The 215,128-nt window shown below is 39.5% G+C and overlaps 8 protein-coding genes and 1 non-coding gene across 11 annotated transcripts; 4 read left to right on the top strand and 5 right to left on the bottom strand.

Annotated features, from left to right (window-relative positions):
- Positions 1 to 399: 399 nt before the first annotated feature.
- Positions 400 to 14,485, top strand: dytn (dystrotelin). Its single transcript, XM_062998102.1, has 16 exons — positions 400 to 418; positions 530 to 604; positions 731 to 932; positions 1,014 to 1,099; positions 3,887 to 3,987; positions 6,519 to 6,590; positions 6,702 to 6,865; positions 8,283 to 8,394; positions 8,610 to 8,743; positions 8,815 to 8,962; positions 9,036 to 9,109; positions 10,415 to 10,559; positions 10,635 to 10,705; positions 11,049 to 11,199; positions 11,311 to 11,899; positions 13,920 to 14,485. Exons 1-16 carry the CDS (start codon positions 400 to 402, stop codon positions 14,036 to 14,038), a joined length of 2,262 nt encoding a protein of 753 aa, XP_062854172.1. The 3' UTR covers positions 14,039 to 14,485.
- A 4,349-nt stretch (positions 14,486 to 18,834) lies between these two features.
- Positions 18,835 to 69,717, bottom strand: adam23a (ADAM metallopeptidase domain 23a). The gene is made up of 26 exons (XM_062997674.1): positions 69,454 to 69,717; positions 63,144 to 63,373; positions 59,841 to 59,917; positions 57,626 to 57,689; positions 57,399 to 57,481; positions 53,313 to 53,376; positions 53,138 to 53,210; positions 52,954 to 53,039; positions 52,781 to 52,846; positions 51,533 to 51,601; positions 51,268 to 51,434; positions 45,930 to 46,014; positions 45,752 to 45,839; positions 45,587 to 45,638; positions 45,202 to 45,301; positions 43,952 to 44,023; positions 40,695 to 40,781; positions 39,202 to 39,282; positions 39,033 to 39,083; positions 38,853 to 38,916; positions 38,650 to 38,755; positions 36,099 to 36,218; positions 34,337 to 34,505; positions 32,875 to 32,986; positions 25,326 to 25,416; positions 18,835 to 20,083 (listed from the first exon to the last, which is right to left on the bottom strand). Exons 1-26 carry the CDS (start codon positions 69,530 to 69,532, stop codon positions 20,038 to 20,040), a joined length of 2,382 nt encoding a protein of 793 aa, XP_062853744.1. The 5' UTR covers positions 69,533 to 69,717; the 3' UTR covers positions 18,835 to 20,037.
- A 3,160-nt stretch (positions 69,718 to 72,877) lies between these two features.
- zdbf2 (zinc finger, DBF-type containing 2) lies at positions 72,878 to 83,578 on the bottom strand. The gene is made up of 7 exons (XM_062996839.1): positions 83,499 to 83,578; positions 80,951 to 81,039; positions 80,796 to 80,840; positions 80,664 to 80,697; positions 79,643 to 79,742; positions 78,502 to 78,632; positions 72,878 to 75,621 (listed from the first exon to the last, which is right to left on the bottom strand). Exons 3-7 carry the CDS (start codon positions 80,830 to 80,832, stop codon positions 73,257 to 73,259), a joined length of 2,667 nt encoding a protein of 888 aa, XP_062852909.1. The 5' UTR covers positions 80,833 to 80,840; positions 80,951 to 81,039; positions 83,499 to 83,578; the 3' UTR covers positions 72,878 to 73,256.
- Positions 83,579 to 84,381: 803 nt separating this feature from the next.
- On the bottom strand, positions 84,382 to 89,647 carry eef1b2 (eukaryotic translation elongation factor 1 beta 2). Its single transcript, XM_062996840.1, has 6 exons — positions 89,498 to 89,647; positions 87,418 to 87,540; positions 87,088 to 87,232; positions 86,844 to 86,907; positions 84,695 to 84,820; positions 84,382 to 84,582 (listed from the first exon to the last, which is right to left on the bottom strand). The coding sequence occupies exons 1-6, from the start codon at positions 89,575 to 89,577 to the stop codon at positions 84,428 to 84,430; spliced, it is 693 nt and encodes a 230-aa protein (XP_062852910.1). The 5' UTR covers positions 89,578 to 89,647; the 3' UTR covers positions 84,382 to 84,427.
- A 4,839-nt stretch (positions 89,648 to 94,486) lies between these two features.
- ndufs1 (NADH:ubiquinone oxidoreductase core subunit S1) lies at positions 94,487 to 109,921 on the top strand. The gene is made up of 19 exons (XM_062997672.1): positions 94,487 to 94,572; positions 97,126 to 97,208; positions 97,620 to 97,711; positions 97,801 to 97,908; positions 98,932 to 99,008; positions 99,091 to 99,172; positions 99,258 to 99,388; positions 101,210 to 101,395; positions 101,491 to 101,625; positions 101,840 to 101,954; positions 102,738 to 102,883; positions 103,416 to 103,544; positions 103,633 to 103,762; positions 106,878 to 107,038; positions 107,199 to 107,353; positions 108,143 to 108,318; positions 108,610 to 108,744; positions 108,827 to 108,899; positions 109,325 to 109,921. The coding sequence occupies exons 2-19, from the start codon at positions 97,130 to 97,132 to the stop codon at positions 109,414 to 109,416; spliced, it is 2,202 nt and encodes a 733-aa protein (XP_062853742.1). The 5' UTR covers positions 94,487 to 94,572; positions 97,126 to 97,129; the 3' UTR covers positions 109,417 to 109,921.
- Positions 109,922 to 111,357: 1,436 nt separating this feature from the next.
- Positions 111,358 to 129,094, top strand: ino80db (INO80 complex subunit Db). The gene is made up of 10 exons (XM_062997673.1): positions 111,358 to 111,599; positions 115,636 to 115,882; positions 117,647 to 118,350; positions 118,450 to 118,552; positions 121,034 to 121,252; positions 121,384 to 121,493; positions 122,559 to 122,692; positions 126,054 to 126,268; positions 126,348 to 126,505; positions 127,916 to 129,094. Exons 2-10 carry the CDS (start codon positions 115,665 to 115,667, stop codon positions 128,614 to 128,616), a joined length of 2,562 nt encoding a protein of 853 aa, XP_062853743.1. The 5' UTR covers positions 111,358 to 111,599; positions 115,636 to 115,664; the 3' UTR covers positions 128,617 to 129,094.
- A 9,953-nt stretch (positions 129,095 to 139,047) lies between these two features.
- Positions 139,048 to 139,122, top strand: trnat-agu (transfer RNA threonine (anticodon AGU)). The gene has a single exon. It is a non-coding gene; the product is annotated as a tRNA-Thr (tRNA).
- A 20,994-nt stretch (positions 139,123 to 160,116) lies between these two features.
- Positions 160,117 to 178,646, bottom strand: kcnj3b (potassium inwardly rectifying channel subfamily J member 3b). The gene is made up of 3 exons (XM_062996838.1): positions 177,923 to 178,646; positions 170,491 to 170,707; positions 160,117 to 160,863 (listed from the first exon to the last, which is right to left on the bottom strand). Exons 1-3 carry the CDS (start codon positions 178,589 to 178,591, stop codon positions 160,160 to 160,162), a joined length of 1,590 nt encoding a protein of 529 aa, XP_062852908.1. The 5' UTR covers positions 178,592 to 178,646; the 3' UTR covers positions 160,117 to 160,159.
- Positions 178,647 to 197,311: 18,665 nt separating this feature from the next.
- LOC134316468 (DNA ligase 1-like) lies at positions 197,312 to 200,130 on the bottom strand. Of its 3 annotated transcripts, none has more exons than XM_062996837.1 (5): positions 199,659 to 199,740; positions 198,726 to 198,802; positions 198,409 to 198,621; positions 197,514 to 198,287; positions 197,312 to 197,413 (listed from the first exon to the last, which is right to left on the bottom strand). In XM_062996837.1, exons 2-4 carry the CDS (start codon positions 198,783 to 198,785, stop codon positions 197,553 to 197,555), a joined length of 1,008 nt encoding a protein of 335 aa, XP_062852907.1. In that variant the 5' UTR covers positions 198,786 to 198,802; positions 199,659 to 199,740; the 3' UTR covers positions 197,312 to 197,413; positions 197,514 to 197,552. The 3 variants fall into 3 exon arrangements, with proteins under 3 accessions (XP_062852907.1, XP_062852905.1, XP_062852906.1); XM_062996835.1 differs by having other exon boundaries at positions 197,552 to 198,287; positions 199,659 to 199,737; XM_062996836.1 differs by lacking the exon at positions 199,659 to 199,740 and adding an exon at positions 200,050 to 200,130 and having other exon boundaries at positions 197,312 to 198,287.
- Between the last annotated feature and the right edge of the window lie 14,998 nt (positions 200,131 to 215,128).

The raw sequence follows: 215,128 nt of genomic DNA, 5'->3' as shown, positions 1-215,128 counted from the left end.
ACCACCAAACTAATGATTAGTTTACTGTATGTATATTTTTAATCCAGCAAGTTTTTTTTTTTAGAAAACCAACTATATATAAACTAAAAAGCCAATCTATGAAAAAAACTGAAATGTGTTAAAGCTATTGTAAAGTAAAGAAGTATGTTCTTATCAGTCAGTGAATAAATGCATGCACATTTGATGTGACTTTTTAGGAAACAATGTTAAGAGAAGTTAATGACCCTGCCTATAAGAATAGCCCCATAACATGGCATATTAAACAAGTAAATGTTTTTAAACTGATTTTAAAAGATTTGAATGCATTTGAATGTTATGTTTTAATTTGCACTGATTGCCCACATCACCAGTATAAACCCACTAATGAAACAGTGCTTTTATAGTTAAGAGCTGACTGGCATGGATCTGGACAGAACAGGTAAATTTGTTATTAATCAGCATGTGTGAAAAAAAAAGGCATTTAATAAAATAACATTAGCTTCTGTGATATGGCTAAGAATTGATGTTTGGCTCTGTCTGTGATCTACAGAGGACCTAAATAAGGTCCGTCCTTCAGTATACTGTGCTTCGTTAAAGCTTCGCTCCCTGCAGAAACTATGCCAAAGTAAGTATTCAAGTGTCTGTAAACCTGTGGAAAAGAATAATTACATATAACATATGTGTAAAAATATAACTGTATTAAGGAAAATGTTCTCACATTTCTTCTTAATTACTTTACATGGTGTTTCAGTGCATATGGTTTTGATCCAGGATTTGCGCCATATTTTCTGTGCTGAAGGGGGCTCAGAGAATTCAACACAAAAACTTTCCCAGGATACCCTGAGGCAGAGTTTAGAACAGCTCTTCCTGGGTGTCTTACAGAAACTACCTAGTCAGGTGGTACAAGATGCCACAGAACAGACCACCAGACTCCTCTTCAAACTGTATGACAGGTGAGAAGTGCTGTCTATATATTGTTTGCTTGAATATGCTGTTTCTATTTAAGTTTGGATGGGTTGTGCTCTTTTTTATAGACAGAAGGCTGGTTTTGTATATCTCAGATCGGTTGAGGCTGCACTGATAGTCCTTTCAGGAGACACCTTGGTGGCCAAAGATAGAGGTCAGAATTCTGTGTATTGGATATCACAATATTTAATACATACACTTCAGAATATCATTGTTAATTTCTGTTTTGAAACTAGTAGCATATTTGCACAAACCCTTTAAAAGAACATTATTAGTGCATTACTGGCATGACTTCCACAAATGCTAGTGTGCCCAAAAAAAGCTTATCAGCTAACCAAAGCATAATTAAGGCTTTAATTTAATTGCACTGATGTTTTACTGTGTTTTGTAACTGTGGACAGTTAGATCCAAATATTATTTTAGACTAAATATCTACATAGATTAATTGTTTTCATTCCACAAATTAAGTTTTTCTTAGTGTTTTCATTGGTCCATATGTACATCTAAGTGGTCAATATCCAAAACCATACAGTGTATCACAAAAGTGAGTACACCCCTCACATTTCTGCAGATATTTAAGTATATCTTTTCATGGGACAACACTGACAAAATGACACTTTGACACAATGAAAAGTAGTCTGTGTGCAGCTTATATAACAGTGTAAATTTATTCTTCCCTCAAAATAACTCAATATACAGCCATTAATGTCTAAACCACCGGCAACAAAAGTGAGTACACCCCTAAGAGACTACACCCCTAAATGTCCAAATTGAGCACTGCTTGTCATTTTCCCTCCAAAATGTCATGTGATTTGTTAGTGTTACTAGGTCTCAGGTGTGCATAGGGAGCAGGTGTGTTCAATTTAGTAGTACAGCTCTCACACTCTCTCATACTGGTCACTGAAAGTTCCAACATGGCACCTCATGGCAAAGAACTCTCTGAGGATCTTAAAAGACGAATTGTTGCGCTACATGAAGATGGCCAAGGCTACAAGAAGATGGCCAACACCCTGAAACTGAGCTGCAGCACAGTGGCCAAGATCATCCAGCGTTTTAAAAGAGCAGGGTCCACTCAGAACAGACCTCGCGTTGGTCGTCCAAAGAAGCTGAGTGCACGTGCTCAGCGTCACATCCAACTGCTGTCTTTGAAAGATAGGCGCAGGAGTGCTGTCAGCATTGCTGCAGAGATTGAAAAGGTGGGGGGTCAGCCTGTCAGTGCTCAGACCATACGCCGCACACTACATCAAATTGGTCTGCATGGCTGTCACCCCAGAAGGAAGCCTCTTCTGAAGTTTCTACACAAGAAAGCCCGCAAACAGTTTGCTGAAGACATGTCAACAAAGGACATGGATTACTGGAACCATGTCCTATGGTCTGATGAGACCAAGATTAATTTGTTTGGTTCAGATGGTCTCAAGCATGTGTGGCGGCAATCAGGTGAGGAGTACAAAGATAAGTGTGTCATGCCTACAGTCAAGCATGGTGGTGGGAATGCCATGGTCTGGGGCTGCATGAGTGCAGCAGGTGTTGGGGAGTTACATTTCATTGAGGGACACATGAACTCCAATATGTACTGTGAAATACTGAAGCAGAGCATGATCCCCTCCCTCCGGAAACTGGGTCGCAGGGCAGTGTTCCAGCATGATAATGACCCCAAACACACCTCTAAGACGACCACTGCTTTATTGAAGAGGCTGAGGGTAAAGGTGATGGACTGGCCAAGCATGTCTCCAGACCTAAACCCAATAGAACATCTTTGGGGCATCCTCAAGCGGAAGGTGGAGGAGCGCAAAGTCTCGAATATCCGCCAGCTCCGTGATGTCGTCATGGAGGAGTGGAAAAGCATTCCAGTGGCAACCTGTGAAGCTCTGGTAAACTCCATGCCCAGGAGAGTTAAGGCAGTTCTGGGAAATAATGGTGGCCACACAAAATATTGACACTTCAGGAACTTTCACTAAGGGGTGTACTCACTTTTGTTGCCGGTGGTTTAGACATTAATGGCTGTATATTGAGTTATTTTGAGGGAAGAATAAATTTACACTGTTATATAAGCTGCACACAGACTACTTTTCATTGTGTCAAAGTGTCATTTTGTCAGTGTTGTCCCATGAAAAGATATACTTAAATATCTGCAGAAATGTGAGGGGTGTACTCACTTTTGTGATACACTGTACATGCATGGTTAGGTTTTTTTTTCTGAATCTGAGTCTGAATTCTTAATAGATCTTTGGTTCCCAAAATTTTCACAGTCAGGAAAACCCCTATAACAGTCAGGAAAACCCTATAACAGATTGCATTATGCATGGCGTCCCAGCATGTCACTCATGATTTACAAAATGTTAATAATGAAAAATAATATTATTCATATAATTAACTTTATGGTTATAATCTTTCATTCATTTATTCACTTAATCATTTTGATGATATTTATTAATCCATTTATTCGTCCAACCAAAGTAATGCTTTATCTTATTTAGTGTCACTATTTATACATAAAGTGTATTAATGTGTAATAAAGTGTATTAAACAAGCTAGATATCTACTTACATTAACATACAGTGCCTTTTCTGGCTTGTGCAACTGCAACCTCAGTGAAGATGTGACCAATAATGAGTGAATATATTAGTAATAATGATTATAACAATAATAATAAGAAGAATAAAACAGTAGCAAAGATTAAGTTGCACAGAATGTAGCCTGTGTGACACTCAGTTCCAGAGTCCTGGGATTTAAAACATACTTTCAGCCACTGTGTAGAGTCTGGTATGTTCTCCCACTTGTTTTCTTTTTTGTTTAACAAAAAAAAAAAAATCATTGACATTCCAAGACTGTATAATGTACATGTGTATGTGAACTTTTACATGTACACAAAAAGTTTACAACAGAAATCTACACCTCTGCAATTCCTGTAGTCACTGGTTGTTTCTAATCTCTCCTCTAGCTCTTTTTCAGTTAGCTGTTTGTTGCAGTAGGAATCTGGGAATCAAGGACGCCTCAGTCAGCCTCAGCAGCCTTTGGGCCCTTCTGGATGACCTTAGCCAGGTGAGATTCACTGATTTGATTTTTGGTCTTTCGTAGAATGATGAAAGTGCCTTGCATTAGTATCCTCTTGCATAAGTATTTAAAGTTGTGACTACACAAGTATTCATTCTTACTACAGATTTTTGTGAAAATCCTAAATTAGTTCTGGTGCAAACAGTTGCCACTGGAAGCTACATAATTTGTTAGATAGAGTGCATTGAATTAAATGTGGTACATTTGTGTGCACAGTGTTCTAAATATTAATACATCTGGTCTTTGAAGGCCCAAAGGATTATTAAAAGATGTACCTAATTAAACAACATTAAAAAAAATCAAGGAGCTTAAAATCAAGCTCTAACTGGGATGTAAGTACAAAGAAGAATCTGCAATTTCATAATTCTCTTTAACCTTTATTTAAATAAATACAAATAAATTACTTTTTAGTATTTTGTCTGACCAATTTGATTGTATTTTATAAATTTAAACCAATTTTCATGCTACTTATTCAAAAAAGTTGGGACTGGGGCAAAATAAGGGTAAAAAGTCAACAAGTCCAAGGAGTGTTAACGGTCATGAACTTTAGTCACCTGACTCAAACCTGACTTTATGGGAGTACTTACAGGAAAAGAAAAGCAAACATTCAGTAATTACACAAGTTTCCCTTTGAAATATTGTGAAATCATGCTGCCATAATTTGGATCATGGGATCCATGCCAGCTTAAATGCTGTCATTAAAGAAAAAAAGGGACATACTAAATACTAAGAAATTCTGAAATGTATGTACATTTTATGAAAATTGTTATGTTAATTATATGATTTGTTATAAAAAAAAAACTATTATATTGTGTTCAAGAAAAAAAAGAAAACATTTTACTAGCTTTCTCGAACTTTTGTCCCCTAATGTAAGTACAGTGGTACCTTGAAACTCAACGTCAGTTGGTTTGGGAAAGGTGTTGAGTTTCAAGGTATTTTTTCCCATAAGGATGTATAGGAAACCTGTTAATGCATTCCATGGTCCCTTGAAACTGCATATATTTTAGGCTTATGTAAAATAATTGTGTTGTTTATGACACTTATACACTGAAAATAACACAAATATAATATTAAAAACACTGAAATAAAAAGCTGATTCTTAAAGCTGATTCTTACAGTTTCTCAGCAAAGTATTTTGTAGTAAATAACAATTATGGTAACTATATAACTATTTATCAAGGATGTAATATGTTGCACTCAATTTTAATGAGATATTGTGCCATTTACGTTATTTGAATAAATGTAACTACATAGTTTGTGTGTAATATAAGAAGAATTTGTAGGAATTATATTATACACTAATCAGCCATAACATTAAAACCACCTCCTTGTTTCTACACTCACTGTCCATTTAATCAGCTTCACTTACCATATAGAAGCACTTTGTAGTTCTACAATTACTGACTGTAGTCCATCTGTTTCTCTGCATGCTTTGTTAGCCCTTTTTCATGCTGTTCTTCAATGGTCAGGTTATTTGGGTGGTGGGTCATTCTCAGCACTGCAGTGACACTGACATGGTGGTGGTGTGTTAGTGTGTGTTGTGCTGGTATGAGTGGATCAGACACAGCAGCGCTGATGGGGTTTTCAAACACCTCACTGTCACTGCTGGACTGAGAATATTCCACCAACCAAAAACATCCAGCCAACAGCGCCCAATGGGCAGCATCCTGTGACCACTGATGAAGGTCTAGAAGATGACCAACTCAAACTGCAGCAATAGATGAGCGATCGTCTCTGACTTTACATCTACAAGGTGGACCAACTAGGTAGGAGTGTCTAATAGAGTGGACAGTGAGTGGACACGGTATTTAAAAACTCCTTCAGCGCTGCTGTGTCTGATCCACTCATACCAGCACAACACACACTAACACACCACCACCATGTCATTGTCACTGCAGTGCTGAGAATGATCCATCACCTAAATAATATCTGCTCTGTGGTGGTCCTGTGGGGGTCCTGACCATTACAGAACAGCATGAAAGGGGGGGGCTAACAAAGCATGTAGAGAGATAGATGGACTACATTCAGTATTTGTAGAACTACAAAGTGCTCAGTGAGAGTAGAAACAAGGAGGTGGTTTTAATGTTATGGCTGATCGGTGTATATTCTCTATACATTATATATTCTCTATACGTTATGCAACATGTGTTTTTGTTTAGTGCTGTGATAATCCATGCATAATAACAAAATGTTTGGAATTAGCACATTTTTTAGTCTGGTTATTCCTGTATTTCCCATACATCTATTCTTGCTTGATTCCATAACAGTGATGTAAAAGAACCATCTTAATTTGAATTTCTTTGGGTTTGGAACCATTTAGAGATCCACAAATACCCTCTTTTTTTTTACAGTAAAACCCCTTTTATAAGCCTATTGTTATTTGTGGCACAAAACATGTTTCTTTGTGCACTATCCTTAAAGGATATTCTTTTAAAAAAATCTATGGCATGTTTCCAAAGAGCGATTTTTGGTTCTGACTGACAAATTTAAGAATCTAAAATTTGTGTTTTGGTGTTTAGATCCCAGCCGTGGTTCAAGAAAACCATGTGTTTGGTTCAGTGGAAAGCGCAATCAATTCCTGCTTTAAAGACGTATGTTATTCTCCTTCTCCATACATACATACAAACATACATACATACACATCACACATACACATTTGTATATAAACACACAAAGTTTCATTGTTTTTGTTTTTCTCCCAGGTAAATAAGGAAAGTGTTGGGGAGGAACACTTTTTGAGCTGGCTTATGTCTGAGCCTCGTCTGCTGCTTTGGATCTCCACACTTTACAGGATCTCAGTAAGCGAGACAGTACAGCACAGAGTCCATTGTCATATCTGCAAGGCCTTTCCTATCGCTGGCCTTAGGTATGTGTGTGTGGTGTATGGATTGTGCTTGCCTTGCTATAATTAATTTTATTATATCTATACTAATTTTGTTCCACTTCATTATCAAATAATGTCCTAATCTATGTGTGTAGTCTTGAAAACAAGAAGACAAATGCACTTATTTGTCATATATACATATACAGACATACAGTACAATGAAATTCTTTCTTCGCATATCTCAGCTTGTTTGGAAGCTGTGGTCAGAGCGCAGGGTCAGCCATCGTTTGGCGCCCCTGGAGCAGAGAAGGTTAAGGGCCTTGCTCAAGGGCCCAACAGTGGCTGCATGGCAGAGCTGGGATTCAAACTCTCAATCTTTCAGTTGATAGCCCAAAGCTCTACCCATAAGGCTTCCACTATCCCAAGCATTGGTGAAACATATCATGGAGGCATATTATTTTCTATAACTAATTTTATACAATAGCAATTGCTGTGGCTAAAACTCCACATCAATTTTTGGCCTTAGTATAAGTAGGCTAAATAAGCTATAAATATTTGTAGTATAAATACAGTAGACCCTTGAGTTGCGAATGGTTTACTATACAAACATTTTGGGTTATGAACGATCTTTTTCAACTTAACGTACAAACAAATTTCGGATTACGAACCAAAATTCGCAAAACACGTGATGTCACAAACAAGTTAACTCCAACCGTCTCTCTCTATATATATATACAGTGAGCGAACATTCAGACAGCGGACGGTGTTTTTTCAGTGAATTTTGTAAAATTCAATATTAAAATGTCCCCAAAGAAGGTGCAGAGGAAGTGCAGTGGTGAGAAAAAAAATCACCATTTGTTGTGTTGTACAATTACTCCTGCCAGTAGCTGTCACTGTGTATGAGACAGAGGGGACAGTGAGTGAGAGAGAAGAAGGAATTCGGCTCAGTAAAGTATTCTTTCTTTAGTGAAATTACACCTACAAAATACAACACTATTGAAATAAAGAAGGAAATAATAGAGAAATATGAGAGTTATTGTTGTTTCTGGTAGATACATTTTATATAAAAAGAAGGAAATGTATTATGGTGTATGGTACAGCACACGTACTGTACTGAAATGTGGTGTGTGTTTTATGTACAGTACTACTGTGTATTGTTGTTTATTATAGTTTATAACAGGAATGTCTATTCTATAATTTAAGATTTAAGGGAAAATATACTTGTTTTTATAACAAAAAAGACCATTTAAGACTAGGTTAAGGTTAGGTAAGGGGGTGGTTTGGGGGGTCTGGCATGGATTAATTCTATTAACATTATTTCTTATGGGAAAAATAAGTTTAACTAACAAACATTAAATTCGTAAGTCAAGGGTCTACTGTAAACTGGTTTTGGTTTGCAAGTGAGGAACAGTGAAACTATTGATTTGGTGGTAACTCCACATTTCTCACCTCTGTACAGGTATCGCTGTCTGAAGTGTCTAAATGTGCATGTGTGCCAAAACTGTTTCCTGACCAAGAGATTCACAAGAAAGCACAAGCTGGTGCATCCAGTTCTAGAGTACTGCACTCAGGTAATGTTGCTAGTGCTCTTACTGATTGGATTACATTTAACAAACTAAATACAATGGTTAAATACAAGACAGTTTTTTGTTACCATGACATCATGTGCAATTTTCATATGTAAGTGAGAATGACTGGGTGTGTGATGCCCTGCAGCGGATTGGCATACTCTATATAATAAAGAGTCTACTGAGAATAAATAACAATGTTTTTTAACTATCATTAGCCATCGTGGAAAGAGTCAATAGCATCACTTGCATCCAGCGCCCGCCATGCCCTTCGACCTCGTCACTACACCAGGGGAGAGTCACAAAGCAGGAGAGTCATTAGACCTGGCTCTAACAATGATCCAAAGAACAGGTACAAATAAACTTTGTGTTTATTCAATAAAGTGCGTATTCATTTATAAAAAGGGTGTCCTTTTTTCTCAGTACATATTTTCCAGAGCAGCAGGAATGTGTGGATGTTGATCAAAGCGGACAATCTGACGTCAGCTTGTTGGAGAATTGTCCTTCTTCTTCTCTGCAGCTTAAAGAATCCAAAGGACTGCAAACAGATGAATCTGACACACAGCCTCAGGTGTATTTACATTCTTGTTGTATTGTTGTACTTTTTTCTCATATGGTAATAATATTGTTTTTGTGTGTTACAGGGAAAGGCATCACTTCTCCAAAAAGATGTAAATATATCACTACAGGCAATGAGGGAAATGCAGAGAGATAAATGGTAGGACAGCTATTTTTCACCTACAGTTGCATTCGTAAATATTCAGCCCCAAGACAGGACTTTTATATTACACGGTTGTACCACCTGAGCACACTCTAAATACATTTCAGGCCTGCAAAACATTCCAAAACAAGTTGGGACAGTAAAGCATTTACCACTCTGTAATGTTGCCATTCCTTTTCACCACACTTAAAATACTTTTTGGCACAGACGATACCAAGCGATTTAATGTTTCAGCTTTTATTTTGTCTCATTCTTCCTGCAAACACGTCTTAAGATGTACAACAGTACGGGGTTGTTGTTGTCGCATTTTTCGTTTCAAAATTCTCCACACTTTCTCTATTGGAGACAGGTCAGGACTGCAGGCAGGCTAGTCCAGTACCCATACCCTCTTCTTCCACAGCCATGCCTTTGTAATGTGTGCAGCATGTGGTTTTGCATTGTCTTGTTGAAAAATGCACGAACGTCCCTGGAAAAGATGATGTCTTGAAGGCAGCATATGTTGCTCTAAGATCTCAATGTACTTTTCTGCATTAATGCTGCCATCACAGAAGTATAAATGACCTTTGACAAAGGTACTGACACAGCCCCATACCATGACGGACCCTGGCTTTTGGACTTGTTGCTGATAACAGTCTGGATGATCCTTTTTGTCTTTGGAGCACACAGCATCCATTTTTTCCAAAAAAGACCTGGAATGCTGATTCATCTGACCACAATACACATTTCCACTGTGTGATGGTCCATCCTAGATGCCCCCAAGCACAAAGAAGTCGATGTTGCGTTTGGACAAGGTTAACCTAAGGCTTCTTTGTTGAACAGTAAAGTTTTAAGTGGCATTTGTGCATGTAACTCAGTATTGTAGTGCTTGACAAGGGTTTGCCAAAGTAATCCCTCACCCATGTGGTTATATCAGCTATTGTTGAGTGGCAGTTCTTGATGCGGTGCCGTCTGAGGGATCGAAGATCCTGGGCATTCAGCTTAAGTCTCATGCATTTGTTGACAAACTGGAGTACTTAAGTAAAGTTATAAAGTACAACTTTGTTATTTTTTACATATGCTCCTAATACATTCCATTCGGGGTATGATTTTATCATGTGGACAGTTAATGATATAAGGAATATATTAGTAAGTTGAGTAAGCATATGTGTATTGTACATGGTGGTAAGTCCACACTTCCCACTCCATACAGGTATGGCTGTCTGAAATTTCTAATTGTGCATGTGTGCCAAAACAAGACTGAGAACAAGAGATTCACAAAGAAGCACAAGTGTGTATTCTTTTCTTATCGTGTCCTTTTTCCAGTACTTCTTTTCCAGAGCAGCAGGAATGTGTGGATGTTGATCAAAGTGGACAATCTGACGTCAGCTTGTCACAAAATCCTTCTTCTCCTCTGCTGCTTAAAGAATCCAAAGCACTGCAAACAGATGAATCTGTCACACAGCCCCAGGTATGAATTTAAATTTTTTGTATATGTATATCCTTTTTTCTGATGTGGTAATGTAATTATTATTGTGTGTTACAGATAAAGGCATCACTTCCCCAAAAAGATTTAAATACACTTCAGGCAATGAGGGAAATGCAGAGAGATAAATGGTAGGAAATCTATTTTTCACCTACAGTTGCAAAATGGTATTTATAACTCTAATATTTTCTGCAGAGCTAGATTTTGTTTTAAATGAATCAACTCTTACATAATCTTGCTGATCTCAAAAAGCACCAATTGAGTCCATGTGCTCAAGGACAGGGAGGGACTGACACTGTTACACTGTACATCAAGTATATGACTTATTATGAGCAGGCACCATATTTTATTAACCAATCTATATGAGATTCTCGTCCATAAAAATGATGGTGTGTATATTTGTACTGGTCAACACAGAGGCAGTAAATATAAGCAAGTAAATGAAGTATATCTATGCGTGTGTGAGATGATCAGGCTCCTGGAGAAAGAATTTCAGGTGTGGAAAGTAGCTGCACAGTCAGAGCATGACTTGCTGGAGGACAGGTGCACAGAGCTAGAGGATACAATGAAATCACTGATACAGCACAACCAGCAGCTGGAAGAACAACTGGAACAAGTCAGACATGTAAGAGAAAAGTGAGAAAATTTGTTTTTGGGATAATAACTGCAACTGTGTCTTCCAGTTATAACAGTTTCATCTCCCTCCCTCCTTCTTTTTCTGTGTTGTTCTACTCAGGCTTTAAATAGTAGGACAAGAAATGAGTATAACCCTGATATCTACACACCTCTTGCATGCACACAACAATGCAACAAAAGTGAAAGACTTTATACAGCACAGGAGAATCCCAACTCACAGCCCATCTCTATAAGTGACAAAAGAGAACCAGAGAGCGAAGAAGAAGAGGAGATAGAAGATAGAGTGGAGAGAAATGAGAAGATGGTGGAGAAAGAACTAAGCAAAGATGAAGTTCTTCCTCAGGTACAGGAGGAAATGCATATCGATTTAGCTGTGGCAGAGAGTTGGGAAACAATGACACAAAAAGAAGTTGAAGTTGTTCAGGAGTCTAAAACTATGGGTCTAGAGAATGAGGAGGAAGACAAGGAGGAAGAAGTGGATGATAAGATGGAAGAGCAGGTGGAGGAGCTAGGTGAGAAGTTGGACCCACAAAATGAAAGACAAGAGCTCATGTTGGAAGATCCAGCATCAGTATGGTGTGTCGAAGAGAAGGAGTCTGAGACAGATGTCTCAGATGAGGATATAGAGAAGGAACTATGTGACGTGGTGCAGAGACTTCAGGATGCACTTCTTCTTCCCACAACAGCAGGCAAGTATTCAGTCTATTGGTCTGTATGGAAACCTAGTGAGCTCTCTACATAGACAGCATTTTACGTCATCCTACGCATGCTCCTGAGAAGAAGGCTGTCCAAATTCTTAGATGCCTTAAAATGCTTCCAAGTAAGGCACCTTACATTTAATCGGTATTTTGACTGAATAATGAGGGCGCTTCCGATTCTTCCTTAGCAGTGAAGGCAATCCCGGCATTCAGTGCGGCACAACTTTTCTCACACAAATGTACAAATATGGCGGACGAATGCGGAGCAACGAACTGAGTTATTTTCAAGTGTAAATATATTGTATTTCATTTTTAATTGGTATAAATGTGTACAAGTGTCATTCATTTGCAAATTTGAGCTTGTCAGTGACAATTTAACCGTTTTTGGTACATGGAGGGAGGTGTTAGTTGATATGCTAGCACGTTGTGCCACCTTATCCCATTGGTTTGAAAGGCATGAGGCTAACTGTGTTAGCTTAGTAAGCAAAAAGTGATGTAATCGCTGTCTAAGTAGTGCGTCTGAATAACCTCACTTATAAGTCAATGTCTTATTAGAATCCTCTCTATATAGGCACCTGCCTATGTAGGCAGTAGACAGCAAGTCAGCTCACTAGGTTTTTGAACAGACCCTAAGTGTGCATAGTTTAGTTTGTAATGGCTGTTTTTAGCATGTAAATTTCCTACATGCCTTAACATGATGATGTTTAGTGTTTTATGCGGTTTTATGCATATGTTTAAACCTTTCAGGTGTCCAACTGTGGATGACATTCCACGTTGTCTAATGTACACTTTCTTTAAAAGGTGTCCATTTAAATACAGTTAATAGAAGATAATACAGCTTAAATCTCTATGGGGATGATATTACATATTACATTTAAGGTTTTATTTTCAGAGATTGTGGGTCTGTTTGAAAACCTAGTGAGCTGCCTTGCTGTCTACTGCCTACATAGGCAGCTGCCTAAGTAGAGAGGATTCTAATAAGTCATCAACTTATAAGTCAGGTTATTCAGACGCGCTACTTAGACAGCGATTACATTAGTTTTTGTTTACTAAGCAAACACAGTTAGCCTCATGTCATTCAAACCAATGGGATGAAGTGGCACAACGCGCTAGCATGACAGCTAACGTCTCCCTCCGTGAACCGAAAATGGTTAAATTGTCACTGACAAGCCTAAATTTGCAAATAAATACACTTGGACATATTTCTACAAATTAAAAAACAATGATAATTTATTAACATTCGTTGCTCCGCATTCGTCCGCCTTATTTGTATTTTTTTGTGAGAAAAGTTGTGCCACACTGAATGCTGGGATTGCCTTCATCACTAAGAAAGCATCAGATAATCCCTCGTTATTTACTCAAAATACAGATCAAATTTAAGGTACCTTACTAGGCAGCATTTTAAAGCATCTAAGAATTCAAACAGCCTTCTTTTCAGGAGCACGCGTAGGATGACGTAAAATTATGTCTATGTAGAGAGCGCACTAGGTTTTCGAACACACCCATTATTATTATTGTTGTTGTAAATAATAATATCAATGTGCTTGGGTGGCACAGTGGTAAATAATGCTAGCCCACTACTGCTGGAATCCAGGTGCTATCAACTGGTCAGGTGTCTACATACAGACATGATTGGCTATGTCTGGAAAGCGGGGTGGTCAAGGCCTTGCAATGGATTAATGTCCTGTTTGAGGTGTGTTGCTGCATTGTGCCTAGTGTTTCCAGAGGAAACTGGATCCACCACCAGAATAAAGCATTGGTAAAACATTTAAATTAAATTAAAAAATATACGTATATACTCTTACAGTGTGTCTGATTTAAAGCACTTCTGCAAGATGTGGATCAAAATTCCTGTTGTGTAATTACGTCAAAATATGCAATATCACTTCATCTTAACTAAGAGCTTTAACACCCTTTAAGTTTGTATAACTATGGATATTTATTGTAAGTGATGTTGTCCATACATACAATAGCACATGCATAACAACTTTTATTATGCTTTGTTGTTCAGGTTCTGATTCTCATCAGAAAAAGGCACTGTTAAAGGCAGCAGAGGAAGTTGGAGATTCAGTATTTAATATTGTTACTTCCATCAAATCATTTAACTTACCCTTAGAGGATCTTGAATAGAACCACATTTTTGCTGAATAGATAGACTCACATTTGGCTGTTGGCATCAAATATTTAGTACTGGTACAATTTTACTTGGAAAGTTTGCATCCAATTTATTCAATGATTAGGCCTTCACAGAATTAAAGTAAACCTTTACGTGAGGGCGGCACGGTGGCTCAGTGGGTAGCATTACTGCCTCACAGCAAGAAGGTCCTGGGTTCCAGGTGGGGCGGTCTGCATGGGTTTCCTCGGGGAGCTCCTGTTTCCTTCCACAGTCCAAAGACATGCAAGTGAGGTGAATTAGAGATACAAAATTGTCCATGACTGTGTTCAACATTAAACTTGTGAACTGATGAATCATGTGTAATGAATATAACCAAAGTGTGTAAAACATGACGTTAAAATCCTAATAAATAAATAAACCTTTACATGCACTTGTAATGAACATGTCTTGGAAGATAAGACAGCATATTTTTTCAAAATCCACAATAAGGTTATAAAACAACTTTTAACCTTACTTGTACATGTACTTTTCATGGCATAAAATGGGGTTGCAAGTCCCTAAGAAGGCTCAAGTCTTTTGACATCAGCAGGCCCCTTTTGTGCACCTTCTATCAGTCTGTGGTGGCCAGTGCTCTTTTCGTTGGAGTGGTTTGTTGGGGTGAGGGCACTCAAATACGGAAGCGTATTGCTGCCACACAGATAAAATAAAAAGCCGTCAGTAGGCTATGTCGTTTTGACGAGAAAATATGTCGTTATAACGAGAAAGGATGTCGTTTTAACGAGAAAGGATGTCGTTTTAACGAGAAAAGATGTCGTTATAACGAGAAAAGGATGTCGTTAAAACGAGAAAAGGATGTCGTTAAAACGAGAAAAGTTCATTACCTCAGATGCTGCATAGCTGATGGAAGCGTATCTGCTGATGGAGAGACAGTTTGCACACATGCATGATGCTGTAGTTTGTGTAACCCTGCAGCTTGTTGTACCGATCAAGATTCTCCTTTAGGAGCAACAATGTCTAAACTTAGTTTATTATTCAACATTTGTCTGACATTCGGCATTCCGATCTAAATAAGTGCTTTAAAAAACACATAAGACTTATTTTATAATTTCTTACACGAATAAAAATAGTCAACATACTACAAAAACAATTTTATGTTAATTTTAAGATTACGTCTATTTATCTAAAGAAAGGTTATAATGAAACCGTTTATCAAGCTCCCACTTCATCTAATGAGTTAGGGACCGTCATCAAACTAACTGAGAAACGTAGGAGACATTTACTCTGCACTTATCCAGACTAATAAATCCATTTAAATCTTGTATATAATTTGTATATTTGAAATATAAATTTATTACAGATTTATTGATCTTTATTTAAATGTAATGTAAAAGAAATACTATGTTATTTAAAAAAAATAAGGTGTGTGTAGTAGGTGAGAAACATTGATGTGTTTGTGTAAAAATTGTTTGACATTAATTCATCAAATCATACAAGATTTAAATGGATTTATTAGTCTGGATAAGTGCAGAGTAAATGTCTCCTACGTTTCTCAGTTAGTTTGATGACGGTCCCTAACTCATTAGATGAAGTGGGAGCTTGATAAACGGTTTCATTATAACCTTTCTTTAGATAAATAGACGTAATCTTAAAATTAACATAAAATTGTTTTTGTAGTATGTTGACTATTTTTATTCGTGTAAGAAATTATAAAATAAGTCTTATGTGTTTTTTAAAGCACTTATTTAGATCGGAATGCCGAATGTCAGACAAATGTTGAATAATAAACTAAGTTTAGACATTGTTGCTCCTAAAGAAGAATCTTGATCGGTACAACAAGCTGCAGGGTTACACAAACTACAGCATCATGCATGTGTGCAAACTGTCTCTCCATCAGCAGATACGCTTCCATCAGCTATGCAGCATCTGAGGTAATGAACTTTTCTCGTTTTAACGACATCCTTTTCTCGTTTTAACGACATCCTTTCTCGTTATAACGACATACTGACGGTATTTTTTATTTTATCTGTGTGGCAGTAGTACGCTTCCGTACTCAAACAACAGACACAAACAGGATTAATAAACTAATCAAGAATCAAGAAGACCATAGCTCCATAATTGGGTCCGAACAGGATTTAGTTCAGCAGGTAGCAGAGTTAAGAACGCTCACAAAGCTTAACTCAATAATCACAAATCATTTACACCCACTTCATGCCCTGGAGGTGTTTTCGACAGAGCACCTTCAGTCATAGACTGATTCCACAAGATGCTGTCTTTCCTAACAGCGGCAATCAGACTCTTCGATAATTCATAATAATTTATAATAAATACCTACCTTCATTGTATGCTATGCATACACCAACGTCTAATGTTTAAATGTATACAGATATTCCTGTGAATCTTTTTAGCTTGTTTTTTGTACTGTGTTGTATATATGTAACAATATGTGTTTGTCTGATGTGAGCTGTTGTAACAAAGAAATTTCCAGCAAATTATCGATAAAGTGTCTATCTATCTAATTTTAAAGGGAAATGCAAATTGATTGCATTAGTTTCTGTTTTAAGCAGAACAGGAACTGAAAACTAAAACCTGAACAGAAACATACACTTCTGTGCTACACACAAAAGCTATTGCAGTATAAAATTTAAAAAAGAGTTAAGTGCTGTGTTTAGGTGGCTTTTAAGCCCTTTCTTTTTTGTGCTTTTTCAGTTAAAAACCTGTAAATGATAGATTGCAGTTCTATTTGCATTTTAATCACTAAAAGCACACAAAAAAGAAGTAAACAATGTAAGTGCTGCATGGTTAAAAGGGGCCAAATCATCTGAGAGCTTAATGTTTATCTGATGTGCTTAACATTAGGACCATAATGGCAGTTTTCATAAAAGCATTAATGGACATCTAAACAAAGCATGGGCTAGCTGTATATAGGAAAAAGGTTTAGGAAACTAGATGACCATGGCAAAGCTTTAATTATGTGGTCAGTAAATTATTTTGTGTTGATTTTAAGATGTGCTTTGGATCATCGTCCTGATGAAATATCCCACAGCCCAGTTGAAGCTTTCTGTCTGAGGCTGTCAGGTTTGAGTTCAGGTTTAAGGTCTTTGGAAAAAAACAGCACCACAAAATCACTATGCATAAAGTGGGGATGAGATCGTTTTCTGTATGGCTTTCTTTGTGTCTACACTAAAACCCATATCTGGTAGTTGTTGCCAAAAACCTCTAATTTGATCACATAAAAGGGAATACCACTGCAAGTTTCAGTAACGTCTGGCAAACTGTAGGTGCTTAATTTAGAAGTTCGTTGACAGGCTTTCATCTGGTAACCTTTCCAAACAGCTTCTGGTTATGTAGGTTGCATTTAATTGTAGTTAGGAAAACATTCTGTTCCTGAGACCTTACTACAGACTGCAGCTTTTCCTTTCAACTGTTCTATTTTTTTTTTTTAACATCTTGCTTTAAACTTTATTATTGCACTGATAGTAAAGGTTTAATTTAGCAGAAAAAGTACAATCTCCAATCCAAAATGTATTTACTATAAACCATTAACAGCCCCAAATTAGAAAAAGTTGGAACAGTATGGAAAATGCAAATGATAAAAAACACATAAAAAAGTTTCTTACATTTACTTTGACTTCATTGCAGACAGGATGAACCTATGTTATTTCATGTTTTATCTGCTCAACTTCATTTCATTTATTATTAAACATCCATTCCTGCATTTCAGGCCTGCAACACATTCCACAAAAAGTTGGGACAGTAAAGCAGTTACCACTTTGTAACGTTGCCATTCCTTTTCACCACACTTAAAAGACATTTTGGCACCGAGGAGACCAAGTGATTTAGTGTTTTAGCTTTTATTTTGTCCCATTCTTCCTGCAAACACGTCTTAAGATGTACAACAGTACGGGGTCGTCGTTGTCACATTTTTTTCATTTCAAAATTCTCCACACATTCTCTATTGGGGACGGGTCAGGACTGCAGGCAGGCCAGTCCAGCACCCATACCCTTTTCTTCCACAGCCATGCCTTTGTAATGTGTGCAGCATGTGGTTTTGCATTGTCTTGTTGAAAAATGCACGAACGTCCCTGGAAAATATGACGTCTTGAAGGCAGCATATGTTGCTCTAAGATCTCAATGTACTTTTCTGCATTAATGCTGCCATCACAGAAGTGTAAATGACCTTTGACAAGGGCACTGACACAGCCCCATACCATGACAGACCCTGGCTTTTGGACTTGTTGCTGATAACAGACTGGATGGTCCTTTTCGTCACTGGTCTGGAGCACACGGCGTCACATCATTATTTAGTTTTTTTACCTCATTACTAGCCCTAAATTGCCCCGTCAGAACTTTTTGTGAAATGTGTTGCATGCCTGAAATGCAGGAATGGAGGTATATTAACAATCTGCAATCAAATAAAAGTCAAAGTAAATGTAAGGAACACTGCATTTTATTTTATTAGCATTTTCCATACTGTGCCAATTTTTTCTGATTTGAGGTTGTATAATTTGTCACTGCTATGTTTGAAGAAATACAAAGCTGACAAGAAATAAAGCTTAATTACTAATTTAATAGTGAGAAACTTTAATGGTAAATGTCAGTTAGCATTGACAAAACCAAATGTATTATGTATGGTGCCATCTTTATAAGCATAAACAAACAATGCAAGACAGATAGAGTGATAAAAGTCCAAATCCACAGTTGCCAAATATTTACTTTAAATATTTGATAAGTATGGTGGACAATTCTACTTTTTACTGCATGGAAGATTTTTTAACTCCAGAAATGGAATAAAAAGAACACTTACCAATAGTTTGTGTTAAGTTCTTTATTGTTGTCAATGCCTCCATTGAAAATGATTAAAGATATGAGAATGGACATCAGGTGGCCAAAGTCAGTGAAAAAACCCCCAAGATGAAACCCTTTCCCATTCAACTACTACTTCTCTGTTGCCTTAAATATCACTATGGCAGAAAAGAATTTTAAAAGCTGAAAGTCTCCTTGCAACATTCATTTTTTTAGTTAGAAGTAATTGGTTTAAAAGACCAACATAGTTATGGCCAAGCATATAAAAGACTGCCTAGTAATAGCAAGAATCAATTTTATTGTTAGTATAATTTCACTATGGTACCAATCCATAGGGTTTGTGCAACATTTCCCCTTTGCATAGTATGTAAAAGTTTACAGTTTCTTTGACATGCAGTTTCTTTAAGATGCACGGCGGGATTCAGGTAGATCCCCGTCCAGTGCAGTTACATCATGCAGCTATCCGATTAGCCGAAAGGACACTCCGCGCAGGGTGGTCCAGTATAATAAGTAATAATAAGGGGAGCATTACTGCCATTACCAGGGATATATAATTAATTCATTGTGTGTGCATGTGGAATTCAGAGTGAACTTATTAAGCAGAAAAGCAGCTGGCCGAATTGTCGGATGCATTTTTTTTTTCATTATTATGGCAAAAAAATGCCTGCAATACAACATGCTAAAACCTGTAAGAAAAAGCAGTTTTAATCCATGTCCATGTAAAACAATGTGGTCTCAAAATTGTATGAGTCTTTTTTATGGTAAAGTGTAGTCAGGCAACTTCGCTCCCTTTGAGGTCTCAAAACCACTATAGGCGAGTCCTAATCATGATCGATGCAGCACATTTAATGCAGACACATTCTTTTACATTGCTCTCTTTGTTTTTGTTTTGAGTTGGTGACCCTCCACTGCCATGCAAATTTCAGAGACAAGGCTGGTCATGCCCAGATCAAAACATAAAGCCAGGACTGGGAAAGCATCTTCATCTGGGTAATTATAAATGTCATGACAAGGAGAAGGGAGCAGGAAGGGACAGGCTTTGGGTAGGATATTTTTTTGGTGAAAAACATTCTTCTGTTCTTTGTGTCGTCCTTGATTTTTTTTTTCCTGTGTTCAAGTAAAGCTGGCTGTTAGCAGCAAATACAGTCCAGCAGGTAGCTTACATTTAGAAGCCGGAGGGAAACCAGGTAAGGCTGAAGTCTCCAGATCTCTAGATGGCACTGGCATTGGGGTCGTACCGTCTTTTCTTGACGTTTCTTGATAGGGGGGCCGAACGCAAAGGAAAGAGAAAGTACAGAAGTTAGTGAAGGCAATGCCAGATGCATAAACATTTATCACAACAACTTGTTTGAACACGTAACCACTGAACCCAAGCAACCCAACAATCATTATATAAAGCAATCCTATCAAGTGTGTCTTGATACTGATTTACGCTCTTAGCAAATGTTCTGGCACGCTTGGGTAAAGATACCCATGTTCTGACCAAGACATTACACTGACAATATAAAACTAATTACTGTTTTTAAACTTACTGACTTCAATCTGTTTGAATACCCAAGTGTCTTCTTTTATTTAAGCCATGGCCGTGTCCAGTGTGTTAATCTAGAGAACAAGCACCATCAAACAAATTATGGGGACCATGAGCTTGCTGGACATCCAATTCCAAAACCATGAGTATTATTATTATGAAGTTGTTCCTTTTTGTGCCTCATCTCAGAAGGCTTTCCACAAGACATTGTGCCATTTCAATAGAAGAGGTTGCAGGAGAAGACCTGGATGCAAATGACATTCCAAATGATCTTAGATGTGTTCAATTGGGTTTAAGTCAGAGCATTGTGATGGTGTTTCTCCTTAGCCGACACAGGTGTACAGACACGCTGTAACAGTAAAGACCTCACCAAAGTTATAATAAATAATAATTTGTTGCTACAAAGTTATAATAAAACCATACAATAAATAGAATGGCTTTGTCATGTATACATACACCGATCAGCCATAACATTATAACCACCTCCTTGGTTCTACACTCACTGTCAATTTTATCGGCTTCACTTACCATATAGAAGCACTTTGGTAGTTCTACAATTACTGACTGTAGTCCATCTGTTTCTTTGCATGCTTTGATAGCCCCCTTTCATGCTGTTCTTCAATGGTCAAGACTCTCCCAGGACCACCACAGAGCAGGTATTATTTGGGTGGTGGGTCATTCTCAGCACTGCAGTGACAATGACATGGTGGTGGTGTGTTATTGTGTGTTGTGCTGGTATGAGTGGATAAGACACAGCAATGATGGTTGCTGATGGAGTTTTTAAACACCTCACTGTCCCTGCTGGACTGAGAATAGTCCACCAACCAAAAATATCCAGCCAACAGCTCCCCATAGGCAGCGTCCTGTGACCACTGATGAAGGTCTCGAAGATGACCAACTCAAACAGCAGCAATAGATGAGCGATCGTCTCTGACTTTACATCTACAAGGTGGACCAACTAGGTAAGAGTATCTAATAGAGTGGACAGTAAGTGGGCACAGTATTTAAAAACTCCAGCAGCACTGCTGTGTCTGATCCACTCATACCAGCACAACACACACTAACACACCACCACCATGTCATTGTCACTGCAGTGCTGAGAATGATCCAACAGCTAAATAATACCTGCTCTGTGGTGGTCCTGACCATTGAAGAACAGGGTAAAAGCAGGCTTAAAAAGTATGTAGAGAAATAGATGGACTACAGTCAGTAATTGTAGTACTACAAAGTGCTTCTATATGGTAAGTGGAGCTGATAAAATGGACAGTGAGTGTAGAAACAAGGAGGTGGTTTTAATGTTATGGCAGATCAGTGTATACAGGTGTACAGTACAGAGAAATTCTTTCTTCGCATATCCCAGCTTGTTTTGGAAGTTGGGGTCAGAACGCAGGGTCAGCCATTGTATGGCGCCCCTGGAGCAGAAAGGGTTAAGGGCCTTGCTCAAGGGACCAACAGTGGCTGCATAGCAGAGCTGGGATTCGGACTCTCAACCTTTCAGTTGATAGCCCAAAGCTCTACCCACTAGGCTACCACTATCCTAGATTTCATACAGCTGTTACAAATAGGTATGGATGAACCATTTTATTAATACAATAGAATTGCATTCATTGACACTGTAAAAGAACACCAAGCAGACAGTTTAAAGCTTGTGCATCCAACAGGTTAAATATATTGATATTAGGTGTAGCTGGCATTGTTGGGTTGCATTGGGTAAAAGTGGCCCTCCTGTGCAAGAGGAGTGTACATACAAATGTCCTTCCAAAAGACTGTGAGTGCACTAGACAGAATATGGAAAAACAACAGTACCTCCTGGGAAACACAGAAACACACAAAAAGGGAAGAAACAGTCTATACCGATAAACATCAAGGGTCAAAAGAGGATGTTTACACCCACAACATGAACAACCACAAAGTACAATACCACCAGCAACAACACGAACCACAACGACAGAGGGAGGTTTGGCACAATCTCCCAATAGCATGGCGTGATGTGGGGCATCCCAGCAGTTCAACATGCACCTGTTCACAAAAAAGGTTAGGCAGGAGACGCCACTATCGCTGAGTGTGAGGGGGGGGACAGAGGAGAAGGGGTAGGGTAAGCATGCAGGTACGGTGCAGCGCGTGTATCTGTACCAGGTCTCAGTGAAGCAGGCAGTAAAGGCAGCAGTGTCGGGCGAGTCCGGGTGGGGGGGTGAGGGGTCTTGCTCTGTTCTAGGTTTTCAGGGGGGGCCCAGGGCCTTCAGCGAGGTTAGAGAGAAGCGTAGCGGCCAGCCAAGGTACAAAGGCTGCCTACGACACAACCTCCACCTCTCTTCGCTCATACTCTCACCCTTTCAGACAACGGAGGGGGAAGGGATTGAGAGAGAGGTCACGACGAGGAGAGCGTGTCAGAAAGTCGTCATCCCATCCCACCCCACCCCCCAATTCAAAAGATCAAAACCTGACCCCACAAAAAACCAACCTGCCCTCCCCCAAAAACCCAGGAAAACCGTCCACTCCCACATAATGAAGTGAATTTGGCCTTTGTGCAATGCTTTGATACACAGCATCCTAATGTAACTATGCCTTGTTGGTGCCAGTCCGCATGCACAAGCCCTCAAAGGCCTCATTCAAGATGCTATGTGCAGACTAGCATGCTGAAGTGAGCTAACTTCTTCTAAATCAATAAATAATATGACTAATAATCTTACACGCCACTTTTCCACTGCATAATTTGGTACAGCATGGTACAGTACTAATCCAAATATCCATGATAGTAGGAGTTCTTTGGAGGTTGTAGGACAGTAACCAGCAGAAGTTACTATTATTAAATAATGCATGTTTAATAAAAAGCAAGACTTGCAGAACAACATTATGTCCAGGTTAAACTTATAGTTTGTAATCTGGATTTAAAAATATGTGCATAGTTTGTCTTTTATGACCAGAATTCCAGATTTTAGATTATAGTGATTAAAGATAAACATAATTACCTAATTGAGATGTGATGATCCTAGCAATTAACAATAGACCTGCCTATGCTAAAAACTACTTAAGATGGGCTATACTGCTTTAGGAAATAAGCAAAATATACAGGAGCTAAACTGTTAATCCTCACATACATGAATTGTTGTTGCAGAATTAAAAAATAATTAAATCAATAAGACCAAAGGATGTGAGCTCCATCATTAAGAACTAACTATAGCTTGATAGCTATTGATAGCTATATATTATTTATATTTTATGCATTTTTCAATTTGTCATTGTCAATTTGTCTTCTGCTGCTGGGGATCCCCGTTTTTTTGCAGTCGAGGTGGGTATATGGCTGCTCATGCCTCCTCCGACCCGTACGCAGCCCTTAATGGAACCCTTTTCCACCCATGCACCCTACATAGGCACCGCTATCCGCTAATCAACGTCCTTACACAGCGGATATATACATATTCCGGTTATCCCTCCCTGCAGGCACTGCCAATTATGGCCGCTAGATGGCGCCCATTTATTTAAAAAATGTTTTTTTAAATGCATTTTCTCCCCATTTTCCTCCCGATTTAGCGCATTCAATTTTGTCTTCCGCTGCTAAGAGATACCAGATTGCATCCGAGGAGAGCACGTCGCTGTACACGCCTCTTCCGACACGTGCACAGCCTTCCTCTTCTCGCCCCTGCATTCCGCACAGGTGTCTCTTCCGCCAATCAGGGTCCTTACACAGCGTATGAGGACCCACCCACCCACACATAGTCCACCCCCCACCCTGCAGATACGGTGGCCAATTAGTATCTGCTGCAGGCACTGCCAATTATGCCCGCTAGATGGCACCCAGCCGATCTGTAGCAACACAGAGTTTCGAACCGAGGAGTTCAGAAACTCTGTGCTGGTGTGCAAGTGGAATATCCCGCTGCGCCACCTGGGCGCCCCCCACAGTTTTTTATTTTGAATATCTGCTATACTCAATCCACTTCTCAAGTTTGTTTAAATATCTGCTATTACCCAGCTATCTTATTTTTTATATTTTAATATTTGTTTCTATACATAGCTTCTATTTAATATTATGTTAGTATCATTTTGTTGTTGTACCATGTATTGTACCATGTTGTACCACACTGTAGTTTGAAAAGGGGGCATAATTTGCACTTTTTTTGCAAGTTCCATTTTTAACATAAACAACAATGTATTTAACCCATTTTACAAGAGCAATTTTTAAAACCCAGGCACTTGCTTAAGCAATAAAAATCATTTGAAGATCCAGTGTAACTGTGAAAGCTATATAATTAAACACTTATAAAATCACATGGTTAAATAAAATATTTCACAATTAAATATTCAATATTTCACACATCTAGTTTGCAACAGACAAAAGAAATCTGAAATTTGTTTACTGTTACCTAACATATTTCAGTTTTCTATAGAAATGTATAATCTGCCATTTCAATAGCATCATTTGATAAATGAATTTATAATTATTTTATCATTTAGCACGCATGCATCTCAAGCGGTGGGCCAGACTTCTGGAGGTTCTGCTACAGTCCACAAAAGCTTAGACAATGCCAAATGTTCTTTTTATAGAAAGGGAATAATGCTTAAATTATTTAAAATCATTTTAATTTCATGTGAAATTTACTTTTATGACACTCAGGTATTTAAGTGAGTATATGATTGTTCATATTAATACTCACACAAGCTTTTACAATAATAATAAAAGGATTAGTAAATTATTTCACTCAATTATTTATTTAGGTCACTTTTAGCAGGCTATCGGAATCACTGAGAAAATGCATATAAATTATTTTTACAATGTTTTGATGAAATTGGAAGGATTAAGGATATGAAAATAACCCATTGATTATTTATGGTTTATAAAACTCATAATCTGTAGCAGAAGCTCAGGCCCTGAAGTATTTGTTTGTGCTGCTCTGTGTGTGCATGTGTGTATTCAGATGTTTTAGCCTGTACCAGGCTGGCAGGCAGTAAAAAGCATGCGGTGTGACTCTTACTTAAATCCCCATCCCGTCCCACCCAGCACTATGGCTGCCATCAGGATGGCCCCCGCGATGGAACCTATGATAAGGTTGGTGGCGCTAGGACCTGCAGAGGGGTATGATGGAAGAGAGACATGATGTAAGCTGTGTAGGGTGGCACACACATGAAATGAAAAAGGATGTTATAGTTTTCTTGCGCTGCTGAGTTGCATGACTGCTGCTGCGCTCAGTGCTAGTCTGTCTGTTTCTGAAATGAGAACTGAGCGGCACAAACTTCAGAGTGTGTACAGTTGAGGTCAAAAGTTTACGAACACTTAAAAGGAATATGTATGTCTTGGCATTTCTGCATTTTTTTTCATACGAAATGGATGTTAATGATTAACCGTTTAAGAGATCACTGTACATTGTTTGAACTAAGAGCTCACCAAATTGAGACTTGCTGCTCACCCACCCTCAGTGTGCTTGAGCTACTTTGGGATACTAACGTGAAGAGCACTACAGTCATCAACCAGCAAGCAGAGGTCACAACTGCAGCAGCAATGAAGAATCCCTTCGGCCCGTCCTCCCTCAGACATAGCCAATAATGTCTGTGTAGTTGCCTGGCTGGTTGATAGCAGAGCTGAAATTCTAACTCAAGAGATCTCAGTAGTGAGGGTAAGCGTGTTTAGAGCTGTGCCACCCGAACGCCCGGTATGTGTATATATTATATTATAAATGCATTTTCTCCCTTATAGCGCGTCCAGTTGCCTGATTGCGTCATGCTTCCTCTCCACCCCCGCTCTGACTGAGGAGAACTAAGCTAACCCATGCCCCCTCCGACACATGGGCAGCAGCCGTATGCATTTTGTCACCTACACTTTGACGAGTGCAATGCGTATCAGCACTGTGTGCAGAGAGACACACCCTGACAGCACTCTTTTCCCATCTCTGCACAGGTGCCATCAATCAGCCAGCAGAGGTCGTAATTGCATTAGTTATGAGAGAGACCCTATCCGGCTATATCCCACCCCTATCTGAACAACAGGCCAATCCATGTTTATGTGGCTGCTCAGCCCAGACGGCAGGCAGAGCCGAGATTCGATACGATGTATTCGAGATCCCAGCTCTGGTGTTCAGTGTGTGTTTTACTGCTGTGCCACCTGAGCGGCATGTGTATATATTTATATCATTTTTTTTTTATTTAACATATAACAACTTGACAAAAGAAGTATAAGTTCTAATCAATTACCAAATACATTTACAAAATGCAGTTGCTTTAATACAAAGTCAGCCATGAAATACACACCCCTTACAAATGCGTGTGTAAACCTTTGACTTTAACTGTACAAGGCAATGGGAGTTTAATAAAAAACATCACTGGTACACTTTATATAGTAGCATGTTAACCCTTATGGTTGGGGTGTCAAAAATTATATACAACTTAACATCTAGGGGCACAGTTCCTTACTGACTTACACATACCGACATACCACACTCACATACATACAGTGTATCACAAAAGTGAGTACACCCCTCACATTTCTGCAGATATTTAAGTATATCTTTTCATGGGACAACACTGACAAAATGACACTTTGACACAATGAAAAGTAGTCTGTGTGCAGCTTATATAACAGTGTAAATTTATTCTTCCCTCAAAATAACTCAATATACAGCCATTAATGTCTAAACCACCGGCAACAGAAGTGAGTACACCCCTTAGTGAAAGTTCCTGAAGTGTCAATATTTTGTGTGGCCACCACTATTTCCCAGAACTGCCTTAACTCCCCTGGGCATGGAGTTTATCAGAGCTTCACAGGTTGCCACTGGAATGCTTTTCCACTCCTCCATGACGACATCACGGAGCTGGCGGATATTCGAGACTTTGCGCTCCTCCACCTTCCGCTTGAGGATGCCCCAAAGATGTTCTATTGGGTTTAGGTCTGGAGACATGCTTGGCCAGTCCATCACCTTTACCCTCAGCCTCTTCAATAAAGCAGTGGTCGTCTTAGAGGTGTGTTTGGGGTCATTATCATGCTGGAACACTGCCCTGCGACCCAGTTTCCGGAGGGAGGGGATCGTGCTCTGCTTCAGTATTTCACAGTACATATTGGAGTTCATGTGTCCCTCAATGAAATGTAACTCCCCAACACCTGCTGCACTCATGCAGCCCCAGACCATGGCATTCCCACCACCATGCTTGACTGTAGGCATGACACACTTATCTTTGTACTCCTCACCTGATTGCCGCCACACATGCTTGAGACCATCTGAACCAAACAAATTAATCTTGGTCTCATCAGACCATAGGACATGGTTCCAGTAATCCATGTCCTTTGTTGACATGTCTTCAGCAAACTGTTTGCGGGCTTTCTTGTGTAGAGACTTCAGAAGAGGCTTCCTTCTGGGGTGACAGCCATGCAGACCAATTTGATGTAGTGTGCGGCGTATGGTCTGAGCACTGACAGGCTGACCCCCCACCTTTTCAATCTCTGCAGCAATGCTGACAGCACTCCTGCGCCTATCTTTCAAAGACAGCAGTTGGATGTGACGCTGAGCACGTGCACTCAGCTTCTTTGGACGACCAACTCGAGGTCTGTTCTGAGTGGACCCTGCTCTTTTAAAACGCTGGATAATCTTGGCCACTGTGCTGCAGCCCAGTTTCAGGGTGTTGGCAATCTTCTTGTAGCCTTGGCCATCTTCATGTAGCGCAACAATTCGTCTTTTAGGATCCTCAGAGAGTTCTTTGCCATGAGGTGCCATGTTGGAACTTTCAGTGACCAGTATGAGAGAGTGTGAGAGCTGTACTACTAAATTGAACACACCTGCTCCCTATGCACACCTGAGACCTAGTAACACTAACAAATCACATGACATTTTGGAGGGAAAATGACAAGCAGTGCTCAATTTGGACATTTAGGGGTGTAGTCTCTTGGGGGTGTACTCACTTTTGTTGCCGGTGGTTTAGACATTAATGGCTGTATATTGAGTTATTTTGAGGGAAGAATAAATTTACACTGTTATATAAGCTGCACACAGACTACTTTTCATTGTGTCAAAGTGTCATTTTGTCAGTGTTGTCCCATGAAAAGATATACTTAAATATCTGCAGAAATGTGAGGGGTGTACTCACTTTTGTGATACACTGTACACACATTTAAACACGCTCACACACAATCTAAGTCATTATTATTCAAACACATTTATAAGGAGCTTGGCACTGTTTCAACCTGCAGGAAAATAAAGCAGACTACACAGAGCCCTAGAAGAAAGTGGTCATTTAAGGGCCTGCATTTCCAACGTACTGGATGGGGGATTAAAAAGGCTGTACTCGGCCAGGGCTCATGAATATGTTAACCCCCCTTGTTATGATGCAGTATAGCTCAGGACAGGGCTGTTTTGTGGCTTGTGACTAGTGAGTGTTCACACACATACACACAGACATACACACACAATGTCTGAACAAGCAACTCAGTTCATCTAAAAAGTTCATTTGTCACACTTCTGCACTCTCTGGACCTGGTTACAGTGCAGTAGTAAAGAAATACTCCAGTCTTTGTCAACCAAACTTCTATTACAGTATATTTGATGTACAAACCTCAATCCTCTCTTTAAACATAAATGTATGCAAAAGGCTTTTTAAAACAAAAATATTTTATGACCTGTAGTAAACAAGTGGTCTCCTGCCTTTTTTGCACAATGGACCGGTTTCATACAATTTATCCTCATACAATTTAATGGACCAGCGGGAGCGGGAGGATTTAAAATGAAAGTATACAACGAGCATAATAAAAAACACAAAGTGCATAACGATACTACTCACCAATGATGGAAAATCAGTGGGAACTCTGAGCTTTTTTTTTTGCTGCACCAGGACACTCCCACCTGGTGGGTGGTGGTGGGTGGGATGGTTATAGGAGACAATAACACCCAAAGTGTCTTCCTTATGTCCAGCCTACTTTGTAACTTTGTTTTGGTTGCCATCACTGCAGAAAATCTCACTTCACAAAGATTGGATGTTGGGAATGGAAGCAGTGTTTTCATTGCTTTTGTTGCAATATCTGATAATTTATTCTTTCTGTGCGGCCTGGTAATAAATGACCCAGTGGTTGAAGACCACTGTATTAAACTGTAAAAGACTAGTGAGGAACAGAAACAGTCTATAATGCTCTGATCTGCTAACATATAAACTTCACAACACATCTGGTAAAGTTCTGTAATTTCTGGTACCAGGACTTTGCACGGTGAATTATCCTACAGTGCATCCTGGTGCCATCTCCTCCACTTGAAAATTATGCACAAGTGCCTGGCCATCATCATTATCTTGTAGAAAACAGGATTCGTCTTAACGATTCACCTCCGATGTCCAGTTCCTGTGCCTGCATACCCACTGTAGGTGCTTTCAATGGTAAAAATGTGTGGGTACTTTGACAAATTCACCCTCCAGCTTTCAAAATGTGTATTACAAGAATCCACCATCAGCCCAACATTTAATATATCCACAATTGTTATGAAATAGGCACAGTCCATTTTTTTAATTTGCTTTTCTGGATGCTTCTTTTGTACCAAGTTATGATTGCATTATTTGCTTAAAATTTAAAACTTTTACAATGGTATCTTTTCTTAATTTGCCTCATCCCACCTTTATTTAAATAAAATATACTGTATTTATAGGAAAAAACAAAAAACAAAAAGGTAATAAGATTAACATTATAATGGGATAAGATTAACAATATCTTGTGTTTCTACTGTTTTGTTAAATTGCATTTTACGTACTGTCCCAACTGTCTGGAATTGAGGGTTTGTATAGGCAATTACCACAAACAAACCATATACAGTATATATACATCTCCACAGAGACTGGACATCCACCTCACTGGAATAGGTCACAGGCCTTCTCATTACTGACCTCCTCATAATTGTCATTTTTAGCTAAAATCACACACACTGTATGGAAAATGATGAAAGGCTTATACAGTGTATCACAAAAGTGAGTACACCCCTCAAATTTTTGCAAATATTTCATTATATATTTTCATGGGACAACACTATAGACATGAAACTTGGATATAACTTAGAGTAGTCAGTGTACAACTTGTATAGCAGTGTAGATTTACTGTCTTCTGAAAATAACTCAACACACAGCCATTAATGTCTAAATAGCTGGCAACATAAGTGAGTACACCCCACAGTGAACATGTCCAAATTGTGCCCAAATGTGTCGTAGTCCCTCCCTGGTGTCATGTGTCAAGGTCCCAGGTGTAAATGGGGAGCAGGGCTGTTAAATTTGGTGTTTTGGGTACAATTCTCTCATACTGGCCACTGGATATTCAACATGGCACCTCATGGCAAAGAACTCTCTGAGGATGTGAGAAATAGAATTGTTGCTCTCCACAAAGATGGCCTGGGCTATAAGAAGATTGCTAACACCCTGAAACTGAGCTACAGCATGGTGGCCAAGGTCATACAGCAATTTTCCAGGACAGGTTCCACTCGGAACAGGCTTCGCCAGGGTCGACCAAAGAAGTTGAGTCCACGTGTTCGGCGTCATATCCAGAGGTTGGCTTTAAAAAATAGACACATGAGTGCTGCCAGCATTGCTGCAGAGGTTGAAGACGTGGGAGGTCAGCCTGTCAGTGCTCAGACCATACGCCGCACACTGCATCAACTCAGTCTGAATGGTCGTCATCCCAGAAGGAAGCTGACGCACAAGAAAGCCAGCAAACAGTTTGCTGAAAACAAGCAGTCCAAGAACATGGATTACTGGAATGCCCTGTGGTCTGACGAGACCAAGATAAACTTGTTTGGCTCAGATGGTGTCCAGCATGTGTGGCGGCGCCCTGGTGAGAAGTACCAAGACAACTGTATCTTGCCTACAGTCAAGCATGGTGGTGGTAGCATCATGGTCTTGGGCTGCATGAGTGTTGCTGGCACTGGGGAGCTGCAGTTCATTGAGGGAAACATGAATTTCAACATGTACTGTGACATTCTGAAACAGAGCATGATCCCCTCCCTTCGAAAACTGGGCCTCATGGCAGTTTTCCAACAAGATAACGACCCCAAACACAACCTCCAAGATGACAACTGCCTTGCTGAGGAAGCTGAAGGTAAAGGTGATGGACTAAACCCAATTGAGCACCTGTGGCGCATCCTCAAGTGGAAGGTGGAGGAGTTCAAGGTGTCTAACATCCACCAGCTCCGTGATGTCATCATGGAGGAGTGGAAGAGGATTCCAGTAGCAACCTGTGCAGCTCTGGTGAATTCCATGCCCAGGAGGGTTAAGGCAGTGCTGGATAATAATGGTGGTCACACAAAATATTGACACTTTGGGCACAATTTGGACATGTTCACTGTGGGGTGTACTCACTTATGTTGCCAGCCATTTAGACATTAATGGCTGTGTGTTGAGTTATTTTCAGAAGACAGTAAATCTACACTGCTATACAAGTTGTACACTGACTACTCTAAGTTATATCCAAGTTTCATGTCTATAGTGTTGTCCCATGAAAAGATATAATGAAATATTTGCAGAAATGTGAGGGGTGTACTCACTTTTGTGATACACTGTATAGCTGCAATTGAGGGGTGCAATATCTACTATTACTAATGCCTGTGGTTTTAGAATAAGATGTTCAACAAGTTTATGGTTGATGTAAACAATGCAATGGTCATACTTTAAATGTAAAAAAACATACCGCTGCTACAAGACCCTTTCAACAACATGGTTAAAAAAGCTTGAGTTTACATACTTATTCTAAGCTTGTTACTAGCCTTAAAGGGTAACAAACAACATTTACCATTATCATTGTTAGTGTGTTTTTAAATCACAGGGTTTTTATGTGGTAATTGCCCATCATTTAAAAAAAAGCTGTGGATAAAGATCTGGTTAAAAAGGACTGGAATATTCTTTTACAGAAGTTCATGACATAATTAGGCAAGTCTGTTTAATTATAAAACCAACTCTTTCACCCTAAATCCATTCTATATGTTATGGTTTATCTGTGTGTAAATGCCCCACATGGACCAAAAAGGAGAGCACTGCAACACTGCATCACAGAGTAATAATGATCATATCCATAGTGATTACAATCAAGAAAAGGGAGAACATTATAATTACTGATCGATCCAGCAGGTTACACAACACTGATCAATCACATGGCACAGGCACGACAACGACGACGAACAAAAACCACTGGGAGGAAAACACACAGACACGCAAACAAGGGATCACAAGATCTCCCGCTCCTTGGGAGACTGGCATTGAAAGGGATAAGAAGTGCTTACTCTATGCCCCACCCAGTGCCTCCAAAAATCACCCCCAGGGCCAGAATGGTCCCTGCCACTGCCCCTATCAGCCTGTTAGTGGCCACGCTCACTGCGCAGAGGAAATAGGGGGGATTCAGAAGAGAAAACGCAAGTTAAAGCCCCATGCTAAGAGTTCGTATGTATCAGAATCATTGTACAAGTCCTGTCACTTGTCACGCTGAAACCCAATTTAACTTGTGGTTAGTATATGGGTGATGGTTTATATTTGTTAATGCTGTCTGGTCAAAAAAAGGAAATAAGGCTAGGAAAGGTGACAAACCCTTGGGACCCTCGTCTTCAACTACAGGTGGTTCTTTTGGTGGGTCGTGCATGCTGCAGTCTGTCCCAGCCCAGGTGGTATCGCAGGTGCATGTGGCTTCATTGTTGCACACCTGGGAATTAAGGATAGATAAAGGAAAATAGATTCTATAGAACAATACTGATAGGGTTAAGGGAGATAAGAATGAAAATGCTCCACCAGCTCTCTATTTTATAGCTACATATGATATACAAGGGATCTTCAAAAAAATTCCGCACTTTTATATTTTGGTTGGAGTAGTAAGTGGTCGTGTCTGAGAGACTGAGGAAGAGCTTATAGTCCGGACTTAGCCCCATCTGATTTCCACCTTTTCGGACCACTCAAAGAAGCTTTAAGGGGAAGAAGATTTTCATGTGATGATGATGTGACAGCAGTGGTTCAACCAAAAAATTTTTTTGCTGGCCGCTCAGGTGGCGCAGCAGTAAAAACACTGCACACCAGAGCTGGAATTTCGAATACATCATATAGAATCTCAGCTCTGCCATCCGGATTGGCCCGTTGTTCATATAGGGGTGGGGTATTTAGCTGGATAGGGACTCCTCGTAACTGATGCAACTACGACCTCTGCCGACTGATTGATGGTGCCTGCACAGAGGCGGGGAAAGAGTGCGGATCAGGGTGTGTCTCTCTGTACACAAGGCTGATTCGCATATATGCATTCACCTAGTGTGGGTGACAAAATGCATACGGCTGATGCCCACGTGTCAGAAGGGGCGTGGGTTAACTTTTTGAAGAACCCTCATAATAACAGAGCAGCTTGGGGTTGATTACAACTGTGTGTAATAACAATACTTGATTGTTTTATTTTTATGTAATGTTGTAGCCAAGTTTCTACAGTAACACAATGGCTGCCATGGAGGTTGGTGGTGTTTGTTTACTGAATCTTGTCTTTCTGCCTTCTCAAAAAATGGCTGGCAGATGGGGCATGGCAGTGCAGATAACAGATGTGTCAGTTTCTTTTAACTGACAGCCACTTGTGCTCAACTGAGCATTAAATTGTTCAAGGTGATAATGTTTCTATTTATCACAGTTTTTTCCCTCACAGACTTGCCAGCTCCTCTGTTGGCAACCTGCTTTCTTTGGAAGTACTATCTCTTGAACTATCTGGTGTTGCAGCACTTTTTTGACCATCATATCAGGAACAGCCCTTGACGAGTGAGCAACCCCATGTTATTATGCTGTTAGTCTGAGAATGACTCACAACTAATATACTCACACAATTCATCTTTATGCTAGGTGTAGCTCACAGAATGGACAATATACAGTATGTACATTTAAGACAGGTGTTCCTACTAAAGTGTACAGTCATTGTACTTAATATATTGATACCTAAGCTTGGTATAACTAAGGTTGGGGATTTGGATTACAAGGTAAAACAAGACTTAAACATCTGGTTAGAAGTTGGTTATATTTAGCAACTCACGCCATGGGAAGAACAGACACGTTCATTTGGCCCTGAAGGGCAGGCTGTCAGGTTGAAGAAGGAAATGGGCAAACACTTCCGCTCAAGGCACATCATAGAGGGGCCACACGGTGTCCCGTCCTCCACATAACCAAGGTCAGTGTCATCATCCAAGAGCACACGACCACCACTGATGATAAGAATAGAACCATGTTGAATTAGATTAAAAAAAAGAATGTAGAATATAAGAAAACAAGACATTACAACAAGACTGACCTTTATTCATGATTGTACAGCTGACGTGAATACATACATGTCATGGCATTTCTTGACTTAATTGTTCTTTTTCTTTAAGAAAGTGATTCTAACACATTTAACAAATAAACCCAACATTTAATAAACTTTTATTGTGAAGTTGCTGCAGAATTTTTAGGTAAAAAATCTACATAGAGTAGCTAACATTTTAACTTGTTGATAATCAGTGTTCAACAGAACCAGTTCGACCACACCCAGTAACAAGCACATTAAATAGTCTACAGTCTCTGGCCAGGTCAGAAAAAAACCCAAACTGCTATCTAAACCTGGGAGAAAATGTGAAAGCAAAACACCATTAATTAGAAGTTAAATACACACCAGTGACACACTGTCTACAGTCAAGCAAAAAGAGGCCACTGCTTCTGCTTTTTCTTTGTCTATGGAATTACTAAAGCACTTGAAGAACACTACAGGAATAAAAGGTTTGGCTTGAAATCAAAAGCACTGGCAGAATAAATATATTAATTTCCCTATTATCAGTAAATTCAGTAGTCAGGAAAAACTACCCACTACTGTCTACATTATCTACACCACATGTGTCAAACTCAAGGCCCAGAGAGCTTAAAAGACGTATGATTGTCTTAAAATACACTGTAAAATCGTACATAAACTGCATCTCCCACAATGCATGTAGATTTTGTGACCTGCAAAGTGACCGCATCTCACAACTAGATGTCAGTGTTTCCACATCAGCGTTTAACTGAGGTGGTTTTCCAACAAGTGATGTTGAGAAATATTTACAAATAATCCCAAAATGTACAAGAAGCGAAAATTGAAGCAGAAGGAGGAAATTTAATGAAAGATGGGAAAGTGAATACAAGTTTGTGCTTCAAGAAGAAAAAACGGTACGTCTCTTGTATTATGAGGCCGTGTCTGTGGTAAAGGAGTACAATATAAATGTAGATATACATTATATATATACAGTATAAATTTGGCATTTTGACACCAAACAGAATTTAGCCTTCAAGAAAAACTACAAACTGTCCAAGACTTAAAATGCAGACTGGATACGTTACTGAGGGCCACTATAATGCAGATGTGGTCCTTGGTGAAAATGAGTTTTGATCTACACATTGTCTATTTTTTTTCTCATCCAGGTTCAGAAAAAATAAAATAGATTTTTAAATACACCTCGCTTAAATTATCCATGGTGCATTTTAAGTGCAATTTAAGTCCTTAATCCAGTGTTTTTCTGTAGTCCACCCTTTTGTAGCTTAGAATATTTTTTAAGTTCCAAGCATTACGTATCTTAAATTTTTACTGCAAAACTCTTACAAACTTGAACCACTTATGCTAGCAATGCTCAAACTTGCCTAATTCATTTGCCTGCTGCACCCCCCTTCCCCACTTTGGGAACCACTGCCTTAATCAGCTCCATAAACTATATAAAAGCTTGACTGTAATTAAATCTAAATTACAGGTAAATTGGTCATGGACCACCTTTCTATAGACAAGCACTGGTTCTGACCTGCAGTCTACCAGTCGTCCCTGATGGTTGAAAGTGGTGGGGGTGATGTCGCCTTTCAATGTCCCAATTCTGGGGTTTCTACCGATGTTGGTGCACAGCAGATATCCGCAAAAAACATCACTGTGGACAGAGATTATTGGAAAGAGGTATTTATACGTATATACAAATGTTACAGGATTGTTACACAAGTTTTTGCCTTCAGTATATTTATAAATGATAGGGGTGCAGGAAAAATAATAGTAACACTTTTTTTTTTTATCAGTGACAGGTATACAAGCAGGGCCGGCGCTAGGGGGGGGCTGAGGGGGGCATTGCCCCCCCAAATTGTGTCTTTGCCCCCTCAAGCACAATGCAAGCAACAGCTATTTTTAAAATTATCTCTGAACCAATCACAAAAATGCATTTTGTTTTACAGTGTGAAGATATTTCCTTGCTTATTCCTGATTGGCTCTTTGAGTCATATAAAAATCGGCAGACTGCCCCAAACAGTTCAGTTCGGCAGTATATGTTCTGTTAGTGTGAGCGAGAGGCAGGTATACTGGTAAACACTTTTTTTTTACAGAATTAGTATTCTTTTGTTTTCTTTATATTTTAATTTCCCAATAATATAAATATTCTCACTCATTCCTATTTCCACGTTTGAATATTCTCAGTCTGTGTGTAGGTACATTTGTCAGCTTTGACTTAAATTTGTATTAAAGCCTTTCAAGAAATAGAGTTGTTCTATTAGTAATGGCAATTTAATTAAGGGGGCGTATTAAAATGAAATACAATTAGATAATCTTTTTTTTCTCCATTTACATAATCAACATGTATTTTTTAATCATTGGGTTTTAAGTTTAAGTTCGAAAACATGCATTTTTATTTCTTTACCTCATACATCACTTTAAGCCAGTATCAATAGCTTGGCTGTCATCATTCATGCACAAATCAAGCCTTGAATATATTTCTGGCTTCAAAAACATGACTATCAACATGCCCCCTCATTAGGTTTTACTGCCCCCCCAAGCAAAGCAGTCCAGAACCGGGGCTGTATACAAGGATACAACAGGTTTGTCGCTAAACGGCCCAAAAGTACAATCACGAAAACAATTACCATTTTTAGAATATAATAATTAATAATTATAATTATTGTTTTAATTATAATTACTCACTCACCCACTTTCATAACCGCTTATCTAATCAGGGTCGCGGGGGTGCTGGAGCCTATCCCAGCTTTTCAATGGGCGCAAGGCACACAGTAACACCCTGGATGGGGTGCCAGTCCATCGCAGGGCAGACACACATACACACACACTCATACACACACCCATTCACCGATAGGGCAATTCAGTGTCTCCAATGAGCCTGACTGCATGTTTTTGGACTGTGGGAGGAAACCAGAGGTCCCGGAGAAAACCCACACAAACTCTGCACAGAAAGGACCCGGACCGCCCCACCTGGGGATCAAACCCAGGACCTTCTTGCTGTGAGGTGACAGTGCTACCCATCTAAGCAACCTAATTATAATTATTAATCTTAAAAAGGAATCCATTTTTAACCCTGTTGCACAAGGCATTTTCAGGCACTGATACATTATATATACCAAACAGCAAGAACACATTTAGTTACTCATCCACTATGCTCATAATTAAATTTTATTTTTAAAGACTTTTATCTTGCACTGGCATTATCGATAACATTCTACATAGGCTTTTTTACATAAATGGATTTATTGCAATGTAATGTAGTTGATGCATTTTCATCTAAATAGGATACATATAAACATACAAAATTTAATAAGAGTTTGATGTTATACAAAATAATGCTCATTTGTATATTCTCTGCCCTGTGATGGACTGGTGACCTGTCCGGGGTGTGTCCTAGCTTTCGCCCAGTAAATCGTGCCCACCGTGACCCTGAATAGAATGAAGCTAATTCAATTAGGCTCCCAGATTGTTCAAGTGTAAATGCATTTACTTGGTCCTCCAGAAGGTCCTGGGTTCGAACTCCAGGTGGGGCGGTCCGGGTCCTTTCTGTGTGGAGTTTGCATGTTCTCCCTGTGTCTGCGTGGGTTTCCTCCGGGAGCTCCGGTTTCCTCCCACAGTCCAAAGACATGCAAGTGAGGTGAATTGAAGATACTAAATTGTCCAAGACTGTGTTTGATATAAAACTTGTGAACTGAAGAAACTTGTGTAATGAGTAACTACCGTTCCTGTCATGAATGTAACCAAAGTGTATAACATGACGTTGAAATCCTAATAAACAAACAAACAAACTTGGTCCTCCTGCCTCTACAGATGGCAGAGGTTGCCAGAGTGAATTGATAAAGTGGAAGTATCCTGACTAAGATGCAAAAAATTAGAATGAAAATAAATACAAAATATCTATAACTATGCCCCAACATACACAGACTTTACAGACATCGCAATAAAGAACAAAGCAATTAATTTGTATTGGTTTTAAACTTCAAACAAGAAGCCCAGTGTGTTTAACTATTTCATTACAGATAATTTAACAAAGTGCCTAAAATCCAATCAGCAGTTTATTATGGTTAAATAATGCCACTTACTGTTTGTTGCAAGGAATCCACTTCTCTCCATCTTTTCCACAGTTTCCTTTTTCCGTCCCCTCAGTGTTTAGCTTCTCGTAGCAGTGCTTCTCTGATCCCCCTGCCTCTGAGAGACACACAAAGAGAACATAATGTTCCAGTGGCATGGTCAGTAATTTCATTTGCCTCAGACTAATCATTTAGTCCAAGGTAGTGTAGCTTACTTGAACCCCAGATGTACTTGCACTGGTTGTCTCTGGTCATGCATTCACCACTGTAACAACGACCCTGGAGGAGCAAAAGGAGGTAATATCTGCTGTTAATCTAAGAGCATTCCAACACCTGCAATATTTATATTCATGTATTTAACTTAAGGACATCCATATACACTCTGTACACCACACCTGGTTGATCTGACAAGGGTATCCATCTTGCTTATGAAGATTTGGGGGACACTATAGGACAGAAATATCTATTAATATGTAGTATTTATCTCAAAGACAAATAATATTACTGAATAGATAATAATAGAACATAGCTGATTAAGGGGGCCTGAGAAAAAGAAACAGTAACCTGTCCTGAATCTCCGGAGCAAGTCTCTGTAATGTCGCAGTCGTTTACAGCATAGCGGCAGCTGTAACCCCTGGGAATAAACTGAGGAACAGAAAGCAGAACAAAAAAATCAGAGAATATAGACAGAATTCCAGGAGAGCCAATACTTCATAAACATTTGAGAGTGCAGACTTATTAAAGAAGGGAAATTAAATTTGACAGGCATCATAAAGCAAAGCAGCACAATTGTGGTTAAAATGTTTGCAAAATTTGGCTTTTGTAAGAGCTAAAATAGACAAACCCAGCCACATTCACAGGCTTTCTACAAGCTGCTTGAATCCATATCAACATGAAAACAACTCCAGCTACAACTCCTTTAATTATTTTCTTTCTGCTGCTTCTGTATTAAGGGGAAGCCACAGTGGATTGTTCTGGCTTGCATATCTAATTTGGCACTGAGCGTGCACTGAGAAGTGCACCTCCTAATGGTTAATCTGTTCTACATTATGTTTTTTATTTTCTTAGAAATTGAACTGATTTGTGATAAAATTTTTAGAAAACCCATAATAGACTTTAAAAACCCCAAAATGTTTATGTTTTGTGTGTGTGTGTGTGTGCGCGCGTGTGTGTGAAAATAGTTTTCATTATGGATGCATTTAGTGTACAGTTATCTTCTGTAAGTACTGTTCTTTTTAAGACAATATAATCAATTTTTTTAATTAAACTATTAAGATAATGAACATGACTTAACATGACTTAAAAAGGCCAGTGATAGCTCAGTGGTTAAGGTACTTGACTAGTAAACAGACGGTTGCTGGTTCAAGCCCCGCCACCACCAAGTTGCCACTGTTGGGTCCCTGAGCAAGGTCCTTAACCCTCAATTGCTCATCGTGTTCCACTCATTGTGTAAGTCGCTTTGGATAAAAGCGTCTGCTAAATGCTGAAAATGTAAATGTGTGCCTTTTTCATTAGGCAGGGTATATCTACACCTTTAGAAGAAGAGGAAGAAGATATACTTTATTTGTCATATATACATATACAGATGTACAGTACAATGAAATTCTTTCTTCACATATCCCAGCTTGTTTGGAAGCTGGGGTCAGAGCGCAGGGTCAGCAATCATATGGCGCCCCTGGAGCAGACAGGGTTAAGGGCCTTGCTCAAGGACCCAACAGTGTCTGCATAGCAGAGCCTGGATTTGAACTGCCAAATCTTCCAGATGATAGCCCAAAGCTCTACCCACTATGCTACCACTGTCCCCTTCATATTACTTTACTTTACTTTCTGTTAGCCCAGAGGTTTCTAAACATTTTTTAGTTTGTAAACATGAATGATTATTCAGTGTGGCTAAATACAAAAAAAGAACGTTAGCTAGAATGTGTTTGTCTTGTGACTAAAATAGTTCAGGTAATTCCAAAGTGCTCAAAATATTTTTTGTGATTGTAAATAAGGCTCTTCTTTTTTGCCTCCAGTAGCTTTGCAAGGACGACCAATAGGAGGTGATACATTATTACCAGACAGGTGCTGTTGCAACACGGCCCATCACTGCAGTGAGCACCATTAGACAGAGAGCACTTCTTACAGCAGTCTTTATAGCACTCCTGCAAAACACACACACACACACACACACACATACACAATTTGTACTGCTTTTTGCAGTTACATTCACTTGTACAGGACATATTGGTGCCAATATTTGCTGCAACATTTATTTTTTTGTGACAGACTGATAGGAACACATTTATAAGTTAAAAAAGAGTCAATGTACGTAAGTTATTAGTGTGTTTTCAAAAAATATCACAAAGACATGTCTCAGCTATTTAAGGTACTTAACTATTGATTGGATGATCTCTGTTTTAAGCCCCGCCACTGTGGAGCCCATGAGAAATGCCCTTGGCCTTTAATTGTTTGAAAATGCATTGTATTAGGTCACAATAGTAAGCTGCTTTGATAAAAGCATCATGTCTAAAATGTAGGGCTGTCGAAGTTAACGCGATAATAACGCATTAACGCAATCTCAATTTAACGCGATTAAAAAAAATAGTGCCGTTAATGCAAATTCTAGTTCATGTTGAGACTTGACTGGTAGAACCAACGTTTTAATGTCGGACTTGCCACCGTTGTTCATTTGCGGTTTGTTAAAATAATATAACTGAGCGTCGTAGGGATGCACTTGCATAATAAAGAAATAAATACACGGTATATTCACAAGTTGTCGGGAGCAAAACACTTTATTAACTTAATCTGTTACGGCACTGAATACCGGAGTCAAGCACGCTAGTCCATGAACTATGGAAGCCCCAAAAGGGTCAAAACACACTCACTTCGTGTAGAAACGTCCACTTTTCACATTTCACTTAAAAAACCTTGTTTTCTATAACATTTACACAGATTTTATTTAATGCGATTAATCGCGATTAACTATATGAAATTCTGAGATTAATCGCGATTAAAAAATTTAATCGTTTGACAGCCCTACTAAAATGTAAATTTCTATATAAATAGGGCCAGTTTATGCCACTGATATTATAATTGGAACGACTAGAAAGCTCTGGAGAAATCTCAGCACACAAGTTATAGATTTTTATGCTGCTATGAGCTTAGAGGATGCTGTGCAAAAAAGACGCCCCTGCGTAGCACCTTTACTGGTGCAACGCAAAATTAGATAAAATAATGTCACTACTTCATTCAAAATCCATGCCAGAAACATTTGGTTAAACTCTACAAATTTGAATTTGATTTCTAGAAAATCCATTATAAACTATAAACAAAAAAAAATAATGTTGTGTGTGTGTGTGAGAGAGAGAGAATTGTTTACATTATGGATGCTTTTACTGTACTGTTAGTTTATTAAAGACAAGACTTTGTAACATTCAATGGTTAGTAATCTTATCTACTAACATCTCTGTAGCATATATATATATATATATATATATATATATATATATATATATATATATATATATATATATATATATATACTGACTGTAGTCCATCTGTTTCTCTACATACTTTTTTAGCCTGCTTTCACCCTGTTCTTCAATGGTCAGGACCCCCACAGGACCACCACAGAGTAGGTATTATTTAGATGGTGGATCATTTTCAGCACTGCAGTCTGCATCTTTTTTTCTCCATAAACTTAGACAGTGACTTGTTATCTTTTGAATTTTGTCAGCTGCTTCCAGTGAGGTTGTGGAGGCAGCATTTGCAGAATTATATAGTATATATGAATACACATATTTTATATAACTTCATTTACTTATACAAGCTTCTTTAAAACTCATTTCACGCTGTATACTGTGTAATAAAGTGCCTGAAAACATTAGCAATTACCAACTTAAGTATTTTTCTTATTCATTTAAAAGTTATTTAGGAATTCCCTAATGTAATTATATTAGAAGAGTATAATAAACACATGGATAAAGTCCATGTTTTCCACAATTATCTGAATTAAGCATCATTCAATATTTATGTGAATTTCTTAAGTTTGGACTACTGTTCCTAATGCCTAGTTCACACTACACGATTTTTGGCCAGATTTCGCTCGGCGACTGGTCGGCGATTGATTTTCCGGGTCGGGAGCAACTCAGCGTTCGCTCGGCGATCAAAACTCGGCTCTCAGTCGCTAAGTGTGAACTATCCAACAACTCGACCCGACCGGCTCGCCGACCGCTCGGCGACTGGATCGAGTTTTCTAGCAAGCCAGATATCTGATCTCAGATGTACGACTGGAAATGAGTGACATGTCGAACAGCCAATGAGAACGCAGGATACAGCGTGAGGGGAAATGCAGGAGAGGATATAGTTTATATCAGGATACACCGGCACACACACGTTTTACAGTATTTCTGATTTGATCCTCTACAAAACATAACACCCACGCTGCATTACAAAATTATTAATTAACCTCCAACTTACTACAGAACCATCTATACTGTTTGTGTTGCCAAATCCACTCAGATTCATTTATTTTCCTCTTTGATTTTACGCTGCACATCAGCTCACAAACTTTGATCACTCGCTACTTGTTGACGTGCATTTTTGGACGTGGTATCATTAAACCATTGGTCACTTCTCGCGTTTGTTCTCGTGACTAAACGTAGAGAAGCTCACCTGCGATTCCAGTTGGTGATGAATCGTGTAGTGTGAAACCCCCGATCGCCGATCAGTCGTGTAGTGTGAAATATACACTGACTGAAAGACTCCCGAGTGCAAAAGATTCAGTCGTGTAGTGTGAACTGTACAGCGACCTGACGACTGGGAAAGTCGTGTAGTGTGAACTTGGCATAAGGCGAAGGATGTCCCTGCTATATCCTATTATATATTCTTGATATTAAAATGTTGTTACATGTTTTTTTTTATTTGCACCCTGATAAATGATTGATAAATGTGGTTTATTTTATGTTCGTTATCCCCCCTTTGATTTTAATGACCATAGTGGTTTTTATATTTAAATTACTGGCAGCTAGAACTGTTCACTAGTGTTTAATTATCTAGTATTTACCCTTAGTGTAACCTGGTCAAAGTGGGGAAATTTTCCCTGTAGTGGCTCTGCCACATTTTACAGGAAACACAGAAAGTTAAAATATCAACATAAAATTTTGGTCAATTGTAACAGGGCGAGCGGCCTCAACCGCCTCCATATTAAGCATGGAGGAATGCTAAAACAAGAATCTTTCAAGATCCAAGTGTAATCAGACCATGCATTACCAGTCAACCTAATTACCACAACAAAGTAATAACAGAAATTAATTATAGTTTATTGACTCACCATCCTGTTTCCACAGTCACACTCCTCTCCTACCTCCACATAGCCATTACCGCACTCTGTAGCCTCAAACAGCTGCCAACAGACACATAAAGCTTTCTTATTATGAGAAGTCTTTTATCAATGTCCATTTTATGTGGCCATTTTATCAGCTGTGCTGCCCATGTCCCAGTAGTGGCCTAAAGCTAGTCCAGTGAGTAGCACACAGACATACATTTTATAGAAATAATAGACCTGTAGCAAATAAGTGAAGGTTATGCCTTCAGGTGTTGTGGGCTGCAAATGGCCTACAAGCCAGAGAGTTGACGCCTGGGCAATGTGTTTAATTTAAAATGTTGTTTCTATGGACAGGGCTGTGAAAAAGTATAAGCCCTCACCCGATTTCTTCTATTTTCGCTAATTTGTCACATTTAACTGTTTCAGATCTTCTAAACAATTTTAATATAAGATAAAGACAACATGGGTAAACACAAAATTCAGCTTTAAAATTATCATTTTATTTTAGGACATTGCCTTCTTGAGCTTAAGGTCTGATGGGTGGACATTCTCCTTCAGGATTTTGTGGTAGAGAGCATAATATTGTGACATCCAGATCCTGAGAAAACAAAGTAGCCCACACTATCACCGCCATGTTTAACTGATGTTGTTAGTTTAGTGGTGTTAGCTTTATGCCTGATGTAACAGGACCCATGTCTGTTCCAACTTTGACTCATCGATCCACAGAATATAATCCCAAAAGACTTGGGGGGTCATTAAGATTTTTTAAAAATGAAGCAAGTGAGGCCGGTAGGTCTATAGATGTTTGTCTAGGTTCTTTTATGATGAGTCATTAATGCATTCTTGGCTGGCCACTCCTGGAAAGGTTCACCATGGTTTCAAGTTGCCTCCATTTGTGAATAATAGCTCTCACTGTGGTTCTCTGGAATCCCAGAGCCTTAGTAAGTCTTTGGCTTTGTAAACCTTTGCAGACTGTAAATTTCAGTGACTTTGTTTCGCATCGGTATATGAATTTCAGAATGTGGCATCATGTGCTGCTTTTTGAAACCTTTTAGCCTGTTTCGCCTGTTAACAGGTAAAACTATGCCCACTTGCCTAGTGAACTGGTTGATTTAGAAGCTAAAGAGGGAGTTACTTTTTCACATAGGGACAGATAGGATTTAACAGCATTTTCTCTTCAATAAATGTCACTGGTCACAGGTTGAAACAGGTTCTGCTTTATTAGTGTTTATGTGTATTAAGTAAGATATGATCACCTTATTGGGCCTGTTGAACAGACAGGAAGCTCCTCCTCTGAGAAGAAAGTTCTTATAATCTGTGATGCTGCATTTGGAGAACCTGCGTGGATGCTGCACTCTACACGTGTGAATACAAATTTAAAAAATTAGAATTAGAAACCCTCATTTTATCCGGGCCAGTGAGTGGCACTGAGAGTGCACCACCCAAATGCCCATTCTATTCATTTATAAGATTTGAAAAATATATTTATATTCATGTGTTTATGATATTGGCCAGCATCAACAAGTTTCTTATTAGAACAATAATGTTTACAATATTTTTGATGGCCATTATGGATTAAACATAATAGAATAGTAATGGCAGTAGCACAACTTGAAAAACAATGCTTGTGAGTGTAGGTACCCAGTATCTTCCATTATGCACCCCACCCAGGAGTCCATGCAGCCACACTCCTCTGTATGGACACAAACCAGAGACACACATCAGCTCAAATTAACTAATCTGCCATTCAGTGCCCTGGGGGTTCTTCATAAAGTAGAATGTAGTATGACACAGATTCAGACATACTTCTCCTGCTAACAGGGTCCCACTGGATGCCCAGATTCTGTGCCAAGCTCTGAGAGAGAGAGGCAGCCATTGTCCATGTCCCACCAAACTGAGCACAAAAAATGTAGCATTAACATTAACCTTAACTACTAGATTTGCATTACTAGATCCAAATTGCACTGAATGCATGATACCTTACCTCATTGACCCCCACTCCTCGTCCTATGGAACATACACCACCAATGTAAGCCATGCAGCTGCGGCCGTAATGAAACGTGACATTTCTGCAGTGACAACATCATTCTTTACTAAAGTTCTTTCATATGAAAGCTAAAAACATATTTTTATTAATGCATTGATAATCTAAAGGGACACGTACGCTATATGGTCATAAGTATGTGGATATTACTTCAGTTAATGGATTCAAGTGTTTTAGCCACACCGATTGTTAACAGGTATAAAAAATACACATTTATAAACAATACAATGCTTTTAACTTTTTGGATACACTATGTTTCAGTATCACTGTGTCTTCAAGCAAAAAGAAAAGTCTATAAATAATAAAGTTCACAGTTTGTTGTGGAGGTACTCCAGTGGTTTGCATAGAGCCCTGATCTCAACCCCACTGATCATATTTGAGATAATTGTGCCAACATCAGGGCCTGACCTCACAAATGCTTTTTTGTCTAAACGTTTAAAAAATATTTATTTGCATTCCTTAGTTTTTTGGGGGGTAGCACTGTCGCCTCACAGCAAGAAGGTCCTGCGTTCGATTCCCAGGTGGGGCGGTCCGGGTCCTTTATGTGCGGCGTTTGCATGTTGTCCGGGTGCTCCGGTTTCCTCTCACAGTCCAAAAACATGCAGAATTGTCGGTAAAAGCGGTAAAAACACACGCTGCAACCGGAGCTGGATCTCGAGTACGTCGTATCAAATCCAGCTCTGCCTTACCGACCGAGGCTGGGCGGCTGTATGAACAACGATTGGCCTGTTGTTCAGACGGGCGGGACTAAGGTTGGAAGTGGGTCTCTCTCTGTCAGAGTGGTGCGGTTACGACCTCTGCTGGCTGATTAGAGGCGCCTACACGGAGATGAGGAAGGAGTGCTCTTAGGGTGTGTCTCTCCGCACGCAACGCTAGGTGGCATCACACTCGTCAATGTGTGGGTGGCAAGATGCATACGGCTTGCTGCTCACGTGTCGGAGGGGATGTGGGTTAGCTTCGATCTCCTCGGTCAGGGCAGGGATCGGCAGAGGCAGAGAGGAAGCACGATGCAAATTGGGCAATTGGACGCGCTAAAGGGGGAGAAAAAGGGGAGAAAAAAAAAGTCCTATAGGTACCTAGCCACTAGGATGCATAAATCAGTGCATTGCAGTGCCGGTCCCAAGCCCGGATAAATAGGGAGGGTTGTGTCAGGAAGGGCATCCGGAGTAAAAACTGTGCCAAATTAATAATGCGGATCACGATCCGGCTGCTTTCTTAAAATAACAGTGTCATCTACCAATATTTTTGCGTTTAACATGTCATCCAGGGAGTAGATACAGCCCAAATAAGTTTATTTAAATACAGCTTATTTTACCGTAGTATTTAGACTCAAAGTAACTCAACCAAATGGTTGAGCAGACCATTTTAACAAGCTACTGGCACATCCCATTTTTACTCTTCTAGTGAAACTGATAAAGTTTAACAAAATGTTTTGTTTTCTTAGCACAAACTTGCCCAGTCTATCAGTATAGTCCACTTATGCTTGTTAGGGTTAAGGTTAGAAAGACTATGCCAATGCATAATTCTAAGCTAGTTCAAAAATAGGTTTGATATGTGTCCACTATCCTGCTGGAAGATTCACAAATGTTTAAGTTATCATTTCTTATCATGATCTCATCTAGTTTCTGTAATATAACAGTTTTACTAGCAGCAAGACAGCAACCTTTAAGATACAACAACCACCGTACTTGACAGTTACAGTGTTGCTGGGATTGAATGTGTCACCATTTCTCTTTCACCAGAATGATAATGCCTCACTATTTCTCATGACCATTTCTCTATTACCCCTTTTCCACCGACGCGGCACGTAGCCCGTTCCGGTTCCCAAACTTGATTTTGAACTGGTTCCGCGTGTTTCCACCGGAAAAAAGAGGTTCCAGACAGTGAACTAGCGGGCCAATCTGGCACCACAGAATACTTGGTTTTTCAGCCCGAACCGTGATGTCCGTCAGTAGGCGTGTCATGTTGTACAGCATAGCGTTAGCAAAAATGCCGTCCGCTGGTGTCTCATATGGAGCTTAATGCTGCATTTTTATCTTTTAAACTTCACCTGATTACATTTTGAGCCAGTTTGCTGCTGATATTTTCAAAGCGCCTTTAAAAAAGTGAATTGTGTGATATTACGTGATAAAAGTGACCCGGACAGAACGGAAAACGTTTAACGTGAAAAATAAAGCGTAAAGCTTTTTCAACTCCCCGAGCTGCATAAACACCACACGTGTACATCCAGCTAAACACAGATACATGTGGTATTTTAGAGTGGATTTGATGTTTATTTCACACAGATGGATGTTTGTGTTGTGGAACTTTAATGATGTTTCACCGCTCAAGTTGAGCGCTGAGCAAATCGGCTATTTGTGCGGAGAGTCGCGGTGAAAGCGAAGTGCAAAACTCCTCTCACGTCAATAAACTAAAGAAAACAACAACTGAGACAAACATGTCTCGTCTTCTTATCACCGATAGTTACATTGATGCTTTTTACATAAAAACAAACATCTGTAACAGCAACACAAATGCTCGCACATTACTCTACACAAATACCGCCATGTTATTACTTCTCTTAACTCTTAGTAAGTAATGCCCACCGCTGATGACGCAGGCTTGGTTCTCAAAAACTGGTGGAAACGCGCGTCGGTTCTCTACAGAACACCAAGGTTCAGAGAAACCTGAACAGAACCGGTTCAAGAACCATGTTTTTTTTTGCTGGAAAAGGGGTATATGTGATGCGTCATCAATGCGTACTTGGCTGACCACTCCTGGAAAGGTTCACCATGGTTCCAAGTTGTCTTCATTTATAAATAATGGTCCTCACAGTGGTTCGCTGGAATCCCAGAGCCTTAGTAACTCTTTGGCTTTGTAACCCATTGCAGACTGGTGAATTTCACTGGTATTTGAATTTCTTTATAACGTGGCATCATGTGCTGCTTTTTGAAACCTTTTAGCCTGTTTCGCCAGTTAACAGGTCTGGCAGTAATCATACCTGAACGTGGCTAGTAAAACTATGCCCACTTGCCTAGTGAATTTGGCTAACTGGTTGATTTACAAGCTAAAGAGGGAGTTAGTTTTTCACATAAGGCCAGATGGATTTAACAGCATGACCATGAAACTCTCCTCCAGAAGTGTTTTTCTATCATGTCATTAGGAAAAAACTTCAGTCAGTCATTAAGGTACTGTTTTGAAGCAGGAGTTGCTTGTTGCACAGCAGCCTCTAAGCCCATGGAAATTTTCAGTAGCTTCTTATTCACGGCAGATTTTGCTGTTGCTTCTTACACTGCATCTGACCATCTGTTCAAATTTCCTCTGAGCATTTTTAACTTGAAGTTGACTGATGGTTGACAAGAAGGCCTTACTCAATATTAACACTGCAATTTATTTTAAATGTCTAGAAAAAGAGGTCTGTGCAGGCCACTGGAATTTCTACACACCAGATTCATCTTTACAAACCTTAATTTGTGCACTGGGGCACAGTCATGCTGGAACAGGAAATGGTCTTCCCCAAATTGCTGACACCGCAGCTTGTATACAGCTTTAGGATCTGCACATCCGATAACCTGCCTCATATGTTTTTTGCCCCATTCATTTCTATTTATTTTTTGAATTTCCGAGATATCAACGCCATTCCAACTATAAATCGTCCGTCTCGTTAATACATGGTAATAACCATCCTGGTTATTGTCATGATGGTAATATACGTACCTGTTCACCCGCCATGCCAGTTTTTATACCCATTTTTTATACCCATTTTTGGAGTTTTCGAGATATCGACGGTGTTCCAATTCTAAATCATCTGGCCTGTTAATGACACCATGGTTTGTATACAACTTACGGCTTTTGGATACACGCAGCCGTTCACCTGCCATGCCTGTTTTGTTGCCCAGTTCACTTCCATTCGTTTTTTGAATTTTCGACATATCGACGCTGTTTCAACTTGCACAAACATGAAAGCATATACTTTAGCTATATTGGAATTTGTAGTCAGCGTGGCTAGAACATGTGAACCTAATAAATAGCAATATAGTGTATATTTCTTACCAAGCAAATTTTGTAAATTCTAAAGTTTTTTTTTAAAACCCATAATTTTTTTTCCCTCTTCTTTGCCCCAATTTTTATCCCCCAGTCTAGTCGTGTCCAATTACCCTGAATGCGTCCTCTATACTGATTCGACCCTTCATCGCTGACTGAGGATGCCTCTCAACTGACATACGCCCCCTCCGGTACGCACAGTCAGTACAGACTGCATTTTTCACTTGCACGAGTCGAGTTCATACACTTGATGGGCACTGTGTATGAAGGGCCACACCCCCATCAGCATTATTCCTCAGCCCTGTGCAGGCGCCATCAGTCAGCCAGCAGGGGCCGCAGTCGCACCAGTTATGAGGACCTATGATCCGACTTTCTTACCCTCTAACCCTGAACAACAGCCAATCGTTGTTCATACAGTCGCCCAGCCTAGTCAGAAAGGCAGAGCTGAGATTCAATACGATGTATTCGAAACCCCAACTCTGGTGAGCTAGCGTACTTTACCGCTGTGCCACCTGAGTGGCCTACTTTAAAGCCCATAATTAACCAAAATAAATAAACTTAATTTAGTAAAACTTTGGGGTTTTTTCCTCTCTTTTTCTCAGATTTTCCCCTTAATTTTCTCCCCAATGTAGTCGTATCCAATTACCCTGATTGTGTTACACTTCACCTCTACTGATACTACCTTCCACTGCTGAGTGAGGAGCTTTGCAACTGACACACACCCACTCCGTCACGTGTGCTACTAGTATTGACTGCCTCTTTTCACCTGCACGATGAGAGTTAATATGCCTTGTGCACGGAGAGCCACACCCTGATCAGCATTATTCCCCAACTCTGCGCAGGTGCCATCAATCAGCCAGCAGAGGTCGTAATTGCAATAGCAATAGCTATGAGGAATTCTGGTCCGGCTCATCCCAACAGCCAATCGTTGGTCATGTGGCCGCCCAGCCTAGCTGGATGGCATAGCTGGATGGCATAGCTGACATTTGATATGATATATTCGAAATCCCAGCTCTGGTGTGCTAGCGTATTTGACCGCTGCGCCACCTGAGCGGCCCCTTAGTAAAAGTTTTTTTGACAAAAAAACTATGTGTTCCAATCATTCACAAAAAAGAACTGCTGCGGAAATAATGATGTCATGATTGCCAAAACATATGTCCACTAGTGTGCTAAACGTTTATTATTTTACTTGTACTAAATGCATTAACTAGTAATAAAATAATTGATAATAAGTCTATCCCCATCACAGTCTCACGTGAAGAGGTGCACAGCATCTGCGTTGACCCTGATGTTCTGCTGTCTGTAACTGGAGAAATCTCTCAGCATGTCCAGAGGCTTTACGTTTAGAGGAATTCTGTCCCTATCTGTCCAGATTTCAACAGCGACCAGCACCACACGTGTGTTCAATTGCTCCTTGAAAATCTGTTGGAAAGCACATAATATGATGCTTAAACTAAAATAGCTAATATGACATTGCTGATAGCAAAATAGAAAGCAATATGGCAGTAATGTTAACTTACAGAGTCTACCAGGTTCACAACTGATTTGGCGAAGTTTCTGGTATGTTTTTTGCTTTTATGTCTTTTAAACTGAAAATAAAACACAAATAAAAGACACATTACTTTCTGTATTGTGCCCCTGTGACAATACATGTATTACAAAATCACACTTGAGATCTACTAACAGACTAATTCAGTTATACTCAGCTATATTAACAGACTTGACATTAGTTTAACTTGTTGCTGTCTCAGCAGCACTTTGCTAAAGCATACAAACAAAAACATTGATTGGTAGTTGAGAACGAGGAGTCTAACTACACTATATTGCCAAAAGTATTCGCTCGTCTGCCTTCACACGCATATGAACTTGAGTGACATCCCATTCTTAATCCATAGGGTTTAATATGATGTTGGCCCACCCTTTGCAGCTACAACAGCTTCAACTCTTCTGGGAAGGCTTTCCACAATGTTTAGGATTGTCCGACGCTTTGTATTGTACTTGGTGATGTAAGGCTTGGATGCAGCTGCTTGGCCATGGAAACCCATTCCATGAAGCTCTCTACGCACTGTTCTTGAGGTAATCTGGAGGCCACATGAAGTTTGGATGTCTGTAGCGATTGACTCTGCAGAAAGTTGGCGACCTCTGCGCACTATGCGCCTCAGCATCCACTGACCCCACTCTGTCATTTTACGTGGCCTACCACTTCGTGAGTTGATGTCATTCCCAATCGCTTCCACTTTGTTATAATACCACTGACAGTTGACTGTGGACTATTTAGTAGCGACTGGACTTGTTGCACAGGTGGCATCTTATCACGGTACCACGCTGGAATTCACTGAGCTCCTGAGAGCGACCCATTCTTTCACTAATGTTTGTAGAAGCAGTCTGCATGCCTAGGTGCTTGGTTTTATACACCTGTGGCCATGGAAGTGATTGGAACACCTGAATTCAATTATTTGGATGGGTGAGTGAATACTTTTGGCAATATAGTGTATCATCGGTTGATTCACTCACGATATATAGTATATAAAGTGCATTCCATAGTACAAAAAGATCAACATATAAAATTTAAATCCTTACTCTGTATCAGTCTCTTAAGTCTGATAGAACAGCCAATCAAATAGTGGGCATGTTTATGACGTTAGTGGCTTTTTTAGCCACAGTATTGTTCTACTTCGGGCAAAATAGATGTCTGCACCTTTAACTGAGTGGTATTTGTGATCATTTGTATAAGTGAAGCTTTATCTGATATGTGTTCAGTAACCTACCGTGTTGTGGTCACTGACTATCATGATCTCCAGATACTTCATTTCATCAAATACCTTCTGTGGTACCTAAGAGAACAACTTAAGTATAAGCATGCAGAACACACATCTTATATCCACAAATTATTAGCAGGATGGGGTTTGTAATAAAGAAGGAATAAAACATGATGTCTCACTGCTCGTTTCCTGCGTCGTCTGAGCCAAGGCATGTCAGTAAAGTTCTGCTCTTCCTCCTCTTCCTCTTCCCCTTGGTCCTCAGAAACTGAAAATAAGAGAAAGAGATTTACAGATGGAGAGGTGTAACCATGGAAACCAAGAAAGGAATCATGTAATACACTAGGAAGTTTGTGAAAAAATCACCCGGATCAACAGGGTCATGGCCCATACGAAGTGACGACGTCCGACGCAAGGTATGAGGTCGCGACTTCATGCCCTATAGGTCAAAGTTTACACTATGCAGACTGAAAACTGCATTTAGCCAATGTTAGTCATGTAGATCACATTATTAAGAGAGAAATGCATGCAGTTATTTTACCTCAACATGAGTCTGGTTGAGGGGCTCAATGAGGTAGACGAAGTCACCATCGTCAAACATTCCACTGTAAGAAAAGAAAATGGAATAAAATGGACATAAATAATGGCTTTATCTTGTTTAATAGTAAAGAAGATCATTTAACGTCTGCATGTTTACCACTGAGTTAGATCTTGCTTTATAATTTATTAATTATAATTATATTAATATATTATAATATTTAATATAACTATATTAATATATTATAATTATATATTTTATAATATATAATCATTTTTTTTGCAATTTCCCCCCAATTTTGTACCTAATCTAGTCATATCCAATTACCCTGAATGCATTACGCTTCCCCTCTACCGATACTACCCTCCACCGCTGACTGAGGAGCGCCGCAACTGACACAAGCCCCCTCCGACACCTGTACAGTAGCCGACTGCATCTTTTTACCTGCACGAGGCGAGTTCAGATGCAGATCAGCTTTATGTACATAGAGCCACACCCTGGTCATTGCATTATTCCCTGACTTTGCGCAGTTGCCATCAATCAGCCAGCAGAGGTCATCGTTTCATCAGTTATGAGGAGCCCTGGTGAACAACAGCCAATTGTTGTTGATGTAGCTGGATGGCAGAGCTGAGATTCGAAACAATGTGTTAGAAATCCCACTCTGGTGTGCTAGCGTGTTTTACCACTGCACCACCTGAGCGGCATAATATATAATTTTTTTATTGTAGTCACACCTGGACTGCAATCAAGCCAATCTAGGAGCTGGACTCTTTGACTGCATTAGCCAGTCTGTTGTTAGACGGGCAAAATGTACTGACAAAGACATCATCTTGAAGGCAGCATAGGTTTCTTTGCTTTTTTAAAAAAAAGGCCTTACTGTAGCCCTCACAGATGTGCAAGTTACCCTTGCCAGGGGCAATGATATACCCCAATACCAAGACTGCAACAGTCTTAAGTATGCTTCTTTGGCCTGTAAACCTTACTTCCATTATGTCCATTATTTCTTTAAACAATCTAAAAGGTCAGCTCATCAGACCACCACACATATTTCCACTGTGCATCAGTCCATTTTAGGTGAGCGAAAGCTGAAAGAAGTCATGCATAATACATAATCCCACGCATAACACAGTCTTAACTTGCAATTGCGGATGTAGCAACAAGCAGTATTTATTGACAACAGTTCATCAAAGTATTCCCATGAGGTAATATACAACATGAAAGCATGGAATGTTTAATGCAGTAATGTCTGAGAGATCAAGGGTCACAAGCATTAAGTAATGTTTTTTCAGTCTTGCCTTTACACACAGAGACTTTTGTGCATTCCTGAATCCATTATTAATACTATTTTTAATTCGTTAATTTTTATTCTTACCAGATTTTATACATTTTGACTATTGTGCACTGTTCATTTTGCAATAATTTTTTTACAAGACTGTCAGTTGCTGCTACTAAAAAGCATCCTCATAATACCTATAAGATTATGTTACCACCACCATATTGTACAGGGAGTATTAGTTCAAGAGTTCAAGTTCAAGAGAGGCTCCTCCAGGACCAGGGTGCAACACAGCACAAAAGTGCAAGACAATACAATATACACAGTGCAGATAAACAACAGTACAATAAATACAAAAGACATTTCTAACCTAAAAGTAATTAAAGGAGACAAGACTAGAGACAGGTGTAGTGCTGGCCAGAACATGGTACTGAGTAAATGATAGGTGAGGTAAAAAAATATTTTGACATACAATTAGCAGCGTAGGATTTTTTCATAGCAGCAGAAATATAAAAAGAGTAAGTTGCGAAAAAAGTTGCAATATTGTGCAAAGATGCAAGTAATACAGTCACTAAGTAGTCATATGAGCCCAGGGATCAAGACTGTGTTGGGTGGGTGTGTGTGGTCGTGTGTGTATGTGTGCGCATGTGTGCGTGTGAGTGAGTGTATGTGTATTGTAGTGTGTGTGTGTATGATGTAATTATGTGTCATAGTGTAAGTATGTGTGCAATTAAGTATGTGAGTGTATGTGTGTTAATTTGTTGGGTGTGTGTATGTGTGTGAGCATGTGTATATATGCGCATGTGTGTATGATTAAGCATGAGTGTGTGTCAGAATCTAGGTGTGTTAGTGTATGTATATGTGCAGGTGTTTGTGAGTGTGCGTATGTTAGTGTATGTGCATGTTATGTTACCTGACTAAAGTGTATTAGAAGAATCACACCATGCTTAGCCAAGAGACTTAAACCACTTTGGTGCAAGTAAAAAACCTGTAAATTCTTTTAGTACCCACCCCATTTCCAGAAAAGTTGGAACATTTTTGTAAAATGCAATAATACACAAATTTGTTGTTTGTTACTGATCTTAAATCTCTACAAATAAAAGATTTTCTCCATTTTTTTTACTGACCAGCTTAGCTGTATTTTGTAAACCTGAAGTCTAAAATTTGATCCCTGCAACACACTCACTGTCTTTACTGAAATTTTTGCCCATTCTTGCTTGATACAAGGTTATAACTGCTCAACAGTCTGTGATTGCTGCTGCCTGATTTTTCTCTTTATAGTATGCCATACATGAATCTTCTGTTGTAGCCTCTGACATAAGCAACTCAATCACAGCAGCAACTGGCATTACAGTCACCAGTCATTTAAGTGCCGTACTAGTTTGTTGACTATGCTTCCTTACCTAGTCAGTGTGGCAGTAGTTCCATATTTCTAATTAGGGATGTAACGATACACTCTACCCACGATGCGATGCGATTCACGATACTGGGTTTACGATACGATTTTTTCCTGATTTTTTAAACAAAATGAAATATAAGACAAATTATGCCTTTACACATGCCTTTCCTTTTATTATTTCTCTTAAAAAAATTAAATAGAATACTGTATTTGAGCTTATCTTTTATTTATCTAAATAATGAATGCCCCTTTATTTCTGAGGTAGGTACAAACTATGCAAAACAATGCTGCACATTTCCCTTTTTGTGTAAAAAAAAAAAAAAAACTGAAATGAAATTTTAAAACAAATCCCACATTAAATAAATAAATGAATCATACAAATAAAGAAAGTATTCTCACATAAATACATTTGGCTGGAAAATTCCGAAGCTGGCAACCCTGTAGTGCCGTCAACCAGGCAAAGTGAAAAGCGCCAGTGCCCTCTGCTCTTTAAAGTGAATATCGATTCATTATACATGTAAACCGATTTTAATCATTACACATGTAAATCGATTTTTAACTGCCTTGTGGTGCATCGTTACATCCATATTTCTAAAACTTCAAAATGGACTGAACTGAGGTCTGAGGTTGAGTCGGTGCCTTTCAAATGATCTTAGATTCTTAACCTTTCGATTTGATTCCCTGATTTTTATTTAATATATTACATACTGTATTACAAATCAAACCGTCAGTTTAGGGGTTGAGTAGTTCTGGCTGATTACACATTAGCCAATTTAAGAACCTTTATATCACCTTTTACGATTTCTATTACAGTTAAGTAGTGCCATGTCCACCCTCTCTGTCTGCCTCACTCTGTGATCCACAGCCCCACGCTAACATGATGACCTTCAATGCCTTTCATGCACTCCACCTGCCATCTGGCTTCACAGTGGGTCTCCAAACACACGTATGCATGAGTTCACGCTTACACACACTTCTACATACACACACACACACACACACACACAAACACTTACATCTATTTAGACACCATAATTATTTTATTATTTATGAGGATTTTAACTCCATGTTTTACACACTTTGGTTACAATCATGACAGGACGGGTAGTTACTCATTACCCATGATGCATCAATTCAAGTGTTTAATGTCAAACACAGTCATGGACAATTTTGTATTTCCAATCCACCTCACTTGCATGTCTTTAGACTGAGGGAGGAAACCGGATCTCCTGGAGGAAACCGACGCAGACGTAGAGAGAAAATGCAAACTCAACACAGAAAGGACCTGGACCGCTCCACCTGGGAATCAAACCCAGGTCCTTTTTGCTGTTAGGCAACAGTGCTACCCACTGAGCCACTCAAACACATACACACACATAAGCACACACAAGCATAAATGAGTGACAGTGGATCTTACTGAAGTCCGTTGCAAGTTGACAGAGCCACCCGAGAGGCTTCCTTTCCTCTGATTAGACCGTGGTAGTAGCAGTGCTCCCCTCCCTAAAAATACATATACACACTACTTGGTACACAGTTACCCTGTTTAGAACAAAGGTTTAAGTGTAAATAAGGCTGAATTGTGATTCTAGTAGTTCAAACTGTGTTTTGTCCAAGTGTTTATTACTTAATATGAGTGCATTTTACCTTTGAGAAAACAGGTTTGTCTTTTTCATAGTGGATCTCCATATAATTTGAAGACAGCAGATCACTAGAAAATAAAGCAATAATTAAAGCTGCAGCAAGTAACCTTTCCTTATTCAATATTTATCACTGAATACATTCAGAATGAAAATCCTTTAAAACATTGAGAATCACCCATGAGTAAAGTAAACCTACAACCTACAAGTACCACCCATACATAATCTTACATGAACACACAAACTACACACACATACACTGATCAGCCATAACATTAAAACCACCCCCTTGTTTCTACACTCACTGTCCTTTTTATCAGCTCCACTTACCATATAGAAGCACTTTGTAGTTCTACAATTACTGACTGTAGTCTATCTGTTTCTCTGCATGCTTTGTTAGCCCCCTTTCATGCTGTTCTTCAATGGTCAGGACCACCACAGAGTAGGTATTATTTAGGTGGTGGATCATTCTCAGCACTGAAGTGACACTGACATGGTGGTGGTGTGTTAGTGTGTGTTGTGCTGGTATAAGTGGGTCAGACACAGCAGCGCTGCTGGAGTTTTTAAATACCGTGTCCACTCACTGTCCACTCTATTAGACACTCCTACCTAGTTGGTCCACCTTGTAGATGTAAAGTCTGAGACGATCGCTCAGCTATTGCTGCTGTTTGAGTTGGTCATCTTCTAGACCTTCATCAGTGGTCACAGGACGCTGCCCACAGGGCGCTGTTGGCTGGATATATTTTTGGTTGGTGGACTATTCTCAGTCCAGCAGTGACAGTAAGGTGTTTAAAAACTCCATCAGCGCTGCTGTGTCTGATCCACTCATACCAGCACAACACACACTAACACACCACCACCATGACAGTGTCACTGCAGTGCTGAGAATGATCCACCACCTAACTAATATCTGCTCTGCAGTGGTCCTGTGAGGGTCCTGAACATTGAATAACAGCATGAAAAGGGGGCTAGCAAAGTATGTAGAGAAACAGATTGACTACAGTCAGTAATTGTAAAACTACAGAGTGCTTCTATATGATAAGTGGAGCTGATAAAATGGACAGTGGGTGTAGAAACAAGGAGGTGGTTTTAATGTTACAGCTGATCGGTGTATATAGAGTATATATAAAGTGAAATGGCTAAGTCTGTTTATCACTGTATTTTTGTATTTTCTCTGTTTTTCTCTTTCTTTCTCTGTCAGTGTCATTTCAGTCCTCATCTGCATCAACCACTTTATCCTCATCAGGGTTGTGGCCTGACTGGTTTTACTGGGAAATACTGGGTGCAAGGCATGAATACCCTGGAAAAGGCTCCAATTCACTGCAGGGCATTTTTTTATATGTATGGCTTGTAAATGTATGTACAGTTTAGTACAATGTTTTAAAAAAGATGTGAGATTTTTTGTCAAACATTCATTGAAAGCTTCACAAATTTGAATTTCATGGCTATAACTATTATGTGCAATTATGTTTGGGTGGGTCCCTTAGTTTAAGTAAGTAAAATTCAGAGCATACATTGACATCAATGTGTTAATAAAATTTTTGGCAGCATGTTGGAAGGTGCCCATTTTTGTGTTTCTTCAAATGTTAGTGCAAATGTTAATGCACACTGCAAGCAGGCTGTTTTGCCCTACATCAGCGTCTGACCACAGTGATTATTTTGTGGCCTAATGGAAAAGAATTCCCGCAGTCATGTTTTAAAATCAATATTGGTCAGACTTCACTAACAAGTGGAAGCTGTTAAAGCAGCAAACTTATTTTTATCCTCTACCTCCCAGAAACTAGAAACATGCACTGCTGCAAAGTTAGGCAGATAACGAACCATCCATGCACAATCCATTTCTATCTATTTCAGTTTACATTACATAAAAATCTCAGACACTGCAATGAGTCATCTCTGTTATGTGAACACAGACGCACACCCACTCACCACCTACAAACTGAAGACACATATCTGAGACTGCTTTCCGTAGCACCTTTTAAATTCACAGGCTGTGGTTTGTTAAGTGTTTTGTGGGAGAAAACAGTCTGCAGTTTAAGCTTTAATCACAGCTATTTTAAGAAAGCCATATGTTTAGCCATATGTCAAAAATCTCTGTAATTATGCACAATATGAACATCTTGTGCCTCTTACAGTCTTCACTAATACTGCTAACTCCTGGAAAATGTACCCCCTCGTTTCAACACAACATGCAAAATAAGCACACACATCACTTCACCTACTTGTTTAATGTAAGATCCAGAGTAAAAGTGGATCCAAAGGCGTCCAGCTGGAAGCTCGCCTGCGCCAAGTGGATGGCCTGCCACACAGATAAACAAATATTACTTTAGCATAGCATATATTATGTGACTGCAACTATTAAAAAAGTTCATGTACAAAGGAACAGTAGGTATTCACCAAGGTCGGTTAAAAACCTAGTCATTTATTCCAAGAGGACATTTGTCTGGATAGGTAGGATATGACATTAGAACCACAAAGATGGTCTACCATAAATTAGAAGCTGATAAAATATGTTCTAATTTATAAAAGACCTTCGGTGGTTCCTGCTTTACGTTTAACAAATCAGACAAATTTCACCTCAACATATGGTTACAGAAAAGTCACCAAATAAAGTCAATCATTATTTCTAACGAGGAATTACTGACAACTAACAATATTTACATTTATATTATTGACCCAGTATATTTCCAGAAAGCTCTATACTAACTGTTGCAGTTTTGCATGTGCAATTTAGCCCCATTCTTGCTTAATACAAAACTTCAGCTGCTCAACAGTCTGTGGTCAGCTTTGTCTGACTCTCCTCTTTATAATGGATCACACATTTTTAATAAGAGACAGATCTGGACTGCAGGCAGGCCAGTCAAGCACATATATTCTGTGTCTATGTAACCAAGCTGTTGTAGCACATGCAGGATAATGCCTGACATTGTCTTGTTGAAATAACCATGGACTTTCTTAGAAAAGGTGTCAACTTGATGTCTCTCTAAAATCTCAATATCTGCCTCCACGTTAACGGTACCTTAACTCTTTGATGCACAAGCTAAGCAAACCCCTTCTAATGCACAACATGGGTCAAAAATGACCCATATGCATCCATTCAAGAATATTTTCATATGCACATTTGTCAGTTATTCATGTATTTGCTGTCTTAGCTAATAAAAGCTATATATACTAGAATATGTAAACAGCTAGCAAGCAAATAGTATTGGACATATTCAAGATTCAAGAGCCTAATCTTTGGTTGTCTTTCAAAAGATCAGTAAATATGACTACAAACCCTTACAAATGTCAGTAGTTTCTGTCAAATTCCATAGTAAATACATAAGGGTCATTTTTGACCCATGTTGTACGTTAGAAGGGTAGTGATACAAAAATGATTTTTATTAAAAAAGCAAAAAATATAAAACTGAAATAAGGATTTGTGATGATCAAAAACAAGTTAATTGAAAAATTCATGGAAGCTTGAATGACGAAATTAATTTATTGCAAAGATATAGAAAATAAAAACTCAGTTGGGTCACTTTTGACCCAGGTTGTGCATCAAAGGGTTAACACAATTTGCAAGCCACCCATGCCTTTGGCACTAATGCGCCCCTATACTATGACATATGTTGGCTTTTGTACCTTTTTGGCTTTAGATGGCCGTTTTTATCTTTGAGAACTAGACATCAGTTAACTGAGAAAAAAGCTGCAACATGAACTGACCACAGCAAATTTTTCTTTGTCTTTTAGCCCATCAGAGATGAGACTGGGCACAGAGAACTTAGCAGAATTTCTCTATAGTATTGATGTATTGCTTTCTTTTTGCATTTGTAAATCTTTAGATTGAATTTCTTGATGCTCATGAGTAAAACACTGAATAACAACGGTTTTCTGAAGTACTCCTAGGATTATTTATCACAGGACAATGATATTTTCTCATCTGAGGGTTTAACGGTCAAGCACATTTAACAGTGGTTTCCAGCCATGCCCTACACAAACTGAGATTTGTATATATTCTTTTAATTTTTATGTGAGGTAGACATAGGAATGCCTAAATTATTTGTAATTCTTGCAATGAAAAATGTTCTTGACAATTCTTTTACAAAGTTGGGCAGAAAATGGTAAGACATGACCCATCTTTGCTTGCAAAGACTGAGCCTTTAATGGATCCTCCTTTTATACCCAATGATGATTCGCTCAGCTGTTAACAATTTACCTGCTTATTGTGGAATGTTTTAAAACGGTGCAACTTAAATATTCTATGAATTTTTCATTCTTATTTTACCTCTTTTCCAACTATTCTGAGTGTTAGAGGCATCAAATTCAAATTGTATTAAAAAATATAACTAAGTTTGTCAATATGTTTGTATACTATGTACAATTTTACAATGCTGCTACATCGTCTTTAGTTAAAAACACCATATCTCTGACATAACACTGGCAAGAGTGTCTTTTATATCCAGTTTACTGCCAGCTGTAATAATCCATCGAAATATAATTTTGTGTAGGTTATTAAACAGTCAGTAGGCCACCTATTTGGCGTACTTTTGGTAAGTTTTTTGCAATTTTTTTAATGCATTTTCTCCCCATTTTCCTTCCGATTTGGCACACTCAATTTTTTGTCTTCCGCTGCTGAGAGATACCAGATTACATCCAAGGAGAGCACATCACTGTACACGACTCTTCCGACACGTGTACAGCCCTCCTCTTCTCCCCCCTGCATTCTGCACAGGTGTCTCTTCTGCCAATCAGGGTCCTTACACAGCGTATGAAGACCCACCCACACACACATAGTCCGGCCCCACCCTGCCGATACGGTGGCCAATTAGTATCTGCTGCAGGCACTGCCAATTATTCCCGCCAGATGGTGCCCAGCCGACCGGTGGCAACACCGAGTTTAAAACCGAGGAGTACCCACTGCGCCACCTGGGCGCCAGCAATTTTCTTATAGTATTTTTAATAATTATGAAAATATTAAATGTAATTGGTTTGTCCCTTTGTGTAAAGTGTTTATTTTAGTTCAGAAGTACCTTAGCAATTAGAAAAAGTGTTTTTAGTATTAGTGGATTAGCGGTACTTAGCATACTATCACCCAAAAATCAACAAAACCCTAAATTATGCAGTGGTGCTGTTTTGCTGTCGAAATGCTTCACTGGCAGCTGTAAGGCAGGAGGTGTGCATTGCAAGCAAACTAAGCAAACCCTCCACCTCTCTGTAGGGGAAAAACAAACTGCTACTTTTGCACAAAAAATGATGCCGGTGTCCATGCACCGTGCTCGATAATGTGCACAATGCACCATTCTCAGCAGCTGTCGAGAGGGAAAGGCTGGGGGCGGACTTGCAGTTTTTGCCTCACAAGTATTAAGTGCTGGGTCAGCATTCTATTCTGCACACTTACACACTCACTCATACATACTGTACTCAAACACAAATAGAAGCACTCGTATACTGTGCATTCACACACACAATTATTTGCATCAGCATTTAATTTATTCATGCTGCCACTTAATTCCAAACAGCCTGATAAATGCAGCAGAACTCACCTGACCCTCAGCAGCCTGGTTGTGAGCCCGGGTATCCAGGTCATGGTACGCGCTCTCCTCCTCCTCATTCACAAAGTACACGAGGCGTGCAGGGTAGGTGATGGTCGCCTCCTGTTCCTGATTGCTTGTGTCGTTCGCAGTGCTTTTAGTGTCCGGTGGTGCTGCAGCATCTTGTCGTGTTCTCTGCAAACCAAGCTCATATAGAGCCTCATCCTCCACGGCATGGGAAACTGCAAGTCAGACATGCTGTTACTTCAGAGCGGAATCCCCTCAATTATACATGAACAAGGTCCACAGAAGCAGCACTGCTGCACTGAGCACAAGGACAGTGTGCTATTTACTTTCTGAGAGCCATACCATAAATCCTGGTGCTATAGAATACCAACTTACAGATTATGCTAGCTCAGGAAGTGTTAGTGTGCATCCTTTCCTATAAAAAAATCAAAGCACATGACCCTGGTCTATATTACAATCCCAAATCAGAAAAAGTTGGAACAGTATGGGAAATGCAAATAAAAAAAAATGCAGTGTTCCTTATATTTACTTTGACTTTTATTTGATTGCAGACAGTATAGACCTGAGATATTTCATGTTTTGTTCCGTCAACTTCATTACATTTGGTAATAAACATCCATTCTTGCATTTCAGGGACGGACTAGCAATAAGGTAAAAAAAAAAACTAAAAAATAATGTGGTTTCAAAGAGGTGATGTAAAAATGCAATTGTAATACTGATTTAGAACAAAAGCAGTATCAATGAATAGCTGATTTTCAGTTCCTCAGGATCTTCAGTTTGTCACAAATGTGTGAGAAAATGATGTAAATGTTTAAAAACAATGTACCTCAAAGAAAGATGGGAAGGGATTTGTATATTTCTCCCTCCACAGTGCATTATATCATTAAACGATTCCTGGAATTGGGAGGAATTTTAGTGCATAATTGGCAAGGGTGCAAGCTTAAGCTGAACACCCATGATCTCCAGTCCCTCAGACAGCACTGCATCAAGTACCGCCACTCATCAATAGCTAATTTAACCACGTGGGCAAGGGATTACTTTGTTAAATCTAAGTCAAGCTCTACAATACAGAGTTACATGCACAAATGCAACTTAAAACTTTACTGTGCAAAAAAAAGCCTTATGTTAACCATGTCCAGAAGCAGCATCAAGTTCTCTGGGCTTTGAGGCATCTGGTATGGACCATCACACAGTGAAAACATGTACTTTGGCCAGACAAAGTGGTATTTCAGATCTTTTTATGAAAGAAATGGATGCAGTGTGCTCCAGACCAAAAGCCAGTGTCTGTCATGGTATGGTGTTGTTACATTTCTGTGATGGCATCATCAATGCAGAAAAGTAAATTGAGATTTTAGAGCAACATTTGCTGCCCTCAAGATGGCATGTTTTCCAGAAATGTCCGAGCATTTTTTAACACAACAATCCAAAACCACATGCTGCACACATTACAAAGACAAGGAAGAGGGTACGGGTACTGGAGTTGCCCCAATAGAGAATGTGTGGAGAATTTTAAAACAATAAATGTGACAACCCTATACTGTTTCACACCTTAAGTTGTGTTTGCAGGACATTACAAAACATTAGATAAAGCTGACCAGACAAAACATGAAATAGCTTTAGTTTATCCTGTCTGCAATAAAATAAAAGTCAAAGTAAATGTAAGAAACACTGTTTCCAAACTGTCTTATTCTTTCTGATTTGGGATTGTAATTTTAAATGAGACTCTATTAAAGTAGTTAAGCTCTTGCATATATTGCTGATCTCATAAAGCAGTATAGCTCGTGCAATGCACTTTACTCTGCTAATGCAGATCTAACGTTAATCCCAAAGATCATGTGTACCCTATCGACTAAAGGTCATGAGTTTAAGTGCCAACTATGTTATAAGCCATGTGAGGTCAGGAAGTGGTTGGTGATTGGACTTGCTTTGTGAAGGATCGCCTATAAGTCATGCAACGCTATGCAGTCACAGCCCCCTGACAGTTTATATGTATGAATAATGCCAGTTAGTGCCTCCTCCAAGGGCACCAATCTGTTTAATGGCATGGAACTGAAAGCCAAAAAATTCTTCTTTTATGCTATGTGGTGAAAATGAAAGTCAAAAGTAGACTTTTGTTTATTATTATTATTACTATTACGATTAATTGTAATCTGATGGAATGCCTTTGTTTGTCATTTATACACATGTACAGTACAGTGAAATCCTTCACCTTTCAACATATCCCAGGTTGTTTGGAAGAAGAAGTCAGAGCACATGGTCAGCCATTGTACAGCGCCCTTGCGGCTAAGAGCCTTAAGGGCCTTACTTAAGGGCCCAACAGGGCTGCATGGCATAGCCAGGATTTCAAACCCATATCTTCCAATTGATAGCCCAAAGCTCTATTCACTAGGCTACCACTGTCCCTTCATGTGGTTTACACCAATTATGCACTCCAACAAAACAACTGGAAATTTTGTTTTTAAGTTAAATGTTCTGAAACTGATTTGCATCGTTTTATCAGAAATATTTGTTAAATTGTTTTCATTCTGTCCATTATCCATGACATTGCTGCACACTTCCACTATCTGATAATAATTTCATATTTATATTGTTAATGTGAAAAAAGCAGGGCCTCTTTTTATGACATTAGATTTTTAGACATTAGAAACACACATTTGTGGTCATTTGCTCTTTCAGACAGCAATTGAATACATTAATTAAGTTCATACTTTGGTTGCTATGATTTAATGTCATTTAATGCCAAATTCCTTTTCTTATACTGCACCATTTTCTCTCTAAATAAAGAGGAATATCGTACACATACAATGACAAGTGTAGTTCCACCATGACTGTGTACAAGCAATTCTAAAAAGACATATATTGGGGAGTTTGGTGTAAAAGAACACCTTTGGGAAAAATGTACTGTTAATTCTGAGCAATGCCTTTTAGTCCAACATCAGTTTCTGATGGTGGGATTTGAAGGAACCTCATTGAGGTTATCAAGACAAAAGTTAGTGCCACCAAGTACTGAGGCTTGTTTAAGTAATAGTACATATGGCCATTTGTCAAGAAGACTAGATGTTTTTTACTTAAATTTACATTTTTTTATTTAAAAATTGCTTGTATGTATCAATAAACTTTATTTCTCTGTTTACAGAGACTTCTTGTTGGATTTTTATATTTAATTCCATACACATAATTTTAACGATCAGCTTAAAAGGAGGTTGAATAGTTCATGTTTTTTTTGTTTTTTAACATTGTATATTGTGCTTCATAAAAGCAGACTTCTCTAATACAATCCTAATTCTATAAATGTTACACATTAGGCAAAAAAATGCAAATAGAAATTCATTTTGACCGGAAGTCAATTAAATACAGTACAAATACAAAATAATAAATGTTTTAACTAACAAGTCTATTGTCTTTCAAATATACAGGTATATTTAAATCTGAATTTTATAGCTACAAGATGTTTCATAAACATTGGGACAGGGGCATGTTTACTACTGTTTTACATCATCATTTATTTTAACAATGTTCGTTCTGTAATCATTATTAAATTACGGACACCAGCTGAAGTCGTAAAAGTGAAATGTATAATATATTATAATGAAAAGTATAATACTTATTGACGTTTGGAGGACGAACAAAGTAAGAATTTCATTGTACAGTGTAACTGCTGAGTTTTATAGAGTTTTTTTCTTGGTGGTTGCTCAGCAGTCTAAGATCCTTATTGTTGTATATTGGCATTTGTAGCCTAGTGGTTAAGGTACTGGACTAGTAACCAAAAGGTTGCTGGTTCAAGCCCCACCACTGCCAGGTTGCCACTGTTGGTGTCTGCTAAATGCCTAAAATGTAATGGAAAATGTAATATTGTGCTGCAGGTAGGCCTGTCTAGCACCTGCACTCTCTTGCAATAAAGCTATGGTGAAACAAGCAGGGATGCCCTTAAAAGTACCTTTATTACAGAAGCATGTGGGTTTTTAATTCAGTGCCATCTTAGAAATCAAAAACCATAGCTGGTAAAATCCTAAAATTAAATTGATCAGGTTGAGAAACAACGCTGTTAAACTGTTAGACTGGCAGTTTTTCACAAAGTGACAAACCTCACCCACCTACACACCTGTTTACATGTGCAAAGTTCCCTTTACACTTAGCAGATGATTTTATCCAAAACGACTTACAAGGGCTTTGCTCAGCCGCCCAACATCGACAACTTGGCGATTACTGGGCCAATGCCTCAGCTACCAGTTCCTTATTGTACTACTGCCTTTCTTCACTCTTCTGCCATCAGGCAAACGTTTCGAAAGCATAAAGGCCAGAACAACAAGACTGACCAACAGTTTTTACCCACAGGCAGTCAGGCTTGTAAACAAACATGGACTGTCATATACACAACCTACCTCATGAACATTGAACCTCCTCTACAATGCACTATTGCACATTAAAATGACTGCTGCTATATTCTCAACACTGCATAATTTCTCTGCACCTTATATGACTGCTGCTATGTGCCTTTTTTACTGCCTTAGTCTATTTCTATTTCTATTCCTTTGTATATAACAAGTTTTTTATAGTTTAAATATATATATTTTTTATTCTGTTAGTTTGTGTTTTCTGTATAATACTTATTGACGTTTGGAGGACGAACAAAGTAAGAATTTCATTGTACAGTGTAACTGCTGGTTCTTCTGTGCACATGACAATAAAACTCTTGAATCTTAAATTCCAAAGCAGAAGTAAGTATTTAAAAATAGATAAAGCTGACTGAGTAAAAGTTCAAATATCTCGTTTTTGTACTTTTAAAAAATAACTTTCCATACATTTTTGCCAGCTGTTTTATCTTGGTCAGGGGCGTGGGATAAGTTCAACTTGATGGTAACTAGTAACAGATGATAACCAGAGCTGTGTTGCCTTGATGTTTCATGATGCACAACCATGTTCTTAAGCTTCCTTGATCCTCCCAAAACATGACAGTAGGTAGTCTGGCTGTTCTTAACTATGAAAAAGCGAGTAAATAGCTTTTTCAATTAGTATTTTTAAATAGCACCCAGTGTTTCTGTGTAGCATCAGACCCACCATAGCCCTGACCCATGAATCAGGGGCTGAATGTGTTCTATTGGTATTACAAATGTATTCTGAATAGGGTAGTTTGTATGTACAGTGTTCAAACAGACATTGTACTGAACATATTTAGAGCGTACTTTTTTCCAGTGATCACCCAATCCAGGATGTGTGATTTTCCATGAGTGTATAATCAGATTTATGATGGACTATTTTAGGATGCACTTCAATGTGTGCGTTGATCAAAAATCAATTCCATGTAGAATTAAGACTGGTTAATGGTTGTTTGTTCCAAACCTAGAAGCATATTTCCTTTGGATATGAGTATCCCAAAATGTATAAAGTTGATTGAGTAAAAGTTCAAATATCTCTTTTTTGTGCTTTTTTTAATTAAAAACCAGTTTTTAAAAAATCACTTTCCATACAATTTGGCCAACTGCTTTATCTCGGTCAGGGGCGTGGGATAAGTTCAACTTGGTGGTAACTAGTAACAGACGATAACCAGAGCTGTGTTGCCGCGATATTCCATGATGCACAACCATGTTCTTAAGCTTCCTTGATCCTCCCAAAAACATGACAGTAGGTAGTCTGGCTGTTCTTAACTATGAAAAAGCGAGTAAATAGCTTTTTCAATTAGTATTTTTAAATAGCACCCAGTGTTTCTGTGTAGCATCAGACCCACCATAGCCCTAACCCATGAATCAGTGGCTGAATGTGTTCTGTAGGTATTACAAATGTATTCTGTATATGGTAGTTTGTATGTACAGTCTTCAAACAGACTAACATATTTAGAGCGTACTTTTTTCCAGTGATCACCCAATCCAGGATGTGTGTTTTTCCATGAGAGTATAATCAAATTTATGATGGACTATTTTAGGATGCACTTCAATGTGTGCGTTGATCAAAAATCAATTCCATGTAGAATTATGTTATGTTAGCCAGTGCAGATGCAGGGCCTGCTGGAAACACATCCTTTACCTAGAGACTGTCTGATCAAACCTCATATCAACACGCCATCTAGGTTAATGGTTGTTTGTTCCAAACCTAGAAGCATATTTCCTTTGGATATGAGTGAATTATGTTCATCAGCGACAGTGATCAGTGGGATGACGTGAAGGCAAAAACCGCAACGCAGGGATTTCCATCACATTGCAGTCAAACACGCAAGCTACTCAGAACCCGCATTGTACATGTTAATTACTGTTTATTCTGTATGTAAGGTATCTGATGCAGGTAAAAATAAGGTACTCACCCGCTGAGGCGGAGGCAAACGAAAGCAGTAGTGCAATGAAGATGCCAGCGAGCAGACTCGGCTGCAATATCAGACGCATGATTCATATTTGTAGATGTGAAATAAATGACACTAGCGCATCAGACCGCAGCGGAGCTCCCGGATCATGGTGGCGTGAAGGGTGCAGTCGGAAAGAAGCGAGGAGTTCCAGCATGGAGATATGGAAGGTAGAAGATGACAGGAAGAAGGGCAGTGGGGTGGGGAGGGAGCGCGGCTAAACAGCAGAAGGGGAAACCTGTACGGGTGGATGTAAGGCGGTGGCCAAGCAGCGCATACCGCGAAGGCGACACTGCGCGTGCGCACTGCATCCAGCTTCTTCCTAGCATCTGCCTGTGCTGCGTTGAGGTATCATTGGCGCACAGACACCTCGTCCTGACTAATCAGCGCACACATTTTTATTATTTCTAGATCTTACAAGTAGGCCATTAGGTGAAAGCCTGCTTGGCACTCTCACTCGAACCTGTCACTTAAAACCCTGATTATTTATTTTCTCTCATTCTGGTCAAGGTTGAGGTGGGGCCAGGTACAACACAGGCATACCAACAATCCTTGACTAGTGTCTTTATATCAGTCAGTTTTAAATGTGTAAGGTATAAACCAGCTGTAATCTCAATATATATTAGGATTTAATATACTGTATACAATACACATTGACATTGACATTCACATTGATATTTAGATATGCCCCCCCCCCCCCCAATTTACGCCCTATTTACTGATTATAAATAGGGCGCTCAGGTGGCACAGCGGTAAAACACACCTAACACACCAGAGCTGACATTCTGAACTCGTCGTTTCGAATCTCAGCTCTGCTATCCGGCTGCGATTGGCTGTTGTTCATACAGGGTGGGAGCCGGACAGGGATTCCTCATAGCTGATGCAGTTACGACTAGGGATGCACCGATCCAACTTTTTCAGTTCCGATACCGATCCGATACATATACTTTGCATATCGGTCGATACCCAATACCGATCTGATACCATTGTTGAATTAATAAACCGTATACTTTATCATGTGGGAAAGACTTAAGGCATCAGGGTTGACTTAAACATTACTAAGTTTGCAAAACAAAATATAATTAACACAGATATAAATGTACTGAACTGCTATTTATTTGTCAATACAATAATAAACAATTGTGCAGGACCTTGGCACAGCATTCAAATTCAAAATAAAAAAGGCAAACTTCTTAAAATATTTTAAAATAAATTAAATGTATCAGCTGAAACTGAAGTAGTTACACAAACAGTAATCAATCTTATTTTTTAAATATGTAGTGTAAACAGTAATTCAAAATATAGCAGCGGAAGAAGAACCTGAGAATAAACGAATACATTGGTACAATACAATCAGTAATCAAACACTGTAAACAAGCAAACATCTAGTGCAATTCAACATAAAGGGTGTGTTCGAAAAGCTAGGGAGCTCTCTACATAGACGCATTTTACGTCATCCTGTGCGCGCTCCCGAGAAGGAGGCTGTTCGAAATCTTCTCTCTTTCTCTCACAGAAAAATAAACATGGCTGACGGTGCGGACAAACGAATGGAGTTATTATCAAACGTAAATAAAATATTACTGATTTTTAACCTGTATAAACTTGTACCGAGTGTTTTTATTTGCAAGTTCGGGCTTGTCAGGAAATGTAACTGTTATCGGTACCTGAAGGGAGGTGTTATATTGACGTTAGCGTGCTGTGCTACCTCAATTCATTGGTTTTAATGGCAAGATGCTAAACGCGAAACCCGATGGAAGCGCTGTCTAAGTAGCGCGTTCGAATAATATTGACTAATTAGAATCCTCTCTACTGAGGCACCGTATCGGCCCCATGGATCGGCCTAATTATCCGATACCCGATCTATCTCATTTTGGTAATATCGGCACCGATATCCGATCTTAATATCGGATCGGTGCATCCCTAATTACGACCCCTGCTGGCTGATTGATGGTGCCTGCACAGAGTCGAGGAATAATGTGTTGATCAGGGTGTGGCTCTCCGTACACAAAGCTGATCCGCATATGAACGCGCCTAGTACAGGTGAAAAGATGCAGTTGGGTACTGTACACGAGTCGGAGGGAGTGTGTGTCAGTCTCGGCTCTCCTCAACCAGGGTGGAGCTCAACATCAGTAGAGAGGAAGCATAATGCAATTGGGTAATTGGATATGCTTAAGTCGGGAGAAAATGCATAAACAAAAAAATGTATAAACAAACATATTCAACTCATCAGCTTTGTGTAATGTTAGGATTAGTCAGTGTTCCCATCAGTTTTTGATAGAGCATGAATGTTTTAGAATGGCAGGGACCCCCCCAGTAGATTTGGCCCAATTCATCGCTACAGCCTTAATGTGGATTCAATAGGTTTTTTTTTAAATCATGTACCTGCTGAAGTAATGTGCATTCTAATATAATCATCATGAACTCACTAAAAACACACACAGAGCTGGGCAAATACTTTGAATACATTGTTAAACTTACCGTATTTCAGTAATCCATTTAGAATTTATTTGTAATACCCACTAAATGCACTCATTCACCAACCTTTCATCCAATGGCCCAACCATTAAAAGGACGCCAATCCACTACAAGGCGACAAACACACATTTACTCACTCCATCCACCCAAAAGCTACTTAAATAATATGAGCACAACACGAAACACCAAGTTTGAGTATCTGGAGGAAACCCACATACCTCCAGAACAGCTTCCCTTATTGGAATACTGCCACACAGTCCTGTTGGGATGTTGAAACATTTTCCTAGCAGAAATCCTCCATTTTTTCAGGCTGAAAGGTTGTGAAGATCTACTTCAATCTACTTTGCAAACCTTTCTACAAGGGTTTAATGTTTAAATCTCCACTCGATTACTGGACCTAATGATTTCTATAAGGTGCTGCCTATATCGTTATCAGTTATTTAGCGAAGAGGGGCACATTCATACTGAAACAGGAGGGACCCGAACCTTTTTAAACTGCTGCCACAATGTTAAAGAAAGAAACATAATTTATTTTATATAACTAATTTCATACAGGCGGCAAGGTGGCTTAGTGGGTAGTACGGGTCCTTTCTGTGTGGAGTTTGCATGTTCTCCCCATGTATGCGTGGGTTTCCTCCGGGAGCTCCGTTTTCCTCCCACAGTCCAAAAACATGCAGTCAGGTTGATTGGAGACACTGAATTGCCCTATAAGTGAATGGGTATGTGTTTTCCAACACAACAATCCAACACAATCTGTTTAAACCTGCATGGCTTAAAAAATATATTTGTTAACAATTTTTCTTTAGGCTGTGTTCTTTAAAAAGGGTTTCCAATATATTACTGCACACTGACAATTTGTTTACTCGGCTAATACACAACGTGCCACTGTGAAACAGCCCAAAGCCAAACAAACTTTAATTTTAAATAAAAACTTTATTATGCAAGTTACATATTTAACCATAAGATAAAAATGTCTATAAAAACATACAAATATTTCCCCATAACCCTTAAAAATGCACAATTTGACTAAAAACAAGAAATACAGACAAAATGAACACAAAATGTACCTAAAAACCCAACTGTGCAAAATTATACAGAATTTGATAAACAGAGATCAGAATGGGCTCTCTGCCCACATGTCTTTAGGTAATGCAAAATAGGCTAGGCTAATACGCTGGTTTTATTGAATTTATTTACTGTCTATGCCAGCCCTGTTTTGTTATGGACTTAATTGCACAGAGCCCTATAGTGAAACCTACAATAGGTAGTGAGTCCAGAAGTCCAGCACGGAGCTACGTATCCAATGTATAGGAACTTGATCTTGCTGAAGCCCTGGTTGGAGTCTTATTCCGTGGAGACACTCTACACCCCGCAGCTATACGGGTGCTTAAACGCTGTTGAAGAATGTTCCCTGACTTTGCTCTAGCTTTGGCTGACTTTCTTTTGGTCCTGTATGGTGGTGCTGATGGCTTCTTCGCAGGAGTCAGAGTTTTTTCTGTGACTCTTGGACTCTGTTTGCGACGCCTGACTGGAGGTTGGTCCTTGTGTGCTTGAGCATGGTCCTCTGCTTGCATAGTCCCTTCAACTTTGAGAGAACTACCTGCATAGGAGGACGCCTTTGCCTTTGAGGAGCTATGAGAAGCAGATGACCTTATGTGCCCAAAGAAATAGCTGCTAGTGGAGATGGAGGAATGGCTGAACAGAGCCCTCCGGCTGCTGGACTGGGAAGAGCCGGGCTCAGACGGACCACTGCTGTTCAGACAGGAGCCAGAAGTAGATGGACAAAGATCGGCCATGACACTACTGTCCTTCTTAGAGCCTCTGGGTGACCGTCCCTGCACTGAACCAGGGAATTCCTTGTTGATGTCTGGACTAAGACTGCGAAATAACTGTCGAACATGGGAGAGTGATTTGGTCATGGGGGTAGAGGGCGTGCTTCTTGGTGGGGTCTTGAGGATTCTGTTTGTCAGTGGATCATAATACTTAAGAGGGGTCTTCTTGTACTTGTATTTAGGTGTACATTCCTCATCGTTTGACTTCCGTTTTCTGCCAATTCTTTTAATTAGAGCTGGCTTCAAGGTGCCCTGCCCAGCATCTGGAGAAGAAAGGACGTAGACCACAGTTTTGGGCTGTACAGGACTCATGATCTTACAGTATGATGCAGGAAGCTTGAGTGCACACAGTCTAGTTGTCATATCTGGGGTCCTTTCAGGACTCCGGTCCTTTTGAAAATGAGGTTTGGTGTGCAAGCTCCTAGCTTCAGTCAAGGTTTGTCTCCGAACCACAGGGTAGCTCAGGGGTGCAGTTTGTGTTCCATGGCTGACCTTCACCACTTGGCAGCGAGAAGCCATCCTATATATTTTATGCCTTGTCTTTCTAAATACTGGTAAACGTTTTTCATCCTCTTCGTAGTGCTCTGCAAGTGGCAAAACATCTTTAAACTCAATGTCATCAACGATTTTCTCTCGTTTCTTGGTCCTTTTTCCTTTCCGGCAACGTTTACCAAACTTAGCCAGGGACTCGCTGTCAAAATAGCAACGGAACTGGCCCTGTCGAAACTCTTTCACCATCTGCTCTATTTTTAAATCGTCCTCAAACATAACCTGTGTCCATGTCTTTCCAACAAAAGAAGGAGGGATGTGAGGAAGATCTGGAATAATTTCCTCAACTTTGCTCTCCTTGACTTCCTTTGGTTCTGCCTGTTCACCTTCTAAAACAGTGTTCAGAGCTGTGTCCAGCTGGGATTTGTACCCTTCATCTTCGAGGTTTATATGTATTTGCCTGAGACCTGCTAGATGTTTCTCCTCAGTTGTAGGTTTCTTCTCAGTTATTTGCAAGGCATTGTCCCATTCTTCGCTATCCTTTGACTCACTTCTTGAGCGCAGACTAAAGTGAAAAACGCTCTCCTCCTCCGGTTGGTTAGATTTTGGACTGCGGCCATAACAATGCCTCTCAATAACCTCCTCAATCACTTTACATATTTGGTCTGATTCATTACTATACATCCATTCCCTTTGTGAATCCTTCCTGGATGGTAGCACAGAGAACTCCACTACAGGTTCAGCGAGTGCTGGCTGTGATTGGCCATGAGGAGCTTTTGAGGTAATGCACTTTGTGGCTGGTGAAGCAGGAGATCCTAGACTTGAATTACTGTTTTTTCTGTGCCTGTTGGTTTTTCTGTGTGCTTTCCTGTGCTGAACATGAGAAGATCCATGTTGGGTTACAAGAAGAGTATGTGAGCTGCCTGGTTGTTCACAGGGTTGGGTTTGTGGAGTCTGTGTTAACTGTTGTGATGTGTGTTGTTTGTCTACAGCTGAATCACCACTAGTCCTATGAAAGAACCCCTGTGTGGGGGAATACTTTTCAGGAACAGGTGGTTCATTTTTTACTTTTCCTGATTTAATACTAGTTCTTGAATGTGTTTCTGAAACAAAATCCATTGGCCCAGCTGCAGAAGTGCCTGCTTGTTGCTGATGTGTACTCCTGTAAGAGGTGGCTTCTGCCTGCACAATTTGACAGGATTCATCATCAGAGCTGGGCATGTCCTCTCGAGTCCCAACAGAGAGCCCATCATGCTCTGATCCACAGTGCAGCTCAGATAACTCTTCTTTTGGGATGGGCAGGGTGCTCAGGAATGGTAGGTCAGCATGGGTGGGCCTGCAAAATACATGAAATTACATTAAAATGCTGGTACTGAAAATGTGGGTACAAAGGTTTTTCAAAACGTTTTTGCACTTTTTTCTCTCTATTTATTAAGAATTTCAAAAACAAATTACAGTAATCCCTCGCTATATCGCGCTTCGACTTTCGCGGCTTCACTCTATCGCGGATTTTATATGCAAGCATGTCTAAATATTAATCGCGGATTTTTCGCTGGTTCGCGGATTTCTGCGGACAAGGGGTGTGTTTGAAAAGCTAGCTCTCTCTCTACATAGACGCATTTTACGTCACCCTGTGCGCGCTCCCGATAAGTAGGCTGTTCGAAATCCTAGATGCCTTAATATCCTCACTACTGAGGCATCTTAATATTTCAATGTTATTTTGGCTCAAGAACGAGTGAACATCCGATGCTGCCTTAGTGATCAAGGCAATCCCAGAATTCATTGCGGGTCGGGTGCTCTTCTCTCACAGAAAAATAAACATGGCTGACGGTGCGGACAAACGAGCTATTTTAAACGTAAATAAAATATTACTGATTTTTAACTTGTATAAACTTGTACCGAGTGTTTTTATTTGCAAGTTCGGGCTTGTCAGGAAATGTAACCGTAATCGGTACATGAAGGGAGGCTATACTGACATGTTAGCGTGCTGTGCTACCTCAATCCATTGGTTTTAATTGCAAGATGCTAAATGCTAAACCCGATGGAATCTCTGTCTAAGTAGCGCGTTCGAATAACCTGCCTTATAAGTCACTGACTTATTAGAATCCTCTGTACTGAGGCAGCTGCCTGTGTAGACAGTAAGACAGCAAGACAGCTCCCTAGGTTTTCGAACACACCCAAGGAGTCTTTTTATTTCTGATACATGCTTCCTCAGTTGGTTTGCCCAGTTGATTTCATGCACGGGACGCTATTGGCGGATGGCTGAGAAGCTACCCAATCAGAGCACGCGGTTAAGTATCCTGGGTGCTGATTGGCTCAGCGAAGGAGCGAAGCATTAGATTCCGCTTTATGCTGTATAACTGTGCGGGAAATGTTTATAAGACTGTGGGAGGGTTTATAAGGGCTTAAAATATATAAAAATAACCATATAACCATAACATAACACCATAAATAACCATAACATGGTTTTTACTTTACGGATTTTCACCTTTCACCTATACAATATTACTGTATATCACTTTTCTACATAGCCACCTTCCGATGCATTTTCCCAGCATAGTACCATTTTAATGCCATTAGCAAAAAATGTTTTTGGTTGAGCGTGTAGCCACTGATGCACCGCTGCTTTCACATCATCATCACATGAAAATCTTTGTCCTCTTAAAGCTTCTTTGAGCATCCAAAAAGGTAGAAATCAGATGGCGCTAAATCCGGACTATAAGCTCTCTCTTAGTCTCTTAGACACGACCAATTACTACTCCTCCCACCCTCACCATTTCCAACCAAAATATAGAAGTGCTGAAACTTTTTAAAGATCCCTCATACAAATAAAAAATGCAGTAGTAAAAATGATGTATTATTCATCAGCACATACAGCAATGACCAAAACTCCACTATGGCAAAAAAAACACGTCATATTATTTTTTTTAAATAAAAAAAACATTTCTAAACAGGTCAGTTTTAATTATTTAACTAATCTTTGCAGAATGAGTTTGGTATTTTACATGCCAAATTTTAACATACCCACAATGGCCTAAGAATACCTCAACACCTCTACTCCCAATAAAAAATACAAATATATTTTTAAAAATCTGCATTTTAAAAACACCCCAATTACAATTGCCACTTCTAATAGCAAACTGGCTAGCCAACTGCTAATAACCAATATACAGTCTGCCCTCCTTATCCATGGCTTCATTTGCAAATTCAAACAACTGCAGAAAGTTACTAGTTCTTCCATGTAAATGATCCTTAGCTTGATTAGCCAAGTTAGCCTGAAGTCTCGCCATTTACCTACAGTGCCTCATCTCATCCTCACTTTATCGGCACTGTAGCTACCATATGGCAATCATCATCATCATCATCATACAATAGTTGTCAAGAGAGAAGAACCAGGGTTTTGGTGAGTGTTAACACAGTGTGTGTGTGAGAAAGAAAAAAATTATTTTTTCTATGTATAATTATATATTATGTATGTACATTATTTTGCATCTATACCAAACAGGTAAATACTTTATTTGCTTGTAATTATTCCATAAGCAATACTCTTTCCACCGTATGTACATTGTATTAGGTTTTATAAGTTGATGGTTTAAAGAAGAGGTCCCCAACCACCGGGCCACAGACCGGCATTTATTACCGGGGCGCACAAAAAAGAACAAATAATTTATTTTATGTTTTATTGACAATCACACTCTGAAAGAAGTTTTATTTTGAAACAACTGATTCTCTTTTAATAACATCCGTCTGTTCCTCTTGACATGTTTGACACTTACCTATTTCAGTCAGGTTGTATAATTTTATTTTAAATCCTCATGCCCCCGCCGGTCAGTACAATAATATCTAATATGAAACCGGTCCGTGGTGCAAAAAAGGTTGGGGACTGTTGATTTAAAGTATATGCAAATATGTGCATAGGTTATATGCAAATACTAGTCTATTTTATATAAGTGACTTGAGCACCCTTGGGGGCCCTGGAACCAATTCCCCCAGATGAGGAGGGCTTACTATATGATAATAATTATATAATAAAATACTGTCAGATCTCTGAGTTTGGTTTTAGACTTATTAATGTTAACTAATAATATTATACTGTATGTGTATTATCAGAATCAGCCATGTTGTGTTAGCATTTCAGTTATGTTTTGGAGTTTACGGAAAGTTAAGCTTTTTGAATTGGCACTGGATTTAAAAATCAAGACTTTTTGGTTTATACCGTGTGTCATTGTAGCAGTGGGGATGATGCTGAAGAACATCTCTGAGAAATCTTTCCATCAAGCCTCCAGGGGACACATTTGCTCTTGCTGCACGTTGCACCACCTCCTTGTGCCCTGAGCTGGCGATGTGCTACAGAATTGAATAAAAATGCATATAATAACACAAAAGAATGTACATCACCTTTTCTTTGCATAATTTTTTTACCACACTTAGATAATTCCCATTTGCAGAAAAGTTGGGACATTTTGTAAAATGCATTGGAAAAAAAAATCTGTTCTTTTTTTTTTATTTCTCTTGGATCTTCATTTAAATGAGAAAAGTGCAAATAAAAATATTTCCAATGTTTTAAATTTAAAATTTGATGCCTGCAACACACTCAAAAAGGTTTTGACAGGGGCACAATAGAAGTGAAAAGTTAACAAAATATAAGTAACACCTGTAGTCCAGATCTGTCTTTTCTCGATTAAATAAAGATTTGAAATAATTAACAAAACACAGATTCTTCTTTTAATTGCATTTTCCTAAATGTCCCAACTTTTCTAGAAATTACTTTGCATTTCCCCTGCATCCTATCCACCTATTACACATACTGGGTAGTGGTGTTTAGTACGGTACTGTTTAAACAGACAACATTAAAGTACCAAAGATATCTAAAGATAGCAATTACTACAGCATACATTTAACGTTAAGTACACACAAGTATGTAAGTGCAGAACATTTACATTATGGATGTAAAGAAGAAGAGATGAGGTTTAATCTCAATTGAGAGCAGAGCTAGTGTAAGTTCAAACTGTGCAAGCTAGGTGTGCAAAAAATATTAAGAAAAGAGTACTGCATTTTTTTATGCATTTATGTTAATTAAATCATGAAAATCGTTTAAAGGTAAACTGCTCACAAATTTTATGTTCATCTTTTACAGTAATGTTCTACATTACTGCCATGTTCACTATGTTGCGCCGTTTTGTCAATAAATAACACGTAAAGACTTGTGTTTATAGTGAAATGGGATGCTGTGCGTTTGCCAGTTATCGGTTAATAATTTATTTTGATGCAACTAATAAAACACACTGTAACATAAAATACACTGTAAAATGTGGAAGCAACACTGCACAAGTTATTAGACTTATGGAAATATATACCTGCTCGACACTGTTGTAAAGAACCTGACAGTAACTGCAGAAACCCTGTCGCTGGGAGGTGTTTGAGGGACCAGCAACAGGCTGTTCCACACTGCTGGGCCTATAGTGTCAAAATAACATAAAATTACAAAATGGAAAAATGCAACAACAACAAAAAGTCCATCAGTCAAAATCATTAGTGGGTCTGTGTTTTAATGAACAGGCATTGGATGTGTTAATGTTATTTAATATTGTGGCATGGCCTTCCAATTCTTTGTTAGTGATTATGTTTGACTATGGTGAGTGACTTTTCGTATGGCTTGTGCTTACAACACTAGGGCTAGTCTGACTGCACCCTATTAAACAGCATGAATTAGTGGTCTCCTGCCAGGGTCAAGAAGAAAACTCATTCTCCCATTATGGTGACTGAAAATCAATCAGTATGGTGGGATGTAATCCAACAAACAACTAACGTGGGTCTAGCATGACTGAGAAGCTGCTGCAACAAGGGTGGCACTGTCCACAGTCAAGAAAGCTTTATATAATCTTGAGCTTTGGGGATAACATGCAAGAAAGAAGTCTCTTTTACTGCCCTTCCCTTTGTGTCTGTATTGCCTCGCTGATTTTAGTTTTATTCGTGGCAGCCTCTTAGACCATGGCAATGCAAAACTTGATGGACTATTGACAGCAACTTCTAATTTATGCTAAACTTGGTCTTGAATTAGATCTGAAACAAATGATCGTCTATATTTCAGCTATAAACAATTATTATAACTAATAAGGACCAGAAATGGCACACTGTTACATGACAAATGCACGCAAAAAAGCACACAAACTACAAATGCATGCAAAAATTTTACTTAATATGTCATTTTAACACAGAGATTTTCACTTAAAATATATGTGGCCATGCCGTACAATTACACACTATAATGTTCCAACAATTAAAAATAATAAAAAAATGTGTATGGTACACATGACAGTCCAGGGTGGATTGGTATTTATTATTCATTGTGTTCATAATGTAATCACACAAACTTACCTACTGGCCATGTCAGTATGCTCCCTGTCTGCATCTGTAACATTTGTAATGCACAGTTTAAAATGATAAATACTGACAAAAGTTGCAAACATATTTAGGCTACACAAGGAAACAAATGAGCATTGCACATACCTTCAGCAGTGGGTGCAGGACCCTCATCCAGAGGCATAGTATTGTCTTAAAACATGAAAGATGAAATATTTTCTCTACACTATGCTCATAACAACATAACCTGAAATATTTCTGGAATGAAATTAAAACTGAAGAGTGGAATACAATGTACATACCTCAGGAGGGGAGCTTTGCAGGGCTGGCGAATTACATCACTGCATTCACACTATATCACATGGGATACGTGAGAACTTAAAAGTCGCATCTAAATAGAAAGCACAAAAAATAACAATAAGGTGGTGCGACAGATGGCTGAATATGATACCATCCATTGTCTGTTTAAGATATCTGTAAAAAGCACTTGAAAACAGATTACATGTAGACTTTTTAAAATGTGTTATGAGAGTATAGTAAAATTAGCTAGGTTAATATAAGCATAGTTGTTCCAAAAAATGACACATAGATGCCAGAAACTGCTGCTTCAAAAAGTAAGTATATATTTTAGCATAGAAATAGTGTCTAAACAAATATGCACCCACACAATATGCACTAATACACCCACATTTCAAAATTACAAATACTTTAGGTTTTTCACCATGTATCGAACATAATATTGTGAAAAGCCAGAGAAATCTCAGTTTGTGTAGGACAATGCAAGAACCACTACTTAATGTGCATGAACCATAAGCCCTTAGATTGCACTGAAAGAAAAAAACTGTCATGCAACCAGGATAAATACAGCTACATGGGCTCTGAAGTACTTAACAGTCGATCACTTTCTCAAGAAATACAACCTGAAACTCTATTATGCAAAAAGAAAGCTACACATCAATTCTTTTCAGGGCCATAGCCTAACCTAAATGGACTGAAAGATGGTGGAAATGTGTGCTGTAGTCAGATGAGTGCATCTTTCATGTTGTTTTGGTTTTGGTGAAAACTGTATGTTGTTCTCAATGCAAAAGATAAAAAAAAAAAAAAAAAAAAGCAAAAGGTGCAAAAGCCACCATCTGTCATAATATGGCATGCATGACTTGTACATGTGTGAAAGCACCAATGTCGCAGAGATGTATATTGGGATTTTAGAAAGACATATGCTGCCATCAAAATGACTTATTTTCCCTGAAAGCATCATGATCACTTTTTATTTTATTTTGCACATTACAACAGTGTGGTCTCATAAACACAAAGTGTGTCTGCTTGACATGCCTGTCTGCAGTCCAGATTTGTGTCTCCTCTTGAAAATGTATGGCGCATGTCATGTTTTACACTTTGGTTACATTCATGACAGGAAAGGTAGTTACTCATTACACAAAGTTAATCAGTTCACAAGGTTATATCGAACACAGTCATGGACAATTTAGTGTCTTCACTTGCAGTTCACCTCACGTGCATGTATTTGGACGGTGGGAAGAAACCAGAGCTCCCGGAGTAAACCCACGCAGACACGGGGAGAACATGCAAACTCCACACAGAAAGGACCCGGACCGCCCACTTGGGGATCAAACCCAGGACCTTCTTGCTGTGAGGCGGCAGTGCTACCCACTTAGCCACCGTGCTGCCCGCTAAGTAGCTGAAGAGCTTTATCAAGCAAGAATGGGCAAAATGTGAATCAACAATAATTAGTGTTCTTAATTTTCAAATGATAAACCAGTAAAATAAAGATTCAAGATTTTTGTTTGTGCATTTTACAAAATAAACACTTTCATTTACTTGAAACTAGTTGAGATTTTGAGTAACCAGATTAAACCAGTTGTTCGGGGTGAGGTCATGTCACTGTATTTGATGCTAATGACACAGTCTGATCTTGACATAGTTTTAATTAAAACAATGACTTTATACTATTGATGAATTAATTAGTATTACACATTAAATTAACTACATAGCATGGGATTTTTCTTACAGCAACTAAGCCCATAATTTATAGCAGACCTGTTTTTGGTTATTCTGTTTATTATTCCCAATCTGACATTGAACCTTTATTCTGTGTACTGTACTAGATGGGCAAAAAACAGCATTAGCTATAGTCAATCACCAACTAGTTTATTACCATTAAGAAGTTCTTTCCTACTAAATTAATAATCCAAGTTCCTGTATGCATTTTTAACAAATTCCCAGAAATCCCACAATAAATGAATAAGTCAAATTCCCAATAAACCCATAATGAATAAAGAAGTTAAATATCTATGTAGTAAAAAACAGTGTAGTATATATTATATATATATATATATATATATATATATATAAAATTTACTCAGCCATTCTTTTGTTTCCTCGTGTAACTGCAGGACTAAATAAATTATCGTGCTTACTTTGGCCTGCAAATATTAGCGCTCTCACTGGCTGTATCCCAAATCGTTTCCTGGTTGTACGTGTAGTGCACAACGTAGTGCGCACATACTATTATCTTTACAGTTACGAAAGAGCACTTTAACAGGCCACATAGAGCTATTTGGGACACAGCCATGCGAACCCCAACCAAAACAAATATTTTATTTACTAATAACCAGGGAGAAACAAAGTCCTCTTCTGCGTTTAAAACAAGATTGCGCTGTATTTTCGTTTTGCAAACTGTTTTAAAACGTAGACATCAGCCATAACTGTTAAACTGACGAAGAAACACGTTTGAGCTCATAGCTACTAGCTAGACATGTAGTATAACAAAGTATAAGTATGTCTTTATTCATGGACTCAATATGCGCTCTAATAACTCTGAATGAAACTTACTATAGTTATACACTTAAAAAAAGCGAAACCTGCAGTTATTCGACATGCATTCGTCTCATTTTATCCGAGCACATCCCACTAGCATCCGTATTTGGTGCAGCGTTTCCCGGGGCATGACGTCAAAAGAAAGCGCGGGAAACCGCCCTCTCGTGATACCTTCACAAGCTTCTGGAATGACCGTAATCGCGGATTCCCGACCTAACGCTGAATACGTTGCACTTTACCCACATTCAAATTTTGAACTACAGTAAAGAATCAATTACATATATTACAATAAATCAGTGAAGGTTGATTGAAAGATTTGACTAGGTACCATGCTGCAAAACCAGGTTAATCTGCATTTGCAAGGTTAAATTATACCACTACTGTATTAACACCTCTTATAATGTGATTAAAGGAGTTAAAATCAAATAGGCAATAATAGCCATTCAGATAATAATATGTAGAAATTAACAGTCACTGAAGAGGAAGATTGACAGTTCTTGATGGTGGGTAAAGTGTGAATTTGCTGAAGTTAGAGGCAAGTCTCATTACAAATGATACAAGGTATTATAAAACTTGAAAATGTTCTTTATATACCATCCATCATGATCTTACCAAAATCTAGACAGTTGTCAAACTTTCCATCAGGAATTGTATTTTAATAGTTCCCTCATTTTGAGTCCGTTCTTGTAGCCTATTTATAGGGTTTCTAGCTTCACATTTGCACAACTTAAATTAAGTACACTATGTAAAAACACCCCAGCTATACTTTAGTCCCAAAATGTTCTAGTTGACAGTTAGCTAGAGACCGGTAAACAATGTGTTGACTCTTAAAGTAGCATTCTTTAAAGACAAAAAAAGCAGTACTGTTAATTCCCAAATAAAAACCACAAAGCAAAAACATCTGTAAGTGCCATTTTATTGTGTAATGCATTTGTTGTGGGGTCTTAAATTTTGTTGAAAGCAGCCACATCCATTGACTGTACAAAGTCCTCAAAGGCAGTAATCAGCTCCTCCAGCTGATCTGTTCCAACTTTGTCGTCTTCTACCACACAGGAAATCTGCAGCTTCTTGATGCCATAGCCGACTGGCAACAATTTAGCTGTAAAAGATGCAAGGATGCAAGACATTACTTACTACTCTAGCTCTGCTATGTATAAAGCTTTTGAAGAGCCATGTGAGTTTTACTAAGACAACCCTGTAAAGAAACTTACACTGGCCCCAAACCAGGCCATCCAGCTGAATGCTACGAACACACTCCTCAAGTTTGGACATATCTGTTTCATCGTCCCAGGGCTTGACATCCAAAAGGATGGATGACTTTGCAATGAGGGCAGGTTCTGTAAAAGATTAATAATAATAAAACAAACTTTAAATATGTAATTATGGCAAGCATAGAAAGCAGGCACACACATGGACAAGGGTGGACTAGGGCTCTAGTTTGTATTATTTGACTGATAGTTATATGCTGATGCCTTTTTCCTAACTGAAACTCTAGCCATGTGCTAGAGTTTCAGTACCAATTGATAAAACTTTAGTATAAAGAAAAACAACAGCATAACTAGGAGCTCATGGGCCCCAGTGCAAAAAAAAAATTGGTCCCCCCCTCAACAAAGTTCATGTTCATATACAGTGTATCACAAAAGTGATCACCCCTCACATTTCTGCAAATATTTCATTATATCTTTTCATGGGACAACACTATAGACATGAAACTTGGATATAAATTAGAGTAGTCAGTGTACAGCTTGTATAGCAGTGTAGATTTACTGTCTTCTGAAAATAACTCAACACACAGCCATTAATGTCTAAATAGCTGGCAACATAAGTGAGTACACCCCACAGTGAACATGTCCAAATTGTGTCCAAATTGTGCCCAAATGTGTCGTTGTCCCTCCCTGGTGTCATGTGTCAAGGTCCCAGGTGTAAAAGGGGAGCAGGGCTGTTAAATTTGGTGTTTTGGGTACAATTCTCTCATACTGGCCACTGGATATTCAACATGGCACCTCATGGCAAAGAACTCTGAGGATGTGAGAAATAGAATTGTTGCTCTCCACAAAGATGGCCTGGGCTATAAGAAGATTGCTAACACCCTGAAACTGAGCTACAGCATGGTGGCCAAGGTCATACAGCGGTTTTCCAGGACAGGTTCCACTCGGAACAGGCTTCGCCAGGGTCTACCAAAGAAGTTGAGTCCACGTGTTCGGCGTCATATCCAGAGGTTGGCTTTAAAAAATAGACACATGAGTGCTGCCAGCATTGCTGCAGAGGTTGAAGACGTGGGAGGTCAGCCTGTCAGTGCTCAGACCATACGCCGCTCACTGCATCAACTCGGTCTGCATGGTCGTCATCCCAGAAGGAAGCTGACGCACAAGAAAGCCCGCAAACAGTTTGCTGAAGACAAGCAGTCCAAGAACATGGATTACTGGAATGCCCTGTGGTCTGACGAGACCAAGATAAACTTGTTTGGCTCAGATGGTGTCCAGCATGTGTGGCGGCGCCCTGGTGAGAAGTACCAAGACAACTGTATCTTGCCTACAGTCAAGCATGGTGGTGGTAGCATCATGGTCTTGGGCTGCATGAGTGTTGCTGGCACTGGGGAGCTGCAGTTCATTGAGGGAAACATGAATTCCAACATGTACTGTGACATTCTGAAACAGAGCATGATCCCCTCCCTTCGAAAACTGGGCCTCATGGCAGTTTTCCAACAGGATAACGACCCCAAACACAACCTCCAAGATGACAACTGCCTTGCTGAGGAAGCTGAAGGTAAAGGTGATGGACTAAACCCAATTGAGCACCTGTGGCGCATCCTCAAGTGGAAGGTGGAGGAGTTCAAGGTGTCTAACATCCACCAGCTCCGTGATGTCATCATGGAGGAGTGGAAGAGGATGCCAGTAGCAACCTGTGCAGCTCTGGTGAATTCCATGCCCAGGAGGGTTAAGGCAGTGCTGGATAATAATGGTGGTCACACAAAATATTGACACTTTGGGCACAATTTGGACATGTTCACTGTGGGGTGTACTCACTTATGTTGCCAGCTATTTAGACATTAATGGCTGTGTGTTGAGTTATTTTCAGAAGACAGTAAATCTACGCTGCTATACAAGTTGTACACTGACTAAGTTATATCCAAGTTTCATGTCTATAGTGTTGTCCCATGAAAAGATATAATAAAATATTTGCAGAAATGTGAGGGGTGTACTCACTTTTGTGATACACTGTATATGCCCTGCTCTCCTGGTAGTTATGCTCCTGCACATTAATCTTGTTACAATTTTTTCAAGATGTAAACAGCCAAAGTAAATCTTTTGAATGACAAAAGGGAGATACTGTAGATCACTGGTAGCATAAGAGACATACTTTTGGATTTCTTTGCATTGTAGGCTGCCAGTCTTTCCTCCTTGATTCTCGTGGTCTCCTCATCCTGTAAAGAAACAAAACATACAATTAAGACAGGGAAACAAAATCCTAATAGGTCATTTACACAAAGACTGGTTATCAGAAATTAAAATGATCCATCAAATAAACTCAGTCGAAAGATGGTGATAAAATCATCATATAACCAGAATCAGAGAGCATGACTCCTTAAAATCCTAAAACTCACCTCCTCCTCGTCTGAGCCGAACAGATCGATGTCGTCGTCATCTTCCTCCTCTTTTTCCTGCTTTTTAGCAGGAGCGGCTCCAGTAGTAGTGTCTTCCACACCAGCTGGACCGTACTGACCCAGTGGCTTCTTTACTCCTGGTAGGCTAAAATAAAGGGATCAGTTTAATTTCCATTTCTATAATTTTAAATTTCTAGGTTGCATATGCCTCCCAGGTGCATCAGTGTTTAAAAGCTGTACATCAGCTACTCAGGCGAAAGATGGTGATAGAAACTCATCATATGCTGGAGGATCTAGTATTTATTTAGTAAGAAGTATGCTAATGGTTACCTGGCTTTCTCTTTCTGGTAGGATTTGATGTGGTTGTACCAGCGAAGGGCATGGCACAGGTTAGCTGGTGGGGCACCGGAAAGAGCATCAAATACGGCGACATCAGCCTGAGAAGGAACATACCTATTAAAAATAGTTAGAAGATCAAAATTATTACAAAATGCCAGGTGCTATGCTTACTTTTTGCAGTATGGCCATACATGTCCACCTAACAGTTTAGGAAAAATGCCAACTACATGCATTTTTTTTTTCTAAGTTTAAATTAATTTTTACAGTATAAACATTATAATATTGATGCACAATTTACTTGGCTTGAATTTGTCCATAATATTAGAATGAAAGTGGAGAAAACATCTAACTTCATTGTCTGTTATGAACTACTGTACTTTCCCCATTACAGTACATCAATAAATTTCAAACATATACATTTTAGTGATAAACCACTTTAGACAGTTAAGAACCGATCAACCAGCAGGCAAATAGGATGCATGAAAGTACAAAGAAATAGAAAAAAGAAAAGAAAAATTATTTATTAGGATTTAAACCTCACGTTTTACACATTTTGGTTACCATCATGACAGAAATGGTAGTTACTCATTACACAGGATTCATCAGTTCACAAGTTTAATGTCAAACACAGTCATTGACAATTTTGTATCTCCAATTCATCTCACCTGCATGTCTTCGCACTGTGGGAGGAAACCGGTACTCCCGGAGGAAACCCACACAGACACAGGGAGTATATGCAAACTCATTACAGAAAGGACCCGGAACGCCCCACCTGGACCTTCGTGTCGTGAGGCGACAGTGCTACCCACTAAGCCACCATGCATTCAGATTCCTTACTTTTTGCAGTGTGGCCATACATTTTCACTTGTTTGTTGTTTATTAGGATTTTAACGGCATGTTTTACACTTTGGTTACATTCATGACAGGAACGGTAGTCACTCATTACACAAGGTTCATCAGTTCACACAGGTTATATTGAACACAGTCATGGACAATTTAGTGTCTCCAATTCACCTCACTTGCATGTCTTTGGACTGTGGGAGGAAACCGGAGCACCCGAAGGAAACCCACACAGACACGGGGAGAACATGCAAACTCCACACAGAAAGGACCCGGACCGCCCCACCTGGGGATCGAACCCAGGACCTTCTTGCTGTGAGGAGAGAGTGCTACCCACTCACGATACATGTTCACTTAACAGTTTAGGAAAAAATTAGTTCCTCATAATTCTTGATATTTTAAGTCACATTTTATAATCCTTTTCAGGTGCACAATATATAAACTACAATTAATTTTTTAAAAAGTTTTAATTAATTTTAAACAGTATTAAAATTAACATTGGCTTTAATTTGTCCATTGCATTAGAATGAAGGTGGAGAAAACTACTAACTGCATTGTCTGCTCATTATAAATTACATTCCCAATTACAGCACATCAAAAAATTTCAAACATATACATTATAGTGATAAACCACTTTAGACAGTTAAGAACAGATCAACCAGCAGGCAAAACAGCAGACATAAAAGTAAAAGTTAATAAAGCCTTAAGGTGGACAAAAATACAAACAGACCCACAGACAAATAACTGATGTCTAAACCATAGTCCAAGCACCTCAGGTTTTACCACAGTAAACTAAAGTTGCATATCATGTGCTGGCCAAAAATACATATAGTTCTACTAAATACTATAAAATTCTATAAATAAAGACTGACCTAAAAACGATAATTTACCACAAATTGTAATCAGGGAATGAAACGCTAAAATGTAATAAAATGTAACTAACGCTGTATGGCTTGCTGCAAATAGTACCAGTGCTTCGTGTACAAAGACATTCAGTGAATATTTGCATTTAATTTAAACATGACTGGTACAACTTATATAAAGCAATAATTTGCAGATATGACCACGAGTGCATATAAGTGTAAAAAAGTGAGTAAAGTCAGGAACTAAGTGACTAATACTGTGACTTCAGAAGACTAAGCAGCCTACTCGGGCCTACTTACAACACCGGTTACAGAGTAGCACTCTAGCTGCTTATTATACACCAAAATGTGACTTCAACATGACTTACCCCTCGATATAGCTTTTATCAGCCAAAAAGTCGTTCAAGACTTTGAGACCAGCGGGGGTTTTCAGATCACCGAAGCCCATTTTTAATATTAATGTTAAGTTATTTCACACAGGAGGTAAAACTGAAGCTGGAGGAAGCTCAAAGGAGCGAGAAAGGAACACGTTTAATCCTTTATACTTCTAATCCCACCTCTTTTCTTCTTCTGAATCCAAAAGCGGTGTATTATTACCATGATTACCACCACCTACTGGACCAGAAAAGATGTCAACGTCTCAAGAATGCACTATATACAGTGTATCACAAAAGTGAGTACACCCCTCACATTTCTGCAAATATTTTATTATATCTTTTCATGGGACAACACTATAGACATGAAACTTGGATATAACTTAGAGTACTCAGTGTACAACTTGTATAGCAGTGTAGATTTACTGTCTTCTGAAAATAACTCAACACACAGCCATTAATGTCTAAATAGCTGGCAACATAAGTGAGTACACCCCACAGTGAACATGTCCAAATTGTGCCCAAAGTGTCAATATTTTGTGTGACCACCATTATTATCCAGCACTGCCTTAACCCTCCTGGGCATGGAATTCACCAGAGCTGCACAGGTTGCTACTGGAATCCTCTTCCACTCCTCCATGATGACATCACGGAGCTGGTGGATGTTAGACACCTTGAACTCCTTCACCTTCCACTTAAGGATGCACCACAGGTGCTCAATTGGGTTTAGTCCATCACCTTTACCTTCAGCTTCCTCAGCAAGGCAGTTGTCATCTTGGAGGTTGTGTTTGGGGTCGTTATCCTGTTGGAAAACTGCCATGAGGCCCAGTTTTTGAAGGGAGGGGATCATGCTCTGTTTCAGAATGTCACAGTACATGTTGGAATTCATGTTTCCCTCAATGAACTGCAGCGCCCCAGTGCCAGCAACACTCATGCAGCCCAAGACCATGATGCTACCACCACCATGCTTGACTGTAGGCAAGATACAGTTGTCTTGGTACTTCTCACCAGGGCGCCGCCACACATGCTGGACACCATCTGAGCCAAACAAGTTTATCTTGGTCTCGTCAGACCACAGGGCATTCCAGTAATCCATGTTCTTGGACTGCTTGTCTTCAGCAAACTGTTTGTGGGCTTTCTTGTGCGTCAGCTTCCTTCTGGGATGACGACCATGCAGACCGAGTTGATGCAGTGTGCGGCGTATGGTCTGAGCACTGACAGGCTGACCTCCCACGTCTTCAACCTCTGCAGCAATGCTGGCAGCACTCATGTGTCTATTTTTTAAAGCCAACCTCTGGATATGACGCCGAACACGTGGACTCAACTTCTTTGGTCGACCCTGGCGAAGCCTGTTCCGAGTGGAACCTGTCCTGGAAAACCGCTGTATGACCTTGGCCACCATGCTGTAGCTCAGTTTCAGGGTGTTAGCAATCTTCTTATAGCCCAGGCCATCTTTGTGGAGAGCAACAATTCTATTTCTCACATCCTCAGAGTTCTTTGCCATGAGGTGCCATGTTGAATATCCAGTGGCCAGTATGAGAGAATTGTACCCAAAACACCAAATTTAACAGTCCTGCTCCCCATTTACACCTGGGACCTTGACACATGACACCAGGGAGGGACAACGACACATTTGGGCACAATTTGGACATGTTCACTGTGGGGTGTACTCACTTATGTTGCCAGCTATTTAGACATTAATGACTGTGTGTTGAGTTATTTTCAGAAGACAGTAAATCTACACTGCTGTTGTCCCATGAAAAGATATAATGAAATATTTGCAGAAATGTGAGGGGTGTACTCACTTTTGTGATACACTGTATGTAAGGGGGGGAAAACACGTCTTCAACCACTTTTGTCTGTTATTTTTTAAATACGTATTCAATTCTGTACACTGTATGGTCAAAAATATGCAGACAGCAGGCCATGAGCTTGCTGATTGTATCATTTCAAAACTGTGCATATGTACAGTATATAGAGTTTCCTTGGGATTTAAAAAGCATTCAGTCTTGCACGGTTTCCCAACAGCTTTGACTGACTAAGAGTCCATTTAGCCAAAAGAGCATTTAAGATGTTAGACACTCATGTCTATTGAAAAAGATAAGGTCACAGCTCTGTGTAGATTATTTAAGATTGTCCACACCATTGTTGAAACCATGTTTTTATAGACCTTGCTTTGTGTGGAAACATACATAAGTATATACACTGTCTGGCCTAAAAAAAAGTCACACACTCTAATATTTAGTTGGACCACCTTTAGATTTGATTACCGCACGCATTCGCTTTGGCATCGTTTCCACAAGCTTCTGTAATGTGCCATCAGGGGAGAAAAAATCCATTGATGGAATAAGCTGGTCGTTCAGTATATTCAGGTAGCTGACCTCATTCTTTGGGCACATAACGTTGCTGAACCTAGACCTGACCGACTGCAGCAACCCAAGATCATAGCACTGCCCCCACAGGCTTGTACGGTAGGCACTAGGCATGATGGGTGCATCACTTCAGCCACCTCTCTTCTTACCCTGATGCGCCCATCACTCTGGAACAGGGTAAATCTGAACTCATCAGACCACATGACCTTCTTCCATTGCTCCAGAGTCCAATGTTTATGCTCCCTAGCAAATTGAAGCCGTTTTTGCCGGTTAGCCTAATGGACAAGTGGTTTTCTTAAGGCTACACAGCTGTTTAGTCCCAATCCCTTGAGTTACCTTCACATTGTGCGTGTGGAAATGCTTTTACTTTCACTATTAAACATATCCCTGAGTTCTACTGTAGTTTTTCTACCATTTGATTTTACCAAATGTTTAAGTGATCGCCGATCACAATCATTCAAGATTTTTTTCAGACCACATTCCTTCCTTGAAGATGATGTTTCCCCACTGTCCTTCCACTTTTTAATAATGCGTTGGACAGTTCTTAACCCAATTTTAGTAGTTTCAGCAATTTCCTTAGATGTTTTCTCTGCTTGATGCATGCCAATAATTTGACCCTTCTGAAACAGATTAACATCTTTTCCACGACCACAGGTTGTGTCTTTCGACATGGTTGTTTAACAAATGAGAAGCTACTCACTGCATCAGTTAGGGTTAAATAACTTGTTGCCAGCTGAAACATAATCACCCATGCAGTAATTATCCAATGGGAGGCTCTTACCTATTTGCTTAGTTAAATCCAGGTGGTGACCTTGGCCAGGCAGTGTATAATCAATTTATTCAGCTGTTATTCAACTTTATCACTGAGTGTGACTGTGTGACTACAACAGCTCAACTTGATCATTACAACTTTTGGCCATATAGTGAACTTCCAGTGCAAATTATCCGTTTCAAATAGACATTACACAGAAGAGAATTTACTATTATTAGACAAAAACCCTCAATCTGGACATTTCAGCAAGACAACAATCACAAACAAAGGCACTTAAGCAACAGAGGGGTCTATTAGAGATCAGGGTTCAAATCTGAGTTGTGGTCAAAGACATGACTGACTATGTCTGTGGGTGGAGAAGGGGGTGGATTGGCACCATGTCCAGAGTATAAGTCAAGTCAAATTTATTTACACAGCGCATTTTACAGTGGACATTGTCTCAAAGCAACTTTACAGAATCCAGGACCAACAGAACAAAAACCAATATTGAGCAAGTCGAGGGCAACAGTGGCAAGGAAAAACTCCCTTAAAATAACAGGAAGAAACCTTGAGAGGAACCAGACTCAGCAGGGACCCATCCTCTTTGAGTAACCTGGAGGATACTTTAAATAAATAGGATTTACACAAATCATACAAACACAAAATTAAATAGAATTGAAAGTTATAACTAGCAAAATAATAATAATAATAATAATAATAATAATAATAATAATTGGAGTTCTTCATTGTTCAGTCCAGTCTGTAAAAAAGTCCCTTGTAAGTTCTAGACATTTTTGGTGCAAACACGACCCATCCCATCTAGTAGGAGCAGCATTGTTGGCACTGCAGTCTCGACTTTCAGTCTTTAACCTCGAGAGGGTAAACAGGTTTCCGCCAGAACCACCTCAGGGTAAAACAACAGAAGATGTAGTTACAATGTGAAATCGTGAAGAGTAAAATGTCAGAATAGTGTCCCAGGTAGAACCAGACGAAATGAGAACCAGATGAAAATGAAATAAACAATCACATACTTAAACATGATCTAACTCAAGACTGCTTTCTAAAAATATATAGTAAATATGTTTGCATGCTCAGTGGCGATTCTGTGATGATTGCCTTTGCCCTGTCATAAGACTAAATTAAATGAGACACATGAATAGTGCTTATGTGCACTTACATATGTACATATTTAAAAGAAAGTCATCCCAGCATCAGACAAGGCAATAATAATACTGTTCATGTATGTATGTATTGCATTATTGTATGTTTTGGCTATATCCACTTATGTGACAGATACAATGACATATTGAATTATAAACTGCAGACGTAAAGTAATTACACACTTCCCTGACATGTGTAAAAGAGAAAATTTGGTGGGTCAAATGGTAGGTCAAAAATGAATAGATATAGACAGCTTCTATATTAATTTAGATTAATTTATTTAATTGTAAAAAACCTAAAAGCAGTGTGCTTAAGTACTGTCTGTACGCTTTTGAACACAGTCAGGCAGTTTTAAATAACGGAAATGACGTTAGTATAAGGTGTCAGACATTTGAACTATTTTGGAAAATATAAAGCTACCTGGCTGAGCTTTATGGCATCGTTATTTAATGTAGATTTTTTTTGTTGAAAATGTGCAAGAATATGTTTCGATTATTAATTTGTCAAATTAACTGGTCAATTTTGTAATCTTCGGCAGATGTTTCCCACCCGTTTTTGATTTATTCCGCCTTCTTACTAGGATTGGTCTTTTGTTTGGCCAATCGTTTCATCGTCTACGCTCCAATTGGAGAATGGCTTGTCAATACGAACCCCAAGCCAATCCTAAACAAGGATACTGTATTTGCCGAAATATGGGTATGAAAAGTAACGCGTCGGAGAGCTCCTTCATAACTGTATACAAGTCAGTTGCGCTGTTCTGGTCTAGAAGGCCAAATAGCGACAAGGTAAGAAGCACAATGATGTTCTTTGTTTACGAATAATGGCGTATATCTGCTTAACCGCTGCATGATATAATCACTAGAAACCAGAGCAGTGACGGTTACATGGAGAAATTAGTGTACAATAGAGAACCGTGCTGTCTGTCCTTGGTTTGACCAGCAGTGTAGCTTGTTAGCTAACCTGGCTATGCTAAACCTGCAAGACGTCAACACAGACAGATGCATGGCAGACTTTTCTGTATATAAAGTATATGAGCATTTTAAGCTGTCAGTGTTTATTAGATATAAAGTTCGTGTCCTAAAACCTTTGGTTTCGTTGCTGTCATCATAGCGCGGATAATTTGACATACGACCCCTGTATAAAGCTGCTTGCATTTATTCTGAGTACATTACAGTATTCGTTGACATTCAGTTAATTTGTTTGTCAGTTCCGTTCATCATGTTGTCAAACTATTTATCTGGTTTGTTTGTCTGTTTTATTCATCAAATAGAGTTTGTTAAGTTTAGTAAGTTAACTTAGTAATTTTACATTAAAACCACCTCCTTGTTTCCACACTCACTGTCCATTTTATCAGCTCCATTTACCATATAGAAGCACTTTGTAGTTCTACAATAACTGACTGTAGTCCATCTGTTTCTCTACATGCTTTGTTAGCCCACCACAGAGCAGGTATTATTTAGGTGGTGGATCATGGTGGTGGTGTGTTAGTGTGTGTTGTGCTGGTATGAGTGGATAAGACACAGCAGCGCTGATGGAGTTTTTAAACACCTCACTGTCACTGCTGGACTGAGAATAGTCCACCAACCAAAAATATATCCAGCCAACAGCGCCCCGTGGGCAGCGTCCTGTGACCACTGATGAAGGTCTAGATGATGACCAACTCAAACAGCAGCAATAGATGAGGGATTGTCTCTGACTTTACATCTACAAGGTGGACCAACTAGGTAGGAGTGTCTAATAGTATGGACAGTGAGTGGACACGGTATTTTAAAACTCCAGCAGTGCTGCTGTGTCTGATCCACTCATACCAGCACAACATACACTAACACACCACCACCATGTCAGTGTCACTTCAGTGCTGAGAATGATCCACCACCTAAATAATACCTGCTCTGTCGTGGTCCTGTGGGGGTCCTGACCATTGAGGAATAGGGTGAAAGCAGGCTGAAAAAGTTTGTAGAGAAACAGATGGACTACAGTCAGTAATTGTAGAACTACAAAGTGCTTCTATATGATCAGTTGAGCTGATAAAATGGACAGTGAGTGTAGAAACAAGCAGGTGGTTTTAATGTTATTGGCTGTTATTGCACTTCTCAGACGTGCCTTTGGCCCAGATGTTTCCTTAACCCTTTAGTCACTGTCTCAATTAAAAGTTACCTGGTCAATATGATGAAACAATCCAATGCTGATGAGAGTGGTCTTTTCCAGGATGACATTTGATAAGTGTTTACATAGCAGGGACTATAAAAAAAAACATATCATTTGTTTGGCTTACTAAGGTTGTGGGCGGCACAATGGCTCAGTGGATAGCACTGTCGTCTCACAGCAAGAAGGTCCTGGGTTTGATCCCCAGGTGGAGCGGTCTGGGTCCTTTCTGTGTGGAGTTTGCATGTTCTCCCCGTGTCTGCGTGGGTTTCCTCCAGGAGCTCCGGATTTCCTCCCACAGTCCAAAGACATGCAAGTGAGGTGAATTGGAGATACAAAATTGTCCATGACTGTGTTTGACAATGAACTTGTGTATCGAGTAGCTACTGTTTTTGTCATGAATGTAACCAAAGTGTGTAAAACATGACATTAAAATCCTAATAAATACATAAACATGCTAAGGTTGTCTTTTGTAAGAAGACACTTTTTAACAGATGTCTGTTTTAATTTGAATAATGAGTAATTTGGATACTACATACATCAGCCCCATACAGAGAAAGTCAGTGTTGCGCTAAAAGTTATCCACAACAGAAAGGTTAAGTCAAACTTTGCACCTTTGCCATCACATTCAATCCTTCTTAAGAGAGCACTGTGGTTAAGTAGACAAAAAACTATTATGCATTAATTTATAAATAGGATATTTATTAGGATCAGGATGGTACCACTGGTAAACTGACCGCATAAAGTATTTATTGTATGATAAACTATGCAGTGGTGCAGCAGTAAATTATGCTAGCCCTCTGCCACTGGGATTATTGGCCGGTCGGTCATCTACATATGTACACGATTAGCTATATCTGTGAAAGGTGTATTAATTGTCATCCTTTCCTGGGTATGTTGCTGCAGTAAATTCAGGGATGCCAGACCCACTTTGAACCTGACTAAGATAAAGAGTTGGTAAAAACATGAGAATTAATAAATACTCCTTGCACATGTGGAATTTATTCCTCAACCAAAGTGATTTGAATATATTGTCTCCTTGATACACATAGCAACTAATTGTTATGTAGTAGCCAGTCAGTGTAGACATGAAAGATCCATAATAAAGTGGCAACTAATATATTTTATCAATAAAATATGTTGCATACATTATTGTGTGTACATTCTGTAAATGTATTTTTCCTTCTCCACAGCGTCATGTTGCGTTTGCCAGCAGTTGGACGGGCCCTGGCTGGGGCGGCCCACTCCAAAGGAAGTCTCAGCGTCTCTAGCAATGGTAAATGTATTCAGCTCAATGCTGTAATATCTTTAAATAATAAATACAATGCATACGATCTGTCAAGTTCTTACAGCTAGTTAGCATGCTTACCTTTATTGTGAAGCAACAGGGTTTGATTCCAGTTGGAGAACCGATGGAATATTTTAATTTCAATAAAGGCTTTATTATATTTATATTTAAAAAAAATTGCTAGTTGCTGGAATTAGGTCAAGAATTAGGAATTTCTCTGCTGTATTTTGCAATTTGTCTCTTTTCAAAGTTAACAAAATAATTCATTGTGGCTATAATGTTTATATGATGTATTATGACAGACATTGTTTTTTTTAAAGATTTTACTTGTGATGAAAATGTATTGCCTAAAATATGATGCTTTTTTATATGATTTAATCACTGATTCCTTAATTACAGTAAAGACGTCTGTCCGGGCCTCAAGTAATATGGTTGAGGTCTTTGTGGATGGCAAGCCTGTGATGGTGGAACCAGGAACTACTGTACTTCAGGTGATTTATCAGTGAATATTTAACATTTGTTTTTTGATTATGACATCAATCATCGTGTAAGTGCTAATCTTTTTTTGTTTGTTTTTTAGGCCTGTGAGAAAGTTGGGGTGCAGATTCCAAGATTTTGTTATCATGAGCGGCTGTCTGTGGCAGGAAACTGTCGAATGTGCCTCGTGGAAATTGAGCGGGCACCAAAGGTATTGTTCTCTAATAAATAACATTTTCAGCTGTGGCGCATGAATTATTTTATACCATATTCACAGCATCGGTACTCTGTCACCTCTGGTTTCCAGTTATGATCTAGAGTTATGATCTTGCTTACAAGGAAATGTATTTTATCCATTGTATTGGGCCGCACTGTCGCCTCACAGCAAGAAGGTCCTGGGTTTGATTTCCAGGTGGAGCGGTCCAGGTCCTTTCTGTGTGGAGTTTGCATGTTCTCCCTGTGTCTGCATGGGCTTCCTTTGGGAGCTCCACAGTCCAAAGACATGCAAGTGAGGTGAATTGGAGATACAAAAATTTCTGGTCCCTTTTGGAAACACTGGGTGCAAGTGGGTTCATTCATCATTAATACTTTACGGTGTTGTGACTGAAATTTTTTCTTAAAGAGCAACCATCACAACATGAATCGTGGTGCATTTATCTTTTTCAACTTCTGCACCTTGTTTGCCCTAAGTTAGGTGGGCGCTCGGGTGGTGCAGCGGTAAATCACACTAGCCCACTACCGGGACTCTTGTCTCGGCTGTGTTATCAGTCAGTCGGGCACCTACATAGAAAGCTGAAAGGAGGAAAAACGAGTAATGTGCAAGCCAACCACTGCAAAAAATTGGATTTGAGTCTCAGCAGTGCCACCTAGTTGAATGTTCTACAGATACAGTTGGTCTGATACAGTTGCCTACTGTATGGATGACATGCTGAGATGAATGGCAATACATCACAGAAAGTCTGGGGCACTATGCAAGTGTCAGTGGAGGCAAGTGCTAGCCTGTAGCCATCTTTGGCCACATATTGGACACATGTCAGAGTGGGAGTGTGGTTATTCGACTCTTTTTGATCAGATTGAAGAGGCTGTGGAATTGAAAATTCTAGATTAGGAGATAAAAGGGGAAAAATACAGAAAAAAGATAACTTAAATAATTAGAGGAGCAGATAATAATTTCAATTGATGTGTGGCAGTGTTTTTTATTGCTTTTTAAAATGATGCCTGTTTATTCTGGTAGCCTGTTGCTGCATGTGCTATGCCTGTCATGAAAGGCTGGAACATTCTGACCAACTCTGAAAAGACACGGAAGGCCAGGTATGTCAGATTTTACTTTGAACTCATTTGCTTAATTGGTATTTGTTTGCCTAATTGGTCCACTATTTTTGCCCATCTTCAGAGAGGGAGTCATGGAGTTCCTTCTTGCCAATCACCCTCTTGACTGTCCAATCTGTGACCAGGGAGGAGAGTGTGACTTGCAGGTAGAAGGACGTTACTAGTTACTACATAATGTGTCTGGTAAAACTTCTGAAAGTTGGTTTCTTAACTGTTGAATCATTATTGTAGGACCAGTCCATGACGTTTGGTTCAGACAGAAGTCGATTCATTGAGGGAAAGAGAGCAGTGGAAGACAAGAACCTCGGTCCTCTCATCAAAACAATCATGACACGCTGCATTCAGTGCACTCGCTGTGTCCGGTGAGTCAATTTGCTTATTACACATTTTCCTTTTGACATTAATGCATTGTATATTGTGTATACAAATATGTATTTGGTTATTTTTTATGATTGCAGCTATAAACATTTAAACTGACCGAAAAAAAGAAACTAAAAACAGAATATAGGCAAAAGACCAAATCAGAATGTCTGTAAACAAATTTGCCAATACCTCCTTTTTTTTTAGGGCTGTCGAAGTTAACGTGATAATAACGCATTAACACGATCTCAATTTAACGTAATTAAAAAAAAAATAGTGCCGTTAACGCAAATTCTATTTGGCTCTGCGAGTCATCCGTAGTTCATGTTGAGACTTGACCGTGCACGGCATCTCTCATTAAGACAGCGTTTCTCAAATGTAACCGAGCGTCGTAGTGATGCACTTTCTTAATAAAGAAATAAATACATGGTATATTCACAAGTTGTCGGGAGCAAAACACTTTATAACTTTTTCTGTTACGGTACCGAATAGCGGACAGCTAGAGTCGTTAGCCAAGCATGCTATTCCATGAACTATGGAAGCCCCAAAGGGTCAAAACACACTCACTTCATGTAGAAACGTCCATCAAACCATTGTCACGATACAACCACAAAAAAGTCTGTTACAATAACTATGCCTTATCCCACCTGAAGCACCGCTGATCTACAATGTTTGCTGATGGAGAAATTTTAACCTACAATCTGACATATTCGAAGTCAAGGGTCTCTGCTGGATAGTATTACTGCCTAGTATGTGAGTGAATAAAACTCCTTTACAGTTTTCTCTTGTCCCAGTGGTTTTTAACATAAGTACATTTAGCATAAAATGTGTTCACCATTTTAATTGTAACATTTCACTTAAAAATCCTTGTTTTCTATAACATTTACACAGATTTTTTTTAATGCGATTAATCGCGATTAACTATATGAAATTCTGAGATTAAAATTTTTAATTGTTTGACAGCCCTAGTTTTTTTTTACATCTTATACTATTCAATTAACTACTCTAGGTTTCTGGTCAGTCTTAGGGCGCGTTCACATGAGGAGCGCAAAGATCTTTGGAATGAGGCGGTGCTGCTTAGCTTGCCACTTCGCTTCCCTAAGCGGCACACACCGTGCACATTCGCCATGTTGGGCTGGCGATTTTTGCACTTGCTGCAGCTTTCACCTGATTGAACTCTGACACAGTTTGATGCTGACCTTTTCAAAGCACCTCCAATGAGACAAACTTGATAAAGTGAACAAAACGTAACGTTTTAATGATAAGCATTTTAGACTCTCTCTGAAAAGCTGATTCTCACAATTTCTCAACACCCTAAAACACAAGTTTAAAAGTGAAACAGTGAGGAAAATACACATAAACACAGATTTATGTGGATGATTTTGGAGTGAATTTGACGGTTATTCCACACAAATGCAGATTCGTCTCATATTCACACTTTGATGACGTCTTACCGCACCACTCAAGCCAAGCGCTGAACAAAGCGCCAGTTTGCGCCGAGGCTTGCGGTGAGCGAGTGAATGCGCCCTTAGGCATTATTATGGAGCCGTTACTGAGCCATTACCCCCCCCAATCCAGGCAGATGCTACTTTTGGCAAGGCTTGTCGCAAGATTATGGCCACCTCTGTCAGAATGAGTGCCCATTCAGACCAAACTTTTGGGAAGGTGGGCACTGTTGTTGGAAGAGAAGTTGGCCTGAATTGCAGTCAACATTCAAATTCATCCCCAAGCTGTTTACTGAGGTTCAGCCTTAACATGATCGTTGACCCAGAGAGAATCTATATTTTTTTAATTAATTATTTTTTCACTTTTGGGTGTTGCAGATTTGCCAGTGAGATTGCTGGCGTGGAAGATCTGGGCACCACAGGCCGTGGCAACAGCATGCAGATTGGCACTTATGTAGAGAAGATGTTCATGTCGGAGATGTCTGGTAATGTGATTGATGTGTGTCCTGTGGGAGCGCTGACATCTAAACCCTATGCGTTTACATCCCGACCTTGGGAGACCAGGTAAAAACACCAGTAATGATGATTGTAATTAGTGATTGTGTTTAAATTACAAGAGTTTGTGTGATTTATACTGTGCGAATGTTTTGTGTTAATAGAAAGACAGAATCAGTTGATGTGCTCGATGCTGTTGGCTCTAACATTGTGGTGAGCACAAGAGGTGGAGAGGTCATGAGAATCCTGCCTAGACTCAATGAGGACGTCAACGAGGAGTGGATCTCGGACAAGACCAGGTAAACTGGGTGCTGCTTTAAATGAAAGTTATTATACAAAAAGCAAGTGTTCATTTTCAAAATTAAACCAAATTGAATTAGACCGGCTCTCCTTTTTATATGTAGTAGTTCCATTTGGATATATTGGCCCACCAGTAGCACAGAACTTGAGAAGCTTTCTCTAAATTACTTGGCAGTTCAGTTTTTTCCTTCTTTTCTTCATCTATGTTGTCAGATTTGCCTACGATGGACTGAAGAGGCAGCGTCTGACCCAGCCCATGACAAAGGATGCCAGTGGTCAGCTGGTGCCCACTACATGGGAGGATGTTCTCACCCGTGTAGCTGGCGTGGTAATTGCCTTACAAATATAGTTGTTGTTGTTATTGTTCAGCAGGACTGTGTCATCATCATTATTATTATTAATAGAGCTGTACTGATTTTAATAATATTATCTGCACTGTCACTGGCATTCAAAGGCATGATCAAGGTCAGCAGGAGCACAGATGGTTCTTTTTGGGTGCTCTCGTTACAGGTCGCCACAGTACATAGTGTAACACCATATTTGATTTGGCACAGTTTTTCCTGGCAACCCTTCTATTTTTCTGGGCTTGGGACCAGCACTAACGGTGCACTGAGGTGTGCCCCCTAATGGCTAGATTTTCATAACGACATCCTTGACCAAGGCCTTTCTTGCCTGGTCTGAATACTACAGTCAATAATTAATTAAAAATCAAAAACTGGCTCAGTGGATAGCACTGTCGCCTCACAGCAAGAAGGTCCTGGGTTTGATTCCCAGGTGGAGGCTGCCCCGGTCCTTTCTGTGTGGAGTTTGCAAGTTCTCCCTGTGTCTGTGTGGGTTTCTTTTAAAAGCTCTGGTTTCCTCCCACAGTCCAAAGACATGCAAGTGAGGTGAATTGTAGATACAAAATTGTCCATGACTGTGTTTGACATTAACGACTTAAACTGATGCAACCAGTAACTACCTGTCCTGTCAAATAGCAATTTTATTTATTTAAATTCAAATCCACAACACAGTAAAGAGTGCAGAAAGTAAAATGCTCTGAATACTTTTTGAATTCAGTTTATGAATGATCTATTTAATAATTTTTTTTTATCTGTTTTTGGATTTGTAGCTTCAGGGTGCCCAAGGGTCTGAGATAGCAGCCATTGCTGGTGGGTTGGTAGATGCTGAGTCTTTGGTGGCACTAAAAGACCTGCTAAACAAGCTGGACAGTGAGGCACTCTGCACAGAGGAAATCTTTCCAATGAGTGGTGCTGGGTAAGTTTTATTATATAACATTTAATCTACATTTTTTGGATTCTTAATAGAATTAGAATTACAGTGGAACCTTGACTTGCGAGTTTAATTCGTTCTTTGACCAAGCTCGTAACTCAATTTGCTCGTATATTAAATCAAATTTCCCCATTAAAATGAATTGAAATGCTGTTAATCTTCTTTTTCTCAGCACTGATCTTGGCACTCTCTTTCCTAGGACCCATGGTTAAAACTAAGAAATTTTCCAAAATAAACAAAATGCGATATGACAGAGATGCTTGCACGGCAAGATAACCACATGAACTGAACGCTCGCTGGGCTACCTAGTGGCATAAGGTCGCTCGCTCGTAACTCAGATCTCGGCTCGTATCACAGAGCAAAAAATCGACCAAGCGACGGCTCGTATCTCGGAAAATTCGTAAGTTGGGTCACTCGTAAGTCAAGGTTCCCCTGTAGTATTATTTAAGGTCTTATCAGTATCCCTCTCCTGAGATAGTAATTATTGATTGCATTTATATCTCTATCCCTAACCCAGAACTGACCTGCGCTCTAATTACCTCCTGAACACCCGCATTTCTGGTATTGAGGAGTGTGACATTCTGCTGTTAATTGGAACAAACCCTCGCTTTGAGGCTCCCCTCTTCAATGCACGCATCCGCAAGAGGTGAGAGTCTTCTGTTACTCATTTAAATTAAATCCACTTGACCATTTTTGTCCACTTTGTTTTAAAATGCGTTTCTTTTTGTTCCTAGTTGGCTGCATAATGAATTGCAGGTCTCTGTTGTGGGTCGTGAGGTAGATCTTAGCTACTCCTACAACCATCTGGGCGAATCCACTCAGGTGCTTCAGGAGATTGCTGCCGGAACACACCCTTACTGCAAGGTAGTGTTTAAGCTCCAAAGCATCTGTCTGGTACTTGCTGTATTACTTCTTTTACAGCTAGAGACAGACAGAATTCAATACCTCAAAAAACCATGGGAACAAATCAAGGGACAAACCAAACTCACTCATAACTACCTGCTAATAGGGGACCAGGCCCACACTTGCCCTGGAGCAAGAACCTCTGTTAAACACATTCTCTATGCATGCCCAAAAATTAATAACACCAGAACAAACTTTTACAGTACAAACAACTACAAAAATCTTCACCTTAGTCCCCCCAAAAAAAAACCTTCAGTCACTTAAACACCCTAATCCATATACAGGTCCTTCTCAAAAAATTAGCATATTGTGATAAAGTTCATTATTTTCCATAATGTAATGACAAAAATTAAACTTTCATATATTTTAGATTCATTGCACACCAACTGAAATATTTCAGGTCTTTTATTGTTTTAATACTGATGATTTTGGCATACAGCTCATGAAAACCCAAAATTCCTATCTCAAAAAATTAGCATATCATGAAAAGGTTCTCTAAACGAGCTATTAACCTAATCATCTGAATCAACGAATTAACTCTAAACACCTGCAAAAGATTCCTGAGGCTTTTAAAAACTCCCAGCCTGGTTCATTACTCAAAACTGCAATCATGGGTAAGACTGCCGACCTGACTGCTGTCCAGAAGGCCATCATTGACACCCTCAAGCAAGAGGGTAAGACACAGAAAGAAATTTCTGAACGAATAGGCTGTTCCCAGAGTGCTGTATCAAGGCACCTCAGTGGGAAGTCTGTGGGAAGGAAAAAGTGTGGCAGAAAACGCTGCACAACGAGAAGAGGTGACCGGACCCTGAGGAAGATTGTGGAGAAGGGCCGATTCCAGACCTTGGGGGACCTGCGGAAGCAGTGGACTGAGTCTGGAGTAGAAACATCCAGAGCCACCGTGCACAGGCGTGTGCAGGAAATGGGCTACAGGTGCCGCATTCCCCAGGTCAAGCCACTTTTGAACCAGAAACAGCGGCAGAAGCGCTTGACCTGGGCTACAGAGAAGCAGCACTGGACTGTTGCTCAGTGGTCCAAAGTACTGTTTTCGGAAATCAAGGTGCCAGAGTCTGGAGGAAGACTGGGGAGAAGGAAATGCCAAAATGCCTGAAGTCCAGTGTCAAGTACCCACAGTCAGTGATGGTCTGGGGTGCCATGTCAGCTGCTGGTGTTGGTCCACTGTGTTTTATCAAGGGCAGGGTCAATGCAGCTAGCTATCAGGAGATTTTGGAGCACTTCATGCTTCCATCTGCTGAAAAGCTTTATGGAGATGAAGATTTCATTTTTCAGCACGACCTGGCACCTGCTTACAGTGCCAAAACCACTGGTGAATGGTTTACTGACCATGGTATTACTGTGCTCAATTGGCCTGCCAACTCTCCTGACCTGAACCCCATAGAGAATCTGTGGGATATTGTGAAGAGAAAGTTGAGAGACACAAGACCCAACACTCTGGATGAGCTTAAGGCCGCTATCGAAGCATCCTGGGCCTCCATAACACCTCAGCAGTGCCACAGGCTGATTGCCTCCATGCCACGCCGCATTGAAGCAGTCATTTCTGCAAAAGGATTCCCGACCAAGTATTGAGTGCATAACTGAACATAATTATTTGAAGGTTGACTTTTTTTGTATTAAAAACACTTTTCTTTTATTGGTCGGATGAAATATGCTAATTTTTTGAGATAGGAATTTTGGGTTTTCATGAGCTGTATGCCAAAATCATCAGTATTAAAACAATAAAAGACCTGAAATATTTCAGTTGGTGTGCAATGAATCTAAAATATATGAAAGTTTAATTTTTATCATTACATTATGGAAAATAATGAACTTTATCACAATATGCTAATTTTTTGAGAAGGACCTGTAAAGTCTTTTCATGAATTCCTATAAAGAATTTTATTGACCCCCACATTGACTTTATAAGGATGGAACTTTTTATTCAGCCGTGATAAGAGCCATAGTAGCTAAGAATCGAACAAACATACAGCTAGACATTTTTTTGATTAGCCAGTTAATAACTGACAGTCATTGTTCAATCAATGGTGTTCGTAATTTACAATCAAATGCAGAATATTCTGTGTTTTAGATACTAATTAGGGCTGTCAAACGATTAAAAATTTTAATCGCGATTAATCTCAGAATTTCATATAATTAATCGCATTAAATAAAATCTGTGTAAATGTTATAGAAAACAAGGTTTTTTAAGTGAAATGTGAAAAGTGGACGTTTCTACATGAAGTGAGTGTGTTTTGACCCTTTTGGGGCTTCCATAGTTCATGGACTAGCGTGCTTGACTCCGGTATTCAGTGCCGTAACAGATTAAGTTAATAAAGTGTTTTGCTCCCGACAACTTGTGAATATACCGTGTATTTATTTCTTTATTATGCAAGTGCATCCCTACGACGCTCAGTTATATTATTTTAACAAACCGCAAATGAACAACGGTGGCAAGTCCGACATTAAAACGTTTGTTCTACCAGTCAAGTCTCAACATGAACTAGAATTTGCGTTAACGGCACTATTGTTTTTAATCGCGTTAAATTGAGATTGCGTTAATGCGTTATTATCGCGTTAACTTCGACAGCCCTAATACTAATACATAAAAGTTAGTGTAACATGTTGCACGGTTCTAGTGGCTGTCACTCCTGCCAATGAGGGAAAAAAGCTTTACTATTTAAAATTTGCATGTGCAAATAGGTAATTTAAAAAGTGACATTGTTTTAAATTTAATTAGAACAAAGAGTGTAATTTTCAAATTAAGAAAAGAACATTCTTGGTGGCCGCTCAGGTTGCGCAGCGGTAAAAACACACGCTGGAACCAGAGCTGGGATCTTGAATACATCGTATTCACCTAGTGTCTACAAATTCCTTATTCTGGCTATCTGACTTAATATGGCTTTAAAAAAACATAAAGTCGTCCAGTTTCTTCTGATGTTGCCCATTTACCGTGTTGCTATACAAGTACCTCAGAATTGTCAAGTAGTTTGTGTTTCTCTTTACTTGAAAATAAATGCAACACAATTGTAAATCTAAGTTTTAACTACATTGTACTTTTACATTGACCTGTATTTGCCAGGTGTTGGCCCAGGCCAAGCGACCAGTGGTGGTGGTGGGAAGCTCCTGTCTGCAGAGGGCAGATGGCGCTGCCATCTTAGGTGCTGTATCCACGATCGCTCAGAACGCTCGTGCCAGCAGTGGGGTGGAAGAAGGGTGGAAGGTCCTTAATGTACTTCATAGGTCAGTCTAGTTACATGTTGCTGATGTATTTGTTAAAGGGTTGCACATACATGTTTTCTGATTAAGTTAACTAAGGTATGCTTTGGCCAGGTTTGACCATCTAGCTTTGTGGAAAAAAGACTTGTTTCTAAGGTTTCTTTTGCTTTTTGTGTATTCCCAGGGTGGCCAGTCAGGTTGCAGCTCTAGATCTGGGCTATAAGCCTGGTGTGGAGGCAATCAGAAAGAACCCTCCCAAAGTGCTGTTCCTGCTGGGAGCTGATGCTGGCTGCATTACCAGAGCAGACTTGCCCAAAGACACTTTCATTATTTATCAGGGTAAACCTGATTTCTTAAACATATACTGTTATAGAGAAAGATTACAGACAAAGATTATATAAGCAACCAGTTATGTCCGGATAGTTTAGCAAAGTATAAGCAAACAGCTTCCTTCTTCCAATATGACTCTCGTTCTTCCTCTGCACTTGTCCGAACCATCTCTTCCCCCTAACTTTGTCCACGGAAATTGTTCTTAATATTGTTGTTCCCAATGAGGATCGCAGCATCTTCATCTCTGCCACCCCCAATGCCCACTGCTTTCAAGCCATGTAAAATAGCAGGCCTTACTACTGTCCCTTTTACCCATGTACCACACTCCAGTAGTTTGTACCTTCTGTTTGACCCCACATATTTAAACTCATCCAGTTTTACCATCTTGACTCCTAGCAACTCTGCCTTTCCACTGCCCTCCCTCTCATTCACACACGTTACACCATAGGATCACATATTAGTTGAGTGGCACAGTATGGCACAGTTGTTATATTGTGGCAGTATTGCTGGGTTGGTATATACTTCCTGGCTACTACTGTACAGCTGCTTGATGTACAGTTAGAGACTAAAGTTTTTGTCCACTCACTATTTTTCATAATCCATTTTTGGCCATTCATTAATGATCAGCACCTCATAATACCATTACTAAAACTGAATTGTTTTAAGATCCTAGTAATGGTAACATGTCTGTGATGAGAATGCTCTGCTAACCAAACAATAGCTGTATACTGACATTTTAATATCTTTTATTAGTAGTAGAAAGCTTATTGCCCTTTTCACCCCTCTCCCCTTATTCAGGGCACCATGGTGATGTTGGAGCACCCATGGCTGATGTCATCTTGCCTGGAGCAGCATACACAGAGAAAAACGCCACATACGTGAACACAGAGGGACGTGCTCAGCAGACCAGGGTAGCAGTTACACCACCTGGCATGGCTCGCGATGACTGGAAGATCATTCGTGCAATCTCTGAGGTATGCACAGATTTGCAATATTGGCTTTATTAAGCTGAGTGTGCAGTCAGTAGAGCCAACAATTAAGATTTCAGTTGTTTTATGCCTTCTATTCCACAGTGGTACTTGATCTGTTGGGTGTTGGTGTGGAAACAGGATTTTATGCCAACCAAGCACAAGCTACACCATTTCATTTGCCTTTAATCTATAAACTAGTCTGGTTGGTATAAAAACCTGCTGCCACATTGGCTTTATAAAAAATAACTGAGAACCACACTGTTTACAGTCTGCTCTATATTTTTTGTGCTGTAGTTGGCTGGAGTCACTCTTCCCTATGACTCTGTAGAAGAGGTAAGGGGCAGACTGGCAGAGGTGTCTCCCAACCTTGTGCGTTACGATGATATTGAGGAAGCTAACTACTTCATACAGGCTAATGAGCTTGCCAAGGTTGGTCTCTCTTTTTGATTTTTCTTATTGTTCTAATTTTAAAAAAAATATATGGCTAATATTGTATCTTCTCTGTGCCCAGGCTGTTAATCCGTCCCTGCTTGCAGAGCCCATTGTTCCACCTCAGCTTACAGTAAAAGATTTTTACATGACAGGTAAAACTGACGTTATACTCAACACTTGCTTAATATTGTTGTGTAGACTTGTGTAGACAGTGATATTTGTGCATCAGGCTGCATTAGTTTGCAAAATAGATGTAATCTGGCTATGTCTAAATAATTACAGGTTGACGTAGTTTGTGGTTATTTAGTAAGCAGTGACTTCTACTGTGTATTCTATTTATGGCTTTTTTAATGTTACCAGTTCATTTCGATTGAAAGCATGTAGGGGTGGGATTTAAGCACACAGGGAAAGTTGGGGTGTACAGCACCATTAAGCATATGCCACATTGTGGATTGAAACTCTGAAATTAATATTATTTGCGCACAGATTTCCACATATAACAACCTGGTGTTACTGTGGCATTTTGCACAAATAAAGATGATTGCTGATATATTTGTGTCATTTATTTATTCCCCAGACTCCATCAGCAGGGCCTCCCAGACAATGGCCAAGTGTGTAAAGGCTGTAACGGAGGGAGCAGAAGCAGTAGAGGAACCTTCCATCTGCTAAAACGCACAAGTCCACTGTAACTTTTGTTTTCATAAGTTATTCATACAGTTGTGGTAGAAAGGCACCAAGGTTTAAATCTGTACTGTTTTTCAGCCAGTTCCACTGTTATAATATCCAGATTTGTTTTGCTTCTGTTTAAATGCAATGAGAATAATCTTGAGATTGTTCCCACACTGAGATCAAGGCGGAAATTGCTTTGTTATCCAAAGCTCATAATTAATAAAAATGTATGTGTATTTGTGCTCATGCCTTTTGTGCACTACATATAATCATGTATCAGAGCTCAGATCAGGAATTTACATCTTTTACATGTAGTTTGCTGACAGAGTAGCTGCTACTTGAAAAACATGGTCTAATCAAGCCCTGCAGTCTAAACTTTGGGAATCATTTGTGGAATAATGGCTAATTAGTCATGCATTCATTACTTTTTTAGTAGAAGTATTTGCACTTCTGCCACTGAATATTTACAGCAATTTTCTTATATAAATAAAACAGATGTGTTGAAGATGGTGATAAATCCCAAATAAATAAATACATTTTATGCATAGTGCCAACAGTGATCTGTACATTTAGAGTAGCAGTTAATCAAAAAGTTGGGGTTTTTGCTGGGTTTTTTTAAGCTTAATGAAGGAGAGGTGTTCAGACATAATGTAAAAAAAAAAATTATGTGCCCTGAAATTATTGTTCAACAAAAGTATGACAGGAATTAGTCTTTGCAATGTTTATTTAAGGTTTATGGGTGTTCTCTTACACTTTGCCCATTTCAAAGGAACACTTGCTTAAATTGTTAGAATTCAAAAGTATACATAAATATGTAAGACATTTTAAATCTTCAGTTATTGGTAGTCAATATATTTGGCTTTAGCTGGTGATTGTTCTGTGCCAATAAAACAGGGCTGGTTTGACTGCACCCAATAAATAATACATAGTCAGACCACCAAAAACATGTTACAGGTGTTAACAACTCAGTAAAGTTATATTATGTGGCTGTTGTGCAAGAAAGAAGCACCTTAAAGCTTGACTTTATTTTGTTGATGATCATATGGATACAAAATCAGTACCTGGGACTTCTTTATTGTATGCCAGCCTATGGACCTATGCATTTTAGACCTGCTTCAGTGTAGACATTGACAGACAGCTGGGTTCCAACAGCCTTAAATTATGACAAACCAATTTTTTGCTGGTTTACAAATTGGACAACTTGGAATTGGACAGGGATTAGAGTTTGAGTTTCTGTCCTGACTTTGTCGAAAGACCAATGACAGACACTGACCATTTAAGAAACTAGAGGACCAGGCATTGGAATTAAAGGAGATTTTACACAATTAAATTAATAGCATAATCTACTGTATGTATGTTTGACCATGCCTATTAAAAAAAACCCTACAATTAACTTTAAAGAAAAACTCAAACTAGTGTTTGTTTTACCAGTGTGTTCCAATTAATACAAGTATGTAAACTTTTGATTTTTACTGTAAGAGCCACTTTTAACAGGTTAATTGTATTTAAAATGCTGTTCTTGGGCAATATTGTAGTTTCAATAAGGACCCTGTGGGACATGGTAGTTCGTGTACTCCTTACAGCATTGAATGAGTGTGATGAGGATGAAGCTTCCTGCTTAAAAGTTTAAACCAATAAAGCAGAAAACTCAACCCAAACCTAATGTACCATTTTAGCAGAAGTAACGCCATCACCCTGAAGTTTCTGTTCGTGTTTTTATGCTTCATAAGCTCTGAAAAACGAGCTAATACAAAGTTGAATTCCAAAATGGTTGCGGAGGTTGTTGTTGCACTGTCTCTTGTTGTCATGTCCCCCCGGTGCCTGTAGTAGTGCTGTAAGAAGCCTCGATGCTGACACCAAACCAACACCCTCTTCTGCATGCAATCGGCCACTTTTTAATCCAAATAATATACATCTAAATGCGTACAAGTTCGGCGGTAAGTTGCATGCGTTGACGAAATTAGTATATATAAATGGAGAACACCGGCCGAAATACGAGCGTTGCCTAATAGCAAAGGATCGTGTGAAGACAAGGCTGGTTCTGCTAAGGTTAGCAAGCTAAGCTAATCCTGACAGTGCGAGGCTCGTGCAGCACCGGGACTGGAGTAAGCGCGAGGCCGAGTGAGGCGCGTGCTGGAGCGCGTTACTCGTTACGCTGCGCGGGAGGATTAAGCAGGCCGACGGTAATTACAAATTCATTCTAAAAACTAAGTAAAACAGAGTTAGAAAAAATACAACTTAAGTAGAAAATTGATCAAAACAAATTTAACGCGTTTTTGCTTATGTTACGCTTAAAATATGACGACGCTACTTAAATAAAACGAAGATAATTGCTTCAAATGACCGACTATACGTTCTGATAAGTATAAACAAGCACCTCAATAGCAACCACACATCAGAACGTTAGCCCAGTTAAAACGCGTTATTATATTAAAACGTAACGAATTCCACTCAGGTAGCTATATACATTTGTAAGTCGTTTCCGCTTTGCTCGTTTTCCGTGTTTACTCTTCAGTAACCTGATGAAAGAGACTGAACGATGTATGAAGTGTCTCTAATCCTGGCTCTTAAGTATCTGATAAGGCGAGCTGACACTGGATAGATAGAGAGCAGGAGGCGGGAAGTTTTGGCCACCGTCCCCTTCAAACTCTCTTTGCATGCTAAACCTTCTGTTCATTCAGTCGCTGTGCCTCATTGCTGTTCCTTTTATGCTTTTAAACAGTGCTTCTTAAACTTTTTACACCTTGGACCACCCCTGATCAACACAAAACATACGAGTACCACACATAAGTCATTCGACGGAAACACACTTATGTACAGAAGGTCTGAGGTGCTATAAGCTCTTAAAATTTTAATAAAACATGTACATTTGTTCTATGTTACAGCAAGTCCCAAACTGTCCCCCAATGTCACATGAACGGTTGAGGTCAAATGAGGTCTTGCTCATTCTCAGCAAGTATGTCTGATCTACCAGGATTGACACAATTCTTTCTAACATATATCCTGTATTTTAATGCAATAATGCTCATTTTATAAGGTAACAATTACAGTGGTACCTTAAAACTCGACGTCAAACGGATTTTTACCCATAAGGATGTTTGTTTGTTTATTAGGATTTTAACATCATCTTTGGTTACATTCATTTTTTTATATATATATATATTTTTATTTTAACTTTTAAACAACACAGCAAAACATTCTGGATATCAAAGTGTACATAGTCGAAACAAATTACAAAGCAATACCCAGGGGGAAAAAATACAAAGAGTAAAATAATAAAAATAAACATAAATAAACCAAATATAGAAAAGGAATGGTACAGTCACACCTAAAACAGACTGAAGCATGTAGTCCAAATACAAACTTTACAGTCAGAATCTGAATAATTACAGAGAAATCACAAAAAAGGGGGGTTGGGGGTGAATGAACAACCAGCTCAGCTAATTAAGGACAGTCTAATGTAGATATATTTCTAATATGGTCTAAGAAAGGGTCCCAAACTTTGTAAAATTTGCTTACTGAGCCATTCCTAAGATGCCTATTTTTTTCCAGCTTAATTACATAAACAATCTCTCTAATCCACATAGTATGTGAAGGAGGTATAGGTGATTTCCACTTGAGCAATAACAATCTCCTGGCAAGGAGAGTGACAAAAGATGTCAAATCGGCCTCTGTAGATGAAACCAGGGCTGATATAGGAGGTACTCCAAACAAAGCTGTAAGAGCACTGGGCTCAAGAGGTTTTTTCTCACTTTGGTTACATTCATGACAGGAACGGTAGTTACTCATTACACAAAGTTCATCAGTTCACAAGGTTACATCGAACACAGTCTTGGACGATTTAGTATTTCCAATTCACCTCACTTGCATGTCTTTGGACTGTGGGAGGAAACCCGGAGCACCCGGAGGAAACCCACACGGACACGGGGAGAACATGCAAACTCCACACAAGGACCCGGACCACCCCACCTGGGGATCGAACCCAGGACCTTCTTGCTGTGAGGCGACAGTGCTACCCACTTAGCCACCGTGCCACCCACCCATAAGAATGTTTGGGAAATCCGTTAATGCGTTCTGTGGTTCCGTGGAACTGCATATATTTTAAGCTAATGTAAAATAATAGGATTGTTTTTCACACTTATTCACTGAAAATACCTCAAGTATAATATAAAAAACACTGAAATATAATTGAAAAACAAAAATAAAATAAAACCTGCACTTTATCTTTACTTCTTTATTGTTTCCTTATGCTTCTTAATCGTGGAGATGCTTGATCTTGGATTACCTTTTTCCATAGCGAGCTCAGTAATGAGAAGTCACATGAGAAGTGACAAAATCGCTTTAGCGCTGGCTGTGCCATTATTTCCTGTGGAGTGTGGCGGTGCACAAAGCTTAACGTGACTTGTTGTACCAAAACAACGAGCAAGGAATTTCATTAGTGGAGAGAACTTATGAGCAGTAACAATTAAGAGAGGTTTAGCGTTCCAATGTCGTTCTTGCAATACATTGTCACATCAAGCTTTTTTCTACAATAAGCGTTTTAGACTTGGAAAAGCTGATTCTTACAATTTCTCAGAACACCGAGCTATAACACAAGTTTAAAAGTGAAACAGGAGGAAAAAACAGATATGTGTCTGCTTTCAGAGTGAATTTGACGGTTATTCCACACAAATGCAGATTCGTCTCATATGCACACTTTTATGATGTGTTATGGCACCGAACTGAACAAAGCGGCTGTTTATTGTTAATTTAAAATTAAATCGATATATGTTTTTAAAAAAGCCAAATACATTGAGTTTAAGGGAAACGTCGAGTTAAAGGGTACAGATTTCTCCACAAAGTGCGTCGAGTTTCAAAGAATTTGAGTTTAGGGGACGTCGAGTTACAAGGTACCACTGTATTTCTGTAGATATTGAAAACAGGTCTCAGAAATCTTGTGCTTGGGAAACGGTGTGCATGACGACGTGTATTTGGTTGGGGTGGACAATATTCCCAATCGTCTGTTCTGGCATATGTAGCTATACATCATGAGATGCTGGGAGATGTTTTATATAGGTGGGGTTGGCAACTGAATCTAATAGTGTGAAGCAATGCAATTCAAATAGAATAAAAATAATTAAACAAACGTGCATGTGCAAACACACTGGGGGACAGTGGTAGCTCAGTGGTTAAGGTACTGGACTAGTAATCTGAAGGTTGCCGGTTCGAGCCCCACCACTACCAGGCGGCCACTGTTGGGCCCTTGAGCAAGGCCCTTAACCCTCAATTGCTCAAAATAAATTGTGTACAGTCATAATTGTAAGTCGCTTTGGATAAAAGCGTCTGCTAAATGCTGAAAATGTAAATGTAAAATGTAAATGGGACTGAAATGAATAGTCCAAACAAGTAATAACTGTTTGGCAGCAAAGTTACCAACACAACTATTTACTTTCTCCTCGAATAATCAAACCCTTACTGCGTGGTAGCAGTGTTATCAGTTATCTCGTGTCCTACCTGACAGTTTGATTCTCGGCCTTGATTAAGCTTCCAAAAAGGAAAAGTATATTCAATTTTTTATAATAATAAATAATAATAAATGTTTCTGGTGCAATTGGATTACAGTTATGCCTGACAACATCTTTTCAATAAAGTGCTTTTAAGCCACAGCCTGGCACCCTTTAGGTTGTTTTAACCATGAATCCCCTTGACTGGCCAATCTGCTGTTCAAATGATACACTTTAATTAATACATAATAGAAATATCTGCCAATAAAAAGTTAACAATGTAGATTAAGTAAATACCAGCACTAAACTAAATTGGAAGTATTGGGACATTTACACATTACACTTACTTTTACAGATTTTTATAGATTTTATGATATTCCATTCTAAATCCATTGGAATAAATATTAAATCAGTTCCCCCTTTGCAGTTATAACAGCTTCTATTCTTCCAAGAAGGGGGCGTGCTCTTTCAATATTTAATCACATTATAAGAATACACAGAATTATGTTTTTTTTTCCATGAAAGTCTGCAGGGATCTAAGCACTGTGCACACTGTCATTACCTTATAATGTAGCTTGAAGTGGAAACTAATGCATTGACAATTAATTTAAACGTCTGACACATTTTCAGGCGTTTTCAGCATTTACATTTTTAACACATATATTCTGGAGCAGTTGTGTTTTACATGGTAGTTTCCATTGTTTGCTTCTTATCACAGTGGCCTTTTTTTCTGCAGCTAATGTTACAGAGAGGTCCAGCCCTGGGATGTATGAAGGGAAACACATCCATTATTCGGAGGTCGATCGCAAGCCTCTCTGTTCATACAGCCCAAAACTCTGCAAACAGCGCAGGCTTAATGGGTACGCTTTCTGCATCCGCCATGTTCTGGAGGACCAGAGTGCCCCTTTTAGGCAATGTGAATATGTAGCCAAGTACAACAGTCAGCGCTGCACCAACCCCATTCCCAAAACACAGGACCGCAAGTGAGTCTCATTTTGTTTTGTCTTTGTTTGTTGTTAAGCATGTATTTTGTTCAATAAATTGTTAAAATACACAATTTGGATTTTTGAACATCTAATTCCAAAAGCATTAATGTGGAGTTGGCTCTCTTTATTGGTTATAACAGCCTCCACTTTTTTTTTGGGAAGGCTTTCCACAGGACTTTAATGACTGTGGGAATTCATGTCCGTTCAGCTGAAAGAGTTTTTGTAAAATCAGACAGTTATATTGGACAAGTAAAACAATGTTTTTATGGACAGTCAAACTGAAACAGAAAAGGTAATTTGGTAGCTCTGAGATTAAGGTACTCCACTAAATGTAAAAAAGTTGCTGGTTCAAGCCCTACCAATGCCACTGTTGGGCACTTAACAAGCCCCTTAACTCTCAGTTGCTTGAAATGTATTCAGTTAAAAATTGTAAGTCACTTTGGATAAAAGCGTCTGCTAAGTGCTATACACTGATCAGTCATAACATTAAAACCACCTCTTTGTTTCTACACTCGCTGTCCATTTTATCAGCTCCACTTACCATATAGAAGCACTGTAGTTCTACAATTACTGACTGTAGTCCATCTGTTTCACTGCATACTTTTTTAGCCTGCTTTCACCCTGTTCTTCAATGGTCAGGACCCCCACAGGACCACTACAGAGCAGGTATTATTTGGGTGGTGGATCATTCTCAGCCCTGCAGTGACACTGACATGGTGGTGGTGTGTTAGTGTGTGTTGTGCTGGTATGAGTGGATCAGACACAGCAGCGCTGCTGGAGTTTTTAAATACCGTGTCTACTCACTGTCCACACTATTAGACACTCCTACCTAGTTGGTCCACCTTGTAGATGTAAAGTCCGAGACGATCGCTCATCTATTGCTGCTGTTTGAGTTGGTCTTCTTCTAGACCTTCATCAGTGGTCACAGGACGCTGCCCACAGGGCGATGTTGGCTGGATATTGACTAATCTCAGTCCAGCAGGGACAGTGAGGTGTTTAAAAACTCCATCAGCGCTGCTGTGTCTGATCCACTCATACCAGCACAACACACACTAACACACCACCACCATGTCAGTGTCACTGCAGTGCTGAGAATGATCCACCACCCAAGTAATACCTACTCTGTAGTGGTCCTGTGAGAGTCCTGACAATTGAAGAACAGCATGAAAAGGAGGCTCACAAAGCATGCAGAGAAACAGATGGACTACAGTCAGTAATTGTAGAACTACAAAGTGCTCCTATATGGTAAGTGGAGCTGATAAACTGGACAGTGAGTGTAGAAACATGGAGGTGGTTTTAATGTTATGGCTGATCGGGGTAAATTTATACTTCTGACCATGTAGTGTTTTAGACTACATTACACAAATTCAAAATTGTGTTATACTTTGCCTTTTATACTCTGTGTAATATCCATTTTGTGCATCAATCTACACAAAGATTGGAGAACTTGTTGGACAGACAACCATTTCTGCAGTAGCCCATAAATGCTGAAGCCTCAAAGTATTGAAAAATGTACAGTAAAATTTTAGTTTATTTTTTCACTTATATCATGGGCAGTTAATTGTAGCTTGATAAGTATTAATGGCCAATACATTATTCAAAATTAAATCTTCAGTGTTTAAAGGTGAGTGAGTCTGAATACTTTCTAGGAAAGTTTGTAAATGTCAGTGGTCACTGCTCATATATTACCATTATTGTAAACGGGAATAAGATTAAAAACCACTATTTCTTTACCATGCACATTTTTTTGTACTTCACCAGATTTTGCAACAGTCACCTTCAGGTCATGGGAGTTCTGCCTAAAAAAGAAAGAAAGAAGAAACAGGACACTCTTGAATCTTTAGCCCTTAACATCACTGTGCCATCCCTTGCTCTCAAGGCCCCTAATAATCTGGGCCACTTACCCTTGCCTTCACCGTCCTCCCTCGCTTCTCTGCTTCCCTTGGACCCATACTCCTTTATTAAAGTTGATAAAGGTGGTGTAAAGAAAGAAGGTCCTAGCCCAGGGAAGAAAGCCCTGAACTGCCCAGCTCAGAATCAAAAACAGAAAACTAAAGGTCATGCTGTATCCTCAGCCCTATCTCAGCATTTCAGCTTCCACCCTCTGTGTCCTTCTAAACAAACTGTAGCTCCTTCTAAACAAACTCAAGCTCTTTCTCCATCCAAACCCCCACTGACACCAACTTCAACACACATTAAACCTGCATCACAGACATTATGCATGAGAACACCTGTCCCAGTTAGCCATCAGACCTTGATTAGGCCAACTACCACCACCAACCTCAATCCCAAGACCAAGCATGAGCAATGCACAGAGCCCAATCCCTCCAAGAAAGATGTACCCACAACTCCAGGTCGATCAGCATACGGTAAGAGGATGGCTGGGAATCCAGCATGTTTGGTGGAGCTCAACAGATTGATGGAAGAGCAGAGAAGAAGCCAAGAGGATCTAAGGCTTGATTTTGGTGGGTAAATTCTGATCTGTTCCCTCATGGATTACTTGATAGTTTTATGTTTGTTCTTTTCTGTAGAAATTGCATTTAAGCTAATGTTTTGCACTGCAGATCTGGACTGGTCTGAGGACAGTGGAGAGGAGCGAGAGAGCCAGGTGGAGAGACTAGCGTCATCTCAGTATAGGAGTTTACTGGAAAAATGGCATGGAAAAAGGTATTCAGCAGCTAACTTTTGTACCTTAAACGAGAACTCAAATTCACAGTACACAGTGGTATAGAAACTACTACAATATTAGTTTTCTGTCTTACACTTTGGTAGCCTTCAGCAAAAATATAAATTCTCATATATAAAAAGGCACCATTTACCATTCTTAAGGATATAATAAAATAATAAATATGTTTCTATAAAAAGAAACGCACAACATGGACAGGATTAAGGGCACCCTTCCCTTAATACTTGTTTGCACATCCTTTAGCAACAGTGACAGCTTTCATATGTGAGCTTAATCTACTGTAATTCTCTCAAGCTTTAGGTTCCTTTTTCCCATTTCGGCTGTATTTAAAGATTTACAGCTGCATGAGATCAGGACTTATTGCTGACAAATTTAACACATGTAGGACTCATTTTGTTCCACTCAAACCTAGGTTTCTTACACTTCGGAGCACATTTTGCAGTACAGTGGGGCCAAAAAGTATTTAGTCAGCCACTGATTGTGCAAGTTCTCCTACTTAGAAAGATGAGAGAGGTCTGTAATTTTCATCATAGGTACACTTCAACTATGAGAGACAAAATGAGAAAAAAAAAATCCAGGAAATCACATTGTAGGATTTTTAAAGAATTTATTTGTAAATTATGGTGGAAAATAAGTATTTGGTCAATAACAAAAGTTCAACTCAATACTTTGTAACATAACCTTTGTTGGCAATGACAGAGGTCAAACGTTTCCTGTAAGTCTTCACCAGGTTTGCACACACTGTAGCTGGTATTTTGGCCCATTCCTCCATGCAGATCTCCTCTAGAGCAGTGATGTTTTGGGGCTGTCGCTGGGCAACACGGACTCCACAAATTTTCTATGGGGTTTAGGTCTGGAGACTGGCTAGGCCACTCCAGGACCTTGAAATGCTTTTTACGGAACCACTCCTTCGTTGCCCGAGCGGTGTGTTTGGGATCATTGTCATGCTGGAAGACCCAGCCACGTTCCATCTTCAATGCTCTCACTGATGGAAGGAGGTTTTGGCTTAAAATCTCACTATACATGGCCCCGTTCATTCTTCCCTTTACACGGATCAGTCGTCCTGTCCCCTTTGCAGAAAAACAGCCCCAAAGCATGATGTTTCCACCCCCATGCTTCACAGTAGGTATGGTGTTCTTGGGATGCAACTCAGCATTCTTCTTCCTCCAAACACGACGAGTTGAGTTTTTACCAAAAAGTTCCATTTTGGTTTCATCTGACCACATGATATTCTCCCAATCCTCTTCTGGATCATCCATATGCTCTCTGGCAAACTTCAGACGGGCCTGGACATGTACTGGCTTAAGCAGGGGGACACGCCTGGCACTGCAGGATTTGAGTCCCTCTCGGCGTAGTGTGTTACTGATGGTAGCCTTTGTTACTTTGGTCCCAGCTCTCTGCAGGTCATTCATCAGGTCCCTCCATGTAGTTCTGGGATTTTTGCTCACCGTTCTCATGATCATTTTGACCCCACGGGATGAGATCTTGCGTGGGGTCCCAGATCGAGGGAGATTATCAATGGTCTTGTATGTCTTCCATTTTCTTACAATTGCTCCCACAGTTGATTTATTCACACCAACCTGCTTGCCTATTGTAGATTCACTCTTCCCAGCCTGGTGCAGGTCTACAATTTTCTTCCTGGTGTCCTTCGACAGCTCTTTGGTCTTGGCCATGGTTGAGTTTGGAGTCTGACTGTTTGAGGCTGTGGACAGGTGTCTTTTATACAGATAACGAGGTCAAACAGGTGCCATTAATACAGGTAACGAGTGGAGGACAGAAGAGCTTCTTAAAAAAGAAGTTACAGGTCTGTGAGAGCCAGAAATCTTGCTTGTTTGTTATTGACCAAATACTTATTTTCCACCATAATTTACAAATAAATTCTTTAAAAATCCTACAATGTGATTTCCTGGATTTTTTTTTCTCATTTTGTCTCTCATAGTTGAAGTGTACCTATGATGAAAATTACAGACCTCTCTCATCTTTCTAAGTAGGAGAACTTGCACAATCAGTGGCTGACTAAATACTTTTTGGCCCCACTGTATACCTAGTGAAAGGAGAACGCCCACCGATGTGCACAAAATATAACATAGAACGACAAATACTCGCAATACCAAATACAATGGTTGACATTTTTAACAAAACCAAAACAGAAACTCTGATCAATTATTTGAAAAATACAGGACTGATAATACACATCTAGAACTAAACACAGAAAGGACACTAGACAAAGAACATGAATAAACAACCTGAACAAAATCTAGGGACCTATCTTGCCATGAGAATGACCTATGGGTAAACATGGCTTTAAACAACAAACAAACAAACAAACCTGCCGCCACCCTGACCAGGATAAAATGGTGGTAAAACATTAATAATGTATGTATACAGGACCATACTATGCTAGATGTATTGTGGTAAAATACCTCTCACTCCTGTAGCATTGTGTTTGTCTTATCTTACAGTGCTAGTGAGTCTAGTACCCGTGGAGAGCGTCTGGCTGGCTTATGCTCCTATTTGAGATTAAGACACAGATACCTGTGTAAAGAAGAAAGAAGTTTAAGGAGAGAAAGGAAATCACATCACAGCGTTCGTAAAGCTCTGCTTCAAGCAGCCACACGCTACCCTGATGCCACAGCTCGGTTAATTCAGGAGTGCCATCCTCAAATTTCAGCAAGCTCAAGGTGAACCCAGTCACTGTGTCCTATAATAAAATCAAGTAATCTCTGAAGGTTTTCATTAATCTCATTTTGGCTGGATGTGAGGTCTCAGCTGGATTTCAGGTTCCTCATTTAATGTTTGTTTTCCTGTGCAGTTCCGCAGATTCAAAGGCAAGCAGCTCAAACTCAGGACTGTGTGTGGCCCAGATTGATGGTGAAAACTGCACTAATCACTCTTTGCCCTTCACCAGGCACTGCTTCAAACGTATCCTCTCAGAAATATTGTTAAATCCGTACTGGTATATATTGCTTTTATACAATGGTGGAATTTTAGTGTTTTAGATCTGACATTTGAACTTAATGTCTCATAAGCTTGGCATCCATAATGCCTAGTTCACACAACATGATTTGTGCCCTAATTTTTGCTCGCCGTCGCCGACTGGTCGCCACGAGATGTGGCAGCTCGGAAGCAACTCTGCGTTCGCTCGGGGCTCGAAAATCGGCTCTCGATCGCTACGTGTAAACTGTTCAACAACTCAATATTTATTTACCTCCAACTCACTACAGAACAGACAGTCCCTGCTGATCGCGTAGCCCAGTTCTCTCGGATTCATTTATTTTTCCTACTTGCTTTTACGCTGCACATCAGCTCACCAACTTTAATCCCTTGCTTATTGGTAACTTGCATTTTTGGACATGGTATCATTAAACTTTTCATCACTTCTCGTGTGTTTTCGTGACAATGTAGTTTGGGAGACCAGACCAGCGATTCCTCCTGATGGTAGATCGTGTAGTGTGTAATCCCCTATCGATGATCAGTCATGTGGTGTGAAATCCACAACGTCTTAAAAGAACTCCCTATTACAAGAGATCCAGTTGTGTAGTGTGAACTGTACAGTGATCTGACAGCTCCCAAAGTTGTGTAGTGTGAACTTGGCATAAGTCATTTTGCAAATCATGTAACCTAACATGGGTAAGCTTCTCTTCCTCCGTTTCTTTTGGCTGCCATCATATTAGATAATTAGTCTCCATCTTGTCCTGTAATGAACATTCTCCTCTGTCATAGCAGCCACCTGCATGTTTTCTCTCACTGCATCAGAAGCCACCTGCATGTTTTTCTTCACCGCATCCATATCTCTTCTCTTTGGTCTTTTTCTCCTCCTTCTGTATGATGAACATTCCTTCTCCCAACAGTGGCCCAACAGTAGCACAGTTTCCATCGGTTCCCTGCTGGCCAACAGTACTAGTGGCAGTTGTTGTTAACCCAGGTTCACATACACTGTATAATATTTTGTATATTTTGCTGTTGGTCCTTAACGTTTCTACCTAGATATCCTGCAGAGCAGATCACAGCAACTGTTCTCCAGCTGCACTGCACGGTTTGCGGATGGGGCACAGTGTTCTGTCCCAGTCTTTGACATCACACACCAGACGCCACTCTGCGAGGAGCATGCCAAGAAAATGGTATGTTTTTTTTTTTCACCTTACCTAATCCACTTACAAATCTTGGTGGATAAAGGGTTAATAAACGTATACAGCTGGATCAAAAGGTCTATCCTGAACAAGTCAGTTTAGATTTGTAGTGAGCGCGGTCTATTACAGACATCCCAAGTCTCCCGGAAGTTCCGGGAGTCTCCCGCATATACATAGCGGCTCCCTGATGCCCGCGAGTCAGATAAAATCTCCTGAATCTAGAACAAGTGGTCAAGAGCGAACGCACACGCAGGCGACACAGACTTTATTCCCGATTGCGTATTAACTCTGTTATCTGATATACAATCTAGCGCACTGTGTAGGGAACATAATTAATTATGTAATACACTATGTAGTGCACTATGTAAGAAACACAAATCATCATCTAGTTATACCTTCTAGTGCACTATGTAGGGAACATAAATCCGCTATCTGATATACAATTTAGTGCACTATGTAGGGAACCTAAATCTGTTAACTAATACGCTACCTAAAGCATTATGTAAGAAACATAAGTCTATTATCTAGTACACAATCTAGTGCACTATGTAGGGAACATAAATCTATTATCTTTCACACTATCTAGTGCACTATGTAAGGAACACAAATCATCATCTAGTTATACCTTCTAGTGCACTATGTAGGGAACATAAATTCATATCTAAAATACTATCTAGTGCACTATGTAGGGAACATAAATCTGTTATCTGATATACAATTTTGTGCACTCTGTAGGGAACCTAAATCTGTTAACTAATACGAATTAATAGAATTCCCACCCCTTGTCTGGGGGTACCTCCCTGAAATGAGTTTTTGCAACTTGGGATGTCTGCTATTATAGCTTTAATAATATTGGTCTGTCATTTTCTACTCGGACTGTTTAGACACGATTCATTTAAAATATAGGTCCGTCCCATCGTTGCAAAGCATGTGGTTTTCTCTGCTTTACAGCCAGGTCAGCTTGAGGAAACTTAAAATACACTGAATGGCTAAAAGTAGCCTCCAGTCATCTGTAAAAGCTTTTAGCAAGATTTTGCAGTTCTTTTATGAAAAGTTGTGCTCATTAAGTCCAAAGAGCATATGTGATGCCTGGCACTGATGTCTGGCACCTCAAAGGTGTTCATCCCAAATGAAAGCGTGTGTTTGAGAGCATGCGTAATTATAAGCTTGTGTGTGAGAGAGAGTGAGAGAGCATGAGTGTGTGTGCATTAGAACGTGTGAGTCTGAGTGATTAAGAGAACCTGACCAGAATGAAGGGGTTATAAATAATGATTTGAGGTGATAACATACAAACAACTGGCCTACAGACACTGACTTATGACTTCATTGTTTATCCGTAAATGCCTATCAGGTGTTTACCTGCCTTTTTATTTTTACGTTAGTATGTACTAACAAACTAGCAACCAGACCCTGCCTCCTCAGAATACAAACACCCAATTAAAGATACAACAGTGCTCTTTAATTGCCAGTTTCCTTCATAAGTAAAAATAAACACAACCAGAGGTACATTTTGATACCAGATGCTGCATCAGACTGACACGCTTAACACACTCCTGCCAAAAACCTGTACCAAATACACAACCAGAGAAACATTTTGATCATGTACATTTTAAAACCGGATGCTGCATTAGACAGACACACTTAACACACTCCTGCCAAAAACCTGTAATACCTGCCAAATACCTGTTTCTGTCAAACACATACTAAGTGTTCTAAATACGAAAAGGAACGATAACCTCTAGCCATACGATACTGAAATGGTTCTCAATTTCTTGACAAAACCTGGTTTAAAAAAGCACATTTAAAGAGTAACATACAATGCCTGGCCAAAAAAAGGACACCACCTGGATTTAACTAAGCAAATAGGTAAGAGCCTCCCATTGGATAATTACTGCATGGGTGATTATGTTTCAGCTGGCAACAAGTTATTTAACCCTAACTGATGCAGTGAGTAGCTTCTCATTTGTTAAACAACCATGTGGAAAGACACATCCTGTGGTCGTGGAAAAGATGTTAATCTGTTTCAGAAGAGTCAAATTATTGGCATGCATCAAGCAGAGAAAACATCTAAGGAAATTGCTGAAACTACTAAAATCGGGTTAAGAACTGTCCAACGCATTATTAAAAAGTGGAAGGACAGTGGGGAAACATCTTCGAGGAAGGAATGTGGTCGGAAAAAAATCTTGAATGATTGTGATCGGCGATCACTTAAACATTTGGTGAAATCAAATGGTAGAAAAACTACAGTAGAACTCAGTGATATGTTTAATAGTGAAAGTAAGAGCAGTAAGAGCCTTAAGAAAACCACTTGTCAGTGAGGCTAACCGGCAAAAACGGCTTCAATTTGCTAGAGAGCATAAAGATTGGACTCTGGAGCAATGAAAGAAGGTCATGTGGTCTGATGAGTCCAGATTTACCCTGTTTCAGAGTGATGGGCGCATCAGGGTAAGAAGAGAGGCGGCTGACGTGATGCACCCATCATGCCTAGTGCCTACCGTACAAGCCTGTGGGGGCAGTGCTATGATCTGGGGTTGCTGCAGTTGGTCAGGTCTAGGTTCAGCAACGTTATGTGCCCAAAGAATGAGGTCAGCTGACTACCTGAATATACTGAACGACCAGGTTATTCCATCAATGGATTTTTTCTTCCCTGATGACACGGGCATATTCCAAGATGACAATGCCAGGATTAATCGGGCTCAAATTGTGAAAGAGTGGTTCAGGGAGCATGAGACATCATTTTCACACATGGATTGGCCACCACAGAGTCCAGACCTGAACCCCATTGAGAATCTTTGGGATGTGGAGAAGACTTTGTGCAGTGGTCCAAATCTCCCATCATCAATACAAGATCTCAGGGAAAAATTAATGCAACTCTGGACAGAAATAAATGTTGTGACATTGCAGAAGCTTGTGGAAACGATGCCACAGCGAATGCGTGCCGTAATCAAAGCTAAAGGCGCTCCAACCAAATATTAGAGTGTGTGACCTTTTTTTTGGCCAGGCAGTGTATTAAACAGTGCTTGGCATGGACTATAGACTGACCTGTTAGATTAGAATTGCCTAGAAATCCTTCGTGCTGTGAACACTGTGTAAACATGTCATAAAACAACCAAATAAATAAAGAAACCAATGTGCAGTTTACATAGTTCTTCTTTACACTTTGTCATTCAAACTGTAGCACTGTTCTTTAATTTTTCTCCCTTGAGTAAATGACACATTTCACTCCTTAGTTGTTGCCTTAAAGACAAAATCTGCTACATTTGAATGCCATGTTTTGCATGATTTTAATATGTATATAGGTATGTATATTTTGTCTGTTTTGATGGTGTGCACTCTGTGTCATATGGCGCAGGATAATTTCCTTCGTGGAGATGTCAGTCGCAGAACGTACCATCACCAACAGCAGCTGCAGCAGCGGAGGCGGTTGAAAAAAGCCAAACTTCCCACTATAAGCAAAAAACACAAGAAGAAGGGTTCGAAATCAGCAGTACGCCAGCCTAAGAAGCCTGTTCCTCCTGCGGAGCCCCAGGGCAACCTGTGCCTCCCCACACAGCCCACTGGCATTAGGTAAATTATCTGATACTTTGCTTGTGTCTATGTGTGTTTGTGTGTTCCCTTTGATCTACAATTTTACCTACATTTGCAGGAGTCCCCTGACACCAGATCTAAGTGCTGATGAGCTGCCCGATGACCTCACTAGTGACATCAGTGACATTCCTCATGACCTGGAACTGAATCAGGAGGACTTCTCAGATGTTTTGTCCAGATTCCCAGATGATCTGCAGGATTTTGATCTGTTTGAAGGTAACAAGGGAGATTAATATGTTATTTGCTTTATTACACAGTTATATAAGTAGCATTCAAAATTGTAATTTCAAAATTAAGCAGATTTAAATATGTGTTTATTTCGATACATGCATCAATGTGATGCTTCTGTTTGGTTTTAAGAAAATCTGCAACAAATCCATCTCTTTGTGGTCTGGTCTCATGGAAAGATTAAGTAATTAAAAAAAGTAAATAAATAGCTAGTAACATAGTGGGATAAATGTGGATAAGCATATTAAGTAAATCAGGAAAAGTAAAGTCAATTTTTGGGATGTAGAGGAATCCCAGTATCTAAATCACCTGTAAAAGATGAACTGTATTTAAAAGTATGTGGACAGACACTTGTGTGGTGCAGCGGTCTAATGTGCTGGCAGACCACTGAGGAGTGTCTAACCTAAGTTCAAATCTTAGGAGAGCCACTAACCTGTGTCCACATAAACACAATTAGCCCTATTTGAAGGAGGGATGGTCAGACAGGGTCTTTTTCCCACTGCCTCTCCAGTATGCAATCTCTAGGGCTGGTCCGGGCACCCATGTGGAGTGGTGGAGGAGTCACATAGAGCTTATCGTGGCTCTTTCTGACAGCCCAACACTGGCTGATGATGATAATAAGTGGCTGGCAACCGGGCGTGTGTCAAAGAGGGCACATAATGATCTATAGCTTTTTTTTTTTTGCCAAAACGGAGGTAGTGCAAGCAGCAGTAAAGTTGCAATTGGGAATTTCAAATTACTAGATTGGGAGAAAAAAGAATGTGGATAACTGACTATGAGCTTGTTGGACATTTAATTTCTTAGGATATCATCCGGTGGGATTGGCTGACTTGACAGCACTTCTTTTATTAGAAAGAAGTGCTATCAAGTTACCCAGTCTCACCGGATACACAATATTTGCTCAATGAAACATAAAAGAAAGAATGTGGCCAGGGAAAGAATGAGCTAATATTTCACAATGGCAGTGTGGCAATTTCAATGTGCAAAATCTTTTTGACCTGTAAAGCAGTGTGTATTTTGGCAAATCCAAAAATTAAAGCATGGTGGTTGGGTATTCGCAGTCAGGGTGAGGCACATGACAGTCTGTGCTCGCCTTGGCCAGCCTGGGGGTGGTACAAGCAGCAAGAGAATTGCAGTTGGGGAATTGGCATTTGATTAGATTAGAAGAAATATGGGAAGAAATGCAAAAAGCCAATCTTAGCTTCTTAAATAAAAAAATAAAAAAAAGATTTGTTTATGTATCAAGACTTAAAATTTCTTGTCAAATTGATATGAATCCATGGTGTTAAAAATCGTTTATGTGGAAGTAGGAGTTTGGGGGGAGTTAATACATTGTATGTATTGTGCCTTCTGGGCTGGTAGGATGAGTTCAGTATGATCACAGTGTTGTGTTTACAGGTAAGTCCAGTGAGCTTTTACCCACGTCTGAGGAAGCGGAGGAGCTGGTGCGTGTCCTGCAGGACATGGGCACCTACCCAGAATCGCTGGCATGCTTGAGCAGCATGGTTGAGCTTGGCCCGGTGGAAGGCTCAGACTGTCGAGGGATGGAGGGAGGCGTCATAGACCTCCTCGGCACCCCTCTGTCAGCCGAGACTCTTTCTAATCTGGAGCTTGATCCTAGCCTGCTTCCAATCACAGATGATGCCTTCTCTCCTTCTCCTAACTCCTCATCTTTTTCTCAAATTTCCATGCGGGACAGCACACACTCACAGAGACCTCAGTTGGCGCACACAGATGACCCCAAAGATGAACTTGACGACATTTCTCATGGCTCCTGGGGTGTCCTGGCTTTGCCTCTCAGCGACTCGACACAACTCCATAGTCTCATCGGCTCAGAAGGCCTGCTCATGTCTACGTCCTTGTCCACCCCACCTACACCCATGCCGACCGCCCCCTGTCAACCCACCACCACTCTTTCTGCACTTCCTGAGAGCAGCCTGACCATTCCAATTACTTCATCCGCTTCCTCGCCCCGAGCTGACTTTTGGTTAAGCGGGCAGCTGAAACACACTTTGCCCTCACTGTTCAGCCACTGTGGAATTCCAGCTGACCTGCAGCCTCACCACAGCACACCAGCGCCCACCATGGACCAGACCTGAGTCGCTATTTGGAATGCGTACACATGTACATTTTTCAGTATTCAGGAAAGGCTTCAATTTTATAACACACGGGTTCTTTGGTTTCCTGACTTCTCCTAATTATTTCTTACTCGCACATCCAATAGCAATAAGGAACCCCACTTGGGATATGTTTTCTATTCTATTCAAAATCAAACATAGCGCATCAAATGAGATGGATTTTAGCGAATTAGGTATAACACTTGTATTCTTATATACGTATTTAATATATTTATAGTGATATGCACAGCTAGTTTTATGGATGAAGTGTTGTTTACTGGTGAAAATTTGGTTACTTGTGTAGAAATGATATAAAATGGTTATGTGATAGAGAAACATGATGTGCAAATGTTTTAAGTAGGGGTGTAACAATACATCTTAACACAAAGGGCAAAATGTCACAGTGGGTATTGTGGAGGTGTAAGGCAGGTATGAATTGAGGTAGATGTCGATATGAACTGTTTAGCCATCAGAAGAAATCAACAAAACCGACAGCAGTATGAGTCTGCAGGGGTTAATTTGGCTCAAAACATGCTAAAACATTTCTTAGCTCATTTGTTTTGAATGTTGTTGCTTTTCTTTTGATATCTTGTAGACTTTTCAATGTACCAAAACAAAAACCAAACTGCTTGGTATGTGTGCATTTCTGACTTTACCAAAGCAACCTAGAGCTGATACAAGATACAATTTAGGCAGCTAAGCATGAAGGGCCTCGCTCAAGAGCTCAGCAGCAGCATCTTGGCACTGGTGGTGCTTTAACCATTTCATGACTAGTAATTTCATGACTGAGAATTCACAGCTCAGTCACAGTACTGGCCTTGCAGTGCCTATAAGGGATGTGTTCTAGAGAGCACATTCTGCCCAAGTACTGTGCATTTTGTTGACATCGCTACGGTTCAGTCTTATTAGTTGGAAAAGGGGGTGAAATTGGTTTGTGCAGGAAATAATTTACTACACTCAATTTCATACATATTCCCAAAATATGTGGTAATATTTTAATGCAGGTAACTAGAAACATGTTTTCTTTTACTTTTGTATACAAGTTTATGAAGGTAGGAGGGAATGTCCATTGCTTTGCTTCCCAAATTAAAAATAATATGCTATTTTTTGGAAATTGGTTTTAATTCTTGTAAAACGAATCAAAATATTTTTGAAACAAGTGTATTGTTCCACCCCAAGTTATCACAGATGTTTCAGTCGTCCCTTCTCGTCCTGTATTGATAAAATGGTCATTTTGGCAGGTGGTGCTTTTTGTAGTTGTCTAGCAGTTGGGTTCTGCTTTTATTGTGTCATTGGAGGTTTGAAAGGTTTTCATAATCAATGTGTTATTAAAAAGATGAACATTTACATAAGCTGAGGAGGTTATATATAATTATGCTTTAACTGCTCATGTCATCAATGTTACATGCTGCGTCTGTAGTATAACACTGATGCCAGTTCCCATATCTTTGGATATTCATGTATGTTTTTAAGTTACTGAAGTCGCTTGCCGATTGGGGTGTCATGAGACTTTTTCTCAATGCTGTTTGTGAATGCGGATTCACTAACAGTCACCTGCAACATTATATTAATAGGAAGCACCTCTTGAATAGTTTGTATTTGGATGTTGAAGCCAGTTTTTTTTCAGGGATATAAGATGCAGAGGTTCATGTCACAGTCTGCACAAGGTTTGATGCTTTAATCTGGTGATCAAGAGGGACATGAAATATGCTTCACTTTATCCTGGTCTCCAAAAACATTATTGAATCACTTTAATAGTTGGAGTAACTATAGAGACAATAGCATCATAGAATATAGGCACATAGTCAAGAAAGGGTCTGTTGCAAAGCAGCCATTGAACCTATAACTATTACCATATGGCTGACCATACCGTTATTAGTCCCTGACTTTATTTAACAGTTTGAAGCAGACATTGGGAATCTGTACAGATGTAGGATTTGGTAAATATCGATTAATCAGGGATCCAGGTTTTGCGCTTAACCTTTCCAAATGACTGCATTGAATTCCAGCTTTGTGAAGCTAATGACATACAGTTTTTGTTATGCTTATTTAAGTCTGTAGCTCTTTTTTTGGAGGGGTGGGTGGGGTTATTTTGTAGCACCCTCTTTTTGCACTGCTTGGAATGCATGTTGTCTCATGTTGCTTTAAAATCTGACATATCCAACTGCTAACTGTCATAGATTGTTAAAGCTAATGTGTGCTGTTAATTGGCAATCAGCCTCATAGAACTGAACTATGCCACTGTGTTTGTAATTGTAATTGTCACTTCAGAATCAGGCTCCTTTTTCATGTGTTCAACTCCAATTGCAAGGCACTGTTCAGTTTCTGAAGTGAACAGAAAGGCAGTAATATAAACTGGGACCAAAAATGTATACACCCTTCAACAAAAGAAAAACCTGTGTAAAAGTTAATTGTAATACTAAGTTTATACAGGCATCAAGAGATGAATGTCACCGTTGATTATCATGCTATTGCTACTGTAATTCGATTCACCTTCAAAAAAGTCCATAGATATCTTCTATTAAAGTGTGTATACATTTTTGACCCTCTGTATAAGACAGTAGTTCAAGCTGGCCTGCCAGTGTTTCAGATATTAGTGCTTTTATACGTGTCCATAATAGTATGTTGTTCCTGCATTGAAAGAGAAGCTGGCATAGATATGTTTTTGTACATGTATTCACTGAATGTATTAAACTACATAGAGGTTTGCTATAACCTAACACAATTTTATTGCACCCCTTTGCTTTGTGAAAGGTATTTTTATGTATTGATGTCTATTTTTTGTTACTAAATTGAGTGGATGTTGGTACAGGTATGTGTATGTGAAATGAGTGAATTAAAACTGCTATGACCAGGAATGAGCTTGTGATGTTTGATGGCCAGCAATGTGCAATAATAAATAGTATGTAGTACTGCCAGAACAACATTGTGCATAGTTCAGAACTATGAGCACTCAAGCCTAACATAAATATGAATACATACATACCTGTGTGTGTGTGTGTGTACGTGTGTAGGGGGGTATTTATTTATTTATACACTTTATGACCAGAAGTATTTGGATACTTGACCATAAGCTTGTTGGACATCCCATTGCAATCGTTTTAGCTGTAACAGCAGCCACTCTTCTGAGAAGAGGCTGGGCACTGATGTTGGTCAAGAAAGCCTCAATTGATGTTCCATTAGATTCCAGAGCCGTTCAGGGGGGCTCGGGCCACTATTTAAACCAAGGTTTTCTTCATGTCCATAGATCTTTCTTTGTGCACATTGGCACATTCATGCTGGACAGGGCCTTCTCTAAACTGTTTCTGCATTAGAGCATATAGCATATAATTTCCATTGTGTAGTACCCAATTACACCAGCAATTGGTGTGGCTGAAGCACAGTGTCTGAGACACAATATATACACAATATACAGTGTATCACAAAAGTGAGTACACCCCTCACATTTCTGCAGATATTTAAGTATATCTTTTCATGGGACAACACTGACAAAATGACACTTTGACACAATGAAAAGTAGTCTGTGTGCAGCTTATATAACAGTGTAAATTTATTCTTCCCTCAAAATAACTCGATATACAGCCATTAATGTCTAAACCACCGGCAACAAAAGTGAGTACACCCCTAAGAGACTACACCCCTAAATGTCCAAATTGAGCACTGCTTGTCATTTTCCCTCCAAAATGTCATGTGATTTGTTAGTGTTACTAGGTCTCAGGTGTGCATAGGGAGCAGGTGTGTTCAATTTAGTAGTACAGCTCTCACACTCTCTCATACTGGTTACTGAAAGTTCCAACATGGCACCTCATGGCAAAGAACTCTCTGAGGATCTTAAAAGACGAATTGTTGCGCTACATGAAGATGGCCAAGGCTACAAGAAGATTGCCAACACCCTGAAACTGAGCTGCAGCACAGTGGCCAAGATCATTCAGCATTTTAAAAGAGCAGGGTCCACTCAGAACAGACCTCGCGTTGGTCGTCCAAAGAAGCTGAGTGCACGTGCTCAGTGTCACATCCAACTGCTGTCTTTGAAAGATAGGCGCAGGAGTGCTGTCAGCATTGCTGCAGAGATTGAAAAGGTGGGGGGTCAGCCTGTCAGTGCTCAGACCATACGCCGCACACTACATCAAATTGGTCTGCATGGCTGTCACCCCAGAAGGAAGCCTCCTCTGAAGTCTCTACACAAGAAAGCCCGCAAACAGTTTGCTGAAGACATGTCAACAAAGGACATGGATTACTGGAACCATGTCCTATGGTCTGATGAGACCAAGATTAATTTGTTTGGTTCAGATGGTCTCAAGCATGTGTGGCGGCAATCAGGTGAGGAGTACAAAGATAAGTGTGTCATGCCTACAGTCAAGTATGGTGGTGGGAATGCCATGGTCTGGGGCTGCATGAGTGCAGCAGGTGTTGGGGAGTTACATTTCATTGAGGGACACATGAACTCCAATATGTACTGTGAAATACTGAAGCAGAGCATGATCCCCTCCCTCCGGAAACTGGGTCGCAGGGCAGTGTTCCAGCATGATAATGACCCCAAACACATTGAAGATTGATTTATTGAAGAGGCTGAGGGTAAAGGTGATGGACTGGCCAAGCATGTCTCCAGACCTAAACCCAATAGAACATCTTTGGGGCATCCTCAAGCGGAAGGTGGAGGAGCGCAAAGTCTCGAATATCCGCCAGCTCCGTGATGTCGTCATGGAGGAGTGGAAAAGCATTCCAGTGGCAACCTGTGAAGCTCTGGTAAACTCCATGCCCAGGAGAGTTAAGGCAGTTCTGGGAAATAATGGTGGCCACACAAAATATTGACACTTCAGGAACTTTCACTAAGGGGTGTACTCACTTTTGTTGCCAGTGGTTTAGACATTAATGGCTGTATATTGAGTTATTTTGAGGGAAGAATAAATTTACACTGTTATATAAGCTGCACACAGACTACTTTTCATTGTGTCAAAGTGTCATTTTGTCAGTGTTGTCCCATGAAAAGATATACTTAAATATCTGCAGAAATGTGAGGGGTGTACTCACTTTTGTGATACACTGTATATACACTGCTCAAAAAAAATATTGTTTTGGGTACAATTCTCTCATACTGGCCACTGGATATTCAACATGGCACCTCATGGCAAAGAACTCTCTGAGGATGTGAGAAATAGAATTGTTGCTCTCCACAAAGATGGCCTGGGCTATAAGAAGATTGCTAACACCCTGAAACTGAGCTACAGCATGGTGGCCAAGGTCATACAGCGGTTTTCCAGGACAGGTTCCACTCGGAACAGGCTTCGCCAGGGTCGACCAAAGAAGTTGAGTCCACGTGTTCGGCGTCATATCCAGAGGTTGGCTTTAAAAAATAGACACATGAGTGCTGCCAGCATTGCTGCAGAGGTTGAAGACGTGGGAGGTCAGCCTGTCAGTGCTCAGACCATACTCAACTCGGTCTGCATGGTCGTCATCCCAGAAGGAAGCTGACGCACAAGAAAGCCCGCAAACAGTTTGCTGAAGACAAGCAGTCCAAGAACATGGATTACTGGAATGCCCTGTGGTCTGACGAGACCAAGATAAACTTGTTTGGCTCAGATGGTGTCCAGCATGTGTGGCGGCACCCTGGTGAGAAGTACCAAGACAACTGTATCTTGCCTACAGTCAAGCATGGTGGTGGTAGCATCATGGTCTTGGGCTGCATGAGTGTTGCTGGCACTGGGGAGCTGCAGTTCATTGAGGGAAACATGAATTCCAACATGTACTGTGACATTCTGAAACAGAGCATGATCCCCTCCCTTCGAAAACTGGGCCTCATGGCAGTTTTCCAACAGGATAACGACCCCAAACACAACCTCCAAGATGACAACTGCCTTGCTGAGGAAGCTGAAGGTAAAGGTGATGGACTAAACCCAATTGAGCACCTGTGGCGCATCCTCAAGTGGAAGGTGGAGGAGTTCAAGGTGTCTAACATCCACCAGCTCCGTGATGTCATCATGGAGGAGTGGAAGAGGATGCCAGTAGCAACCTGTGCAGCTCTGGTGAATTCCATGCCCAGGAGGGTTAAGGCAGTGCTGGATAATAATGGTGGTCACACAAAATATTGACACTTTGGGCACAATTTGGACATGTTCACTGTGGGGTGTACTCACTTATGTTGCCAGCCATTTAGACATTAATGGCTGTGTGTTGAGTTATTTTCAGAAGACAGTAAATCTACACTGTTATACAAGTTGTACACTGACTACTCTAAGTTATATCCAAGTTTCATCTCTATAGTGTTGTCCCATGAAAAGATATAATGAAATATTTGCAGAAATGTGAGGGGTGTACTCACTTTTGTGATACACTGTATATACACACTGATCAGCCATAATATAACGAAACCACCTTCTTGTTTCTACACTCGCTGTCCATGTTATCAGCTCCACTTACCATATAGCAGCATTTTGAAGTTCTACAATTACTGACTGTAGTCCATCTATTTCTCTACATACCTTTTTAGCCTGCTTTCACCCTGTTCTTCAATGGTCAGGACCACCACAGAGCAGGTATTATTTGGGTGTTGGATCATTCTCAGCCTTGCAGTGACTGGATCAGACACAGCAGCGCTGCTGGAGTTTTTAAATACCGTGCCCACTCACTGGACACTCCTACCTAGTTGGTCCACCTTGTAGATGTTAAGTCAGAGACGATCACTCATCTATTGCTGCAGTTTGGGTTGGTCATCTTCTAGACCTTCATCAGTGGTCACAGGACGCTGCCCATGGGGCGCTGTTGGCTGTATATATTTTTGGTTGGTGGACTATTCTCACTCTAGCAGTGACAGTGAGATGTTTAAAAACTCCATCAGCATTTCTGTGTCTTATCCACTCATACCAACACAACACACACTAACACACCACCACCATGTCAGTGCCACTGCAGTGCTGAGAATGACCCACCACTCAAATAATACCTGCTCTGTAGTGGTCATGGGAGAGTACTGACCATTGAAGAACAACATGAAAGGGGGCTAACAAAGCATGCAGATAAACAGATGGACTACAGTCAGTAATTGTAGAACTAGAAAGTGACTATATGACCAAAGGATTGGATATCGGATAATCTTTTCAGCTATAACAGCAGACACTCTTCTAAGAAGAGGCTGTGCATTGATGTTGGTCAAGAAAGCCTCAATTAATGTTCCATTAGATTCCAGAGTCATTTCGTCGGGCTGGGGTCATTTTTTTTTTTTTAAACCAAGATTTTCTTCAAGTCTTTGTAGATCTTGCTATGTGCACAGGGGCACAGTCATGCTGTTGCTGCAAAGTTGTAAGCATATAATTTCCATTATATAACTGATTTATTATACCTGTATTATAGCAATTGGTGTGGAGTTATTATTATTTACGAGTCGAAATACTGAAACTGAAAAGACACTGCCCAAAAAAAATTTTAATTGATGAATACAGATTTATTTTTGACATGAAAAAAACATTTAGAAATAGAAGAAACTGTTTAAACTATTTTTCATTTTTGGGTGGCTCTCCATTAGGAATACAATACTGTTATTGTACCAACATCAACATACATAAAGCATAAAGTAAGAGTTTTTTTTAATTAAAGCATAGTATGTTAATGGGGCAGCTGTAGCCTAGTGGTTAAGGTACTGGACTAGTAATCAGAAGGTTGCCGGTTCAAGCCTCACCTCTGCCAGGTTGCAACTGTTGGGCCCTTGAGCAAGGCCCTTAACCCTCAATTGCTTAGACTGTATACTGTCACAACTGTAAGTCGCTTTGGATAAAAGCGTCTGCTAAATGCTGAAAATGTAAATGTAATGGTATTTAGGATTGGTTGCGTCCCTGACCAGGATAAAGCTGTTACTAAAGATAAATAAACGATGAGAAAAATGTAATACATTGCCTGGCAAAAAAAAAAAGGTCACCAGCTGGATTTAACTAAGCAAATAAGTCTTCGATCACTTAAACGTTTGGTGAAATCCAATGGTAGAAAAACTACAGTAGAACTCAGAGATATGTTTAATAGTGAAAGTAAGAGCATTTCCACACACACAATGTGAAGGGATTGGGACTAAACAGCTGTGTAGCCTTAAGAAAACCACTTGTCAGTGAGGTTAACCGGCAAAAACGGCTTCAATTTGCTAGGGAGCATAAAGATTGGACTCTGGAGCAATGGAAGAAGGTCATGTCAGACCACATCAGACTCATCAGAATGAGTCCAGATTTACCCTGTTCCAGATTGATGGGCGCATCAGGGTAAGAAGAGAGGCGGCTGAAGTGATGCACCCATCATGCCTAGTGCATACCATACAAGCCTGTGGGGGCAGTGCTATAATCTGGGGTTGCTGCCGTCGGTCAGGTCTAGGTTCAGCAACGTTATGTGCCCAAAGAATGAGGTCAGCTGACTACCTGAATATACTGAACCACCAGGTTATTCCATCAATGGATTTTTTCCTCCTTGATGGCACGGGCATATTCCAAGATGACAATGCCAGGATTCATCGGGCTCAAATTGTGAAAGAGTGGTTCAGGGAACATGAAACATCATTTTCACACATGGATTGGCCACCACAGAGTCCAGACCTGAACCCCATTGAGAATCTTTGGGATGTGCAAGAGAAGACTTTGCTCAGTGGTCCAAATCTCCCATCATCAATACAAGATCTCAGGGAAAAATTAATGCAACTCTGGACAGCAATAAATGTTGTGACATTGCAGAAGCTCGTGGAAACGATGCCACAGCGAATGCGTGCCATAATCAAAGCTAAAGGCGGTCCAACCAAATATTAGAGTGTGTGACCTTTTTTTTTTGGCCAGGCAGTGTAGGATTTTGTTTTATTTTGGATGCACCCAACTTTAATTTTCTTGTAGCCAGCAATGTTGAGTGTGTGACACTCTGGTAGTTTGGCATCTTGTCCAAGGTATGTTCTTATACCAGGGTTTCTGTCTGGCGCATGAATAAAATGATTAGATTAATAAAAATAAACTTTAAATAAAGTGACCTATAGAAATGTAAGCAATAGAATTTTAACTAAAGGAAGTAAAACAAACAGCAGAGGGCACCAGCGCTTTTGGAATGTGCCCCAGTTAAACTAAAACTGGTATTTGCAGCTGCACTTCGTGAACTTTTGACAGTCAGTCAAAGCCGAAAAGAATTTCATTCGTGATCTAGCTTGCGTACAGATACATTTACATATGACACATGAGAAATCGTTGATTTGGGAGAGCTCAGCTTGTGAGTGATGTGGCGGAAAGTTTGCTGTTGGCTGAAATGATGCTGAGCTGCTCTCCATCACAAGAGCGCTTATTGGCTCAGTCGTTACCTAGCAACACTCTCCGGTACTGTAGTGTACTCTTGTTGCGCCCCGAACTCTGCCGTCGCCGCTGCTTCTATTTCTGTGTGTTCAGTCTGCGCCTGTTGAAACATTCATGCTGCAGCTATTTCCATCTCCATTCTCACCAGCCACTTCAGCACTTCTGTTCTGCTCAAGAGGGGAACAGCCTCCCCCCAAACCCTTTATACCTGCTGAATGAGGCGATAACCGATTAATGGAGAGCTGAATTTGGGGGAACAGGTGAAGTTTATCATGGGACACATGGGTCTCCTGTGACTTCGCCTTAGTTTACATATTAAATTAAGCATAACAGATACCAAAAACACTCTAAAAATGGTATAACTTATGACTTACATTATTATACTGATTATATCTGTTGATGCATGATCAGTAATCCAGGCAGGGGGCAGGTGGTGCAGTTGCACTGGGGCCCATGGCCAAGGGGGGCCCTCCACGACATGAACTCAAAACCCCAACCGCACTGCCCCCCCATTGGCTGCACTCGCCAGGTCGTTATTATTAAATTACAATATTTTCGTATCATGATTTTGCTGAGCGCAAGGCACACCACATGAACTTCTAAGTAATTAACACTGATCAGCGATCAGCTATCAGCATTTTATATATACACTATATACTGTATATTGTTGAGGGGGCCCAAAAATTTTTTTTGCACTGGAGCTCCTAGTTACGCCACTGAATCCAGGTACACACATCCACAAAGTTGAATCAGTTCATCTGGACACAAGTTTGTTGTAGAGATACGCTTTGCCACTCAATCCGAGTGACTTCTTCAGTCTGAGCTGGTGGCGAAACGTATCTCTACAACAAACTTGTGTCCAGATGAACTGATTCAACTTTGTGGATATGCTGATATGATTTCCGATAAGAGGGCAGCTGTAGCCTAGTGGTTAAGATACTGGACTAGTAAGCAGAAGGTTGCTGGTTCATACCCCACCACTGCCAGGTTGCCACTGTTGGGCCCTTGAGCAAGGTCCTTAACCCTCAGTTGCTTAGACCGTGAGTCGCTTTGCTGCGTGGTAAGGCCCCACTTTGTATAAACAGCATATGACAGACAATTTTAATTGAAGTAGGGCAGGTGTAGCCTAGTGGTTAAGGTACTGGACTAGTAATTCGAAAGGTTGTGGGTTCAAGTCCCACCACTGCCAAGTTGCCACTATTGGGCCCTTGAGCAAGGCCCTTAGCCTTCAACTGCTTAGACAATATACTGTCACAGTACTGTAAGTCGCTTTGGATAAAAGAAACTGCTAAATGCCAAAAATGTAAGTAAACAGTATATATACACCAATCAGTCATAACATTAAAACCACGTCCTTGTTTCTGAACTCTCTGTCCATTTTATCAGCTCCACTTACCATATAGAAGCACTTTGTAGTTCTACAATTACTGAGTGTAGTCCATCTGTTTCCCTGCATGCTTTGTTAGTCTCCTTTCATGCTGTTCTTCAATGGTCAGGACTCTCCCAGGACCACTACAGAGCAGGTATTGTTTGGGTAGTGGATCATTCTCAGCACTGCAGTGGCACTGTGTTGTGCTGGTATGAGTGGATGAGTCACAGCAATGCTGATGGAGTTTTTAAACACCTTCAAAAACCAAAAATATATCCGGCCAACAGCGCCCCGTGGGCAGTGTCCTCTGACCACTGATGAAGGTCTAGAAGATGACCAACTCAGTGGACAGTGAGTGGACATGATATTTAAAAACTCCAGCAGTGCTGCTGTGTCTGATCCTCTCATACCAGCTCAACACACACTAACACACCACCACCATGTCAGTGTCACTAAAGTGCTAAGAATGATCCACCACCCAAATAATACCTACTCTGTGGTGGTCCTGACCATTGAAGAACAGGGTGAAAGCAGGCTAAAGAAGCATGCAGAGAAAAATATGGACTACAGTCAGTAACTACAAAGTGCTTCTATATGGTAAGTGGAGCTGATAAATGGACATACACACATATACAGTGAAGCCCGAAATTATTCATACCCCTGGCAAATTTTGACTTAAAGTTACTTTTATTCAACCAGCAGGGTCTCCTTGCCATCACCCTGATCTTTAGCTCCCTCCACAGATTCTCAATTGGATTCAAGTCAGGACTCTGGCTGGGCCACTGCAAAATGTTAATGTTTTTGTCCGCTAACCATTTCTTCACCACTTTTGCTGTGTGTTTTGGGTCGTTGTCGTGCTGAAATGTCCACTGGTGCCCAAGGCCAAGTTTCTCTGCAGACTGCCTGATGTTGTTGTTGAGAATCTTGATGTATTGATCTTTTTTCATGATGCCGTTTACTGTGATTAGGTTCCCTGGTCCATTGGCTGAAAAACACCCCCAAATCATTAGGTTCCCACCACCATGTTTGACAGTGGGGATGGTGTTCTTAGGGTTGAAGGCTTCTCCTTTTTTACGCCAAATGAAGGATACATCATTGTGGCCAAACAATTCAATTTTTGTTTCATCTGACCATAAAACAGAAGACCAGAAGTCTTCTTCTTTGTCCAGATGAGCATTTTCAAAGGCCAAGCGAGCTTTTGTGTGCCTTTTCTGGAGAAGTGGCGTCCTCCTTGGTCTGCGTCCGTGGAACCCAGCAGTGTGCAGTGTCCGTTGGACTGTCTGCCTTGAGACGTTGCCACCAGCAGAGCCCAGATTCACCAGGATGGCCTTGGTGGTGATCCTTGGATTCTTTTTCACCTCTCTCACTATCCTCCTGGCCAGCACAGGTGTCACTTTTGGCTTCCGACCACGTCCTCTGAGATTTTCCACAGTGCGGAATGTCTTGTATTTTTTAATAATACTTTGCACTGTAGCCACTGGAACTTGAAAACATTTAGATATGGCCTTATAGCCCTTTCCTGACTTGTGAGCTGCCACAATGCACAGCCGCAGGTCCTTAGTGAGCTCCTTTGTCTTAGCCATGACTGTCCACAAACCAACTGCAGAGAGTTGCTGTTTTTCACCTGTTGAGTTGATTAAAACAGCTGTTCCCAATGAATCAGGGTAATTAGGATGCTTTAGAACAGCTTGGATTATTTGGAATGGTATAGAACTTTGGATTTTCCCATAGACTGTGACAGTTTGCAAAGGGTATGAATAATTTTGGACATGCCACTTTTTGTTCAAATGTAAATAAAAGCTGGGAAATATTTTTTTCCATAATGATGCCTCTTGTACATCGTCTTATTATCTTCTGGAAGACACCTGTGTCATTTCTGGTCAAAAAAAAAATTGCTGGTTGAATAAAAGTAACTTTAAGTCAAAATTTGCCAGGGGTATGAATAATTTCGGGCTTCACTGTATATTGTGAATTTGACTAACGAGCATGGTGGTGACTGATCTTTGTAGTTTTTTTTTTAACTACAGTGTCACTGCTCCATGCATCCATGTTTTCTGATGGAGTGGTTGACGCCAGATGCCCCATTACAGGAACCCCCCACCCTTTCCCAGGAATGGCTCCCAACATTCTTATGGCGTTTACAAAACGAGCTCTGGGTCCAGGATGTACTGACACATAAAACGTGGGGTTAAGATAAAATTTTATATGGCGCTCAGGTGGCGCAGTGGTAAAACATGCTACCACACCAGGCTGGGCGCCTACATGAACAACGATTGGCTGTTGTTCATGAAGGGTGGGAGCCGGACGGGACTGATGCAATTATGACCTCTGCTGGCTGATTGATGGCACCTGCACAGAGATGAGGGATAATGCATTGATCAGGGTGTGGCTCTCCGTACACAAAAGCTGATTCACGTATGAACTCGCCTCGAGCAGGTGAAAAGATGTAGCCTGCTACTGCACACGTGTCGGAGGGGCGTGTGTCAGTCTTGGCTCTTCTCAACCATGGTGAAGATCAACATCAGTAGAGAGGAAGCATAATGCAATTGGGTAATTGGATACGCTAACGTCGGGAGAAAAAGAGAAGAAAATGCATAAACAAAATAATAAAAAAGATAAGATTTTATTATCCCACAATGGGGAAATTTGCATTGTTATAGCAGCAAGAGTGGAAATAGAATATATAGAAAATTAGCACACAATGTAGAAACTAGAAACTGTAAAGTATAAAAATATAAAGATATAGAAACATAACGATATATAAAAATAGGTGGTGAGGTAGAAATTTGCACAATATTGCACAATATATTTTTTTAAACAGTTACGGGAAAGAGATATTAATCAAGATTGTTTATTGGGATGCTCTGATTGGAGTGGTGCTGATTGTAAAGCCTTGACAGCAGCAGGGAGGAATGAGATGCAGTATCTCTCCTTTGAACCCCATCATAGAAAGAATTGAGAGGAGCCCACTGTATTCCAAAAACTAGAGCCTCCTGAACAAGTCTGCTCCAGCATTTCTTATACAGTGCCTGCGTGTTGGCAGTTCAGTCCAACTGATTATTTAGGTAAACACCAATGTACTTATAAGTGTAGACAATTTTAATATCCATTCCTTTGGGTTCCCTGGAGATGGTGGGTATCAGCCATAGTTGAAATTGTCTGCTGCACTAGAATCCACAAAGGCTCTAAAGGGTCTTTACTGATTGACCCCTAGATGATGGTAACCCACGAGAAAACCCTAGAGGGTTGAGAGGAAGTCTTCCTGTTTATCACAGGTCCCCTTTCCTGGGACTGATATTTTCTTTTTAATTTGACTACAGTCTGGGAATGTGAGTTCCCTAACTGCATTGTCTCATGCTCTGCATCAGTAGGTATAGGTGGGGGTGGCCTGGGTTCTGGTTTACTTGTTACGTAGCTTTGGTGCCCAGGTGGCACAGCGGGATATTCCGCTAGCACACCAACGCCGAGATTCTAAACTCCTTGGTTCGAAACTCGGCATTGCCACCAGTCAGTTGAGTGGGCATAATTGGCAGTGCCTGCAGCAGATACTAATTGGCCACCGTATCTGCAGGGTGGGACGCTGTGTAAGGACCCTGATTGGCGGAAGAGACGCCTGTGCAGAATGCATGGGCGAGAAGAGGAGGGCTGTGCACGAGTCGGAAGAGGCGTGTACAGCGACGTGCTCTCCTCAGATGCAATCGGGTATCTCTCAGCACTGGAAGACAAATTGACTGCTAAATCAGGAGGAAAATGGGGAGAAAAATGCATAAAAATAAATAAATAATGATAGTTTTTGCATGGAACAACCCTCACCGTACCAGCTCAGTCTTCCAACAATCAATGACTCAGTGCTGCATTGATCTACGAACACACTAATATAACGAAAAGTTCAGTTGTTGTGAGTTGGACTAATGAGCATGGTGGTGACTGTTCTTAGTAGTTCTTTTTAAACTGTGGGACGCTGCTCCACGCTTCCTATTCCCTGATGGAACGGATGCCAAACGCCCCGTTTCAACTTTGCAACATGCAATTATCTAGAAGAAAAAAATACCTCACTGTAGAGACAGCAACTTGTTATTAATTATTCTCCTACTACACTCTCATCCCTTACATAATTTTCCACAGGCAAGCACAACTTGTTTTAATATTTATTTGAAATTCATAAGTTCTAAGCAGATGCTGGGTTCAAACAAAACATCAATTCGGACTGTTGGACCTAAAGGGTGATTTACAAACCATCTTTTCCAGAATACTGTCTTTCAAACCAGAGGCTCTGTATCTATGGCAATGTTCCAAGCTTACCAAGCATCCTTTTTCTCTGCCACCCACACATCTGTCCTGGCCCCAGAGCTATATCTGGGTACCCGTCTGAACCTGATAAGATGCCATGTTCTACAGTGTCCTCTTTCTAAGTGTAGACTGAGAAAGAGAGATCATTGTAAGAACAATTTAAAATCTTTCTGAACAGATTTGAGATTAAAATAGTGCTAACCAACACCAGAACAGATGCATGCATATGGAATATTTGGTTTTGCCAATCTCAAGTACCAGTTCATTTTACAGCATCCTGCTGGCCAGTTAGTATTTACATTTATAGCATTTAGGAAACGCTTTTCAAAGCAACTTACAGTTATGACCGAATACCATGAAAGCTATTGAGGGTTAAAAGGCCATGCTCAGGGGCCCAACAGTGGCAACTTAGCAGTAGTGGGGATTGAACTGGCAACTTCTTATTAGTAGTCCAGTACATTAACCCTTGACCTGTCACTGGCCCAGTAAGTCCTGCTGGCTCTAAAATCTAACTGAGACTAATAAGTTTACTCTACACGACTTTCCAAGTCGTCAGATCGCTGTACAGTTCACACTACACAACTGGATCTCTTGTAATCGGGAGTCTTTTAAGTCGTTGTGTATTTCACACTACACGACTGATCGGCGATAGGTGGTCAGACACTACAAGATCTATCAACAGGAGGAATTGCAGGCAAGTCTGTCTGGTCTCCCAAACTACATTTTGGCATGAAAACACACACAAGAATTGAAGAGTGGTTTATTGCTACCATGTCCATAAATGTATGTCAATAAGAAGCGAGCGGTCAAAGTTGTTTGTATCACAAATACTGTAAAGCTTGTGTGTGTGCCGATGTATTCTGACTGTATTATGCCCCTGTCCCACCTTTTTACACTCCTCCCCCGGGTTTCCCCTCACCCCATATCTGGCGTTCTCATCGAGTTGTTAAACAGTTCACTTGTATAAAACAAAACTTTCACACTTTTCACACATAATTTGGAATTTGTTCAGTTTAGATTTTTTAAATAAATCTTGCTCCTTCCAAAATAGCAATTTTGGTGTAACACCTAGTATATGATTGATTTTCTATCAACATCACCTTTAGTTTTATCCAGTGACTACCACAACATCCACTCTGTGTGGCTTTCTTTTAGTTGTTATGGTTTTTTCCCTCTTCATAAAACATGCAAAAGGTTGATGCTGAAATCCCTGAGATAGGATTGACATTTTTTAGGATTCTGTGACACGGACTATAATAACCAAGGTTGTTTTTGTAGGCTGGATTTATAAAGTACTGCATGTAGCTCTATAAGATTTTCAGGTTTACTATGTGGATGTCTTGTAGAACTAATAATATGCAGATTTTTTATTTGAAGTATAATGCTGCATGTTTCTTTTTTACTGTTTATTATTCCTTTATTTGATTTAAATTATTGTTTAATATTTAATCTTTAAGTGTCATTTTCAGAAAAGGGAATCCAAAAAATCCCAAACTGCCCCTTTCTTTAAATATGAATGACAGCCCTAAATGCAAAACCTTTTAAGCATTTTAACAGCCAACACTTTTGTACAAACAAGGGTTAACGGTGTAATGACACAGTAAGAATCAAGATTTTAACTGGCTTAGCTTTTAGTTGTCTGTTGAAGACTTGTTGAAAAATGTTGAGCAGGTAACTACTCAAATAATCGAAACACTTTAAGTAACCAGTTTTCATTGCATTACATTGTTCAGTATAAGTTTTTGCCCTTTATATTTACACCGATCAGCCATAACATTAAAACCACCTCCTTGTTTCTACAAACACTGTCCATTTTATCAGCTCCACTTACCATATAGAAGCACTTTGTAGTTCTACAATTACTGACTGTAGTCCATCTGTTTCTCTGCATGCTTTGTAAGCCCTCTTTCATGCTGTTCTTTAATGGTCAGGACCCCCACAGGACCCCCACAGAGCAGATATTATTTAGCACTGCAGTGACACTGACATGGTGGTGGTGTGTCAGTGTGTGTTGTGCTGGTATGAGTGGATCAGACACAGCAGTGCTGCTGGATTGAGAATAGTCCACCAACCAAAAATATATCCAGCCAACAGCATCCAGTGGGCAGGACCACGGATGAAGGTCTAAAAGATGACCAACTCAAACAGCAGCAATAGATGAGCGATCGTCTCTGACTTTACATCTACAAGGTGGACCAACTAGGTAGGAGTGTCTAATAGTGTGGAAAGTGAGTGGACACAGTATTTAAAAACTCCAGCAGCGCTGCTGTGTCTGATCCACTCATACCAGCACAACACACACATAATGGCAAGTTCACACTACACGACTTTCTGATTTGCCGGGTCGCTGTACAGTTCACACTACACGACTGAATATTTTGCACTCGGGAGTCTTTCAGTCGGTGTGTATTTCACACTACACGACTGATCGGTGATAGGGGGTTTCACACTACACAATCTATCACCAACTGGAATCGCAGGCGAGCTTCTCTGCTCTCACAAATATCATTTTGTTACGAAAACACACGCGAGATGTGACGAAAGGTTTAATGATACCACGTCCTAAAATGCACAAGTAGCGAGCAAGTGTCACTGCAGTGCTGAGAATGATCCACCACCCAAATAATACCTACTCTGTAGTGGTCCTGTGGGGGAGAACAGGGTGAAAGCAGGCTAAAAAGGTATGTAGAGAAACAGATGGACTACAGTCAGTAATTGTAGAACTTCAAAGGGCTTCTCTATGGTAAGTGGAGCTGATAAAATGGACAGTGAGTGTAGAAACAAGGAGGTGGTTTTAAATGTTATGGCTGATCAATGTATATTCCCTAGACTTTCATTAATTAATCAATAAATTACGGCCCCTTGTATTGACTTTTGATTTACATAGATTTTTTGTCAGTCAGTGAATACCACTTAGTGATATAATAGGTCCAGTTTTCCTTGGCTTTAAAAAAAAAAGGTTTTTCTTTTCTGGTATTAAACAACCTTGCAAAATATTGCTCTTTTCATAAGGATGTGAAAAGCTTTTGAAATGAAAGGACTTACATAAAAGCTTTAGATAAAAAGAAGCACAAGTTTTTCCAATCCTAAAACAACATGCAGTAGTTTTTCACTAGAAGAGCTACATAGTGGCATAGCAGGTAGGGTTACTTAATGCCTAGTTCACACTACATGTTTTGTGCCCTGATTTTCGCTCGCCGATAAGTCGGCGCTAGATGTGGCAGCTTGGAGGCAAATTGGCGTTCACTTGGAGCTCAAAAATTGGCTCTCGATTGCTATGTGTGAACTGTTAAATGAATCGATCCGAGCGGCTCACCGAGCGCTTGCCAATCGCTCGCCAGTCGCTCGCAGACTTAAGAAAAATATCGAGCATGCTAAATATCTGGACCTGTCAGCGATTCAAAATCATGTATTGTGAAAGGTGTTGCGATCAGGTTGTGATTTTGTGAATGCAACACACAGAAGGGAAACCCTGGGGAAGAGTTGAAAATGTGTGGAACTAGTGCATACTGTAATATAGTAGTTTATATCAGAATACATCGGCATACCCAAGCTTTACAGTGTTTGTGACTTATCATCCACGCCAAACCATAATACCAACGTTGCATAACAAAAATATTTATTTGACCTCCAACTCTCTCTGCAGAACCAAATCCACTCCTTCACCCAGATTCATTTATTTTTCCTACCTGCTTTTACACTAAATATCAGTGCACAAACAACTTGCTCGCTCACGTGCATTTTGGACCCTTGTCACTTCTTGCGTGTTTTTTCCTGACAAAACGCAGTTTGGGAGAGCAGACAGACTCATCAGGACAGAGTTCCCCTGGTGATAGATCGTGTAGTGTGTGACCTCCGATTGCCGATCAGTCGTGTAGTGTGAAAACCACAACGACTTAAAAGACTCCCGATTACAAGAGATCAAGTTGTGTAGTGTAAACTATCCAACGGTCTGAACACCTTGAATGTCGGGTAGTGTGAACTTCAAGGTTATCAAGGTGTTTTTTTAGGCTTACTTTCTTACTTGTACCCAGTGAGTAAGTACATTTTGGCAATACGGAGGCCAACCATAATTTCCAGAGGCCAAGGAGTGCACCATATTTGCTTCAGAATGGTAGTGTGTATTTTACTAGACATATGGTTCCCATAATAATACATAATTTTGTATTAACAGGTATGTACTGTATATTTTCTGTTAGAATATTTTCTTTGCACAGGAATGTTAACCACAAAATCTTTAATCAAAGGAAACACTTAACATGCCAACATTAAAACCAGAGTGAGATTAAAACCTAAGAGCTGTATATAAAATGCAGTTATAATCAGCGATAAACAAACTTGAGAAATTAGCTTATAGAGCTGTTCACACAGTTTGTCAGTCTTTCACTTTTGATTGTGCTGAGGGAGACTGTAGCTTAATCAGCTATAGTGGAAAACATGCATTTGCATATGGTGGAAGCTAATTCTGCATAAATATTGAAATGAAAGATCTGAAGTTGCTGTATTTGCCCTACTCCAAACTACCGGGTTCATATTTGTATATGAACCTCATATAATATCACATTTTGACATTATATGGTGACTTAATATCTATTACGTGATGTATTTACTACAACCCCAAATCAGAACAAGTTGGGACAGCATGGAAAATGCAAATAATAAAAAAATTCATGTTTTAACTGCTCAACTTCATTTCATTTATTAATAAACATCCATTCCTGCATTTCAGACCTGCACCACATTCCAAAAAAAATTGGACAGTGAAGCATTTACCACTTTGTAATGTTGCCATTCCTTTTCACCACACATAAAAGACATTTTGGCACGGAGGATACCAAGTGATTTAGTGTTTCAGCTTTTATTTTGTCCCATTCTTCCTGCAAACACGTCTTAAGATGTGCAACAGTACAGGGTCGTCGTTGTTGCATTTTTGTTTTAAAATTCTCTACTCATTCTCTATTGGGGACAGGTCAGGACTGCAGGCAGGCCAGTCCAGTACCCGTACCCTCCTCTTCCACAGCCATGCCTTTGTAATGTGTGCAGCATGTGGTTTTGCATTGTCTTGTTGAAAAATGCATGGACGTCCCTGGAAAAGATGACGTCTTGAAGGCAGCAGATGTTGCTCTAAGATCTCAATGTACTTTTCTGCATTAATGCTGCCATCACAGAAGTGTAAATGACCTTTGCCAAGGGCACTGACACAGTATAAAAGGTGTAATATTTTGTAACATCCTGGCCTGCCAAGCCCACACAGGCCATCTTCTTTGGTTGACATGACATCAAAATTCTTCATTTGGTTATGTTCATTATGGAAATTTTCTCTGTCACAGGCACTTACACCCACGCTCGATGAGGATGGCCAGTGGCAAGCACACACCACTGTGTAGTGGTGTGTAGCCAACAAACATTTCTTTGACACAGGCCATGATCTCTGTATTTCTTAGCCATAACATGTAAGAATTTCATAAACCTGTCATGTCAGATGTTTAATGCTGTAATGATTTGATGTCAGGTATTATATCATGTCACCAGTACCAGTATAGACCACTTTTATAATAGGTAATGTCTTCTTAGCATCTGACATTAAGCATAAACATCAAATAGAACTGGCATGACAGTAAATGATGCTGGTAATATTACATGGTAACATGTTATAACCTTTCCTGACTGCATATGACATCTGGCTAACCAAGTTTATGATTTTTTAGGTTCAAGAAAAGCCTTTTATTCCTAAAAAGGAATTACTCCTTGATATTAATATACTGTACATTTTATGGCCAAAATTTTATAAAATGCTTAATTAACTAATGTTTAATTATCTAACAGTACCTAAATTAACCAGTTTTTCGTTTCTTTTAAAAAAAATGCATTTTCTCCCCATTTTTCTCCCAATTTAGCGCTGTCAATTTATCTTCCGCTGCTGAGGGATACCCGATTGCATGTTGCTGCCCTCCTCTTCTCGCCCCTGCATTCTGCACAGGCGTCTCTTGCATAGAGCCTTGGATAGTCCGGTCATCCCACCCTAGCAGATACGGTGGCCAATTAGTATCTGCTGCAGGCACTGCCAATTATGCCCGCCAGATGGCGCCCAGCCGATCGGTGACAATGCCGGGTTTCGAACCGAGGAGTTCAGAATCTCGGAGCTGGTGTGCTAGCGAAATATCCCGCTGCTCCACCTGGTCACTCCAAACTATTTTTTTAATTAAATAGGCACAAATTCCCACAGACACACTCTAAATTATTATAGAAAGCCTTCACAGAAGACTGGACACTGTTATTGCCATAAAAGAAGGGGGCACAAATCCATAGCTGCTATAATATGTTTTAGAATAGGATGTCCAACAAGTTTATATTGTGCACATACCGTTGACCGTTTAGTACACTCTATGTTTTTATTCTTAATAGATATACTGAATGCATTTTGTTATTGAATTACCAAATCCTGACAACATTATTCATATCATTAACATTTACATCAGCAGTGGAATAGAAGAAGGCACACGTCAGTACAATCAGTCAGACAGTCTGTGACATTTATCAACATGAAAAGACGTACGTTTTTCACGTTCTTTATTATCTGGAATAAAGGAGGCAGACCCTGAAAGCAGTTCTTCAATAAAAGGCAGTGATTTAATTTTCATCAAACAGAATTGCTTCATTAAAAGCTCATTAACTGTTTATTGACGGTGCATTAAGTAAGTAGGCCTGCAATTAAGTCAATAAGCACTAAATTGGTAAAGTTGCATCAAATGGTGGAGGCTATGCTGCAGAATAAAGCTATAAAGGTCAGAGTAATAAAGATTTTTAGCTGGTGCTGGTTGACCTTTATGTGCCTCTTCAATATATTCTTGTGACAAGATGATATTTTCTTCAACTGTAACTTTCCACATTTCTCTCAGCAGACAGGGAGAAAATTTTATAATTAGTTCCCTGTAGATAAAGTTCAGAAAATTGGCCTCCTGTGGAGATGAAATGTGTTAATAAGTCTGGGGATTCGCAGAACCTTCAAGCATTTCATAATTAAACACTTTTCATACACTTCTTTAAAATATATCACTTATTTATTTATTTACTTATTTTTCCTACTGCATCCAGTAGACTGTTGTAGTAATAGTAAGATTATTTCAGGTCAATAGTTCAGTCTCGTTGTATCTAGCTGCATCCAATTTCTCCTGATTGAAACCTTTCTCCCACTGCTGCAGCCCCCCCACCCCTAATCAAAGTGGGCTGCAGACGTGCCCCCTTCCTTCACGCGGAGAGCCATGCACTACCATCCACAATCAACCCCTCCTTCTGCAGGTGCCTAGACCTGTCATCAGAGGCCGTAACTGCGGCAGCAGTGAGGAACCCCTGCTCGACCATTTACTTCCAATATAGACACAGCCTATAATGTCTGTGTAGGCGCCTGTCTGGCTGATAAGCATCTATTGCTATTACTACTATTGCAATAGACCACTGCACAACCCGAGTGCTCATGAATGATGCTTTCAACTGGCCAAAGAGAAAGGAAATAATTCTGATTGTTACCAACACAGTTAAGTTTAAAAGCAAATGGTCTGGCGTCATATGTGGATGAGTTAGTGCCAACGACATGGGTAACTTCCACATCTGGCACCATTAATGTTGAGGGTACATTTTGGTCTGCAGTCCACTCCTTCCTCCCACTGTGAAATTAATGCTTCTTGAAGTGTCATAAATACTATATTAAATCCACATTCACATTTACCACAACTGGTGCTCTCAGTTTGCAAACAATGATGACGTTGAAAAGTAATGGGATGGCTATTTATTCATGCACTGTCAGTTTTAACTCCACTTTATCTTATTCAGGATCACGATAGGTCCAATTCACTGGGCAAAATGTACGAAATTCCCTGGACAGGGCAAACACACCCACACACTTATACGGACTACTCCACCTGGGACTGAACCCAGGACCTTATTGCTGTAAGGTGACAGTGCTACCCACTGAGCCACTCTGTTGTCCTGGGATAAATGTTTATTAGCTAAAACATTACATTTCTTTTTTTTCTACTGTTTGCAAATTATTATTAACATTTTGATACTGTTCCACATTTTCTAAAAAACTGGGTTTGTGTTGAGTCTCAGAGCTCAATGTAATCTTACACCGATCACTGATTACACCGATACACACTCACTGTCCATTTTATCAGCTCTACTTACCATATAGAAGCACTTTGTAGTTCTACAATTACTGACTGTAGTCCATCTGTTTCTCTGCATGCTTTGTTAGCCCCCTTTCATGTTGTTCTTCAATGGTCAGGACTCTCCCAGGACCACCACAGAGCAGATATTATTTAGGTGGTGGATCATTCTCAGCACTGCAGTGACACTGACATGGTGGTGGTGTGTTAGTGTGTGTTGTGCTGGCATGAGTGTATCAGACACAGCAGCGCTGCTGGAGTTTTTAAACACCTCACTGTCACTGCTGGACTGAGAATAGTCCACCAACCAAAAATATCCAGCCAACAGCACCCCGTGGGCAGCGTCCTGTGACCACTGATGAAGGTCTAGAAGATGACCAACTCAAACATCAGCAATAGATGAGCGATCGTCTCTGACTTTACATCTACAAGGTGGACCAACTAGGTAGGAAGGTCTAATAGAGTGGACAGTGAGTGGACACAGTATTTAAAAACTCCAGCAGCGCTGCTGTGTCTTATCCACTCATACCAGCACAACACACACTAACACACCACCACCATGTCATTGTCACTGCAGTGCTGAGAATAATCCCCCACCTAAATAATACCTGCTCTGTGGTGGTCCTGTGGGGGTCCTGACCATTGAAGGACAGGGTGAAAGCAGGCTAAAAAGGTATGTAGAGAAACAGATGGACTACAGTCAGTAATTGTAGAACAACAAAGTGCTTCTATATGGTAAGTGGAGCTGATTAAATGGACAGGAAGTGTAGAAACGAGGTGGTTTAATGTTATGGCTGATCAGTGTATAATGAGAAAGTCTTTTCAACAGTTGGTGGTAAACTGTGGTGAAAGTGCACAGGCTTTCTGTCTCTTTAGTTCATGTTAGTCATCACATTTTGAACATTATGAGCAGTATAATACAATGGTTCTCAAAAGAATTAGGTCACCCTTGGAGAAAATGTCTTTTTATTTCACTGCATTCAAAAAAGGCATTAATGGGTCACAATCAAAGATTGTTGATTCCGTGGCTCCTCTGGACTAATGTCATGGCTCATTAGGTTGCAGTGGGATCTAAAATGCATGCAATACAGCTCAAATTGTACTGACTTATAGGGAATGCCAGTAATTTATGGAAGCTAATAACCGAGGTGGTTCTGACGGAAACCTGTTTACCCACCCGAAGTTGTTGAGACTGCCATGCCAACAATGCTGCTCCTGTTAGATTTGACGGGAACCTGGCGTGTTTGCACCAAAAATGTCAAGAACTCACTACAGACTTTATCACAGACTGGACTGAACAATGAAGAACTCAAATTATTCTTTTGCTAGTTATAACTTTTAGTTCAATTTAATTGTGTATGTACAGTATGTGTGTAAATTCTATTCATTTAAATTATTCTCCAGGCCACCCAAGGAGGATTGGGGTCCCTGCTGAGTCTGGTTCCTCTCAAGGTTTCTTCCTATATTTTTAAGGGAGTTTTCCTTGCCACTGTCGCGCCCGGCTTGCTCAACGGGGGTTTTTGGTCTGTTGTTCCAACACACATACAGTGGATTTAGAAAGAATTTAGTTTACTTGACTTTTTACACACTTTATTGTATAATGAAATAATCTAAAGCTCTATTTGATTAAAAAAGAAAGAAAGATATTCCTAAAAATCTTTTTTGTCATGGTACTTAACAGTGGCTTCTGTCTTGTCACTCTGTCATAAAGTCCTGGTTTATAAAGTACTGCAGAGATGGTTGTATGTCCAGCAGGTTATCCCATCTTTGCACAGGACTTATGGAGCTCTTTAAGAGTTACCATTCAGTTTTGTCTTACCTCACTATCCAAAGTTCTTCTTGGCCAGATTTCCACCTGTACAAATGTTCAAGATTGTCAAACATCGTCTATTTCAAAATTGTCAGTAGCCACTGTGGTCCTGGGAACACTTGAAGCATTAGATATTGTTTCATATACTTTTGGACTCTCCACAGGAAAGGGTCTGAATATTTTTGTAAATAAGAAACTTCATATTCTGATTGTTAATTATTTCAGAATACACTAAAACATTCCACTGGGAATCCACTGTATATGATTGACGTTTTCATTTTTCACTTTGAAATAACTTTAATAAATACAGTTAACACAAGGCTTCTTTTATTGCACAGTAAAGTTTTAAGTGGCATTTGTGCATGTAGCTCCGTATAGTAGTACTTGACAAAGGTTTGCCAAAGTAAACCTTGATGCAGTGTCTTCTGAGGGATCAAAGATCACGGGCGTTCAGCTTAAGCTTGCGCTCTTGGCCTTTACTCACTGAAATCCCCCCCGATTCCTTGAATGGTTTAATGATATTATGCACTGTAGAGGGAGAAATATACAAATCCCTTCCAATCTTTCTTTGAGGTACACTGTTTTTAAACATTTCAATCATTTTCTCACGCATTTGTTGACAAACTGGAGATCCTCTGATCATCTTTGCTCTTCAAAGACTCAGCCCTTCCTGGATGCATCTTTTGTACCAAACCCTGATTACAATCACCTGTTGACATCACCTGTCTCATTACTAGCCCTAAATGTGTTGCAGGCCTGAAATGCAGGAATGAATGTTTATTAACAAATGAAATGAAGTTGAGCAGATAAAACATAAAATATCTTGTGTTCAAACTGTCTGCAATCAAATAAAAGTCAAAGTAAATGTAAGGACCACTGCATTTTTTAATTTTTTTCTGATTTAGGGTTATATTATAAATATGACCTAGCATGTATTAATAAGCAAAACCTGAGTTATGTTTTAAACCAAATTCATAGGGACAGAATTCTGCAAGAAACAACAGTGTTGCCTCATAGTATAAGAGTGCAGGTGCTGTATGGGCCTGTCTGCAGTCCATCAGGAAAAATATGAAAAAAAATACAATATCAGACAAAGGAGATCTGGGACTGTTGAAGAACTAATTTGTGTTTTATTTGTTTTGATTTACATTTTTCTTATAGGTAATTCATCAAATAAAATGATACAAATGTTTAGATAATGCTAGACACAATTGGACCTGTTTTAATAAGAAAAACTGTTGCTTCTAGCTGGAAAAAAAATCTATTTAAAAATTAGTAATCAGAGTAAAAAGAGTTTTTTGAATGTTTTTATGTAATAAATTATTAAACATTTAAATAGAAACATAAATATTAACAACACCACAGCCATCCTCATACATACACCTAACACAAAACTCTACAGCTACAAAAAGTAGCTTTTGTAGCTTTTTGTCAATAATCAAACTGCAAACTGATGATTTTTGGAAAAATAACGGCTGTGCGTATACTAGCAAGAACGCCACAACCACAGTTCAGAGGTGGGAACAACATAATATAGGGCTGTTTTTCTACAGTCAGTACTGGTGCATTACAAGTCATTGAAGGAAACATAAATAGAGCAATTTACTGATATTAAGACAATGACTTCAAACATTCAGCAAATATAACCTGACTTGGTTTTTAAAAAGAAGGTGGAAATGCCTGCATAGTCTCAAAGGATTTAAAATATTTCGAGTCTATCAATGGAATGATTAAACCACTATGCTCCAAAGGCTGATTACATGTTCTTGTTTATAAATGTAGTTGCTTGTGTATATTTAAGAGTACAAAGTCCAAAGACAGTACAGTAGACCCTTGAGTTACGAACGGTTTATCATACGAACATTTTGGGTTACGAACGATCTTTTTCAATTTGACGCATGAACAAATTTCAGTACAGTACAGTACAGTACTACTGTGTATTGTTTATTACAGTAATGTCTATTTTATAATTTAAGATTTAAGGGAAAATATACTTGTATTTATAACAAAAAAAAGACCTTTTAAAACATTAGAAAGGTTAGGTAAGGGGGTGGTTTGGAGGTCTGGCACGGATTAATTCTATTTACATTATTTCTTATGGGAAAAATAGGTTTACCTAATGAACATTTTGACTTAAGAACAGCCCTTCGTAACCAATTAAATTCGTAAGTCAAGGGTCTACTGTATTTGGGTACATTTTAGTATATGCAGAAGAAGTATTAATTTACAAAAACTCATGCCCCAACTATATGGAACTCCAACTATAATATTTCTGGTGCCATCCCAGGGTCTAGCATTTAGTGGACTTCCCATTATATTAGACTAACATTCGCACATCACAATTTTTAGTGTTAATAAACTATGTAACTGTTTTACTCTATTTTATTGAAAAGCAGTTCTGAATGTTTTAAGTAAAACTAAAAAACAATGAACAGAACAGAACAAAAAGATTGCTCAGTGAAATGTATTAGCAAAATCCAAACAATTATTGCGTTATCCTTTAAACACAAAACCTAAAAATGCCAGTACAACATTACAACATCATATGGCCAAATATACTGCCACCCGTACCTAGTATTGTCAACATCCACACCTCTGGGATGGCTTGCTACAAGATTTTGGAGGGTATCAATAAAAAAAATGTGGCTATTCATTTAAAGGAGCACTGGTCAACGTCAAGCACTGACATTGGACAAGAAAATTAAATTTGCACTGATTCCAATTCATCTGAAAGGTTTTATAACAGGGTAAAGATCAGAACAGTTCTTCCATACCAAAGTTGGAAGTATGTATGATTTTATATAATTGATGTAAGTGATGTGTAATTGTGGAGTTGTGTCCATTTACATTTGGCCACACAGCGTAAGTATAAAAGAAACACAATTTCTCTGCATTTTTCTAAAACCCCATTTCCAGGAAAGGACATTTTGTAAAATGCAGTAAAAAGAAGAATATGTAATTAATTAATTCTCTTGAATCTTTATTTAACTGACAGTAGAAAGAAAATATTTCCAATGTTTTTACTGATGAACTTCAATGTAGTTCGTAAATACAAACACATTTAAAATTTTATTCGTAAAACACACTTAAAAAAGATAAGACAGGGGCAAAATAAGCATTCCACAATAAGCAGGTGAAATAATAATGTGTGGGAATCATGATGCCTTAGTGCCTTAATGCCTTAGTATGTACAGAATGTACAGACTGTTATCAGCAAAAGCTTCAAAAGCCAGCAACTGTCATGGTATGGTGCTGCATCAGTGGTCACAGCATGGGTGACTTGCATATATGTGAAGGTACCATTAACGTGCTGTGCTGACTTATTTTGCCTAAAAGTTTGTGGTTATTTCAACAAAATAATGCCAGACTAAATTTTATTTAACAGTGTGGCTTTATCGACTCAAAGTGTGTGTGCTCGACTGGCCTGCCTGCAATCTAGATCTGTCTCCTATTGTCTGGTGCATTATGAAGTGGAGAATTCAACTTGTATAACTGCAACAATTAGTATCCTTTGTTCCCAAACCATTAGGAAAGTTTCATAAATAGGAAAGCTGATGGAACATAGTGCTAAACATGTCGAGTGTGTTGCAGGCATGAAATTCTAAACGTGTTTATATTTAAAATACAAGTAAAAGGTACTGGACAGTCTTTCTACTTTTGTCCGAAAGAAAATTAGCAAATCGCAGATTTTTCTTTTTATTGCAATCGAATTATGGAAATGAGGTTTGTATTTTAGGCAATAAAGCAGCCACTTTGTTGAGAAAAAACATGGGAATGTCAGTGATTTTAGAGGAAGTACATCTGTTAAAAGTCATTCATACAGTAAAGTGGAATACCTCCTTGTTCTAATTGGTTGAATGTTGCCAGTTGTTTGCTGGGCCAGTCAGAGTTCTTTTTTTTTACCACAGCACACATAAGATTTTATTGTTAAACCTTAGAAAGGGAAAAGAACCAAATATTAAACCATAAAATACTGAACTTCAGTGCTGCCTGTCATCAACGGGTGAAAACAACTGTTAACACATCATACAGTTATAAACTCATCAGACGTTAAGGCGCATTATTTGATTTCAGATTTCAGTTTTTGGTTATAATGGTTAAATAGTGAACATGCAATATTAGAAATACAAGAGCCTGAGACAAGTCCTAAGTGAATCAACTCCTTGGAAGTGAGATTTATTTCTCGTTGCTGTGAAAAAACAACAACATTGTTTTTGTGGTAACATTTTAGTGAACCAAGAATTCCAAACTAGACGAAAACAGTGAAACGTTAAATCAGGCATAACAGAAGTTGACATAGACTTGTTATATTATTCTTAACATTAATAAGTGATCAAGACAACAAAGAATTTATCAAGAATAATAAAGAAATAGTTTTCATATGTGAGGTTTAAAATGTATTTAGTATTTATTGATAATGTGTTAGAAACAGTTGAAGGCAAAAGTTTAAAGACATTTGTAAAAAGCATGTACCACTATATGGCCAAAAGTATGTGGACACTAACCAAAAAATTGTTGTACATCCCATTTTAAAACCATGATAGAAGCGTCTTCTTGCATGGCTCACAAATTATGTTTAAATGAATTCCAAAGGTGTATATTTCGGTTGAGGTCAGACCACTAGAATCTGTCCAAAACAATGTGAACAATGTGTCATGCTGAAACAGGAAAGCATGTGGCTGTATTACCTGACCTCAATTAGAGGGGTGTCATCATACTTTTGGCTATATAGTTTGGAGTTTTGCTTGGCTGTACAAACAGAGATGACTGGTGCAATTCATTGCTTATTGTTTACTGTGTAACTGTTTTTCCTGCTGCTTTCAGGTTGTGGTGTATCTACTCAATGGACAGTTGGCTTCTGTCTTACTTTCCTTATTCCTATTCCTGTGTGGCGCACCTGTCACTGGTTGTTTTTTATTTCTATGAACTTTCCCCTTGCAGATTTTAGGACCAGTTTTAATGACAGGAATGTTTAGGGTGTTCACAATTTAAAATACTATTTAATAATTCTCCTTTACCTTCACTATAATTGCTTTTTATTTCCTGCCTTTTTTAAACAATGACAGCATCTTGTATAATAAAAACAGATTTTTTCATTATTATTTTTGTTCATAGCATTTTTTTCCACCCTGGTTGAGAAGAGCCGAGACTGACACACGCCCCCTCCGACACGTGTGCAGTAGCCGACTGCATCTTTTCACCTCAACGAGGCGAGTTAATATGCGGATCAGCTTTTGTGTACGGAGAGCCACACCCTGAGGTCCCATTCGGCTCCCACCGACTAGTTCAAAACGTCAGCTCTGGTGTGCAAACATAAGAACCACCTGCCCAATATACTGTCAAAACAACTCACTCAGACCCACTGACACATGGACTACACGAGACATCTGAAGGAGTCGTGCAGTATCTCGTACCAAGACAACCAGTAGGTCCTTCAACTACGTTGCAAGGTGGATCGTGCAACGTGCCATCTCTTCTGATGATAAATAAAATACACATGCCTAGCCATGCACATCATCTTGGAGAAAAGAGGACTCGTATGACCAGTTGATCCTCTTCCATTGCTCTAATTTTCAGTTGTGACATTCACATCACCACTAGTCCCTTTGTTGGTCCATACTAGATGCCATAGCCTTCATCTATTCTGGAATCAATGAGTCTTGGCTGCACAGTAACTTGCTGGTGTGTTGTGGCTTGTCCGTTGTAAGACTACTGTCAGTGGGTACTCGCCATGACTGCCTGTAAGCATTTCTTGCTGTTTCTGAGATATTTCAACCCATTCGTTTGGCCATAATGATTTTTCTCCCAATTTTAGTGTAGCCAAAACCCCAGAGGGGGTGACTTGTCTGACACACACGCTCTCCTTTTTTCTCACCCACACTTTAGTGAATTTGCGAGTGAGGTCGGCTTCGCCACGTCCGACCTCTGCACTCCTCCACTTCTGTGCAGCAATCAGGGTTTTTACACCCCACCCCTCCCCTCTTTTAGTCCGGTCATTTCCCACTCAGCAGATTGGAGGCCAATTTTGTCTGCTGCAGGCAATAGCCAGTTATGCCTGCTAGAGGGCGCCCAGCCTATCGGTAGCAGAACCGAGATTCAAACCTGGGAGTTCAGAATCTCAGCGCTGGTGTGCTAGCAGATTATCCCGTTGTGCCACCTGAGCGCCCTAACTCAGGTCTTAATAAAACTCATATCTGCTGCATTCAACAGGTATACTAGGATTAATACCATCAGCCAAACATGAAATATCCCCAACTGTGATATGCACTATTGTTACAAAATAAGTCTTTCCATGCATATTTTTGCTGAGGGGCCCTAATGTGTAAATTTGTAGTGGATACGTGCAATGAAAGTATGAAATAAATGACAATGACTGAATACCTCTCCTCACATTACATAATTAGGCACTGCACATACTTTTGACCTCAACTGTGTGTGTCCTTATTTCATGCTGTCTGTGATAAATAAAGAACCATGCCAGACTGTGCTGGAAAATCTGGTTAATATTAAAATGATACATAAAAATGTTCATACATAACATTATTGTCAGTCGTATTCCGCTTATAAAGCTGTAATTTAGCGTGATCAGTGTTTATTTTAGACTTAACCCTGTAAACCTCTCTGAGTGCATCTTTCGTAGTTTGGGAGGCAGGTGGCCGTCCATTCTTCCAACGCCAACTCCGACTCCAATCCCTCCGGCTAGTCGCTGCAATTTTGGCGGCAGGTCTGTCACTGACTGGCTGATGGGTTCACCCCCTATAAGTCCCAGTCTGGAAGAGAACTTTTCTTCTGCAGAGCTGAGCAGAGAGCTGATAGGTGGCAGCCTGTCCTCGGCCACGCCAGGTGCAGAGCTGATTCTCTGAAGCTTGACGGGCAGCTCACCCAGGTTGTACGTAATCTCTGAGCTCATGCGTAGAAGCTTGCGTGGCATGCCGTCTCTTCCAGTCAACTTTTGCAGTTTGGCTGGAAGTTTAGTTGTAGTCAGGGGAGCAGCCATATTGATTGAGCCGGTCTCCGCATCACTCTGGAGGGCCTCCAGACCATCCACAGTGCTGCTGCCTTCAGTCAGGACTCCTGTACTGTGGCAGAGTGAGGGGGCGGTGAGTGGTGAGGACAGCAGCAAGCTCTCCTCCTGCTCTTTGACACTGTGTGGAGGTGTGGGCACCTCAAAAGTACCATGAAACTGCGAGTAGTCCACCTTAAAAAAGCCCTCCTCCAGAGAGATGACTGGAAAGAAGCGGTGACCCCAAAGGACCTCGTCTTCGGTGTATGACGTCCGTGCCTGGCAGGTCATGCCTGGTACAAACATAATTAAAATCTAATTAAAATAATGGTGTGACTAAGCAGTAAAAACAATATTTTGCATTATTGTGGAATGTCAGAACATTGTAAGCACCCCGTAGACCCATTCAGGAATGTAACATGTCACAGAGCAAAAACAAGAGTACTTTTCTGAGGTTTTATTTCTTACAATTTAATAAGTAGAGCTAAGCTTTTGAGCTGTCAGTGAGTCAAATAATTATTATTTGAGAGTAAATTTGGCAATTTCACTTAATAAGAGGTGCATAATTCCAAGCATACAGGTATCCATTCTCTGGAAAAAAAAAAAAAACAGACATTAAAGAGGGTCATGCCAAAAATTTGAGGGCTAGATTTGCATTTCTTATTTGAACACCCAATTTGGACATGCTTAATTATCTGTGCACTGTTTTTCAACATATAGAGCAATGTACAGTTAGTATAGAATAGAATTAATAGAATAATGACTATTTATGCTCATTGGATGTAAGTTGGATGATAGTGTAGCATCAATAGAGGAATGACTATTTATGTTTATTGGATGTAAGTTGAATGATAGTATAGAATCAATAGAGGAATGACTATTTATGCTCATTGGATGTAAGTTGGATGATAGTGTAGCATCAATAGAGTAATGACTATTTATGCTCATTGGATGTAAGTTGGATGATAGTATAGAATCAATAGAGTAATGACTATTTATGCTCATTGGATGTAAGTTGGATGATAGTGTAGAATCAATAGAGGAATGACTATTTATGCTCATTGGATGTACAATGGATGATAGTACAGGATAAATGGAGTAATGACTATTTATGCTTATTGGATGTAAGTTGGATGATAGTATAGAATCAATAGAGTAATGACTATTTATGCTCATTGGATGTAAGTTGGATGATAGTATAGAATCAATAGAGTAATGACTATTTATGCTCATTGGATGTAAGTTGGATGATAGTATAGAATCAATAGAGTAATGACTATTTATGCTCATTGGATGTAAGTTGGATGATAGTATAGAATCAATAGAGTAATGACTATTTATGCTCATTGGATGTAAGTTGGATGATAGTGTAGCATCAATAGAGGAATGACTACTTATGCTCATTGGATGTACGTTGGATGAAAGTACAGGATAAATGGAGTAATGACTATTTATGCTTATTGGATGTAAGTTGGATGATAGTATAGCATCAATAGAGTAATGACTATTTATGCTCATTGGATGTAAGTTGGATGATAGTATAGCATCAATGAAGTAATGACTATTTATGCTCATTGGATGTAAGTTGGATGATAGTGTTGCATCAATGGAGTAATGACTATTTATGCTTATTGGATGTAAGTTGGATGATAGTAGGGCATCAATGGAGTAATGACTATTTATGCTCATTGGATGTAAGTTGGATGATAGTGTTGCATCAATGGAGTAATGACTATTTATACTCATTGGATGTAAGTTGGATGATAGTAGGGCATCAATAGAGTAATGACTATTTATGCTCATTGGATGTACATTGGATGGTAGTATAGCATCAATGTAGTAATGACTATGTTTATTGGATATAAGTTGAATGATAGTATAGCATCATTAGAGTAATGACTATTTATGCTCTTTGGATGTAAGTTGGATGATAGTGTAGCATCATTAGAGTAATGACTATTTATGCTCTTTGGATGTAAGTTGGATGATAGTATAGAATCAATGAAGTAATGACTGTTTATGCTCATGGTTTTGGTAGCAATGTCTTAGTGCTAAGTGTTGATAAACTACTCAGTACAATACAAATAATTTAGTGTTTTTATTGCCTACATTGTGAAACACTGAAAAAGTCCTTGTATTAAAACTAGTCTTATTTCTTACACTTCTACTGCCATTTAAAAAAGTCTTATAGCATTTAAGAATCTTTAAAGTTCTCAAGTCCAGTGCACTGACATTTAAAATTTTATGTGGCTCATTAAATCAGGCTCTGCTGATAAAAGCGCCACTTAAAGCAACTTGGAGAGCAAGTCTGCCCACAGAGATGGTGCCAGACTAAGAGGCAAGCACAGAATAAAAAACACAGAAACACAGAGGATCAGCCAAGCCTTAACTGTGTTCTGCAGGGAACACACATCTCTGGGTTACATAAACCTGCTCAGATCAAGCAGCACACACACATCACATTTGACAAGATGACAGAAGTCTAGCCAAAACACTGCTTCTGTCCTACATGATGCAAGCAAGTTTATTGTCCGTGTTTGCTCATTGCAGAATTTCCATTTTAGAGTCGGCAATTATTATTATTCAGACCATGAAATTTTAAACAGGCTTTTTAATGTTTGTAGAAATGCTGTGTATGTGCATGGGGAGTGTGATGAGGGGGGGGGAAGGTTGTTACAGATTTGCTGTAACAGCGTGTACATAATCACCTCATATCCAACTACTGTAATGAAATGTCATTATAGCTATTATTGGAGAAACGTTCTGCCATTTAAACGATGTACAGATTAAAAAAAAACAAAAAACACAGCATATCACTACAGTCATCCAGCAGTTATGAAAGCAATTTATATTTCAAAGAGAGATAATGTGTTTCTATGGTGACCGTCATTAAGCGCTCTTTCCCGTTTTCACAGTGGTACACATGGTGACCTGCTTCTGTCATCTTTTCCCTCTCTCATTCTCTATTAAATTTTTTTTGCTCCTGCATTGTTTTGCTCTTGCACATTTTCCACTCTTGCTCTCTTTGCAGCCAGGTAGTTTTTTTTTAGAGTAAAAACTGCTTTCATAAACCTGTCATTATCTACATCACTAACCTAACAACCATCATTATCACTATTGCAACGTCCATTCAACCACAGATCTGTCATTATTTCTATTTCTTTCGGTTTTGCTAATAGACTATCTTAAAATAACTGAACAAACCTCTGAGCTTGAATCAAACCACCATAAAAGGAGTGGAAAAAATATGAAGCTATAACCTCACTGCCTAGGTCGGGCCACACATGTAAACTTAGCGATCTAGAAGGGCATTCATTATATTACTGTAACACCAACTGTTACTTTAACTGATTTGTAGAAGATTTGAAAATTAAAACCACCTTCTTGTTTCTACACTCACTGTCCATTTTTTCAGCTCCACTTACCATATAGGAGCACTTTGTAGTTCTACAATTACTGACGGTAGTCCATCTGTTTCTCTGCATGCTTTTTAAGCCTGCTTTCACCCTGTTCTTCAATGGTCAGGACCCCCACAGGACCACCACAGAGCAGGTATTATTTGGGTGGTGGATCATTCTCAGCACTGCAGTGACACTGACATGGTGGTGGTGTGTTAGTGTGTGTTGTGCTGGTATGAGTGGATACTGAGACTGAGAATAGTCCACCAACCAAAAATATCCAGCCAACAGTGCCCTGTAGGCAGCAGCCTGTGACCACTGATGAGGGTCTAGAAAATGACCAACTCAAACATCAGCAATAGATGAGCGATCATCTTTGACTTTACATCTACAAGGTGGACCAACTAGGTAGGAGTGTCTAATTTAGTGGACAGTGAGTGGACACGGTATTTAAAAACTCCAGCAGCACTGCTGTGTCTGATCCACTCATACCAGCACAACACACACTAACACACCACCACCATGTCATTGTCACTGCAGTGCTGAGAATGATCCACCACCTAAATAATACCTGCTCTGTGGTGGTCCTGTGGGGGTCCTGACCATTGAAGAACAGGGTGAAAGCAGGCTAAAAAAAGTATGCAATATTACTGAGAAGTCTCAGCACTCTATTTTACTCACTGTAAAATATGGTGGTGGTAGCTGACTAAGTTAGTTCAACAGTTACTAATAAGGAAAATGAGATCTTCAGACTTTAGCTTTACAATGTTTATTTTGAAAGAGACACAGATGTTCTGTGTTGTAGTCTTCAGTGGGGGCTTTGCCAAATCAAAAAAATTTAATTTGAAAGTTATAACAAACACATTTTTGCCTACATATTGAGGGATGACTTTTTGTAGGACTTGTATAATTAACAACACTGACATCCTTATCACTATTAGTATTATTGTCATTACCTGCCTCCATCTATTAATTCAAATTTTCATTCATCCATCTTTTATTCTTTGTGTCTCTTTATTTGCCAGCTGAGATGGTGATGCCCTGTACAACCGGCTTTAATCGACCATGCAGCTGAACTCTACTCTCTTCAAACACTCAAACAAACCAAACAAGACTTAGGGGGGTTTGAGGGGCAGAAGTGTCACTCCTTCTCTAATTTACCACAGACTTTAGCACAGAGCCAGTCACTTATCACTTAATTCAGTTTGCAATTTGCCAGTAACAGCACACCACAAATTCAATTCCAATAAACAACCATCAGTAAAGAAAGACACAAGTAGTAACACAGCAAGCCAGATACTCTGAGACAATATAGATTGCACTTGGTGGAATGTATTGTCTTTAATATACTAGTTTTAGTGTCTGCACAGTCTTTCTTCAAAACAGGTGCTTTTAGCAAAAGGATACAGTTGTTTTTCTGATCCTGGCAAGACCACGAGCCTATTTATATGGCAAAGAGAAGCTCCATCTGTAATGCTATATACAGTTGCTGAAATCATTAAAATCCCAGGACCCCAATGACATACATGTTCTTAAAAATTTATGTAAACCTAAGTAAATGTACTGTTGTTGTAGATGGTACCCCAAAGTGAACGTGTTTTATACCTTTTATAATTTTACATTGGCAGATACAAATTGGTGTATTATGTAAGGTGCTTACAATAATATACTACAGTATCTCAGGTAATAATAAACAAACTAAAAGTACAAAAGAATAACCTGGGCAGTACTACCCCAATCAACAGAACAGTACAGAACAATAGTACATTTGTGGATAGAAGTCTAATTCACACCACATATTTACTACTAATATACACCGATTAGCCATAACATTAAAACCACCTCCTTTCTACACTCACTGTCCATTTTATCAGCTCCACTTACCATATAGAAGCACTTTGTAGTTCTACAATTACTGACTGTAGTCCATCTGTTTCTCTACATACTTTTTTAGCCTTTCACGCTGTTCTTCAATGGTCAGGACCCCCACAGATCAGGTATTATTTAGGTGGTGGATCATTCTCAGCACTGCAGTGACAATGACATCCACCAACCAAAAATATCCAACCAACAGCGCCCCGTGGGCAGCATCCTGTGACCACTGATGAAGGTCTAGAAGATGACCAACTCAAACAGCAGCAATAGATGAACAATCGTCTCTGACTTTACATCTACAAGGTGGACCAACTAGGTAGGAGTGTCTAATAGAGTGGACAGTGAGTGGACACAGTATTTAAAAACTCCAGCAGCGCTGCTGTGTCTGATCCACTCATATCAGCACAACACTCACTAACACACCACCACCATGTCAGTGTCACTGCAGTGCTGAGAATCATCCACCACCTAAATAATACCTGCTCTGTGGTGGTCCTGTGGGGGTCCTGACCATTGAAGAATAGGGTGAAAGCAGGCTAAAAAAAGTATGCAGAGAAACAGATGGACTACAGTCAGTAATTGTAGAACAACAAAGTGCTTCTATATGGTAAGTGGAGCTGATAAAATAGACAGTGAATGTAGAAACAAGGAGGTGGTTTTGTTATGGCTGATCAGTGTATATGGGCCCAGCCCCAGTTGCTAGATTGTGCTATATAGACTTTATATGTACACGTCAAATTTGAGTTAAGATTGTAGCTGATCTATGCTGTTAATTATTAACCAACCAGAATTTGCATCTACGGCTGTGACTGTTATTACGATTCAAGCTTATTTTTATATGGTGTTTTTATTACCTTGGCCACCACCTGTATATTTTTCTCACATCCTTTTTGGTACCTAATACAGGCTGCAAGACTTTACTGTACTGAGCCCACTTAAGTAGGAGATTTAGTTGCTATGGAAACTGATTTACAATGGGGAGACCAGAGTGCTGACTAACTGTACATAATTCTGTTTTTATCCACAAATCCGCTCACTTTCTGTGGGTGGAATATTCAGCCTGCTCGCCGTGGTGAATGCACCATTTGTTCATGTGGTCAGTGAGCAGGAGACACGATCTTTGCTTTTGTGTTTGTATCTTTATGTTTTAAGGGGGTTGTTGGTGCGGGGGTGGTTGCTGGGCTTGGTAAGGCTAAGAATGTTTTCTACATATTTTTTCTCGCTGTTATACTTCGTGTACTCGCACCAGAGCATTTGTGCCTGAGGTAAATCATGCACAGGTGAACTGACTTTTTGATTGATGGGTAGACTGATCTCACTGTGTGCTCAGATATTCAGATACAGGGTGTTACATAAAAGATTGCCTTTAGATTTCTCACATCTTACATAACGAGTCTTCCCCTCTTCATCTTTCTTCCTTTTTATGAGTGTAATGCCAGGAATTTACACTCATTAATTCACTCTGAACAAAACTGCCCAAAATAAAAAAATAAGGCATCAGTTGCAAATTTAGAACAGCTACACTACTCGTGTCAGTGCTATGACCAGACATGGAGTTTGTATTATGCAGAAGCAACAAGGAGGAAATCCATCCAACTAATGTCCAGCAAATGTCTGTTGGATGCTTGGCCCGGTTGGTAGCGCCAAGGAGATTCGAAGTTGAGAGCTCAAGCTCACAGATGACCTGCATTTCTGAGATTAACCATAAAATTGGTTTATTTGGAACACAGTCACACATTTAGGAGCACTAAGGGTTTTTTTAGATTAACATAAGTGCATAATTATTGCGTAATTAAACATGACAATGTTTTCACTGACCAATTTAAATATACACTGATTAGCCATAACAATAAAACCACCTCCTTGTTTCTACACTCACTGTCCATTTTATCAGCTCCACTTACCATATAGAAGCACTTTGTAGTTCTACAATTACTGACTGTAGTCCATCTGTTTCTCTACATACTTTTTAGCTTGCTTTCACCCTGTTCTTTAATGGTCAGGACCCCCACAGGACCACCACAGAGCAGGTATTATTTAGGTGGTGGATCATTCTCAGCACTGCAGTGACACTGACATGGTGGTGGTGTGTTAGTGTGTGTTGTGCTGGTATGAGTGGATCAGACACAGCAGCGCTGCTGGAGTTTTTAAATACTGTGTCCACTCACTGTCCACTCTATTAGACACTCCTACCTAGTTGGTCCACCTTGTTAATGTAAAGTCAGAGACGATCGCTCATCCATTGCTGCTGTTTGAGTTGGTCATCTTCTAGACCTTCATCAGTGGTCACAGGACGCTGCACACAGGGCGCTGTTGGCTGGATATTTTTGGTTGGTGGACTATTCTCAGTCCAGCAGTGACAGTGAGGTGTTTGAAAACTCCATCAGCGCTGCTGTGTCTTATCCACTCATACCAGCACAACACACACTAACACACCGCCACCATGTCAGTGTCACTGCAGTGCTGAGAATGATCCAGTCAGTAGTTGTAAATCTACAAAGTGCTTTTATATGGTAAGTGGAACTGATAAAATAGACAGTGAGTGTAGAAACAATGAGGTGGTTTTAATGTTATGGCTGATCAGCATATTTTGGAAATACAACACACTCAAAAAAGTTAGTACAGTGGCATGTTTGCCAATGTGTTTCATCATCCTATTTATTAGACTGTTTAATCATATGGGTAATGTGGATACCAATTATTGTAGTTTTGCAAGTGTAATTTTTGCCCATTCTTGCTTGATACAAGACTTCAGCTGCTCAACAGTCTGTGGTTGCCATGGTCTAATTCTCTTCTTTATGTTGCACCATTAATAGGACACAGATTTGCACTGCAGACACATGGAACTTGACGTCCGTTGTACTGGGGCTGGGCGTTATGACTAAAAAACTCATATCTCGATATGCTTTAGAGAAGTGGTGATATACGATACATTATGATGAAAACCTTAACAAAGTATGATAGTAAAGTATCAGTATTTATTTGTAACACCAAAAGAGCATGCTGTACTAGAACTGTACTTATTAAATGGTATATCTAAGTTAAATAATAACAATAATAATATTAATAAAGGTCGGTTGCTTCCACTCAGCAAACTGCAGTGGAGATGATGAATTACATTGGTCATAATTTGCACAAAACTTTACAATGTTGCGCATCATACCTGCGGAAACCAAACCATTTCCACACAACCGACCCATGCACGGTCATTTTTTAATTAGATGTTCACTACGGGTTTCGTTTTCCTCCATTGTTGACTGACTTATGAGTTATCAATTATTTATTTCTAAACATTGCAGCCGGGTCTTCAGGGAAACATAGTGGCAACACGGTGTGTTGAGCTATGTGTTAGCGAAGAAAAAGGCTGTGACAGTGAGAGACCTGAGTGCCCACGATGAATGTAGTGAAAATTGCTACAGCGGCGTACACAATCTGTGCGTGTGTGTGTATGTGAGCTCTGAACACAACACTTGTATCCTCTGTCTTTTGGTTCACCTGAGATGACCTTCTAAAATTTTCACTTTGTTTAATTGGTTTTCTCTTTGTATTCTATTTTTTCGTTTCTTGATGCAGTGTGACACATACTGTATGTCACAGTGTTAAGTGACAATGGATTTTGACAATGGACAATGGTTCATCACAGTAGCATTATGGTTTCTAATGTAATGCCAGCTATGGGCTCAAGAGTTATGCACATTCAGCAGTAGTTTCTGGCCTGGACCTACACAGACTAAGACTTATCCAAATTTCCTAAACGTTTTCACAATATTATGTATGGTAGATGGTAAACGACCTAAATTATATGACCTCTTGCATTAAGAAATGTTCTGTTTGAATTCACTGACAATGCTGTTAAAATGTTTGGTACAAAGTGGTGAGCCATGACCCATCTTTGCTTGCAAAGACATTTGGTGGATCATCCTTGAATACTAATTGTGATACCCTTATCTGTGCCTGCTAATTGTGTAATGTTTTAAAACAACAGCTGCTGTACTGCTGATTTCTGCCATTCTTAGTCCGTGTCTCACACTGCATTCTCTAACAGAGTGTGTAAAATTAGCCCTTCACCAAATGCGTTTTGACCATATTTAGTTTATGGCTTAAAATGCATCCACTAAGCTTTCTATGCTTTATGTAGAATAAGAGGAAGATCATTTATACTACTCTCTGATTTTAATTAGGTGTTAAAAATCAATTCACGTTTACATGCAGTCATTTAAAATGTCAAACGTTAGTGAAATGCTAACATGGTAAAGCTTCAGTGTTATTTTTTGTGGATGACACACAAAGCCAATTTAAATATTTGTTCCATTGGCTTTAACTCAAATGCTGCCATGACTTTTGAGACTTTGCAGACTTTTGTTTTTCTCAAAACAGTTTTGGTATTCTGATATAAGAGATTTACAAGTGACCCAAAGAAACAAGAGGATTTTTATAGCTGTGTACGCAGCTATAATTTACCTGGGTAGCTTTGTTTGTTCAATTGGTAAATTCAAATTAAAACTCGTTTTTTATTACTAGCTGCATGTGATATAGGTAGTCTATTAATTGTAGACTATTAATCAATTGCATAATTATATTTGAATTGATATTATAGAGAGTAAAATGTCTGTTCTGAGTTTGTAGTTGTATTGGATGAATTCTTACCTGTGGTCTCCACAATGCCCTCCAGGATCACTACGATCTCAAACTGCTCTGTCTGCATGGACCTGAGTGATAGATCATAAAAGGGACTTTTTGAATCAATCACATGGCAGATGGTGAGGGGTGACACCAGGAAGAGCTGATCTGCTCCCGTACTGAAACCAACATCTAGCTCCAGCTGGTCCAGAGGCAGGAATTCACCCTCAGGAGTCTGTCGAGACTAGTGATAAAGTGGGAAGATAAGAGACAGTTTAATTGAAATTGTTTTAAGAAATAGCATTTATTAATAAATCTTGAATCTGCACTGTTAATCCAGTACATTAGGACCACACCCAAAAAAGTGCATGTCAATGCCTTATCATCAACAGTTGTGCATGTCAAGAGATACAGTATATTAAATGTTGAGGAAAATTAGTGATTTCTACTACACATGTTGAATGCAGTAGATATGGCCAGGTATAAATACTTGAATTCAATTGTTATAGACTGCTGCTGTTTAAGTTGGCCATCTTCTAGATCAGTGGTCACAGGACGCTGCTTACAGAGGGCTGTTGGCTGGATATTTTTGATTTGTGGACTATCCTCAGTCCAGCAGTGTCAGTGAGGTGTTTAAAAACTCCATCAGTGCTGCTGTGTCTTATCTACTCATACCAGCACAACACACACTAACACACCACCACCATGTCAGTGTCACTGCAGTGCTGAAAATAACCCAAATAATACCTGCTCTGTAGGGGTCCTGACCATTGAAGAACAGCATGAAAGGGGGCTAACAAAGCATGCAGAGAAACAGATGGACTACAGTCAGTAATTGTGGAACTACAAAGAGATTTTATATGGTAAGTGGAGCTGATAAAATAGACAATGTGTGTAGAAACAAGGAGGTTCGGAAACACATTTCCGAAGCTGTGTTAAGTACCCACCAACAGTGTTAAGAGGAGAGACCACTCATGAACTGCCAACAGGCTGTTGGGCAGCCAAACTTATTCATATCTGTGGACATGAAAGCTATGGCATCTGGTGTGGACCAACAGAAGGTCTACTGTGACTCAAATTGCAAATAATTTTGATGGTAATGAGGTGAATAGGTAACAACATGGAGTGCATCAAAGACCTTCTTACACCTTTTGTCCACCATCAAAACTGGACACAGAACAGTCAAAACAACTGTTTTGACAGTATTTTAGATGGATGGTCCTTATGTTTTAAACAAAAGTATGTGGACACCCCTGCTAATCATTGAGTTCTGGTGTTTTAGCCAAACTCAGTGTTAAAAGATATACAAAACACAAATAACTGATGATTCAAGTTTTTGCCAACAGCTTTTGGAGCTTTCCCAGTTCCTGCATGACTGCGCCTGTGTTCACAAATTAAGGTACAAAAAAGACATGCTTTGAATACTTGTCCACCTGACTTGGCTCAATCAAATGTGTAGGTTTACTGGGATAACCGTTTTCTATTATTTTTTGCATTATCCCAATTTATCATCGTCTTACAGAGAGGCTCAGCTTGTATGAGAATATCACTCCATTTCTCATGCCACCTCAGCCAGACAGTAGGGATTGTTTTTGCGGTGCCTCCCTGAAGTATACCCCATTCAGCCTTCTCTGTTCATGGCCAATTGTGTCTGTCTAGGCCGGTGGCAACACCAAGACTTTTCTCTGGTGGGCAAGTGCATTATAAACTGCTGCACCAACTGAACACCCCAACATTATTCTTAAATGATTATGACTTTATTACAACTTATTCTTTATATTTTTGAAGTCAACTATTAAAACAATTAACAGGACACTATGCCATCATAGTTTAAAAAAATAAGACGACAGCTTAGCCTTCATCGTCTCTAATTTTACATCTACTAGGTGGACCAACTAGGTAGGAGTATCTAATAGAGTGGACAGAGTGGACACCATATTTAAAAACTCCAGCAGTGCTGCTGTGTCTGATACTCTGATACACTCATGCCAGCACAACACACACTAACACACCACCACTATGTCATTGTCACTGCAGTGCTGGCTGAGAATGATCCACCGTTTAAATAATATCTGCTCTGTGGTGGTCCTGTGGGGGTCCTGACCATTGAAGAACAGGGTGAAAGCAGGCTAAAAGGTATGTAGAGAAACAGATACAGTCAGTAAATGTAGAACTTCAAAATGCTCCTATATGGTGAGTGGAGCTGATAAAATGGACAGTGAGTGTAGAAACAAGGAGGTGGTTTTAATGTTATGGCTGATCAGTGTATATATGTGTATATATCAGCTCATTGAGGTTTGAGGGCTTTTCTACTGCAGCTGATTTAAAACCAACGATTTTTTAAGTCTGGAGAATGAAAAGACCTCTCCAGTATATTCCAGGGCAGATTTTTAACCAGGCCTCGTTTGACTTGGAAGTGTGCTTGGGATTATTGTATTGCTGTAAAGTCCAATTATCACCAAGGATCAATTTCAGCACACAGGGTATAACATTGCTTCTCAGAATGTCTCTGTATTTCTGTGAATCTATGATGCCAGTAACAGTAAAAATAACCAGCTCCTGCAGCAGAAAAACATTTCCACATCATTGCTGACCCAGCTTCATGCTTGACCCTGGGCATAATATTATTCTGGGTAAAAGCCTTGCCTTTGTTACACCAGTCAAACCACTGATCCAAATGACCAAACAGTTCCAGTTTTGATTTGTCACTCCACTGTCACCCAAAACTCTGTAGACCTATCCAAATCCCTTCTGGCATATTCCAGTTAACCCTTCCTGTACTTTTTAAACTACCTAAAAAGGTGACATTTATAAAAGTTTTACTTTTAGACAAAAATGTGTGTTCCAATTTTGGTTAAGAAAAACAAAAAACACTTTTAAATCACTGAAATCATTAGGCAGTCATGACATCCAGTGCATATTTGTCATTTTGTCATTTGTATATTTTAAAAAGGTTAAGATTAACTAAGACAACAAAAAATCTTTGTTTAAATAATGATTACATTTGTTAAAGAAAAAATGCTGTTAAAGAAAACACAATGGTGGTAGTGTGATGGTCCGGGGCTGCTTTGATTCCACAGGACCTGGATGACTTAATATTTCCATATTAAGCATATTGATAACTGGACCATACTTGGGTGGTGTTAATAAAATAGTTCAGTCATTAAGTAATGAAATAATTTAGTCATGAATTTACCTTCAATACAACCTTGAAATGGTGCCAATCAAATACAGGGTGCGTGGCACTGTGGTGCAGGGGGTAGTGCTGTCTCAGTGCAGGTGGCAAGGGTCTTTTATGTATGGAGATGGAATGTTCTTCCTGTGTCTGTGTAAGTTTTTACCGGATGCTCCAGTTTCCTCCAGTGCAGTCAGGCCAATTGGAGCTACTATAAATTGTCCTAGGTGTGAGTGTGTAAGTGTGTGTGTGTGTGTGTGTGTGTGTGTGTGTGCCCTGTGATGGCGACCTGTCCAGTGTGTTTCCCACCATTTGACCAATAAATTGGACTTAATTGTGGTAAAACAGACAATGAATAAATGAAAGAAATGCAGGGCATCACCTACTGACTTATCCACTTATTTTTGTTCCCAGCACATGCAAAACCTACTGCACCACTGTGCCACCCACAATTATTTCTTTTACCACAGTTTACTCTGATACAAAGTGTATTTTCAAACTTGGTCTTGAAATTGGTACACGTTGGAGTTAAAGAGTAATAAAAGCATTTACAGCAAAGATTTATTAATACAGCAAATAAGCCAAATTTAATGTTTAGCCAATCAAGCTAAAATTGAGTTTTTGGAAGGCTAGAGTTTCACAGATTTTTTGGATCCCAAAAAGCAGAACAGCAATCTTTAATATCTAGATTATCTGTACTGTACTGTAATACTGTAAATCAATTGACATGGAACCGTGGTATCTCTGCCAAGGTTAAAAAAAACCTAAAAAACTATTACCTTATGCTGATAGTAAATTCTTTAGAATTGTCATATGTATTCCAAAAACTACTAAAAATGAATTAGACAGTGCTGGAACTGACTCAGTGAGTAAAGCTCTACATAAACAAAGACTTAGAGGCTACAAAAATCTCATTCCAAAATCTCATAACAAATGTTATATTACAGTTATTTCACAATTATTCAACCCTATATAATAGTGCTAATCTTACAAGCAACTGCTAGTCTCTGTGGCTTAAAATTGGATTACATCATGATGAAACCATTGGGAACGCAATAACAACCCTTAATTAGCTTCAGCTGTTATATGAAGCTGGTATATGAAACACTCAGAGATTTAAGTGTTCAAGTTGTGTTGCAACTATAGTGAAAAATATGAGGCTGTCACAAAAGCTGAGGAAAGAAATTATTTCACTGCACCAAAAGGTCAGTGGGCATAAAAAAATTTTAAGACCTTGAACATTCTAAAAAACAGCATTGGGAGAGTTAACTAGAAGTTCTATACTTTTGGCGCAGAAGCAAACTTGCCTGTCCATGGAAGAAAGCCCAAAATTTTGTTCTGAGCAATTTCATCAGGACAACAAAGAAAAACCCCTGTGTGTTACACTTACATACTTAAATACAGTTTTTTAAAGTAAAAAATCTAAACTGAAACCTTTTGGCTATGTGGATCATTGTTTTTCTGCTGCAAGAAAGGTGAGGCTTATGATTAAAATAACAATATCCCCACGGTTAAGCATGGAGGTGGGTCAGTGATGTGGTGATGTTTTTCTGCTGCAGTAACTGGCAATTTTGACCATGTGACTGGCATCAAAAATTAACAGAAATAGCAAGCATTTTGAGGAGGTATTTTGTTTCTTCTGTGTTAAAATTGAACTTATGGAATAATTGGACTTTCCAGCAAGACATTAATTCCAAGCACACTTTCAAGTCAACCAATGTTTAGTTAAGGATTCAGTCCTAGAATATCCTGGAGCGGCCTTTCTTAGTCTCCAGATGTAAAAAGCATGAAAAGAATGGACGAATATTCCACAAGAGAGATGTCAGTCTGTTAGCACTTAGAAAAATCAGATATACATGTTAAAGTATATACATACAGTATATATCCACTGTTATTATTGCCATGTAGTCAAAAGCCATTTGTGGGATCAGGCACTGATTTTGGATAAAAAGGACTGGGTATATATACACATGGCAAAGAAGAAATACCTGTGTGAATTCCATCCCAGTATTATTCAAGGTTTATTCAGCACCCTTTTCTGCATGATAATGCTTTAACATTAAACCTTGGGACATTCAGACTTAGATAGTGTTATGAAAAAGTTTGGCAGCAGATTCCATGCTTTGTTGATTTTCAAGTGACAATAAGATATAGCATAGATATTACATAAATACTGTTTACATTGTATTGCTGAATTTAATAATGGGAATAAATAGGAATAAATAGGAAAGTAATGATAAGGAAGAATATTATCCTTACAAATGCAATACAGTGGTACCTTGTAACTCAGTGTCCCTTAAACTCAAAATCTTTGAAACTCAACGCCCTTCTTTGAGAAATTTGTACCCTTAAACTCAACGTTTACCTTAAACTCAATATGTTTAGTTTTTTTTTATTATTATTTATTTAATTTCAAATTAACAATGAACAGCTGCTTCGTTCAGCGCTTGGCTTAAGCGGTGCAGTGAGACGTTATCATAGACAACAGAACCACTAAATCTCTCTTAATTATTACTGCTCATAAGTTCTCTTCACTAATGAAATTCCTCACTCGTTTTAGTACAATAAGTCATGTCAAGCTTTGTGCACCGCCACACTTCATAGGAAATAACGGCACAGCCAGCACAAAAGGTATTGTGCTGCTTCTCATGTGAATGCGCCTTTACTGATCAAGATCAAGCATCTCCACAATTAAGCAGCATAAAGAAACAATAAAGAAGTAAATGTAAAGTGCAGGTTTTATTGTATTCTTTATTGTATTTACTGTTTTCAATCGCATTTCAGTGATTTCTTATTATATTATTGATATTTTCAGTGTATAAACAACCTCGCCTAAAATAGATGCATCTTCACAGAACCACAGAATGCATTAACAGGTTTCCCATACATCCTTATGGGAAAAAATACCTTGAAACTCAACGCCTTTTACACTCAACCCCAGTTCCAGAACCAATTGATGTTGAGTCTCAAGGTACCACTGTATATTTTGTGTCTTTACAAAATAAACTGTAATTGCGCATCACATTATATTAAAGTTTGCTCACATATTTTACTCTAAAAAACATGACATGTATGTAGGTGCTAAATGATATACACATGGCAAAGAGGAAATATCTGTGTGAATTCAATTCCAGTATTTTTCAAGGTTTATTCAGCACCTTTATTGTAGGAAAATAATGAGAAGGAGGAATATTATCCTTGCAAATGCAATACTGTGGTACCTTGTAATTTAACGTCCCCTAAACTCAAAATCTTTGAAACTCAATGCCCTTTGTCGAGAAATCTGTACCTTTAAACTCAACCTTTAGCTTAAACTTAATGTGTTTAGTTTTTTATCTTAGTGTTTTTTATATTATATTTGTGTTATTTTCAGTGTATAAGTGTCAAAAACAATCCCATTATTTTACATTAGACTAAAATATATGTAGCTGCAAGGAACCATGGAACATATTAACAGGTTTCCCATACATCCTTATGGGAAAAACATCTTGAAACACAACGCCTTTTAAACTCAACCCCAGTTCCAGAACCTATTGACGTTGAGTCTCAAGGTACCACTGTATATTTTATGTGTGTTTTTGCCAAGTATGTTAAATCACGCAAATAAACTGTAATTGCACATCACATTATATTAAAGTTTGCTCACATATTTTACTCTAAAAAACATGATATTTATCTAGGTGCTAAATGATATACACATGGCATGATAATGCTTTGACATTAAACCTTGGGACATTTAGATAGTGTTATGAAAAGGTTTGGCACCCAGATCAGATTCCATGCTTTGTTGATTTTCAAGTGACAATAGGATATAGCATAGATATTACATAAATACTGTTTACATTTTATTGCTGAATTTATAAATTAATAAATAGGAAACTAATGAAAAGGAGGAATACTATCCTTGCAAATGCAATACAGTGTTACCTTGTAACTCAACGTCCCCTAAACTCAAAAACTTTGAAACTCAATGTCCATTGTGGAGAAATTTGAACACTTAAACCCTTGAAATAGCTTCACAGGACCATGGAACGCATTACCAGGTTTCCCATACATCCTAATGGGAAAAAAACATCTTGAAACACAACGCCTTTTAAACTCAAGGCCAGTTCCAGAACCAATTGACGATGAATTTCAAGGTACCACTGTATATTCTATGTGTGTTAAATCACGCAAATAAACTGTAATTGCGCATTACATCATGCTGAAGTTTGCGCACATATTTTTACTCTAAACATACATATTTTGAATGTTTTTATCTGATCTTTTTGAATATGCACTCACTTTGAGAAGTTTGCAGCGGATCTGTGCGGACACCATGTGGCTGTTCCTCAGGTTTCCCACGCGGAACATGAGCGTGAGTTTGCCGTCGCGCATGGAGATGGCCGCGTGCTCGCTGAACATCAGCGTCTCCGCGCGTTTCTTCGGCTGCGACATTTTAATAAACATGCAGCCGATGAGAAAGGCATCCACGATGGAGCCCAGAATGGACTGGAAGAGGAAGAGGATGATGCCCTCGGGGCACTTGTCCGTGATGTACCGGTATCCGTAGCCTATGGTGGCTTCGGTCTCGATGAAGAAAAGGAAAGCGGACGGAAAGTTGTGCACGTTGGCGACGCACGGGGTGTACTTGTCGTCGCGCGAGCGCTCCAGATCTCCGCGCACGAAGGCGATCAGCCACCACATAGAGGCCATGAAGAGCCAGGCCACCGTGTAGGTGAGCACGAAGACGAACAGGTTCCAGCGCCACTTCAGATCCACCAGGGTGGTGAAGAGATCGGACAGGTAGCGGCTGGTCTCTCCGCCCAGGTTTCCGTGCTGGACGTTGCAGCGTCCGTTTTTATCCACGAAGCGTTGCCTTTTTTTCTTTTTCTCTTGTTTAAAAGCGCCTCCGCTTGAAGAGGTCGTGGCTACCTGGAAATCATCTCCGAATTTCTTCTGCAACGCAGACATCGTGTTATAAAGTTGAGAGATCCGGCGGAACGTCTTTGCGTCTTTTTGCGCACAGTCTAGGATCGCGGGTTGTTTCAGATCTCGCCTCCTTTTCCTTGCATGTCTAACACGGTATGAATAAAATGTTTTGGAACTAATGGTATCTTCTGGTTTGTTTTCACGAGCTGTAGGTGGGTGGTAAATTTGGTCTGGGTGCTCTTTGCGCAGCAGGACTTTCCCTGCGCTGTGCCCCTCTCATGGGACTTCGATGCTGATGCAGATCAGGCGTTTGAAGTTTGCATTTTGGATTTCCAGCTTCAATTTAGCCTAACTGAATTATTTATTACAGTCCAAGTGTAAAGCAGTGTAAAGAAAAACAATCTCCAAGAAAGATGCTGATCTCAGATCGACATGCGCTTCAGGCGCATCTAAGCAGGTGCGTCTATAACCTACTGTTTTTCCCCGACTGACACAAATCTGATCATTAGGTACCCGATACCATCATGAATTAGAGATACCCACTTTAACTTTTCAGCGTCAGTCCGAAAGTACTGGAGCACTTCACCGATGTGATCTCTTTTCCATCCGCCTCCTCTGGTTTAGCTGTTTTCCTCTACTGTTAAGTATAGCGAGAAGCCTTTCGCTTAGCGAATCGGTTCTTTCTGAACGACTCTTTTAAAGCAAGCCGAGAGAATCGATTCCCAGACCATTCCTAAACTAAATTCTCTCTATTTTATATTCAGCTTTAGCCCTGGTTCTGGACTGCATTGCTTGGGGAAACAGTGAAAAAATGCTGGGGGTGGGGGGCAGTGCTCACCTCAGGGCCCCCATAGCGCCGGTCCTGATTGTGTTACTAGTTTCGTCCTAAGCTGGATTCGAACCTGGGGCGGAAAAATATGCGCAATGCGCTCTGCCAACTGCGCTACTCAAACAGCCGAGTAACATTGGTGATTCCGTATGTGGCGGGAATATCGGAACAATTGAGACAGATATTCTCCAAACACCGTGTTTCAGTTGCTTTCAAACCCCAGAACACGCTACGCCAGAAATTAGTTCACCCTAAGGACCGGGTTCCTCGACACAAACAGAGTAACGTAGTGTATGCTGTTAGGTGCCGGGAACTGTACATCGGGGAAACTAAACAGCCACTGGCGAAATGGATGGCCCAACATAGAAGATCGACGTCTTCTGGCCACGACTCCGCGGTTTACACCCACCTGCAAGCCAGCGGCCACTCATTTAATGATGAAGATGTGCAGATCCTTGACAAAGAGGAACGCTGGTTTGAACGGGGAGTCAAAGAGGCCATCTATGTGAAGAGGAAACGACCATCTCTGAACCCGGGGAGGGGGTCTGAGAGTACATCTCTCACCATCTTACAACGCCGTAATAGGAGCTATACCCCAATCATATGTGAAAGGCACACATGACCATTGTAATTATTTGTCATTGCGATTTGCATATGGACCTGATCACCGGTTTCGTTGTTATGCAATGGGCGGTGATCGGTCGTTATGCAAATCGGCTGCATATAAGGTTGGGGTATCCACCACCAGCTCAGACTGAAGAAGTCACTCGGAATGAGTGGCGAAACGTATCTCTACAACAAACTTGTGTCCAGATGAACTGATTCAACTTTGTGGATGTGTGTACCTGGATTATTGAGCATGCATCAACACATTGTGGTTGTTATGCTGATATGCCTGCGCACACATGGCGTTACTTAGACTAAAGAGCGGCACGGTGGCTAAGTGGGTAGCACTGTCGCCTCACAGCAAGAAGGTCCTGGGTACGATCCCCAGGTGGCGCGGTCCGGGTCCTTTCTGTGTGGAGTTTGCATGTTCTCCCCGTGTCTGCGTGGGTTTACTCCGGGTGCTCCGGTTTCCTCCCACAGTCCAAAGATGTGTTTGAATTGGAGATACAAAATTGCCCATGACTGTGTTTGATATAACCTTGAGAAATGATGAGTCTTGTGTAATGAGTAACTACCGTTCCCGTCATGAATGTAACCAAAGTGTAAAACATGACGTTAAAATCCCAATAAAACAAACAAACAAACAAACTTAGACTAAAAGTAAACACTATCTAAAATAATAACCAAACTCTTTCTAATTCCCATGGCAGTGGCAGAAGCCGCTCGCCCTGTTACAGGTTCAGAGATAATAAAAAAAAAGCCTTTGCTTGCGTTGCGCTTGGGGGATCAGTGAGAAAATCTGGGGGGGGCAATGCCCCCTCCAGCCCCCCAACCCCTAGCACCGGCCCTGTTCAGCTTTATCGTGGTTGGTGGCAGTGAATAACATGCAGGCTACAAGTACACTAGTACAGATTTTAGGACGTACACAGTGGCATAAAAAACACTTTTTTATTATTATTATTATTTATAGATCTCACTTGCAGTCATTAGTGCATTGAGTTTTTAGGGCATTGTGTTTAATATCTGGTAGCACTCATGAGTCATGAATGTGCGTAAATACCCATATAATAAACCAATAAAGTAAAATAAACATTACTGACCCCACTCATGCTATAGGGCTCAGTGGAATTGTCCACTCTGCAGTAGCTAATGCCCCTGGGTGTGTAATAGGTTAATGCATTGGACCGCTGCCACTCAAATCCCCTACACTAAATGGCCAAAATTATGTGGACACCTCTGTTGATTATTGAGTTCAGTTGTTCTAGCCACACCCATTGTTCATGTGTTTAAAAGTTATTACATACACACAAATTCAAAGTACATAAAGAAGCAATTTGACAAGTTTCATGTAGATGGACTAAAATTGCCTGCACAATGCCCTATATTCAACCCAACTGAACACTTTTGGGATGCACTGAGAAATGGACTTAACCATTTTGGGTTGAGAGCCCTATATTAATACCCATGATTTTCAGGTCAAGTTAAATGTATATGTATTGCACTTTTTTTAGCAACTGTACAGATTCCAAGACCAAAAACCCTTTGGAATGGGATGCCCAGCAATCTCATTATTATATGTCTTCATACAATATAGTGTATTCTTTGGGCTTTATGTAGGACTCTTAGAATTAGAATTAGAAGGAATCTGATTCATTCCTAGGAATTTTTCTCCCAATCTAATAATTGCCTGTTCCCCGTTGTAATTCTTTAATCGCTTGTACCACCCCCAAGCTGTCCAAAGAGAGCTAAGGCATTCAAGCTGAGACAATCTTAGACATGCTTAGCTACTAGCTGTATCTTTTTACCTGCCAGTGGCAGAGTCTCACAAAGAGCCATATATAGAGCCAAACGATGCCCTCTGCAAATTTTCCATCACTCGTAATAATGCCTGAAATAGACATCATAGGCTGCAACTGTACAGAAGCAATGAAGCATCTTTGACTTCCCTTTTTCAGGCACAATTAATTGTGCCTTTTTGGATGCATAACCAGGTTGACAGCTACTTGTGATTCTTAAACTGATACACACAAACTTAAAACATTGGCCCTAAATTCCTCAACACTAAGGACAGTATTTAGGTTAGATTCCCTAACACATAGATACTTAAATTCTTAGATTCCCTTAGGTCACAGGACCCAGACTGGATGGTCCTTTTCGTCTTTGATATAGTGCACACAACACAATCTGTTTCCACTGTGGGATGGTCCATCCAAGATGCCTTAGAACCCAGAGAACTTGATGCTTGATACTTCTGGATATGATTAACATAAGGCTTCTTTTTTCCACAGTAAAGTTTTACATGGCATTTGTAAATGCAACTCCATATTTTGGTGCTCAACAAAGGATTGCCAAAGTAATCCCTTGCCCATGCCTATCTTTACAAAAAAAAACTCAGCTTTTTGTGGATACTACTTTTCCAAATCATGAGTACAATCAGCTAATGACATCACCTGTTTAAATCCCATCATTATTAAATTTTTTTTACCTCATTACTAACCCTAAACAGTCCCTATGAATGGATGTATATGGATGTATATTTAAATAAAATAAACATTAAAATCATGAAAAGCATAAAATATCCTGGGGTCACACTGTCTGCAATCAAATTAAAGTCAAAGTCAATGTAAGAAACACTGCATTTTTATTAGCATTTTCCATATGGTCCCAACTTTATTCTGATTTAAGGTACTGTATATGAGCCTGACCAATTTAAGAACCACCAAAATGTGGGTTTTTCATGAACTTGTCACTGCTGAGACAGGGTTCACATTGTAAAAATCAAATAAGCGTTATATCACCATGGACTTCAAGGCTGCCATGACTAGTCGGACTAAAGAAGCTTGACTAGTCGGACAAATTTTGAAGCAGAGGCTTCTTTCTGGTATGGCAGAATCAAAGCATAGCCCTAATTACAGGGACACAAAAGCGTACCAGCTAGAGTCAATTATTAGTCAAAAAACGAACAAAAAATTCAAGGCCATGCCATAAAGTTAAACGTCATTACAAACCTTCCCAAACCATCAGTTATGAATCTAAGTTCTATGAATCTATGTAGGTTCAGTCAGTAAAAAGTTGCATGCACTGCCGTGTTACTGAATGACATTAAGATTCCCCTTTTTTTTTTAGAACTAAGATGACCAGCTCACTGTGTTTCCTTGATTCAACTTAACAGTTATTACACTGTATGTGGGCAGGTTAGATTAGCCTGCAAGATGCCAGATTGTGAATATATTCTTACTACCACAGAGTCCAGCCAACACTTGACACTGTGTGTGGAAATCCTCAGTCTAGTTTGGTCAGGAAACCCATTCTATAAAGCTCTAGATGAATTGTTTTTGCATTCATCCTCATTTCAGGGACATTTTGGGTTGCATTTGTAGAGAGAACATTGTTGTGATATACTCGCTTGAGCTGTTGTTGGTCCTAGTTGTTTACATTTACCAATGACATTTCCTACAGCTGACTAGGTAATCTCTAGCAGAGCAACAGATTAATGACATGAGTTGTTGAAAACATGGTATCCTATTCTGCTGTGTGGAAAGTCAACACGATTTTTAAGAGAATTGCTTTTCCACTGCCAGAAATTGTTTGCATTGGAGAGAACATGGGTGTATTATTTATTTTTAGAGCTGACAGTAATGTGATTCAGATGACAACCCACTAATTAACTAGCTGATGGGCATGATGTACGGTTTATGGATAAATTATTATTTCGTTTGTGAATTAACAAAACAGGACTAACCACAATGCATTTATTATAAAATTAATTAGCAAATGCAATTTTTGACAACATGTCTGATGACATTTACTTTGTATAAATATTGTCTCTGTATGTATTTACCCCTGAATCTGTCCCTCTGTTGCAAGGCAGCACAAAGATAAGCACTACCATTAGCGTGTTATTTTAGAGGCATTTAAATGGCTCGTGTTCTATAAAAGGCTGATGGTGCAGCTCTGTAGGTGTGGGAGCTATCCATGGTGATGAACTGCTCTGGAGCGAGCTTAGATATTGCCATCTTCTTTCGTCACACATCACCCAACACTATTGTCACCCACTTCCTCCCACACACTGCTCCAGCCACATGTAATACCACAGCTGATCTTGTAATTCATGCCAAACCACATTATTTAGTTATTTATACACACTGCAACACAAAGACAACCATTAGATTAAAATAAAGCTGTCCACTTGCTAAATGAGTATTTTTTTCCACAGACCATCTGTGACTACTCCTGATAATAGAGGAAATACATTAGTAACAGGTGCATATTTACTAAATGTTAATGTATTGGAGGTGTGCCAGACTTTAAAGCAAGCAGTGGAGGGAATATTATTGCCTGGGATGCAATGACAAACCTGAAACAGGATTCTAAGAATAGCAGCTCAGATTGAAGAGTCTAAATGCTGCAGAATGTTCATAGGAAGTATCCTGCACACAAACTAAGACTTTGTGGACAGTATTATACAGTTTAGACATTCATTGGTTTCAGCCATGTATGAATAACATTAAAACCACCTCCTTGTTTCTACACTCACTGTCCATTTTATCAGCTCCACTTACCATATAGAAGCACTTTGTAGTTCTACAATTGCTGACTGTAGTCCATCTGTTTCTCTGCATGCTTTGTTATCCCCCTTTTCATGCTGTTCTTCAAGGGTCAGGACTCTCCCAGGACCACTACAGAGTAGGTTTTATTTGGGTGGTGGGTCATTCTTAGCACTGCAGTGACAGTGACATGGTGGTGGTGTGTTAGTGTGTGTTGTGCTGGTATGAGTGGATAAAACACAGCAACGCTGCTGGAGTTTTTAAACACCTCACTGTCACTGCTGGACTGAGAATAGTCCACCAACCAAAAATATCCAGCCAACAGCGCCCCATAGGCAGCGTCTTGTGACCACTGATGAAGGTCTAGAAGATGACCAACTCAAACAGCAGCAATAGATGATCGATCGTCTCTGACTTTACATCTACAAGGTGAACCAACTAGGTACGAGTGTCTAATAGAGTGGACAGTGAGTGGACACAGTATTTAAAAAGTCCAGCAGCGCTGCTGTGTCTGATCCACGTATACCAGCACAACACACACTAACACACCACCACCATGTCATTGTAACTGCAGGGCTGAAAATGATCCACCACCTAAATAATACCTGCTCTGTGGTGGTCCTGTGGGGGTCCTGACCATTGAAGGGTGAAAGCAGACTAAAAAAGTATGTAGAGAAACAGATTACACTACAGTATTACCTACTCTATTACCCTCATTTTACCATATTTCTTTTAGTTTTTCATGCTCTTCTAAATTGTAGTGTATATTTTACTATATTTTCTTTTAGTTTTCATGTTCTTAATTTTTTATCTCTCTTGTTTTAATTTCATATTCCCTAAATTGTAGGTTATACTTTACAATATTTACTTTTAATTTTTCATGTCCTTAATTTTTTTTATCTCTCTTGTTTGAATTTCATGTTCTTAATTGTAACTAAATGTTTGCAAGAAGTCTTTCTGAGGTTTTAGATCTCAGGAATGTTTTAATGCTTTTAATAAAAAAAATTTGTCCTTATGTAAAGCACTTTGAATTGCCACTGTGTATGAAAGGTGCTATACAAATAAACTTGCCTTGCCTTGCCTTACAGTCTACAGTCAGTAATTGTAGAACTACAAAGTGCTCCTATATGGTAAGTGGAGCTGACAAAATGAACAGTGAGTGTAGAAACAAGGAGGTGGTTTTAATGGCTGATCGGTGTATATATATATATATATATGGGTATGGCACCATCCAGAAACACTAGGCACAGAAAAGGTATATTCCCTAGACAGAATGCCATTTCATTGCAGGGCAACAAACACAGACTCACTTACACCTATTGTGAATTTAAATCAGTCGATTCACCTCCTGCATATTTTGGAGATGTGTAAAGAAACCAGAGTACCCAGAGTTCTATTCTTTTAGAAAATTATTTTATCAAGATTTGGTGTCTTTTTAAAGTACAGTGGAGCCTCGATTTAACAGACTAAAAGAGGGGAGCATCAGTTCGTAAAATATGATTGTCCGAAACAGTGAGGTTTTTTTTCAGAGGGTGTGAACATATACAAAAACACAGCACTAAGGTCCACAAAAATGCTAAACATGGACATATGAAAAACAGTAAAATAAACAATGTAAATAGATGCAAAAATATGTAATGTAAAACCTGTAAATAAATATTAAAATTGGTGTACTGTACTACTGGGGAGAAATTTCATTTACCTTGTGTGGTGGAGGAGATGTTTTTTTTTGCCGTGATTGTATAGTGGGGACATAGAGTATCTATTATTCTGAGCCTGAAGCACTGCTGGTGGCTACTGGAGCAGCGCTGGTGCATAACTAAACTAGAACTTGTAGAAAAAAGGCATAAAACACTGAGAAAAAGGCGAGAACAAAATGAGCCTTCCGACAAAATAAAGCCTATTACTCTTGTAAACAGATCTGAAATCCGTTACATGGAAGTTCGTTAAATCCACTGTAATTGGAAAAGTTGGCAAAAAATGGCACTGAAACTGTATACTGCCTCTCTCACGAGCATAATGTTGTGCATGCCAAGTTTATTCAGTTCTCTTGAATATATTTTATATATCCATTTGTTTGTGGGTGACAGCACAGCTTTAGCTCCAGTCTAAAAATATCTTACAAAGATTAATTTGTTTCTACTGCATTGTTCTCACTTGTGAGATGACAACACATAACTGCCAAATTATCTGCTAATGTTTTCACTCAATCAGACATTGTTTATAAGCTATTTCATGGCTATGTCCCAAACGTCATCTTATGTGCTACATAGTGTGTAGATATACAATTCACATTGCACAAATTAGACAAACATTAGAACCACTACACAAAAATGTGCATTGCAATGGTCAGACATATACTGTGTGTTGGGTTGATGGTATTAAATGTTGCCCATGTGTTGAATGCAGCAGATATAGTCCCTTCCACAATTACTGGCACCACAGTAAAGATGAGTAAAAAAGATTGTAGGAGTTGATGGTGGTGACTTAGCTTAATCTCACGATAATATATACAGTATATATATATATATATATATATATATATATATATATATATATATATATATATATATACTGTATATATATATATATATACACACCGATCAGCCATAACATTAAAACCACCTCCTTGTTTCTACACTCACTGTTCTACACTCAATAGTCCACCAACCAAAAATATATCCAGCCAACAGCATCCTTTGGGCAGCATCCTGTGACCACTGATGAAGGTCTGGAAAATGACCAACTCAAACAGCAGTAATAGATGAGCGATCGTCTCTGACTTCACATCTACAAGGTGGACCAACTAGGTAGGTATATATACAGTGTATCACAAAAGTGAGTACACCCCTCACATTTCTGCAAATATTTTATTATATCTTTTCATGGGACAACACTATAGAAATAAAACTTGGATATAACTTAGAGTAGTCAGTGTACAACTTGTATAGCAGTGTAGATTTACTGTCTTCTGAAAATAACTCAACACACAGCCATTAATGTCTAAATGGCTGGCAACATAACTGAGTACACCCCACAGTGAACATGTCCAAATTGTGCCCAAAGTGTCAATATTTTGTGTGACCACCATTATTATCCAGCACTGCCTTAACCCTCCTGGGCATGGAATTCACCAGAGCTGCACAGGTTGCTACTGGAATCCTCTTCCACTCCTCCATGATGACATCACGGAGCTGGTGGATGTTAGACACCTTGAACTCCTCCACCTTCCACTTGAGGATGCGCCACAGGTGCTCAATTGGGTTTAGTCCATCACCTTTACCTTCAGCTTCCTCAGCAAGGCAGTTGTCATCTTGGAGGTTGTGTTTGGGGTCGTTATCCTGTTGGAAAACTGCCATGAGGCCCAGTTTTCGAAGGGAGGGGATCATGCTCTGTTTCAGAATGTCACAGTACATGTTGGAATTCATGTTTCCCTCAATGAACTGCAGCTCCCCAGTGCCAGCAACACTCATGCAGCCCAAGACCATGATGCAACCACCACCATGCTTGACTGTAGGCAAGATACAGTTGTCTTGGTACTTCTCACCAGGGCGCCGCCACACATGCTGGACACCATCTGAGCCAAACAAGTTTATCTTGGTCTCGTCAGACCACAGGGCATTCCAGTAATCCATGTTCTTGGACTGCTTGTCTTCAGCAAACTGTTTGCGGGCTTTCTTGTGCGTCAGCTTCCTTCTGGGATGACGACCATGCAGACCGAGTTGATGCAGTGTGCGGCGTATGGTCTGAGCACTGACAGGCTGACCTCCCACGTCTTCAACCTCTGCAGCAATGCTGGCAGCACTCGTGTCTATTTTTTAAAGCCAACCTCTGGATATGACGCCGAACACGTGGACTCAACTTCTTTGGTCGACCCTGGCGAAGCCTGTTCCGAGTGGAACCTGTCCTGGAAAACCGCTGTATGACCTTGGCCACCATGCTGTAGCTCAGTTTCAGGGTGTTAGCAATCTTCTTATAGCCCAGACCATCTTTGTGGAGAGCAACAATTCTATTTCTCACATCCTCAGAGAGTTCTTTGCCATGAGGTGCCATGTTGAATATCCAGTGGCCAGTATGAGAGAATTGTACCCAAAACACCAAATTTAACAGCCCTGCTCCCCATTTACACCTGGGACCTTGACACATGACACCAGGGAGGGACAACGACACATTTGGGCACAATTTGGACATGTTCACTGTGGGGTGTACTCACTTATGTTGCCAGCTATTTAGACATTAATGGCTGTGTGTTGAGTTATTTTCAGAAGACAGTAAATCTACACTGCTATACAAGCTGTACACTGACTACTCTAAGTTATATCCAAGTTTCATGTCTATAGTGTTGTCCCATGAAAAGATATAATGAAATATTTGCAGAAATGTAAGGAGTGTACTCACTTTTGTGATACACTGTATATATATATATATATATATATGCTGTTGGCTGGATATATTTTTGATAAGCTTTCTCCTTCTGTTCCTTTCCCTCTACCAATCAGCACTTATCTTTACCCATGCCTACACTATCACCTTTTCCTCTGTCCTGCACCCCACCCCACACACACACTGAGGGCTCTCTACAGAGCAAGCTTTTGAGGAGAGTGTATTTCAGCAATGCATAGAAACACCCAGACAGGAATAGCACTGTCTTTGGTGCTCTCTCTCTTTCTTTCCTTTTCCATTCCTCCCACACTATGTCTCTTTTTCCCTCTGGAGCAGTCTAATAAATCATGCACACATGGAAAAGCTTTGTGTAGGAGAAGGAGCATGCAGAAGAGACAGCCTGAGATTGAACTTCCTAATGCTTCAAAAGGTGTTTACATTTCATACACTCCATTTTATTGGCAATGAAGTAAGCCAGGTTTTAGTGGAGCCAAGCACCCTTCATAATCCTTCTTCAGTCCTGTATAAACCTGGTCCACTGAAGGAGCTTTCAAAGTATATTATGCCTAAAATGAGAGCCACAATGTTTTTTATATTCTTGTAGATGGTAAAATCTGTAGATCCCTAAATTTCTTGCAACATCCCTGACATGCCACCCCTGCTGGGTCCTTGAACAAGGCCCTTAACCTCCTTGATTTCAGGGTTGCTGTACAATGGCTGACCCTAATCCAAGCTCCCAAACAAGCTGTGTACTTTCATTGTGCTGTACAAGTGCATATAAAGGCATTCTGTTCTAAAATACCATATTGAATTCAAGATTCTCTTGTTTTTATTTAAGTCTCTTGCTTGAGAGGCTCTGGTTTACATACCAGACCTCCTTTGCCTTTATTCTCCACCAAGAGCCCTAAGATCTTCTAATCAATAGCTGATCAAAACCTGACCCTCTTTAGTGGATCAAATCTCTCTGTAGTTGGGCAGCACCCAAGTTGAAACCGCTTACCTACTTCACTTAGGTTGTCATACACAACTGACACCTTTAAATCTACAACCCCAAATCAGAAAAAGTTGGGACAGTACTGAAAATGCAAATAAAATAAAAAATGCAGTGTTCCTTACATTTATGTTGACTTTTATCTGATTGACAATTTGAACCTGAGATATTTTATGTTTTGTTTGCTCAACTTCATTTCTTTTGTTATTATACCGCCATTCCTGCATTTCAGACCTGCACGAATTCCAAAAAAAGTTGGGACAGGGGCAATTTCGGACTAGTAATGAGGTGAAAAACTAAATAATGATGTGATTCCAAACAGGTGATGTCAACGGGTGATTGTAATCATGGGTTGGTACAAAAGCAGCATCCAGATAAGGCTGAGTCTCCAAAAGAGGATCTCCAGTTTGTCAACAAATGTGTGAGAATATTATTGAAATGTTTAAAAACAATGTACCTCAAAGAAAGATGGGAAGGGATTTGCATATTCCTCCCTCTACAGTGCATAATATCATTAAAAGGTTCAAAGACTCGCTTGGTATCCTCGGTGCCTAAATGTCTTTTAAGTGTGGTGAAAAGGAATGGTAACATTACAAAGTGGTAAATGCTTTACTGTCCAAACTTTTTTTTGGAATGGGTTGCAGGCCTGAAATGCAGGAATGAATGTTTATTAACAAATAAAGTTGAACAAACAAAACATGAAATATCTTGGGTTCAAAATGCAATGAAATCTAAGTCAAAGTAAATGTAAGAAATGGGTTGGGCAAGCCATAGCCTAGTGGTTAAGGTACTGGACTAGTAATCAGAAAATCGCTGGTTCAAGCCCTACCACTGCCAGGTTGCTGTTGTTGGGCTCTTGAGCAAGGCCCTTAAGCCTCAATTGCTCAGACTGTATACTGTAACTGTAATGTAAGTCGCTTTGGATAAAGGCGTCTGCTAAATGCAGAAAAAGTAAAGTAAACACCGTTCTTGTTGAATTTGTGTTATTTCATTTTTTTAATTTTATTGTATATTTAATATGAGATTGCTTGTTATTTATTTTATTTATTTATTTTGCTTGTTTATTATGGACCTAATAAATCAACCAGTTAACCAAATTTACCCAATACAATGGCAATGTAAAGCAGGCTAAAAGGTCTCAAAAAGCAGCACATGATGCACGTTCTAAAGAGATTCAAATACAGAACTGAAACAAAGTCATTGTAATCTACTAGTCTATAAAGGATCACAAAGCCATTGCTAAGGCTCAGGGACTCCAGCAAACCACAGTGAGAACAATATCCACAAATGGAGAAAACCTGGAACAGTATATCCAGATTTCACCAAGAATGCACTGATGACTTATTCAGGAGGTCACAGAAAAACCCAGAGAAATATCTAAAGAACTGCAGGCATTATTTGCCATCAGATCAACATGATTCCACAGTAAGAAAGACATTGGGCAAAAACCACTACTGGCTTGCCTTGGTCAAAAGCATCAAGATAACCCAGAAAATATAGGATGGGTAAAAAGGGTTATAAAACCCTTTCAAATTCATTTGGTGAATTAGCTTAATATCACACTGAAAAAAAGTGAGAAAAATAATCTATCATCAAGGAATAGTTATTTTTAACAAAACCATATGCACCACAATTATTGAAAATCCCAGAAAAGCATTTTATATATATATATATATATATATATATATATATATATATATATATATATATATATATATATATATATACAGTATATGTGTGTGTGTGTGTGTGTGTGTTTTAAGTTTATCAGTTTATCAGAGCATCTAGGAACTTTCAAGCAGTAATCTTCCTCCAGTTATCCTCCTGAACTTTCTGTTTCACTGGGGATGTCAACTTACTCTTCCCCTTATTTTAATTGTGTTCTTATGTCTTTTCCATTGCCCTCTTGCACAAAGCAGAGAATGGTAAGATAGGCAAAAATCACAAAGTAACACTATTGTCAAAGTATAGAAAAAGTTACAGGTGTCACAAAGTCTCTTAGACTACCATCACCACCACCTCAATGCCAGGGGCGTAACTACCATGGGGGCAGGTGGGGCAGGTGCACTGGGTCCCATGGCTGAGGGGGGCCCTCCACACTGACCCAAACTCAAAGTCGTTATTATTATATTACAATATTGTAGCGGCGATATGTGAGTGACATTTAGCTCAGCCAATCAGAATGCGGAATGCAGCACCCGGTTTATACATGTGCGTTCGGACGTTCTGCAGTTAGTTAGTTTTGCATATGAGATCGCCGTATGGCCTGCTGAAGCTAGGCAGTCTAAAGTGTTGTAACGCTTATTGAAGTCCTGACTAAACAGTTAAAGTGAACTCTACCTCATTATGTGCCTTTATTCCCACAACTCCACAACCGCACGCAGCAAAAGACCCATAGCATCCCCACCGGACGAGCAGAACTCGCAGCGGATATGTGAGCCGACCCTCTACAGTAGCAAGTGGCTAATGCTAGCGGTAAAGTGAGGCGATAACGAAAGTAAAACCACGACAATATTTTCGTTAAGTAAAATATTAAAATAACTAAAAGACAATGAAATATCAGAATACATGTAATCAAAATATACAGGGAGTGCACAGCAAGGGATTTTGGGAATCTGTGTACCCTGCTTAACGTTACTAGACCAATATATATATATCTGAAATTTGTTGGGGGGGACCCATGCACTTTCTTTGCACTGGGGCCCATGAGATCCTAGTTACGCCACTGCTCAATGCCAAGATTATTCTGAAAAAGCCTCAACGGTCACAAATGTAAGCACTTGGAATTTGCTAAATTCTACTGGTACTTTGACTGAAACCATGTTTTATGGTCAGATAAAACAAAAATTAAGCTTTTTGGCAACAAACATTCATTATGTATTTTCCATAAAAAGAAGGATGATTACTAGCATTTGATGTGTTAAAAAAAAAACCAGTACTGACTAGCTTAAACATGTGATAAATAGGCCGCTCAGGTGGCGCAGCGGTAAAAAGACACGCTGCAAACCAGAGCTGGATTCTGAGTACGTAGTATCAAATCCAGCTCTGCTTCACCGGTTCGAAGCTGAGTGGCTGTATGGGCAACGATTGGCCGGTTGCTCAGTTGGGGGTGGGACAAAGAACCGGATGTGGGTCTCTCTCTGTCAGAATGCGATTACGACCTCTGCCGGCTGATTGGAGGCGCCTGCACAAGAGATAAGGAAGAGTGCCCTTAGGGTGTGTCTCTCCGCATGCAACGCTAGGTGGCGCCAAACTCATCAATGTGTGGGTGGCAGAAATGCATCCGGCTGCTGCTAATGTTTCGGAGGGGATATGGGTTAGCTTCGATCTCCTCTGTCAGGACAGGGTTCGGCATAGACAGAGAGGAAGCACGATGCAAATTGAACAATTGGATGCGCTAAAGGGGGAGAAAAAGGGGAAAAATAATAATAAATAATTAATTAAAAATAATAAATAATAAATAATTAAAAAAAACATGTGATAAATTAGTATTTGGAAGCAGGAACGAGCTTAGGACAGAAACCAAATAATACTTGGATTTAAGTTGTGTTTCAGCAGGGCCATTTGTTGTCAGTGTGTGTTTTTTTTCCTTTCAGAAGTAAATCACCGGAAAGAATCTTGGGAGAGTGAAGTCTGAAGTATATATTATTTCTTTAATCTAGGAATTAATGCTTTACAGTGAACTATTTCCATTACTTCAGTCTGGAATGACTCTGCAAATGACTGCTCTCCCACTTCTAACTCTTTATCTGTCTACCACGTTAGCTTTTCTGCAACGAAGGTTTATGAAGATTAATTTCAGGAAGAGCAACAATGCCCTCTGCTGTGAAAATTCTGCCAACTACACTGTCTGTGAATTATTAGTATTATTTATTAGGATTTTACACACTTCGGTTACATTCATGACAGGACAGGTAATTACTGGCTACACAAGATTCATCATTTCAAGTTTTTTAATGTCAAACACAGCCATGGACAATTTTGTGTCAGTTTACCTCACTTGATTGTCTTTTGACTGAGAGAAGAAACCAGAGCTCCCGGAGGAAACCCGCACGCAGACATGTGAAGAACATGCACTCCACAATTGAACCCAGTACCTTCTTGTTGTGAGGCGACCGCAGTCCGAGAAATCCCACTCAGAGAATGTCAGGTTTTAATTGTTAGTGACTCTGAACTATTTTTTTTTTTTTTAAGATAAATATCAGTCATAGTCAAGTTGTATCCACCACTACTGTTGTATCAGCTAGAATAATAGAATAATAATATTTATAAATGTATTCTGATAAACATGAAACCTGGCAGCCATAAAGGCAATCAGTCAACATGTCAGCTTTCCAAGAACTGTTTCGATGATTATCATTAAAATTGGGGGAGGAGTGTTACGTCTATATAGTACTCTAGTATTAGTAGCTTTTGGTAGGTCAACGGTTTAGGCCATCTACTGCAGAGATGTTCACAAGTCACAAAATACGAGTCTGAATCGAGTCACGAATCATTAGGCTAGAGTCTGAGTCAAGTCACGAGTCTTTAGGCTAGAGTCAGAGTCAAGTCACGAGTCAATATAATTTACACAAAACATATATTGGAAATGTAGCATAGAAATAAACAAATAGTATGTAAGTTCAGATAAAAAAACAGCAAAAGATTAGCAACTGTATTCTGCCATTTTACTTCGTGCCTTTACTTTCCTAGGTACAAGTTAAAAGCTTAACACTGACGTTTTGTTTTCATTGCAAATTACGGCACAGTGGCCAAAATCCAAACCCTACCTTAGCTTATGTTGTTTCAGATGCTATTAAATTTATAACCGTGTGTCCCATTAGGAATATAATCCGTTATTTTGTAAATGTGCTTATAATTAAAAACCTCCAAACTTTTCCTGGTTGTGAAGTAAAACACGAACTCGTTAGAAAGCCAATCAAGCGTTTCATTGACAATCATCTGTGTGACGCTGCAAACTAAATACATGCAAATTACAGCATTTCTTACTAAAAACTGTTTCAGAAAGCGTTTTTTTCAATCATCAGCGGCAATTCTGTAGGAGCATTACATTCACATTATCTGTTACTGTGAAGTGCACTACGTAGAGTATTTCACCATTTTAAGTAAGATTTATATTCAAAGGAGGTAGTAGGGAGCGACGGAGCGTTATTAGAGAGCAGAAAATGTCACAATATACTGTATATAAACGTGGTTGCCATCCACGACATGAACTCAACCACCCACCTCATTTGCATTCACAGGTTAAAATAATACTTTTTATAACTACAGATAATTGCATTTGTGTTTCCAAGAAACAAACAAAGTAGCAGTGAGGGAGAGTTATATTATGCAGTAACAGCTTAATACCCTTAATCTTGATATCATACATCACTGATTTTGTACAATATTAAAGATGTTCTTTAAAGCTGAGTGTAACAAAGGCTTTTGATCATTTTGAATATCCATCAGTATCTCTGATGTACTGTGTGCAGCATGTGGTTTTGCATAATCTTTTGTTGAAAAATGCATAGACATCCTTGGAAAAGAAGTCCTCTTGAAGGCAGCAAATCTCAATGTACTCAATGTTTTTTTTTTTTTTTTTTTTGCATTAATGCTGCCATCACAGAAGTGTAAATTACCTTTGCCAGGGGCACTGACACAACCCCATACCATGACAGACCCTGGCTTTTATACCTGTTGCTGATAATAGTTGGGACGGTGCTTTTTATCTTTGGTTATTTCTTTCAAAAACAATATGTGTTGAATGAAATACTAATTAATCTAACCATTACGTGGTCCATCCCAGATGCCAATGAACCCTTAGAATTCAATGCCAGTTCTGGACATGGTAAACAGTAAAGTTTTAAGTGTCATTTTTATAGGTCCTGCTGTTTCATAAGATCATTTAAAAATATGTTACCTATAAGGCCCTACCTAATTCATGGCTGTAAAAAATGCTTCACTGACCATGAAATGACCATTTCCCATGTAATATGCAATTTGGTGTGAAATTCAAACAGTAAGGTTTGTGTTTAGCGTTTTAACGTTTTTCATTCACGTGTCTCACGTTTACCGGTTAGTCAAAATGTCGAAGTGTAAAGCAGCTAAAACACGACTCAGGTAAGTTTGGAAAAACCCCAAACAATTCTGTGGACGCAAAGGGTGTGTGTTAAAACACGGAAACAGTCGCTGGATGTTTACATTTAACTGTTAAGGTAGGCCATGCTGTGTATTGTAGCTTTAATTTATTTTATTATTCAATTTATGAGTGTTATTTAATGACTGCCGTGAAATGTTTTCTGTAAAAATCTGTGAAATCTGTGATTTTTGAAAAACAAGATCTGTAAAATTTTCCTGTGAATTTAGTAGGGCCCTAGTTATACACCGATCAGCCATAACATTAAAACCACCCCTTTTTTTCTACACACATTGTCCATTTTATCAGCTCCACTTACCATATAGGAGCACTTTATAGTTCTACAATTACTAATTGTAGTCCATCTGTTTCTCTGCATACTCTGTTAGCCCCCTTTCATGCTGTTCTTCAATGGCCAGGACCCCCACAGGACCACTACAGAGCAGGTATTATTTGGGTGGTGGATCATTCTCAGCACTGCAGTGACACTGACATGGTGGTGGTGTGTTAGTGTGTGTTGTGCTGGTATGAGTGGATAAGACACAACAATGCTGGTGGAGTTTTTAAACACCTCACTGTCACTGCTGGACTGAGAGTAGTCCACCAACCAAAAATATCCAGCCAAGTGCTTCCCATGGGCAGCATCCTGTGACCACTGATGAAGGTCTAGAAGATGACCAACTTAAACAGCAGCAATAGATGAGCGATCGTCTCTGACTTTACATCTACAAGGTGGACCAACTAGGTAGGAGTGTCTAATAGAGTGGACAGTGAGTGGACACTCACTCCAGCAGTGCTGCTGTGTCTGATCCACTCATACCAGCACAACACACACTAACACACCACCACCATGTCAGTGTCACTGCAGTGCTGAGAATCATCCACCACCCAAATAATACCTACTCTGTGGGGGTCCTGACCATTGAAGAACAGGGTGAAAGCAGGCTAAAAAGGGTATGTAGAGAAACAGATGGACTACAGTCAGTAATTGTAGAACTACAAAGTGCTCCTATATAATAAGTGGAGCTGATAAAATGGACAGTGAGTGTAGAAACAAGGAGGTGGTTTTAATGTTATGGCTGATCGGTGTATATCATGTACAAAAAGTGTTTATTTCAAAACCGCGCCTTCATCATAGTGAATATATGATGGCAAGATCTACATTTTCTATACAGCCCTGACCCCACAAATTCTGTCCACATACCATCTGTGTAAAGATATAATGCTGAAAACTGATTTTGCACCCTCGGTTCAGTCTGTGGTGCGAAGGTTAAAGAAGATGGTACTATTGTGTGAATTTTTTAATGCATTGCTTTTATTGAGGATTATCAGTGCATGTAGTGCATGTCTGTCTGGCTGAATGTATGCCGATCGATCTTCAAGGCGTTTCCTATGAAAACACAAACAATAACTATTAGTGAAAGGTTAAGCAGGTGTCAGTAAATGTTGCATTAGATCTCACCTCAGTCAGAAAACCTGACCATACCTACCAGCTCATTTGTGTTGCGTTTGTATGTGGTAAACTTACGTTACACTGCCTTACAACTCCTAAATCTAAGATTTTGAAATATTTTTAAGACATTTTTGTTTTGCACTTCATCCACTTTCTCGTCATCCTTCCTGTGCTCTTCCATCTTTTCCTCATCACACTCCTCCTTGCTCTCCATCTTCACTTTCTTTTTCAGCTCTTTCTGCCTAAGGAGAAGCATTGCTTTCTCATTCTTTATTTCCTTTTCCAGATCCTTTAGCTTCTTTATTCTCTCCTGCATTTCACGTTTGGCCTTCTTTTCCAGAAATTTTATTTTCAATTTTAGCTCTTTAGTTTCCGTCTGTCTTCTCTGCTTCGCCTCAGACGTCTCAAGTTTGAGTTTCAGCTTCTCCTCCTTTTCAAACTTGGACCATTTATCTTTCTTGGCATGAAACTCCATCTCCAAACAGCGTATTTTCACATCAGGTGGCTCGTTTTGAACGCTCTCGTTTGTTTCTTCGACAGTTTGCAGCTCCATTTCATTTATCTCAGTGCCAGTCAGAAAAATCTCTTCTGTGTTGTTGCTGATGCTTTCATTTGCATCCCATGCTAACTTGGGGAATTGGGATGGCTTTGCTTCATCAGTGTGCAAACTGGAGTCCACAGAGGAATGCTGGAGCTCTTTTATAGGTGGAAGCCGTATCCCGGCAGAGCTAAAAGAAGAGGATGATGGAGAAAAAGATCCTGGAACTGGTGTGAAGGCCTGGCTGACTTCCATCTTAGGCATTTTTGTTTTCTGTATGTTTTAAGGCAAAGATGAAATATAGAATTAGAATTAGGAAATGTTTATATACAGTGTATGAGTTGAAGTCACATTAGATCACTGTATGCTGTTTTATATATGAGTGTTTACAAACCTCAATAACATCACTCAATTTCTCGATCTCCCTCAAAAGATTCTCAGAGCACTCGGCATGCTTTTTGAAAATCACGTGAAGTGACAGCAGGATTTCGTGGCTGTCCTCCAATCTCTTATAAGAGGTCTTCATTTCTTCCTGCAGGTGCTCCTGTTCCTTATCTGCAAATTCCCCCAACTTTTCATTTCTTCCATTCTCTTTCACCTTCTCCTTCTTTACAGTATAAGAAACACAATTAGCATTATAATTAAAGTAAATGTAGTGGGTAGTTTTAAATGGTAGGTCAAATATGAACAAGAAAAAAACATTTTACTCACAGGAAGATGATGGATTTTGGTGCGCTTACCAAACAGTCTCCGGAACATTTGTATCCACATACTTACCCACTTTCATACTGTACATGCAAAAAGGAACAAGAAAATATATCAGAAACAATACTGTGTGTATGTAACCCAGGATTTTTCTTTTGTAAAATGTAACCGATTAAGAGAAATATTTTTGCCATTTTTATTTATGCATTTTCTCCCAATATAGCATAGTCAATTTGTCTTCCGCTGCTGGGGGATTCCTGACTGCAGTCGAGGCGGATATATTGCAGCTCACGCCTCGTCCGACCCCTGCACAGCCCTTATGCCTAGTTCACACTACACGATTTTTGCCCTAATTTTCGCTCACTGACTGGTCGGTGCTAGATTTGCCGGCTCGTGAGCAACTCTGCGTTCGCTCTGCGATCAAAACTCGGCTCTCAATCGCTATGTGTAAACTACCCAGCAACTCCATCCGAGCCGCTCGCCAAGTGAGTGAAGAAATATATCTAGCATGTCGAATATCTGGATATGAGTCGCCCAACTGGCAATGAGTGCTATGTCAAACAGCCAATGATAATGCAAGGAGAAACGCAGGAGAGGAGTTGTAAAAAGGTGGGACGGGCATAATATAGTTTATATCAGAATACATCGGCACACACACAAGTTTTGCAGTATTTCTGACCTGATCGTTTTCTACAAAACACCAATGTTGCATTGCAGAAAATATTTATTAACCTCCAACTCACTATAGAACAATCCATGCTGTTCGCGTAGCCAAATCCACTCAGATTCATTTATTTTTCTACTTGATTTTACCCTGCACATCAGCGCACAAACTCTGATCGCTCGCTACTTGTTGACGTGCATTTTTGGACGTGGTATCATTAAACCTTTTGTCACTTTTCGTGACAAAACGTAGTTTGGGAGACCAGAGAAGCTCACCTGCGATTCCAGTTGGTGATAGATGGTGTAGTGTGAATACCCCTATTGCCAATCAGTCATGTAGTGTGAAATACACACCGACTTGAAAGACTCCCGATTACAAGAGATCCAGTTGTGTAGTGTGAACAGTACAGCGACCTGACGACCTGGAAAGTCGTGTAGGGTGAACTTGAAGTCCTTACACAGTGTTTGAAGACCCCACCCACATAGACCGGGCATCCCCGTCTGCCAATTATGCCCGCTAGATGGCGCCCAGCCGACCGGTGGCAACGCCGTGTTTCCAACCGAAAAGTTCAGCGTCTCTGCGCTGGTGAACTAGCGGAATATCCCGGTGCGCCACACCATTTTAAAATTTGGTTTAACTATCTACTACCTTACAGAAGGAACTTACCACAATATGTGAAGAGAAAATCCACAGACTGATCCAGTATTTTCACCGGTTAACACGCGTTAGCTGCTCTCTCTGACCAGACGTAACGTGAAGTGAGGACTCCAGCACGCGCGCGCTGCTTTTATACAGGCGGTTTCATTATGACGTACACAGTGTTCTGTTCACCACCGCTTTTACCTGCTGCACTATGTATTTACACACAGCACTACATTTACTCTTACTTCATATTACTTTAAATATTATGGTACTATAAATCCCACTTCCAAAAAAAGTTGGGACATTTTGTAACACGCAGTAAACTGAAAAATCTGTTATTTGTTTTCTTTTTTTATGTAAAGAAACAGTATAGAGTAAACACAACAGTACACTATAATATATATGAACATATTACCAAAAATACGCTTTAACATTAATTCAACAATAACCAGTATATGTTCAACAACAATAACAAATATCAAAGAAGACAGTTAATAATCTACATAATACTTGTTCAAAAAGGGGCTCAAGGAAAATACTGTTTGCCAATATGTATTCAAATCTGAATTCATAAAAGTAATAAAAGATGGCAATTTTCAGCATTTTTGGTTTTAGCTAGTAATATAATTAGGTTAATTATATAAAATTCAACTGGCTCAAAGAAAGGGTTATCAAATATATACAAAACATATTGGCTTTTTATTGGAATTTACCATTTTAATCCCAAATCCCAGAACACATTCACCCAAAAGGAAAAGGTATAGACACAATCAAAGAATAAATGATCAATCAACTCACTAAAGCTTTTACACACCTATTACATATGGTAATAAATCGACCTAATCTAGCATTAACTGGGTAACATATGTGAAGTATTTTAAAAACGACATCAGATTTTATTTTATTTTATTATTAATGAAGAATTTTCGAGATTAGTCCAAATTAAATGCCATCTTTATTATTTCTAGGTATATGAGAAATAGTCCTCAAACGGATTTTTTGGACAAGAAGGTTCCTAATGTATTGGTTGTAAATTTTTTTATTCATTATATGGTCTTATATACCTTCAATATAAATATTAAGATCTAAGGACAACATAATATTGGGATAATGATAATTACCTTTAAGCAGGGAAAAACCCATTTGTTATAGCATTACAGATGTTCTTATACTGTATTTTTGAACAAATTTTCCTTTTCTTATCACAGAAATCAGAAACAGAAATGAGCAATTTTATCAAGTATATGGTGAATAAAAAAGTAGGGTTTTTTTTTCAAATAAAGATTAAACAAAAATAGTTTTTTATTTTGTTTTCGTTTTTTGAACCTTTATTTAAAGAAAATATTTCCAGTGTTTTTACTGATTATCTTCGTTGTATTTTGTGAACATACTTATTAATTTGACCCCTGCAACACACTCCTAAAAAGTTGGGACAGAGGCAAAATAAGTGTGAAAAGTTAAAAGAATATTGAAGGTACAGTGTTGTAAAACGTTACACAATAAGCAGATGAATTACAGGTGAGGGAATTATGATCGGGTATAAAAGGAACGTCCACCAAAGGCTCAGTTTAAAAACAATGGGACGTGACTGACCACTGTGTTCCAAACTTTCTTTAGATCTTTTACCTTCTGGAGAAATATCAGTCCATGTAGGACAAGAACAGAAAACACTTGAATCATACAAGACTGTCACTGAAAGCTGAAAAACCAATAACCATGATGGTATGGGGGAGCATCAGTGCCCACAACATGGGTTACTAGAATAAGTGTGGTACAATTTGCATCAAGGTATAATTGATGCAAAGGTTTATAGTTCGATATTAGACAGACATACTGCTATGAGTGCAACATCTTTTCTGTGGAAGTCCATGATTATTTCTACAAGACAATACCAGGCCTCATTTTGTATAATTCATACACACAGAGTGCATATGCTTGACTGGCCTGACTGCAGTCCAGATCTGTCTCTAATTGAAAATGTATAATGAATAATGAAGTCACGAATCAGACAATGTCAACCACGGACTGTTAAGCAGCTGAGGACTCATATCAAGCAACAATTAAGAAAAATGTGAAAAAGGTTCAAAATTAACATGTCACATATTACAATTTTAAGTACAAACATAAAACGTTACATTACAGAAAATAGTCATTCAAAGTAATAAAAAAAAAAGAAAAAAGAAAAGCCTAATAATAATAAAGGCAGGAAACACCCTTCAGGGCACACGGCATAATATTTAAGTTATAGATTTTGATTAATAAGTACAGTACATGTGTCATTTAACATGTGGGATATCCAGATTCCAGTAGATGGCAGCAGATTTATGTTTTTTAGTGTCCAAAAACTGGAAGATGGACAGGATGGATTTAGATAAAATGAAACCCTTAAAAATAACATGTTCTAAACCCCAACAATATATCAGAAATAAAGACAGTGGTTTAGTTTTAATGGCCAACAGAGAGGCGGAACAGCAAATCTATTATTAATGTTACACATTAATTATTTAAAAATCTACAGAAGCTATTAAAGACGCCCAAATTGCCCCCTGTTGTCTGGGGGCGGGGCCACACCAAGCCCATCCCAGTAACAGCCCTAAAACAAAGCAGAGGTGTAAATCAGTAACTAGATTCTCTGTTAAATATAATCCATTAGTTAAAAGTGATCATTATATATATAATATATAATATAATATAATATAATATATATATATATATATATATATATATATATATATATATATATATATATATATATACAGTGTATCACAAAAGTGAGTACACCCCTCACATTTCTGCAAATATTTCATTATATCTTTTCATGGGACAACACTATAGACATGAAACTTGGATATAACTTAGAGTAGTCAGTGTACAGCTTGTATAGCAGTGTAGATTTACTGTCTTCTGAAAATAACTCAACACACAGCCATTAATGTCTAAATGGCTGGCAACATAAGTGAGTACACCCCACAGTGAACATGTCCAAATTTTGCCCAAAGTGTCAATATTTTGTGTGACCACCATTATTATCCAGCACTGCCTTAACCCTCCTGGGCATGGAATTCACCAGAGCTGCACAGGTTGCTACTGGAATCCTCTTCCACTCCTCCATGATGACATCACGGAGCTGGTGGATGTTAGACACCTTGAACTCCTCCACCTTCCACTTGAGGATGCGCCACAGATGCTCACTTGGGTTTAGTCCATCACCTTTACCTTCAGCTTCCTCAGCAAGGCAGTTGTCATCTTGGAGGTTGTGTTTGGGGTCGTTATCCTGTTGGAAAACTGCCATGAGGCCCAGTTTTCGAAGGGAGGGGATCATGCTCTGTTTCAGAATGTCACAGTACATGTTGGAATTCATGTTTCCCTCAATGAACTGCAGCTCCCCAGTGCCAGCAACACTTATGCAGCCCAAGACCATGATGCTACCACCACCATGCTTGACTGTAGGCAAGATACAGTTGTCTTGGTACTTCTCACCAGGGTGCCGCCACACATGCTGGACACCATCTGAGCCAAACAAGTTTATCTTGGTCTCGTCAGACCACAGGGCATTCCAGTAATCCATGTTCTTGGACTGCTTGTCTTCAGCAAACTGTTTGCGGGCTTTCTTGTGCGTCAGCTTCCTTCTGGGATGACGACCATGCAGACCGAGTTGATGCAGTGTGCGGCGTATGGTCTGAGCACTGACAGGCTGACCTCCCACGTCTTCAACCTCTGCAGCAATGCTGGCAGCACTCATGTGTCTATTTTTTAAAGCCAACCTCTGGATATGACGCCGAACACGTGGACTCAACTTCTTCGGTCGACCCTGGCGAAGCCTGTTCCGAGTGGAACCTGTCCTGGAAAACCGCTGTATGACCTTGGCCACCATGCTGTAGCTCAGTTTCAGGGTGTTAGCGATCTTCTTATAGCCCAGGCCATCTTTGTGGAGAGCAACAATTCTATTTCTCACATCCTCAGAGAGTTCTTTGCCATGAGGTGCCATGTTGAATATCCAGTGGCCAGTATGAGAGAATTGTACCCAAAACACCAAATTTAACAGCCCTGCTCCCCATTTACACCTGGGACCTTGACCCATGACACCAGGGAGGGACAACGACACATTTGGGCACAATTTGGACATGTTCACTGTGGGGTGTACTCACTTATGTTGCCAGCTATTTAGACATTAATGGCTGTGTGTTGAGTTATTTTCAGAAGACAGTAAATCTACACTGCTATACAAGCTGTACACTGACTACTCTAAGTTATATCCAAGTTTCATGTCTATAGTGTTGTCCCATGAAAAGATATAATGAAATATTTGCCGAAATGTGAGGGGTGTACTCACTTTTGTGATACACTGTATATATACTGTATATATATATATATATATATATATATATATATATATATATATATATACTGGTGCTGGTCATAAAATTAGAATATCATGAAAAAGTTGATTTATTTCAGTAATTCCATTCAAAAAGTGAAACTTGTATATTATATTCATTCATTACACACAGACTGATATATTTCAAATGTTTATTTATTTTAATGTTGATGATTATAACTGACAACTAATGAAAACCCCAAATTCAGTATCTCAGAAAATTAGAATATTACTTAAGACCAATACAAAAAAAGGATTTTTAGAAATGTTGGCCAACTGAAAAGTATGAACATGAAAAGTATGAGCATGTACAGCACTCAATACTTAGTTGGGGCTCCTTTTGCCTGGATTACTGCAGCAATGCGGTCCAGGTTGCTCTGACAGTGGCCTTCAGCTCTTCTGAATTGTTGGGTCTGGCGTATCGCATCTTCCTCTTCACAATACCCCATAGATTTTCTATAGGGTTAAAGTCAGGCGAGTTTGCTGGCCAATTAAGAACAGGGATACCATGGTCCTTAAACCAGGTACTGGTAGCTTTGGCACTGTGTGCAGGTGCCAAGTCCTGTTGGAAAATGAAATCTGCATTTCCATAAAGTTGGTCAGCAGCAGGAAGCATGAAGTGCTCTAAAACTTCCTGGTAGACGGCTGCGTTTACCTTGGACCTCAGAAAACACAGTGGACCAACACCAGCAGATGACATGGCACTCCAAACCATCACTGACTGTGGAAACTTTACTGTACACTGGACCTCAAGCAACGTGGATTCTGTGCGTCTCCTCTCTTCCTCCAGACTCTGGGACCTTGATTTCCAAAGGTAATGCAAAATTTACTTTCATCAGAGAACATAACTTTGGACCACTCAGCAGTCCTTTTTGTCTTTAGCCCAGGCGAGACGCTTCTGACGCTGTCTCTTGTTCAAGAGTGGCTTGACACAAGGAATGCGACAGCTGAAACCCATGTCTTGCATACGTCTGTGCGTGGTGGTTCTTGAAGCACTGACTCCAGCTGCAGTCCACTCTTTGTGAATCTCCCCCATATTTTTGAATATGTTTTGTTTCACAATCCTCTCCAGGGTGCAGTTATCCCTATTGCTTGTACACTTTTTTCTACCACATCTTTTCCTTCCCTTCGCCTCTCTATTAATGTGCTTGGACACAGAGCTCTGTGAACAGCCAGCCTCTTTAGCAATGACCTTTTGTGTCTTGCCCTCCTTGTGCAAGGTGTCAATGGTCGTCTTTTGGACAACTGTCAAGTCAGCAGTCTTCCCCATGATTGTGTAGCCTACAGAACTAGACTGAGAGACCATTTAAAGGCCTTTGCAGGTGTTTTGAGTTAATTAGCTGATTAGAGTGTGGCACAAGGTGTCTTCAATTTTGTACCTTGTCACAATATTCTAATTTTCTGAGATACTGAATTTGGGGTTTTCATTAGTTGTCAGTTGTAATCATCAACATAAAAGAAATAAACATTTGAAATATATCAGTCTGTGTGTAATGAATGAATATAATATACAAGTTTCCCTTTTTGAATGGAATTACTGAAATAAATCAACTTTTTCATGATATTCTAATTTTATGACCAGCACCAGTATATACTGTATATATATATATATATACTGTATATATATATATATATATACTCGTCAATACATCAGGCATAACATTTTGACCACCTTCCTAAGTAACTGGTGTACAGCTATGCAGCCCCATACACAACAAACTGCGGTGCACTGTGTATTCTGACACCTTTCTATCAGAACCAGCATTAATCTCTTCAGCAATTTGAGCTACAGTAGCTCATCTGTTGGATCGGACCACACGGGCCAGCCTTCGCTCCTCACGTGCATCAGTAAGTCTTGGTCGCCCATGACCCTGTCGCCGGTTTACCACTGTTCCTTCCTTGAACCACTTTTAATAGATACTGACCATTTTTCCTGCTTCTAACACATCAACTTTGAGGACAAAATGTTCACTTGCTGCCTAATATATCCCACCCACTAACAGGCGCCGAGATAATCAGTGTTATTCACTTCACCTGTCGGTCAATATTTTTGATAATTTAAACACACCCTTAACAAATTATTGACATTGTTAACTGTGACAATGTAAATTTTAATTTTAGATTATATTTCCATTCATTTTTATTTTGTGAAGTACTGATACTTACTGTATAACATGATTAGCTTTTTAATTATACGAATTAATATTCATTTATTTAACTTTAAATATGACTTTTTTTTATATAAAAAAGCATTTGTTATGTTAAGTTCTCTTATTTGTTCTCTTTTTTCCCCAAAGTGAAATACTGAAATACTGCCATACTTCTGTACCATAGCGATTCGGACCTTAATCAGAATCAATTCAACTGTTGGAGTCGACTCAGATTTTTGGGGTCGATTCTTATTTTCTACAGGTTCAAACTGTTTGAATCAACTCCTACCAAAACCGACTCCCAGCCGTGAGTAAAACGCACATGCGCTTTCACTGGTTTCAAACGCTCATCCATAATGGAAACAAACTTTCCGGCTGCTGGTTTTCATGCTCTAGTTTCCTCACAATTTTGTACCGCATATTTTGTGTAAACTTAATTTTTCAGCATTAAAATGGACATGTCTGCGCTGAACAGGACGGACAGTGGTTTGTCCCCTGCGAGCTCAACAGTTCCACACAGCTTCACAGTGAACATGGTGCCGATCGCCCTGATGTGTGTGCTCGGACTCACTGTGGTCTTCGGTATCTTCTTTCTGAGCTGCAACCTGCTCATCAAATCTGAGGGAATGATCAACTTCTTGGTGACGGAGAGAAGATCCTCCAAGGATGTAGAGACGGTTGTAGTGGGATCGTTTTAGTTTTCTATACGGATGTGGAAAGGAAAACCATGGATCTGCGCATCTGGATGCTGACTCCTCATTGGAAATAATGATCTCTGTCTTTCACAAAAAGAATAACATGTTTTGACTGGCTTACTATTGTCATCAAATGGTGAAGTAATCTGAATTAGGAGCACATCCTGGACCCTGGACACATTCACTCACATCTAGAAGGAATATAGTAGTCACTTAAGCTACAAACTGCATGTTTCTGGGAGTTGAGAGGGAGAAAAATGAATAAAAACGGGCAGACAATAAAAACTTACAGAAATGGACCAGAACCCTGGTCCCCAGGACACATGTTGCTGTGTGCCATCAACTTTACCAGCTGGAACAACGAGGTGCCCTCTTGTTAGACCAACATGTGATAAATGACAGCATTTTCTGTTAAAGGTGTACTTGTCAAGTGTCAATATTTAATTGTCTTACTACTGTAAATAAAGTGGAAATATCTTGACACCGATCAAAACAGGTGTATTATTAAAAAACATTTTATGATACTATATGTTAGAAAATCTGCTTCTGAAGTTTACCTGATAACTAACTACTAGAGCCATAAATTCTATCAAATGCACCTACAGATAAAAAGCAAAGTACTGAATGTTTGGATTTGATGCTTTGGATGTTATAATCAATCTGAATTAAGGCTTAATTAGTAAATAAGTTAAAATGACTGCTTATACATGCACACTGGTTTAACTCCCTGTGTCTACGTGGGTTTCTTTCGGGAGCTCCAGTTTCCTCCCACAGTCCAAAGATATGCAAGTGAGGTGAATTGGAGATACAAAATTGTCCATGACTGTGTTCGACATTAAACTTGTGAACTGATGAATCTTGTGTAATGAGTAACTACCGTGTCTGAATGTGTAAAAATGTGTAAAAATGAAAGTGTAAAACATGACATTAAAAAATCCTAATAAATAAATAAATAAACATTGGTTTGATTTTAGAACAATCAATAAATAACCTTTTTGATTATAGCCCAGAAAACAACAGCGGATAGTGAATAAGAAAGGACTAGGGACTAGATAAAAAAGAAAACTTTAGATACTAACTGCTATCCACTGTTCTACATTATGACTTAAAACTGTTTTTTTTTTTTTATTCATTACTTTTATTGTATTAACTTCTGTATAGTTTGTAAATGACTGCACAGAACACTAATACACTGTGGACCAGAATTTTTGAATAAATGCAATTATTAATCCTAATTTTTGTTATTTTTATTTTAAGAGTTTACTGGAAATTAAAAATGAAAAAACAATTGCAAGGTTTAAAGTGTGTGTGTGTGCGGTGGGAGGGGGGGCTTTTATTTTGCACAATTTTATTTTGTATAAAAGCAATTTATTTAAGATATAATCACAAAAATCACTTGCCTAGATCATGTCTGTTGCAGAATAACAGATAATACACCATCTCTTGAGTTTTACTGCTTAAATAACAATTCTATCTAAGAAATCATCCCTACATTTAAAAACATCAAAGATAAACACACACATAACCAATATAGATTGTAAATTAGATCACCAACTGACTTGTTTTTGTTAGGGACAGTGGTGACCTAGTGGCTAGAGCTTGGGATATCAATTAAAATGCTGTAGGTTCAAAAACTGGTTCTTAAAGCTGAGAAGGCACCAACGATAGTATGACACTCCACCCAATAATTAAGTTTTGGTGTTTTATCTGCACCATTGCTAACAAGTGTCCAACATAAGAGCTGCTTTTTTGACTGATTGGGCGCAATTCCCACAGACACACTTTCCAGTCCTGGTGGTTATAAGACCATGCAAAGCATCAATTAAATGACTGTTTATACCATTATAAATTCTCAACAACAGTAAACAGCTTGCAGCAGAGGATGAAAGTTCATCCAAACATTAAGCTGTTGGAAATGTAGGAAATGAGTCCAAAATGACTATATCAGATCATATTTCTAGCCCCTAACCCCCGCCCCCCCTTACACACACACACACACACACACACATTTCATAGGAGTCCAGCTTACTACATGTCTTTGTCTGCCCTGAATTAACACTACTGTTTTTTGAGAGGTGTGATAGAAGTGCTGCTTTAAATCCGTCTTTAGTTTTATGGCTGTACTTTTGGAGGATTCAGCAATAATACTGTAAAGTCTCCATCTATACCCATCAGTAAGCTTTAAATTCTGTTCCATTTTGCTTATATGGTATGTTTGCAAAAAAGGAATAAACGTAAGTATTTGTTACTGAACATGTGCCAAAAATCATAAACAATTTAGACATTTCAGTTTAGCTGCCTCAGAGTTCCAAATATTTGAGTCACTTTTGCATACTTTTAAAGCCAGTGGTGCAATCAAAAAGCCTAAACAGTACGTAGTAAAGAATGTACAAATGCATCAGCACACGATGTCATACACCACCTGCTGAAACTTCACTAATCTAAACAGACAGGGCAAAGTGATCTGTTTCAGGGTATTTACAGTATGAGTATTAGAATATGTATACAATTACTTTTCAAGTTGCTTAAAACTCAGAACTAGAGGTAGCATGATGTCACTCCAAGTATTATTTGTGCCACACAGCACCAGGGTCCTGGGGACCCCAGTTCAGTACTTAACTTTAGTTACTGGTATGCATGTTTTTTTGGTGTTTTTCACCTCTGTACAATATGCCAACAGGTGGATAAGTTAGCCATAACTGCTCCTAGGTATGTGAATGAAGTGAAGTAGTGTGCAATGGCTTGCACTGGATTGACAGTGTGTTTGGGGTATATTCCTGTTTTATGTCCATTGGATGCGATAAATGCTTTTAGCCCACTGTCACACTGATTAAGATATATAGGAAGCCTATAAGAGAACTAAGAAAAAGTACAAATTTTGAATTTGATGCCTGCACACACTCCAAAAAAGTTGGGCAGGGGCATTTTTAGTGCTGTGTTCCATTGTTTTTTCTATTAACGAGAGTTTCTCAAATGTTTCTTCATTCTTGCTTGATACGAGATATGAGACTTGTCCGACTCTCCTCTTGATGTAGCTTTGGAGGATTCAGCAATGATCCTGTAAAGCATCCATCTACACTCATACTCTGATGCACCCCCATACCATGAAAGATGTTGGCTTTTGCATCTTTCACTAATAACAGTCTGGATGGTCGTTTTCGTCTTTGGCATGGTTGCTGAAAACAAGCTAAAACGTGGACTCATCTGACCACAGCACATGTTTCCACTGTTTTTCAGTCCATCTGAGATGAGCCCTGGCCCAAATAATTCTTTATATCTGCCAATAACTAATGTATGCATTGATGTAACTTTGTGTAAAAAAGTTTTAGTTTGCATTTCTTGATACAGCAGTGGACTGTGTTAAGTAACAATGGTTTTTCGAAGTACTCCAAAATTTCAAGTGGCTGTATTTAGCACAGTAACATGATGGTTTCTTATGCAACGCTGTCTAAGGGTTTGAAGGTCACACACTTTCAAAGTATATAGGCTGTCTTTCATACCCAATCATGATTGCTTCACCTGTTACCAAATCACCTGCTTATTGTGTGTTTTCACTCGTCTTGCCTCTGTCTCATCATTTTGGGTGTGTTGCAGGCATCAAATTTTAAATGTGTTCATATTTGAAAAGTACAGTTGACACAATGAAATACAATGGAAATGGGGTTTGTGTGTTTATGTTTGGTCCTGGAACATATTTCAGGGCAGCTTTCAGTTACACAATGTTAGTACTGTGGACTACAAGTTTTGGTATCAGAAAAGAAGTGTATTTTCCCATTGGTCACTGCTCTGAGAGAGAAATGGCACTAGTTGGGGGTTAGCACCAATACTGAGTGAATGTACTCTGGAAAGGGAACTGTACTTTTTATGTAATGATAGTCTAACAGGGTTCTAAACAACATACTTAGTTGTGTACTAATTTGAATTACTTCTTAATATGGCAGTATATATTTCAGGACACAACACAGTGTTATGGTATGTCCAACAAGCTTAAGGTCAAATGTCCTCATACTTTCAGCCTCATATTGTACATATCTTTAAAAGTTTTAAATGCCAAATTTGTCATCTTTATGAGTGGAAAGTGTATTATTTTAAATAAATACATTATTAAGATTAATTAGTAGACCTTAAATTTCTGACAATGTGGTTTTCTTGTGCTTGTAATGTTATGCTAGAAAACATTTCTGCTGCAGAATCCCAGTTCACCACTTGCATTCTCACTTAGATTCTCGTCCATCACAGTGATTACACAACATGATTACACTGCTTTTCCAGGAACATGGACCTTGAGGGGACAAATAAAGTGGCATCAAACCAATTGCTTTCATATTGACTGTCTCTCTCAATAGTAACTAACTTTGCCTCAGGTTACAGTACAATGCCAATAATAACCAGTGAGCTTCTGAGTACAAAATAAATTTTATTATCAGATACATAGTTTTGTGGAATCAGACTGAATGTCCACCCGGAGCAGTACATATAACACAGTTGTACATTTGTACATTTATGGGGAAAGGAACATTTATTCTTTTTTTAATAAATGTTAGTAAATATTGTGTTTTTTGTAATTTGCTGGTTTAAAATATACATGCAGCGACTTAAATTATTTACTTGCTAGTAATGAAAATGTAATAATGCCATTTAATTTTATGACATGGTCTGCCAATTACAGTTGTGCACTTGTTTTTGACTACACTAACTTGCACTGAGCAAAAGGCATACTAGCACACTGAACAGTATGAAAAAGGAGCCATTGCTAGTGTTTTATTTATGCCACACTAATCACAAACCCCATCTTCAGAAAAGTTGGGACACTTTCTAAAAATGCAATAAATGCTGAAATCTTTAATTTGCTCATTCACTTGAACCTTTATGTAACACAAAAAAACTAATTTTTAGTGTTTTTAAAGGCAAACTTAATTCTCTTTGTTAAATATAAACCAGTTTAAAAACTGTAACCTGCAATACACTGAAGAAGCTGTGACAGAAGCACGTTCGCCACTGGGTCACATCAACTTTTCTTTTACTTACAAAAGGGTACCTTGTAACTCAACGTCCCCTATACTCAAAATCTTTGATACTCAACGCCCTTCCTCGAGAGATTTATACCCTTAAACTCAACGTTTCCCTTAAACTCAACATGTTCAGTTTGTTTTTTAAAATTTATTTATTTATTTTCAAATTACCAATGATAATAGTTATAGCTTGGGGTGCTGAGAACTTTTTATTTGTGTTTTTATATGATATTTGTGTTATTTTCAGTGTATAAGTGTCAAAAACAACCCCATTATTTTACATAAGCCTAAAATACCTGTATATGCAAGTCTATAGGACCATGGAATTAACAGGTTTCTCATACATCCTTATGGGAAAAAATACCCTGAAACTCAATGCCTTTTAAACTCAGCACCAGTCCCAGTACCAACTGATGTTGAGTTTCAAGGTACCACTGTGCATATAGTAATCTTTGCAGTTTTGCAAGTGCATTTTTGTCCATTGTTGCTGTATACAAGATTAGAGTTGCTCAATAGTCTGTGGTCGCAGTTGTGTGATTTACCTTATCATAAAACATTTACAACAGCATTTTAACAGGAGACATATCTGGTCTGCATACAGGCCAGTCAAGCACATGAACTCTATATCTATGAAGCAATGCTGTTGTAAACTTCTGCAGAACAAGGCCTGGCATTGTTTTGCTGAAATAGACAGAAAGTTCTTAAAAAAACATAAGCATATGTCCAAAATACAGATATAAGCCTCTGCATCAATGGTATTTATATACAGTATGTATGCAGATCACCCATGCCATGGGCACTGATGCGTCCCCATGCCATCACAGATGCCGGTTTTTGCATTAGACTTTGCTCCAAAAGAACTAGCCAGCATTTCTGCACAAAATTAATTCTTGGCTTCCTCTTTGCATAAACACTTTTAGGTTGCATTTTTACTACAGCAGCGGACTGTGTTAAGTGACAATGATTTTCCAAAGTACTCCTGAGCCTGTGTGATTGAATCCATCAGAGAAGCATGACAGTTTCTTAAACAATAATGATTAAGTGCTCAATAGTCACACACATTCAGCAGCTCCTGGCCTCTACACACCAAGATTTTTCAACTCCCTGAATATTTTCATAATCTTTTTTTACAAAAAAACTAGCTGTGTGTAAACAAGTCATTGACCCCCTTTAGTTACTTAATGACCTAATAAACCAAATGCAATTGTTTATGTTTATTTGAACCCTACACACCCATGATTTACTGCCTGCCAGTTTGAATCTAAACATTTATTTTATACAGCCTGTTAGCAATGTGAAGGAGGCTAAAAAGTCTCAATAATGTCTAATACTGCCTAAACATAAGTAATCTCAGTTAAGGAAAAAAAGCTACCATACTATATAAGTCTGGAAAAAAAACACCTTGCCATTTGATCTATCAATCAACACAGCAAAGCTTGATTTTAAAATACACAAAGAAAGACTTAAAAGTAGATTAAGTATTTCTCAATCCAGATACAAAGGGATACAAAGCCATGTCTAAAGAAACAGGACTGGATGGCAGTGAGACACATTATGTCTAAATTAATGAAGCTTGTAACAATGGTGTAGCTATCCAGGAGTGCTTGGGCTGCGTACAATTTTTCAAGGGCTCCCCAACACATTAACAAAAAAGAATATTTGAAGAACAGCAGACGTCTCCAGCCCTAGCTAAGACTGGTGTTCACAACCGCTCAAAATAAAAAGGATAGGCATAGGACAGTCATAACAGAATTCAAAAAGCAGCGGGGGGACACCACTGCAAACTAACCAAAGCATCAGTGCTCATCTGACATGCAACCACATGGATGACTCACAAACCTTTTGAGATATTAGCACTTAAATAGCAGTTAAAACTTTCTGACTAACAAGGTGTCTCATTGTAACTGACAAAAAGATCTACTGACTTGCCATTAACTAGGCAACAATAAATGAGGTGAGTGGAATGAGGTATCCAGCAAGACCATCATCCTAAGTCCTGTATCCTCAATGGACCCAAATAGAGATGCTGTGGTAAGACATGAAATGCACAGTTCATGTCTGAATACCAGTTAATATAAAAACTTATATTAAATTATACACCGACGAGGCATAACATTATGAGCACTGACGGGGGAAGTGAATAACACTGATTATCTCTTTATCACGGCACCTGTTAGTGGGTGGGATATATTAGGCAGCAAGTGAACATTTTATCCTCAAAGCACACATCAACACGTGAGCATCAGAACTGGACCACGGAGCAATGGAAGAAGGTGGACTGGTCTGATAATTCACGTTGTCTTTACATTACATGGATGGCCGGGTGCATGTGCATCACTTACCTGGGGAACACATGGCACCAGGATGCACTATGGGAAGATGGCAAGCCGACGGAGGCAGTGTGATGCTTTGGGCAATGTTCTGCTGGGAAACCTTGGGTCCTGCCATCCATGTGGATGTTACTTTGACATGTACCACCTACCTAAGCATTGTTGCAGACCATGTACATCCTTTCATGGTAACTGTATTCCCTGATGGCTGTGGCCTCTTTTAGCAGAATAATGCGCCCTGTCACAAAGCAAATGTTCAGGAATGGTTTGAGGAGCACAACAACTAGTTTGAGGTGTTGACTTGGCCTCCAAATTCACCAGATCTCAATCCAATCGAGCATCTCTGGGATGTGCTGGACAGACAAGTCCAATCCATGGAGGCCCCACCTCACAACTTACAGGAGTTAAAGGATCTGCTGCTAACATCTTGGTGCCAGATACCACAGCACACCTTCAGGGGTCTAGTGGAGTCCAAGCCTCGACGGGTCAGGGCTGTTTGGGCAGCAAGAGGGGAACCAACAAGATATTAGGAAGGTGG

Source organism: Trichomycterus rosablanca, chromosome 6 (assembly GCF_030014385.1).
Source record: "Trichomycterus rosablanca isolate fTriRos1 chromosome 6, fTriRos1.hap1, whole genome shotgun sequence".
Lineage (NCBI taxonomy): Eukaryota > Metazoa > Chordata > Actinopteri > Siluriformes > Trichomycteridae > Trichomycterus > Trichomycterus rosablanca.
The sequence above is the reverse complement of the archived record's forward strand: the minus strand, read 5'-3'. Positions and strand labels throughout refer to the sequence as shown.

Coding starts and splice junctions, on each gene's coding strand:
- ndufs1 (XM_062997672.1), top strand. CDS start 97,130: ATGTTGCGTTTGCCAGCAGTTGGACGGGCCCTGGCTGGGGCGGCCCAC. Junction 102,884..103,415: donor TTTCCAATGAGTGGTGCTGG/GTAAGTTTTATT, acceptor TCCCTAACCCAG/AACTGACCTGCGCTCTAATT. Junction 108,319..108,609: donor TCATTCGTGCAATCTCTGAG/GTATGCACAGAT, acceptor TTTGTGCTGTAG/TTGGCTGGAGTCACTCTTCC.
- dytn (XM_062998102.1), top strand. Junction 3,988..6,518: donor TTCTGGATGACCTTAGCCAG/GTGAGATTCACT, acceptor TTTGGTGTTTAG/ATCCCAGCCGTGGTTCAAGA. Junction 6,591..6,701: donor TCAATTCCTGCTTTAAAGAC/GTATGTTATTCT, acceptor TTTTTCTCCCAG/GTAAATAAGGAAAGTGTTGG.
- ino80db (XM_062997673.1), top strand. CDS start 115,665: ATGTATGAAGGGAAACACATCCATTATTCGGAGGTCGATCGCAAGCCT. Junction 118,351..118,449: donor GGATCTAAGGCTTGATTTTG/GTGGGTAAATTC, acceptor TTTGCACTGCAG/ATCTGGACTGGTCTGAGGAC. Junction 126,269..126,347: donor ACACAGCCCACTGGCATTAG/GTAAATTATCTG, acceptor CTACATTTGCAG/GAGTCCCCTGACACCAGATC.
- zdbf2 (XM_062996839.1), bottom strand. CDS start 80,832: ATGCCTCTGGATGAGGGTCCTGCACCCACTGCTGAAG. Junction 80,698..80,795: donor TCCTGCACCCACTGCTGAAG/GTATGTGCAATG, acceptor CAAATGTTACAG/ATGCAGACAGGGAGCATACT. Junction 78,633..79,642: donor TTTACAACAGTGTCGAGCAG/GTATATATTTCC, acceptor TCAATTCTGTAG/CACATCGCCAGCTCAGGGCA.
- adam23a (XM_062997674.1), bottom strand. CDS start 69,532: ATGCGTCTGATATTGCAGCCGAGTCTGCTCGCTGGCATCTTCATTGCA. Junction 53,377..57,398: donor TCAACTTGCAACGGACTTCA/GTAAGATCCACT, acceptor CTTTTCTTACAG/TGGAATGTTTGACGATGGTG. Junction 53,040..53,137: donor CCATGACCCTGTTGATCCGG/GTGATTTTTTCA, acceptor TCTTATTTTCAG/TTTCTGAGGACCAAGGGGAA.
- eef1b2 (XM_062996840.1), bottom strand. CDS start 89,577: ATGGGCTTCGGTGATCTGAAAACCCCCGCTGGTCTCAAAGTCTTGAAC. Junction 86,908..87,087: donor TCGGCTCAGACGAGGAGGAG/GTGAGTTTTAGG, acceptor GTTTCTTTACAG/GATGAGGAGACCACGAGAAT. Junction 84,583..84,694: donor TGGCCTGGTTTGGGGCCAGT/GTAAGTTTCTTT, acceptor CATCTTTTACAG/CTAAATTGTTGCCAGTCGGC.
- LOC134316468 (XM_062996836.1), bottom strand. CDS start 198,785: ATGTGGATACAAATGTTCCGGAGACTGTTTGGTAAGCGCACCAAAATC. Junction 198,622..198,725: donor CCAAAATCCATCATCTTCCT/GTGAGTAAAATG, acceptor TATACTGTAAAG/AAGGAGAAGGTGAAAGAGAA. Junction 198,288..198,408: donor AATTGAGTGATGTTATTGAG/GTTTGTAAACAC, acceptor TAAAACATACAG/AAAACAAAAATGCCTAAGAT.
- kcnj3b (XM_062996838.1), bottom strand. CDS start 178,591: ATGTCTGCGTTGCAGAAGAAATTCGGAGATGATTTCCAGGTAGCCACG. Junction 170,708..177,922: donor TCCGCTGCAAACTTCTCAAA/GTGAGTGCATAT, acceptor CTTTATCACTAG/TCTCGACAGACTCCTGAGGG. Junction 160,864..170,490: donor GGGCATTGTGGAGACCACAG/GTAAGAATTCAT, acceptor TGTTTGTACCAG/GCATGACCTGCCAGGCACGG.